The sequence below is a fragment of the Rhinatrema bivittatum genome, chromosome 3, assembly GCF_901001135.1.
Source record: "Rhinatrema bivittatum chromosome 3, aRhiBiv1.1, whole genome shotgun sequence".
Lineage (NCBI taxonomy): Eukaryota > Metazoa > Chordata > Amphibia > Gymnophiona > Rhinatrematidae > Rhinatrema > Rhinatrema bivittatum.
The window spans coordinates 439,334,570-439,622,927 of NC_042617.1; positions in this window are offsets into that span (position 1 = coordinate 439,334,570).

The following is a 288,358-nucleotide window of genomic DNA, read 5'->3' on the forward strand; positions in this document are numbered from 1 at the left end:
AAGGAGGAGTAATTTGGAAGGGATTTGGTCTAATGGGTGTGTCGATGGTTTCATATTTTTCAGTATTCTATGGATTTCCGAAGTTGTAGTGGGTTCCAATGTGTTGAGTGAGATGTTTTTGTTATGGTGTATAAAGGTACTATGAGGGGAAGAAGTATTGAGCAAATTCTTAGAAAGAAGGTTGGCTATTTTGTTGTTGAAGAAGAGGGCAAGTTCCTCTGCTTTTTCTTGGGCTTTGTTAAATGGAATGTCAGGTATTTGGATTTGAGTTAAGTTGGAGACGTAGGCGAATAGGGCTTTAGCATCAAAGATCATATGATGAATCTTATGAGCATAGAAGTCTCTTTTGATTTTTAGCAAGGAATTTTTGTAGTGATGGAAAGCAAATTTGTAGGTAGAGAGGGTGGACGCTGAAGGAGATTTGCGCCATTTGCTTTCTTTCCGTCTGAGGGAAAGTTTTAGATTTTGTAGTTCTTCATTAAACCATGGTTGTTTTTTTGGAAGGTTGTGTTTTAGTTTTTTAGTTGTTAGAGGACAGAGTTTATTAGCTGCAGTTTCTGTGATATTATTCCAAGAATGAAGTGCTGAATTTGGAGAGGAAAGGTCCATATGGGGAAGTTCTAAAATTAGGTGGTTGTGGAGGTCCTCGGATGTACATATTTTCCTATAGGAGAATTGTTGTTGAGGGGCGAGGGAGCTGTTTTTTTGTGCAAGTGTGATGGTGGTCGAGATTAGAGAGTGGTCCGACCAGGGTACTGGTTCGCAGATTGGTTGAGTTGAATTAGAGATACCAGAATTAGTGAAGATGAGGTCCAATGTGTGACCTGCTTTATGGGTGGGTTCCTTGATAATTTGGTTGAAACCTAAAGCAGATAAGGCGGTAATGAGAGTTTTCCCATTTGTAGATAGAGAGGGATTGTTAACATGTAAATTGAAGTTGCCGAGTATAATTGCTGGAGAATCTAGATTGATGTGGGAGACTATTAATTCCAGAAGAGGAGAGGCATCTGAGTCGAGAAGGCCTGGGGGAGCATATACAAGAAGGATTTGAAGATAGTTTGATTTGAAAAGGCCTGTTTCCAGTTTGTTAGGAGAGTTGACTGTGTATTGGGTGAAATTCAAATCTTTTTTGGTAGCAAGAAGAATTCCTCCACCTTTTCTTTTCTGTCGGGGAATTGAGAAGAAGTCATATGAATGTGTAGGTAATTGGTTAATTAGTGCAGTGTCTGTCGGTTTGAGCCAAGTTTCTGTTATAGCGCATACGTCAGGATTTGCGTCTAGGAGAAGATCGTTGAGAATGGGCGTTTTCTTAGTGATGGATTGGGCGTTGAATAGAAATAGTGAGAAAAATGTTAGCCCTAGTAATTGTGTAAAGGGAGACGCAATAATGGGAATGAGGGCTTTATAGGTGTGAGGATGAGAAATCAGAGACTTACTAGTTGCGTTATGCCTTCTGTGATGGAGAATCGGAATCGAGAGACCACAGAGCATGATGGTTAGAAATAGTCGAATGTCTTGTTGTTATTTTTGAAGAGAAGAATTAATGGTTTGTTGTATGAATGGGGGTGGATAGGTAGGAGAGATTCACAGTAGTTTTGTGATTGAGGTTTGAATGAGATGTGCAGTTAGAATGCAGATTGCTTGTAGGCTTGGAGAATGGTCGAGTGATTTGAAGGACTGGTAATTGAAGAAGAGTGGTAGATGTTGATTGTTAAGGGAGCGTGTTGTGCCTCCGGGGTGCACGAAGGGGCGCACAAAGGGGCAAGCCCCTTTGTTGCGCGCCTTTGGCGCGCGACGCCGGCGCGCAACGCCGGAGGGTGAAGAATTTTAAAAGTCCCTCTCGATTTGGATTGGCTGTTCGCGGTGGTGGGCGTGCCTAGGAGTCGAGGGGCTGCCGCTCAGCCGCGAGATCAACGGTCAGGCTCGCCGGGGGGAAGGGAAATTAAAAGGCCTTACCCCGACGGGTCTGGGCGCCGATCGCGCAGGCCTCCCTTCGCAGACGATGGTGCAGTTGCGGCTTGAGGTGAGTAGGAGCAGCTGGTTAAGTTTTGTTTAATCGCGGCGCCGGAGGGTGAAGAAGTTTAAAAGTCCCTCTCGATTTGGATTGACTGTTCGCGGTGGTGGGCGTGCCTAGGAGTCGAGGGGCTGCCGCTCAGCCGCGAGATCGACGGTCAGGCTCGCCGGGGGGAAGGGAAATTAAAAGGCCTTACCCCGACGGGTCTGGGCGCCGATCGCGCAGGCCTCCCTTCGCAGACGATGGTGCAGTTGCGGCTTGAGGTGAGTAGGAGCAGCTGGTTAAGTTTTGTTTAATCGCGGCGCCGGAGGGTGAAGAAGTTTAAAAGTCCCTCTCGATTTGGATTGGCTGTTCGCGGTGGTGGGCGTGCCTAGGAGTCGAGGGGCTGCCGCTCAGCCGCGAGATCGACGGTCAGGCTCGCCGGGGGGAAGGGAAATTAAAAGGCCTTACCCCGACGGGTCTGGGCGCCGATCGCGCAGGCCTCCCTTCGCAGACGATGGTGCAGTTGCGGCTTGAGGTGAGTAGGAGCAGCTGGTTAAGTTTTGTTTAATCGCGGCGCCGGAGGGTGAAGAAGTTTAAAAGTCCCTCTCGATTTGGATTGGCTGTTCGCGGTGGTGGGCGTGCCTAGGAGTCGAGGGGCTGCTGCTCAGCCGCGAGATCGACGGTCAGGCTCGCCGGGGGGAAGGGAAATTAAAAGGCCTTACCCCGACGGGTCTGGGCGCCGATCGCGCAGGCCATATTATGCAAGACACACCTTGTCTTGAGGGACTTTAAAGTGAGGGAATACCCACAATTACCTCAGTGTATTCACTGCAGTAAGGACATCAATCAAGGGAAGCCACTTAGGCATTTGACAAACACAGGTTTATAGCATCAACTGCAGAACATAAGAACATAAGAAATTGCCCTGCTGGGTCACAACAAGGGTCCAGCATCTTGTTTCCAACAGAGGCAAAACCAGGCCACAAGTACCCAAACACCAAAAAGATCCCATGCTACTGATGCAATTAATAGCAGTGGATATTCCCTAAGTCAACTTGATTAATAGCAGTTAATGGACTTCTCCTCCAAGAATGTATCCAAACCTTTTTAAACTCAGCTACACTAACTGCACTAACCACATCTCCTGGCAACAAGTTTGAGTTTAATTGTGTGTTGAGTGAAAAAGAACTTTCTCTGACTAGTTTTAAATGTGCTACATTCTAACTTCATTGAGTGCCCCCTTGTTCTTCTATTATCTGAAAGAGTAAATAACAGATTCACATTTACCCATTCTAGCCTCTCATGAATTTAAACATGTCTATCATATCCCCACTCAACCGTGTCTTCTGCAAGCTGAGCAGTCCTAAACTCTTTAGTCTTTCCTCATAGGAGAGCTGCTCCATCCCCTTTATCATTGTAGTCTCCCTTCTCTGTACCTTCTCTATCACAACTATATCTTTTTTGAGATGTGGTGACCAGAATTGTACACAGTATTCAAGGTGCAATCTCACCATTGAGCGATACAGAGGCATTATGACATTTTCCATTTTATTTACCATTCCCTTCCTAATAATTCCTAACATTCTGTTTGCTTTTTTGACTGCCACAACACACTGGGCTGACAATTTCAATGTATTATTATCTTCTATGATGCCTTGATCTCTTTCCTGGGTGGTAGCTCCTAATATGAAACCTAACATCATGTAACTATAGATCGGGTTATTTTTCTCTATGTGCATCACCTTACACTTATCCACATTAAATTTAATTTGTCATTTGGATGCCCAATTTTTCAGTCTCACAAAGGTCCTCCTACAATTTATCACAATCCGCTTGTGATTTAACTACTCTGAATAATTTTGTATCATACACAAATTTTATTACCTCACTCATCTTATTCCTTTCCAGATTATATATAAATATATTGAAAAGCATGGGTCCCAGTACAGATCCCTGAGGCACTCCACTGCCCACTCTCCTCCACTAAGAAAATTGTCCATTTAATCCTACTCTCTGTTTTCTGTCTTTTAACCAGTTTGTAACCCACGAAAGGATATCTTAACCTATCCCATGACTTTTTACTTTTCCTAGACCTTTGTCAAATGCCTTCTGAAAATCAATATACATCTACTAGTTCACCTTTATCTACATGACTATTAACTCCTTCAAAAAAGTGAAGCAGATTTGTGAGGCAAGACTTGCCATGGGTAATGCCATGCTGACTTTGTTCCATTAAATTATGTCTTTCTATATGTTCTGTAATTTTGATATTTAGAACATTTTCCACTATTTTTCCTGGCACTGAAGTCAGGCTAACTGGTCTTTAGTTTCCTGGAGCCCTTTTCAAATATTGGGGTTACATTAGCCACCTTCCAGTCTTCAGGTACAATGGATGATTTTAATAATAGGTTACAAATTTGTACTAATAGATCTGAAAATTCATTTTTTAGTTCCTTCAGAACCTTGGTTTAGTCCATCTGAATCATTACCCATGAAATCCTTGTCTGGAATGGGTATCTCCCCAACATTCTCTTCAGTAAAGACTGAAGCAAGGAAATTATTTAATCTTTCTGCGATGGCCTTATCTTCACTACGTGCCCCTTTAACTCCTCAATCATCTATCGGTCCAACTGACTCCCTCAGAGGCTTTCTGCTTCAGATATATATTTTTTAAAGTTTTTACTGTGACTTTTTGCCTCTGCAGCCAATTTCTTTTCAAATTCTCTCTTAGCCTGTCTTATCAATGTCTTACATTTAACTTGCCAACACTTATGCATTATCCTATTTTCTTCTGTTGGATCCTTCTTCCAATTTTTGAATGAAGATCTTTTGGCTAAAATAGCCTCTTTTACCTTACCTTTTAACCACGCCAGTAATCATTTTGTCTTCTTTCCACCTTTCTTAATGTCAGCACTCATCAACATGTATTAGCTTTACAATTGCCACATGTATCCAAGTAACAGATGGAACCATAACTGATTTAATAAGCCATTCCCAGTTTCACTGCACAAGCCTTGGGTATTTAACATGTGTATGGCTTGACCTTTTATTATTTACAGAAGCATTTGCTGATAGAAGGAACCAGATAAGCATGTGTCCCACTGGGCAGCCAGCCCACACTACTGCAGGTTGCCATGCACTGGATAGGGAGCCAGCCACTGTTTTCCAGTAGACATAAGGGCCCAAGAACAGCTGAAAATGAAAAAGAGATCTGCCCCTGCCTTTCACAGGTTGGGAAGTGGGATGATCCCATGTTCTTATGAAAGAATAGTTTAAAAAAAGCTAGAGTAGCATATACATTCTGAGCATTGACCCACTCCTTGCCATGGCTGCCTGAAGAATGGTCCAGTACTGTATCTTTGCTCAGGCTCCTGGGATAACTGCTAAATGAATTGTCCTTGCTGTTCCAAAGACAACCCATGTGGTGGCTCCCTATACTATGCTATAAAGACCTCTTCAGGGGAACTGAAGGGGTGCTTCTTCTTCTGATATTTCTAAACCCTGTCCACTATGATACATACTTAATTTAGTCTTGCCCTGGTCATTTGTTGCTTTGCATGTTTGCTGTACCACTCCTTAGGCCCTTCATGCCATTCCTGGTACCACTTTGCCCCTCTTGGTGCCTTTAGCTTTTGATGCCATTCTTTTCCAACCTTAGTCCTCATGGTACATTATGGGGGGAGGGGGAGATTCAGCCACTCTTCTTGCTGTATATTTTCTCTTTTTATTTGCCAGTTCCACTGCTGCTGCTACTCCTTCTCCAATCCAGTCTTGGTAACTTAGAATACCTTCTCCTCTTCTTTGGCTGTCTCCATGCTTCTTTTCAAATCCCCTTCTATGGTACTTGCTTTTGCCATGGCCTTCCAATGTTTACACAGGTCTTACTCACCTAATTATTTTGAATTATTTCATGCCCTCTTACACATTTTCTTCAAACTCTGTTTATGGTTCTTATTATTATTGATCTCATCCACTATTTAGCCTTTGATGGATTATATCACATCAAAAGGCAAGGGTTACAAAGTGCAGTATCCAGAACCAGACTGTACTCCTTGATGATTACTGCTTCTGAGGTAATGGAGGCATTATTTGCAAAAACTGATTCAGAAGAAGAATCATGTATTGGATTCCATGAATCACAGGATATTAAACAGCTAGAGGCTAATGAGCATTTGGTGTCTCTAGTCAGTAGCATCTTAGCTTACAATGAAGACCAACTTAAACACTGAACAGCTAGCTCCTTCACCTAATGATGTCATACAGAAATGATATCAGGTCCCCTGCATGGATTTCCTATGGTTTCTCCCTGCTTTCCACCAATTTTGTTGGTGCCCTTTGCCCCTCATTTGGAGCCTTGGAGTATTCCTACCACTCCTAGGTGGCTGCTTTGCACCTTATGATATTTTTGAGTATTCATGCCACTTTTTCAGTTACATTTACCCTCTATTTCTACCTTGCAGGGGGAGGGGATTCTGCCTCTTTTTATGCTTTGTTCCTCCTTCTTGATATCTTGAGCTGTTCATGCCACACTTGGTGACACCTTGTCCATTTTGTATTGGCTTGGGGGGCTTCATGACACTGTTAATGGTGCTCTTCACCCTTCCTTTGGAGGTTTGGGTATTCTCACTACTCTTGCTGCTTCTTTGCTTCCCTGATGGTGCCTTAGGGAATTCCTGCCATTGCTGGTACTGTTTCCCCCCAATACAAGTCTTTGTGCTCTTCATGCCACTTTTAGTACCACAATAACATAGTCTTATTTATTTATTTATTTATTTAGAAACTTTTATATACCGGTATTAGTGGGGACATCATACCGGTTCACATAATAACTGAATGATTGGAAAATACATTTCAACAAGGAGAATGTAACTGGGCGAGGGTAGAACAGAGAGGCAGTAGGAAGGAAAGGGAAAACAAGAAAGTCATAACCAAAACAATTTACAATTTACAATGAATGTCTCCTTAATATAAGGAGAGGGTGGTCTTGATGTGTTAGCATGCCTTTCCCATTTTGATAATATCTAATGACCAGTAGAGATGTGAATCATGTGATCAATCGTCTTAACGATCAATTTCGGCTGGGGGGGGAGGGAATGGGATCGTCGCAGTTTTGTTTTTTTAAATATCGTGTAAATTGTAAATCGGGAGAGGGCGGGAAAACTGGCACACTAAAACAACCCTAAAACCCACCCCAACCCTTTAAAATAAATCCCCCACCCTCCCGAACCCCCCCCAAAATGTCTTAAATTACCTGGGGTCTAGTGGGGGGGTCCCGATGTGATCTTTCACTCTCGGGCACAGTAAAACAACTCTAAAACCAACCCCGACCCTTTAAAATAAATCCCCCACCCTCCCGAACCCCCCCAAAATGTCTTAAATTACCTGGGGTCCAGTGGGAGGTCTCGGTGTGATGTTCCACTCTCGGGCCATGGGTTGATAGAAATGGCGCCAGCGCTACCTTTGCCCTGTCATATGACAGGGCAAAGGTAGCGCCAGTGCCATTTTGGTTCCTGTCCCCCGATGTCACGAGCGTAGGAGATCGCTCCCGGACCCCCGCTGGACCCCCAGGGACTTTTGGCCAGCTTGGGGGGGCCTCCTGACCCCCACAAGACTTGCCAAAAGTCCAGAAGGGGTCCGGGAATGACCTCCTGCACTCGAATCGTTTTGCCGTAATGCAAAATGGCACCGGCCATACAGCCATACGGCCGGTGCCATTTTGCAGTACGGCAATATGGCCATACAGACGGCACTATTTTGCAATACTCGTTGCAAAATGGTGTCGTTGGGGGACAGGAACCAAAATGGCGCTGGCGCTACCTTTGCCCTGTCATATGACAGGGCAAAGGTAGCGCCGGCGCCATTTCTATCAACCCGTGGCCCGAGAGTGGAACATCACACCGGGACCCCCCCACTGGAACCCAGGTAATTTAAGACATTTTGGGGGGGTTCGGGAGGGTGGGGGATTTATTTTAAATGGTCGGGGTGGGTTTTAGGGTTGTTTTAGTATGCCGGTTTTCCCGCCCTCCCCCTTCCCCCGATTTACGATTTTTGACAATAAATCGGGGGAATTCCTATTATATATCGCCTTTAATGATTTTTGACGATTTAAAATATATCGGATAATATTTTAAATCGTCAAAAAACGATTCACATCCCTAATGACCAGTTTCATTGGAATGGTTAGAAAATCTTAAATTTGGAGCCCAAATAGGCTGCATTATTTCCTCCATTGACTATAATGGTAAACAAAATAAAAAATAAAATTAATTAAATTTTCTTTTCATTTAAAACAAACCAAGCAAATGATTGCTACCTACAAAATAAATGAATGAACCAAAATTATTTTTGACTATACATGACTATACTCCATGGGGTAGATTTTCAAACACGGCGCGTTCGTGTACTTTTGCTGGCGCATCAGGCGCAAGCATAAGTACGCGGGATTTTAGTAGATACGCGCGTAGTCGCGCGTATCCACTAAAATCCTGGATCGGCGCGCGCAAGGCTATCGATTACGTATAGCCGGCGCGCGCCGAGCCGCGCAGCCTACCCCCGTTCCCTCCAAGGCCGCTCCGAAATCGGAGCGGCCTTGGAGGGAATCCTCTAACGCCCTCCCCTCACCTTCCCCTCCCTTCCTCTACCTAACCCACCCCCCCGGCCCTGTCTAAACCCCCCCTTACCTTTGTCGGGGGATTTACGCCTCCCGGAGGGAGACGTAAATCCCTGCGCGCCAGCGGGCCCCTAGCGCGCCGGGACGCGACCTGGGGGGGCGGGTACGGAGGGCGCGGCCATGCCCCCAGACCGCCCCGGGCCGTAACCACGCCCCCGGGCCCGCCCCCAAAATGCTGCCGACATGCCCCGAAAACGGCGCGGCGCTCGGCCCCGCCCCCGACATGCCCCCGACACGCCCCCTCCGAAAACCCCGGGACTTACGCGAGTCCTGGGGCTCTGCGCGCGCCGGTAGGCCTATGTAAAATAGGCTCACCGGCGCGCAGGGCCCTGCTCGCCTAAATCCGCCCGGATTTGGGCGGATTTAGGCGAGCATGGCTCTTAAAATCCGCCCCCATATGTACATTAGCATCTGGCTACTATCTTATTATACTTTATCACTACCTTGAAATTATGAGACACTATTTCCTTGAGGTCTTTCTCCTGTTCATTATGCATCATCCACCCATTGTTTATTGCTGCTTTAGATTTCTGAGCTTCCAAATACATGATTCTGCACTTTTTGTACTAAATATTAACTGCAAAGCATTTAACCACTCTTCAGTATTTCCTAGAGCACTTCTAATTCTGTTCAATTCACTTTGTTGCAGATCTATGTGTCTTCTCCATGATATTGCTCACAAAGATATTGAACAGAACTAACCCCAGGCCCTGAGGTACTCCACTTGTCTCCTTTCTTACCTCAGAGTGAATTCCATTTACAACTACCCTCTGTTATCTATTACTCAACTAATTTCCAATCCAGTCCACCACCTTGGGACCCACCTCTAGACTGCTCACTTTATTTATGAGCCTCCTATTTGGGACAATACCTTCTTTGCCCTGAAAAAACAATTTCAACATGCCTATTACACTGCTAAACTTCCTACTGCATGCCTATTCCAATGTTAAATGTATTGTTTCTTTCTCTATAACATCACCAATTCCTGCCTCTTGCTTTTTTGAACTCACTACCAGAACCCTTATCCACTCTCTCATAATTACTCGCTTAGGCTATTGCAACCTGCTCCTCAAAGGTTTCCCACTGAAGCAGCTCTTTCCACTACAATGTATTCAAAATTTAGCTTTGCAACTTATCAACTTTTCTCAAGTCATTACATTGGCACCCTATCATTCCCGCATACAGTTCAAGCTCCTCTTACTCATAAGAACATAAGAACTGCAATACTGGGTCAGTCTGAGCGTCCATCAAGTCCTGTATCTTGTTTCCAACTGATCTACTCACATACAAGAGCCTTCACTCTGCAGCTCCTCATTACCTCTCCTCTCTTTTCTCTCTCTGTATCCCTCCTTGTATACTCCACTCATCAGGCAAGTCAATCCTATCTATGCTCTTCTCCTCTACCACTAATTCCAAACTCTGTGCTTTCTACCTGACTGCATCATATGCTTGGAATAGACTTCCTGAGTGTGTCATACTCCCTCTCTTGACTTAATTAAATGCTATCTAAAATCCCAGCTTTTTGAGACAGCTTTTAACTTTGAATACCTGATTGTCCCACCTACAGCCTCATTAATTTGCAACCATTGTCTTAATAAATGAAATTCCCTAGTCCTTTTTGCCCTGTATCTTTGTCTTGTTTAGACTGTAAGCTCTTTATATGCATTTTGTACAGTGCTGCATATGTCAAATAGCATTATAAACATGATAAGTAGTAGTAGCATGGTAATTGTAGTTTTCCATCCATTATATCCAAAGAGAAATAGCATGAACTTTAGTCTGAAATTTTTTTTGTCTTCTATAGTCAATTGTAGAAATAATGTGTGTTGCAAAGAAAGGGCTTTATATTTAGTGAACAAAGAGACCTTCTTTACCTTAAAAACGTTATCACTGATGGACAGAATTAATCTGAGGAAAAATGCTTAGAAACAAGGCAAATTCTGATCCTATCTGAATAGTTTTTAAAATATGCTGCATAACATTCCATTCATATCTTTAGCAAAAACATCTGCTAGTCAGCTGCTTTTAATTATGAAAGACTGAAACACTAAATAATGACAAACTAAATGTTATAAAAAGCACATTTTGCAACTAAGATTCAAACCATATTAGAAAAGACTGGTACCAGCATAACATGATGACTATAGAAAGGAGCTAAAACCTGAAGATCCAGATTTGATTCTCTTATCTACCACTCAATGTGAGACCTTGAATAAGCCACACAGTGACATTGGAATGAAATGTTAATTGGGCTTCTGCCCAAGGACCTTACCACAATATGAAATGTCACTGTGGTAGTTGTTGATACTATCAAGTTAATTTTCAGTGCAGTTATGTCCATAAAATTGTCACATATATGTGAAAGTAGATTGTACTCGCACATATGATATTTTAGATACAACGAAGATACACATTTAGGGGTAGATTTTAAAAGGTACGCATGGGGGTCCATGTGTGCGCGCTACCCGGTGTGCATACACTTACGACCGATTTTATAACATGCCCGTGCCGGTGCGCACATGTTATAAAATCGGGGATCGGCGCAAGCAAGGAGGTGCACATTAGTGCAACTTGCACGCGCAGACACCTGCGGGCTTCCCCCGTTCCCTCCCAGGCCTCTCCAAAATTGAAGTGGCCTGGGAGGGAATTTCCCAACCCTCTAAACTAACCTCCCTTCCCCTTACCTCCCCCACAGCTGTAACCTAACCCCCCCCCCCCCAAATTTTTATTATACCTGTTGCGCCTGCCTCCGGGCAGGTGTAGTTTGCGCGCGCCGGCAGACTGCTGACATGCGATCCCCTGGCACAGCAGCAAATGGCTGATGAGCCAGGAGTTTCTGACCCCGCCTCACCCCGGACCACCCCACCCCGCCCCCGCCCCTGGACATACACTCATCCCGGGGCCTTACGCACGGATGGCCCATGCCATTTTTAAAGATGGCGCTGGCCGTCCATTGCTCCTACCATGTGACAGGGGCTGGCCAATGGCATGGATACCCCTGTCACATGGTAAGGGCAAAGGGCCATCGGCGCCATTTTGTTTCCTGGCAGCCGACGGCCTGAGAGCGGGAGATCGCTCCCGGGACCCCCGCTGGACCACCAGGTACTTTAAAAAAGTTGGGGGGGGGGGGGGTCAGGAGGGGGGATTCGAAATAATTAAATTTAAAGTGTTGGGATGGTTTGGGGGTTTTTTTCGGCACAAGACAGCCAATTAAAACCGGTAAGAACTGCGGGAACAAAGATTTCCCACGGTTTTTACCCGAACTCAATACCGGAAATGAGTCCGGTTCCGATTCACATCCCTACAAACTGGTGATTTCTATTATGCATGCATGTTTTAAAATATATTGACTTCCACATATAAATCTGGATTTTATGGGGTAGATTTTCTAAATTTGCGCGATCGCGTACTTTTGTTCGCGCAGCAGGCGTGAACAAAAGTACGCTGGATTTTATAAGATACACGCAGCTACACGTCTTATAAAATCCGGGGTCGGCGCGCACAAGGGGGTGCACATTTGTGCAACCTGCGCGCCGAGCCCAGCGCGCGCTGCCTGTTCCCTCCGAGGCCGCTCTGATTTCGGAGCGGCCTTGGAGGGAATTCCTTCGCCCTCCCCCCACCTTCCCCTCCCTAACCCCCCCCCCCCCCCGGCCCTATCTAACCCCCCCCCTTACCTTTGTTTCATGATTTACGCCTGCTAAAAGCAGACGTAAATCTACGCGCGCCAGCGGGCTGCTGGCGAGCGATCACCCGACCCGGGGGCTGGTCCAGAGGCCTCGACCACGCCCCTGGGCCGGCGCCACGCCCCCGGGCCGGCCCCCGCAATGCCGCGTCACGCCCCCGAAATGCCACGTCATTTTAGACATGCCCCCGACACACCCCGACACTCCCCTTTTAGAAAGTCCCGGGACTTACGCGCATCCCAGGGCTCTGCGCACGCCAGCGGCCTATGCAAAATAGGCGCGCCGGCACGCGAGGGCCCTGCGCGCGTAAATCCGGCCAGATTTACGCGCGCAGGGCATTTAAAATCCGCCCCTATGTGAGCAAGTTATATCTTTTTCATATGTAAAATATACATACATATGTTTATAAAATAGGTAGGAAATGTACATGCTTTGAATGCATTGCAGATATTCGCTTGTAACCAAACATATGCACATATGGGCATGCTGCTGAATATATCTGGCTATCTTAAAGTTAGCCAGATAAGTTTATATGATTAACTTAAGGACAGGTATGTGGGCTGACCAAAGTTAGCTAGCTAACTCTACATCTCAGAGTTAGCCAGAAAACGTATCCAGCTAACTTAACGCATCCCATTTATGCCCCTGGAGTGTCCCTGACTTATCTGTACAAATTTTAGCTGGCAAAAAAATGTTCCAGCTAGAATTTAGCTGGATAAGTACCTAAATATTCATTTAGCCATATGCTAAATGTTTCTGCATATGGACATCAGTATGTTATAATCTGCATGTACCTGATGCGAACAGGTTATTAAATAATGTAGTAGGTCTCTGCATTGTCCTATATGACCAGATATTAGACCACATGGAGATCTTTGAAAATTACCCTCTAAATTAATTATTATTGTTATTATTACTACAGAATGCTGACAACCAAACTGTAACAACAATGATTTCCATTTTTATAAGGGTTCCTCCCACACAGTGTTTGTAAAACAAATTTTCATCTGGAACTAATAGTCCTCATTTATAAACTCAGATATTAATAGCACCAGTTGTAGGTATTAAGATTAGCACTTAGAATATATACCAAGTAGCATCAAATTAATCATATGCAGTGAATGTTAAATGCTATTTATAAGGAACTGGATCTGACTCTGATGATATAAAATAGCACAGACATTGACATCAGCCCTGAAGGGTAGAGATCAGAAGAAAAAGCCATTTTTGCCCATCAGTCTCTACAAAATATGAAACATAAAACTGTCCCTCTGTGGATAAAATTTAAAAAAAAAATTCTAAATGAAGGAAGTTTAAAAAAAAGAGTGTCACCAAACTTAACTCTTTGTTCCAGCAAAAGTAAAATAGATTATTTTTTTAAAACATTAAAGAATACCATTGCAAAGGGAGATTTGCCTTTCACAACATTAAAATTCTGTGTACATTCATTTCCATTTCTATGTACAGTTTATATAGCTACATATAATGACCAACATCCATTGTTACTATAAGATCTGTGTAAAATACAGGGCTCCACTGGAGTACTCACATCTGAGTTAAATAAAGAGTCCTCAAATCCAATCAAAGGACTGAGACAAACTTAGGGAAAAAGCATACTCTAAAAAAGACTTAAAAACCTGGCTATTCACGAAAGCCTACTCAGACTCCCTCAATCAACCAATATCTGACATCCAACAACACATAAAGGTCACATCCACAGCAAAGGAATAATAATGTCCTGGACTTATTCTAGCAGCAGATAAATCTAAGATTCAAGAATGTAAACTGATGTATATAACCCTAGGTAAGCTGATGTATATAACCCTAGGTAAGAAAAATAGGAAATTAGAAGAATATATACATGATGGGGCGGATTTTTAGAGCCCTGCTCGCGTAAATCCGGATTTACGCGAGCAGGGCCCTGCGCGCCGGTGCGCCTATGTTCAGTAGGCCTACCGGCGCGCGCAGATCCCGGGACTCGCGTAAGTCCCGGGGTTTTCCGAGGGGGGCGTGTCGGGGGCGTGTCGAGGGGGTGGGCGTTTTCGGGGCGGGAAGTAGCGTTTCGGGGGTGGGCCCGGGGGCATGGTTACGGCCCGGGGCGGTCCGGGGGCGTGGCCGCGCCCTCCGGACCCGCCCCCAGGTCACGTCCCAGCGCGCTAGCGGCCCGCTGGCGCGCGGGGATTTACGTCTCCCTCCGGGAGGCGTAAATCCCCCGACAAAGGTAAGGGGGGGGGTTTAGACAGGGCCGGGCGGGTGGGTTAGGTAGGGGAAGGGAGGGGAAGGTGAGGGGAGAGCAAAAGAAAGTTCCCTCCGAGGCCGCTCCGAAATCGGAGCGGCCTCCGAGGGAATGGAGGTAGGCTATACGGAATCGATAGCCTTGCACGCGCCGATCCCGGATTTTAGCGGATACGCGCGGCTACGTGCGTATCTACTAAACCAGCGTACTTTTGTTTGCGCCTGATGCGCCATCAAAAGTACGCCAAATCGCGCTATTTGAAAATCTACCCCGATGTACATAACACTAGGTAAGAAAAAGGAAATAAGAAGGAGTACGCAGCAGTATGAATGAAGTAACTTGCAGTATGTAACAATGTTGCAGGAATTAGTGATGTAGAAATAACTTGCATATGTAACAGCACATAGGAAATTTCTTCACAGCAAGTAGTAACTTGCAGTATGTAACAGCGTGTAGGAACTTATTTGCACTAGATTATAACCTACAGTATAAAACACTGTCAGTAAAGAGCAATGTATAGTGTGTAACAATTTGATGTGCAAGAATCTAGCAGATACAGCTAGCCTGCAATACAAGATATGACTAATTGATGATAATGCTACAATTTTTGTTACATGTTTATGTAAATCATTTTGATGGCGAAACTAAATGACGGTATACAAAACACCTTAAATAAATAAATAAATAAATAAATAAATAAATAAATAAATATGTAAATAAATAAATACTCTAGCATAGGATCATAAAAACAAACTATGTTGTCAGACAAACTTTTGAGCCATCCAGTCTTCCTATTTGTACCTGTCTACTATGCTGGCTTAGTTCTTACTTGATCAACCATCTTCTACTTATCTCCCTCATCCCAGAATTGCATTCCTTTTGTGAACTAAGTTTCTTTTGTGCAGGTCTTGTGCATGTCTGTATTCTGCCACTATTTTACGTCTTATCACTTCTGCTGGAAGTCTGTTCCAGGTATCTACCACCCTGTCATTGAAAAGATATTTTCTAACAGTCAATCTGAGCTTCCTTTACTTCAGATTCATATTATGACTTCTTGAATTTAAGCTTTTCTTTTTTATGGAAAAAGCTACTTTCAATTATCTTATTGAAAGCTGTTAGATATTAGGGATGTACTTTTGTTTCTAATAAACATACGCAATGTGAATGTTGCCTATGTTGCTTATCCAGCTAAATCAGATAGCCGAATAAGTATTTTATTTAGACATATCTGGCTATCTGACTTAGCCAAATAAATAGTGTTTTATGACTTATCCTGCTAACTAGCACATTTTTAAAGACTTAACTGGTTTTTCTGCAACATTATGCTACTTGGACTGCCAACCTCAACACTCAAACCCCTCCAAATGCTACAAAATGTCACTGCCAGAGTCCTCACAAACACCCAAAGAAACAAACACATCACTCCCATCCTAAAAGACCTCCACTGGCTCCCAATCCACTTCAGAATCCTCTTCAAGAGCCTAACATCAATACACAAGACCATACATAATCCAAACGTACACTAGACAAACACCTCCTTCAACTTTCAAACACCAAAAAGAGCCACAAGATCCACAAACAACGGGACCCTGCCAGCCCCCTACCCAAACTAACTCACCTGAACTCCACCAGGGAACAAGCACTATCAATTGCAAGACCCTCCTGCTGGAATTCCATGCCCCAAGAGCTACGACTAGAACCCAGCACACAAAACTTTAAAAAAAAAAAACAACTTAAGACCTGGCTGTTCAAACAGGCCTTTTTATAACCCCACCCTTTCACTACAACAAGCCCTGAAATTCAAGCCCCCCTACAATATACACCCTTGTATATAGTTCTCTGCCCCCTCACCAATCCATTTTACTATACATTTTTATAATACAGTTAGGTATCTGCCTTCTCTCTTCTCACCTTCAAGCCTCACCCGACTTTCTGTAATTCAACTAACCTGAATTATTGTAATTTAGAGTTTTAATGTTGAGATGTAATTTCTTTTTCTCATGCTAAATTCCCATGTGTTTATACCCGTTCAATGTAAACCGATATGATGTGCAAATGAACGTCGGTATAATTAAAATAAATAAATCTTACATAACTGGGTAAGTCCAAAAGGTATTACTTAGATGGACAATAACGGGCGGATTTTAAAAGCCCTGCTCGCGTAAATCCGCCCGGATTTACGCGAGCAGGGCGGATTTACGCGGGGTTTTTGGAAGGGGGCGTGTTGGGGGCGGGGCCGAACGATGCGGCGTTTTGGGGGTGGGATGTGGCATTTCGGGGGTGGGCCCGGGGGCGTGGTTTTGGGCCGGGGCGTTCCGGGGGCGTGGCCACGCCCTCCGGAACCGCTCCTGAGTCGGTTCTCGGCGCGCCAGCAGCCCGCTGGTGCGCGTGGATTTACGTCTCCCGGAGGGAGACGTAAATCCATGGATAAAGGTAGGGGGGGGAGTTAGATAGGGCTGGGGGGGTGGGTTAGGTAGAGGAAGGGAGGGGAAGGTGAGGGGAGGGCGAAAGAGAGTTCCCTCCGAGGCCACTCCGATTTCGGAGCGGCCTCGAGGGAACGGAGGCAGGCTGCACGGCTCGGCGTGCGCCGGCTGCCCAAAATTGGCAGCCTTGCGCGCGCCGATCCAGGATTTTAGAGGATATGCACGGCTACGCGCGTATCTTATAAAATCCAGCGTACTTTTGTTTGCGCTTGCTGCGCAAACAAAAGTACGTGATTGCGCAGTTTTTAAAAATCTACCCCTAACGGTTTTCAGAGTTATCTGGCTAAATAGCGCCTGCTGTTACTTAACCAGATAAATCAGATTTTATCCTAATAGGTGGTACTACTTAGCCTGATAAATTAGAATTTGTCCATGTGAACAACAGCAAAGACACTATGCAACTAGATGTCAGAATTTAGCTGGATAAGAAGTTGAAAATGATATAACCACATATTTTTACTTCAAATTTTAAAGGCAAACAGAAGTAGATTTAAAGGTAAACAGAAGTAGATTTAGATGCATTAACCCACTGTTAGGGATGTGAATCGTTTTTGAACGATTAAAATTATCGTCAGATAATTTTAAAATCGTCCAAAATCGTTAGAGTGCATGATACAATACAAATGCCCCCGAATTATCGTCAGGGGCATTTGTATTGTATCGTTAAATAGGGTGCGGGAAAACCGGCACACCAAAACAACCCTAAAACCCACCCGAACCTTTAAAACAAATCCCCCACCCTCCCGAACCCCCCCCCCAAAATGTTTTAAATTACCTGGGGTCCAGTGGGGGGGTCCCAGCGCGATCTCCCGCGATCTCCCGCTCTCGGGCCACGGCTGCGTTGAGAAATGGCGCCGGTGGCCCTTTGCCCTTATCATGTGTAAGTTCCTGTTCACTGTACACCGACGTGATATCTTTGATGAGCGGCGGTATATAAAAAAAATTATAAATAAATAAATAAATAAATAAATAAATAAATAAATGTGAAAGGGCAAAGGTAGCGCCGGCGCCATTTTGAAGATTGGCAATACGGCCCGCGTGCAGGAGGTCGCTCCCGGACCCCCGCTGGACTTTTGGCAAGTCTTGTGGGGGTCAGGAGGCCCCCCCAAGCTGGCCAAAAGTCCCTGGGGGTCCAACGGGGGTCCGGGAGCGATCTCCTGCACGCGTGACGTGCCTTTGAAAATCCGCCCCTAAGTAAACTTGATTAATAGCCGTTAATGGACTTCTCCTCCAAGAACTTATCCAAATCTTTTTTGAACCGAGCTACACTAACTGCACTAACCACATCCTCTGGCAACAAATTCCAGAGCTTAATTGTGCATTGAGTGAAAAAGAATTTTCTCCGATTAGTCTTAAATATGCTACTTGCTAACTTCATGGAATGCCCCCTAGTCCTTCTATTATTCAAAAGTGTAAATAACTGAATCACATCTACTCATTCAAGACCTCATATGATCTTAAAGACCTGTATCATATCCCCCTCAGTCATCTCTTCTCCAAGCTGAACAGCCCTAACCTCTTCAGCCTTTCCTCATAGGGGAGCTGTTCCATCCCCTACTGAACAGCCCTAACTTCCTTAGCCTTTCCTCATAGGGCGGCCATTCCATGCCTTTTATCCTTTTGGTAACCCTCTCTGTACTTCTCCCATGCAACTATATCTTTTTGAGATGCAGCAACCAGAATTGCACACAATATTCACGATGCATTCTCACTATGGAGCGAGGCATTATGTCATCCATCGTTTTATTTCTCATTCCCATGATAATAATTCCTAACATTTTGTTTGCTTTTTTGATCACCACAACACACTAAGCTGACAATTTCAATGTATTATCCACTATGACGCCTAGATCTCTTTCCTGGGTGGTAACTCCTAAAATAGAACCTAACATTCAGGCTGATACAGTACAGTGAGGTGATCAAATTTGCAGATGACACAAAATTATGCACAATAGTTAAATCTCAAGCAGATTATGATAACACTGGGGAACAATTTTTCCTTTTGAGTTTGATTTGTCAGCTGTTTTAGACTTAAATAGGCATGCTGGTTTCAAAACTGCAGTTAGTTTTTTTCTGTGACGTCAAGTTTTTTCTCTACAGCCTATCTTAGGCCTGGATTTATCAAAATGCACTGAAGGAGACTGTTTCATCTCATTTTGAATCTCATTTTGGCATTTCCTAGCCTGTTGTTTGAAAAGATAAAGGCCAATGTGTTTGACGGTCCACAGATTTGGCAGCTCATTAAAGATGAACATTTCATCGGGACAATGTCAGAACTCTAAAAGAATGCTTGGTTGTCATTCAAAAACCTTGTCAAGGACTTTCTTGGAAATACAAGAGCACAGAATTACACCAAAATTGTTCAGAAACTCTTGGAGAGCTTCAAAATGCTTCATTGCAACATGAGCATCAAGGTGCATTTTCTGCATAGCCATCTTGCTGACTTCCCGAAAAACCTTGGTGCAGTCAATGATGTGTAAGGTGAGCAATTCCACTAAGATTTTGAAGGTCATGGAGGCACGGTATCAGGGTAGATGGGATGTACATATGATGGCTGACTATTGTTGGAGCATCAGCAAGATTGTCGACAGATTGAACACTGCCAGAAAAGCTATATGCATACATTTTTACCTTAATATGTATGTTTGGTAGCAGAACTTTACTACTTGTACACAATTTGACTTACAGTAACAATATATAGCCTTTGTATGAATAAAATAACTCTAAATAAACAGTATATTTAGGTAATTTTTTATTTTATTTCCTTTGTATGTATATTTTGTATGATTTTTGGACAAAGGGAGAGTATCCTGTACCTTAAAAAGTTGACATGTTAGAGAAAAACTGGGGTCATTTTTGGATTCAGATGTCAAAAGTTAGTCAAAAACAAGTGTCAGATCTAACTCAATGAAATTTGTGTTCCCCAGTGTAAATTGCAGGAGAACCTTATGAGACTAGAAGATTGGGCTTCCAAATGGCAGATGAAATTTAATGTGGACAAATACAAAGTGATGCATATAGGGAAAAATAACCCTTGCTGTAGTTACATAATGTTAGGTTCTATCTTAGGAGTTACCACCCAGGAAAGAGATATAGGCGTCATAGTAGATAATACATTGAAATTGTCAGCTTTTTCTCTGCCGGGTGGTAGTGAAGTTCGAAGTTAAATCAGGAAAAAAACAGAGCCCATCGGGCTTGATGGGCATTGAGACGTTGGGCTTGGCTCAAGTGTTCCAGATTTTTATGATCTGTGAACACTGTAAATTTGTATTGGGCGTCCTTTAGCCATGGGCGCCATTCCTCTAAAGCCAGCTTGATGGCAAGTAACTCGCGGTCTCCAATGCTGTAATTTTGTTCTGCAGCAGAAAATTTGTGTGAGTAGAAGGAACACGGAACCATAGATCCAGATGCAGAATGTTGGTTCAGGACCGCCGTTGCTCCAATTGCAGAGGCATCTACCTCAACCAGGAATGAATGATTAGGGTCCAGATGATGGAGACAGGATCCAGTTAAGAAAGCCTCTTTGAGGTGATGAAAGGCAGAGATAGCCTCCGGGGTCCAGTTTCGGGTGTCCTGACCCTTATGGGTTAAAGCTGTAAGAGGAGCTGCCAATGTAGAGTAGTGTGGTATAAAAGTAGCGGTAGTAATTCTTGAATCCTAGAAAACATTGAAGAACCTTCAGGCCCACAGGTTGTGACCAGGATTTAATTCTTTTTACTTTCATAGGATCCATCGAGAACCCTTTTTGGGAGATTATGTACCCCAGAAAGGGCAAGCTGGATTTTTCAAACAGACACTTGTCCAATTCCATGAACAGATGGTTCTCCCAAAGCCATTGAAGTACCATATGAATGTCGGTACGGTGCGTGGGCAGGTCCTTGGAGAAGATAAGAATGTCATCCAGGTTAGGGGTGTGCATTCGTTTTGAACTTAAATGTAAAACGCAACTTTTTTTTTTTTTTTAACTTAAAAAAGTGATGAGGCGAAAACGATCGGATTTCCAACTTATTCAACATAGCTATGTTGAATACGTTGGAAATCGCGATCGTTGATCCTAAATAAAAATTTAAACCCCTCACCCTCCTTAATCCCCCCCAAGACTTACCAAAACTCCCTGGTGGTCCAGCGGAGAGTCAGGAAGCCATTCCTCTAGTCCTTTGCGAGGAGCACGTGACGGCCGCGTCACGTCAATGACGCGGCCGTCACGCGGCCGTCACGTGGTCCACCGGGGTTCCGCTCCCGGACCCCTCGTTTTGAACAAACGGAACTTTTGGCCAGCTTGGGGGGGTCAGGAGGCCCCTCCGGTGGACCACGTGACGGCCGCGTCGACGTGACGCGGCCGTCACGTGGTCCACCGGGGTTCCGCTCCCGGACCCCTCGTTGGACACAAACTGAACTTTTGGCCAGCTTGGGGGGGTCAGGAGGCCCCCCCCAAGCTGGCCAAAAGTTCCGTTTGTTCAAAACGAGGGGCCCGAGAGCGGAACCCCGGTGGACCACGTGACGGCCCCGTCATCGACGTGACGCGGCCGTCACGTGGTCCACCGGGGTTCCGCTCTCGGACCCCTCGTTGGACACAAACTGAACTTTTGGCCAGCTTGGGGGGGTCAGGAGGCCCCCCCAAGCTGGCCAAAAGTTCCGTTTGTTCAAAACGAGGGGTCCAGGAGCGGAACCCCGGTGGACCACGTGACGGCCGCATCATCGACGTGACGCAGACGTCACGTGCTCCTCGCAAAACCACTGGGAGGAATGGCTTCCTGACTCCCCGCTGGACCACCAGGGAATTTGGTAAGTCTTGGGGGGGGGATTAAGGAGGGTGAGGGGTTTAAATTTTTATTTGCACATATGGACATAGACTCAACTTATGGAATTCTCCATATGTCCATATTGACCGCAAATGACCCCCCCTTTCGACTTATGGACTTATGAACATAAACTTTTGCTCTGCACATCCCTAATCCAGGTACGCCACAGCTTTGATGTACAAGAGATACCTGAAGATTTCATTAATCATTTACTGGAAATCTGCAGGTGCATAACAAAGGCTGAAGGACTTCACTAAATATTCGTAATGTCCATCTCTGGTGTTGAAAACAATGTTCCAGATGTCATCAGGGTGAATACGCACCAAGTTGTAGGCTCCGCGTAAGTCTAACTTGATGAAGATAGAAACTCCATGTAGCTGATCGAACAAACAATTCAGATATCAAGGGCAGAGGGTACTTGTCCTTGAGAGTGATCGCATTCAGACTGTGGTAATCAATACACGGTCTTAAGGATCTGTCCTTTTTTGTGACAAAAAAGAACCCTGCGCCAGCAGGGGAGATAGAGGGGCAAATGAACCTCTTCGCAAGATTCTCCCGTATATATTCTGTCATGGCCTTGGTCTCAGGAAGAGACAGTGGATAGGTACGCCCTTGAGGGGCATAGTTCCAGTTAGAAGATCAATGGGACAATCAAATTTCTGAAGAGGAGGTAGGAGGTCTAGCTTCTGCTTCGAGAACATGTCTTCGAAGTCCGCATAGGGAGCAGGTATGCCTGAGGAAATGGTCGCCAGAGGAACCACTGGTGGAGGTGCCACTTTAAGAAGACAAGTCTGGTGACAGGCGGAGCCTATTTTGCATAGGCCTCCGGTGCGCGTAAAGCCCCGGGACGCGAGTAAGTCCCGGGGCTTCCTGTCGGGGGCGTGTCGGGGGGTGTGTCTGGAATGACGCGGCGTTTAGGGGGCGGGGCACTGTGTTTCGGGGGCGGCTACGTGGGCATGGTTTCAGCCCGGGGGCATGGCTGCGGCTTCCGGAACAGCCCCCGGGACCGGACCACGGAGCGGGGCAGCCGGCCGACGCGCGCAAAGGTAAGGGGAGGGTTTAGATAGGGCCGGGGGGGTGGGTTAGGTAGGGGAAGGGAGGGGAAGGTGGGGGGAGGGCGAAAGAAAGTTCCCTCCGAGGTCGCTCCGAAATCGGAGCGGCCTCGGAGGGAACAGGCAACGCGCGCTGGGCTCGGCGCGCGCAGGTTGCACAAATGTGCACCCCCTTGCACGCGCGACCCTGGATTTTATAAGATATGCGCGTATCTTATAAAATCCAGCGTACTTTTGTTCGCGCCTGCTGCGCGAACAAAAGTACGCGCTCGCGCAAGTTTTTAAAATCTGCCCCTCAGGGAATAGCCACTGCTATTAATTGCATCAGTAGCATGGGATCTTCTTAGTGTTTTTGGGTAATTGCCAGGTTCTTGTGGCCTGGTTTGGCCTCTGTTCGAAACAGGATGCTGGGCTTGATGGACCCTTAGTCTGACCCAGCATGGAAATTTCTTATGTTCTTATGAGAAGAGATGAGTGAGGGGGGATATGATATGATAGAGGTCTACAAAATCATGAAAGGACTTGAACAAGTTAATATAAATTAGTTATTTACTCTCTTAGATAATAGAAGGACTAGGGAGCACTCCATGAAGATAGCATGTAGCTCATTTAAAACAAATTGAAGAAAATTCTTTTTCACTCAGATCTTGAATTCATTGCCAGAGGATGTGGTTACCGTAGTTAGTGTAACTGGATTTAAAAAAGGTTTAGATAAATTCCAAGAGGAAAAATCCATAACCGGCTATTAATTAATAAGCAATACTTGCTTGAGATTTTATTAATGTTTGGGTACCTCCCACATACTTGTGACTTTTGAAACAGGATACTGGGCTTGATGGACCCTTTGTTTGACTCAGCATGGCACATCTTATGTTCTTGTCTCTTATTACCCCCCAGACCACCAGGATCTATTTTCTAAGTAAGGGAATGGAAGGAGGTAGAGGGGCCATTAGACACCAAGGATTCTATGCTATAGAATGGGGGTCTGGGGTAGGATTGGATGCCTAGGGTGGTGAAACAGGAGGGTTACCTTTATTCAAAGGGGAAATACTTTGAACCACACTCCCTTAAAATGATTTTTTTTTTTTTTTTTTTTACTATGAGGCCACCTCAATAGATGAGGAGGTTGGTGGGGATCTGCTAACACCCCCAGGGCATTTTCCACTTTGGGAGGTGGTCATTTTTGGGCTACCTGGCCCTTTTACATGACGGTTTCACAGGCATTTTACACTTTGGGAAGGGGTCATTTTTAGGTCGTGTGGCACTTTAACACAATGATGGCCCCAGGCAGGCTGGGCCACCATCACATGTTTTTTAACATTCCACAGTGTTCATTTTTAGCATGGGTTTTAATCTGTGATTAAAAATATCACTATGAAAGTGCTGTGATATTTTCCCAGGAAAGGGCAAAATATCAAAGGAACATTCCCCCCCCCCCCCCCCCAAGGTTAAATATTGCAGCTTGATAAAGGACGCTGTAAGTTTGTACCTGGGGCAATGGAGAAGAAATTTGCTGAAGGCCACAAGGAGTAGCAACAGGTTTTGCTGCTTTGTCGCTCACTGCTAGGCTACTCCTCCATTCCTTATTTTATTTGATACTAAAAAAATGTTCTACATTTGCTAAAACAGAAATGTGAAAAAACTCAGAAATAAAACAAAATGTCAATGCAATGGATCCAAGGAAAAAATAGTTTATATTCTTAAGAATCTAGCTTATACAACTGATTTAAGTGTAACAGATAGCTTTTTTTATGCTTCATGATTGCAGTAGACACTAGACAGTGAATGTCACCTCCACAGTATCCTAGAGAGAAAATCATTTTACATTTTATCATTCTTTCTTGACAGCATTTTGGACTGCTATATTCTAAACTTTTCTTTTGCATTTGTGTTCATTTTCCAACTGCAATGTCTTAACTATTGATATTATTTCAGTCAATAGTGTTAGATTTTATATTTTGCTAAAAATACATCCTTTATGAAAAGTATATTATTTCTAGAAGGCATGTTATTAGCAGATATTTGCTAATCAATCAGCATATAGTGCACAAATCCTTGTTTTGAAATGCAAATTATTCTGCAAGTCTGCATAGTTTGAGATAAGCAGCTAACAATCAGTTAATCCTCATTTTATGCAGGTCTTTAGCAAGAGAGTTTGGCCAGGCTAACAATCCATTCAGTACATAATAGGGGGCAAACTACCTTTAATTGAGTTTATTGCCTAACAGGTAGAATGGTAATCTCTACTGAATAATTACCAATTACAGTAGTGCTTTTCAAATTACATTCAGTATTTATGGATCTCGAAGTTCAATTATATCGTATTTGTTATCCTTGTTTAATAACTGTATTGAAATTGTTTGACATTTCTATGAGTTTCAACAAAGGAGAAAAAAAAAAACTACAGCAGTTTTCTCTGAATTTAGCCTTCTGCCACTTCTCTAATGTCAGACTCAATAGGAAGGCATTTTATCTATGCAGATAGAAGTATGATTCAGAATTGTCATAAACAGAGTTTTTAGGGATGTGTTCTGTTTTTTTTAATACATATGTTTATTTGCTGTTTCATGAGATATTTTTATATATATTTTTTTTTGTTTTATTGTATAAATGTTTACTATACACTGCTTTGGGCTGCTAGAGGAAAGCCACACATAATTTATTGGACCAGCATAAGAACTATCCAAATATATTGTACATGAACTTTTGAGATAAAATAGGTTCCGTCTTCAGTTGTAGTTTATTGGTTCAGGTTTGATTGCCTGTTTTTTCTACAAAGCCCAAGGTACATTGCAGTAGAAATGATGATATAAACGTATATAAAGTAATTAAAAATTCAGTAGTAAAAATTATACAAAGTATAGCTATTAATTAAATCTGAATGACAATAACAAATGATACAAATAAAGGAGCAAGAAACAACATAACTCCATAATAGCCAAAACAAATCATAAAGATCAGCTGCTAGGAATCATAAATATACAGGATACAGCATAATAAAGACAAGACAAGTACCAATGAAACCACAGGTCACAGGACATAAATAAACAGAAATCCCTAACCTCAACCATTAAAACTCTGAGTATTGGTAAACAACTTGCTACTTAGTTACAAATTACTTAAAACCTGAGTGAATAATCATGATTTAATAATATTACTGAATGTCAGGTAGTAACATGGGTAATGAGGACATTTGCCTCTTTCTGCATCCACCCTTTCACAATGATTACTAGGGATGTGCATTAATTTGCAATGAAATAGGAAATAAAGACGATATTTCCTATTTCGATGCATTTGGGAGCCCTGAAGAACTGATAGGAAAACCCACAAAATTTCGTGTGGTTTTCTTATTGTTTCTTGGGGGGGGGGGGGGGGGGGGAGAAAGGGCACATTAAAAAAAAAAATACCCCAAACCTTCAAATTAAATTACCTACAATCCCCCCACCTTCCCGACCCCCAAAAAACTTGCCCAAAATACCTGGTGGTCCAGCAGGGGTCCCGGGAGCGATCTCCCCCTCTTGGGCCATCGGCTGCCACTAATCAAAATGGTACCGGTGGCCCTTTGCCCTTACCATGTGACAGGGGCTATTGGTGCCATTGGCCATCCTCTGTCACATAGTAGGAGCAATGGACAGCCGGCGCCATCTTAAAAAATGGTGCAGGCCAGCCATTGCTCCTACCATGTGACAGGGTCCAACCAATGGCACCGGTAGCCCCTGTCTCATAGTAAGAGCAAAGAGCCATCGGCGCCATTTGATTAGTGGCAGCCAATGGCCCAAAAGGGGGAGATCGCTCCTGGGACCCCCGCTGGACCACCAGGTATTTTCGGCAAGTTTTTTGGGGGTCGGGAGGGTGGGGGGATTGTAGGTAATTACATTTGAAGGGTTGGGGTGGGTTGTGTTTTTTTTTTTTGGGGGGGGGGGCAGCCAAAAAAATTCTCCCCGAACCGCGGAAAACAAAATTTCCCATTACGGGCCAATAACAATGGCCAAACCAAAAGGTTCAGCCGAAGCACATCTCTAATGATAACCACACACACACAAAAATACACTAACACCTGAGTGGATTCAAAATAGACTGCAGCTTTATTAACAATGCATAACCAAAAGCCCGACCCAACTATACACTAAAATGACCAACTACTGGTGATTATCTGCCACCAGCCAGCAAGATGAACAACCCAGGCCACCCGGCCTACAGGCAGTTTATCACCACCAACTCACACAACCCACGCTTTAGCCCAGCAAGGAGCCATTCATGGAACAACTGTTCAATTGTTCAGTTCCCACAATTTCCAGACATGACCATCCAGTCAAGTCAGCAAGCCAATCAGCATACTGCTGAAACTCAAACTAGCTTGGGCAACACACATTCCCCCAGTACAACAATCAAAATTCCACAAAACAAACCAGCAACCCCATCCAGGAAACATAACAAGGGCAGGTGGACAATATGCCACTCAGCCAGGAACAACAGGCAAGTGAATATATTTCCTGCCTGTTGCACAAATATCCCCTTAACAAACTACCTCATCTTTCCCTGGAACCCCAGCGCCCTACAACCAATCGCCCTGCCCGCAGCCCTCTCTACATACTTTTAAGCTTTCCTGACAACTCCTTGCCCTAACCATCAGCATAAGCTGACAACCACCTACCCCAACCCCCTTCCCCCTCCCATGAGCCACCCGAGGTGAGCCTGGCACCCATATAACCTCAAGCAGCCAGGAACTTGACCTGTCCACCCTTCTATTACAGTAGGCTTTAATTGAGCTCCCAGAGGTATAAAATTATATAAAATAGGGGCAAAAAACTAAAGGTTTGATGACTGGTCATAGTTAGCTTAACATTTAAGAGCCTTGTGAAAGAACAGAAAGAGGAGCCTATTGGGAGGACCACACATTCTAGCACTAAACTTTCAAAAGGGAAAAAGTAGTTAAAAAAAATGAAAAGTGCAGCTAAAAAGGTTAAAAATGTGCAACAGGCGTAGACATTGTTACAAAACACCATCTTAGAAGCACAGTTCAGATATATTCCATGCATTAAGAAAGGTGGAAGTAAGGTCAAACAATGCCAGCATGGCTAAAAAGTGAGGTGAAAGAGGCCATTTTAGCCAAAAGATCTTCATTAAACAATTGGAAAAAGGATCCATCAGAAGAAAATAGGATAAAGCATAAGCATTGGCAAGTTAAATGTAAAACACTAAGGGCCTCATTTTCTAAGCGGCTCGCACGCAATAAGGTACCTTTCGCATGCGAAAAGTCCCTTATTGAGTGCAATACCAGGAGTCGGGGCGGAGTCAGCCCCGGAAGAGGAGGAGTCGGGGCGTCACTGGGGCCGACGCCGTGGACAGCGAAAAGGTAAGGCCCTTTTCGCGTCCTATTTCGCTCCCAATAGCTACACCTCCTATGGCGGCGCTATTGGGTGCGAAACCGGCAGCGATCGCACCGCGACGGTGCGATCGCTGCCGGCTAGCACAGGCCCGCCCTCCGTTTTGGCCCCCCGCCCCTCATTTCCTAAAGTATCGCAGGGCTGCGATACTTTAGAAAATGAGGCCCTAAGGGCGTCATTTTCCAAAGGTATTGCATGCCAAAAGGGAATTTTCACGTGAGATATCTAAATTGGGGCAGAGTCGGGATGGACTCCGCGATGACTTCACTGATGGCGAAAGGAAAGAATCCTTATCACCGCCAGTATCGCGCATAATAGCGCCATCTTTCACGGTGGTGCTATTGGGTGCAAAAGCCGGCAGCGATTATACCGTGGAGGTGCAATCGGTGCCGGCTTTGCCCCCCTGCCCCGTTACTGCCGGATTTTCTAAGTTCTGCGAACTTAGAAAATCCAGGCCTAAGACAGGCTAAAAGAGAATTTGAAAAGAAGTTGGCCATAGAGGCAAAAATGCATAATAAAAACTATTTTAAATATATCTGAAGCAGAAAGCCGTCATTTGGGACAGTTAGATGATCGAGGGGTTAAAGGGTACTTAGGAAGATAAGGCCATTGCAGAAAGTGTTGTGTCCATCGGTCGCAGATGGCTGCGTCTGCTCTGCCTCACCTCTCTTCTACCCTTTTCCTCCTCCCTTGGAAGGATGGCTGCCTCCGCTGCTGGTTGCCGAAACCCTCGGTGTCTCCGAGACGGCATGGGTGTCCCCGTCCGCCATGCTTCTTCCTGAGGACATGTGCGCGCACGCTGCCTACGTTTTTGTATATGTCATGGCGGGAACATCGGGGACGTCCCCTCCGCATGATGTCAGCTCCGTTCCAATACAAGTTAGCAAGGACTTCGGTTTTGCTATTCTGACCGCTTCTAAGCTGCTCGCTTGGATTCCTCACTATCCTCCGGGTTATCTCCTTCGGAAGCTCTGGGTATCCGCTCCTCGGGGACCTCTCGCTTCTATCTGCCCTTCGGGGTTCAACTGCCTAACCTTAAGGAATCCTGCTCCTCAGGGGTCCTGTCTGCTTTCTTTCAGGAACCCTCGGTGCTCCTAGGTACTCGCTCCTCGAGGGCCTATTCTACCCAGGGTATCCTGCACCTCTGACCACGGGTCCTTCTCTATATTCTACAACCAAAGGAAGTTTATCAGCACTACCACTCTGTGATTATCTCTACGCTCTAGTTCTTCCTATTCCACTCTTCAGGTTCACAGCCTATCCCATGCTGCAGAACACTACCAGACCTTTACTACTTCTGGGTGACACCATCTACTACAGAGACTGTCTGAGCTTACGGAGATATCTCTGGACTACAGTACTGTCTGTTCCTTGGGCAAGATTCAGCATTACCTACAGCAGTATAATAAATAGGGATGTGAATCGTTTTTTGATGATTTAAAATATCGTCCAATATATTTTAAATCATCAAAAATCGTTAGGGCCACGATACAATACCAATTCCCCCGATTTATCGTCAAAAAATCGTAAATCGGGGGAAGGGGGAGGGCAGGAAAACCGGCACACTAAAACACCCTAAAACCCATCCCCGACCCTTTAAATTAAATCCCCCCCCCAAATGCCTTAAATTACCTGGGGGTCCAGCGGCGGTCCGTAGCTAAATCGGGGGAAGGGGGAGGGCAGGAAAACTGGCACACTAAAACCCCCTAAAACCCACCCCCGACCCTTTAAATTAAATCCCCCACCCTCCCGAACCCCCCCAAATGCCTTAAATTACCTGGGGGTCCAGCGGCGGTCCGGAACGGTCTCCTGCAATTGAATCGTGTTGTCTTCAGCCGGCGCCATTCTGCGCCGCCATTTTGCAAAATGGTGGCGCAGAATGGCGCCGGCTGAAGACAACACGATTCAATTGCAGGAGACCGTTCCGCACCGCCGCTGGACCCCCAGGTAATTTAAGGCATTTGGGGGGGTTCGGGAGGGTGGGGGATTTAATTTAAAGGGTCGGGGGTGGGTTTTAGGGTGTTTTAGTGTGCCGGTTCTCCTGCCCTCCCCCTTCCCCCGATTTAGCTACGGACCGCCGCTGGACCCCCAGGTAATTTAAGGCATTTGGGGGGGGGGGGTTCGGGAGGGTGGGGGATTTAATTTAAAGGGTCGGGTGGGTTTTAGGGTGTTTTAGTGTGCCGGTTTTCCTGCCCTCCCCCTTTCCCCGATTTAGCTACGGACCGCCGCTGGACCCCCAGGTAATTTAAGGCATTTGGGGGGGTTCGGGAGGGTGGGGGATTTAATTTAAAGGGTCGGGGGTGGGTTTTAGGGGGTTTTAGTGTGCCGGTTCACGATTTTAACGATTTTCACTATACTCTAAGGGGCGGATTTTAAAACGAGCGCGAATAGCCTACTTTTGTTTGCGCTCCAGGCGCAAACAAAAGTACGCTGGATTTTAGTAGATACGCGCGGAGCCGCGCGTATCTGCTAAAAACTTGGATCGGCGCGTGCAAGGCTAAGGATTTTGTATAGCGGCGCGCCCCAAGCCGCGCAGCCTACCCCCGTTCCCTCCAAGGCCGCTCCGAAATTGGAGCGGCCTCGGATGGAATCCTCTAACGCCCTCCCCTCACCTTCCCCTCCCTTCCTCTACCTAACCCACCCGCCCGGCCCTGTCTACACCCCCCCCCTTACCTTTGTTGGGGGATTTACGCCTCCCGGAGGAAGGCGTAAATCCCCACGCGCCAGCGGGCCTCCTGCGTGCCGGGCCGCGACCTGGGGGCGGGTACGGAGGGCGCGGCCATGCCCCCGGACCGCCCCGGGCCGTAGCCACGCCCCCGTACCCACCCCCAAAACGCTGCCGACACGCCCCCGAAATGCCGCGACGACCGGGCCCGCCCCCCGACACGCCCCCGACACGCCCCCCTCGGAGAACCCCGGGACTTATGCGAGTCCCGGGGCTCTGCGCGTGCCGGTCGGCCTATGTAAAATAGGCTTCCCGGCGCGCAGGGCCCTGCTCGCCTAAATCCGCCCGGTTTTGGGCGGATTTAGGCGAGCAGGGCTCTGAAAATCCGCCCCTAAACACCCAAACGGCGACGATACGATTCCCTCCCCCTCCCAGCCGAAATCGATCGTTAAGACGATCGAGGACACGATTCACATCTCTAATAATAAAGCTTTCTTTCCTCAGTGTCTGCTTACTAAGAGTTTAGCCAATCATTGTGGTTCCCCATTGGGCCCCTCTCCATGGGAGGAGTCATCCACAAACCAAACAGAAAGACTAAACAAATTATTTGCTTCGGTGTTTAATGAAGAGGATGTTGGGGAGATATCTGTTCTGGAGAAGGCTTTCAAAGGTGACAATTCAGATAAACAGAAGCAAATCACGGTGAACCTAGAAGATGTGGTAGACCAGATTGACAAACTGAAGAATAGTAAATCCCCTGGACTAGATGGTATACACCCCCGGGTTCGGAAAGAACTTAAGAATGAAATTTCAGATCTATTTCAATTAATTTGCAACCTATCATTAAAAGCATTCATTGTACCTGAAGACTGGAAGGTGACAAATGTAACCCCAATATTTAAAAAGAGCTCCAGGGGTGATCTGGGCAACTACAGACCATTGAGCCTGACATCAGTGCCAGGAAAAATTGTGGAAATTGTTATAAAAAATAAAATCACAAAACATTTAGATAGACATGGTTTAATGTCTATCTAAATGTCTATCTAAACTCTCCCATCTAGTTCCCTTCCCCAGTCCCCTGGACCATTTCATATCATAGATTGTTCAGTTTAAGATCCTTGTACCAGCTCTTGTATTCACTTGTTTTATGTTCAACCTGTAACAATTCTTGTATTCACTTGTTTTATGTACTGCCTTTGAGTGAAGTTGTAGTTTCTTGTAAACCGGGGTGATCTGTATCCCATACAGGAACTTCGGTATATAAAAGTTAAAACCAGATATAATTAGCAAACACCTAGAACTCAGTTCATATTTTTATGCTGATTTGTACTGTCCACTTGATGAACAGTAAAGGTTTCAAATAGCAAATCAGATTGTTGTGAAGTAAGATGTCCATATTCAGAGGCATTTACCTGGATAACTCAGAAGTTATCTGCCTAATGCTTACTTTTGAATATTTTAGGCACTTATCCAGCTAAACTTTATCTGGCAATCTCTTCATCCATCTGGGAGCATTTCTAGGAGGAGTTAGGTTAGGCAGATATATTCTGATGTTCAGTTAAGCGGATAACATATCTGGTTAGCGCTGGTCATACCATAGAACTGCCCTAAAGTTAGCTGGATACATTTCTCTAGCTATCTTTAAAATAGCCATCTATATACAATAATGCAATTTTACCACTGAATATCCCTCCAAAGTTAGCAAGGTTTACTAAACTGCAGTAAGATGATATTGTGAGAAAACAGCATGTAACACATGCTATATGCCATTGAGTACAATATTGCTATATCGCAGCACTATAGCGCAATATTGCATTATAGAATCAAAGATTTCCTTCCACTGTAGAAAAAAGGTACTTTGCATGCATTTCCACCTGTCCTCCCCAAGACCATCAGGGTTATTTTTTTGTGGCTTAGGATGCAGGGGTGCCCTAGACACCAAGGATATTTATATATTTGGATGGAGGAGGGAAAGCATGCAGATTTCAGGGGGATATATCCAAAGGGGAAACTTTGATTTAATAAGAGGGTAGGGTGGAAGAAAGAACCATGCTGTTGCCATGTGGTTGCCATTAATTTTTTTATTTTTGGGGGGATTTTATAGGGCCACCTCAGAAGGTGGATGCAGGGAGGTGGGCTGGCGGAGATCACCATTAATCCCCAGAGTGATTTCTTCTTCATTGAAGTGGGCGATTATTTGGGCCTAGGGGTCCTTTATTTTATTTAGTTAGTTAGTTATGCAAATTTATTTATTTATTTGCAGCAATTTTTATTTTGCCTAATTACCAAAAATTTATTTTCTATCTTTCCCATGCAATGGTGGCTAAGTTGGACCACCACCACATGGTAAAAAGAAGTACCTTGATGCATTTTTTGTGATACATTTGTGCTGCAATAAAAAATATCGTGCTGTGGTACAGCCACGATAGCCTGTTGGGGAGGGACCAAATATCATAGGGATGACCCTCCTGTGATAAACTATTGCAGCTTAGTAAATATCCCTATAACTTCAATCCAACCAGTGACTGAATATGGATATCTACATGGACAATATATACAGATAAAAATATTTTTCCAATGATAAGCAGGCTGAATTAGCCATGACATGTGGATGATGTCATCTGGCAGCACTGAACGGACTCATCTCTCCTAGATAGTAGCTCTACTGAGCATGTGTGGGAATTTCAGTGCAGGTGTTACCTTGTGACCCTCCTCAGTTATTTTTTTTCTAAACATAATACAGATTTGTATTTGTATTAAACCAGTCTTTCCAGTATTTTTTTACAGAATTTTAATTTTTTTTTCATTTTTACCTCTTTTCGGTTGGACCCATAAAAGTACTTTTTAGTACTATACAAAAAAATAAATAAACTTGCCTCCTCAAGATATCCAGCAAGAAGAAGCCCATGGTAAGAGGTTTTAATAATGGTATTTATGGTAAGGTGATATCTCTCACAGATGGACATGAACTATCCTACCAGTGACTGGGTCTATATTATGATCAGGCAAACTGTCATGCTTGCAAGTGGATGTCCCCCTGTGCTCAACGCTCCAGGATTTATAAAATGGAAGAACTGTGTAAGTCTCTTAGAAGTCACAGTTGGTCCTCCTCCCACAGCATTGTCTGCCTTTCTGGGAAAAGAGTTGAGCAGGAGCTCTTCAAAAGCTTCCCCTTCTGTGAAGAAGGCTGAAGCATCTTGGTTAAGTAGTGGTGACTGTCCTGCATTGAAGAAGAAGCAGAATTACTTTACAGGGCCATCAGAGCAACCAGCATCAAAGAAGTATAAGTCTTCCGACCACAATGCACCGGCACTTGATGTATGGTGCATCAGCACCCTCAACATATGCTTTATTGGATCCATTGTCACACAATGCATTGGTCCTGATGATATATGGCCTATTGATGCATGGTGCATGATTACATGGCACCGGTGTTCCTTCGATGAAAATAGTTCCAGTGACATTCATATATGCATCATGGACATATTCCTGCTTGGCACTGACACCATTGATGCATTTGAAGAAAATTTTCTCACCATAATCAAAGCATGCTTCTTCTAAGACTTCAAAGCACCAAACACTGCTGAAGCATAAGTCCTCTGCACCACCAAAACTGAAAGCATTGACTCTAGTAGAGCATTATCTGACACATTGAGCCCATGACCATGGGCATCATACAGAATTAATGACACTTTTTTTTAAATATATAATTTAAACCTCATTAGAGAAAACCTCAGAGAAATGGTTGCTCAAATATAGAAACAGAATATGGCAGTCCAATCCTTCTCAACTAGGCCTGAACAACCCTCTTCTTTGAGAAGCTCCTTGAGACACCCTTTCTGCCCTTTTCAAAAGTACTGGCTCCCTCCTCTTATGGCTCAACAACAAGAGCAACTTCCAATTCATGCTTATCAGCGTGAATGCTGCTAATCCTAGGCAACACAACAGGCCCAACCAAAACATGAGCCTAATTTTAGATCCTGATGAATGCTCAACATTCACCCTCTCCAGGCAGAATCCAGGTCTTCTTGGAGAAGTGGAGCCAGAAAAGGAGGAACCACTGAGTTAAGGTCATGGAATCTGGTTATCATTTGAATTTCTATCTGTTCCCATCTCTTCCTCATTGTTCATCCATCAGTCCAGATCCATTTCACTTAATACAACCCTGTCTGGAAATGGAGTCAGTTCAACAACGAGCAATACAGCTAATCCCTGCACTCAAATAGGGATTCTACTCCTGGAATTTTCTCATCACCAAAAAATCTAGGGGTTTAAGACCCATTCTGAATTTGAGAGATCGGAACACGTATCTATTCTGAGAGAAATTCAAAATTAATTAGCTCAGGACAATTCTTCCATACATCGAGGTGGAATAGATCTACATTCTTGACCTGAAGGATACATATCCTCAAATACCCATCCATCCCAACCACTGGCACTACCTTCGCTTCAAGGTGGGATCTTCCCATTATCAATACAGATTACTTCCTTTTTACCTCTTGGCAGCTCTGAGAGTCTCTTCACCAAATGCCTGGCTGTGGTAGCAGCACACCTATGGCATCAAGGAGTCCAAATCTTCCTGTGTTTGGATGATTGGTTAGTAACAGCCAGCTCCTGAGAGGATGTGTTACTCTCCCTGCAAAAGACAGCTTTTACAGAATTTGGGTTTTCTGGTGAATTTTAAGAAGAAAAATCTAGCTCCAAACCAGAAAATAAAATCTATTAGGGCTTAGATTCACTAGAGTAGAGAGTTTTTCTACCATCAGAATGAGTAAACAGAATGAGGTCGCACATTCATTGTTATTATTTACTGAATTACCCAAGCAGTTCACATTAAAAATAAACATAGAATCAGTCAAAATATAACAAATATGAACAAACATAAATACAAGTAATATATACAAATGGAAATAAACATCATAAAACAGTCATAATATAGCAAATACAAATAAAAATGATAGATCCCAGTGTTCACAAGAGACAGAGTTGCCACGTCAGTTGTTAATTGCCATATGCCTGGCTAAAAAAAAAACAGGTTTTGACCACTTTATGAAATTTTAAGAAATTGAGTTCGCTTGAATATCAAAATGAAGACTATTTCACAACAGTGAAGCCTGGTGGGAAAAAGAATATTCTCTAGTTCAAGTGAAATCTAATCTAATAACGGAAAAATAGGGAATATGTAAGAGACCCTATTGTGAAGAATGTAAAGAGCAAGATGGGGAATATGTGATCAGGCATCCAGTCAGATATAAAGGGATAACAGAATGAAGGGCATAGAAAGTAAAAAAGAGGAATTTGAATCTGATGCAATAAGAGACAGGTAACTAATGTAATGACTAGAGTATTGGTGACACATGATCTTATTTTTTAAGGCCAAAAATACCTTTGCAGCTGCATTTTATAACAGTTGTAACCACCTAAGCTGATATTGCAGGAGTCCTAAAAGGAGAAAATTACAATAGTCTTTCTTTGAAATAATAAAAGCGTGAACCAGCAATTTCATGTCAGGTGGATCAAAATAAGGGTGCAGACTGCAAATATAATAAAGGAAGAAGAAAGATTTCTAGGCAATGGCTGAAATATATGGAATTATTAATTTTGAGCTATTGACCTAGCATTGCTTGACAATTAGAGTTATTCTTATAGTTTTACATCAAATAGTGGCATCCGTGCATGTAGTTCCACTAAGCCATCGCCATATCCATCACCTACTGTGTGGTCTGCACTGTCAATGAGATCAACTGACTTAATCCTTTAAAACTACACTTCAGGTTTCTAGAGATATGAAATAGGAGTTACTCTGGTGGTTGAACTTCCAAGTACTTCAAGAAAGAGAGAGAGCTCAGTTTCACGCTTTCCCTCATCAGATAACCTAAGAGTCAGACACCACCACAAAAGAATGGGACACAAACATAGGATCTTTCCAAACCTAAGGGACTTGGTTTCTCAATGAAAATTACTTTCAAATCTATATGCTGGAAGTGAGAGCAATCAGATTTACTTTCATGCATCTTCTCTGTGGAAAGATCATTTTAATTCAAATAGACAACCAAGTCGCCATGTTGTATCTCAACAAACAAGGAGGCAGAGAGTCTTGGACTCTCTGCCAGGAAACGCTAAAGAACTGCCATTGGGCAAGCAAGAATCAAGATCTCAAAATCACTAGCAGATTGTCTCAGCAGAATTTTCTACCTGCTTCAGTGGTCTCTGTGACAATCAACAGTTGACACACTAATTGACTTATGAGGTTTACCAACAATCAACCTATTTGCAACATTAGATAGATAACAAGCTACTATTGCTTATTAATTACCAAAATAGCTGTTTATGGATTTAACCTCTAAGAACGTATCTAACCTTTTTTAAACCAGTAAGTCTAACTGCTGAAACTACATCCTCTGGCAATGAATTCCAGAGTTTATCTATGCCCTGAGTGAAAAAGAATGCTCTTTGATTTGTTTTAAATGAGCTACTTGCTAACACCACGGAGTGCCCCCTGGTCCTTCTATTGAGTAAATATCTGATTTACATTAACTTGTTCATGATTTTGAGGACTTCTGTCATATACCCCCTCAGTTGTCTCTTCTCCCAAACTGAACAGCCCTAACTTCTTTAGCCTTTCCTCATAGAGCAGCCATTCCATGCCCCATATCATTTTGGTCACCTTTCTCTGCACTTTGTCCAGTGCAACTATATCCTTTTTGAGATGTGATGACCAGAATTGCACACAGTATTCAAGGTGCAGTTTCACCATGGAGCGATACAGAGGCATTATGACATCCTTCGTTTTATTTGCCATTCCCTTCCTAATAATTCCTAACATTCTGTTTGCTTTTTTGATTGTCTCAGCACACTGGAGCAATGATTTTAATGTATTATCTACTCTGACACCTAGATCTCTTTCCTGGGTGGTAACTTCTAAGACAGAACCTAGCAGTCCTCTTATCAACCTAGGAACAGACCCTATCTTCTTACTTCAAGACAAAGAAACTCTATTCCATCCCAACCTTCCATCCCTCCACCTCATGACTTGGAAGTTGAATGCTCAGTAATTGCTGATTTCTCTTTGCCCAGAGAGATTGACGACATACTAGCTTCAGTCAGGAAGCCATCGTGTAGGAAAGCCTATGTTTTTAAATGGAAAAGAATTTCCATATGGTGTCAACAGAATGCCTTGGACCTGTTTTCATGCAAGCCCAAACAATTGCTAAGTTAATTGTTCTTCATTTCCAAATCAAGCCTCACTACATCATCTGTAAGGGTACATCTCAGCATTATAGAAGCATACCACGTTGTAGCTGACATTAAACCAATCTCAACTCATTTGTTGGTATCAAGATTTATGACAGGCTTGTGGCATGTTAAACCACTGGTACAGAAACCTCTAGTACCATAGGTCTTAAATGGTATCCTCTCTGAATTGATGAAGCCACCCTTTCAACCATTAGAATTGGCTTTTCAAAAATTATTGTCATAAACTTTAATTTGTCTTTTATCAGTAACATCAACCAGAAGAGTCAACAAACTCCAAGCACTGGTTCACCTTCCATGATACATGCAATTCTTCCATAATAGAGAAATGCTCTGCACTCACCCAAAGTTTCTCCTAAAGTTCACATTGGTTTTCCATATCAATCAATCCAACATCTTGCTCTATCAATCCATCATATTGCCTACCTTCTCCCTAGGCCACATGCACATGAAGGGGAGAAAACTCTTCATTCTTTAGATTGCAAAAGAGCCTACTACAAGAAAAGAACTCAGTTACATCATCAGGCTTTACAGTTCTTCATATTGTATGATCCTAATAGGCTCAGCATAGTAGTCACCAAATGTACATTGTGCAACTGGATAGTAGAGTGCATTCAGCACTACTACAGAATAGGGATGTGAATCGTTTTTTGACAATTTAAAACAATCGTCAGATATATTTTAAATCGTTAAAAATCGTTAAAGCCGTGATACAATAGCAATTCCCCCGATTTATCGTCAAAAAATCGTAAATCGGGGGAGGGTAAAGGGCGGGAAAACCGGCACACCAAAACAACCCTAAAACCCACCCCGACCCTTTAAAACAAATCCCCCACCCTCCTGAACGCCCCAAAATGTTTTAAATTACCTGGGGTCCAGTGGGGGGGTCCCGGCGTGATCTCCCGCTCTCGGGCCACGGCTGCGTTAATAGAAATGGCGCCGGTGGCCCTTTGCCCTTACCATATGACAGGGCAAAGGAGGCGCCGGCGCCATTTTGGTTCCATTCACCCGACGTCATGGGTGCAGGAGATCGCTCCAGGACCCCTGCTGGACCCCCAGGGACTTTTGACCAGCTTGGGGGGGCCTCCTGACCCCCACAAGACTTGCCAAAAGTCCAGCGGGGGTCCAGGAGTGACCTCCTGCACTCGGGCCGTATTGCCAATATTCAAAATGGCGCCGGTGCTACCTTTGCCCTCACTATGTCATACGACGGGGGAATTGCTATTTTAACAAAAAAAAAACATGACGATCAGATTTCCCTCCCCCCCCAGCCAAAATCGATCGTTAAGACGATCGATCACACGATTCACATCCCTACAACAGAATCACAAGCCTATAAATTACAGACTCTGTCAAAGTTCATCAAGTTAGAACTATGGCCTCTTCCAATGCTCATCTGTGAGAGGTACTTCTCAAAGACATCTGCAAAGCTGCAACTTGGTCGTCAATTCACACCTTAATGTCCCATAACTGTCTGGACAGTCTCTCAGGACTGAGTAAATTCAGGCAAGTAGTTTTGTGTAATCTGTTCTCCCAGTAGTCTTCTCTCTATGGTGGGGTCTGGGTTGCTTTTACAGTAAACATTACATTGCAACCCTCAATTTGGAACTCCTCACATGTCATGGCTAATTCAGCCTGCTTATTGATTAAAAAAAAAAAAAAAAGCAGTACCCACCTGCCTCCTTGGAAAGTCAACTTTCTAAGTGAGATTAGCTCTGATATTGACTAAGGAGGTTCACTAGGCAAATCCAACACATAAATTCTTGCACATGCTCAGCAGAGCTAAAAGCTGTACTACAAGACTAGGAGATGCCTAGTCCATTCGGTTTCATCGGATGATGTCATCCACATGTCATGGCTAATTCATCCGATTATCTACAAAAAACACCATTTACAGTAAGCAAAGTTCTTATTCTAGAGAAAACCAGTAATTAAAACTGCTTAAACAAATATATGTTGCTGATACACACTATTTTTAAAAGAAGAGATAATACCCTGATATCCATCTAGTACTGCATTCTGGAAAATAATATTTTTATTTATTTTTAATACTCCCTCATCAAGGTGGTGGTATACAGGAGGAACCAGTACAATAACAAAGTATAAAGTGAGCACATATAAGAGGTACAGTGGGGTGAAGTGTTATTATGACATGGGTATAATAACAGTAGTATTTATGGCAGGTACATATACGAAATACAGAAAGTTAAGGCAAATCCATATATAAAATGGGTACATGACTGGAATCATATTCCATTTTCTTAACAAAAAATAATTATTTTCTTTAATACAGAATGTAAAAAGCTTGACACCTGAAAAGTAAACTGGTTCAGGAGTTGATTTGCCATCCACTAAGATCCAGGTAATTTTTCCTTTATCAGGGTACTCATGATTATTCTCAGTGAACCTTCAGAATAAGTGGTGCGAGCGTGCAAAAAATACTTTGACATTGCCCTCCGCCTCATTGATCCTTGGTTTTTAGCTGAAAACAGGAGGTGGCATTGATAAGCAACTGCTCATACTTTTATTTTAAGGATCAACATCATGCTGTTTGGAAATATAAGGAGTTTGGCATATATTCTGTAAATAATTACACAGCTGGGTATCTGAACTGCTAATTCCAATCCACGAGAGACACCATAAAATCTGATTTTTAATCCCCTTTCTTTAAATATCCTTGGATTGTACCGAGGATTTGTGATGTATTTCTCAAATACTTGACTCATCTCAATATTGAAACTTGTTCTGTCAATCCAATCTCCTTCAGTCTGAAAAAAACAGATTGCACTCATTTACCCCACCATGCAATCTTATTTTTTTTCACTAGAAACAAAACAATGATGAGAAAAACACATCCGACCTCCACCATACTTTAATGCTTAGACATACTATGTGTATGCAGCTTTACCAAACCTATGCTGAAATCTTGAAATCTGATCCTTCCAAGGTCATAGCTCCTGATCTCAAAAGAATCAACATTCAAGCAAGCTACTTTTAGGGCTGTGTATCCACATAAAGATAAGTACAAATACTTAGAAACAGTGGTCTATTCAGCAGAGAAACCAAACTGATTATAGCTATTTAGTTTGGGGCAGGAAGGTTCAATCTCTGTTACCATCTTGCATTTCTGAGAGAGACAGGACTTAGGTATTGTGTTTCACTAGAACAAAATAAGAAAATAAATGTAACTAAAGCTAAATGATCTTGATTTAAGCCTCAGTTCTTCCAAAATCATTTTGAACCTTGGAGGTTAAATATTGAAAACATTCTGAAAAGTTGCTATAAAAAGAAATATTTAAGAGACATAATGTTTATCTATCCAACAAATGTGTATCTAGTATTAGCAAAAGGATATTCAGAGCATGTAGGAGGAGAAACCATCAGCATGCCCCATGAACACCCTCCACTCCGCCCACAGAGATGCCCAACACAAATACTTATTCACCCAAATACATATGCATCTTTTATTTACCCTCAGCACCCCCCCAAATATAGTAATTCTTGTTTGGGACTGGCATTAGTACAGGCTGAAACAATGCCACAGCAATATGATTCCTATGGAACTGATTACTGCAACTGTACTCAAAAATATTTTGTAAAAATTAGTGCACCATTTTAGCGTGGGTGTTAATTATAGGAAACTGCTATGCATTGTGCGTGTGCACTATGAAAAGTGTGCTATGAAAAGCAGCACTGCCCTATTCATAGTCCTGAAACTTAGTACAAAGGCCCCCATTGTTTAAAATGTTCAATTAAAATGACCTTAACACTCACCTCATGGCAAAAAAGCAGTGCTCCGTCCTGATGAACCCTCCCATCAACCTGAAAACAACAAGCAGTGCCCCCCACACTCCCGATCTCCACTTTCACCTACCCAATAATGAACAGTGTTCCAAGTCGTCCCCCCCCCCCACACACACACCTAATGACAACAAAATCTTCCTTCCTCTTCCTATTGGGGGTCTCAAACATGAGATCCCTGATAAGCAGAACCATTTTATCGCTTGATGCTGTGACAACACGAGGTAAGGTTGTATCCTCCTTCCAGCATAGCAATTGGTATTTGTTGTGGGAGAATCCTGGGTGGGTGCGGTGAAATCTATTTTTAAGTGGTTGATTGGGAAGGGGGGGACCAGGAAGGTGTGGCTTAGTTTGTACAGCTATTTGAAGCGAAGACCTCTTTGAGAGCAACTGACACATTTTGAAATATTTTTGTATGCTTGGGGATAATTATGAAAGCTAGCTCCAACAAACCTCGTCTTCTTCTCTCAGATTACACCCTCAGAACATTTTGGAGTTAATTTTTAAAGCCTTTTCAAATTGTTTAATTTGATCCTATGCTGTATTTTCATGTGATAGAGTTAATGCTTGTAAATCTACATTTTAGTGCATCTGATATAAAAGGCTGTATGTCTTGTGAATATATTTAGAATACTGACTGCCTTATTTGGGATTACACTGATAGCTGGGTGTTGCAGTGCTCCTTTGTATATTTTCAATTTCTTATTAACATGCCTTCATATTATAGTGGTAGTTTTGTAACTGCCTGCATTGCTAGAAATAATTTTAAGCTGCAGACTTTATGCTAATTTTCAAAGTGAAATTACACTTGTAATTTCACTTTGAAAATAATCCCTGAAACTCTGCCTGCTCATATATACATCTACTAACTGAGGATAATTTCTCCGAGAGAAATTACAAGCATAACTTTTGAAAATGAAAAGTATATGCACAGTTCCAAATCCCTTCTAATCCCCAGCCCTGGGAATGCCCCTTTCACAATGCAGGTAAAGTTATCCACACACATTTACGGCAGTTTTATAAAGGACCATTTACTTGGATAAAGGCACTGTTTTACCTGCTGCAATGATTTTTAAAATTGCTTGTCCTGTGTGTGTATATATATATATATCTATATATATATCTATATATATATATATATATATATATATATATATATATATATATATATATATCTATATATATATATAATGCCTGTCCTGTGTGTGTGTGTGTGTGTGTGTGTGTAGTGCAGTTAGTATAGCTGTGTTTAAAAAAGGATTGGATAAGTTCTTGGAGGAGAAGTCCATTACCTGCTATTAAGTTCACTTAGGGGTAGATTTTCAGACGAGCGCGAACAGCCTACTTTTGTTTGCGCTCCAGGCAAACGGGTACGGGGGCGTAGTCGCGCGTATCAGCTAAAATCCTGGATCGGCGCGCGCAAGGCTATCGATTTCGAGCCGCGCAAGGCTATCGATTGCCGAGCCGCGCAGCCTACCCCCGTTCCCTCCTAGGCCGCTCCGAAATCGGAGCGGCCTAGAAGGGAACTTTCCTTTGCCCTCCCCTCACCTTCCCCTCCCTTCCCCTACCTAACCCACCCGCCCGGCCCTGTCTAAACCCCCATCCTACCTTTGTCGGGGGATTTACGCGCAAGGCTATCGATTTCGAGCCGCGCAAGGCTATCGATTGCCGAGCCGCGCAGCCTACCCCCGTTCCCTCCTAGGCCGCTCCGAAATCGGAGCGGCCTAGAAGGGAACTTTCCTTTGCCCTCCCCTCACCTTCCCCTCCCTTCCCCTACCTAACCCACCCGCCCGGCCCTGTCTAAACCCCCATCCTACCTTTGTCGGGGGATTTACGCCTCCCAGAGGGAGGCGTAAATCCCCGCGCGCCAGCGGGCCTCCTGCGCGCCGGGCCGCGACCTGGGGGCGGGTACGGAGGGCGCGGCCACGCCCCCGGGCCGTAGCCACGCCCCCGTACCCGCCCCAAAACGCTGCCGACACGCCCCCGCAACGCCGCGCGCTCCGGCCCCGCCCCCCGACACGCCTCCCGACACGCCCACTCCGAAAACCCCGGGACTTACGCGAGTCCCGGGGCTCTGCGCGCGCCGGGAGGCCTATGTAAAATAGGCTTCCCGGCGCGCAGGGCCCTGCTCGCGTAAATCCGCCCGGTTTTGGGCGGATTTACGCGAGCAGGGCTCTGAAAATCCGCCCCTTAGAGAATAGCCACTGCCATTAGCAATGGTTACATGGAATGGACTTAGTTTTTGGGTACTTGCCAGGTTCTTATGGCCTGGATTGGCCACTGTTGGAAACAGGATGCTGGGCTTGATGGACCCTTGGTCTGACCCAGTATGGCATTTTCTTATGTTCTTATGTTCTTATGTATATTTATTTATATATATATATATATATATATATATATATATATATATATATATATAATTTATTATTTATTTTTAGATTTTTATATACCGGTGTTACTGTATTAAAATACAGATCACATCGGTTTACATTGAAACATAAAAATTATGCCAAGAGGCGGTACATATAACAAGGTTATAGAACTTGGAAAACATGGAAAACAGATTCGAATAATAACACTGATAAAGTTGTAAAGTCTCTGAGAAATCAAATCATAAAATAAGGCGTAATTGTCTAAGATAACTGTGATCTGCAAAAGGGATTGAGATGGTGAGAAAATCTTGATAGCTGGAGGTAAAAAATAATCAAAGTTCTGGAAAAGCTTGGCTAAAGAGCCAGGTTTTAATTTTCTTTTTGAAGGAAGCAAAGCAGATCTCAAGGCGGATGTCTGGTGGGAGCATGTTCCATTGGACAGGTCCTGCTAAAGAAATGGAACGTTTCCGATGTAAGGATGTATATATATATATATATATATATATATATATATATATATATATATATATATAATGCCTAGCATGTTATGACATCATTTTTAGATTCATACTTACTCATGAGAATTTCAGAGATGTCTGCTCCAGTTCATGACTCTTTTGAATATTTTGACATTTACAGTACATTTGACTAATGGAATTTTGTAGATTCTTGAGTTCAAGCTTATAAATGCTTTTGGAATGTCAGTGTTCCTGCCCTGGTGAAAAATACTTTGAAATGTTAGTGTTTACACTGCTATGTAGGCTTTTATTTAAAACTGATCATAATTAGCAATCATGCCATTGTGGGCATAATTTTTAATGGATTTCCAGGAGTAAAACAATGTTTTATATCCAGAAATGGGGTTTGATAAAATTACCTGCCCAATGTGTGAGTAAACCATCAAGCGTAACTCATGTTTGTGCAAAGGTTTACCTAAGGTTTACCTATTCTGCATGGAATCCCAGGGCCAATGTTGGGGTTTCACTTATGTGCATACTTTTCCATTTTAAAAAGTATGGGGTGAATTTTCAAATATTTATGCACATGCTATTTTAAAAACATCCAAAGTATGTGCATATTTTTGGTCTTGTGCATGCATTTACATGTGAATAAAGGGGTGGTCTTGGGGCATTCTGGGGCAGGGCTACAACTTATGGGGCGGATTTTCAGCGCCCTGCTCGCCTAAATCCGCCCAAAACCGGGCGGATTTAGGCGAGCAGGGCCCTGCGCGCCGGTAAGCCTATTTTACATAGGCCTACCGGCGCGCACAGACCCCGGGACTCGCGTATGTCCCGGGGTTTTCGGAGGGGGGCGTGTCGGGGGGCGGGCCCGGTCGACGCGGCGTTTCGGGGGCGTGTCGGCCGCGTTTTTGGGGCGGGTACGGGGCGTGGCTACGGCCCGGGGGCGTGGCCGCGCCCTCCGTACCCGCCCCCAGGTCGCGGCCCGGCGCGCAGCAGGCCCGCTGGCGCGCGGGGATTTACGTCTCCCTCCGGGAGGCGTAAATCCCCCGACAACGGTAAGGGGGGGGTGTAGACAGGGCCGGGTGGGTGGGTTAGGTAGGGGAAGGGAGGGTAAGGTGAGGGGAGGGCAAAGGAAAGTTCCCTCCGAGGCCGCTCCGATTTCGGAGCGGCCTTGGAGGGAACGGGGGGAGGCAGCGCGGCTCGGCGCGCGCAGGCTATACAAAATCGATAGCCTTGCGCGCGCCGATCCAGGATTTTAGTGGATACGCGCGGCTCCGCGCGTATCTACTAAAATCCAGCGTACTTTTGCTTGAGTCTGATGCGCAAGCAAAAGTAGGCTGTTCGCGCGCCTCTTAAAATCTACCCCTATGTGTGTGAGTTGTTTTGTAAGAGATGCACGAACATTTGTCAATGTATTTGTGTAATTCTATACCTGCTAATTATATTGCACAATTGATGTCTACTGTTTTCTGTTTGTTTGGTGGGAGGTCTTGGTGAACTGGGGAATACAAAGTGAAGGAGAGTCTTGATGACCTAGAGAAGGACTGAGTGAATGGGTGGAGATTTCTGAAAACTGTTGATTTCAATTGCATGTGCATGTTTTATAGTCCACTGACTTGCACATGTGAATGGAGTTTTACGTGAGCAAGTCATGATATTTTTCTCACATAAAATATATGCATGTATGCTTTTAATCGGTAGGAAAAGTATGCACTTTCATCGCATTGAAATATGCGCTTTCAATACATTGCAGGTAGTCGTGCAGAACTTGCATATGTCTGGGGGTAGACATACACATATTTTATAATCTTTGTGTATCTCATACATGCAGGTTATAAAATACATATACACTCAGATATGGGGCCACATAGAGTTATTTGAAAGTTACCTTCTATGTGCATAAGTTTGCACAACAAATTTACTCACTTCAGACAGCAAGTGTACCTTATGAGGGTACTTACAGTTAGATCATAAAGTGAATGTACACATTCACATTCCTCTTGACAATTGGTGTAATTTATGTGTGCATTTGCCACAAATTTTACCTGCAATGTTGCAAAAGTACCCTGTTTATGCTTAGTTTGAGTGTACCTAGTAGTACTTGGAGGATCTTGTTGGAACAGGGGCACTTCAGCAGTCTTCTTTAATGGAACAAATACCTACTTGCTTGAGTCATCAATACCCCACAAGATGCCAACAAATATTAAGAATAAACAAGTATAAGTACTTTCCAAAATGATTTTGCAATTTAATAACTCTGAAACATACATGATGTAGCTATCCTTGAAGTGGGTAACCTGGAAGTACATTTCTCAAATGTAAGTTATTACAAATGGAATGAATTATCTTAAAAACATATTTCCCCACTAAAGTTTGTCTGGGTAGTCAATGATTTATTAGCACATCAAACTCCCATTTTGTATCATTAATGGAATCAAATTATATTTATATAAAATAATAGACAGAATATTTTGGCACCTATTGATTGCTTACCAGAGAGGGACCTTTTCAGTGGTCATGGGGTCTATGCTGAGACTGTTAGCTCTATAAATCTGGTGAGGCTGCCTCTTCTGCTTTCAAGTTGGACTTTGCCATTTATCTATGTTGTCTTGAAAGCATTTATGTTAAATAACTAAACATGTATCATTTTCTCTTCCTTTTATTTTTTTTTCTAGTACTCTTTGAGTTATAATCTTCATGGCTCTAGATCAAAGGAGTACAGTTCATTTATTACATTCACTCACAAAAGCTATGTTAAAGTAATATAAGGGTTACAAATGCACAAAAGCCAATAAATTCTGGCCAATGTAGCAACTATAACTCACCATTCCTTTGTGCTACAATTGTATCACACATTATATTGCAACGAACAGACATTGTGAATGATATCACAAATGAGAATAATATGGAATAGACTTTAAGATTATACATTTCCAATGTTGCCTCTCGCAGCAACTTTAGAGACCTTATTCCAGGCTGCTTCTTTCATAGCAGCACCAGGCGGCAACCTTGCTTCAAGGTGGCTTTTCCGCAGTAGAACCAGAGACCTTGCTCCAGGGTGCTTCTCTAATAGCGGCAACTTCAAAGATATTGTTCCAGGCTGCTTTTTCTGCAGCAGAACCAGAGACTTTGCAGCCAGCCGCGTCTCTTACAGCAGCACCAGAGATATTATCCTAGGCTCCTTCTCTCGAGCAGCTCCAGAGACCTTGCTCCAGGCTACTTCTCTGTCTCTCTCTTGCAGCAGCTGTTTCACAGCCTGCTTTGGATCCAGTTCCAGCAATAGTAGCAGTCGTTTTACAGGCTGTTAAGAATTCTGTCCAACTAGCTGCCTCAAGTCCGATCCTGTGACATTCAGTTCAGCCATAGAAACACAGAAACATGAGGGCAGAAAAAGACTGTATATAGCCCATCCAGACTGCCCATCCGTCCTATTAATTTAGCAATGCATTATAATTCTCATCAAGTTCTTAGAGATCCCCTGTAATTATCCCACAGTTTCTTGAATTCAGATATTGGTTTTGTTTCTATCACTTCCACTGGGAGGCTGGTCCACACATCTCCTTTCCATCGAAAAGGCTCACCACCTGTGTATGGAAATCTTTGTAATATTTGAATGTCTCTGTCATATCTCCCCATCTCACCAGCAGCTTCAGTGAATCCAGATTCCGTACCATCGCCTGCAGCTCAGCGGACTGGGACCAGACTTTGTGTCAGATCCTCTTGAACTGCAGACTCTGCTTCCAGATGCCACTTCAGGCCTTAGAGGTTCCACTCCAGATGAACTCTGATCCAGGCACTCTGCTCCAGGCAGATTCTGACTCGGCTTCAGGCACTTTGCCCCAACTGTACTCTGACTCCACTCCAGGCATTCCACTCCGATAAGACAGAAGGCCCTGCTCTGTTCTGCTTTTGAGTCCTGTGCTGCTCCTGTCCTGGGGATTAACTATAACTGACCTGTGCAGCCATAACAGAGCATACCCAGAATGGCATGGAAGAAGATGAAAGGATCAGAGATCCTGCTTGATGGGAGAAGAAGTATATGGGAGAAGAAGAAAATATTATGGATCATGGTGGGGGAAAGGGAGAAGAAGAGATTAAAAAAATATGCTTGCCTGCTCAAAATGCTAAAATGTCTAGTTATGTCCCTGAGCTCCCTTCTGTGTCTATGTTTTCTAAACTATAAATATTTTTCTTGGCTCCAGCCTTTGACTTTGTGTTGTCTCTCCCCTCCCTCAGTTCCATTTCTTAATTATTGCCCCTTTCCCTTAAACAGATTGCCGGAACCAGGTGTAGAGAGAAACCAAACCTAGCAAACATTGCCACAGCCTTACATTCAGACCAGAATACAGGACCAAGGTGACAAGCTGCCAATACCTGAGGACAGGAGTCAAGTTGTAGGCTTGTGGCCTAACAACACCCCTGAGCAGAGTAAAGGGAGGAGTTATCGGCTCACCATGGTTCTGTCTGTCTTGGGGCCCAAAATTCCTTATTCCAGCCTTTGTGAAATACATAAACTGCTTCTAAAGTTCACTCATCTTCTGATGTGCATAGACATAGGGGTAGATTTAAAAAATTTGCGCGAACAAATGTACGCTGGATTTTGTAAGATGCACACGTAGCCGCGCGTATCTTATAAAATCCAGGGTCGGCGCGCGCAAGGGGGTGCACATTTGTGCAACCTGCGCGCGCCGAGCCCAGCGCGCGCTGCCTGTACCCTCCGAGGCCGCTCCGATTTCGGAGCGGCCTCGGAGGGAACTTTCCTTCGCCCTCCCCCCACCTTCCCCTCCCTTCCCCTACCTAACCCCCCCTAACACCCCCCCGCGGCCCTATCTAAACCCCCCCTTACCTCTGTTGCACGATTTACGCCTGCTAAAAGCAGACATAAATCTGCACGCGCCAGCGGGCTGCTGGTGCGCCATCACCCAACCCGGGGCCCGCCCCCGAAATGCCGCAACATGCCCTTGAAACGCCGCGTCATTTCGGGAATGCCCCCAACACGCCCCCTCCCCGCCCCTTTTACGAATCCCCGGGACTTAAGCGCATCCCGGGGCTCTGTGCACGCCGGCGGCCTATGCAAAATAGGCACACCGGCGTGCGAGGGCCCTGCGCGTGTAAATCTGGCCGGATTTACGCGCGCAGGGCATTTAAATTCCGCCCCATAATTTCTATACTGCTATTACTATAGACATAAATTTCATATCTGATGCATTTATAGACTGCATACACCACCAAATCTTTCTTTGCATTTTGCCAATCTTTAGCAAAGAATTGTGTTTGCCATTTAGACCACTTATATTAATGAAATTAAGAGTCAAACAAATTTTAAATAATACCTTAGTGGACTAACTTAATACATCAGTGATAAGATTTTGGGGCCAATGTAATAAAATCTGTGCCAAAAATGGAGCCCAATGTTAGTGCCAGTTTTAAATAACATGAGCATTAAAAACCCATAGTCCTGCTCAATACTATAAACAAATGATAAGCAAATTAAATAGGCGCTAAAAATCTGATCTCAAAAAATCTGTAAAAACCAGCATGATAACTTACATGCAAAAAAAATAAATGGTAAAAATGGCATTAAAAGCTGGTGCTAGTTAGAAGAATGGTGCAGTATTCCCATATGTCTGGTTCAAGCGACTTAAGCAGACCTGTGATGTGACTGGTGGTGCATACCTGTCCATCTGTTTTCTTGGTCTCTCCTCCTTCCATGGACATAAAAGGCAAACTCTTCCTTTTGACATTGCTGGGCCATTTTGTCAGTGCTGGGTGGTGATAGGAGAACTTTGACCTAGGCTTTAGAGGTTTTCCATGTAGGAGTAGAGGTTGCTCTTGGTTCTTTGTTGAGTGGTGTTTTTTGTGCTGCTTGCTTTTCCCTTGGTGTTTCCTATTCTCTTGTCTTTTGTCTGTGTTCTTTAATGAATCTTTAGAGTGTTTGTCTGTCTGTCCACTTTTACATAGAAACATAGAAAGTGATGGCAGAAAAGGACCAAACAGCCCATCCAGTCTGCCCAGCAAACTTATGGTAGCATATGCTATGCCAAAGAGGACACATACATAGTTTCCCAAACCGTCAGTCAGGGCCCTTGTTGGTTGCTATCTGAGTCCAATTTCTCATTAGCTCTTGCCAATGAAGCAGATTTGTTAGGCAAGACTTCCCTTGGGTAAAACCATGTTGACTGTGTTCCATTAAACCATGTCTTTCTATATGCTCTATGATTTTGATCTTGAGAATAATTTCCACTATTTTTCCTGGCACTGAAGTCAGGCTCACTGGTTTGTAGTTAACCGGATCGCCCCTGGAGCCTTTTACAATCCTGTGAGGCCAACCTAAGACCAGGCGGCCCAGTAGATGTTGTGTATTTGGATTTTCAGAAGGCGTTTGACAAAGTCCCTCATGAGAGGCTTCTAAGAAAACAGTCATGGGATAGGAGGTGATGTCCTTTCATGGATTACAAACTGTTTAAAAGACAGGAAACAGAGAGTAGGATTAAATGGTCAATTTTCTCAGTGGAAAAGGGTAAACAGTGGCATGCCTCAGGGATCTGTATTTGGACCAGTGCTTTTCAATATATACATAAATGATCTGGAAAGGAATACGACGAGTGAGGTTATCAAATTTGCGGATGATACAAAATTATTCAGAGTAGTTAAAACACAAGCAGATTGTGATACATTACAGACCTTCCATAGGGCTATGTGAAGAGGAACTTCTAGGAGTTGTACTGGAATTTTTAGAAGGTTCACTATGTTATCCATTATAAAGCTGCTACTGGCTCCTGTATCGATGAAAGCAGTAGTGGCAAAGGATTGAAACTCCATGGATAGAGTAACAGGTAGTAGAATTTGGGGGCCGGTGACAGTAGCGCCCAAGCTCGGGACCCCCGCCAGGCTTAGGCCTTGAAGTTTTCTGGACGGACTGGACAGGAATGACTCAGATGTCTGGAGGCACCGCAGTAAAGGCATAGGCCTTGCTTCTTATGCTGAAGATGCTCCTCAGGAGACAACCGCCCACGGTTGACTTGCATTGGTTCTTCATTGGAGGAAGGTGGTGCCAGTAGAGCCTTCAGCTGAGGGCTAAGGGCACATGCTGGGCATTGAGCAGGAGGCCAGGGTGCCTTCACGTCATGGTGGTGTTGTCTGAGGCAATGGTCAATTTTCCCAGCGAGGGATATCAGTTCCTCTAGAGATATGGGAATCTCTCGGACAACAAGTTCGTCTTTCAGAGCAGGTGATAGACCCTCGAGGTAGAGTGCCCAAAGGCAATCCTCTTGCCATCCCAGTTCCGTTGTCAAAGTCCAGAATGCCACCGTGAATTCCGAAATGGATCTGGAGCCTTGACGAAGGTGGAGTAGTTGATGGCCAGCAATCGCCTGACGACCAGGATCTTCAAAGGTCCGTTTGAAGGCAGTGATGAACTGGGGCAGTTGCATGAGGATAGAGTCAGAATGCTCCCAAAGTGGAGAAGCCCAAGTCAGGGCCTTCCCCTCAAGGTGAGAGAGAATGAAGGTTATCTTTGTTGACTCCTTCAGGAACGAGGAGGGTTGGAGAGCAAATTGCATGAAGCTCTGATTGAGGAAGCCTCGGCAGAGGTGTGGCTTTCCATTGAAGTGAGGAGGTGCTGGTAGTGCCAGTGATACTCTCGGTAGCAGGGTAGAGGTTAGGGCCACTGGATTGGCCATTGCTGCGTCCTGAATTTGAGAGCGGAGTTCCTCTACGGAGGAGGCTAGAATCTCTATGGTTCTTCATTGTTCTTGAATAGTTGCGGCCAGACCCGGGATGGTCTGTATGGTGGAAGACCCCGCTGAGTCCATGGTCATGGCAATCTGTTGCACCAGGAGGTGGACCCTTGGGCTAGTGCAGGATTGGTAGGCTCCCTGGTCGGACCCAGAGAGTGCCTGCCACCAGGAGGTGGAGCACAATAGGAGACAGAGGCTAGCTAGAGCTTCGCCACTAGCAACCCTAGGTACCCCCTGGTCTTAGGTGGGCCTCGCAGGATCTCCTTGACAGGAAATTCAGGGGTGTGCCCACCATGATCAAGGGTGCGCGGTCAGAACTCAGGCCGGAAGTCTTGGGTGCCTGAGAAGGCCAGAAGAGAGTCTCTGAATGTATAGCAAGGATCAAGGCCAGATTCAAGGAAGTGTGGTCAGCCAATGCAAGGGTCAGAGCCAGTAATCAATCCATGGATAGTCAGGCAAAGCAGAGGTCAGTTACCAGTAGTCAGTCTGTGGATAGTCAGCCAAAGCAGAGGTCAAGTTCCAGGAGGCAGTCAGACGTGGTTGATTTCAGGCAGAGGTCAGTTCCAGGCAGCATGCAGACGTGGTCATAGAAACAGGCAGAAGGTCAGAGGCAGGCAGCAATTAAACATAGTCAAAGGGAAGCCGAGGTCAGTACTGAGAAGACAGTCTGAAAGGTACTACTTGGGGAGACAAGAAGACAGGAGGATGCCGGAACAGGAGGATGCCGGAACAGGACTGGAATGAGACTGGAGCAAAGTCTGGAATGCAGAGGCAAACTAGAAATCACAAGGATCGACCTGATTGCCAAGGCAAGGAAGTCAGGGCAGAAGCTTCCTGATATAGGTCCCTCAATCAGGGCGTGCCGCAGAGCTGAGACCTGCCCCTAGCCCTATAAAGCTCCGGGTGGTCTGTGCGCACGTCTAGGGGCGGGGCCGACGCCACGGAGGACGCCGAGCCCTGCCATGAGGCCTGGCTGGAGGATGAAGGCTCGGTGACCGCCACCGCGGGACACCGAGGCCTAGCCGTGCTTGCCACCGCTGCAAGGGAGGATGACCCTGGACCTCCGGAGGAGCTGGGGAGGTGAACAGGCCATGCGTGGGCCGAGCGCAGACGGGACACGCAAAATCTATGTTTCTGCTCTTGTTGGACCCTACTTTCCGCTTCAGTGAGTACTCGTCTTCTTTCTCTGACTTTCCTCTCTCTTCTTTGCTGTACAATTTCTGTGGTCTTATTCTTCAGCTCACCCAAAAATGTACTAAAGCATTAAAAAAAAAAGGACATAATTCATGTTTGCCACAGAAAAGTTCAGAGAAGCACCTACACACAACACCAGAAAGGACTAAAATGGAACCAGAAATGTGCTCTAACATTTACTCTTGCCTTGACTCAGGCATTAATTTTCCAGTGTTAAAAAAACAAGTGCCAAGATGTCTCCCTGCTAATGTGGCTCTTTACATTGTCCTGTAATAGCTAATACCCTCTTTTACATGTGATTTGCATGCACCTGCGCTAAACATACCACCCATTTTATAGCGTGGTTCTTTTGGCTCTAAAACCCATATTATATGCCCGAGTATGGTTTATCTCCCAAATGATCTAAGCAAAAACCAGAGTAAAAACCCCACGGTAGGCTCAGCACAGCTTATTACATCAACCCCTCCAAGAATTATGCTCCTTTCGTCAGTAAAGAAATATTGCAACTGCACTGTTTCTTCATTGACCTGATGAAGGCAGAATAACTCTCAAAAACCTGTCACAGATGATTTAAATTAGTCCAATTAAAAGGTGTCATCTACAGTTTGTTTGTTGACCCTTAGTTGCATATATCTGCTTGTTACAAATTTGTGTAGCCCCTGGTTAAAGTGGTTTTTTCTCTACTACTACTCCCTGACTACAGATCCCCACTGATAGAACTTGGGGTTTGGCAGGGCAATGACTGGAAGCTTCCTGCTGTCATGGAGAGAGAAGAATGAGAATGTGCAGAAGTAAGCATCAAGCATGGAATCGGTGACAAACCATCTAACTTACTAACTGATCAACCTAAGGCTTCTGTGGGTGTTTCCAATGTACGAAAGGGCAGGAGCAATCCCTAGTCATTCTTGCCCCACTGGCTCCAGTAAGAAAAATTATGATGGCTAGCCCTGTAGCCAACACAATTTTGTTTTCTGGCCACTACAGCATATGACCATAAAAAAAATGGTGCCAGTTTCAGGGCCATGATGCTTGCACCATTTGGTTGTACAGCCATACAACCAAATGGAGCCGGCCTGAGTGCTAGTTGATACCATTTTCCAGCCGGATGCAGGAGGGTAGGAGTGACTGAGAATTGCTTCTGCCTTTTCTATGTCAGAGATCATTGAAGAAGAGGTAAGTGTGGTCTGAAAAGGCATAGGGGAGACTTGGGGGAAGGAATTATCCTTTTTTTCCATTGAACAACAAAAATACCCATTTTTTTTTTTTGGGGGGGGAGGGAGGGTCCTTTTGTTTCATATTAAACTAAATGAAACAAAATGAGAATATTTTAGCAGATTTTTCATTTCATTTAAAAATGAATGCACACCAGTAAGGCAAAGTGAAACCTCTTGTGACAAAGGAGAAAGGATCCTCTGCTCATGAAGACAGGAAATCAACCACATGCTGAAATACAGCGCAGCCTTCACTTACTCCAACAAAAGAGTTCTTTATTGAATGCTTACATCATGGTTCACTGCTTTCACAGAAACAGAGAACTGCAACAATACATTTTTTTTTCCTGTGGAATGCCTTAGAAATAAAAGCAGGTTAGTTTGCAACCTCTCCTGGTGAGTAGTCTACTTATTATTTGGAGTTACATAACAGGGTTGCAGAAGTAACCCTAGAGAAGAATATTTCCTTCACTAGGTAACCCTACCCAAGGTCCTCTACAATCAATTGATGACCTAAGAGATTCAGAATCTTATAGCAATTCAGACATTCACTCTGAAGTAATTGGCTACATTTGGATGAAATATCAATAGAACACAAAGTTTCTCCTGGCCACATATTGCAAACTTCTTTTCCCTATTGAAATTTCAGTTTTCTAGTGTAACCGATGAAAACCCAGAGCTACTATGCCCAAACCATTTTTACAAACCCAAGCATGAAAAAAATATTTTTTAAATAATATTGGTATTGAAATTTCACATTAATGAAAACAATACTAACCATCAAATAAGATTAATAACCTTTAACTCTTCTGGGGCATATACCTTCCCCCAATGTCCATATAATATAACATATTAAGTACTATATTATTGCATAATCCAAAATACATTAGTCTAATGGTTTCCAGATTTCATGGAATTGTTTTAGTCTACTGTATTTCCCTGATACAACTGTTTCATATTAAATATAAATATTAATGCTAAGGAGAACAAAATATCCAGCAATTTTCTTTTTGACAGAGAACTATCAACTTGTTATAGATTTTCATATACCTATTCTGAATAACATATCACATTGTATGCCTAATACATCCCTAATTCTTACCCATACAGCTTGCCATTTTTTTTTAATTTGGGAGCAGTAATGCATTATATGGGAAAAGTTCCCATCTCCAACTGACAGAACCAGCATTTATTATCTTCCTGAATATCAATTTTTGACAACTTACATGGGGTCCGAATTTCACTATGTGCTAAAAACTAAATTGTCTAAATGAGAGAACTAGATAGTGTGATGGTCTTAAAGGGCAATTTCCAAATACATATATTCAAGAAAATAATGACATCCAGGGAAATTGACTAGGATTTGCCCTCACTCAATCAAGCTAAAATTATGTGTAGGTTTCCATAGTACGCATACTGTTAGCTAAGTGGAGGGGAGTTTATTCCAGGGTGTGTATTTTGTTTGGGATCAGAAAATAGCCAAGTAAAATATATTTTCAAATCGTTTCATGTCAATTAGAAATGTTGACGATTGAACAAGTGGGTACAAAATTCTGTGGAACATTGGACCTGTCAGAAAGGCAGATGTCAACCCGGCAGAGTTCAGAGTTTAGATCTTCAAGGTTAGCCACAAAGCAGGCTGATCTTAAAACACCGTAGTAGTAGCTATTTAGCCTACCTGATGGGGCAATCCATGCTCCTGGAAGTTCCTGATTGGACCTTTCTTGACATATCCTTGCTGGTCCAAATGTTGCATGTTTAGCACTTGCTGTGGAAATATTGCATGATTAGCCCTGACTCCAGCTTCATGCCTGATTCCTGATCCCCTTTAATGCCCTATTGCCCTTAACCCACCTCAGCTTAAAGAAACCCTATGGAAACACCAAAACCTGGCCACGGCCTGCACCCTTGGGTTCAACCCATGGGGAATGGCTATGACATCATGTGAAGACCTCATCGTGGTACTTGGCATGGTGGGGTGACTTCCTCACCATACCCTCCATCCTTAGACTTCTGCTTATAAAGGCACTTGATATCCTCCAGACTCCTTTCTCACCCTTTCTAGAGGGGAGTTCCCCTAACAAATTGGACCAGCTCAACTCAGGAGGCCCCAGTAGGAACATCAGAGATTTTGATGGGCTTCAGGGATGCAGGTCAGGTCATACAAGCTGACTCTAGGCCTTGCAAAAATAGGTGGATATTTTTCCAGTGGCTAACCCTGGGATATAGAAATTGTATTCCACAGTCACTGGATCAACTGCAGAGCCTTAGATGCCCCTCCCTAAAAAATTTGATAGGATTCAGGGTAAACTCAAATTGATCAGGTTTCCTTCTGCCAGAAAGAAGAAGTAGTCAAGACAATTGATGGATCTACCCTGGCATCAGGCCTGATGTTTGTCGAGATGGGAACCCTAGCCTTAACCATTGTTCATGGCCTTCAAGAGTAATCTATCTGGTTTGATCTTATTCAAGGTCTGCATTTCTGTGTTATTTTTAGCTAATTTGGTTGGAACGGCACAAGTCCCAAGTCTTCTAGAAGCCCAGACAGCTTATCCTTAACTTGGGGTACTGCCTGCAAACTTGTATGCTTAGCATCAGGTTCTACTCTGAATAAAGCCCCCTGGGGAACCTAGGGTTTGCTATGGTTAATGAAGAGCAGGATATCTTGCCTCAGAAATACCGGGAATATTGATATTTCTTTGACAATGTGACAGCGGATGACTTGCCTCCGCATGACTGCCCAATTGACCTCCAGCCCAAGGGTACCTACAGGACAATCTGAAAAAGGAGTTTATTATGCCCTCAACTTTGCCTGTAGCTACCCCCATCACTTTTATGCCAAAAATGGATAGGTGTCTTCCCTTTGTATGGATTATTGGGTGTTGAATTTGATAACAATACAGAATGACTCTGTGATAACAATCCATTCCTTCTAATCAATGAGCTCCTGGAATACCTGCAAGCTGCATGGATCTTTGCCAAACTAGATCTTTTTGGGGGAGGGCTTATAATCTCATCCAAATTCACAAAGGTGACAAGTGGGAAAATAGCATTTTACACCCACTATGGACATTATGATTTTTTAGTAATGCTTTGTGAACTGCGCAATCACCAGCAACTGCCAAAATTTGGTGAGTCAGGTGATTCAGGTCATGATCAATCAGAATATAGTCATCTATTTGGACAATATCCTAATTTTCTCAGAGGACCTGATCCAGCATGACCAGCATGTTCATTGAGTCTTGGATTGCCTAAGGGAACTCAGAATACATGCCAAACTTGAAAAATGTGAGTTTGATAAGTGGATTATAGAAACATAGAAACATAGAAATGAAAAGGACCAAATGGTTCATCCAGTCTGCTCAGCAAGCTTAAAATAGTAACTGCCAGCACTCTGTGTAGGTTACTCTCATATTTCTTTTATGAATAGTAACTGTTACTCTGTGCAGTTATCCACAAACATTATGATACCCAACATTTTTTACTGGGTGATGAGCTTTCTTGAAAATTCAGACAGTGTGGCTTGACGTGCTTTGCTTATGGACTTGGCCATAGAAGCAGTCCTGTGCTTTTTCCCTTATGGCTGCACATCAGTACCCCAGACCATAGAAGTCAGGGCGCTCTTGGTTGTTGTTTGAATCCAATTCCCATTTTCCCCCTGCTTTTGAAATGGGGAGCAATATTTCAGTTGCATTTAAAGCAGCAGGGCTTACTGTTTAAGGGTAGTAATCTCTATGCTTTCTGCTAAGGGTAGTGACTTCAGCGACATCATTACTCCCGTACACACTTTCTTCATTTCCTTTAGGGCTTTGCTGTTGAAGCAGTCCTGTGCTTTTTTCTTAGGTCTGTGTGTCCATACCCCAGACCATAGAAGTTGGGGCTCTCTTGGTTATTGTCTGAATCCAACTCCCCTTTTCCTCCTGCCGTTGGAGCTGGGAGCAATGTTGCAGTTGCATTTAAAGCATCAAGGCTTATTGGTTAAGGGCACTAATCTCAAATCTTTCTGCTAAGGGTAGCAACTGCCGCACCAGCAAGTTACCCCCATGCACGCTTTCTTCATTTCCTTTAGGACTTGGCTGTAGAAGCAGTCCTGCGCTGTTTCCTTTATGTCTATGTATCAATATCCCAGATTGTAGAAGTCGGGGCCCTCTTTTGTTGTCTGAATCTAATTCCTCTTTCCCCCCTGCCTTCTAAGTGGGGAGCATCTGTTAAGGGTAGTAACTGCTGCACCACAAGTTAACCCTTACACACTTTGCATTATTTCTGTTCCTCTAGCCGTCTAAGCAAGAACAATGTTGCATTTGTATTAAAACAAAAAATCATATAATCTTGATCACACCATAGTTATCTACACTAAAATAGACACTGTGAATCTTTGTTTCAATATCTAAATATAGATTATGTGAATGTTTGTATATATTATCTGAAAGAGACCATCATATACGTCAGGTGGTTTATCAATTCTGAATATAACACACCCGATATTAGGCTTGAAGGTTTATAATCATCAGTCATTCATTCGTGATGTGCTTTTTGTTATTTTTTGTTGGTATTTACATGTTAATCAACAGTCACGTAACTTCAAGGTGCTGTATTGTCCGCAACTTTCTCATAACACTGACTTCTTTGCGTATCCATGCACATTGTTAGGTTCTAGTGTCTTGAACCAGTTCTAGTGTCTTGAACCTTTCTTTCAACAGGGTTTGACACCTTGAATGTGCTGGCTCTCTACAAAGCTGTCTTAGCTTGAGACTGTATAATGATTTTTACATGAGATGCCTGTGATGCTTAAAGCCTTCTCTTACTTCGCTTCACTGTGCATTTTTTTAAAAATAGCTTATTATTAACTTGTTTTATATTTTGCTTTAATTGAGTACTGAATACTCTTTATAAATTATTATCCGCCATGCACATGTTATAGGTAATATGGTGGGCTAGATGTTCTTGCAAATAAATAAATACATGAGTGGTGTGGCAAACATGCAATGCAACAAATGGCTAAGGTATGACCAAGAGTTAGTAAATGCCATAGGTGAAGGAGATTTGGAAAGAAGTTCCCAGAAAATAGGACTTGGGTGATGCCTTTCCCAGTCAGAGGTATGGCTAACTAACTGATCCCACCAGAAGCATATGCTTCTATCAAACTAAAAAGATTGAGCAGTACAGAGCATGCAGGAAGTGAGCAAAGTAATGGATGGCTAGTAAGACCAAGAGTCAGCAAATATTATAAGGGAAGGGAATCCCAAAGATGGCTGGAGTGAGGGATGCCTGTCTCAGTAGGATGAATGTGGTTAATCCTATCAGTGTAGTAGGATATGCTTCTTTCAAACTGCAAATATTGAGACATGCACATGTTATGTATACACAGCTGATACAGTGACAGTATGAATAACTCATTATATTATGCCTCCATCAATTACTTATATAATTATGGGATTATAGCACTGACACCCGAGGTATACAGATTGATGTATCTCAAACAGCACAAAGTCATCAAAACCTCCAAGGCCTGGCGTACAGGAAATAGCATACCGCAAAAGTCATCAAAACCCTCAAGGCATACAGTGTGGGGAATTGCAAATAGCACAAAGTCTTCAAAATCTCTAAGGTTCTACTTAGAGAATTTCATCTTCAGATCACTAGAATGAGGGTGTTTTCAATCATTGGCCTGGGTTTATGGATGAATTACCTAATGAGCTGCGGTGCTTTAAGGAGTACAAGTTATTTTGTTAACAGTTAAAGGTGCATTTGTTTATGTTATGGTGCATTTTTATGTTTTTTAATGTAATTTCTGTATGTTTATGTAATTATGTATTTTATGTATATTTTTTATTGTTCTCCACTAGAGATGTGAATCGGAACCGGTTCCAATTCACATCGTGAAATTTTTTTCATGTGGTCCGATCATTTTTTTGTGTGCGGTCCGATCGTTTTTTTTTATCAGCTGCGCCCGAGCTGATAAACAAAAAACCCACACCATGTGACAGGGTATCCATGCCATTGGCCGGCCCCTGACACATAGTAGGAGCACTGGATGGCCCACGCCATTTTTAAAGATGGCGCCGGCCATCCATTACTACTACCATGTGACACGGGCCGGCCAATGGCCACATGGTAAGGGCAAAGGGCCATCGGCGCCATTTTGATTAGTGGCGGCTGATGGCCTGAGAGCTGGAGATCGCTCCCGGGACCCCCACTGGACCACCAGGTACTTGTAAAATGTTTTGGGGGGTGGGGTCGGGAGGGTAGGGGAAGCTAAGGGATCTGTTTCAAAGGGTCGGGCTGGGTTTAGGGGTTGTTTCTGTGTGCCGTTTTTCCCACCCGCCCCCAAAACAATAAGAGAACCCCACAAACAATTTAGTGGCGTTTTCCTATCGGTTTTGGGGAGCCCCCGATTTCTGATGACTTTGAAAATATCATACGATATTTTCAATCATCAGAAAAACAATCCACATCCCTATTCTCCACTTAGTATGAGGTTTTCTTTATAAGGAGATGAAAACTGATTGTAACTAAATAAATAAGTTGTACAGTGCAGGGAATTACAGACATTGCAAACTCATTAATTCCATCAAGTTTTAGAGTATGGTCTATTGCAAACAGCACACAGGTGTGGTCCATTACAAACAGCACAAAGGTGTCTAAAACACCAAAGCATCAAGTGTAGTCTATTACAAACAGCATAAATGAATCTAAACTCCCAAGGCTTAGCATGTGGTCCACAGGAAACAGCACAAAGGCCTAGATAGATCTTGGCAGGAAAAGGGTGGGGTTATGAGAACTAGGCTGGGATTGTAGATAGGTAGAACAAAGTGAAGAACCAGAAAAGAGGTAGGGTGGAAGCAGAAATTTGCAATTTTTTTTTCTTTTGAATATTTTTTCTGAAGACAAAACATCCTAGTATAACCAACAAAAAGCAGGTTGAGAGAACTAAACTTAGATCCAAATAGAAAACAACATGGAGGCACCAAAAGTCCCATGCTAGTAAATCATAAAAGTGGCAGATAGGCATATTTGCAGCATGATCTCCAAGGTGATATATCAGAGGAATGGCAGGTCAGCAGATTGGTAGCAGCAAGACCCCTAAAGTGATATATCTATGATATGGCAGGTAGCAGAACTGTAGCAGTAAGACTCCTAAGAGAGTACATCTAGGGACTGGCAGGGAGACAATGCAGTAGCAGCAAGACCTATAAGGTGGTACATCTGGAGCAGGGCAGGTAGACAAAGCAGTAGAGGAAAGGCCCCTAAGGTGATATTTCTGGGACATGGTAGGTAAGCAGAACAGAGGCAATAATTAAGAACACTAAGGTGGTATATCTGTGGAATGGCAGGGAGGTAGAGCAGCAGAAAGACCTTCAAGGTACTTTCAGTCAAATTACCACTCACATAGAAATTCTGGAAATCCAGTAAATGCAGGTTGATTTTCACAAAGATTAGCTTTTCCATCAACTCTGATGCTAGTCTTGAGCAATGAGGGCTCACTATGTCCCCTGCCATTGAAAAGACATGTTCAGTAGGCATGCTGGTTGGTGGGCAAGAAAGATAGCACTGAACCATCTTGGCTAGCTCTGGCCAGATTGTGGACTTTTATGGCCAATATGCCAGCGCATCCATGTTCATCTCCTTGATGGGCTCTGTGAGATAGCATGTCATAGAAATTTGTGTTGGGGCCTACTTTGCTGAGGTGAGGAGAGGGTTTCTCTTGCCAGCTGCTTTCGCTGTGGCCTGTGTCAGGCGAGATGGTTCTTTATGGGCAAAGTTGCTTTGGCATATTGAGGTGGGGGAGGAATGGTGCTGCTCCTGCTTGCACTAATCTCTGAGATGGCCACTTTTTCCTGTGTAATATCCCACTGTACCTCTGCCTCTGGTGTTTATGTTCCTTCATGACTGTGAAATGCTGAGACTAGAAGTTGAGACTTCTTTTCACCCATGTGTCACAAAGTATGGCAAGCATGAATGTAATGCCAACCCTCTAGCATTTTTCTTACGGCTGAAAAAATATTACATGAGGTATGGAAGCTATCTATCTCCTGGGTGTGTGGCAAAGCCCACCTGCATTCTGATGCTCCATCCCCACTAAAGCTGCTGTGTGCCACTGCCTTAACCATGTTCTATCAGTGTGCTATCAGGGAGAGATATTCATGTGTAGCATTTGTGCTGGTCCAGATATTGCTGGTGAAAAGCACTCTACTCCCCTCTGCCATAGCTAGCTATAGCACTGGTTGTACAGGGTGGGGCTGACCATACTAATGAGTGTAGTAATTGAAGGGTCTTTGTATTTGGGGCTACCACATGCAACAGATGCTTAAATCCTATGTTCTCCTTATCTGCAGGGGCTGACTATCAATGGCAATCATTTCCCTGATGCTTCTCATTTCTATTTTAGATGTTGCCTGCCTGTTGCCCCTGGATGATGCTATGGAACAGTACCCCATTTCCTCTATGGTGAGTTGCCACTTTGGACACATGGCTGAGGACTGCTGGCCATGGGATACGCTTGGAGAAAAGTGTTCCCTTTTTAAACTCTTTCTTCTGAATTTTTCTTGGATTATCAAAAGGGGGGGGGAGGGGTTGGCACTAAGTAATCATATTACTCCTGTTCTGGTTGAATTGCACTGGCTCCCTAGTAAATGGAGAGTGAATACCAAGTTGTTAATTCTAACCGATAAGTGTTGAATGGAGAGCACACTTGCTCAACAGCCAGCAAGGTGTATTGGTACACTCCGGCACAATCATTACGGTTGACTGCCTCACATTTATTATCCATCCCTCCTTTACATGAGTGCAAATTTCAGCATACCTGAGTAAGGGCCTTATTGTTTGTTGCTTCTTCTCTTTGGAGCAATCTCCCAGTTAATGTGAAAGAGCAAAGTATTAAAGGATTATTTTTTATAGAGGATTTTAACTGAAATAGATGAGTATTTATTATTATTATGAGTTTGTATGTTCTGTTTAAAATTGCTTTATGAATTTATATATGCATATCATTGTTATCTGCACTAGACAATCCAATTGGAAGAGGTGGAAAGCAAGATGTCAAATAAAAATAAATAAATAAATAACGTATTGCCAGCCTATTACTGCCACCCTCCCCTGATGCCAGTGCTTCTGCAGTTAAAGCTGCATACCAGCATTTGTGAGGTGCCCTACTTGCTTTCTTTTCTGATATCCTTCCTGACATTAAAGGGCAAAGCCCAGCTGGCTCCATTTTGAAAGATGGCAGCAGTTGACCCGGAGTCTAGGGGGTGCTACAGGTCTCATTAGACTACCAGGAACCTGCCAGGCTATCAGGGAATCACTTAGACCATCAGGTATGTCTGAAGAGGATGGGAAGGGGGGTAGGGGTTGGAGGGGACTCCTTTTATGGGGGTGGAGGGATTTGGGATGAGAGGGTTATGGAAGGGGTGACATCTTGGTGAAGAGGAGCAGGTTTGTATAAGGGTGGAGCATCACGCACAGCTTTTAGATTCTATATTTTTAACTGTTTGCCTCTAGAAAAGGCAGATGGGTTGGCAAGGTCTCACCAGACTCCTGTGGGAGGTCTTTGAGACATCAGCGAAGGGTGCTTTAGAGCTGCTGCTGGCTCTTTAAGAAGATGATATCCCCAGGAGAAGTAGGCCACCATCGTTAAATGTTATCCCCTTCCCTGCGATATTTTTTCTCATGGATTTTTTCATGAGGAAAAATATCGTGGGAACCCTACCCCCCCCCCCCCCCCCCCCACCCTTCTTGCCATTGTAATTCTCCCCCTCCATGGTAAAATACCTTGGCATAGTAAATGTCCTCTTTTTATTTCTTATCTGAATTTGGTTTTATGTCTTTGCTTCATCTGCCTAGCTTCTTTGTTTGAAATGAGATGTTTCAGTTTTATTATTAAAATGTCATGTCATTCTTAAAATAAACCTTTATTTCTCATAAAAATAATGTAATGGTGTATAAGTATTTTTCCATATGATTTCTGCAAATCATTGTTAGAACTCTAGCAGATTTCTTGCCTCCAATAATGATAATAACACACATCTTTACTGCAGGGAGTTTGTGTTAAATACTTTTGCTAATGTGCTTAGCTGTGCTGATATGATATACAATATGTGCTCATAAGTAAAACTTTCCTTTGAAATAGCACATCTTTTTCATTTTCATGATAACAATAGTAAGAAGGATAATAATGGATTATCTTAGTTATATATAGTATGCAATACATGATGTGAATCAATACCATTTGCAAGGAAATCATGTTCTATAGCTCATAAAAGACAAGTGTGCTTGACTGGGTAGCATAGTGGAGAGTGGCTAGGACTGTAGACACCGCATGAGTGAGAAGACTTAAGAAAATAAGAACATAAGAAAATGCCATACTGGGTCAGACCAAGGGTCCATCAAGCCCAGCATCCTGTTTCCAACAGTGGCTAATCCAGGCCATAAGAACCTGGCAAGTTCCCACAAACTAAGTCAATTCCATGTAACCATTGCTAATGGCAGTGGCTATTCTCTAAGTGAACTTCATAGCAGGTAATGGACTTCTCCTCCAAGAACTTATCCTATCCTTTTTTAAACACAGCTATACTAACTACACTAACCACATTCTCTGGCAACAAATTCCAGAGTTTAATTGTGCGTTGAGTAAAAAATAACTTTCTCCGATTAGTTTTAAATGTGCCCCATGCTAACTTCATGGAGTGCCCCCCTAGTCTTTCTACTATCCGAAAGAGTAAATAACCGATTCACATCTACCCGTTCTAGACCTCTCATGATTTTAAACACCTCTATCATATCCCCCCTCAGTCGTCTCTTCTCCAAGCTGAAAAGTCCTAACCTCTTTAGTCTTTCCTCATAGGGGAGTTGTTCCATTCCCCTTAACATTTTGGTAGCCCTTCTCTGTACCTTCTCCATCGCAATTATATCTTTTTTGAGATGCAGTGACCAGAATTGTACACAGTATTCAAGGTGCGGTCTCACCATGGAGCGATACAGAGGCATTATGACATTTTCCGTTTTATTCATCATTCCTTTTCTAATAATTCCCAACATTCTGTTTGCTTTTTTGACTGCCGCAGCATACTGCACCGACAATTTCAATGTGTTATCCACTATGACACCTAGATCTCTTTCTTGCATTGTAGCACCTAATATGGAACCCAACATTGTGTAATTATAGCATGGGTTATTTTTCCCTATATGCATCACCTTGCACTTATCCACCTTAAATTTCATCTGCCATTTGGATGCCCAATTTTCCAGTCTCACAAGGTCTTCCTGCAATTTATCACAATCTGCTTGTGATTTAACTACTCTGAACAATTTTGTGTCATCTGCAAATTTGATTATCTCACTCGTTGTATTTCTTTCCAGATCATTTATAAATATATTGAACAGTAAGGGTCCCAATACAGATCCCTGAGGCACTCCACTGTCCACTCCCTTCCACTGAGAAAATTGCCCATTTAATCCTACTCTCTGTTTCCTGTCTTTTAGCCAGTTTGCAATCCACGAAAGGACATTGCCACCTATCCCATGACTTTTTACTTTTCCTAGAAGCCTCTCATGAGGATACAAGAAGATGAAATCAATAAAGAAATGGAAACACCTTGCAGGAAGATTAATATGAACAAGATTGGTTATCTAGACAAGAGGAAAAGAACTAATTATGGGGAACAATTTTGAAGCTGTAAACTGGGCTTCTGGCCCCAAAAGAACTTTTTCCCTGTAGCCAGCAAGCCCATTTTCAAAGGGAAATCCTGCACTGGGCCTTCCTTTAAAAATATGGCCTTTCCCCAAATGGGCTCCTGTTTCCTCACAAAAATGTGCTTCTTCTTTGAAGCAAATGCAAAAGTATGCAGGGAACATGTTCATGGGGCTTTCAAAATGGAAGTCCCAAACTTACTCGTTCTCCCCCGATCTCCCACTATTCCATTTCTGCTCCTTTTAGCAATGGGTAAATACATTCCTGCTTTGAACATTGTAGATACTTTTACCCACTGAGTGGCAGAGGACAGTTTTCAGTAGAGATTTGTAAGTGAGTAAACAGTTGCATTCCTGCATGAAAGTATTCATCAATTACCTCCCTAAGACTTGGTAATCGATGGATACCTTTTCAGTAGTGCGCTTAAGTGCAAAGGTAGATGCACACTTTCAAGCAAGGACAAATCAATCCAATTTTCAAGCACAGGGTAAATTATTTTTCAGTAGCAGGTGATTATGAAGCTAAATGTACATATGCATCTTTACTCATTTCAAAATAATAACATAGTTACATGTTGAATTGACATGCTAGTTACATGAATACTTCTGAAAATTAAAGTTTTGATTGTAGATGTTTTTTTTTTAATTTTTCTTCCAAAATAGGGAGAGTAATTTTCAAAGCCATTTTTTCAGGTAAACAGTTCTTTGCCAATGTAAATTGGCTTTTAGAAAATTGCATGTGTAGGGCCTCTATAGAGATGTGCAAAGCCCGAAGCTCCCGTTAGCGCGCACTAACCCGAAAACCAAATTTTCCTGAAATTTCATTGAAATTGCCTAATTCGTCCTAAACAATTGCACATCCCTAGCCTCTATGTGCCTTCTTTTATCAGTTGTGTAAAGACTAAAGAGGCATTCTTGTGGGTAGTTTTCCTAAAACATAATGCCCACACAAATTAGTAGGTGTAAATGTGTGTAGGTAGCTTTTCTGGGATAATGTTTAATTGGAAAGTATGCATATACCTTCCTGTGAAAAATTAAAATCTAAGTCTAAAAAGTACCCTCAGACTTTGCACCAATGTTGGCAGGTATAAAATTAGCCACACAGAATTTACAATGTCTTTCTTTACATATACTGTATAGTATGTAGGAGGGTAATTTTTAAACAGTAAAAATATGCCTGTTAAACCAATTTTCAAAGTGGATTTGCACAAGACAAGAATCCATGATGCATAATGGCAGATGTACAGTAAAAAAACGTAAGAGGTAGAATTCCATCATCATCCACAACTGTTCCTCTGCACCTTTACTCTCTTGAAAATCCTCCAACAAGCAATAGAGGACTCTTGCTTACCTCTATATCAGAAGCAGGTCTAGGCTAACCCTGAAACATATAAAGAACACATTCATAAATAAACACAGGGCCTCATTTACCAAGCATTTTTCCCGAGGTCACAGAATGGGAGAAAAGCCTTAGTAAATCAGGCCCAGAGTTTGGTAAACAATTAGGTTGCATGTGAAAGCACATATGTACATATTTTCAAAGTACAAAAATCTCAATTGGACAGACTTGATGGGCCATTTTGGTCTTTATCTGCTGTCACTTACTATGTTACTATTTCAGATTATTATATAGAAATAAATTGCATTTACGGAAGTTATTTCTGCCTTCAAGAAAAATAAAGGTCAACAAACAAGTTATTTGTAGATGGTACATTTTTATTGAACTAACTCAATACATCTGTGACTAGCTTTCAAGGGCTATTAATAACTAAATAGAGAGCTTTAGACACAGGGTAAAAACACAGCTTGCCAATAAACCGAAAAAAAGCATAATGCTTGAAAGCTAGTCACAGATGTATTGAGTTAGTCCAATAAAAAGGTACTTCTTACAAAGTGTTTGACCTTTATTTCTCCACATTCACGTGGACTAACAAGGCAATCACAGTACTTTGTAGTTAAACCTAATTCCAAAAACTAGAGACAATAAACCAGCAACAAAGTGAATCAAAAACCAACATAAGGTGGGAGTATTTCAAATCATGGTATTGTAGAAAGTGCTAGGCTCTTGTCATATTTAGACATGCAAAACTTTATATGATTTTAAAGAGTAAAGTACATTATTTTAATCATGTACCATTATTTATAGCTCATAGTTATCCCTATATGTCTACAAAAATAGTTTTCATATTTCTGTTTTTAATTTTATGTGCACATATAAATTATTCCAACCATACATTGCCAAACAATTCTCGCCAGGAAGCCCCAAGATGAGTATATCCAAAAAAGTTACAAATTACTTACTTAGCTGTGAAATGAAGGGTAATGCAGGACAACTTTTTAAGCTCATCAGAAAAGCTGTGGAGAGCACCTTGTTGTAAATTATGTCAGCAAAGTAAAACTTGTCAGATCTTTGGAGAGCCAAATGAAAGGCCAACACTGAAACCATTAAGTGTCTGCTTTAGGTGCAATAACAGTGGTACTTATATAAACAAATAAATAAAAATGATATATGTCCATTAAAGTTCTTTTTAAATAGGACATGGCAACTATCAATCTACTTTTTAAACTTCCGAAAGGAGACTGTCTCATATATTTATTTATTAAAGAACGTCTGATATTTCACTTTTTGCCAAGTTTGATCTTGAAGCGAATTACAGAAATAAGACTTAGACAGATAACATGATGCCATTTTATGACATAAGGACCAAGTATGGGAAAAACTTTAATATTCCTAATAGGCTGACTTTGGAAAGGCCTGGTTAAATACATGTGATCATGAATGTAGAAGGCTCAAAGTATTCATAATGACCATTGTAATATAATGATGGAACATCCAATCAACATTCTGCAACAAATATCAACCAATGGGTTCCTTTCAGATTAAGTTTTGCAATTGGCTAACACTGAAAAATAAAATATTATGGGATCTATGGGTAATGTGCCATCGGACTAAATCAAATACAAGAAACATAGAAACATGATGGCAGTAAAGTCAATATGGCCCATCTTGTCTGCCCATCCATTCAATTTATCTAGCTTTACCATTCCCATCACTCCCTCAGAGATGCCCGGTATTTATCCCATGCAATCATGGATTTGGATACAATTTTTGTCTCTACATCAATTAGGAAGCTATTCCATGCATCTACTACCCTTTGTATAAAGACAAATTTCTTAAGATTATTCCTGAGTCTAACCATTTCACCTTCGTCCCATGACCCCTTGTTCTAGAGCCTCCTTTCCGTTGAAAGAGGCTAGCCTCCTGCGCATGGAAACCTTTGAGATATTTAAATGTCAATGTTTAGGTCCCATATGCTTGAGAATGAAGACCACTGATCATTTTATTAACCACTCTCTGGACTGACTCCAACTGGTTTATATCATTTTGAAGGTGTCTCCAGAATTGTTCATAGTATTTCAAATGAAGTCTAACCAGGGATCTGATGGGGCAATATCACCTCCCTTTTTCTGCTGACCATACCTTTCCCTATACAGCCAAGCATCTTGCTGGCTTTTGCCATTGCTTTATCTACCTGTTTGGCCACTGTAAGATCATCAGATGCAATCAACCCCAAATCCTTTGCTTCTTTTCCATTTTGAAGAATTTCACATCCAATACTGTCCTCTCCCTTAAGTTTTTGCAGCCTAAATGCATTATTCTGCATTTTTTAGTGATGTGCATGTGTGTGTCAGCCCACACCCAGGGGCGCGGGCATTTTATAACATATGGGAGCACATGCAAACATGTTATTAAATAGGCTGGCCGCTCACATGTGCACCCAATTATAAGTGGATGCATGCCTGTGAATGCAAATACTGCTTCTGCCACCTAAGTGGGGGGATTTTAAAAGGGCATGCAATGACACCATTGCCACTGAAACCAGTTTGTTACCAATTCATACAGTTAAGAAATAGATCTTCCAAACCTCCCTAGATTAATAGCCTTCCTTCCCTCCAGTTAGCCCTGACCCTTAAATCCCTACCGTTCTGCCTAGCTTTCTTTATTTTATTACTTACAAATCAGCCGTAGCAGAAGTAAAATTACAAGGCAGTGCACCAGGACATGTAAGTATTTAGGAACACATGTTAGGTACATGTTAGGTACATGCCCCAAAACACCCATGGTCTGTCGAGACTATGCTCACGCCCCACTTTCAAAACTTCTGTGGTGTGCATGCTCCAGGAGATATGCATGTATCTTGGCGGCATTTAAAATCCGCTTGGTGCACACGAGCCAGACATATTCACACATCCCCTGCACCGAGCTTTTAAGATTCACTTTTAATTGTAATTAGCTCTTCACGAACATACTGTTCTAAAAATGCATTTATATCACCTCTAATCTTATTTGTATTCCATTTATGTGGTCCTGATCCAGGACCTTACACAGTGAACACCAAACAGAAATATTTGTTAAGCAATTTTGATTTTTCTTCATCAGTCTATACATATTCATCTCCTTCACCTCTGAGTCTCACAATGACACTTATGCACTTCTTTCTATCACTAATATATCTAAAAAACATCTCTGGTCCCCCCTCCCCCTCCCCATTTTACCGTATTGGCTATTTTTTTCATCCATTTGAATTTTTCCATTCCTGACTACTTTCCCAGCTTCTCTTAGCTTTTCCATACATTATTGCCTATCTTCCTCTTTCCATGACCGCTTGTAGTTTATGAATGCTAACCTTTTCTCTCTTACCTTTTCAGGTACTTGTTTAAAAAACTATAGCAGCCTCTTTTACTTTTTCCTTTATTTACTTTTCCAACAAAAAGGCAAGTTGCCAGGTACTTGTAGCCTGGAATAGCCACTGTTGGAAACAGGATGCTGGGCTTGATGGAGCCTTGTTCTGACCCAGTATGGCAATTTCTTATGTTCTTATGTTCTTATATCATCTTCTTTTTGTTTTTGCCAACTGTTCTTCTCATTCCCCTAGATTTTCCCAACCAGCTAACGACTTCTTGAGATACTTCCCCTTTTTAACAAAGTTAGTTTTCTTGAAGTCCAGGGCCTTTGCTTTTGAATGAACCTTTATATCTTGTGCTCTAGTACTGAACAACACTTTGTATTAATCACTAGATCCCAGAGGATCACCAACTACAATATCAGAGATATTGCCCCATTGGTTAACACCAGGTCCATTATCATCTCCTCTCATGTAGGTTCCATTACCAGTTGACAAAATTATTTCTTGCAGAAAATCCAGGATTGCCCTGCTAATAGAGAGACACCATTGCTGGGATGCCTCAATCAATATCTAACTGACTGAAATCCCCTAACAATAGCACCCTGCTTTTCATAGCAATTTTGTGAATATCATCCATTAAATCTTTATCTATCTCCTCTGTTTGTGATGGAGATCTATATATTATATTATCTCAAGTTACATAGGTGTTCCATTCCCTCTTTTCAAATTAACCCACAGTGTCTCCTCCTTACCTCATCGTCCTGAAATTCTGGTGCTTTAATATTATTTTTTATGTGATGCCACATTTCCTCCCTTCCTTCCAATCTGGTCCTTTCTGAATAGATTGTAGCCCAGTATAACTGTATCCCAGTCATGGTTTTCTGTGTACCAAGTCTTCATGACAGTCACTACATCTATAGTAGTTTCTTCGATGACTGTGTCTAGATCTGGGACTTTATTTCCCATATTATGAGCATTAGTGTACAGAGCTTTCCAGATATTGTCTTTTGTTCCCATTTATGTACAAATATTTCATGTTTACCTACCTTAGGACTTTGGTTACCCATCATTGATGATTCTAGTTTAAAGTCCTCCTCAATATGGGCTGGATTTTCTAACAATGCAGGGATTTATGAATCCCGTAATAATGGGGGGTGGGGGGTGAAGCGGGGAGTGGGCCTGCAAAAGCCAGCAGCGATCGCACCACCATGGTGTTATCACTTCTGGCTTTCACACCCAATAGCGCCACCATGAAAGCCCTACTGCATGGCTTTACACAAATGAAAAAGGTGTAGTTAAAATTTGCATTAAAGCCATGCAATACAGCTTCGCAAAACTGTGAGCCCAGCCCACTTGGCCAAAATTCTCACACCAATATCCTCCCCTTTTTCTCATTTGCATCACACCATGCATTATGGTGCTTTCGCACGCATTAATGGTGTTTTTGCATGTGTTAAAGGCATTTTTTGCATGCAAAAATGTCATATAGCACTTTGATAAATGACCCCCTTAGATAGGCAACCAATATAAATTTTTGAGAAGGACTAATATGCTCAGCCCTATTTAAGATTAAACAAGCTATAAAATTTTGCAGCACTTAAGAACATAAGAAAATGCCATACTGGGTCAGACCAAGGGTCCATCAAGCCCAGTATCCTGTTTCCAACAGTGGCCAATCCAGTCCATAAGAACCTGGCAAGTACCCAAAAACTAAGTCTATTCCATGTTACCATTGCTAATGGCAGTGGCTATTCTCTAAGTGAACTTAATAGCAGGTAATGGACTTCTCCTCCAAGAACTTATCCAATCCTTTTTTTTTTAAATGTAATATTTATTAAGTACACTGTTAAACTTACATCCGAGGTTATTGTAACATATCATACAGAACATTAACAGAAGTAACATATATCAACCTTCAATAGTGCAATAAATCAATAAGAGAGCATAGTACGGAGAGCCTCTCTAGTAAGTTCTGAATACCGCCGTACATTGGCTTATTTTTCTTTATTACTACACTCTACCCCGTCCCAATCCCCCTAACCCACCCCGGTACTCAACCCTTATGTCTAGATGCAAGATGTACGTCACATCATAACATACCCTCATTGTGTAACATCTAATATCTTACTGTATCTTAAAGCCAGCAATGCAATGGGAAGCAAACATAGTAGTACATCATGCTGAAACCTAACAGGGAAAATCACATTGAGGCAGTATGAATAGAAGCCATGTGAATGAAGGCAGAGTGAATGGAAGCAGAGTGAGTGGAAGCGGAGTTACTTGCTGGAATACCCCTGACTGACCACAACTCACATTCAGCAGTTCACAGTAGACCATAAATCCTAGACAGTATTCAATAAGCAAGAATCATGAAAAGAACCAAACTAAACGCCCATACTAAGTGGACAAGGAACGTGTTTAAGCTTGCAATAGCATAGAACCCTCAGCATTATTTGCGTAACAGAAGCAACATAACTAGAGATGCCTTAAAAATGATATGTATCTAAGGATGTCCCCTTCAAGCCCAGCAGCAATTGTTTTTGAAGTTCCAGTGGTAATGACGAAATGTAGTCTTCCCATACTTGGATTAGATGGGATTTCTTTTTGGAGGTCGTAGAGACAGCCGTTAAATATTCCATATGTAGGAGATTGTGAAGCTTCCTGGTCCAAAGAGGAAAATGATCTGGTGCTGTCTCAGTCCATAAGGTAAGGATAGATGCTTTTGCTATCAATGCCACTTTATCCATAAATAGTCTTTGGTGTGGAGAGCACTAGTCCATCCGCCTCTCATAAATTCCCAATAGCCAAACTTCAGGAGCCAAAGGTATCTGTTGGTGCCAAATATTCAATATGATGTTCTGCACTTCCTTCCAGAAGACCTGTATAATTGGACAAAACCAGATAATGTGTAGGAAGTCTGGTTTAGGACAGGAACACCTCGAACAGGTACAGGTGGGGACCAAGCGCATATAAAAAGCTTGCTGTTGTGCATAATAGGCAAAATGTAAAAGTATGTACTGTTTATCCCAGAGTGGGACGTCGTCCACCATCTGTGGAATCTTCTCAAAACAGGATTGAAAATCTTCACTGGAAATAGATGAGTTCAGTATAGCGTTCCATTTGGTAAGCAATCCGGTAAGGTACTGGGTAGGTCTTAATTCCAATAGCGCCTGATAGTGTTCCGCACATCGATTTCTTTTGCCCGTTAAACCTAAAAACATTTTATGTAATGGGAGAAATTGTGGCAGAGCTGGGTTTATTTGTAATAACTCCTGGATAAAATGTCACACTTGTAAAAATCCATAATGATCCTTATTGGATAGGGAGTATTGATTCCTTAGGTCTTGGAAGCTCAACAAATGAGCCAGTCCATCTCCGGAGCTGAAAAATTGTGAGAGGTTTGTCAGGCCTTTCGTCTGCCAAGTGTGAAAAAGAGAATGTCTGAGCCCAGAGCTGAAGAGAGGACATCCTGTAATCTGCAAATAAGCCGAGCGACTAGCTGAAATACCCAACTTCTTACAAAGAAACTTCCATGCGCTCCGCATAGGAGAAATCACCTTGCTATGCAACAGGTGCTTAGGGAGCAGTTCTGCTTACATGTGTAATATAGAACTCAGTGACCATGGAGCCACCCATTCAACCAGAACTCCAGAGGTGTGAAATAATGAGACCCAAAAAGCCAATCCCTTATATGTCTAAGTAAACACGCACGATTATATAAAGCCAAAACGGGGCCGCCAAGACCTCCCCTTGATTTAGCTTGCATTAATCTGTCCAGAAGTATACGCGAATGTTTACCTCCCCATATAAATTTGCGAATTGCCTTATTTATGTCAGAGAGATCCTGGTGGGTCAGCCATATGGGTAACATTTGGAACAGGTAGATCCATCGAGAAATCTCCATCATTTTTAATATTTGGACTTTCCCGGAAAGGGAGAGAGGAAGATTGTGCCACATTTCAAGGTGTTTAAGTAATTTTTGCTTCTATGGACCCACATTAAGAGCATATAATCTCTGGGGGTCAGCCGGAATTCTCACCCCTAAATATTTAAGTTCAGTGGAGACCCATTTCAGGGGGAAGGTTCTCGGCCATTGACGACTCATTTTCCCGGTTATATCCAATGCCTCCGACTTCTCTGTATTCACCTTTAAACCAGCAAAGTGACCAAAGTTTTAGTACCTCAGGTAAGGAAGAGATTGAGGTAGTTAAAAAAACAAGCATGTCATCCGCAAAGGCGGCAACTGTGAATGGTGTGTGGGTCCCCACAAACCCTTCTATGATCTCCGAGCTTCCCAATTTACATAAAAGAGGGTCCAAGGACAGGATATACAATATCGGGGAAAGAGGGCAGCCCTGCCTCACTCCTCTCTGAATATGTATTGCCTCCGACAGTGAGTCATTAACTATGAGGAATGATTCCGGGGACTTGTATAAGAGTTTAGTCCCCTGCAAAATGGCTCCCTGGATTCCAAATCTTTGGAGTACTGAGAACATATATTCCCACGCCACTCTATCAAAGGCTTTTTCTGAATCAAAACCTATTGCTATGGAGGGTGAATCTGTGTCCCTAGTAGCTTCAATAGCTGAAATAAGTTTAATAACATTAGCTCCAGGGTTTCGGTTCTTAACAAACCCAGTTTGATAGGGGGAGATGAGATCCGAAAGAACAGTGCTTAAACGCTGCGCCAAAATACAGGCATACATTTTTAAATCACAGTTTAAAAGGGAGATTGGTCTGTACGAAACTGCTTGTAAAGGGTCTTTCCCTGGTTTGGGAAGTATCGTTATGAAAGCCCTATTGAAGTCAGAAGGGAAACTTCCTCGCTCTCCAGCTGTCCTGTAAAAGTGACAAAGAGGGCCTGCTACCTGACCACCCAAAATTTTATAAAAATCTGATGTAAATCCGTCGGGTCCAGGGGCCTTATGAGTTTTGCTACTTTTTATGACCTGAAGCACTTCCATTTCCAATATGGGTTTATTTAAACAAGTTAATTGAGATGGGGTTAATTGGGGAAGCGATAACTGACTGAAAAAATTATTTTCATCCAAAGAGGAGCCTGGTCTGTCCTCTGTATAGAGGTCAGCATAAAACTCCTGAAGTATTCTACAGATGTCAGATGTTTTAGTCATAATCTGTCCATTTTTGGCCCTGAGACTACTGATAAAATTCTTCCTCCTCTTGGTAGCAACTAGGCGTGCTAACAGCTTCCCTGCTTTATTGCCATAGTGATGAAAACAGTGTTCCTAGGATTTTAACGCTTTCTGGGCTCTAGCATGTAGGAGGGAATTAAGATGACTTAAACAAGCCCAATATGCTTCCCTACTAATTTTTGATGGGTTTTGTGCCAAATCCTTTTTTTTTCTGCTTAACTCTTGTTCCCAATGTAAGATGGAGCTTAACAACTGTTTGCATTTTCTAATTGTATATGCTATTATATGTCCTCTTATAACGGCTTTACCCGTAGCCCAGAACAGTAGGGGTTGCGATAAATGTTGTTTGTTATTCTGTTCAAAGTCATCCCAGCATTTGACAAGATAATGATGAAAGGCCTTATCTTCACTTAAGTGCCCAGGGAATCTCCAAAGTTTAGACATGGTATCTGCCCTGGAGAGTCGAAGCTCAACCCATACTGGGGCGTGATCTGCCACCACAATGGAACCTATCTCTGCCTTTTCAATTTTTGAAAACAGGGTGGTATCTACTAAGACATAGTCGATCCTGGACAATGTGTCATGTGCACGAGACACATGAGTGTATTCTCGTGCATCTGAGTTTAGCACCCGCCATACATCTAATAGGTCCAATTTTTTACAGATAAGTTGGACTGCAGACTCTTTCGGCACCTTAAAACTAGCGGGAATAGCTGACTTGTCTAGCATGGTATCGGAGACACAGTTAAAGTCTCCTGCTAAGAGCCGGTATCCTTGTTTATGTTCAAGGAGAGTGTTCATTACAGAAGAAAAAAATCTATTCCTGGAAGACCAGCCGGACCCCGTGTCCGGCCGGGCGGCGTAATGTGGGCGCAGGCCCACTTCGGAGGCGAGGCGCATGTGGTTGGGGAGGGGGGGGGGGGGAAGGTGGAATAGACGGAGGTGAGGTGACGTGGGGACGCGAGTAGGGCTGCAACGTGGAGTACGCGACGGGGGGGGGGAGGGGGGATAGAAGGCGCGTGTCATAGGGTCGTGGAATGCAGTGATTGGCTTTAGGTGCGGGGGGGGCAGAAGGGGTAAGCTTGGAGGGCTGGGATAGGCGGGAGGAAAATTCAAACTGCTGGTTAAGCAGTTTTAGTAACGCGGGCTTCAGTCGGTAGTTGGCGAGCGAGAAGGGGTCAGAAGGTTCGCGCGATCTTAACATACCTTTTGTTGCTGGTTTCTGTGTGATTGTTCGTTGGGGACTGTTCGGAGATCGCAAGCAGTTTGCAGCTGTAAACTACAAGTGACTCGTGTGCTGACTTCAGCATGGATAGCAGGCGGCCAGAATGGGAGGAGGAGGAGCTCGATGGTGGTGTAGCGGCGTTCCTGGAGTCAGAGGAAGCCGCATGGGTGCCAGGGGAAGATGCAGTAGGCGATGGTGTGCTGATCCCAGAATGGGTGAGCGACTTTGGCGTTGCAGAGCGGGGAGGAGCACGATCGATAGCTCGGGGGGCAGATAGAGGAGGTGTGGAGATTGAAAGGGAGGGGCCGTTGCTGTTAATTGAGAGGTCTGCAGAGCTTGGTGTGGTGAGGGGGAGGGGTGGTAGAGCTGTGAGGCCCCGGGCTAAGGGGAAGTCTGGAAAGGCAGCTTTTAAGAGCTGTGAGCCCATTCTAGCTGCAGAAATGATTTCTGATGCTGCAGAGCGCTTTCCTGGCCCTGATGAAGGTTCATTTGGTGAGAGTGCTGGGACTATGGGAGCTTTATACAAAACTAGGTTTCGTGGTCGGGGGGGGTAAGGGAGCGATGGTAGGGCAGTCAAGTGGAGCGGAGGAGCGCAGGGCAAGGGGTGCCCGTAGCGTGTTGGGGAGGGGCATGGCTGTGAGAGAGGAGAGGGTGAGTAACACGTTATTGGTTCCAGAACAGGCAAGGGGAATGTTGGGGGGGGTAAGCAGGCACTGCATGGGGCAAAGAGGGAATCATAGATTGACTGGGGGTTCTCGCCGGTGTTTGAATGGAGGGGGGAGAATCGGGAGGGGAAGAGATGACCTTGGTAGAGAGAGGTCAGTGAGCAGGGGATGTGCGAGCAGTTTGGGGGAGTTTGGGGGGTTGGGGTTGGAGAGAAATTGGGATATTGCGCCGGCTCCTGTTCCGTCTCCTGCTCCTGCTGTTTTTCCACAGGGGAATTTGGCAGAGGATGATGGTGAAATACCTGGCCCATCTCAATGGGAGGCTTGGCGCAATGACGTGCCAGTGACGGCAGACAGGGGTCGGCGAGAGCAGTTATACATGGATGATGTGCTGCCTGTGGAGCCTGAGCAGACTGGTGAGTTTATTATTTTCCCTAGACAGGACAGAGGTGGAGTTGCATGGGTGAGGGGGGCAGAAGAGAGGGAGGAGAGGAAGCAGGATGGCAAGGATGCAGGTGGCAGCGAAGTGTTGCCAAGTATTAAGGAAGGGGGGGTGGATAGGAAACGGGGGTCTTCAAAGTCTGGGAAGACTAAGAAAAAGAGAAGGAGGGGACGCTCTAGTTCATCGGATTCGTCCTCGTCGTCGTCGTCCTCTTCGTCATCTTCTGATACCTCTTCGGATTCAGGAGCAGCGGTTCAGGGGGGAGCAGTCGGGGGGGCCACAGTACGTGGTGCCCCGGCTTTGGTGGCTTTTATGGAGTTGTGGGAGGAGGTTCCGCGTTCCATTCACAGACGAATTAGGCGTAGGCAGTTCATTGATATTTTCCAGCTGCTGGAGGGCAGGCGTGGTAAGCGTAAGGATAAAAAGAAGAGGAATAAGAGAGATCGATTTGTAGGGGCCCCGATTAAGGTGGCACAAAATATTCATAATTGGACAAGGGCTTTTCTGCGGCTAGCAAGTGTAGTGGGGAAGAAAGATCCGTCACAGTATGGGGCGCTGTTATCTTATGCAGATGCAATACTAGCGGCCAGTAAGACTTACGAAGGTTGGTCCTGGCTTAATTATGATGAGCGATTCCGGGATCGCATGGAAGAAAATAAGTTTATATCCTGGGGTACTCAGGATGTTGGACTCTGGCTAACGCAGATGGCCGCAAAACCGTCCTCAGGTAGTATGGGGCAGGGGTTAGTGGCAGGTACTGGGCCTGGGAGGTCCTTTCGGAGGGACGTACCCGGCAGTAGTGCAGGAAAGGGGAGCGCGGGACGCAGTGATGTGTGTTGGAGATTTAATCGCTCCACGTGTATTTTCCCGGACTGTAAGTTCCGGCACGCTTGTTCCGTGTGTGGAGCGGGTCGCCCAGTGTCCAAGTGTTCGAAGCGTCAAGGGGACGGACCGGCCACAGCACAGCCTGCAAAAGGCGCCAGTAGACCGGGTCTTTGAGCGAGCACATACACCTATCTGTTTAACCGCGATGTTGCCATGGTTACGGCTGTACCCGCGTACAAAGGTGGCGGGGTTGTTAGATCAGGGTTTTCGTTATGGTTTTAAAATACCGTTTCAAGGACAGGGGGAAGTTGGGGGTGGGGTCAATTGCCCGTCGGTTCGGCGTATGATAGCGGTGGTAAAGGAAAAATTGCTGGGGGAAATAGGACTGGGCCGTATTGCAGGTCCCTTTAATGTGATTCCGTTCCGTGATTTGGTCCTATCGCCTTTAGCTGTGATTCCAAAAAAGGATCCGGGCAAGTTTAGATTAATTCATAATTTGTCTTTCCCCGAAGGGAGGTCTGTGAATGATGGTATCCCGAGGGAATTATGCACGGTGCGATACGCATCTTTTGACTCCGCAGTGCGAATAGTTCGGCAGTGTGGCCCAGGGGATTTGATGGCGAAAGCGGACATAGAAGCGGCATTTCGTTTGTTGCCGGTTCATCCGGATAGTTTTCACCTGTTAGGGTTCTGCTTTCAGCAGCAGTTTTACTTTGATAAGTGTATGCCTATGGGTTGTTCTATAGCATGCTCTTATTTTGAAGCCTTCAGTACATTTGTGCACTGGGTGGTACAGAAGAGGTCGGGATCGAGACTCGTGGTACATTATTTGGATGATTTTCTATTTGTGGGAAGGGCTGGTTCGGGTGATTGTCTCAGTTTGATGAATTGTTTTCAAGAGGTGGCCAATGACTTTGGGATTCCTCTTTCAGTCAGTAAAACGGAAGGACCTAGTACTTCATTGGTATTTTTGGGAATTGAGCTGGATTCGGTGGCTATGGTATCGCGGTTACCGGAGAATAAGGTTCAGCAGTTAAGGGACATGGTGCGTGAGGCTGTTGGTCGGCCTAAGTTGTCTTTGCGAGAGTTGCAGTCACTCGTTGGTAGTCTAAATTTCGCCTGTCGGGTGATTCCTATGGGCAGAGTGTTTTTGCGCAGGTTATCACATGCTATGTCCGGTTTAAGAAAACCGCATCATCGTGTGCGAAATTCTCGTTTTTTGCGGGAAGATCTGAGACTTTGGGATAGGTTTTTGGAGGATTTTAATGGGGAGGCGTTGTGGCAATCTAATCCGCGGTCAAATCATGATTTGGAGCTGTTCACCGATGCAGCGGGTTCGTTAGGTTTCGGGGCTTATTTTCGAGGGGCTTGGTGCGCAGCAGGTTGGCCGGAGGACTGGATTACGTCTGGAGTTACAAAAAATATAGCTTTCTAGGAATTATTTCCAATTGTAGTGGCAGTGAATATCTGGGGCGCTCAGTTGGCAGGAAAGAGAGTGGTGTTTTGGAGCGATAATCAGGGGGTGGTTGAGGTCATAAATAAGAGATCGGCGCGTTGCATTAGAGTGTCAGAGTTATTGCGTGAGCTGATTTTGCGTTGTATGTCCTTAAATGTAACAGTCTGGGCTCGACACGTGCCTGGAGTTTCTAACAGTGTGGCTGACTCTCTTTCTCGTTTCAAGTGGGACTTGTTTCGAGAACTCGCCCCAGAAGCGGAGTCGTGCGGAACCCCGGTGCCGTCTTTCCTTTGGAAATTTGGTTCCCAGAGTCCTGGAAAATGCTGCGAGATTCATTAGCGCCCTCCACGTGGACAGGTTATGTAGGGGGGGCCCGACGAGTCTCAGCGTTTTTGTGTTCCTTGGGCTGGGTGGGGGGTCCGATCTCGGATATGGCATTGATACGTTTCATTGAGCATGCTCGTGCGAGTGGCTGTTCGCAGGCTGCGGTAGGCCGCCAGCTGGCGGGGTTTTCCTTTTTTATGAAGGCGCATGGTTGGGGCTTTCCTTCGGGTCGTTTTATAGTTCGGCGTCTGTTGAGGGGTTGGTCGCGGACAACGCAGAGCAGAATTGATCAGCGTTTGCCCATTACACATGATATCTTGATGCTGTTATGGGAGGCGTTGTCTGCAGTGTGCTTTTCCCCTTATGAGACACTATTGTTTCGAGTTGCTTTCGTATTCGCGTTTTTCGGGGCCTTTAGGATTAGCGAGTTGGTGGCTCGAGCAGCCTCCAGTAGTGATTACCCAGGGATTTTGGCGCGGAATGTGGTAGTCACGAACAGAGCAGTATTGATAGTAATTCCGCGATCTAAGACGGATCAGAGGGGTTGTGGAGCCTCCTTGTTGTTGTCCAGGGTTCCAGGTTTGACGTCCTGCCCGGTTAGAAATGCAGCTGGGTATTGTAGGGTGCGGCTGGAGGGAGCAATGCAATTTCTAGTGCACGAGAACCGGCGGCCATTAACCAAGTATCAATTCAAGACGGTACTGCGCACAGCATTGTATGCTGTCGGTTTGGAGGGGCGCAGGTTTGGAACGCATTCGTTCCGCATTGGGGCCGCTACCTCGGCGGCAACGGCGGGTGTGCCTGGAGGGGTCATACAGAGGATAGGCCGGTGGCGTTCCGGGGCCTATAAGAGTTATGTTCGCCCAGATTCTGGGCATGATTGATCTTTGCTAACTCTAGTTTCTTTGCAGGTGCTGCGTCTGAGCCCATGACAGTTTGGATCATTGGTCATTCGTTTACTTACTGGGGTCACAGACATGCCTGCGGCCGTCCTTACGGCCCTCACTTGGACTTACAACGAAGGGGGGTTCGGGTTATCTGGCTTGGCCGGAGGGGTATGCTGTGGGACGAACTTGTTCCTTATGTTAGGAAGGAACGGGAGCGTCGGGCAGCTCCTCGGGTCTTGGTAGTCCATTTGGGGGGTAACGACTGGGGTAAGATGTCGGGCAAGCACTTCATTAGCAATGTCCGTAAGGACTTAATGACTATATCTATTTTACTGCCGACGACGATCTTATGCTGGTCTGATATTGTGGTGAGGCCTGCTGAATTGGATAACATCAGATGGAAACGGTGTAGGTCCAAGGCAAACCAGCAAATCGGGGCTTGGTTGGAGCGATTGGGTGGTCGGCATATTAAGTATGCCTGGTCATGGGGTAAGGTAACAGGTTTGTTCCGAGATGATGGGGTTCACCTGTCTTTTCTAGGATTAGACTTGTTCCTGAACTCCATTCAGGAGGTCTTAGAGGAGTTATTTCCTCTATAAAGCGAGGCTGCATCTTTGGGGGTCACAGGGCATTGTATGCCTGTGCCTGTGGCGGTTGGTCCGAGCCATAACTGTTCAATTTTGTTGTTTAAGTTATTTGGATTTTGGTAAAGCCGACGGTGGTTGACAACTGAGGGCTGTTGTCAGGGTTTGGCTCCTTGCCGGATGAGGCGGGGGCCGCTTGGCCAGACTCCTTGCAAGTTGGAGGCGGGAGTCCACCTGGGTTGGCTCCTTGCAGGAGAGTATGGCGGGAGTCGGAACCTGGCGTGTTGGGGCCAAAGAGTGTAACAGAGAGGCTGGTTAGGCTATCCTGCCGGAAGGTGGCGGATAGTCTGGTGGGGGGTGGGCAATACCAAAGTCCTAGTTGTTTGTGTTAATGTGTGGATATAAGCTCGGACCACTGAATGATTAAAGCTGCGGCCTTGTTTTACCCACAATGAAATGTATCTGTGATTATTGGATTGTAAGGGGGTGGTTGCGAGCGAGTGAGGTCCTGCATGCCCACATTACTGAATTACTGGGCACATAGATATTACAAATAGTCAGAGGTTGTCCTTCTAAATTCCCAGTTACAATAATATATCTACCATCAGGATCGACTATTTCTTTGGAACCAGGAATGGCACATTTTTATTTATTAATATTGCCACCCCTTTTTTCCGCCCTACTGCTGGGGCATAATGACACGTTGTGACCCATTCTCTACACAATTTTTTACTCTCTAGAAGATTTAAATGGGTTTCCTGCAGACATGCTATGTTAGTTTTTAAACTGGCTAAATGCTGAAACACTTTCTTCCTTTTTATGGGACTTCCCAGCCCATCTACATTCCAAGATACTATTTTATAAATTGTCCCCATCACATCACATCAAAAACATTTTGAACAAACCTTTGTACATTAACATAGAAAGGAGAAGGAGACTCCCAGCCTCGCCTCCCCCTCGTGTGGTTCTCAGAAATTTCTACATTCACTCTCTTTAACCAGGCTGCTTCACACATGACTTCATGGACCATCTATTATCCAAGGTTCTAAATAGAACAGTTGAGTACCTTAATCCCCTGAATCCCTTATTCCCTCCCCCCCCCCCCCCCCCCCCCCCCCCCCCCTTCATCGCTTTCTATGATACCCTCTCAGGCCTATGACCTGCCTGGAGATCAAGTTATCAATGTGAATGGGGAATAGGGCCCCCCCCCCTAACACCATCAATGTTTCGGCATAAGAAAAGGGGACAGCAAAGAATTTATACATCACTTAGTTAACTCAGCTTGCAATAACTTAGTGCTATCTATTTTATATTTGTAGAGGCTCGCTCTGTGTTTTGCATGCGTGACTGAGAAAGAATTCTGTTAGCATGCAGTTTCTTGTAGGGATCTACAGCAGCTTGGCTTGATTTATTTTCATAATAGGAGGTATATTGGTGTTTTTAGGATCTGGTGTAATATTTACAGTATTGCCTTTTCGTAGGTAGGATTGTTAATATTTAAGTGTTGGAAGTTAGTTCTGTTTTGGTATAGGAGAATTATATTATGACTGTAATTCACTTTTTTCAGAGGAGCCATTGCCAATTTGTTTTTAGCATCAAATTAGACAGCATAATTTGTAAATGTATACAATCCTGTAAAATCCAAAGCCTGTATGTAAGTGGCTGTGTGCTGTCCTGTGCTGTGTCTGGTTCACCTAAGCAGCTGTGAGAGCACTAAGAAGAGATCAGTGAAGGGGGTGGATGGCTGATGCACTCATAATATTTCCATAACATTAGGGAAAAATATCAGTGCACCAATAATGCACATGGACACACACAATTAATGGAATGCTTGCATCTAAGTAGATTATGCTCTGTTATTCTTATGTTGCTTCAGGTTAATTTAGGAGTGCCTCACTCATCATTGATGGCCCTGTGATCCATTGGTAAATTGTTCATTGCCACAGTCTTGGGAATGCTAGAATAGAGGGGGGGCAGGTTTAGGGGCAGTGATGGCAGATTTATGCAAACATAGGAAGAGTCAGATTCCCTACCCTACTACTCAAGTATACAGTCCTGGTCTGTGGAAAAGAAGAGAGGGGAAGAGAGCAAAACCAGGTGATAGATGAGGAAAGGATCTTTGAAGTATCTAGCAACACCCCTGCTTATGCTACACCTTGGGGGGGGGGGGATTTCTGGCACTCAGTCTTGCTGCCATTCCTCAGGCTCTATACCTTGGTGTGTTCTTGCCACTATGTGGTCTCTGCTTCACATCTCTCATGGTACTTTGAGGTCTTCATATCACTCTTTGTGCTGTTTTGTTCCACTTTCAGTGCCTGGGATTTTCTCTGTATCTTTGCTACTTTGTTCCCTCTTCATGATGCCTTAGGATGTTCATGCCACTCTTGGCTCTACTTTGTCCCTCTTGTAGGTTCATGCCACTGATATTAGTGAACTCTTTTGAAACTTTGGGGTACTGCTGCTTTGTCTATCTGGCAATGCCTTGGACAATCCCTGCCCTTTTGGTACCTTTTGCCTATTTATGGTGCCTTAGGCTATTCATGACACTTGTGGTGTCACTTTGCCATAGTCTTGGTGCCTTTGAGTTCTTGTCCCCCATTTGATGATGTCTATTTCATTAGAATGAAATAGAAAACCCCAATTTTGAAGCTCAGTATAGGCCGCATTGCTTTCCCTATTGAGTTTAATGGGAAGTTAAAAAATCAATTGAACAAATGAACAAAAACATATTTTTCATTTGAAAGGAACTAAACAAATAGAGGTAACTTACAAAATACATAGTAACATAGTAACCATGACAGAAAAAGACCAATTGGTCCATCCAGTCTGCCCAGCAAGTAACTGTTGCTCCATGCAGGTTACCCCCATATTTCTGTTAAGGATAGTAATATTATCAATCAAAACCAAACACTGTCAAACCCACAACAAAATTACTGCTAACAACATTTTTTACAGGGTGAGCAGCCCTCTAGATAATTCAAACAATGCTGCTTGAATGTGTTTTGCTTTTGGACTTGGCCACAGAAGCAGTCCTGCACTTTTTCCCTAAAGTCTACGTATCAGTATCCCAGATCATAAACGTCAGGGCCCAGCGTTAGCTGTCTATCATCTGAATTATATTCCCCCTTCCCCTCTGCCAAAGCGGAGAATGATGTTGCAGTTACATCAAAATCATGAAAGCTAATAGGTTAAGGGTAGTAATCCCCATGCCTTCTGTTAGGGGGAAGGAGCTGCCAGTTCATACAGGTTACCCCCATGCATTCTTTTCTTCATTTCCACCTCTAGGCTTTAGGGATCCATTATGTTTAGCCCATGCATTTTTTAATTTGTTTACTGCTTTCATCTTCACCACCTCTTCCAAAAGGGCATTCCAGGTATCCACCACTCTCTCTGTTAAGAAATATTTCCAGCTATTGGTTCTGAGTTATCCCACCTGGAATTTCATTTCATGACCCTAGTTCTACTGTTTGCTTTCTAATGGAAAAGGTTTGAGGTTCGTGCATCATTAAAACTTTTCAGGTATCTGAAAGTCTGTATCATATCTCCTCTGCACCTCCTTTCTTCCAAGGTACACATATTTAGATCCTTCAGCCTCTCTTCATAAATCTTCCGATACAGACCTCACACCATTTTGGTTGCTCTTCTCTGCACCGCCTCCATCCTGTTTCTATCTATTTTGAGATATAGGCTCCAGAACTGAATGTAATATTCCAGATGAGGCTTAAACAAGGATACGTACAAGGACATTATCACCTCCTTTTCTTACTGGTTATTCCTCTCTTAAAGCATTCTTTTGGCTTTAGTTATCGTTTGCCACATTGCTTTGCTGCCTTAAAATCACCAGACACTAGACGTGATTTGGCTGAACCTTTCGGTTCAGCCTTCATTATCAGCCCGCTGCGGGAAATTTCGTTTTCCCACGGTTCGGGCGGATTCTTTTCGGCCTCCCCGAATTTCAGGGTTAGTGCGCACTAATGGGGTTAGTGCACTCTAACGCCCATTAATGCATGCTAACATTTCAATGTCCTGGTTCGGCCACCCCAAAAAATGAAGCAGACTTTCCCGAAATTTTGGAAAAATTAGTTTTTCGGGGTTAGTGCATGCTAACTCCCATTAGTGCACACTAACATTTCAATGTTAGTGCGCACTAATGGGGAGTTAGCACATACTAACCCCGTTAGTGTGCACTAACCCCAAAAAATGAATTTTCCTGAAATTCCGGGAACATCCGCTTCATTTTACAGGGTGGCTGAACCAGGACGAATATCACCTCAAGATCACTCTCTTGCTATGTGCACATCAGTCTTTAAACCCCCCCCCCCCCCATTACATTCAGCTCTTTTGTATTCTGTATCTCAGATGCATGACTCTACACTTCTTAGCATTGAATCCCACCTGTCAATCTTTGACTACTCTTCAAGCTTTCTTAAATCACTTTTTATTCTCTCTACTCCTTCAGGCATGTCCAATCTGTTGTAGATCTTGATATCATCCCCACATAGATAACCTTTACCTTCTATCCCTTCCCAATGTTGCACACAAAGGTATTAAACAGAAGCAGTCCCAAAACCAATCCTTGTGGTACTCCAATTAGCACCATTTTCTCTTCAGAGTAAGTTCCATTTACCATTATACAGGCTCCTGTAATTCAACCAGTTTGTAATCCACTCCACCACCTTGGCACTGAGTGCCAAGCTTCTCATTTTATTCAAGAGCTTCCTGTGCAGGACCATATCAAAAGCTTTTCTAAAATCCATGAAAATCACATCAAATACTTCTCCTCAATCCAATTCTCTAGTTACTCAATCAAACAAATCAATCATATTTGTCTGACAGGATCTGCCCCTGGTGAATTCATGTTACTTTTGGTCTAGCAACCCACCAGTTTGTAGATAGTTCATTATCCTTTCCTTCAGCAGTCTCCATTAATTTTCCATACACCAAGGTGATGCTAACTGGCCTGTAGATTCCAGCCTCCTCTATGCTACCACTCTTGTGAAATGGGACCACCACTGCTCTTCTCCATTCACATGGCAGCACTCCAGTCTCCAGGGATCTATTGAACATTTCTTTCAGCCGAACCTGCCAGCACTTCTCTGAGCTACCTCAGCAACCTGGGATGTTCTTCATCTGGCCCCATATCCTTGTCTACTAGGGGTGTGCATTCGGATTGACCGCATTAGTAAAACGCAACTCATATTTTTTTTTTACTTAAAAAATTGATTCGACATAAACGATCGGATTTCCCACATATCGAACATAGATATGTTCGATATGTGGGAAATCGCGATTGTTGAGCCAAAATAAAAATATAAACCCCCTCACCCTCCTTAATCCCCCCCCCCCGACTTACCACAACTCCCTGGTGATGGAGCGAGGAGTGAGGACGCCATTTCTGCAATCCTTGGCGAGAAGCATGTGACGTCGGTGGCACGTCGAGTGACGCCGGCGTCACGTGATTCCCGGCTCGTTCGCGCCGGACGGCTCGTTCGGCCCAAAAAGAACTTTTGGCCAGCTTGGGGGGGTCAGGAGGCCCCCCCAAGCTGGCCAAAAGTTCTTTTTGGGCCGAACGAGCCGTCCGGCGCAAACGAGCCGGGAATCACGTGGCGCCGCGTCACTCAGATGCGACGTCACGTGATTCCCGGCAAGTTTGCGCCGGACGGCTCGTTCGGCCCAAAAAGAACTTTTGGCCAGCTTGAGGGGGTCAGGAGGCCCCCCCAAGCTGGCCAAAAGTTCTTTTTGGGCCGAACGAGCCGTCCGGCGCGAACTTGCCGGGAATCACGTGACGTCGGCGTCACGTGATTCCCGGCTCGTTCGCGCCGGACGGCTCGTTCGGCCCAAAAAGAACTTTTGGCCAGCTTGGGGGGGTCAGGAGGCCCCCCCAAGCTGGCCAAAAGTTCTTTTTGGGCCGAACGAGCCGTCCGGCGCGAACTTGCCGGGAATCACGTGACGCCGCGTCACTCGACGTGCCACCGACGTCACATGCTTCTCGCCAAGGATTGCAGAAATGACGTCCTCACTCCTCGCTCGATCACCAGGGAGTTGTGGTAAGTCTGGGGGGGGATTAAGGAGGGTGAGGGGGTTTAAATTTTTTTTTTGCACATATGTACATATACCCAACTCATTGGATTTTTTTTATGTCCATATTGGCCGCAAGTGGGACCCCCTTTCGGACATAAAAAATATGAACATAAAATTTTGCTCTGCACATCCCTATTGTCTACTTTCATTTTTTCTAGCTCTTCCTATACATTCTCTTTTGTAAACAGAGTTTCATCTACCCCACCACTATTTACGGTCTTCTCAACCAGCAATGGTCCTTTGCCAGGGTCTTAACATAGAAATGAAACATAGAAATGATGGCAGAAAAAGACTAGTTGGCCCATCCAGTCTGCCCAGCAAGCTCCAACACTTATTTTCCCATACTTATCTGTTTCACCAACCACCAAGTTCAGTGCACTTGTTGGTAAATGTTTGATTCAAATTTCCTGCCATCTCCTGCCATTGATGCAGAGAGTAATGTTGGAGTTGCATCAAAGGTGAGCATAAGGCTTAATGGTTAAGGGTAGTAACTGCTGCATCAAGCAAGTTACCCTGATGCTTGTTTAACCAGCCTGCACAGATCAATGCTTTGTTGGATGTTGTCTGAATGTAAATCCTCTTTTCCACATTTATCCCTGCTGTGAAGCAGAGAGCAATGCTGTATATGCATTCAAAGTGATATATCAGGCTTAATTGATTTAGGGTAGTAACCACCGTAATAAGCAAGCTACCCCCATGCTTTCTTTAATGAAAGCCAAAAGGAAGTATTTGTTTAAATGTTCTGCCAATTCTTCATCTCTCTCCACTCATTCCTCCTTGCTCCCTTTTAATTTTGCTATACAACTTCATTATACATTTTCTTTCTCTGATATATCTGAAAAATGTTTTGCCACCTTGCTTTACCTCTTTGGCAGTCCTTTCTTCCACTTGACCTTTTGCTTTCATGATTTCTTTGTTTCCCTCAGTTTCACTAGGTATTTTTCCCTGTATTCCTCTTTTTGGGATCCTTTATACTTCTTGAACGTTGTTCTTTTTGCCTTTATTTTTTCAGCCACCTTCTTTAAGAGACAGATTGGTTTCTTTTTCCTCTTACTTTTGTTTACTTTTCTAACATATAGATTTGTTGCATTTGTAATAAGTCCTTCTCCACCTCACCCATTTTCTCTGAGACCTCTGGTTCTTTCTCCAGGAACAACCTTATTTGACAAAGGGGCAGATTTTCAAAGGGTTACGTGCCGCGCGCTGAGCCTATTTTGCATAGGTCGGTGATGCGCACAAGCCCCGGGACGAGCGTATGTCCCAGGGCTATGAAAAAGGGGTGGGAAGGAGGCAGGGCCATGGGCAGGGCGCCAGTCCAGGGGCGGTCTGGGGATGGGACCGAGGCCTCCGGCATAGAGGCTGTGCCGGGGGATGGCGCGCCAGCAACCGGCCGGCCCGCGCAAGTGGCAGGCGTAACTAGGGATGTGAATCATTTTTTGACGATTTAAAATATCGTCTGATATATTTTAAATCGTCAAAAATCATTAGAGCCGCGATACAATAACAATTCCCCCGATTTATCGTTAAAAAATCGTAAATCGGGGGAAGGGGGAGGGCGGGAAAACCGGCACACTAAAACAACCCTAAAACCCACCCCGACCCTTTAAAATAAATCCCCCACCCTCCCGAACCCCCCCAAAATGCCTTAAATTACCTGTGGTCCAGAGGAAGGGTCCCGATGTGATCTTTTACTCTCGGACCTCCGTGCGTTGTAGAAATGGCGCCGGCGCTACCTTTGACCTGTCCAGGTCAAAGGTAGCGCCGGCTCCATTTTGTTTTTTTGTCCCCCGACGTCAGGAGCATAGGAGATCGCTCCCGGACCCCCACTGGAACCCCAGGGACTTTTGGCCAGCTTGGGGGGCCCTCCTGACCCCCACAAGACTTGCCAAAAGTCCAGCGGGGGTCCGGGAGCGAGCTCCTACCGCGAATCGTTTTTCCGTACGGAAAAAGGATTCGACTGCAGGAGGTTGTTCCGGACCCCCGCTGCACCCCAGGGACTTTTGGCCAGCTTGGGGGGGCCACCTGACCCCCATAAGACTTGCCAAAAGTCCAGCGGGGGTCCGGAACGACCTCCTGCAGTCGAATCGTTTTTCCGTACGGAAAAATGATTCGCGGTAGGAGATCGCTCCTGCACCCCCGCTGGACTTTTGGCAAGTCTTATGGGGGTCAGAAGGCCCCCCCAAGCTGGCCAAAAGTCCCTGGGGTTCCAGCGGGGGTCCAGGAGCGATCTCCTACGCTCCTGACGTCGGGGGACAAAAAAACAAAATGGCGCCGGCTCTATTTCTACAACGCACGGAGGTCTGAGAGTAAAAGATCACACCGGGACCCTTCCTCTGGACCCCAGGTAATTTAAGGCATTTTGGGGGGGTTCGGGAGGGTGGGGGATTTATTTTAAAGGGTCGGGGTGGGTTTTAGTGTTGTTTTAGTGTGCCGGTTTTCCCGCCCTCCCCCTTCCCCTCCCCCCCACTGGACCCCAGGTAATTTAAGGCATTTTGGGGGGGTTCGGGAGGGTGGGGGATTTATTTTAAAGGGTCGGGGTGGGTTTTAGGGATGTTTTAGTGTGCCGGTTTTCGATTTACATGATTTACACGATTTACACGATATTTAAAAAACCCAAACTGCGATGATCCGATTCCCTCCCCCTCCCAGCCGAAATCGATCGTTAAGACGATCGATCACACGATTCATATCTCTAGGCATAACTAATGAAATAAAGGTGTGGGGGGAGGGGATTTAGGTAGGGCTGGGGGGTGGGTGGTAGTGGAAGGAAAATTCCCTCCGAGTGGCCTCGGAGGTAATGGGTACAGCCATCGGGGCTCCCGTAGGGCTCGACGCGCACAAGGTGCACAAATGTGCATTCCATTGCTCGTGCCGACCCTGGATTTTATAACATGTGCGCATGTTATAAAATCGGGTGTACATTTGTTTGCGCTGGATAGCGTGCAAAAATATACCCCGCGCGCGCAGGTTATAAAACCTGTCCCAAAGTCTATATTTTTGAAATTCAAAACTTGGGACTTTGTGTGATGTTTTCCTTTCTTACTTATGATATCAAACTATACTGTCTGCTTATCACTGGTGCTCAGTTGGGCACCTTTGTAGACATTGGAGACATTATCCCATGTGTGAGCATTAGGCTGAGTATCATCATGGGTTCTAGAGATGTGCAGGCAAAAAGTTTTCGTTGCGTACGCGATACGTATTCGTGAGGGTTCAATTCCGTTCAATGCAAACGTATGGCAAATTCAATAAGTTGTCGATTTGTAAATACGTTACTACTAAATTAACTACAACCCCCCACCCTCCTGACCCCCCCCCCAAGACTTACCAAAACTCCCTGGTGGTCCAGCGGGAAGTCAGGAAGCCATCCCTGCACTCGTTTGTGGTTTCTTCACAGCGCCGATAGCCTGTGTCACAGGGGCTGCCGGTGCCATTGTTCAGCCCCTGTCACATGGTCACCGGCGCCATCTTGTGCTCCTACCACGTGACAGGTCACGTGGCAGGAGGTCGCTCCGGGACCCTCGTTGGACCCAACCAGAACTTTTGGCCAGCTTGGGGGGGCCTCCTGACCCCCACAAGACTTGCCAAAAGTCCAGCGGGGGTCTGGGAGCGATCTCCTTTCACGCCGTCCATCCGATCCCAATACTCAAAATGGCGCCGATCGCCGCCATTTTGAGTATTGGCGGGACGGCGATTTTGAGTATTGGGATCAGACGGACGGCGTGAAAGGAGGTTGCTCCCGGACCCCCACTGGTCTTTTGGCAAGTCTTGTGGGGGTCAGGAGGCCCCCCCAAGCTGGCCAAAAGTTCCGGTTGGGTCCAACGAGGGTCCCGGAGCGACCTCCTGCCACATGACCTACCTGTCACGTGGTAGGAGCACAAGATGGCGCCGGTGACCATGTGACAGGGGCTGACCAATGGCACCGGCAGCCCCTGTGACACAGGCTATCGGCGCCATGAGGAAACCGCAAACGAGTGCAGGGATGGCTTCCTGACTCCCCGCTGGACCACCAGGGAGTTTTGGTAAGTCTTGGGGGGGTCAGGAGGGTGGGGGGTTTAAATGTGTTTTTAGGAGGTCGAATACAACGGATATCTGTTGAATACGTGGAGAGTTGCGATGCGTTTCGCCTCCCCACGTATTTTTCAGATTGCAAAAAATAAGTTGCGGATTACAAATACGTGGAAAACAGATGCACACCCCTAATGGGTTCCATTACCATTTGTTTGAACAGAGTTCCTTGAAGGGCATCCACTATTTCTCTACTTCTTATAGATACTCAAATCTACATCTGGCAGATTAAAATCTCCAAGCAACACTTCTCCCTTCTTTCCCACCTTTTGGATGCCTTTGACCTGATCTCTGCCCAACTCTTCTGTGTGAACTGGAAATCTGTAGACCACACCTAAGTAAATGGAAGTACCGTCTTCTTTTTTTAAGACAACCCATAATGTGTCTTCTCTATCTCATGTGCCTTGCATTTCAGTTGCTTGAATATGAATAAGCAAAATGAAAATGTCTCTGCCCATCAGTACTTTCTTTTATACCATTTAGAGAATTTGGCACTATTTGTTATATTCCACCTTACATTGATTTTTGAATTACAACAATGTATCTATAATAAGATATTGATAGATATTTTACTAACCTTATCCTTAAAACCCATCCTTAAGATATAGAAGGGTATTCCTTCCAAGAAGTACAGCTTATTGCAGCTGAAAAATATATAATATTTATTACATTTTGGAAAACTTGGAAACCTGTAGGTCATTATGGAACCCAGCTGCTACAAATGATACCTTTTTTGTTGTACCATTAAATAAAATATGCTGTACAGTATTGGAACATGCTTATGGTTGAGTTAATGTTATGTTCACTAAAATGGAATTTTTGTACAAAATTTATTATAAATTCAATAAAAATATAAGAACAAAAGCACATTTAGGATATTCATCTCCTTGGTAGACGTGCTGAATTACCCTGATATTTTCTCATGTGGTAAATACTCTTTTCCCTCAGTTCATTGATTTTTTTTTCTAGATGCTCATCACTGTATATTTTCTCTCTGTTCATTCTCTTGTTAGATAGGTAGGCAGATATTCTGTAACACTATGCTTTGTCAGCTGACAAAACGGATATCCATTTAAAGTACTGCTTCTCTGTCTTATCAATAACCACATCCAGTTACAGGCTGCACTTGAGTGTAAAAATAGTCAAACGTTATTACAGCATGCATCTAAAAAAAACAATTAAATTAGCAGAAGATCCCAAATCAAAAAGATTGAAAAGAGAGAAATCCTTACATCAGTTTTGCTTTTCATTTCTGCAGTTTGTATGATAATCCTTCAAGTACAACTGCAATTCCTCCTGCTTTTAAAACATTGGCTGTAGCAATATTTAAAGAAAGGTGAGTGGGACTTGCCAATAGAAAGAGAGCTTGTGGAAAATCTCTGGAAGAGTGGCAAGATTAAAATTTGCACTGGGGTAGGGGATTTAAACATACACAGTTAAGCAGATGACAATATGTTTGATGTCTTTTCTAATCTCATAAGACAACTGAAGTTGTAATTAAAATTGCTTCAGGATTTATGATCTGTTCATTATGACCAGTAGAAATCAACAGATTCTAAAGATCCTCAATTCTATATCTCTCAATAGCTCACTAGTCAATCTCTCATGTATACAATTCTTTGCCAAATACCTCCCAAAGTAATAATATCTCAACCATATCAACTAGGAAGGTTACAACCCTGCCTAAGTCCCTCAACATCCCCAAAATTTGAGATTCCTAGCTGAAACGATTACTGAGTTATAAGTGAGGGGATGGGAAGAAATGCATCTGCTACAGCCACAGCCACACACACTATTACACACAGACACTACTACGATCTCATGCAGAGGTGGACACTTGGCCTGAGGTGGGGTTAGCGCTACCTGTGAGGCAAAACCCCCATAGGTCCCCACTGTCGGGAGTCAAGGCTGGAGGGGAAGCAGAGGCAAACAGGAACTTTGCAAATACCAGCGCTTGTTCCCTGCAGGCTGAGCCCTTGGGTGCGGGGCCGGCTGGTCTTAGGTGGGCCTATGCATGAATGATTCCGGGGAATGCCAGGCATGGAGTGAGATGAGGCATGGAGTGAAGATCCAATCCAGGGGCCACAGCAGGCAACAAGAGATGTAAGGTCCGGTCCAGGGGTCAGAGGCAGGCAGCAAACTCGTAGTCGGGTCCGGTCCAGGGGTCAAGCCAAAGTCAGTCCAAAGAGCAGGGTGGAGGAACTAAGGTAGAACAGGGACAGAGACTGGAACTCAGGAACAGGAACAAGCAGGAACAAAGACTGGAACTCAGGATCAGGAACACAGCAACTCAGGAACTATGCTCAGGACAAGCAAGGCGACCTGTTGCCAAGGCAAGCTCTGACTGGCACAGCTTGCTTTAAATACTCAGAACCGCTGACATCATCAGTGTAGGCCGTGGGAGCTTTTCCCATCACGGCCCCTTTAAATCTTGCTGCGTGGCATGTGCAGGTGCCTAGGAGCTGGACACAGAGGAAGGCGGCAGCGGCGGTGTGGGCCACATGGTGGCAGATGCCGCTGGAGGAGAGAAGATGTGGGCCGGCAGAGGGGAACCCCTCGCCATGCCGATTGAACCGGGACACATGGCAGAGGCACGGCTGCGAAGAGAGCTGACCACCGCTGCAAGAGCAGGAGGGACTGAGTTCGGGGCCCCATGTCAGAAGGTAGGGAGTCTTGGCCTAAGGCCTCCTTGTCCCGAAATCATAACAGTTCCCCCCCTTACAGCCCCCTCCTAGAGGTCTGAGTTTCCTGGGTTAGGAAACACGGAATCGCTTAAGAAGCTCCTTATCGAGGATGTTGATGGCGGGTTCCCAGGAATTTTCTTCTGGGCTGTATAACTCCCAGGAAAAGAGGTACTTCCATCTACAGCCTCTCTTATGGATGTCCAGGATTTACTGCATCTGGTAGGTGGCGTCTGTCTTGGAGACAAGAGGAGGGGGCTTTGGAATCTTGTGAGTAGGCCAAGAGAGATTAGAGGCTTCAGGAGAGAGACATGGGAGGTACTGTGTATTAGGGGTGTGCATTCGTTTTGAACTTAAATGGAAAACGCAACTTTATTTTTTTTTTAACTTAAAAAAATGATGAGGCATAAACGATCGGATTTCCAACTTATTCAACATAGCTATGTTGAATACGTTGGAAATCACGATTGTTGATCTAAATAAAAATTTAAACCCCTCACCCTCCTTAATCCCCCCCCCAAGACTTACCAAAACTCCCCAAGCTGGCCAAAAGTTCCGTGAGGGTCCGGGAGCGGACGCGTGGGGAATCACGTGACGTCCGCGTCACTCCGACGTCACGTGGTCCATCGCGGTTCCGCTCCCGGACCCCTCGTTGGACCCAAACGGCACTTTTGGCCAGCTTGGAGGGGCCTCCTGACCCCCCCAAGCTGGCCAAAAGTGCCTTTTGGGCCCAACGAGGGGTCCCGGAGCGAACCCGAGGGGAATCACGTGACGTCGGCGTGACGTGGCGTCACGTGATTCCCCTCGGGTTCGCTCCGGGACCCCTCGTTGGGCTCAAAAGGCACTTTTGGCCAGCTTGGAGGGGCCTCCTGACCCCCCCAAGCTGGCCAAAAGTGCCTTTTGGGCCCAACGAGGGGTCCCGGAGCGAACCCGAGGGGAATCACGTGATGCCGCGTCACGCCGACGTCACGCCGACGTCACGTGATTCCCCTCGGGTTCGCTCCCGGAACCCTCGTTGGGCCCAAAAGGCACTTTTGGCCAGCTTGGGGGGGTCAGGAGGCCCCCCCAAGCTGGCCAAAAGAGGTAAAAGAGGTAAAAGAGGTAAAAACTCACAGTACAAACTTTTTAAATATATCTGAAGCAGAAAGCCTGTGAGGGAGTCAGTTGGACCGTTAGATGATCGAGGGGTTAAAGGGGCACTTAGAGAAGATAAGGCCATCGTGGAAAGATTAAATGATTTCTTTGCTTCGGTGTTTACTGAAGAGGATGTTGGGGCGGTACCCGTAATGGAGAAGGTTTTCATGGGTAATGATTCAGATGGACTGAATCAAATCACGGTGAACCTAGAAGATGTGGTAGGCCTGATTCACAAACTGAAGAGTAGTAAATCACCTGGACCAAATGGTATACACCCCAGAGTTCTGAAGGAACTAAAAAATGAAATTTCAGACCTATTAGTAAAAATTTGTAACCTATCATTAAAATCATCCATTGTACCTGAAGACTGGAGGATAGCAAATATAACCCCAATATTTAAAAAGGGCTCCAGGGGCGATCCAGGAAACTACAGACCAGTTAGCCTGACTTCAGTGCCAGGAAAAATAGTGGAAAGTATTCTAAACATCGAAATCACAGAACATATAGAAAGACATGGTTTAATGGAACAAAGTCAGCATGGCTTTACCCAAGGCAAGTCTTGCCTCACAAATCTGCTTCACTTTTTTGAAGGAGTTAATAAATGTGTGGATAAAGGTAGATGTAGTATACTTGGATTTTCAGAAGGCGTTTGACAAAGTTCCTCATGAGAGGCTTCTAGGAAAAGTAAAAAGTCATGGGATAGGTGGCGATGTCCTTTCGTGGATTACAAACTGGCTAAAAGACAGGAAACAGAGAGTAGGATTAAATGGACAATTTTCTCAGTGGAAGGGAGTAGACAGTGGAGTGCTTCAGGGATCTATATTGGGACCCGTACTTTTCAATATATTTATAAATGATCTGGAAAGAAATACGACGAATGAGATAATCAAATTTGCAGATGACACAAAATTGTTCAGAGTAGTTAAATCACAAGCAGATTGTGATAAATTGCAGGAAGACCTAGTGAGACTGGAAAATTGGGCATCCAAATGACAGATGAAATTTAATGTGGATAAGTGCAAGGTGATGCATATAGGGAAAAATAACCCATGCTATAATTACACAATGTTGGGATCCATATTAGATGCTACAACCCAAGAAAGAGATCTAGGCGTCATAATGGATAACACATTGAAATCGTCAGTTCAGTGTGCTGCGGCAGTCAAAAAAGCAAACAGAATGTTGGGAATTATTAGAAAGGGAATGGTGAATAAAACGGAAAATGTCATAATGCCTCTGTATCGCTCCATGGTGAGACCGCACCTTGAATACTGTGTACAATTCTGGTCGCCGCATCTCAAAAAAGATATAATTGCGATGGAGAAGGTACAGAGAAGGGCTACCAAAATGATAAGGGGAATGGAACAGATCCCCTATGAGGAAAGACTATAAAGAGGATAGGACTTTTCAGCTTGGAGAAGAGACAGCTGAGGGGGGATATGATAGAGATGTTTAAAATTATGAGAGGTCTAGAACGGGTAGATGTGAATCGGTTATTTACTCTTTCGGATAGTAGAAAGACTAGGGGGCAAGCCATGAAGTTAGCATGGGGCACATTTAAAACTAATCGGAGAAAGTTCTTTTTTACTCAATGCACAATTAAACTCTGGAATTTGTTGCCAGAGGATGTGGTTAGTGCAGTTAGTATAGCGGTGTTTAAAAAAGGATTGGATAAGTTCTTGGAGGAGAAGTCCATTACCTGCTATTAAGTTCACTTAGAGAATAGCCACTGCCATTAGCAATGGTAACATGGAATAGACTAAGTTTTTGGGTACTTGCCAGATTTTTATGGCCTGGATTGGCCACTATTGGAAACAGGATGCTGGGCTTGATGGACCCTTGGTCTGACCCAGTATGGCATTTTCTTATGTTCTTATGTTCTTAAATAGACGAGGACTTTGGAGTATAGAACATCCTGGAAGATATCATTCATCATGTGCTGGAAGACCGTTGGAGCATTACAAAGGCCGAAGGGCATGATAAGATATTCATAATGCTGATCCCGGGTGTTGAAGGCAGTCTTCCAAACGTCATCAGGGTGTATGCATACAAAATTATAGGTGCCTCTTAGGTCAAGCTTGGAAAAGATGGTAGCGCCTTGAAGGTGATCAAATGATTCATTAATAAGAGGCAAGGTTTACTTGCCATTGCGAGTTATAGCATTCAAGCCCCGGTAGTCAATACTGGGGTGCAGAGTCCCATCCTTCTTCATGATGAAGACCGCCTTCAACACCCGGGATGAGCATGATGAAGAAGCACCCCGCTCCTGCGGGTGAGGAGGACGCGTGGATAAATCTGTTGGCCAAGTTCTCTTTGATATAGTCAGTCATGGCTTTAATTTCTGGCATCGAAAGTGGATAACCTTGGCATCGGGGAGGAGTTGTCCCTGGTAGGAGATTGATGGCACAGTCAAACTTGTGCAGGGGTGGCAGAATGTCAGCCTTTTGCTTGGAGAAACCATCTGAATAGTCGGCATTGGGCGCCGGACTACCTGGAGATGTGGTGGCCAACTGAACTAGCTGGGAAGGTTTTAATAGAGTCAGACAGGACTGATGGCAGTGGGGGCTCCACTCAGAGAGCTGCAGCATGGACCAATTAAATTCTGGAGAATGGTGTTGCAGCCAGGGTAAACCTAGGACTATGGGATGGATGGATCTGTCCAGGAGATAAAATTCAATTTCTTCCATGTGGAGAGCTCCGATCTTTATGGCGGCTGGTGCAGGAGCTTGTGTGATATGACCTGGAAGAGGATCACCTTTAATCGAGGTGACTCACAAGGAAGTTTCAATGATCCTGGTGGGGATTTTTAGGTGGAGAGCGAGTTCTTTCATCAGAAAATTCCCTCTTGCCCCTGAGTCGACCAGAGCCAGGGTAGGAAGTGAATAGGAGTCCCAGGTCAGGGTCGCAGGCAGAGATAACTGAAGGGCCAAATTAGCAATGCCTAGGGTCATGGCCCCTGCCAGCCCTAGGCTGTGGAGTTTCCTGGCCGGAAAGGGCACTGGGATAGACAGTGTCCCACAGCCCCACAATAGGTGCAGAGCCAGGCCTGCCTTCTGCTCTGACACTCCCCAGGAGAGAGCCTACCACGCCCCAGCTGCATGGGTTCCTTAGACTTTGGAGAAGAAGAAACCCCTGGCATGGGGGAGATCCCCGAGAGCAGAAACCGAGAACATTCGATCACTGGACGGCGAGAGACCCGGAGCTCCTGGCTATGCTCTTGAATCCGGGGGTCAATGTGGCTGGTGAGGTTGTTTAACTCCTCCAGGGTCTTGGGAAGATCACGGGCCATGAGTTTGTCTTTCAGCTGTGGCGAGAGTCTGTCTAGGAAATAGAACACAGGCAGTCCTCCTGCCAGGCCAACTCTGTCGCCAGGGTTCAGAAGTCAATGATATAGTTGTTGAGGGGCCAACAGCCCTGACGAAGATGAAGGAGGTCAAAACTGGCAGTTGCCAGCCTCCCAGGATCATCAAAGGTTCTCCGTAAGACTTCACAAAATGAGACAGGTCTTGGAGGAGAGCGTCTGCACTCTCCCATAGCGCAGAAGCCCAGGACAGGGCTTTCCCCTCCAGGTGAGAGAGGATAAAAGTTATCTTGGTTGTGTCATCTGGAAAAGCTGAAGATTGCAGCAAAAACTGCATGTAGCACTGGTTTATGAACTCTCTGCACAACTTTGGATCCCCGTTAAAACGAGGAGGTGCTGGCAAGGGAATTGATGGCCTGAATGGTGCAGATGGAGCCAGAGGACCGGAGGAGGAAGCCGGTGAGACAACGGAAGTGGGACCTAAGTCCAAACAGGTAATGAGATGCTCAATGGAGGCCTCCAGTGCCTCAAGGAATTGTTGCTGTTACTGTTGCTGGATCTTAAGGGCCAGGCTCAGGATGGCCTGCAGGGCAAAGGCCTCGTCAAGTCCATGGCCTTGGCAACCTGTGCAGAGCTAGACCCTTAGCCCGAGGTGGAGTTAGCGCTACTTGTGAGGGAAGACCCCAAAGGTCCCCACAGTCATGAGGTGAGGCCGGACAGGAAGCAGAGGCAAACAGGAACTTCACCAATATCAGCCCTCATTCCCTGAAGGTTCAGATCTTGGGTGCCGTGGCTGGCTTGTCTTAGGTGGGCCTCTGCATGGATGATCCCGGGGATGGTCAGGCATGGAGCAAGATGAGGAACAGTGAGGATCCAGTCCAGGGGCCACAAAAGAGAAGTCAGGTCTGGTCCAGGGGTCAGTGGCAGGCGGCAAACTCGTAGTCAGGACCAGTCCAAGGGCCAGAGGCAGGCAGCAAACTTATAGTCTGGTCCAGTCCAGGGGTCAAGCCAAAGTCAGTCCAAAGAGCAGGGAGAAGGAACTAAGGCAGAGCAGGGACAGAGAGTGGAACTCAGGAACAGGAACAAGCAGGAACGAAAACTGGAACTCAGGATCAGAAACTCGGCAACTCAGGAACTATGCTCAGGACAAGCAAGGTGACCTGTTGCCAAGGCAAACTCTGACTGGCAGAGCTTGCCTTAAATACTCTGAGCCGCTGATGTCATCAGTGGGGGCCTCAGGAGCTTTTCCTGCCATGGCCCCTTTAAATCTCGGTGCATGGTGCGTACGGGCGCCTAGGAGCTAGATGCCGAGGAAGACGATGGCAGCAGCCCCATGGAATGCATGATGGCAGATACTGCTGGATGAGAGGAGATGCGGGCCGGCAGAGGGGAATCCCTCGCCACGCTGGAGGAACTGGGAAATGCTGCAGCGGCATGGCTGTGAAGAGGGCTGCCTACTGGCGTCAGAAGATAGGAGGTCCTGGCCTAAGGCGTCTATGGCCTGAAATCATAACATTATGTCTCTTTTCAAATAGATCTGAGACTAAAAATGATTTTCACTTTTTATTTTATTGTAAACATTTATAGATTAGTTAGGAATTATTTCCCGTCTCTTAGAGTTTTCATATCCTTTCATTTAGAATAAAGTATCATTAATATCTATAGCATATCCTTGGGATGAGCATTTGTCTTCACCAATGAGGCCATTTTTGGTTAGAATATAAGAACATAAAATATGCCATACTGGGTCAGACCAAGGGTCCATCAAGCCCAGTATCTTGTTTCCAACAGTGGCCAATCCAAGTCACAAGAACCTGGCAAGTACCCAAACATTAAATAAATCTCAAGCTACTATTGCTTATTAATTAATAGCAGTTTATGGATTTTTCCTCTAGAAACTTATCCAAACCATGTCTAAACCCAGTTACACTAAGGGCCGTAACCATATCCTCAGCTATGCACTGAGTGAAAAAGAATTATCTTCCATTTGTTTTAAATGAGTTACTTGCTAACTTTATGGAGTGCCCTCTAGTCCTTCTATTATCTGAGAGAGTAAATTACCTATTTACCTATTCAAGACCTTTCATGATTTTATAGACCTCTATCATATCCCCCTCAGTAGTCTCTTCTCCAAATTGGAGAGCCTTAACTTCCTTAGCCTTTCCTCATAGGCCAGCCGTTCCATGCCCCTTATCATTTTGGTCGCCATTCTCTGTACATTCTCCAGTGCAACTATAGCTTTTTTGAGATGTGGCGACCAGAATTGGACATAGTATTCAAGGTGCGGTCTCACCATGGAGCAATACAGAGGCCTTATGACATCCTCCCTTTTATTTGCCATTCTCTTCCTAATAACAGGTCCAAAAACTGTGTTCTGGTCCTATAAATATTTATCCTCTCCATAGGGGTACCTCCTCTTCCTTTATTGTTTCTCCCTTTGGACACAGATTCTATAAAATCCACATATCTATAACACTTATTGCAGCACTTCATACCTTCATTAGCAACCTCATCCACCACCAGTGACGGACTCATCCACCACCCTAGTATAGCTTCAAGGAATACCACTGCATCAGTAGCCACTACTTTAACATCCTCAGCTACTACACTGTCCATTTTCAGACATATATACCCTAAGGCACACAAACACTGAAAGCAAGAAGGCAAACACAAATTGAGTGACAAACAGAAAATTCAGACAAACTGATAAAGACATAAGGAATGTCAGAAAAGGGACCAAAACAGCAAATAGATAATTTCCTAACAGAGACAATTAATCCAACCAAAGCTACTGAAAACACTCACAAGCAACAAGCAACTCCCAGCAATCAACAACTACAACAATAACCTCCACTCTAAGAATTAGGTCCCAAAAGACAAGTGAGGTTTAAAGACCACAGCTTAAATAGCAGGTATAAAAGCATTTACAAATGCTTGATGACATATACACCACCATTTATAAAACATGCAGATATGTGCATACTTCCAAACCCTCCAATGCTCTTGAAATGCCCTCTTTGTATGTGCACACTGCTGGCAGTAGCAACAGGCACATACTCCCGCTGTTCTGAAAATTGGCTTTCGGTGCACAGAGGCTACTTACATGTATATATGCTGATTTTATGCACACAACCCCTACATAAGTCTTTGAAAATTACTCCCTTAAAGTAGTAATGCATTTAGGTTCATATACAATATCATTCATTTTAAATGCTATATTAAACCCAAATAAAAAATGCTGCACTTTTATTGCATTGTGATTGTTTACTGCACTCAGTCATTACATGGTTTTTATTTAACCATCTTGCAAACAGATATTACATTTTCTATTTTCCTGCCTTCAAATGATATTGACAAAAATATTGACTCGATAAAATTTGGTTGTTTAAGTCTATGTTTTTCATTGCTTTGCTGAGACAGAAATGCTCCGTCATATGCATAACACCACCCTTACATTTGTAAACAACCTTTATGTATCAGATCACTTTCTTGTCATATGATTTATTTGTATTTTTTATTTTGTGATATCTTTAAAGGACCAGCCAAGCATAAAGTTATAGTGCATATGCTTTTGAGATCACAAGAGTCCTATCTTCAGATCTGAAATAGTCACATCATATGAAGCAAGTCAGGTCATTGTTTACTTCACTTTTACTTTTAACTTATTCAGTTTCTTCTTTGTTCTTTACGTTTCATGCAACCATGAAATATCTGAATGTCAGAAATATTTAGCTCAGTAGTAATTTTTCTCTCTTACTGAATTTAAGAATCCCTATTTCAGATCAACAGGAATGGCAATTTGGCTTAGGTAGGGTCCTTGCCTAACAAGTAGTAGAAAAGGCATCAGCTTGAGTGATTAATTGTGGTTCTGGGAAGGTTATTTGGACACGATAATTCTTAATAGAAAATGGGATTAAAATCTGACACTTGTTCAGTTCCTCTTTCCATTGAATCCTTCATCTTTCATCTGCTGGCCAAAACAATTCTGTGGGAAGTCATCCCGAAATTAATCTTGAATAAATTTTTAAAATCTACTGTCCTCTAATATATAATTTGCAATAGGAAAACCCAGAGCAGTCAATCTTTCGTTAGATGCGGGGTGAGGAAGGGTCAGCAGACACTCCTGCAGTACTAAAAATAAAGGCAGCACATCTGGTATGGAATGATGTCTGGAATTGTAATGCATATGCATCCACTTACTTGTTCTGCTAAAAACACAAACTACAGAGCGGCTGCATGTTGAAACATGAACCAGTGTAATAGGAATTTAAACCCCGGGCCAGACTGTTTGTATATTCAGTCAGTTTATTAGCAAATGAGCAGGCCTTTAGAGTTCAAGAAATAGAGTTTCAAATAGATCTGTCACACATTTAACAAGCTGTTTGTAATGTAGTCCATTGCATGCTTAAAAGGGAAAAAAATCACTCCCACAGGCATAAGAAATGCTTAATCCTTTAAACATAAAGTCTGACTTTAAAGCTACTCTAGAGCAGAAGTTGCTTGAACATTATTACTGAAAAGAGATTTTCTTTGTCTACCTGCAATTTCTGAAAAGTAAATGATTTCATAAATATTAAATTATTTAAGACTTTTAGAGTAGATGTGCTAAGGTGTAATAATAGTGTTTATTGTGTGGCAAAGCCATGTACTGCATACTAAACAAATTACCCTCTGTTCTAAACATATATCTAATAAGAAATAGTAACTAGGGTTTTTATGAATGCAATAACATTTACCATGGATATATATGTATATTTGGTAATAAGCTTGCTAATGATGAATAATGTGCTGATAAGGCATTCTGCAGGCATGCATTAAAACAGAGCTTCCCAAACCTGTCCTGGTGATCCCACAGTCAGGATTTCAGGATATCCAAAATAAATATGCACGGGACAAATTTACAGACCTGGAGACCTTGGTATATGTAAATTTATCTTGTGCATGTTTATAGTGGATATCCTAAAACTCTGACTGGCTGTAAGTTTACCAGGACAGGGTTGAGAAGCCCTGAATTAATGATGCCATGTTTATTGTATGACATGTCAATAGGAAAACAGTTGGCAAACTGGAGAAAAGTATTAAGCGCACACCTGGTAAAAATGTTTGCTGATACTACAAGTAGGTTTCTCATTATGATATAGAAGAAGGGACTTGGGCATTGGGAAACTGGAAGCAATAAAAAGCAGAAGGAGTCCAGAAGCAACAAGGGATACGGGAGAAGGCTACAGCAAATATCAGTATAGAGAAGGCCACACAGATAATGCAGATTCAGAACTTTGAGAAACAGTACTGTTGCTTTTGATGGACTGCATGCCCTTCCTGCAGCCCATTGCTCTTACCTCCAGCCTGGGCAAATCCTTGCTGCCTCCTGACGCCACACTTCCCTAGCAGGACGTGGCTGTCTGCCATGCCTGCCTCTGATGCTGGGCCCTCCTCTGAATGCTGCGGGAGGCCGTGATGCTCCAACTGGCTGCACTTTTCCTATGTTTCAGGAAACTGCTGAGACCTTGGGGCCCTGCCTCCCCCAAAGAATGCGCCACCTGCACCAACTGTAAAGGGCCAGCAGTGGGAAACTCTTGGGAGGCACCTCCTGATGATGTCATCTTTCCAGCCCTAGAAGGGATGAGGCCAAGACCCTTCCGGCACCTCGGCAATAGGATTGACTCCTCGGAGAAGTGCTTTACCTCTATGTGTTCCTAGTTCCTGCTTCCTGCTTCCTGGTTCCTGATTCTTGCTGTGTGTCATTCCTGAGTTCCTGTTTTATGTTCCTGGTTCTATTGGCAGTCTGGTCTGTGTTTGAGTTCTTGTCTTCATGGTCAGTCCTGCCCTTGTTTGTCTCCAGCACCTCATCCTGCTCCTGTGGTCCCTGATCCCTCTTCTTCCTCTTCGTTTCTTTGATTGGATTTCTGGCTTTGACCTCAGATCAGACATCAACGCTGCTTGTCCTCTGCCTGCCACTGACCACTGCCTGATTTCATCTCTGATTGAACTCTGTCTGTCTCAACCACTTCCTGAATCACGTTCCTGAGAGAACTCTGCCTGCCTCTGACCACAGCCTGAATCAGACTCCACCTGATGCCTGCCCTGACCACTGCATGACACTGACTCTGCTCTCTTCTAGTGCTGGCCTGTAATGTCTCCTAAGTAATGGATCATCACTACTATAAAGGCCCATGCCTAAGTCCAGCCGGCATTTGCACCCAAGGGCTCAACCTAAGGGGAACATGGGCTAGTATTTGTGAAACTCCAGTTGGGCCTCTGCTTCAGCCAGCTCCATCTTCTGACAGTGGGGACCTGCAGGACTGCTTCTTGCAGGTTATGCCAACTCCACTTCAGCCTAATTGTCCATGTCCACAACAAGAACCACTGATGGATCTTCTCAGGTAGAAGTCTTCCACAGATACACATTGAACTCCGGTGCCATTATGGCCTTCCATGAGCAAATTAAAGATGATATGGCTCTTCCAACAACCAAGTTTCATGCCATATCTAACCTTCTCAAGATCTTAAATTTATTACATTTTCAGACATCTGTGTCTTTTTAGTCCACTATGCCTGTAGTTGTCAGAATGGAGCAGTCTGCTTTCCCCAAGTGTGATTACCAATTATTACAATCCTACTAAGACAAATTAGGAATTATATACATTTTTCTAAGCAGTGATCGCAATGGCAGGACCTCAAATGAGACCTCTATGCCATTACAGGAATATCAAAAAATGATATGTAACATCAATTACACATATTGTATTTGTGCCATCTTGTGAAAGAAAAGTAGCCTAATGCAATTGGAAGTACTTGCATTCCCTAAATACACAAGTAGTTTGTGATGCATGCATTAAAATTCAGAATGGGCTGATTTCCTTGATTCCTGTAATGATTTTGTTTCATGTATTGCCTACAGTGAGCAATTTGAGGATACAGCTAGTAGGTGACTATGCTTCATTTCATGAAGGATGGGCAGCTTCTGTATGAGAAACTGGAAGAATTAAGGATACTTCATAAGCAGCTCATTTAAGATGTTGACACCCATTGGAATTCTAACTCTCGGATGCTGCAGAGTTTAGTGAAGCAACAGACACCCCTTCATGACCTGTTTCTGGAAATGGTCATTCCCTGGGGCATTATGATTGAGTAGTGATGAACAGATACAAGTTGTGAAGCCCTTCAGGGATGCCATGCAGGATCTGAATTCCAGAAGTGCCACCCTGGGTGGGATGATCTCCATAATACATATACTGGAGGAAAGGTTATAGAGTTTCCATGAGCAAAGGGAATGGAAGCAGAGGTTTTTCAGTTTGTGAACTCCTTGTTGTAGCAGTTACAAGAGAGACTGAAACCTTTGATAGAAAACAATACATGCATGCCATGATTTGAAATCTAACGGTAAATGGGAGTGTCACCTTTCAGTCCCAGTGCCTCACTTCCATGAAGGAGATACTCTGTCTAGAGTACATGAATAACAGTACCAGAGGTAGAGGTACAGTGGGTGTATGGTACAACAAAGAGTGGCCACCTCAAAGAACAATGTGAGCATGAGAAACACCATGTCAGCTATCACTTCCTCCCCACTTCAACACAAAACAGTCATGTAACCCCACAGAACCTTCCATCATGATGGAGGCTATAGCTAAACATCTGGCAACAGTAACCCTCGAACCACCCCAGCAAAGGAGACACCAGCAGATATTTCTGTTACGTGCTTTATGACAAAGCCCATTGAGGATAAGGTCACAGATCTGACATATTACAATCAAAAGTCCACAGTATGGACATTCCTGGTCAAGGTGGCTCAACATTATCTTTTCTACCCACTAACCACCATGCCCAGTAAATTGTCTTATTAATGATGGGACTATCATGAGCTCTCATTGTTCAACACTGGTGCAATATTTGATGGAAAGATTGTTCTTCTTGAAAATTGATCTTCCCTTGCTTTGTTTTTCAGAATTTCCATGCTAGACACAGGAAGTCTGAAAACAGCTTAGAGGATCTGCTGCCACACTGCCTTGCTGATCTTCCTTTGCTGCTACACCTTGAGAGTCTTGCTGTCACATTGCCTTGCTGCCATGCCCCTTACACTACACCTTGGATGTTTTACGCCAATTTGCTAGGATTCCATGCCATGATGCTCCATCTAATTTGTTTTGATGCCTCCATGTTGATTGCTGCTTAGACCCCAGCCTACTTTTTCTATCCTACTTCTTTCTTGGTTATTCTTAGGTGTTTTGTCCCCAAAATAAAATACAAATAAACCCAAGCCTCTGTGGTGAATCTCCTTATAATCAATACAAAATCAACAAAATAGGGAATCAATTAAATTTTGCCTAACTCTGATGTGTGATACCACTTCTGTGGGTGATAACCACTCCTCAATTATAACTCAAATAGTGAACAAATACCGTTTTACTCTATATACTACTATTGAATTTTTAATTATTTTGTTTATATCAATAAAATATTGTGGTGTAATTATTCAAAAAGATTTTGAAGTAATATTCAGTTTGTACAACTCTCCTAATGTGAATACATTCAACTTGTGAATTACTAAGTCTCATAAAACTTATCTTGATTGACATTCACTGACTGCAGTAAATTATAACTGTTGTAATCAGAGATATTTGTTTCAAAGTTGAAACTCATGCCCGCCCAACACTGATAGTGTTTCAACGCTAAGCGTCTGCTTCAGGGCTGGAGAGTTGTTGCAGCATTTCTTCATATTTTAATGGTCGCCTTCTCTGTCACGTCCCAAAATGAAATACACAAAAAGAAACAAAATTACAAGTTTCTCCTCCCAGGCCACCTCATTACTGGCTCTGTGCCTTGCTGTCTACATCTGCCACTGTTATTGCCTTGACTGCTTCTGGCTTTCTCATTGTTACTTGGAGAACATCAAACATGACGGGTACTATTTTGCCACTTCAGGATTGCATGCCACTATTGGTGCTGTCTTTGTTGTCTTTTTAGTGCCTTAACTACTTTGAGCTGTTAATATAACCATTGTTATTTCCCTTTGCCCTCTCATGATGTCATGGGGGTTATGATGCCTCTGAGCTGTTTGTGATACCTTGCACTTACTCTGCTCCTTGAGGGGATGGATGCCTTTGTGATGTTTATGATGCTTTGCCCACATTCCATACCTTGGGGGTTTTGATGCCACTTTGATGTTTGCAATATCCCATCTTCACTCTACTCTTGAGTGTTTTGATACCTCTGCTGTTTGCAATACCTTGCCTGCACTCTAAGCCTTGTGGGTTTTGATGCCTCTGTGCTAATTACAGTACCCCACCTGCACTCTATGCCTTGAGAGTTTTGATGCTTCACTGCTGTTTTCAATACCCCACCTGCACTTTATGCCTTGAGGTTTTTGATGTCTATTTGCAGTTTGTGATTTCTTGCAATGTATGACTTTGGGGTGGAGGTGTACTTGATGTTACTTTGTCTCTGTCTCATTCTGTATGTTGCTCTCTTGTTTTCTAATCTGCACCTACTATTAAGTTCAGAGGCAGATTTCATGAAACTTGTCTGTATCTTCTCTGCCTCAGAGGTATGTGTGTGGGCAAAGAATCAGCACAGATACACAGTTTGTGAGAGACATTTTTGAATACAATGTGAAAGTTGTGGGGTGCAGCATTGTATCATATAGCTACAGTATACTACAGAAGCAAAGCCAGCCAGAAGCCAATATGTGCCACTGTCAAGCATATTAACTCTGTTTGCTAAGCAGAGCTTCTCTCCTTTCTGCATTGCTCTACACTTACCATTTGGGATTTTAATTGTCAGTGCCAGTGTTGCTGCTGTTTCTGCTCTAAGCTACTCTTGATACCTTTGGATGGTTCTACCTCTACTTTAGCTGTCTTTGAGGTTCTTATCAAATTCCCTTCCCTTATAGTACTTGCATGTTTCTTGGTCTTGTCCTGGCAATCTGATGCTTTGCATGATGGCTGTACCATTCAGACACCCTTGCACCCTTCATATCAACCTTAACACTGCTTTGCCCCTCTTGGTGACTTGGGCTTTTGATGCTATTCTTCTTCCTGCTTAGCCCTTGCTGTATATCTTGGAGCCTTGCTGCTATGTTTCTTGCTTCATTGCTCTGCACTTACTTTTTTGTGATTTTATTCACCATTGCAGTTGCTGCTGCTGCTCCAAACTATTCTTTTTTGGTAGTTCCTCCTCCTCTGTGCCAGCTATCTTCAAAGTTATTTTAAAATTTACTTCCTTTAAAGTATTTTCCAACTCTTGTCTTACCCTGACAATCTGATGCTTTACACAGACCCAATCCAGTTTTTATTAAAACTCTTGCACTTTTTCTTCAAACTCTTGCACTTTTTCTTCAAACTCTCTTCCCTTATGGTTCATATGATTATTGGTATCACCCAGTATTTAACATTCAACAGATTATACCACAGCAAAATGCAGAGGCAGCAGAAATATAGTGCCCAAGACTAGGAGTACATGCCTCCATTATTACTTCTCAGATAATGGAGAAAGTATTTGCAAAAATGGATTCAGAAGAAAAAATGTATCCTGTAGTCGAGTCAGAAACAGTATTGGAATTCAAAAAGGCATGATCCCTTCAGCTAAAGGATGGTAATGAAGAAATATGGTAACCTATATAAAATGTAGGTGTAACATTTCTACATGTGGGTAACCTGTACAGAGTGGCAGTTTCTACCCTTAACAGAAGGCTTAAGGGTCACTTGCACAAAGCAGCAATTAAAACCATTAGCTATGTTTGGCAGACTGGATGGACCATTTGGACTTTATCTACCATCATTTACTAAGTTACTATATTACTAGGTTAATCACAGGATATTGAACAGCTAGTAGATGAAGAAAATTTGTGGCCTCTAGTCAGTAGCATCTTAGCCTCCAGTGAGGAAGTGGAAAAGTCAGATGATTCTGCTAAGGCTGAGATCATAGAAAGCAAAGGGGAAATCAAAGTCCAAGCCTGAATGACCAGACTCTTTCCCTAATTATGCTGTACAGAAACAACATGAGGCATCTTCCAGGGATTTCCTCTGGCTTCTCCCTTCCTAGAGCTTTGTATCAATTTAGTTGGTACCCTTTGTCCCTCATTTGGTGCATTGGGGTGTTCTTGTCACAGTGGGTGGCTGCTTTGCACCTCTTATTTCTGCTGCTTTGACCCTCTATCACTAACTTGGTGAGTTTTCATGCCTCTTTTGATGCTGTGTTCCCTCTCCATGGTGTCTTGAGCTGTTCATGCCACATTTGCTGTTCGTTTTAGGGATGTGAATTGTTTTTGAATGATTAAAATTATTGTCAGATAATTTTAAAATCGTCCAAAATCGTTAGAGTGCACGATACAATACAAATGCCCCCAATTTATCGTCAGGGGCATTTGTATTGTATCGTTAAATAGGGCACGGGAATTATTTGGGGGAGGGCGGGAAAACCGGCACACCAAAACAACCCCTAAACCCACCCCGACCCTTTAAAACCAAATCCTTAACCTCCCCCACCCTCCCGAACCCCCCCAAAATGTTAAATTACCTGGTGGTCCAGTGGGGGGGGTCCCGGCGCGATCTCCCGCTCTCGGGCCATCGGCGCCATTTTGGCTGCCACTAATTAAAATGGCGCCGATGGCTCGATAAAAAAAAAACCCACCCGACCCTTTAAATCGACCCCCCTTAGCCTCCCCCACCCTCCCGACCCTTTTTTTTTTAGGGAGGCCCGCGCCGCTAAAAAAAAAAAAACCCACCCGACCCTTTAAATCGACCCCACCCTCCCGACCCCCCCAAAACCTTTTAAAATTACCTGGTGGTCCAGGGGGGCCTCGGGGAGAGATTTCCCGTTCCCAGGCTTCAGCTGTTCTAAAAATAAATGGCGCCGATGCCCCTTTGCCCTTAAAGATGGCCGGCGCCATCTTTAAAGATGGTGCCGGCCATCCAGTGCTCCTACCATGTGACAGGGGCCGGCCAATGGCACGGATACCCTGTCACATGGTAAGGGCAAAGGGGCATCGGCGCCATTTATTTTTAGAACAGCTGATGCCTGGGAACGGGAAATCTCTCCCCGAGGCCCCCCTGGATCTCTCCTCTCCCCGAGGCCCCCCTGGATCTCTCCCTGAGGCCCCCCGAGGCCCCCCTGGACCACCAGATAATTTTAAAAGGTTTTGGGGGGGGTAGGGAGGGTGGGGTCGATTTAAAGGGTCGGGTGGGGGTTTTTTTTTTTAGCGGCGCGGGCCTCCCTAAAAAAAAAATTAGCAATGTGAATTGGAATCGGAAACGATTCCAATTCACATATCTTAACGATCAGATTCCCCCCCCCCCCCCCCCCACCAGCCGAATCTGATCGTTAAGACGATCTGGCACACGATTCACATCTCTAGTTCGTTTGCTCCTCTTGAACAGCTTTGGGTGGTTCATGTCACTGTTGTTAGTACCCTTTTCCCTACTTTTGGAGGCTTGGGATGTTCTGGACAAACTTAGTGCTGCTGTGGTCCTCTGATGGTACCTTGGAGGACTCTTGCCACTGCTGGTATTGTTTTGTTCCACTGTGGATCCTTGGTGTCTTGTCTTCATTCCAATTTTGGTTCCACATTGACATAATCTTAATGCATTGTAGTACCTTTATTCTTCTGAAGATGTATACCCAAAAGTATATTAGAAATAATTAGAAAACCCCTATTCGAGATCCCAAAAATAGTTTGTATTGTTTTCCCCATTGACTTTAATAGGAAATGAATGAACAAATAAACAAAATTAATGAAAAATAAATTCATTTGAAATGAACCAAATGATTGTTTGCAACTTATGAACTGAATAAATGTATCAAACCAACATTTTTGTCTCTGCACATCCTTAATGTCTAATTCTAAAATGTGGGTTTCTTTGAGTTTAATGTGCAAAGTTCTTTGCACATTATTGTAATCTATGCATAGCTAATTCAATATTCAGGTGTACAAGTCATATCTACCTTGGGGTTGTCTTGTTGGCTGTTGCTGCATGCAGGCTGTATGAAATGTTTTTGTGTTCTTTAAAGAGTCTGAAATTGTGTTATCTAATGACCATGAGTAAATTAAAGAAATAAGCAACAATAAAAATGATCTTTCAGTAGTAATCACTGGACATTGTTGTGTAGGCTCAAAACTTAAAACACTATTTCAAAATCCAAAGAAAGCCAACATTTTTGCCATTCAAAATTAAAGTAATTATAGGTTTAAATCCTTTGTATATATGTAGACATATTTGAGGTAGTTATTTTATCAATTTAGTTTATGTATTGACACTAGATGATTCATCACTAACAGTTTTATTACATTTTCTTCTTCCAGGAAGCAATTCTGTCAACTTTACTATAGAAGCGATATGAAAATTGGAATGGCTCTTCTTTAGTTTAAGATCTTACCAGTCATAGGCAAAGGACAGTGACTAGTTAAGGAGTGTAATCTGGAAAGGTTGCTCTCTCATTAGATTGTTCATTCTCAGCAGATGATTTATGGAAAGTGTTCCAATAAATCTTGCAGCATTTGAAGTTTCAGCTTCAAAACATTTTGAAGTCAGGTACTGAAAACTATCAAAATCCAAAAGGTCACTCAGTGGTCAGAGAAGTAAGACAGTGAGCTCCAACAATAGCAGTTCCCACTACCAGCACTTTTCTTCTCTGTAAAAGAAAAAAAAATAATGAATATAAAAGGGAGGGGGAAAGACAGGGTTGAGGACAGGAAGGCCTCTGCCATAACACTGACAATCTCTAGCATGTTCTTTTCTAGGTGGCTCCAGTATCAGACTTCACAGCTTCTATAAAACAAAGATAGTACCAGCTTAAAATGAAATAGTAAGTTGTACGAGCATTCTGATCCGGCAAAATATTAATTTTTGCTTCTTTGAATTAACTATAAGCTTCTTTGGCAATAAGGGCAATACAAAAAGGGGGAAATGGACAGAAACATTTCATTTGTTAAATGACTTATTGGAAAGATATGTGGTCATTTTATAAATGCTATAGAACATCTGTAAAACATTTATTGTTAATATTACAACTGATTTCTAGCACAACATATTATTTTTTGCTTATCCCATAGTTCTGTTTTTCCCATTTTCTGTTTCTGTCTTGCTTCTGTTACTCTCATTATTTCCTATGGCACAGATACCATGTTTTAGAACATATTTAATTGAGGCAGTGCAGTAACAGATGTGTAGGAAAGTTTTTTTTAGCTTCATGTACTTTCATCATGCTGATGTCATGTCTTCAGCACGCATTGTGTTTCTTTTCCATCTTATTTCAGACATTAGCAACATCAAGAGAACAACTTTACATATCCAAAATGAGATATTGAGGATCATGCATATTATAAAGACACTGATAATGTATTATACATTACAGATCTTGAACCTGTAGGGCAATGCAAAATAGGGGGTCAACAAGCCAGGACAAAATGCAATATCTCTCTACTTAAGAGGTTACCCAGTCCTCTCATTCACCCATCAGTAACAGTACATTTTTTTTGAGATGCAAATTAAAAAAACAATTTCTTTAAAAAAAATTTGCTACTGATGGGTGAATGATCGAAAGGACAGGGTAACCTCTTAAATAGAAAGGCATTGCACTATTCTCCTGGCTTGCTGACACCCATTTTCTATTGCCTTAGGATGCAATACACTGTTTAATTTTACCTTTTAAGTGTTTGGTTTATGCTTTGTCCTTTGCCTATGGAACATTGGCTACTTAGAAAATACACATGTTCTATATGTTGATTTGTTAGTAATGCACACATAAGCATTACTAACAATGCAATAAAACATGATTAACTCAAACACAATACTAATGAGCTATATTATTTGCAAATGCATTCATATCTGTTTGTTAATATTCAAAGACTTGAATAAAATGAGGGGCGGGGGGCCGAAACGGTGGGAGGGCCAGCACTAGCCGGCAGCGATCGCACCATCGTGGTGTGATCGCTGCTGGTTTCACACCCAATAGAGCCACCATAGGAGGTGTAGCTATTGGGAGCGAAAGCTGCTGCGAAAAGGCACTTACCTTTTCGCATCTTTAAAGATGGCGCCAGCCAGCAGTGCTCCTACCATGTGACAGGGGCTGGCCAATGGCATGGATACCCTGTCACATGGTAAGGGCAAAGGGCCATTGGCGCCATCTTTATGATTGGCAGCCGACGGTCCGAGAATGGGAGATCACTCCCGGGACCACCACTAGAGCACCAGGTAATTTAAAAATGTTTTGGGGGGATCGGGAGGGTGGGAGAAGCTAAGGGGTCATCTTTAAAGGATCGGGTGGGTTTTTTTTTAATCGGGCCATCGGCGCCATTTTTGAGTGGCAGCCAAAATGGCGCCGATGGCCCTAGAGTGGGAGATCGGTCTCCGCGCCCCACACTGGACCACCAGGTACTCGTAAAATGTTTTGGGGGGGGTCGGGGGGGGGAAGGTAAGGGATTAGTTTTATAGGGTCGGGGTGGGTTTAGAGGTTGTTTTGGCGTGCCAGTTTTCCCACCCTCCCCCCAAATAACTCCCGTTAGTGGACACTAACGGGAGTAACGATTTTTCACGATAAATCGTGAAAAATTCTATTGTATCGCGCACTGTACCGATTTTTGACGATTTAAAAAATATCGGATGATTTTTTTAAATCATCAAAAAACGATTCACATCCCTAATATAAGGTAATAATAGACCTCCAGCCCATGGCATGTGCAGACATCAATCGCGGAGACATTCTTACAGGTCTAAGATCCATAGTTCCTCAAGTAGTCCTTCTATTATCTGAAAGAGTAAATAAATGATTCACATTTACCCATTCTAGATTTCTCATGATTTTAAAGACTTCTATCATATCCCCCCTCAGCCACCTTTTCTACAAGATGAACAGCCCTAACCTCTTTAATCTTCCCTCACAGGGGAGCTGTTCCATTCCTTTTATCATTTTGGTTGCCCTTCTCTATATCTTCTCCAGTGCAACCATATACTTTTTGAGATGCGGTGACCAGAATTGTACACAGTACTCAAGGTGCGGTCCTACCATGGAGAGATGCAGAGGCATTATGACATTTTCTGTTTTATTTACCATTCCCTTCCTAATAATTCCTAACATTCCATTTGCTTTTTTGATTGCTGCAGCCTCCAGTTCATGATCATCCATAGGGTCCTCTATTCAGGGGGAACCATTGAGGGAGCAGCATACCCCTTCTGATTATTCCAAGTTATGGAATTCCATTCCCAGGTCCATGCACCAGAGGATTAAGAGCTGTCTGACGGGGTCATGTTCACTGTGTGAGGAGGAAGGAAGAGGCAGCAATTTGGCCTCCCCAGAGGGAATTGATTAACTGGGTTAGATCCTTTGCATGTTTGGCCAAGGTAATCTACACGGTGGATGTGTCTCAGACACTATATTAGGCACCTATAAGTAGTATGAGGGATATGAGGGATATGCTTGGCTCAATTATGATGAAGCCCTCAGGGAAAAATTGGCAGGCAACCCAGAGTTGACCTGGGGAACCCAGGACCCAATCTGCGGCTCAACCACATGTCTGAATAGGCCCATGATGCTAAGGTCCTCAAGGAGAGGCAAGTGCTTTGTCCCCTTTGGATCCTCACCAGCTACAGTTTGCAAGCTAGAGGGAACTCATCCCTTGTGAATGTCTGCAAGCAGTTCCATAGATGTGTTCACTCTTCGATGCCACTTCTAGCATGTGTGCACCTGGTGTGGTTCTTCCCATGTATTTTTTGAGTGTTTTATATACTGTCATTGCATGCGAGAATCACTAGATCACAACGATGAACAGGTTTAACACTCATAGTCAAAGGATAAATTACAAAGGCAGGCATACACGCAGGTAAATGTTGAAGGTAGACATTCCAAATCTAAGGGTGACCTTCAAAGATAGACATATAAGATGCATGTGTAATCATTAGAGGTGGTGGATGAGAGTATGGGGTGATGTGCAGGACATAGCTGGTTATCAGAGAGAGAGGGAATTGGTTATACCAGTCAGAGAGTAGGCATTATCAAATAGCCAAGTTTCCAGTTCTTTCTTACATTTCTTAATGTCGGTTTTTATTCAAAGATTCTCTGGCAATGAGTTCCATAGCATTGGGTCTGCAATTGATAACCATTCTCCAAATGCCCAAGGAAGGGTGGGACTAATTCCAGAAATTAAGGACATGCTGGTCTCAAGGGCCTTCCCTGGTTAGGTGGAGGGCCATGGAAGCATAGTTCTTGAGTTAGCTGGACTCGCAGATGGATAAGACACTGTTGGATGGTTTTAAAGATTGTTTTCAAATCCCTTATGAAGGACCACTTTCTATGTCCAACCTTCCAAACTCCAGGTCTGCATGTCACCTTGTGACTGTCATCAGAATCAAATTTGAGAAAGAAATCTAGTTGGGACCTATCTCCACCCTGTTTATCTCCAGGCCCTTCTCCGATAAGATTATGTACTCCCATAGCAGTGGTCCTGAACAGTGAAGTAGAAATATTTAGACTGATACACAATCTATCTTACCCTGAAGGATTCTTATTAGAGGAATGTATGGTTCATTGGAGGAATGTATTGTTCATTATGCCTCTTTTGACTGGGCTCTGAGGCTGCTGAGGTATTGCAGCCATGGTGCCCTTAAGGCCAATGTGGACATTGAGGTTGGCCTTCTACCTGCTTCCTGTGCACTCCCAACTGATTTTCTCTTTTACGGTTCCACTTTGAAGGAGCCTAATATTTTGACAGGTGCATGCCAGTGGAGTTTTCCATCTCATACATCTATTTTGAAATGTTTATTTCATTTTTACTTTGGGTAGTCATTCACGGATGTGGGCCAAATATAGTGTCCACTACCTGGATGACTTCCTCTTTGTATTTCCACAGCCAGTATGCCAGGTGGTACTTTGTATGCCCACAGCTGTTTCAGCTGTTCCTCAATGTCATGCAAGACTTTAGCTTTCTACTGGCTATGGATAAGTCACAGCCCCCAGCTAACAATATTACCTTCTTGGGCACTGAGCTTGACTTTGGACACATGATGTCCAGGTTACTGGGTGACAAGCTAGAGTCTTTAGTTTGCCTGGTGTGTGAGATGGCCCCATCTGTACAATGTCACCCTCAAACATATTCATTTCTTGATTGGTAGCCTGGCTTTCACTACCAGAGTCATACTCATGGGTTGTGTTTTTCTCCAGCCTCTTATCCTGTTGACTAAGGATGTTTTGCATGATTATCACTGCATCTTGTTAGCATAGCCCTTAAGGTAGGCCCAGAAAGCTGGTCTCGCTTCTTAGAGGGTTTCAATTTTGTGACAGTTTGACTTCTCCCTCCAGTCTCTAGTGAGGACCTAAAGCTCTTCTTTGATACATCAGGGCAATTGATTTGGGGCATTACTTCCAAGAGGTCCAGTGTGCATCCCAGTGGTCACCAGATTGTTTTCAGCATGTGTTACACAGTCACACAAAGCATTACTTTCTTGAAATTATTAACAAGTGCAGTGGCTCTGCACATTTGGGGCAGTAGCTTGAGCAACAGGAGGGTGAGGTTTTGGTGTGAAAACACAGCTGTGTTTGAAGTGATAAATACTCTGTTAGCCAAATGCCCCTTGATGGCACAGTTTCTCTGGGAATTTGTGCTGATGTGCCTGAGCTTGAACATGGTAGCTAGGACTTACCATGCCCATGGCCCCAAAATGAGATTGCTGATTCTTTTTCTCATTGCAAGTGGTCCTGAATCTGAGAATTGGTACCAGAGGCAGACCTTATGGGGCAACCCATGCAGAGAAGCCTGTGATCCTTTGGAGAAAAGATGCATGGGACATACTGCAACACTCTATTGCCCCCACTACCTGGAGAGCATACACCAGAGGATTTGATGCTGTGATATCCTTTTAATCTGGCAGGGGTTGGGGTGTAGGAGCCGTTCTCAAGTCATTATTGGTGGACTAGATACTGGGGGCCAGGAAGACCTGCATCCCTAGTTGTAAGATCACGTCTAGTGGGTGTCCTTTTTCACCAAAGCAAGGAACTAGCCAAATCCTACATCTGCCTTTATGGTGAAGCGAGTAATGGAGGAATGGGACCATGATGAGGATTTCACATCTGGATGGGCATTGACCCATCACTCATGATCAGTTTGCCCTTCTATGGCAGGCTCTCCATAGTATAATGGTCCTCGCCATATGAAACAGTGCTCTTTCACACAACCTTCACAATAGCTTTCTTTGTGGAACTCCGGTTGAACAAACTTGTAGAAAGTACTATTTAGGTCTCTGGCCCTAGCGGTTTGGCTGTTTCTTTGGTCACAGATTCTGAAAGCCAGTTGAACCTACTGATGTGGTGTTCCAAGAGTGACCAGAATGGCAGAGGTCGACATTTCTCACTGAGAGCTGTACTCATTCTTGTTACTTGCTCAGTCTCAAATGTGGCCATCTACCTAGCAGTTTGTCCAGCTGTGTGGGGGGGGAGGGTATCATTTTCTCATTTTCTCATTCATGAGAGTCTCCAGCCACTGACCCACTTTCATTTCGCTGCTGTCTTCAAATAGTTGCTCATGGGTTCAGGCTTCCCAGCTTCCCAATATAGCACACATTCCTTCAGGATTGGGGTAGCCAGTAGCAGTATTGCTTAAGGAGTCCCAGTGCAGGCTATTCAGTGCCTTGAGAGATGGCACTCCTTGGCTTATATTTTATATATAAGGCAGGAAGATGGTACTTCTGGTGGTGTCAACCAGCATTATAACTAATCTTTGTTGGTTTTTGTTCTTACTAGATGTCTTCAAGAAATTCTGGACGGTCTTGTGTTTGGGTCATTTCTTTATATCCATGGCTCAAAGAGTTCAGCCCAACTTATTGACAGGCCTTGAAGTGAGTGGCAAGCAACAGTATCTGAGGGTGCATTGGTTTGGCAAGCTTTGCATACACTGTATGGAGCTGGTGTCTTTTGTTTGTCAACAGTTATCTGATTTACCTCACCTGGAAGATTATCCTATATCATGGTTATAAACCTTGGAGGTAATGACATGGACAAATATTCTACGTGTCAACAGCTACTGAAAAGTAAGATCTGTGACTTGGCACTCATTTTATCCTGGATACTGAAATCCAGCATCATCTGGTGCAAATCATTCCTCAATTTAAATTTGTGCATTCGAGTTTGGAGAAAGGAGATAGCCAGGATCAATCATCAGGTGGGCAAAGAAGATGTCCTGTTGCGTGCTTTTCATGTCTGGCATGACTGGATGGTCATCTCTTGTGCCAAGCTCTACAAAAAGGATGGGTGCACTTGTCTGAGATGGGCATAATGCTATTCTTGATTTTGTTTAGGAAGGTTCTGTTGCCCCTTATCTTATTTTTGTGTTAGACCGCATGGGATTTCACAGGCATTGGGTGTGCAGCTCCCCTTCAAAAGTGTGGGCCCGCACTTTTGGGTGGGAAGGATCACCTATGGTGGGTATCTGAGCCTTTGGGGGAGGGCAAGGAGGGGTCATGGTGGCTCATTTTAAGGTCTGTTATTGGTGTAGTGAGCCAGTGTGATATACGCCTCAGTGTAAGGCCTTATATTACATAGCTTGCCTTGGAAAAGGAAGGGGCTGCAGGAGCAGCTAAGTCAGGGTGCATTGCCTTGACAACCCTGGGAACAGCTCCTGGATTGTGGGGTGGTAGAAGACACACTCCCTGCCCCCACCTTCAGTTGGAATTTTAGGGGAGGCAATGGGAAGGTAAGACTCAGCACCTGTACCTGTAATTTTTAATCATCAATAAAGCTGCAGCCAGTAATTCCAAAGTGATTCACTGGCTCATGTCGATTTGTGCATGATTCTGAAAGTCAGTTGCTGACCATGTAGGGGGGAGGGGATGGTCCTGTTAAAACAGCCCCAGAAATGAATAAACAAACAATGTGAGTTTTGGTATCATGAACCTTAGATATGTGAGTAAAATAAGTCACCTCAGGATATAAGATTCTTCAGGCATTTACCAATTGCAGAGTTTTACACAAGAATTGGATACATTTATAATAGGGGGCTGGGTTTCTGTCTCAGTATTTGGAAAAAATATTCCATTCCAGATCATATGCACAATGAATTTGGTAAAAGAGGCATGGTCAGATTGACTAGGTGCATAGACAGAAATAAGAATGATTACTCTGCCAAATAAAGATTCCAGTAGAATAATAACTCAGCCATTAATAAAACTAAACTGCCCGTTTAGAGGCAAATTTTAAAAGAGCATGTGCCCATAAATATCCATATTGGGCACGCGAACAAAAATAAACTTAATTTTATATTGTGTGTGCAAGTACACATGTATCTTTTAAAATTAGGGGTGTGCATACATTTTTTTTTTTTGTTGGGGTTTCGTTTTCGGGTGCGGGGCAGACCATTTCAGTCCACTCCCTGGATCAGAAAACTTTTTTCGTCCAGTTTTGGGAAAACAAAAAAACCCCACCCCAACCCTTCAAATTTAATTAACTACAACCCCCAACCCTCCCAACCCCACCAAGACTTGCCGAAAATCCCTGGTGTGGTCCAGCGGGGGTCCCGGAAGCAATCTCCCGCTCTCAGGCCATCGGCTGCCAGTAATCAAAATGGCACCAGTGGCCCTTTGCCCTTACCATGTGACAGAGGCTACCGGTGCCATTGGTCAGTCCCTGTCACATGGTAGGAGCAATGGATGACCTGCACCGTTTTTTAAGATAGCGCCATCTGTCCATTGCTCCTACCATGTGACAGAGGCTGGCCATTGGCACCAATAGCCCCTGTCACATGGTAAGGGCAAAGGGCCACTGGCGCCATTTTGATTATTGGCAGCCGACGGCCCAAGAGTGGGAGATCACTCCCGGGACCCCCGCTGGACCACCAGGGACATTTGGCAAGTCTTAGGGGGGGTCAGGAGGGTAAGGGGGTTGTAGTTAATTAAACTTTAAGGATTGGAGTGTTTTGTTTTTTTTAATAAATGTGCTCTTTCTCCCCCCCCAAAAAAACAATAGGAAAAGCACACAAAATTTTGTGGGTTTTTCTTTCATTTTGTTCACTCCCCAAAATTCAACTAAATAGGAAATATCGTCTTTATTTCCTATTTCATTGCGAACGAATGCACACCCTTATTTAAAGTATCCCTTCCACACATATGCGTGGAGCCTTTACACACAAGTGATGGGGGGGGGGGGGGGGGGCGGGAGAGAAGGAGAGAGAGAGAGATACTCTGTTAGAGAGACAATCTGACACCCTATATATCTCCCAGACTCTATATATCTCTCTATAGACCTTTGCACCCTAGGCAGAGCAATGTAACCCCCCAAAATCCACCCTGAGTTGAAATTGCCCCTCTTACAGTGGAAGATATATAAAGTGTCAGATTTCTCCCGTCTCTCTCTTTCTCTCCCCAGATCCCTCTGGCTCAAAATCTCCAGACTTGCATCTCATCAGGACCAGTAACAGTTACACAGGTAACATGGTACAATTTGCCATGTTAACCTTGCAAAATATGATGTGTGCACAGGTATGTACGTGCATACTTCCCGGCTTCGTAGAATTTGTGTTGCACGCAGCCCAGATACGCATGTATGGGGCCGTTTTTACACTGGAAATGCTTTCAAAATCTACCTGTTATGTTTTAACTTCAGATGTTCCTTGTCTGGCAAATGCTTTTTTTTAATAGGAAGAAACCTACAAAACAAAAGTTGCAGGGGATATGTATCCACAGACAAAAATATTAAACCAAATTTAAATTCTAATTATTTTGATGTTTGTTTTTAAGAAAATAGTATCAGATGCTAGGAGTGTAATGCCACTGTCCTCCTGCCTGTGATGGGCTTCAAACAGTATCAGTATAAGGTAGGGATGTGCATTTGTTTTCAACAAATGTGGCATCCGCAATGAATATATCCATATTTGTTTGATTCGTGGGACTGCAAACTGAATGGCAATCCCCCATGAATGAAACATATCATATTAGTTTCATTCATTTGGTTCACAGTGCTTTCTTTGTAGCCTTTTGAAATAGGAGAAGGTCATGTGGGAGTATCCATAGCAACACCAGCCCTTTCCTGTGACTCATAAGTGACCTCACAGCCCTGTCATAGAATGGGTCAGACAGGTTGGCAAGGAGGCCAGAAAGCCAATGTATCAGAGCAAAGCTTTTTTCTAATTCAGGCAATCACTGCTCTGTGATGCTGTTCCTGCTGTATTTTCTACCTTGAGCAAATATACCACAGTGCACTATCTTCTTGGGTATCTTATAAAATCCAAGGTCGGCGCACGCAAGGGGGTGCACATTTGTGCAACTTGCGTGTGCCGAGCACTGCGCGCGCTGACCGTTTTCCTCCGAGGCCGCTCCGAAATCGGAGCGGCCTCGGAGGGAACTTTCCTTCCACCTCCCCCCACCTTCCCCTCCCTTCCCCTATCTAACCCACTCCCCAGCCCTACCTAAATCCCCCTACTAACCTTTATCCGCAAAGTTACGCCTGCCTCCGGGCAGTTGTAACTTACGCGCGCCGGCTGTCTGCTGGAGCAGCAGGCCCCGACACAGGCTGCTGTGTCGGGGCACTTGGCCATGCCCCGGACCACCGCCACGCCCCGAGCACGCCCCCAAGCTGACACCATGCCCCCTGGCCATGCCCTGACCGCCCCTTTTTGCAAGCCCCGGGACTTATGCGCGTCCCGGGGCTTGCATGCGCCGCCGAGCCTATGCAAAATAGACTCGGCGCGCACAGGGGGGGGGGGGGTTTAAGGGTTACACTCATAGCTTATGCGTGTAACCCTTTTAAAATCCGGCCCTAAAAACATTAATGTCTTTTAAAAATAACTTTAGCATATAGACATTAATGTTTTTAAGGCCGGATTTTTAAAAATTGTATTTATGCTGATTCCATATTATTACACCAGAACAACCATTAATGCAAGAAACATCCCATGATGAAAACCAGATGTAAAACATTGCACGATGAACAACTTGACATCACCTTTCTTAAAAAACTATCACAGGCATCATAGGTCCCACAATAAAACAAGGCACAATCATTCACTCTCCATTAATACCCAGGGCAGATGTGAAAGTGAAACATTGTCCATACAATAGATTAATTAAACTCCCTAAATTTATCTTGTATACAAGTAGGTAAGTGACAAAAAAAAAAGTTCCCAGCTATGGCAGTAATCTTTGGTCTCATTCCTGAAAGTTAAAATAATATCTAATTGCTCTGATTGCATCCAGTCACTCATTTGTTGGTACCATTTTTGTAGTGAAGGTGCTGTTTCCTTTACCCAATGTACTAAAACACAATATTTAGCAAAAAGAACAGCAATCTGTACAAAAGTTTTACACCCTGCAGGAAGAAACAGTGCCTATGAAAGAGACCACAACAGTAACCATTTACCACAGAAAGGAGATTTATGACAGACTACTTGCTCTATGGTGAAGAGAACCCCTTCCCAAAAGTTATATAACTTAGTACACAAAACCATATTATGAACTAGAGAGCCTTTCTCAATATGGCGGTTTATACAAGAATCTAAATCTTTCAGTTCTCATATTAAAAGTCATAACTCTATCTCTATGTACATGATATAAAAGTTTAAACTGCATCAGCTGTAATCTCACATCAATAGAAATTCTACCAACATTGAGAAAAAAGCAAGAAATGTCTGAACAGGTGACTTCCTGGCCTAATATTTTGTTCCAGTATTTAGTTGAGTCAGTCAGATGTTGAGTGCCACACTTAACCAGTCTTAGTTTATATCAATGGGACAAATTATTTCCCACCAGTCATACACAGAAGGAGAACTCATTCACAGAAGGAGAAGTCCAATAACTGCTATTAATCAAGTTGACTTAGGGAATGGCCTCTGCTATTACTGGCATCAGTAGCATGGGATCTTCTTGGTGTTTGGGTATTTGCCAGGTTCTTGTGACCTGGTTTAGCCTCTGTGGAAACAGGATGCTGGGCTTGATGGACCCTTGGTCTGACCCAGTATGGCAATTTCTTATGTTCTTATCTCATCCTCCAGCACTGAAGGCTGTAACAAACTCAGATGCAAATGTTTAAAATGTGAAGGTAGTGCCTAGCCTGTAAATATGCAGAAAAATGATTATGAGGTAAGCCAAATTTTCCTTCACCTGATCAAAGGAAAAAAAAAATAATACCACGTGCTTTATTAAAAAGATCAGAAATGGTCTTTATTCCCTGAGAATGCCAATCCACAAAGACTCTTCCCATTAGGCTTGGCAGAAACTCCCCATTCCCAGTAAGGGGTAAACATTCATAAGCTATCTCTGATGTTCAGAACCACTTACAAAAATATTTCCAGGGCATAGCACAGGAAAAAAAGAAAGGATAACACCTCTAATCAGCTATTAAAGCCGAATCTTTCATATGTATAGCAAATAACAGTGAAAGCAGGGATGAATAACATTCCATCATACCAGAATTATAGTAGCAGAAAATATCTACTCCCCCAAAAAATGCAATTGGCATGCAACATTATAAAAAGGAATATTCACCCAAAGATTTAGGATACATGAGCTTACAATAACTAATCCTAGCCAATTTAGAATGTCATTAAAGTTACTCTAAACAGAACTTAATAAAACAACATTGGCATTTGAAAGTTAACGTGGCCATTTGCAAACAATGAAATAATCTAGGATGAAGTATAATTTTGAAAAGGGTAGGCCTCCCCAGCAATACTATGAATCACTGGTGCAAGTCTGCTGGAATACAGATACCTGAATTGTAATAGCCCAAACCAAGATGGGCAGCTGTGCGCTGAGCAGATTTTAAAAGCCACCCATGTATATGCTTACCATCTACTGTGCACAAAATGAAAAGTTCCAAAAAGGGGTGGAGTATGGGCATGGTCTGGGTGGGGCATGGGCTTTCCTGAATTTCAACTTGAAATTAACATGCACAAGAGTGGAGCCCTGCCGCGTAACTTTATTTCTGCAAGTTGTAAAACAAAATAATATAGACAGATCAGCAGGATTGTAAGGGTTGGTTCTAACAGGGGAGAAAGGAGGCTATTAAATTAGGGTGGGGTTTGGAAGTCCTGTCCCTTAACTGGGTGAAATGGGAATGAACTAGGAAATGGGCTAATGGGGTTGGTGAGCGTGGATTATATAATCCCCCCAATTACGTGCTACAAGCGGCATTTGCATGCATAGGCACGTATCCACTTAAAATTGTGCACACATGTGCGTGCAGTCAGACTATTTTATAACATACATGCATATATGTGCATATGTTATAAAATGGCTGCTTCCCCTGGTGAGGGCCGATGAATGTGTGCAAATATGCACCCGCATGCCTGTTTAAAAGTTACCGTCTTAATATACTTGTTCACCCATCTCAATAGAAATGCATCTCACCAATTCTGCTAAACCCTACCATCTTTAGGTAAAGCCTCAGTCTTGTCGTAATTAATTTTCAATCCAGCAAAGGAACAAAAAGAATCAAAAAGAGACAGCACCAAAGATAATGAATTGTGAGGATTGGAAATAAACAAAAACATATCATCTGTGAAAAGGCTAATTCTATGCTCATGGTTACCTATCCAAATCCATGAATGTGGGTGCTGACCTCAGTTTAATTACTAATGGCTCTACAGCTGAAATATAGAGCAGTGGGAAGAATGTATAGCACTGCCAGGTACCACTCTGAAAACCAAAAAAGGAAGATACAGTACCATTTTTAATAATCCCACACATTAAAAAAGGTGGAAGGAAGGCAAAACGATTATTGGCATGGTTAAAAGGTGAGGTGAAAGAGTCTATTTTAGCCAAAAAAATATCCTTCAAAAATTGTAAGAAGGATCCATCTGAAGAAAATAGGAAAAAGCATAAGCATTGTCAAGTTAAGTATAAAACATTGATAAGACAGGTGAAGAGATAATTTGAAATGAAGTTGGCCATAGACGCAAAAACTCATAATAAAAACTTTTAAAAATATACCCAAAGCAAGAAACCTATGAGAGAGTTGGTTGGACTGTTAGATGACCGAGGGATTTAAGGGGCTCTTAGGGAAGATAAGGCCATTGAAGAAAGACTAAACTAATTCTTTCCTTCCGTGTTTTTTAATGAGGATGTTAGGGAGATATCAGTTCCGGAGATGGTTTCAAGGCTGATGAGTCATTTGAACAGAACCAAATCACTATGAACCTGGAAGATGTAGTAGGCCAGATTGACAAACTAAAGAGTATCAAATCACCTGGACTGGATGGTATGAATCCTAGGGTACTGAAGGAACTCAGAAATGAAAACTCTGATCTATTAGTTAAAATTTGTAACCTATCATTAAAATCATCCATTGTACCTGAAGACTGGAGGGTGGCCAATGTAAACCCAATATTTAAAAATGGCTCCAGGGGCAATCCAGGAAACTATAGACCAGTAGGGATGTGAATCGTTTTAGGACGATTAAAATTATCGTCCGATAATTTTAATATCGTCTTAAACCGTTATGGAACACAATACAATAGAGATTCTAACGATTTATCATTATAAATCGTTAGAATCGTGAGCCGGCACATTAAAACCCCCTAAAACCCACCCCCGACCCTTTAAATTAAATCCCCCACCCTCCCGAATCCCCCCCAAATGACTTAAATAACCTGCGGGTCCAGCGGCGGTCCGGAACGGCAGCGGTCCGGAATGGGCTCCTGCTCCTGAATCTTGTTGTCTTCAGCCGGCGCCATTTTCCAAAATGGCGCCGAAAAATGGCGGCGGCCATAGACGAACACGATTGGACGGCAGGAGGTCCTTCCGGACCCCCGCTGGACTTTTGGCAAGTCTCATGGGGGTCAGGAGGCCCCCCACAAGCTGGCCAAAAGTTCCTGGAGGTCCAGCGGGGGTCAGGGAGCGATTTCCCGCCGCGAATCATTTTCGTACGGAAAATGGCGCCGGCAGGAGATCGACTGCAGGAGGTCGTTCAGCGAGGGTTCCGGCGCCTCGCTGAACAACCTCCTGCAGTCGATCTCCTGCCGGCGCCATTTTCCGTACGGAAAATGGCGCCGGCCATACACGTATGGCCGGCGCCATTTTCCGTACGAAAACGATTCGCGGCGGGAAATCGCTCCCTGACCCCCGCTGGACCTCCAGGAACTTTTGGCCAGCTTGTGGGGGGCCTCCTGACCCCCACGAGACTTGCCAAAAGTCCAGCGGGGTCCGGAAGGACCTCCTGCCGTCCAATCGTGTTCGTCTATGGCCGCCGCCATTTTTTGGCGCCATTTTGGAAAATGGCGCCGGCTGAAGACAACAAGATTCAGGAGCAGGAGCCCGTTCCGGACCGCTGCCGTTCCGGACCGCCGCTGGACCCGCAGGTTATTTAAGTCATTGGGGGGGGGTTCGGGAGGGTGGGGGATTTAATTTAAAGGGTCGGGGGTGGGTTTTAAGGGGTTTTAGTGTGCCGGTTTTGCGATTTTTCGATTTTTCGATTTTTCACGATTTTTCACGATATTTTACCCCCCCAAACGGCAACAATACGATTCCCTCCCCCTCCCAGCCGAAATCGATCGTTAAGACGATCGAGGACACGATTCACATCCCTATAGACCAGTGAGCCTGACTTCAGTGCCAGGAAAAATAGTGGAAACTATTCTAAAGATCAAAATCATAGAGCATATAGAAAGACATGGTTTAATGGAACACAGTCAACATGGACTTACCCAAGGGAAGTCTTGCCTAACAAATCATTTTTTTGAAAGGGGTTAATAAACATGTGGATAAAATTGAACCGGTAGATGTAGTGCATTTGGATTTTCAGAAGGCGTTTGATAAAGTCATGATGAGAGGCTTCTAAGAAAATGAAAAAGTCATGGGATAGGAGGCAATGTCCTTTCGTAGATTATAAATTAGTTAAAAGACAGGAAACAGAGAGTAGGATTAAATGGTCAATTTTCTCAGTGGAAAAGGGTAAACAGTGGAGTGCCTCAGGGATCTGTACTTGGACTGATGCTTTTCAATATATTTATAAATTATCTGGAAAGGAATACAATGAGTGAGGTTATCAAATTTGTGAATGATACAAAATTATTCACAGTAGTTAAATCACAAGCAGATTGTGATACATTATAGGAGGACCTTGCGAGACTAGAAGATTGGGCATCCAAATGGCAGATGAAATTTAATGTGGACCAGTGCAAGGCGTTGCATATAGGGAAAAATAACCCTTGCTGTACTTACACGATGTTAGGTTCCATATTAGGAGCTTCCACCCAGGAAAAGGATCTAAGCAATGCATCATAGTGGATAATACTTTGAAATCAGCGGCTCGGTGTGCTGCAGCAGTCAAAAATCAAACAGAATGTTAGGAATTATTAGGAAGGGAATGGTTAAGTGTTATAATTAGTGAGGTTGGGTGGACCCTTGGACACTGTGGCAGCTGACCACGCCCACGGGGGGAAGTCCCGTGAGGGGCCACAGGTCAGGCTCAGCTTAAGACACACAAACACAGAGATTGATCTTTTATTAGACAGTGTGGTGAAGTCACCAGAGGTGGCAGTGGTGAGCAGCAGAAGTAGCCCGGCTGGCCTAGTATTCCTTAGGTGCTGAACAGCGACTCCTCCGATAGCAGTGCTGTAGTGGAAAGAACTGAGAATAATGAGTACAGTGGAATATGCACAAAGCCCCAGTATGGAGAACCCCAGGAAAGGGAGAGCAGGCCCTCGAGGAGCGAGTACCTGATCCCTGAGAGCTGAGAGGCTTGAAGGTAATGTACTCACACAGCAGTTCCACGTAGGAGATGGCACCAGGGCTGGAACGGAGGCAGGCCCTGGAGGAGCTAGTACCTGGTTCCAGGGAACAGCTCTAAGGTGAAGTTGGTAGCACTCACTGGTGTTGAAGATAGCGAATCCTTCCAGGCAGAAGAGAAGGTAGGAGCAGGAACAAGTACCAGTTTCCTGATAGCGACCTGAAAAGCAAGTGAGGCCCCCAAGGAGCAGGTACCCCGTTAGCATTAAGAGTCCAATGGAAGATTGGAGAGGCAGAGTAGCTGGGTACGGAGAGCGAATCCCATCCATAAGATTCCCCTTGCTAACTCAAAGGCTAGCAAACATCGCAGGCTTTAAATATCCGGGCAGCGTGACATTATCACAGGGGGATGCCCCTGAGGTTCGTGCCAAGTAGGAAATAAGAGTGAGGGCCGCGCGGCACGTGCACCCTAAGGTACCAGCGGAGCATGGCGGGAGGCAGCACCCAAGCCGGTCCGGGGACACCAGAGAGGATGGCAGGCAGATGCCGTGGCAGCCAGGCATCCATCCACAGCGAGAGGAGGTGCAAAGAAAGAAAGGTAGGCGGAGTGAAGCCGTCAGGAAGGGACGGTTGCAACATTAAGAAAATGGAAAATGTCATAATGCCTCTGTGTCACTCCATGATGAGACCGCACCTTGAATACTGTGTACAATTCTGGTCACCGTATCTCAAAAAATATATAGTTGCAATGGAGAAGGTACAGAGAATGGCAACCAAAAGGGGATAGAACAGCTCCCCTATGAGGAAAGGCTGAAGAGGTTAGGGCTGTTCAGCTTGGCGAAGAGACGACTGCGAGGGGATATGATGGAGGTCTTTAAAATCATGAGAGGTCTTGAACGAATAGATGTGAATCGGTTATTTACCCTTTTGGATAATAGAAGGGCTAGGGGGCACCCCATGAAGTTGGCAAATAGCACATTTAAGACTAATCAGAGAAAATTCTTTTTCACTCAAAGCACAGTTAAGCTCTGGAATCTGTTGCCAGACGATGTGGTTAGTGTAGTTAGTGTAGTTGGGTTTAAAAAAGGTTTGGATAAGTTCTTGGAGGAGAAGTCCATTAACTGCTATTAATCAAGTTGATTTAGGAAATTTCTTCTGCTTGTACTGGCATCAGCAGCATGGGATCTTCTTGGTGTTTGGGTATTTGCCAGGTTCTTGTGGCCTGGTTTGGCCTCTGTTAGAAACAGGATGCTGGGCTTGATCGACCCTTGGTCTGACCCAGCATGGCAATTTCTTATGTTCTTATGTTCATAACCCTAGTCTGAGGAGAGCTATATAAAACTCTAATCCATTTTAGGAGGAGGTTTCTTTACGAATGAGTGACAGTTTGGGTAATTTAGATTCTTTCAACTGGCATCATTCAGATCATCAGTTTCGGCAAAATTTGCCATCAGATTTAAAAAGAATGCCTGCTTTCATCAGTGAGTATTTGAAGTGAATGCGTTCATGTGGTAACTTGTTGAGAAAGTTTACAAGGTATTTTTATATTGATTTGCAGATGCTTAAATTATAAGAATTGAACAACTGTCCCTTGAAGAAGAGCTGGAGAGGATCTTGAAACACAGTCCCATGTTGGGGTTTGCAGTCGACATTCAACTACATAATGGATTACGAGATAAGCGATTTGATCTTCTGACTTTGATTCTCTTTGGCTTATGTTGCTTGCAAAGTTGAACTTTTAATTGCATTATGAAAAATCAAACAAAATAACTAAAGTATAATGATCACTGAAAACAAAGTTGCACTTTCACAGTGTTATTGACCAATGATTATATAAAAGGCTGAGCCATAAGGGGTTTACTCAAGTTGATGAAGTCTAGTATGATGGTAAATCAATCAACTTTGCATCTGCTGTATTAAGTTGTGGTTTATTATTAGAGGAGTGGAGGTAATTTTTGATAGTGTAGTTGTTATCAGAACCCCACCTCAACATTAAAATTGTAGTTGCAGTGGTACAATTTTTGGTTCGTTTTTAAATGGATGTACAAACAGGCAATAGGACATACATGCCATAAATGTGCCTGCATACCAAGTGAATAATTTTATAACACCAATTTCCTGGGTATAGCACCGTTTTACCCATGGAAATGCCTTTGAAAATTACCTTTTTAAATAGTATGTTAAGTAGCTCTTCCCCAACCACTGAAAAAACAGGAGTAATATTTAAAAGTCAATCAATGAGGGTTACCTTGATCATATATCAATAAGTAATAGGGATGTGAATCGTTTTTTGACGATTTAAAATATCGTCCGATATATTTTAAATCGTCAAAAATCGTTAGAGGCGATATATAATAGGAATTCCCCTGATTTATCGTCAAAAATCATAAATCGGGGGAAGGGGGAGGGGAAGGGGGAGGGCGGGAAAACCGGCACACTAAAACAACCCTAAAACCCACCCCGACCCTTTAAAATAAATCCCCCACCCTCCCGAACCCCCCCCAAAATGTCTTAAATTACCTGGGGTCCAGTGGGGGGGTCCCGGTGTGATGTTCCACTCTCAGGCCACGGGTGCATTGATAGAAATGGCGCCGGCGCCGGCGCTACCTTTGCCCTGTCTGACCCCAGGTAATTTAAGACATTTGGGGGGGGGGGGTTCGGGAGGGTGGGGGATTTATTTTAAAGGGTCGGGTTGGGTTTTAGGGTTGTTTTAGTGTGCCGGTTTTCCCGCCCTCCCCCGATTTACGATTTACAAGATATTTAAAAAAACAAAACCGCGACGATCCGATTCCCTCCCCCCCCAGCCAAAATCGAAGACGATCGATCACACGATTCACATCTCTAATAAGTAAGTAGTTTTGAGATGATGTGCTGATGAGCTCCTATGGGATGGCTGCCTGAAGGATAGTTTATGCAGACAGTCCCTTATAAACGATGGCATTGTACTTCCTTTCTTTTCAGTATCTGAGACCTTTATTGCCATGTCATCAAACAAGACTTGAAAAATCAAAGTCTTTCTAGCTGAATCAGAAAACAGGAGTAAAGCACAATCCTCCAGTGCTGGAGAAACAGCCCCCCCTGGCATAAACAAGGAAGCATCTATCTTCTCTTTCATGGAGAAGTTTCAAAATCTCAAGTCAGTACTGGCAAAAAAAAAACTCATGCATCTACTCAATGTGTTAAAACTGAGGTACCTTTAACAAATTCTAAAATTACAGTGTTTCAATTCAACTTGGAATTGCTGGTAAAATATACAAGCGAGTTGGGAAATCTTAATTTGTGACATGAATAAACCACTTAAAATGGTGACTGGGGCTTTCGTAGGCTGGAGAAGTTGAGTAATGGAAATTGCCACAATATTTTGAGTTAGGAGTATACCAGAGGATTTTAAAGCTCAAGACCCACTTATGGAATGACTTTTGCCTTTTGAGACTGAGCATGCACATCAAGTTCTATCATACTCTTGTCCAAATATGCAATTTTCCAGGCTGTTCGTGTTAATAATCTTACAGTATACTTTAATAAAAATGAGAAGCTATATGGTCCAATAAAAAGGTTTTTAACCAAAATATTAATGAAATAAAATTCCATATGTTGATATAGCAAAAAAGAAAAATAAAGTATATGTGTACATAATATCCTATTTACATACATCTATAAATCCTAACTTTAACCTCTATATATATCTGCATTGAAAAATATGAATTATAGCCCTCAAAAATGAGAAAGCTATTAACAACGTATGCTGTGTTTCACTCAAAATGAGCTGCCTCAGGGGTTATGAATAATTAAGCATATGATCCACAACATATTTAATAGGGATGTGAAGAGTGAAACATTTTGTTTCGGTTCATTTATTTGTTTCTTAGGTCACAATCATTCGTTTGGTTTGTTTCACACAAAAAATAATGTATTGTTTATTTGTTTTATTCATTCATTTGTTTCCCATTAAACTCAATGGAGGATGCAATGCAGCTATTTTGAGATCCCAAATTGTTTTTTGGGTTTTTTTATTATTTCTAATGAAACTTGTGGGTATACATCATCGGAAGGGAGAAGGCACGCCAATGCATCAGATGATGTCATTGTACACCAAAGGTAGTATGCATAGCCCAAGGACCTGCAATGGAACAAAACGCTACCAGCAGTGGCAGAAGTTCTTCAAGGCATGGTCAGAGGGGCAAGGCTGCAACAAGAATGTCCAGAAAACCCCAGGGATCCAGAAGAAGGACTAAGGGCACCATGAAGAACACATCGCATTTGTGCCACTTCTCCAGCTGCTGGTTCCTGCCTGCTTGTTGCTCCCTAATGGTGACTGGGATGGGTCCCTACCTCCCTGAGCACAACTCTCACTATCTGCTTTCCTCCTCTTCCCCTCACCTTCCCCCTGCACTGACACTCTCCCCATGCTTTATTTTCCCTTCCCCTACCTCTCTCTGCCCCCACTAGCTTATGCATGCTCCTCTCTTCCTGCCCCATCTCCCTAGCTACACTCAACTGACTCATGCACCTCACTCCTCTTATCCTGTCTGTCACCACTCGCCTGCCTGTCATATTCATCCACTTCCCCACTCACATCCCTTCTGTGACACTTCATTCTCTCCATAGCTATGAACACCCACTCTACTCTTTTAGGAAGCTAAGCAGAAAAGCAGACAGATAGACAGACATTCACAGACCAACAATCAGATGCACTTTAAAGATTCACTCCGGAAAACAAGCAAAAAATACTAAAGGTTGGGAAAGAGCAGCACAAAAGAAACAACTCAGCAATCAAAAAGCACCAAGAACAACAATCACCACTCCTACATCAAGAAGCAACTTCATCTAGTCCAGAGCTTTCATAACTCCACTCAGCACTGACAAGATGGCCATGGAAGAAGATGCCTTTTATTTCCATGTGAGGAGCCATGTCCAAGAAAACAGATGGACATCTATGCACTACCAATCACACCAAAGGTCAGCATAGGTCACTTCTCTCAACAAACAGAGAACACTGCAGTATTTCTGCTAGTAATGGTAATTTTTTACCACTGTTTTTACTATGTTTTTCTACATGTCAGTTTTAATGCCAGTTTTGTATGGTTTTTGGGCCTACCATGGATTTTATGCGCTTGTTTGATTTGCATACAATTAGGGGTAGATTTTTAAAGTTATACACAGGCGTAGATTTGTTTGTACAACCTGGCGCGAACAAATCTACGCCCGATTTTATAACATGCGCGTGCTGCCGCGCGCATGTTATAAAATCCAGGGTCGGTGCGCGCAGGGGGGTGCACAATTGTGCAATCTGCGTGTGCCGAGCCAAGCAGCCTGCCTCCATTCCCTCTGAGGCCACTCCGAAATCGGAGAGGCGTCGGCGGGAACATTTTTTCCAGCCCCCCCCACCTTCCCCTACCTAACCCACCCCCCAGCCCTAACTAAATCTCGCCCCTACCTTTGTTGAGCCCAGGGACTGGTTCGGAGGCCTCGACCACGCCCCCAGAATGCCCCCGGGCCGGCACCACGCCCATGCCCCCGCCCCCAGAATGCCCCCGAATGCCGCGCCGCCCCCGACACCCCCCCGACATGCCCCCGACATGCCCCCCAAGCAAAGCCCTGGGACTTACGCGCATCCCGAGGCTTTGCGCATACCATGGCCTATGCAACACAGGCACGCCGGCACGCAAGTCCCCTGCGCGCGTAAATCCAGCTGGATTTATGCGCGCAGGGCTTTTAAAATCTGCCCCTTAGCTTATAGCATAGAATGTGGCTGCTGGATATTAAGTCACATGTGGTGTTGTTTTTAGCACAGGTTTTAGTACATCAGCCCCTAGAGTAGAAGAAAAGCTAAGCTTTTGAAAAGAAGGCAATAGTTTTAGCAAATGGCTTTTCAGATAGTCTCTGCTGCATTTAGTACTCACTAACTGTGGCAGAGAGATAGGCACAGCTTTCTGTCTGTTCACAGAGGCAGGGTAGGACTGGAGAATAAAGCAGAGAAGACTGAATTTTTTAAAATCTGTCTGTCTGATAAAGCACAAATGAGCAAAGTGCACTGCAACATATTAAAGTGAAGAGAAACCCAGCCTTGCCAGCCATATTGGTTCTCTTTTTAACAGTTTTTTTGTGTGTTCAAAAGGAGTCAGTCAGCAATGCACATATGTGCACTGTATATGTGTGAGATAGATACATTTTTGGACACACTGAGAGAGATAGCCCTTAAAAGAAAGAGACTAAGTTTGAGTGCTACCAAGCTTGTAACTCAGGGCCTGATTTACTAGTCTTTTCTCCCATTCTGTATCAATGGGAAAAATGCTTAGTAAATGAGACCCTCTGTTTGGCAGTTTGACAGTATTTGTTAAGCCCTGGCTGGAATTCAGTCTGTGAATTTGATTTCTTTTGAGAGATAAATGTATTCAGTAATACTAGAGTGATACTGGTGAGTGATATAAAAATTCTCACGAGCTGGTTCAAATTCAAATTCCATCATGCTACTGTAAGGAAAGAGAAGGGATGGGAATGACATGGGCAGAGGATTGTTTGTTGCTGCAGAGCCAGCCCTGCTTGTCAAAAGTACAAGTAGTACTAATAGCAGTGAGAAAAAAGTCACTGCTTGTTGCAGCGGGTCTGTGTGAGACATAATACACTCTTCGGACAGAAGATATCCTAAAAGATCAAGAGGATCATCTGGGACAGCATCGCCAAGAATGTCTGCAGCCTGTCAGTGACTACCCAGATGGTGGAACAGTTGAAGGATTGATGCTGGGATAACAGGGCAGCTGTTAAGACCAAGCTGGCACAGACAGAAAGGTACAAACACCGGACAGGAGAAGGTTCACCATATGACGTGCAGCTAACACCAATGGAGAAGCTGGTCTGTGGACACTTATTCTTCAGCTGCAGGGTGTTTAATTATTTTGTATTACTGTGCATACATTGGCTGGCAGAGGACATACTACTATCAACTGACTGTAAGCATAGATTTGCCAATGCACTACTTAGAAAGACCTCTGTTACATGTGGTATATTCCAAAATGTCTGCAGAATAATATTGCAAATATTCCTTCATGGGTATTGAAAATGTGGCTTAAAGGCTTGTCATGGGCAAAGACCCATGTTACATGTGGTATACTCCTAAATGTTTGTAGATCATAAGAAATTTCCATACTGTGTCAGACCAAAGGCCCATCAAGCCCAGCATCCTGTTTCCAACAGTGGCCAAACCAGGCTACAAGAACCTGGCAAGTACCCAAATACTAAGAAGATCCCATGCTACTGCTCCCAGTAGTAGCAGTGGCCATTACTTAAGTCAACTTGGTTAATAGCAGTTAATGGACTTCTCCTCCAAGAACTTATTCAAACCTTTTTTAAACCCAGCTATACTAATTTCACTAACCACATCCTCTGGCAACAAATTCCAGAGCTTAATTGTGCATTGAATGAAAAAGAATTTTCTCCAATTAGTTTTAATTGTGCTACTTGCTAACTTCATGGAGTGCCCCCTAGTCCTTCTATTATCCAAAAGTGTAAATAACAGATTCACATCTACCCATTCCAGACTTCTCGTGATTTTCTCTCCCATATCCCCCCTAAGCCATCTCTTCTCCAAGCTGAACAGCCCTAACCTCTTTAGCCTTTTCTCATAGGGAAGCTATTCCATCCCCTTTATCATTTTGGTCGCCCTTCTCTGTACCTTCTCCAGTGCAACTACATCTTTTTTGAGATGCGGTAACCAGAACTGTAAACAGTACTCAAGGTGTGGTCTTACCATGGAGCGAAACAGAGGCATTATGATATTTTACATTTTATTCACCATTCCCTTCCTAATAATTCCTAACATTCTGTTTGCTTTTTTGACTGTTGCAGTACACTGAGCTGATGATTTCAATGTATTATCCACTATTAGAGATGTGAATCGTTTTTTGACGATTTAAAATATCGTCCGATATTTTTTAAATCGTCAAAAATCGTTAAAGAGTGCGATACAATAGAAATTCCCCCGATTTATCGTGAAAAATTGTTAATCGGGTTTGTGTCCACTAACAGGAGTTATTTGGGGGGAGGGCGGGAAAACCGGCACACCAAAACAACCCCTAAACCCACCCCGAGCCTTTAAAACTAATCCCTTACCTTCCCCCAAAAAACATTTTAAAATCACCTGGTGGTCCAGTGGAAGCCCCGGGACCGATCGCCCGCTCTCGGGCCGTCAGCTGCCACTAATAAAAATGGCGCCGATGGCCCAATAAAAAAAACCCCACCCCGACCCTTTAAAACTGACCCCTTAGCCTCTCCCACCCTCCCAACCCCCCAAAAAATGTTTTTAAATTACCTGGTGGTCCAGTGGGGGCTCCGAGAGCGATCTCCCGCTCTCGGGCCGTCGGCTGCCACTAATAAAAATGGCGCCGATGGCCCTTTGCCCTTACCATGTGACAGAATATCCGTGCCATTGGCCGGACCCTGTCACATGGTAGGAGCACTGGATGGCCGGCGCCACTGGACCACCAGGTAATTTTAAAACATTTTTGGGGGGGTCGGGAGGGTGGGGGAGGCTAAGGGGTCAGTTTTAAAGGGCCAGGGTGGGTTTTTTGTTTATCAGATCGGGCGCAGCCGATAAACAAAAAAACAATTGGGCCAGACGATAAAAATTATAAGATTTGAATCGGAACCGAACCGATTCCGGTTCCATCTCTATCCACTATGATGCCTAAATCTTTTTCCTGGCTGGTAGCAACTAATATGGAACTTAACACTGTGTAACTTCTGCATGAGTTATTTTTCCCTATATGCATCACCTTGCACTTGTCCACATTAAATTTAATCTGACATTTGGATGCCCAATCTTCTAGTCTTGCATAGTCCTCCTGCAATTTATCACAATCCCCTTGTGATTTAACTACTGTGAATAATTTTGTATCATCCGCAAGTATGATAACCACACTCATCGTATTACTTTCCAGATCATTTATAAATATATTGAAAAACACCGGTCCAAATATATATCCCTGAGGCACTCCACTGTTTACCCTTTTCCACTGAGAAAATTGACCATTTAATCCTACTCTCTGTTTCCTGTCTTTTATCCAGATTGTAGTCTACAGAAGGACATCGCCACCTATCCCATGACTTTTTATTTTTCCTAGAAGCCTCTCATGAGGAACTTTGTCAAATGCCTTCTGAAAATCCAAGTACACTACATCTACAGGTTTACCTTTATCCACATGTTTGTTAACCCCTTCAAAAAAGTGAAGAAGATTTGTGAGGCAAGACTTGCCTTAGGTAAAGCCATGCTGACTTTGTGCCATTAAACCATGTCTTTCTATATGTTCTGTGATTTTGATCTTTAGAACACTGTCCACTATTTTCCCTGGCATTGATGTCAGGCTAACTGGTCTGTAGTTTCCCAGATTGCCCCTGGAGCCCTTTTAAAATATTGGGTTTACATTAGCACCCTCCAGTCTTCAGGTACAATGGATGATTTTATTGATAGGTTACAAATTTTAACTAATAGATCTGAAATTTCATTTTTTAATTACTTCAGAACCCCGGGGTATATACCATCCAGTCCAGGTGATGATTTACTACTCCTCAGTTTGTCAATCAGGCCTACCACATCTTCTAGGTTTACCGTGATTTGGTTCAGTTCAAATGAATCATTACCCATGAAACATTTTCCAGAATGGGTATATCCCCAACATCCTCTTCAATAAACACCAAAGCAAATAAATTGTTTAATCTTACTGCGATGGCCTTATATTCTCTAAGGGGTAGATTTTCAAAGGGTTACATGCATAATTTACGTGTGTAATCCCGAAAACCTGCCCCTGCGTGCGACGAGACTATTTTGCATAGGCTCAGTGGTGCGCGCAAGCCCCAGGATGCGCGTATGTCCCGGGGCTTTGAAAACTGGGTGGGAAGGGGCGGGGCCGTAGGTGGGGTGCCAGTACAGGGGCGGAACCAAGGCCTCCGGCACAGAGGCCGTGCCGGGGGAAGGCACGCTGGCAGCCGGCCAGCTCGCGCAAGTAACTCCTGAAACAAATTTAGGGGGGGATTTAGGTAGGGCTGGGGGATGGGTTAGATAGTGGAAGGGAGGGGAAGGTGGGGGGGGGGAGCGGAAGGAAAGTTTCCTCTGAGGCCGCTCCGATTTCAGAGCGGCCTTGGAGGGAACGGGGAAAGCCATCGGGCCTCCCCTAAGGCTTGGCGTGCGCAAAGTGCACAAGTGTGCACCCCCTTGCGCGCGCCAACCCCGGATTTTATAACATGCATGCGCTTCTCTTAAAATCTACCCCTAAGTGCCCTTTAACCCCTTGATCATCTAACAGTCTAACTGACTATATTGCAGGCTTTCTGCTTTGGATATATTTTAAAAAGCTTTTACTGTGAGTTTTTGCCTCTTCAGCCAACTTCTTTAGCATGATATAAAATATGTTTCCCATGCGTACATGTTGCACACCAGATTTTAATGTCTGCATGCACATGTATGGGTGTGTGGCCACCTTCACCTGTGTGTGTGTGTGGGGGGGATTTTAAAAGGCAACACTTGGTGACACAAGTAGGGCATCCCCATTTCCCTATAACCTTAACTCACCTTCCTACCCTTTCCCCTCTCCTCCTCAACCCCTAACCCCTTCATAGCTACCTATGTTTTTTTTTGTTTTGTTACTTACTGCTCCTCTGGAGCAGAAGTAACCTTCGCACGCCGGCTGGCTGCCGGCACGCACTTCCCCGGGACAGGGGCTATTGGCACTTTCTCAGCCCACCCCTTGCCCTGCCCAGACCATGCGCCTGGCATGGCCCACCCCTTTTGCAGGGCACAGCACTTCTGAACATAATGGAGGCTACGCATGTGTCTGGGCCCATTCTAAAATGCGCGCGACACACGCAAGGCCTGGCCACGTGTGTAACCCCCATTTTTTAGGTGCACGGACCTTTTAAAATCAAGCCTTAAATATTGAAATTCAACAGTTCATTCAAGTCAAACTAAGTCCCCCAACACCATGGCCGGCGCGTCCATTAGGCAAACTTAGGTGGTCACCCTTGGTGCCGATCCTATTTGGGAGTCGAAGCGCAGCTAGGTGGTGCCGCGAGTGGAGCCGCTTGTGGCAAAGAGGAGATCAGGTTTGTCAGGCCGTGAGCAGCGCTTGCTGCTCGTGACCCTGAGAAGCATACAATGGGTGGCGCAAAGAAGGTAGGAGGAGTCGGGCCCGAGACTGGCGGGGGCGGTGCGAGCGGAGAGGGGGGGGGTGCAGTCCACATGAGCGGGGGGAAATAGGCACAAGCCAGAAATCATCTAGGGCACCCATTATCCTTGTACTGGCCCTGCCTGATACAGCATTGTTTCACCAAGTGGCTTCTTCAGGAGGGACATATTTGTGGAGACCTCTTGAAAAAGGAAGAATATAGGATAATCACCATGGGGTAGATTTTATAAATCTGCGCCCGCACGTACTTTTGTTCACACACCAGGTGCAAACAAGAGTATGCGGGATTTTAATGGATACGTGCATAGCTGCGTGTATCCATTAAAATCCGGGGTCAGCGCACGCAAGGCTGCCCAAAATTGGCAGCCTGCGTGCGCCGAGCTGCGCAGCCTGCCTCCGTTCCCTCCGAGGCCTCTCCAAAATCGGAGCATCCTCGGAGGGAACTTTCCTTCCTCCTCCCCCCACCTTCCCCTCCCTTCCCCTCCCTTCCCCTACTTAACCCACCCCCGCAGCCCTATCTAAACCCCCCTACCTCTTGTTGTACAAGTTACGCCTGCCCAAAGCAGGCGTAACTTGCGCGCGCCAGGCTGGCTGCCGGCGCACGATTCCCAGGCCAGGGAGCCATTTCGGAGGCCTCGGCCATGCTCCCGAAACTCCCCCGGGCCGGAACCATGCCCGCGGCCCCTCCCCCAAATGACGCGCCGCCGTGTCATGCCCCCCCGACACACCCCCTCCAGGAAAGCCCCAGGGCTTGTGCGCGCCGCCGAGCCTACTCAACATAGGCTCGGCGCGCGCTGGGGGTACTTTGGCCAGGTTTTCGGGGGGGGTACGCATGTATCTTACGTGCGTACCCCTTTGAAAATCTGGCCCTATGTTTCTAACATCATTTAAATATAGGATAATTTTAGATGCTGTTAGAAACAGTCATTATCCTATATTCATACATTTTACAGAGATATCCACAGCTATGTCATTCCCAAAGAAGCCACTCATTAAAACATGGCTATGTCAAGGAACAGTGGAACCTGCCCAACCAATAGTGCAAAGACCAAAGCTGTAACCCTTTCCTCAGCAGGCACTGAATACTGAGTTCTCGGTCCTCCTGACTACTGATATAAATACATTTCCTTCTGTTTGCAGAATTGTGCTTAAAATAATTAAAGAGAACATATGGATAGGATAGCAGATGTGTTCTATCTATGCTTAGGCATGTTATTTTCAGAATATTTATTGAAGTGCAATAAGATGCATCTACGTAATACATGTAGATATGCATTGGCTGAAGTTTTCTTTCTTCTGCTTCCTGTATATTTTACAAGCCAACACAGGATTATGTTCCTGGTATATAGAAACATGTAGGGCACCCTGTCTTCATGCTACTGGGTCAAAGTCACTTCACCCTCCATTGCTTGAGATACAAACTTAAAGGTGAATTTTCAAAACCCTACGCATGCCAAAGCCAGAGATACATGCAGAAGTCGGGCCAGCACACGCAACATGGATTTTAAACAGCATGCGAGTATGTGTATATCTCTTGGTATGTGTACAACATTTTTTTTTCAAAAAAGAGGCAGGGAATTGGTGTCGTCTGGGCAGGGAATTGGGCATTTCTAGATTTCTAAATGAAATCTGCGTGCAAGTATTTACCCACACAAGTGTGTGCCAGGCATGGCTGGTATTAGGCCTTTTGCTGTCCTGTGGGAACAATGATTGTGCTGCCCCTCCCCCCATCTCCCCACGCCTTGCAAATGATTGTGCTGCTCATCTTCCTGCCCGATTCTGTGTTCTTACACTTAAGTTTAAGCATTTTTCCAATAACCAAACATGCAATAGAAAGGGAAGAGGGCAGTGCAGGATATTTCCCTGTTTAACTCACCATACAAAAAAAAAAAAAATTCAAATTCTGGTGTTGTCTAAGTAACAGTAACACAAAAGCTCTCCACTACCAGGCACATTGACACTGTGAAATAATACAAAATCCTGCAAAGAGAAGACAAACACTCAGGACATGTGCAGCCAATCTCAAACCCGCCATAGCAATGCTAAGTCACAGGATTCACAAGGCAACAACTCTACCTATGAAAGAGCAGCACCGCAAAAATTACACTGGGAACTACAAAATACTCCTCCTGTTGGGAATACACAATGCATAAGACTGCTACAGATCCCTATACACTAACAGAATAATACATCATCTCACCTCGATCACACTTGCAGAGCAGGACACAGAGAGACCCTCACCAAATACAGAATTGTTGACCACAAATTACAAATTACAAATGTCACCGCCTCACAGCCAAACAGCCAGCTTGTTTGGCTGTGAGGAGGTAACACAGTGCACAATCAATATTTTAAAATCAAAGCACAATACAGTAATGTCCTTTGAGCAATAATTCTTTTTTGTATTGTATTTGATTTGCTACTCAAAGATGCAGAATTCCCCCCGGAAGTGCAGTAAAATTACATCAGGCATAGGTAACACAGGCACGTTCCTTGGGCGCCAAATTCTGAAGGTACCCACAAACTGGCACTTCCCCTGCTGCTATCCGATTTCTGGGGACAAAATCTTCCACTCCTGGTTCTTTGTACCGTATGTGCACCATAATTTTAAATCTGATCCTGCTTAAAACACCCCACAGCCATCAACATTTCTTCTCCCCAAGGTGAAACTCATCTCATTCCACCTCTCCCGCCTCAACTCCCAGCTTCCTCCCCCCATTCCCAGGCCCTATCCCTCTCTCAGCTAAATACCCTGTTTGCTCCCACCCTCCACTCAATGTGCTGCCCAGTTTGTTTCCTGCCCTGTGCCCTCTCCCTCTGCTCAATAATCTGCTCAGTTTGATCCCTGCCTAGTTCCCCCTTCCTCCACTCAATGCCCTGCCCAGTTTGCTCCATGACCCCCCTCCCCAGATTAATGCCTTGTCCAGTTGGCTCCCTGCCCCATGCCCCCACCTCCAGCTCAATACTCTGCCCAGTTTTCTCCCTGCCCCCTTCCTCTGCTCAATGCCCTGGCCAGTTTGTAGCATGTCCCGTGCCCCCTCCTTCTGCTCAATACCCTGCTCAGTTTGTTTCCTGCCCCATGGCCCTTCCCTCCACTCAATACCTTGCCCAGTTTGCTCCATGCCCAGTTCCTGCCCCTCCCCTCTCATAGTTTAATAAGAAAGTTTACAAAGGAAAAGATTAGCAGCAGTCAGCAGCTTGAGAAGCGACTGAGCCTGCCAAAAGTGCATTGTTAAACTTTAAGAACGCTGCAGCATCCAGTTTAAATCTCATACAGTTATTTTGTATTTTGGCTTAAGGTATGTTCCCCTCTTTTTACAATCTATCCAATTGTATATCTCAAGCTTGTCCATTTTACTTTTTTATTTTGATTTGTTTTTGTAATCAACTTCCTGTTTTTCTCCCACAGAACAGTATACCGATAAATCGCAAAGAATTGCACATTTTCAAATTATTAACCTTAAAGTATGTTCTTGTATTGTGTACCTTCAATATAGATTCTTTGATGAATCTGTATAGTGCAATTAGACCTTCTCTTAAATATATCTTTATTTTCTACCAGGCAGTAGAAAGGCGCACTCACTTTAAAATGAATGGTAATCCACTCTAAAGCAGGCGTTTTTGTTTAGGGGTTTTTTTTAACCTCCCATAAAATGGACAATCCCTTCTGAAAATCCCCAAAATTTTAGATTGTTTTGGAAAATAGTGCTCAATATTTGTAAATATTGTGTGCTATTTTCTGAAATGAATAAAAACAAAACTTGAAAAAAGCCAACAAAGCAAAAAAACAAAATTTAAAATAAAATTTAAAAAATGAACTGAAATTGAAAAAACCCTAAAATAAAAAAATGTTCATGCATTTCTCTGCAGGTAGTTTTCCTTCTGATCCTTTGAGCGTCTCCAATGATGGTAGGCTGTGCTGGGTAGAAGAGAGAGTCCCGGATATAGACTCGCAGCGCTGAAGCTGGAGGTGAGACAAACTGAGAAGGTTAGTTTACTCACTGAATAGATAGCTGTATTTGTTGAAGGCAGGCAGAAGTAGTTGGTTTGCAGGCACCAAGGCAGGGAGAGCAGGCCCTCGAGGAACGAGTACCCGATATCCCAGATAGGCACCTGAAAGAAAGCATAGGGTCCCCAAGGAGCGGGTACCCAGGTTAGAGGTGAATGGCCCCAAAGGGCAGAGAAAACTTCCAGTGGCAGCAAGGAAGCGGCAGAGTAGCTTAAACCGGAGGCATTCCAATCCTTGCTAACTCAGTTTGTTAGCAAACGAAGGGCAGGCTAAATACCTGGCTGGTGTGACATCACTCAGAGGGACCACCCCCGAGGTTCCCGTCATGACATGGATAAAGACATGGGTGGTGTGCGCAAGCACACCCTATGAAGACCTCAGGAGAAACATGGTGAACCCCGTCACCGTAGCTGTTCCGGGGACGCCGGAGAGAGTGGCATGATGACGCGGCAGCAGCCATCTTCCCAAGGCTTGTGGAGAGAGAAGGAAGAAAGGTGAGGCACAGAGGTCAAAGCCGTCTGAGACCGACGGACGGAACAGTACCCCCTTCAAAGGGCTCCCTCCAGAACCCCTACCTGGTCTTGGTTTGAGGATGCGATCGATGAAATTGATGAAGCATCTCTTTGTCCATGATATTAGCCAATGGTTTCCAAGAGTTTTCTTCTGGTCCATATCCTTCCCATGACAGGTGGTATTCCCAAACTCTGCCTCTCTTACTTACATCAAGGATGGCATCAACCTTGTACTCGATGTTTTCTTCTGCATCAACAGGAGTAGGTTCAGGTGTCTTGGTGGAAAACTCGCTAAGAAAAAGCGGTTTCAGCAGCGAATCATGGAACGCATTATGAATCTTCATAGTTGGAGAAAGTTTCAGACTGTAGGTAAGTGAGCCCAATCGTCAGAGGATGGGAAAGGGTCTAACAAAGCTTGGAACAAATCGAGCAGATGGAAGCTTGAGTCTTAGATGTTTAGTAGCAGCCAGACTTTATCACCAGGCTGAAATTCAGGAGCTTTGCAATGGTGAGCATCATAGCCTTTCTTTGCTCTTTGTCCTGCTTTTTGGAGCACCTCTTTAGTCTCTCTCCAGAGCTGCTGTATATCTTTGGCAGTAGATTGAGCTGCCGGGGACGACACTGAAAGTGGAAGTGGTAAAGGTGGTAAGGGTTGTCGTCCGTAGACCACTAAAATGGTGTAGATCCAGTAGATGATGCTGGATGCGAATTGATGGCGAATTCAGCCCAGGGCAACAGTTCAGCCCAGTCATTCTGTCGTGTACCAACATAAGCAAAGAGGAACTGTTTGAGAGTTCTATTCATTCTCTCAGTTTGGCCATTCGACTGAGGATGGTACACAGAGGTGAAGTCAAGTGTGATGTCGAATTTCTTACACATGGCTTTCTAAACTTGGCTGTAAATTGAGCTCCTCTGTCAGAAACAATGTGTTTTGGCATGCCGTGTAGGCAAACGATGTGACTGATGAATAGTTTAGGAAGTTCCATGGCTGAAGGCAAGCTGGGGAGAGCCATGAAGTGAGCCATCTTTGAGAATCGATCCATTGTCACCCAGATGGCATTGCTACCTCCAGAAAGTGGCAGGTCCACCACAAAGTCTGTTGCAATGTGGGTTCAGGGCTCGTCTGTTACTGGCAAGGGTTGCAGCAGGCCCCAAGGATGTCCGGGCGGAGGTTTCTGTCTGGCACAATTGGAACAGGAAGCTACATACGCAAGCATGTCTTCCTTCATGGTGGGCCACCAATAGATCTTCTGTAGCTTAGCCAGTGTTCGCCGTTGACCAGGGTGTCTGGCCAGTTTCAAGTCGTGAGCCCATGCTAGCAATTTCTTTCTTAAATTGCGAGGTATGATGGTCTTGCCTGCAGGTACCAGATGTGTAGCTGCCAGAATAACTCTTTTTGGGTCAATGATATGCTGGGATTCATCAGGTACGTCTTCAGAGAGAAAAGAGCGAGATAGAGCATCAGCTCTGACATTCTTATCACCAGGGCGATATTTCAGCACAAAGTCAAATCTGTTGAAGAACAGGGACCATCTCGCCTGTCTATGGTTTAGGTGTTGAGCGTGACGGAGGTACTCCAGATTTTTATGATCAGTAAAGACAGTGATCTGATGTTGTGCACCTTCAAGCCAGGGGCGCCATTCTTCAAATGCCATCTTTATTGTCAGTAGTTCTTTATCCCCAATGCTGTAGTTCTTCTCTGCAGGTGAGAAGCGTCGGGAAAAGAATGAACAGGGGTGCAAGATCTTAGAGTCACTGGTCTGGCTTAGCACAGCTCCTACACCCATGTCAGAGGCATCAACCTCCACAATGAAGGGTCATGTAGGGTCCAGATAGTGAAGACATGGTTTGCTTGAGAAGGCATCTTAACTTCTGAAATGCTCTCATGGCTTCCGTATACCAAGTGGCAATGTTGGCTCCCTTCTTAGTCATCACTGTTAATGGAACAGTCAATGAAGAGTAATCTTTGATGAAGGTCCTGTAGTAGTTTGTAGTAGTTTGTAAATCGCAAAAATCGTCTTAGAGCTTTTAAGCCAGTGGGTTGTGTCCATTTTTGAATACTCTCAAACTTCTGAGGGTCCATCTGGAAACTTTTGTTTGAGACAATGTGCCCTAAGAAGGGCACGGATTCCTTGTGGAATTCACATTTAGCCAACTTGGCGTATAAGCGGTTCTCACAAAGTCTCTGCAGAACTCTTTTGATATCCTCCTGGTGGGATTGCAGGTCCTGTGAGAATATCAAGATGTTATCTAGGTAGACAATAACACATTGGTAGAGTAGATCATGCAGAAAACACATCTTGAAAAGATGCATATTGAGGCGGAAACTCAGGCAACAATGGGGTAGTTGGCATGCATGATATAGGAGAGACTCCCATCAGGCATTTGCCATGGCAATCTAGACCCCAACGTGAAAGCTCCAAAGTGGCCCAGTTGAATTGTGGCATATGTTTCTGCAGCCACGGTAACCCAAGTAACAAAGGGTGCATGGCCTTCTCTAGCACAAAGAAGGAAATAGTCTCTGTATGAAGAGCACCTGTATGTAAGCTTACTGGTTCTGTAAGCAGGGTTACTTCACCCGGTAAGGGCTCTCCATGAATGGAGGACAGGAGTAGAGGAGACATCATGGTAGTGGTGGGGATCCGCAAATGTTCCACTAGACGTTTCAAACTGAAGTTTCCCCCTGCCCCAGAGTCCACTAATGCAAGGGTCTGGTATTCTAGAGGTCCGCAGATCAAGGATACTGGAAGAGAGCGTGGAGGAGAGGGTGCAGTTAGACCTAAGAAGAGTCCTTCCACAGGACTTAGGTCTGCCAGTTTCCTAGACATATAGGGCATGTTTGAACAGCATGACCAGCTTGTCCACAATACATGCATAGTCCCAATCTCTTTCGAGTTTGACTCTCTTTAGAAGTCAAATGACTACGGCCCAATTGCATTGGTTCTTCTTTGCCAGCAACAGGACCTGGAGGTATAGGCCTGGGTACAAACTTGACTCGCATCTCTCCCTGAGCTGGTCTTCTGGGGCTCTTGACCTCTTGAACCTTGTTGCAAAGTTGGCAATCAATCCTTGTTGCCAACTTCATCAGTTCTGCTAAGATCTCAGGCATCTCCCGAGCCACCAGCTCATCCTTCAAGTGGGAGTTCAGGCCTTCAAAGAAGAGAGTCTTCAGGCATCTAGGGTCCCAATGTAATTCAGAAGCCAACATCTTGAATTCTATGGTAAAGTCTGGTAAAGGTTTATTACCTTGTTTCAGATGAACCAAAGTGGATCCTGCTGTAGTATACTGGGCAGGGTCATCGAATACTGATTTAAACCGTTCAAAAAACCTGGCAAGATCATTCAGGATAGGGTCATTGCGCTCCCATAGTGGTGAGTCCCAAGCCAGCGCTCTTCCGTCCAGATACAAAAGGATATAGGTGGTCTTGGCATACGCAGTAGGGAAATGTTTAGGTTGCAGAGAAAAGTGCATGCAGCATTGATTGATAAATCCTCTACATTTCCACACTTCATCCAAGAAGCGTGTTGGAGCAGATAGAGGCACTGTAGTCTTGACCATCACTTCAGGCGGTGTAACTTCTTTACCTGCGGTAGTTGGTGTATTCATCTGTGCGTATAGCTGGTTAAAGGCAACAGTCAGGTTATTCAACGAATTCTGTTGTTCGGAGATTCGCTGGGCCAGGCCCGGAATGGCCTGCAAAGCGGTGAGCTGAGCCAAATCCATGGAGTTAGCAAGCTGTTATGTTTTCAAGGTGTTTGAGTGGATTATTGGGCACTGCGGAGATGGCCGCTCCCATGGAGAGGAGCCCCGTGAGGAATCGCAGTACTCTCTCTCTCTCTCTCTCTTTCTCTCTCTCGCGCGTCCAAACCTGGGCTAACAGTGTGCTCCACCAGAGCACACTGTACTGTTTGTCAGTTTTCGGAAATATGAGTTTCATATTTCTTTGTATTTTGCCTAGTGCAGTATGAATTGCCTGTTTCTAACTCTTCAGTGTTGGACTGCATGTAGAGTGTGACTTCTTGGGATTTCCATTTCAATGTTTTTCTACAACATCCTTATTGTACACTTCAGCATTACTGTCAGAACAACTCTGGAAGTAGCTGAGTAGGTAAGAAACTACAATGCTCCAAGCTGGGGTTTCAGGTGTATGGGGGAGGGGGAAGGTGAAATAAAAGGCGCAGGTGGTTGGGAAGGATGGGATGGGAGCAGGAAAGCCTCCTGATTTTCAACAAAGCATCAAAGAAGGAGGGATAGGGCAGGCCTTGGTGCTAGTAGCACCTACTGCTTTTTGTTTTATTTGGTAGGTTGGGGGCAGGGAGTGATCGAGCTGCACCCACATTTATTTTAAAATGTTTTCTGGGGTGAGGGGCTGGAGGCTCAATATTTTTTTGTTAAGTTTTATTTTGAATCCACTTAGTAGCTGTTTATTTTAACTATGACAGGCAGCTTGAGTTATATGCTCTTTTAATTTTATTTTGTCAAATTTTTATCTTCTTTTTGAGATGTCACGAAATGTTACTGGAATGATTGTTTTTTTTTATTATGCATGTACTATTATTACCCATTGGATTGTTGTGGGATAAATATCCTTTTAAATAAATATATAAGTAAAGTAGCCAGTTATCTGGCTACTCATGGCCAAATAACTTTCAAACATAATTAGTTTTATTTGAATGGTGATCTGGCTAAATGTAGCCGGCTAACTTTAGGTGAATATATTCAGTGGAACATTTATCCCACTGAATACCAGAAACAAGTTATCTGGCTTACTTCAGCCAGACACTTGTCTTCTCCCTGGTTTTCTGAAAAGTTTAAATACCGGAATATAATGCACTTTGAAGTATTACAAAAAGGTGGAATATAAATAAGAAAATATTGCTATGCATAAATTTAAACAAGAAAAAGAAAATATATAATTTAAACCTGTTGATTCTCAGAGAGGGAACACCGAGGATCTTAAATCTATAGCTCTTTGTCAAAGCAAAAGGAAACATAGATAGGAGAAAGCATGGTAAGCTGCTGCCTTTTGTCACTGTGTCATAGATGACACTGTAATCTCTACCATATCAGATTCACTGGGGTAAGAGCTCCCTGTATGGGAGTGTTAGTCTGTAATCTCTGCAGCACAGGTACAGAGAGATCTGTGTTTCACTCTCAAAAGTGGCATACCCTGCTAGGCATGGAAACATCTGCTCCCTCAGTCTTTCTGTTTGCAAAAAGGAGTCAGTTCATGCACATTTTCATTCTGTGTGCATGACTCTTGCATAAAGTGTCGCTTAGTGTAAATCTACAGTCAGCAAGCAGACAGCATTGTGTGTTTTGTTTCTAACAAAAGTGAATGTCTTGCTACTTATGTGTGTCCACACTACTGGGTGTAAATAATTGTAAATACAAAAACCTCTAGCAACTAGTGATCTCTTTAAAATTCCATCATGCCACCGGCAAGGGGAGAGGAAGAAGAAATATTCTTCCTCCACAGGAACCTGGGACAAGCACAAACAGCACTGATGAAAATAGTGATAGGATCAGAAGTCCTCAACCAAGACAAAGAGAGATGTTTTCAGCCAAAGAAAAACAGCTACAGAGGTAGGGTTGGGTAAGAAGCTGAACAGCAGCTGCCTATTCCCATTGTTCCTGTGGTGCAGAAGGAAAAGAAGGAAGAATCAATGGAGGGTGTCAGCAACAGTGTGTGGGGGAATTGGGGGAGGGGGGTGGTAGAGGGAAAACACTAGGAGTGGAGCAGACAAAACTAGTATAGTGCTCCCCTCCCAGTTTTCTCCTGAGCAGTGTCTGCAGACGATCTTTAGAAAAACTACTGATTCGGTTCATTCATTTCAGGGATTTTCAGACTTAAAAGGATATTGAACATCTAAATGGCAAATGTAGCATATTCAATTACTTATCCATCTAAATTATAGCTGGATAAGTAGTTACCAGGCTATATTTTAGACAGATAAAAAAGGGGCATTTTGGGGGCATTCCAGGGAGGGGCTGAGATATCCAGTTAACCTAGCCATGTATTGAGTGTATCCGGCTAGGTTAGCCGGACCTTGAGGCCATGTAACTAGCTGCTTAACCTCACTCCCAGCATGGACTGTGATGATTTGGGGGAGATTGAAGAGGGGTCCAGAGAGGGGGATCTGGGGTGGGGGTGTTGACTGGCCACATTTTAAGCCATGGATGGGTCAGAGGCTCTGGGGAGGAGAAGAAGATTTACGATTATTTTAAATCACTTACAAGGTTGCTGGGCCCAGGACATTTAAATACAGTTTATTGGGTTTTGAGGGGGGGGGGGGGGAGGGGAGGCAGATGCAAGGCCGACAGGGCCTCATTTATAATTTCATCAAGGATTCAAAAGAAATGGAGCACAGGCCCCTTTACATAAATATATTTTTTTCTTTTACAGATTTCTATTTAACCAGATATTTTCAAAATCTAACCGGCCATATTCAAACATAGCCAGTTCGGTTTATCCCGCTGAATATACAGGACAAGATATCTGGCTAACTCTAGCCGGATAACTTGTCAATTAAACGCCCTCTGCATGACGTGGGGGCTCTGATTTTACTCTTCTTGCTGTCTTTCTTTGCACCAATGTTTTGGAGATCTAATGCCAGTGCTCCTGCTGCTTTATGTCTCTCAGGTGCAAACATTGTCTTCATAGTTTTACTGCAAAAAAAATGTTCAATAATAAAAAAAACGAATTCACTAAAAAAATAAAATTTAGGAAAGTATCTGACCATAGCTTGTTCTGCCAAATGAGCTATATTAGACTATGGAGGTAAACCTTTGCACTGGCCAGCTCTGATTGACATTAGGATATGGCTATGATAGGCTCATATGAAAAAAAAATGATATTTGCAGCACATGATCAACAGAAGGATTATGATTACATATTGGGTGCACTTATTCAATCTGTAGCGATCCATCTGTAATTAGACTGGACTATTCCTGCTGCTTGAAATTATTTTTTGTGCTGTATTGTCATGATTGGTGTTAGGATCAAAAATGGTATAAGAACACTGACTATTTTTGCATTTTACATTATATTCGATGTCTGCTGTTCATTCTATGTATTTTCAAAAATCTTCAATACAAATAAATACTCAAAACACAACAACAACAAAAAAAAAAGGTTTTGCTTGTTTCGCTTTCCAATTGTCACCTCACTGTAGGATATGTATTGGAGTTCCAGCACCTATTGAAATATTTGCATTACTGTCTTTTTATAAGTAGAATTGTGCGTTGTTGGTGTTTGAGTCCTGGGGATTTGTGCTGTTGTGGTGTGCTAAGTCAGCAACGTAGATGTCGAGTGTGTTTTTTGAAGGTTTTCTGTTACTTCATATAGGGGTAGATTTTCAAAGGGTTACGCGCGGTAACCCCGAAAACCTGCCCCTGCGCGTGCCGAGCCTATTTTGCATAGGCTCGTCGGCACGGACAAGCCCCGGACGCGCGTATGTCCCGGGGCTTTGAAAAAGGGGCGGGAAGGGGGCGTGGTCGTGGCGCTGGTCCGGGGGGGCGGTCCGGGGGGTGGGACCGAGGCTTCCGGCACAGAGGCCATGCCGGAGGCTCGCACGCCGGCAGCCAGCCTCGGGCAAGCGTAAATAATGCAACAAAGGTAGGGGGGGGGATTTAGATAGGGCTGGGGGGCAGGTTAGATAGGGGAAGGGAGGGGAAAGTGGGGGGGGGGGGCGGAAGAAACGGGGAAAGCCATCAGGGCTCCCCTAGGGCTCGGCGCGCGCAAGATGCACAAGTGTGCACCCCCTTGTGTGCGCCGACCCCGGATTTTATAACATGCGCACGGCTGTGCGCGCAAGTTATAAAATCAGACATAGATTTGTGCGCACCAGGTTGCGCGCACAAATCTACGCCCACGCGCATGTTATAAAATCTGGTCTATAGTGTCTAGTAGTGGATGTTTATATTGCTGTCACTGAGGCAGCACCAAAAATTGAGTCTTCTTTTTAGTATGATATAGCTAGTATAGCATGGTATAGCTTTTTATCTGAACCTCCACAAGGATGCAATTTTTTTGTTTAGAGAATAGGATTTGCAGGGTTTCTATTGAAGTTCTTTCCTCTTCTGTATGGGTTAATGATGGATCTAGACTTCACTCCCAGACAGAAGAATTAGCTGAATGATGCTACCACATGATTTCTATAGTATTTTTTACTGGGAGTAGAGTGGGGAGGTGGAAATTGGTCATGGGTATTTTCATTGCATGGCTATTTCTTGTAGTGTTTTTATAGCTGTTTAAAGCTACCAGATATGCTTATTGTCAGAAGCAAGTATGAATGGTGTAACGTGAGCTCTAACTTTTGGTTATTTTGGTAAAATTTGAATTTGGGATAGAGAAGATTTTGGCTTTTCCTGAAAATACAAATCAGAATTTGTGTCTTGTCCAATTCACCTGTAGTTATAAAAGCAAAGAAAGTGAGAAAGGGAGGTATGAAAGGAGGGGAGAAAAAACCATGCCAGCAATGGCTAAACTAACCAGCTTACTAGAAATAAATATCTGTTCACTGAAGTAGAAAAAAGGCTGCAACAATTCTGGAGGAAAACCTGCTGGAATGTGCAAAATCCTTTGAGTCCAACAAAACTCTGCTTTTCAGAAAGTGTTAGAACCTGTTGCATAATAAAACCCTGCATTGTGCTACATTCAAGTCTATTGTGAGACACATACCTCTGAAACCCCCTACAAGCATTTCAAAACCAAAGTCCCTTAAAACCAAGGTCAAATGAAAGACCTACAAAGAATTCAATCTGCACATTTAAGTAAGAAAATTAGAATTATTCATTTCTTATCTACTGCTAGCAGACCTGGCTAGAAATATCTTGAGGACTAAATGCCAAAATATAGTCTCCAAAGGAAGGATTTGATTTGATTATGGAATCACTTGTTATACAATATGAATAACTGCAGATACTGCATAGTTAGAAAGTATTGGCACTGACAATAAAAACAGGTTTTAGTCAGGAATTAATACGTTAGGGTAAAACAATGTTAGTTCATACAATTCTCCAGTTTTGGATTGTAAATTAGAACACTGAAAAGATGCAAGGAATTCAAACACACTTCATAACCAGTAGTCCGGGAACCAACAAATCAGCTACAGAAAATGTATTACAGAAAATGTTATAGCTGTATCAAAAACTGTAGAATTACTTAGGGGACAGGACTGAATCTGTGGGACAGTTTCTAATAACATGAGATGTGCAAGCAGATGCAAATATAACACAATCCATACAAAGCCAAGATTAGATAGCATGATATGCATATTTTCTCTCAGTTGACTTTCTGAAGTAGTGTGAATAAAATTCAAGCCAGTTTGATTTAGTTTGCTATATTTTTATTTAACCCTGACTAAATTCTGATTTCTATTTTGACTTGGCTTATCAAATCTGGATGGCATGGTTTATAAGCCAAGTGAAAACAAAATATAACCCACAAATAACTATCGGGCCGATTCAGTAAAGTCCGTGGGAGAGCAGACGAATGCCTGCTCTCCCGGCGCACGCACAGGCCACTCGCCTGTGCGCGCAATTCTGTATTTAAATTAGGTGGTGCGGTAGAAATGGGCAAAAGGGGGCGCTAGGGACACCAGCGCATCCCTAGCGCCTCCTTTAGCCCGGAGCGGCGGCTGTCAGCGGGTTTGACAGCCGACACTCAATTTTGCCTGCATTGGTTCTCGAGCCCGCTGACAGCCACGGGCTCGGAAACTGGACGCCGGCAAAATTGAGCATCCGGTTTTCGGCCCGACAGCCGCTGGCCCATTTAAAAAAATGTTTTTATTTTTTTTTTTACTTTTTTTACTCTTCGGGACCTCTGACTTAATATCGCCATGATATTAAGTCGGAGGGTGCACAGAAAAGCAGTTTTTACTGCTTTTCTGTGCACTTTCCCGGTGCCGGCAGAAACTAGCGCCTACCTTTGGGTAGGAGCTAATTTCTTAAAGTAAAATGTGCGGCTTGGCTGCACATTTTACTTTCTGTATCGCGCATACATACCTAATAGGGCCATCAACATGCATTTGCATGTTGAGGGCGCTATTAGGTGCTGCGGGTTGGATACTGAATAAGGGGTAAGGGAAAATGCACGTCCAAGGGCAGGTTAACAGTGCGCTCCATTGGAGCGCACTGTACTGTATCGGCCTGTATGTAAGAGCAGGTGTGAGTTACAGCGCTAAAAGAAATAGCCAGTGATTCCAGAGATGATATGTGTGATTGTGTCATATTTTAAATTGATATGATATACCAACGTGCTTATGCATTATAGAGCAATTTTCAAAGGGATTTCTTCAGGTAAGCTGGTATTTACTTGCAATGGGAGGGGGAAAACCCTTTGAAAATTGGAATTGCCTCATCTCTCTGTAGGAAGAAAGGGCTGGCACTGGGGCAGACTTAAGGCAGGACTATGTATGTATGTGTGAAATCCCAACAAGTTGTTCAACCTGCATATTTTACACCTGCAAAGTATGTGGGGTAAAAAAAATCTCCATGACACCGGCAGCTGCCAGATTTTCAAAGGGAAACTATGTGTGAGGGGAAAATGCTGACAGTGTGGGGTCAGCATGTCAGTTTCATGATTTTTTTTTTATCTCTTCATTATGAGGAAGGAAATGTTTTGTAAACAAAACTGGTTGTGTATATAGATGGGACTATTGTATGTGATTCGTAATGATTATATTTCTGTGAGACAATCACACCTATAAATTGCATCATCACTGATTGTTTAACTTAGAGGTGTCTCTCCCATCTGCAGATTTTTTGTGATGGCTTGTATGTCTGATATTAACTTGAGGTTCTATTTGCCCCAAAAACATTCTGGCATCTAGGAAACAAGTAGAGGCAAAATAAAAAAATTAGCAGCTATCACAAGAGCACATATTTGGGTGATACTGAACACAAAACTAATGTATTCATCAGAACCCAATAAAAGATAAAGGTAGCAGAGTTAAAACAAATCAAAGAAAGTATTTTTCACCCAACACACAAGCAAGCTGTGAAATTTGTTGCTGGGATCAAAACAGGTTTGGACAAGTTGAAAGTCCATAAGCCATTATTAGCCAGATAAACTTGGAAAACCACTGCTTATCCTTAAGAAAAGCAACAAAGAATGGATCTATTGTTTGTGATCCTGCCGAGTACTTATAACCTAGATTGGCCACCATTAGAGACAAAATACTGGGCTCATTGGACCTCTGGTTTGAGCAGGACACATCTTATGTTCTTATAATATTCAAAGCACAAAGGAAGGCGCTGCAATATACATTTCACTTAAGCCCACCATTCAACCAACATTCATACGCTAAAACAAACAGATTCATCCAAGTACATAACCACTTTGTATTCACTTCCTGAATAAATACTCCTTGTCAAGGCTGGCATAAGCCCAGATCAGATCTCTTCTGCTGCTGCTTCAATGTCTATTAATTTACAATACAAAGTTGGGCATTTTAAAACTTTTCAACACTACATGAAAAATAAAAACTAGCTGGAATACGCTTCCCTTCTTTTACTCCATATGGTAAGACCAAAAACCTTCCCATACCTTTAAACATTATCCAAAATTGTTCTTGAAATACCCTTATAAAAAGCAAGTACTGCATTTTCCACTAAGGATTGCTGTGCTGGCCTTTAAAAAAGTGCTTTCATTCACCCTAACATTTATACCATCTTTTCTTATTAGAATGTAAGAATTTTTTTCTTTACATTCTTTCATAACTTATAGCTTATCTCAGTTCCACACTCATGTGATCATACTTTGTACATTTGCAGGTGTATTATATACACGTTCAACATAAATTAAAACCCTTTGTACTTTTCTTGGTGTTGGTGTAGTGCTTCAGTTGGGAATTTTAAATGCACATCAACCAAAAGAGGATTAATATCAACCAGGCAGACTGGATGGGCCATTTTGGCTTTTATCTGCCATCATTTACTATGTTACTATCCGGTCATTCATCAAATCGCGACTGGGCCTTATCGTGTGCATTTCATAATTACCACATTGCAAACCTGAATATTTAAATTCCAAATTTTTTTTTATGTCAAAATGGTTTATTATTGAGATATTCAACAAGAAAACAGGAGTCACTATGATAACAAGAAAATCAACATTGGCAGACAGTGTGGTACGTGACCAAATACATCCATTAGTGTCACTCATTTTGGTGTAAGGACATAACCCCCCCTGCTATTGCTTCCCAACCTATAGCCCCCCCCCCAATCTCATCCCCCCCCCCCTTTTTCCCTCTCCCATGGCTTACCAAGACTCAAGGACCAGATAATGCTATCCAAACTAAGAAAATATTGATCTCCACATATGGTCAGCACCTCAAGGATGGAAGGTATATAAAATTAAGCTCCGGGGGCGATGTGGCAATGCTTGAATGTAGAGTTCCCAAATAGACAAAAGTTTTTGTCGATGATGAGGTGAGGTGAGGTGTGGGCCAGCTCCGCCTCCAGCTGCATCAAGTCATGTAATTGATTGCGCTAGGGGTATGCATTCGTATTGAACATAAATGTAAAACGCTACTTTTTTTTTTTTTAACTTAAAAAAGTGATAAGACATAAACGATCGGATTTCCAACTTATTCAACATAGCTATGTTGAATAAGTTGGAAATCGCGATTGTTGATCCAAAATAAAAATTTAAACCCCTCACCTTCCTTAATCCCCCCCCAAAGACTTACCACAACTCCCTGGTGATCCAGCGAGGAGTGAGGACGCTATTTCTGAAAGCCTTTCAGAGGAGCACGTGACGTCGGCGCCACGTCGGAGTGACGCGGCGTCACGTGATTCCCCGCGGGTTCGCGCCCGAACGAGGGTGCCGGAGGGAACTCGCGGGGAATCACGTGACGCTGCATCACGCCGACGTCACATGATTCCCCGCGGGGTCGCTTCCGGGATCCTCGTTCGGCCCAAAAGGAACTTTTGGACAGCTTGGGGGTGTCAGGAGGCCCCCCCAAGCTGGCCAAAAGTTCCTTTTGGGCCGAACGAGGATTCCGGAAGCGACCCCGCGGGGAATCACGTGACGTCAGCGCCACGTCGCAGTGACGCGGCGTCACGTGATTCCCCGCGAGTTCCCTCCGGCACCCTCGTTCGGCCCAAAAGGAACTTTTGGCCAGCTTGGGGGTGTCAGGAGGCCCCCCCAAGCTGGCCAAAAGTTCCTTTTGGGCCGAACGAGCGTTCCGGCGCGAACCCGCGGGGAATCACGTGACGCCGCGTCACTCCGACGTGACGCCGACGTCACGTGCTCCTTGCAAAGTTGGTCAGAAATGGCGTCCTGACCCCGCTGGACCACCAGGGAGTTGTGGTAAGTCTTGGGGGGGGGGATTAAGGAGGGTGAGGGGTTTAAATTTTTATTTGCACATATGGACATATACTCAACTCATTGAATTCTGTTTATGTCCATATTGACCGCAAATGGGACCCCCTTTGGACATATGGACATATGAACTTAAACTTTTGCTCTGCACATCCCTAGATTGTGCCATGTCCAATAAGAGGGAGGATCTGGTAACCGCCACTGCAAAAGAATAATTTTTTTCCCCACACAAAGGGCCTTACTCATAAACATCTGAGGCCCTCATTTACAGATTTGCAAGGTGGGGATGGAGCCAAAAAGGGTTAATTGTGGCCCCAAAGTCAAAGTAACTGACAGCAAGCCAGACAAATATTGCAATAGACGTCCCCAGAATCTCTGTATTAAGTAACATCCCCAAAACATATGTAGGAAGGTGCCCGTTTCCCGTTTACATTTCTCACAACAGACAGCGGCTCCAATTGCATAGTGAGCCACCCTAATAGGTGGAATATAGGTGCACCACAAAAATTTAAATTGCAATTCCTGAAGATACACATTTATGGCCACTTGGGAGATAGTTCGGAAGCCCCGCTTAAGTTGCTCGCAGGTCACTAAATTTGCAGCATCCCCATTCCACCGCGTGGCCAGCAGCGCGAACATTCCCTCATCAGAAGCAGCAGTGAGCTGTTTGTACCAGTATGCTAACTAAGGGCTTTGGGTCTTATTAACAGCAAAAAGCGTAGCCTGGGTTTCAAAATCCTGAGGGGATTTAGAGTCGGCAGGCAGGGTACCAAATAATGCCGCAATTGCAGGTAGGAAAAAACATGTGACTGTGCCAATTCATATTGCGCAGAGATGGAAGTGAAAGGTAGCAAATGGCCCTCCGCATCCATCACTTGCCCCGGGTACACAAATCCTGCTAGAGGACCACTCCCGTAAGCCCGCTGTGTGACAGCCCAGCTGAAACTCCACATTGCCTCGAATAGGAAGGAAATAGGCCCATTGTGGAGAGATAACAGCCGTGTGACCTGTCGCCACGCCCAATGAATTGGGAATAGCAAACGGGCCAGGGCTGGTGAAACACTGCGTGCCAGGTCAGTGGCTTGGAGAGCATAGCGAGTGTCCAAACATCCAAGTAAAGTTTGTTCTGTTGCTATATTAACATAACTCAACTCACCCAGCAATCAATCTCTGGCCACACGGAGATTCCCGCCCACATTATATAATGTAAGATTGGGAATATTCAAGCCACCCCCTCCCCCAATGCACTTGAAGATATCAGAACTGAATACAGGCTTTCCTCCCCCCCCCCCCCCCAGAGGAAGGAGTGTGGCTCCTTTTCCAGGGATCAGAGGTCCCGACGTTAATCATCAAGGGCAAGTTTTGAATTAAATACAGCCACTTGGGCAGTAGGATCATCTTGTATAAATTTACTCGCCCCATCAAAGATAATGGGAGTGATTTCCACGTGGTCAATCGCATCACAGAGGATCGAAGAAGGGGAAGCACATTCAAATCGTAGAGCTGATGGAGCTTAGTTGAAAAATAAATCCCTAAATTAAATAGGCCCACTTCAAAGGGAAGAGTTTTCCCAATTGGTATGCAAAGAGGTTAGATAAGCCAGTGCCTCCGACTTCCCAACATTGGGTTTGAGACCTGAAAATCACCCAAAATCCTCAAAAAGCTACTGGAGGGTTGGCAAGGAATGTGTTAAAAAAAATCTAAAACGTCATCCGCAAAAGTGGCATACTTAAAAGTTTCTGAACCGAACCACACTCCCCGATTCGCCTGGATGGCCAGCAAGAGCAGCTCCAACTGTAAGAAAAATAACAATGGTGACAGAGGACAGCCCTGGTGGTTGCCTCAGGTTATGCTAAAGGGCTACACCTAAGAGGCATTAGCCACAAGGACTACCATGGGAGAGTTGTAGAGTTGTAAAGCATTGTAGAAAAATCCCGTAATACCAATGGAGCACAGCACAAAAAACAAGTAATCCCACCCTACACAGTCAAAGGCCTTTTTGGCATTAAAACTAACCATAAGGTATGGCTCACCTACCTGCTGGCATAGTGCTATCGCTGCCAAAATTCTCCTAATATTGCAAAGCCCATATTGCTTCCGCACAAACCCGACGATCCGCCCTAATGAGAAGGGGCATTAAACCGGCTAAATGGTCTGCCAGAATCTTAGCCATAAATTTATGATCTACGTTAAGGAGTGATATTGGCTGGTATGACTCTGGACACATAGGGTCCTTACCGGATTTCGCAATTAACGTGATATGTGCCAGGTTTTCCCACTCCGGGTAAGCCATAACTTCTATTAAGGCATTAAAAGTACGGATTAATGGAGTCATAATCGAGGCAATTAGGCTCTTGCAAAATTCTGCCATAAAACCATCAGGTCCCAGTGCTTTGCAACGCTTAGCTTGTTTAATAGCCAAGTGAACCTCGTCTTCCGAGATCGGAGCATTTAAATAAAAACACTTGCGCCTTAGTTAATGTCGGCAATGGGTGGTGGCAACAGAAGAGGTCTCGTTCTGGCGTAGCCCTGTTAGTGGCAGAGTACAAACGCGCATAATAATCCCTGAAGATGGAAAGAATAGTAGGGGTGTCCCGAACCATCCCCCCCCTCCCCCAGGGGACTGCAGAGCCACAATTTGACGAGGTGCCTGATGAGAGCGAAGAAGATTCACCATCATTCTACACGGTTTGTTAGCATATTGAAAGAGGCAAAATTTATAATAAAAATACTTTTTTTTGCATGCTGGTGCAATGCTGTGTTGAGGGCGCTCTGGGTGGCAAAGTAATGTGCCCGATTCGCAAGAGTGTTGGCCTGGAAAAGAGCTTCTCGAGCGCGCGTCAACTGAGTATCCAAAGTAAGAATTTGCTTGTTAATCAAGGCCCGGCAGCGTGCAACATAGGAGATAATTTCCCCTCGGAGGACGGCCTTAGCAGTGTCCCAAAACAGAATGGGATCTGCAATATGCTCCTGGTTAGTTTGTGTGTAAACCTCCCATTTCCCATGCAAATATTCCTGCAAGTGGGGATCATCAACAAGAAAATAAGGGTAGCGCAAGGTCCTACACGGCAACAATGGTGGGATCCAGTCAATGTCAAGCCAAATTGGAACATGGTCAGATATCACCACCTCACCTATCTCCGCCATATTAACCTTAGGAAATATGCTAGTGCTAATTAGGAAATAGTCAATCCGAGATTGTGTGGCATGCGCACGGGAGATATGAGTGAAATCTCGGGCAGTAGAGTTCAACATGCACCAGGGGTCCATCAAATGTAAGGAGTGCTCTAGAAACCCAATGCCCTTCCCAGGCAATCCAGGCTGCATGGTACCAGGGGCTCCCGCCCTATCCAACTGAGGATCTCGAAGGCTATTAAAATCACCCCCCAGGAGTAGTGCAAAGTCCATATAGGGAACCAAGTGACTATATATAGATTGGAAAAACTCAAGTTTGGGATTATTGGTAGCATAAAGATTACACAGCACAACCGGGATCTGAAACAATTAGGCAATCAGAATAATATATCTCCCTAATGGGTCCTTGAGTTCCTGTTTGATCTGGAGTGGGAGACTTTTATGGACCAATATAGTGACCCCTGCAGAGTGCATATTAGCTGAGGCATAATAAACCTCACCCAACCAGTTCGAGCGCAACTTTTGATGTTCAAGATCACTGAGGTGGTTTCCTGCAAATAAGCCACAGTGGCTGATTGTTTTTTTTAAGGCAGACAGAATTTTCTTCTGCTTGATAGGCGAGTTAACACCACACACATTCCAGGAAAACAAGCGGAATCCACACTTAGCCATCCCCAATAACTTCCAAATTAATCAAGACCAGTAGAAATATAAACCATGTGGTAAGCAGGGACCCTCCCAGCCAAGGCCCCCACTCCAGAGTTGTGATAGCATAAAATAAGGCATAGTGATGAAAGACCCCATACACATAACAAGAATCCAGTGAGAAGCCATAGGAGAAGCGCCCACCCCCTTTCCCCATCCCATCCCATCCCCAAACCCCCTTAAACGCCCCCAAACCCATTTCAAAACACCCGGCCTAACAGAGTCCACTAGGACTCTCGGAGATCACCATGGAGCAAGCCAGTCCCCCCCATCCTCCACCCACCCCTAACCCACATTACAGTGAGTAAAAATGGTGATCAGAGGAACGTCTACCATGACTACGAGCATGTAGAAACAAAAAATACACATGTTCATAAGCTATAGTTATTATTAAAAGATTCACAGCTTTATGGAAAAATGCAGTTAAGGTCCATGCAACCGTCGACTGCAGCAGGCCCGATCTCAGCATCAATGAAAGTTGATCTCAAGGTGCACAATATCTCAAGTACCCCGAAACAACGAGTCCCCACAGCCCAAATCAGCTGGTAGATTCTCGGCAGGGCTAGAAATCAGTGCGGCAAACACAGATTCGCATTGAAGAGATGCCCTTGAAGATCAAACGATTGGGATATGAAACCATCGGTGGAAAAGGAAGGAAGAAATTGAACTCCCACACGCAGACACTGGCGCAAGATACAGGAATGCGCACAGCAGGAGGCGATCTGTGTGAGCAGAGCTGATGAGTGCAAGATGCCACATCGGTAGGCCCGGAAATAGCGCCAAATGAGTCATAGAATGCGCAGAGCTGATGAAATCTGCAACAGAGAGTACTAACAATCAGGCCGCATATAGAGAAGCAAAAAAGAGAGGTGGTAAAAAAAAAAACTCGCCAGCAGGGAGGCTAAACAAACACAACCCACCAACCTGCAACTCAGGGTCTTCTCTGGGCAATAACAATGTTAAATGGCAGTAGTATCAGACTCGCTTATACTCTCAGCATAACTCCGATGACCGAGGCTGATCTTTTTCCCGTTCAGCAATGTATTTTTGCGCCGACTTGTCATCAGTGGACCAGCATGAGCCAGAGGCAGTAGCCATGCGAATTCGAGCCGGGTATAACAAAACCGCCTTTTCACCCAGCGCATACAGCTTGGAGCATAGTGGCGCCATTTTCCCCCTCTGTTGTGCCACAGCTGCCAAGAAATCTTGGAAAATCAAAACTCTGCAGTTTTCATACTGAAGTGATTTGCCCACTCGAACAGCAGCCATAATTGCAGCTTTGTGGGAGAAACTTAGCACCTTGGCTATGACCACGCAGGGACGATGAGCGGACGGATGGGGCTGGCCCAGCCTATGGGCACGTTCAATGCATAGGGGGCCCGAGGTAAGTGAGAGGCCTAATGCATAAGGCAGCCATTCCTCCAGGATCCCTGCCAGTTTGTTCTCCTCTAAGGTCTTGGGCAACCCCACGAATCTCGAGCGACGAGACCTGTTCTCCAGGTCTTCAAGTCGCTCCAAGTGTTTGGCCAGGGAGGCTTTAATTGCAGAGAGATCTAAAAGCATGGACTGGTGGCCATCCTGTAAATCCGAGATGTGTTACTCTGCAGTAGCAACCCTCGAATCGTAGGCTGCCAGTGATGTCAAGAGCTCTGAAAGTTTAACTGATATAACTAAACGCTCAGGGTGGAGGATTTCCTGCATCGCAGATTTTATAACAGCGAGCATGGTCATCGGCGCCATGTCTGGGGCCTTGTCAGCATCCTCGGTGGGGATGTCAGTTGGACAGCTCTGCTCCCAGTCTTTTTCTTTACCTTTCTGTAGTTAGGAGGTCATTTCAACAGACCACTGCAACCCTGGTGTAATCCCGAATATAAAAGAGACAGAGTGAAGCGTTATAAGTCCTCAAATAACAAGGATGGGGTCAGATGGGCAGTGAGGGGGAAGCCGAGAAGGGAGGACATATCTGATGCCTTCACTGCATCATGTGATCTCTCTAAATTTCAAATTTTAATAAAACAGGGAAGAGTTTGGGTGGGGTTTGGAATAATGAGTTGTCAGTAGCACGGTGGGCGATAATGTTTCACACATAATCGCTGGCAGTAGCGCTGTAAATACCTACAGATTTTCTACTGGTCTTATGGGGGCGATTGTGTGCAGCGTGGCCGCAAATGTGGCAGGCAGAAAATACACCGCCGTGATGTGGCCACCTGCCCATTATCGCCCCCGCCCCTTTTTTTCCCCGCAGAATGATGAATCTAGGCCTATGTTCCTTATCCTCACTCCAGTTATACTCCTGAGCCATCTCCTCGCTCTATCCCTGATCCACTTACCCTCTCCTCCCCATTATAATCTCTCCTTCTGCTCTCCTTATCCCAATCATTTTTCCCTCTCTTTCTACTCATACACAATTCCCCATCCTTGAGATCCCTCTTTCAACTTGGCCCCGTGGATCAATCCTACCTCTCCCTTCTGCTCCCCACCCCCATTCTGATCCTTATGATCTCATCCCCCCATGAAAACCTCCTTTCCCAAGAAGAACCAAATCTATTATCCAGGCACAAAAAGGGTTAGTAATGAATTTATCTTTTATAATCTAAAAAATAAAATAATGTAATATATAAACTATGCAAATCTGCCACAGAATTGCTGTATAATTTCAAAAGGTTTGCTGCAGAATTTCCAATCTTCAGAATCTACTCTTAGCTGCAACAGAAAATAGTAAAGATGTGAATCGTGTCCTTGATCGTCTTAACGATCGATTTCGGCTGGGAGGGGGAGGGAATCGTATCGTCGCCGTTTGGGTGTTTAGAGTATCGTGAAAATTGTTAAAATCGTGAACCGGCACACTAAAACCCCCTAAAACCCACCCCCGACCCTTTAAATTAAATCCCCCACCCTCCCGAACCCCCCCCCCCAAATGCCTTAAATTACCTGGGGGTCCAGCGGCGGTCCGTAGCTAAATCGGGGGAAGGGGGAGGGCAGGAAAACCGGCACACTAAAACACCCTAAAACCCACCTCGACCCTTTAAATTAAATCCCCCACCCTCCCGAACCACCCCCAAATGACTTAAATTACCTGGGGGTCCAGCGGCGGTCTGGAACGGTCTCCTGCAATTGAATTGTGTTGTCTTCAGCCGGCGCCATTCTGTGCCGCCATTTTGCAAAATGGCGGTGCAAAATGGCGGCGGCCATAGACCAACACGATTTGACTGCAGGAGGTCGTTCCAGACCCCCGCTGGACTTTTGGCAAGTCTTGTGGGGGTCAGGAGGCCCCCCAAGCTGGCCAAAAGTCCCTGGGGGTCCAGCGGGGGTCCAGGAGCGATCTCCTGCCGCGAATCGTTTTCCGTACGAAAATGGCGCCGGCAGGAGATCAACTGCAGGAGGTCGTTCAGCGGGGGTTCCGGACTCCGGCTGAATGACCTCCTGCAGTCAATCTCCTGCCGGCGCCATTTTCCGTACGGAAAACGATTTGCGGCAGGAAATCGCTCCCGGACCCCCGCTGGACCCCCAGGGACTTTTGGCCAGCTTGGGGGGGCCTCCTGACCCCCACAAGACTTGTCAAAAGTCCAGCGGGGCCCGGAACGACCTCCTGCAGTCAAATCGTATTGGTCTATGGCCGCCGCCATTTTGCACCGCCATTTTGCAAAATGGCGGCGCAGAATGGCGCCGGCTGAAGACAACACGATTCAATTGCAGGAGACCGTTCCGGACCGCCGCTGGACCCCCAGGTAATTTAAGGCATTTGTGGGTGGTTCGGGAGGGTGGGGGATTTAATTTAAAGGGTCGGGGGTGGGTTTTAGGGGGTTTTAGTGTGCCGGTTTTCCTGACCTCCCCCTTCCCCCGATTTACGATTTTTTGACGATAAATCGGGGGAATTGGTATTGTATCGTAGCCCTAACGATTTTTGACGATTTAAAATATATCGGACGATATTTTAAATCGTCAAAAAACGATTCACATCCCTAGAAAATAGGGCTATAGACTTTGATGGCTGTCGTTAGCTAAAAATACTGCAAACAAAATGGAAGTGATAAGAATTATAATGTTAAATTAATTGGACGAATGGGCAGATTGGATGGGCCATACAATATTTTTCTGCCATCATGTTTCTATGTTTCTAAATTACATTAATTTTCCTCCCATTCCCTAGATCACAAATTATCCCAAATGGATACTTGCTGTGTTACAATCCTGCTCATGGACCCCATCCCGCGAGCAAGTCACCAGTTACCCCCAGGCTGGCCCGATGTTACTGCGCCCTTTCATGCAGGCCAGGCCCGCTTCCGGACCTGGCTGCTGCTGCTACCTCCAACACCGCGGATGCCATCTTCATGGCCTAGCCGCTGCCGGGACCTATCTCGATGTGGCAGGGGTGCTGCCACCGACTTGCTGCTCCTTGCTGCTGGGAAGCCGCCGCCACTGACTCCTTCATCTGGGGTAGGAGCACCGCTGCCGGGACATCTATGCAGCAGGAAGCTGCCAATGAATCCTTCTTCGCAGCCTAGTGCCGCTGCCCGGCCCTGCTTTCTTCTGTGCAGCCCCGAGCTGCCACCGAAGTTCTCCTCGAGTGGCAGGGAAAGCCGCTGCCGTCCCGACATCATCCTGCGGCCTGGATGCCACTCCCGAGGCCTGCCTGCTTTCTCTTTCATCTGTGCAGCATGGACGCCGCTGTCCAAGGTCCTGCTCCTTCAGGGCCCTCCTCTAGGCACCGGCACGCACTCTTCAAAGATATTTAAAGGGCCAGCAGTGGGAAAAGCCTGCTGCCCCACCGGAAGCCAGTCTTTCTTCATTTCCTGGTCCAGCCCTATAAAAGGGCTTCTCTTCAGTCACTCTGGGCCTTCGGATCGGGTGTCCACAGTTGTCTGTGCTTCGTGACCGGTCCATGTCCTCCATGGTCTTCATCTGTTTAGATGGCTTGGTGTTCAGTGTTTTCCATGTTCCTGGTCCCGATGTTCCTGGTCTTGTTCTGCGTCGGAGTTACTTTGTTGCCTGTTCCAAGTCCTGATGTTTCGGGGTTCCGCTCCTTTGTTGCTTGTTCCAAGTCCTGTTGTTCCAGATGTCCTGATGTTCCATAGTTTCGTTCCTGAAAGTTCTGTTCCAGATGTCCTGATGTTCCGTGGTTCCATTCCTGGTGTTCCAGAGGTTCCGTGTTCCTGATGTCTTGGTCCTGATACCTTCGTCTTCGCCTCTGCAATCTGTTCCCAGTTTCCTGTGTCCACCTTTCCTGGCATGACACCGGCGTGGTCTGTGACCAGCCCATGGGGGCTATGTAGGGCGCTTCTTGGTACAAGGCCTTCTTCTTGTTTGCAGCACAAGCCTCCAGAGGGTCATCCTTGCCTGAAGCCAAGTCCCATCTTGGTCCTGTGTCTTGAATCTCCCTGTTTGAAGCCAAGTCCCGTCTTGGTCCTGTGTCCTGAATCTCTTTTGAGCCCTCGGATTCCCTTGTGTCTGCTGCGTCCATGACCAGGACTTTGCCTGAATCTGCTCCACTCTAGCGTGGTCTGCAACCAGCCACAGGAGGCTGTGTATGGCGCACACCAGTGCAAGTCTCTACTGAATCTTCGACATGTTCCAGTCTCAAGTTCCACTACTTCTCCTGGAGTCTGCTTCATGCTTAGCATGGTCCGCGACCAGCCATGGGTGGCTGTGTAGGGTGCGCTGCGATGCAGTTCTCACCCAGTAGTTTCATCTGAATCCTGAATCCTTGTTCCGAGTCTGCTGAGTAACCTGAGTCCTTCAAAGTTCCAAGTCCTCGTCTGAGTCCTTCCAAGTTCCTGAGTTCCTGTCTTGTCTTGTTCCTTTCCTCAGCCTCCGTCTGGCCTCACATACTCGTTGTTGCCAAGTGACGAGTCTGAAAGAGCTATCGAGTGGCCGGATGGCTACTCTCATGACCAGCATAGCGTTGCTGGGTCACACTGATGCGTGAAGGTCCAGCGGAGGGCAGATTCTGCTTGTCCTGATCCAGACATTCCTTGTCTTGTTCCTGTATCACCCATGCTGGCATCCGCTCACCTTTCGTGAGATTCTTGGGTGGCTCCTCCCTGGGCCGCATTGTGATCCAAAGGCTCACAATCCCTTGCTCGAAACGAATGCGCCTCGGCACTTGCAACAGGATCCGAAGGCTCCTAAGCCCTCAGTCGCAACATGCTGAATCTGACTTAGCTCAAGAACTAGGTAGTAGGTAGTAATTTCACTTAATACTTCATTGTATTTCTCATGTCTTAGTTTAATGGCACCTACAATGTTTATGCATTTTGACATAAGTGTAATAATAGTGGATTAGAAGTAATGTTGTCCTTATCAGAGTCACTATGTTATCATTTTTAATCATCTAAATCAATTGTTAAAAATCTATCATGTACTTTACTAATGAACTTGAGTGGGGAGTGAGATTTTAGAGGAAATTCTGAAAATATGAGCACTTCTTTATAAAAGAAAAACATAAAATCTTTGAGGAAAGGTGAATTTCTTTAAAGACAGGAAGAATAATAGATTAAATATTTAAGTCTCTACATACATAGAAATTATGTCAATAATGTTTCAAAAAGTAGAGTCGAAATCACAATAAATCTTTATAGTTTGAAATAAATTGATTTGACACTAGAAGAATACTTAAAATACTTACAAGGCACCATACCCAGAGTGCTTTACAATAGCACAAATAAAATGGTACACAATATAATGTTTGATAGAAATGAATAAAGGAATTGAATGTGGGGATTAGGCACTTGGAAAGATTGGCATAAATCTGTGTGCCTTTAATTTCTTTCTGAAAGAAACCAGGAAAGGGGGCCATTGAAAATCAGGTGGGAGGTTGTTCCATAAAACAGGTGCAAGAAAAGAAAAAGCATGACTAAGAGACGACCATTTAGCACAGAGAGCACATAGGAGAGTGCAAGACAAAATGAAACAGCATGAAGTAGAATAGCAGCAACCTAAGGAATAGAGATAATGAGGGGCTGAATCATGAATACATTTGTAATTAATAACAAGATTGAAAATTAACTAATCCTTAGCTGGGAGCCATTGCAAAAATAGAGTAGCTATGTGACATGAGAGTGACGTAGAAGATGGAAGAGGATGCAAACTGCAGCATTTTAAAGGAGTTGGGGGGGGGCAAATAGAAGAATCAGGAAACCTGCCAGAATGCTGATAGAGAAGTCAAGATAGGAGTACAACATGTCATGCATCAAAAATATGAGAAGCACACATTTTAGAAATATTGTGAACATAAGAAATAAGAACATAAGATATGCCATAGTGGGTCAGACCAAGGGTCCATCAAGCCCAGTATCCTGTTTCCAACAGTAGCCAATCCAAGTCATAAGTACCTGGCAAAACCCAAATATTAGATAAATCACAATCTACTATTGCTTATTAATTACAGTAATAGCAGTTTATGGAATTTTCCTCTAGGAACTTATCTAAACCTTTTTTAAACCCAGTTACACTAACTGCTGTAACCACATCCTCTGGCAATGAATTCCAGAATTTAACTATGCGCAGAGTGAAAAAGAATTTTCTTTGATTTGTTTTAAATGAGCTACTTGCTAACTTCATGGAGTGCCCCCTTGTCCTTCTATTATCTGACAGAGTAAATAATTGATTTACATTAACTCGTTCAAGTCCTTTCATGGTTTTGTAGACTTCTATCATATCCCCCCTCAGTCATCTCTTCTCCAAACTGAATAGCCCTAACTTCTGTAGCATTTGTTCATAGGGCAGCCATTTCATGTCCCTTATCATTTTGGTCGCCCTTCTCTGCACTTTCTCCAGTGCAGCTATATCCTTTTTGAGATGCAGAGACCAGAATTGCACACAGTATCAAAGAGCGGTCTCACCATGTAGCGAAACAGAGGCATTATGACATCCTCTTTTTTATTTGCCATTTCCTTCTTAATAATTCCTAACATTTTGTTTGCATTTTTGCACCAGCACATTGGGCCAACAATTTCAATGTACTAGACATTATGATGCCTAGATGTCTTTCTTGGGTGGTAACTCCTAAGATAGAACCTAACATTGCGTAACTACAGCAAAGGTTATTCTTCCCTATATGCATCACTTTGCATTCGTCCACATTAAATTTCATCTGCCATTTGGAAGCCCAATCTTCCAGTCTCACAAAGTTCTCTTTCAATTCATCTTGATTCACTTGAGATTTAACTACTCTGCATAATTTTGTGTCATCCACAAATTTGATCACCTCACTTGTTGTAACCCCTTTCCAGATCACTTATAAATATATTAAAAAGCACCGGTCCAAGTACAGATCCTGAGGCATTCCACTGTTTACCTTTTTCCACTGTGAAAACTGACCATTTATTTAATCCTACTCCCTGTTTCCTGGCTTTTAACCAGCTTACAATCCACAAAAGGACATTGCTTCCTATCCCATGACTTTTTACTTTTCGTAGAAGCCTCTCATGAGGGGCTTTGTCAAACGCCTTCTGGAAATCCAAATACACTACATCTACAGGCTCACCTTTAACCAAATGTTTATTCACCCTTTCAAAAAAGGGTAGGAGATTTGTAAGGCAAGACTTCCCTTGGGTAAATCCATGTTGGCTGTGTCCCATCAAACCATGTTTATCTAAATGTTTTGTGATTTTATTCTTTATAGCAGTTTCCATGATTTTTCACGGCACTGAAGTCAGGTTCACTGGTCTATAGTTTCTCGGATCACCCCTGCATCCCTTTTTAAAAATAGGGGTTACATTGGCCATCTACCAATCTTCAGGTACATCAGATGACTTTAATGATAGGTTACAAATTAATTGAAATAGATCTAAAATTTCATTTTTTAGTTCTTTCAGAATTCTGGGGTATATACCATCCAGTATAGGTGATTTACTACTTTTCAGTTGGTCAATCAGTCATACCATATCTTCTAGGTTCACCGTGAATTGGTTCAGTTGATCTGAATCATCACCTATGAAAACCTTCTCCAGAATGGAGGAGTAGCCTAGTGGTTAGAGCAGTGGACTATGAACCAGAAGACCAACGTTTGAGTCCTGCTGTTGCTCCTTGTGACCTTGGGGAAGTCACTTTACCTTCCATTGCCTCAGGTATAAACTTAGATTGTAAGCACTCTGGGGATTTTATTTATTTATTTAAAGTTTTTATATACCGACATTCATCATAGGTATCACATCGGTTCACAGTGTAACACGAACAGACGCCTGGAGTACCGTTTTTACATCGAACAGAATTCAGTTATAACACGGCAACGAGATAGTAATTGAGGGAGGGGAAATATAAGGGGAGATTTGAGTATAGAATTGAACGTTATGAACAATATATACAAATATATACATTATGAGCCGGGAATTATGAGGGGAGATTTGAATATAGAACATTCAGTATCTGAATGTAATCTACTTTGAAGCACTGAAAAAAGTGCGAAAAGCGGAATATAAAATACATAAATAAATATTCGTCAGTAAACACTAAAACAAAGAAATCATTTAATCTTTCCATGATGGCCTTATTGTTGAGCTGGAGGTGGACCCTTGGCCTGGTGCAGGATTGGTACTGCCCTCTGGTCTGACCCAGAGAGCACCTGCCACCAGGAGGTAGAGCACACGAGGAGACAGATGCTAGCTGGAGCTTCGCCAATAACAGTCCGGGGTTTTCGCAGGTTGATCCCTTGGGTACCCGGACCACCTAGACTTAAGTGGGCCTCAGAGGGTCTCCTGGAGAGGTGTGCCCACTACGAGTAAGGGTGCGTGGCTGATGCAGAGAGAAGGGACCAGAACTGAACCGGAGACCTCATGGAGGTAGCAGTTCAGGAAGGCTTTCTGGGTGGAACAGGCAGCTCCTCTGGGTCTGGTCAGATGAAGGCCACAGTCAGAGTCCAAGCAGGTCAGCCTGGTGGTCACAGAAGGCAAGAAAAAGGTGTCAGAGTGAAGTGCAAGGATCAAAGCTAGGGTATCCATTCAGAAGTGGTCAGCCAAAGCAGGGGTCAAATCCAAGATCAGTCTGAGCATAGTCAAGGCAAACGAGGGTCAGGTCCAGGCAGCAGTCAGTCATAGTCAGGCAAGCAGAGGTCAGTACTAAGAATCAGTTTGAAGGACACTACCAGGGAATGTGGAGCAGGAACAGGACAGATGCTGGAAGACACAGAGGACCACGGGAACACTGGTACATGGAGACACTGGAACAAGAAGACGCCGGAGCACAGGATCAGGCACAGGAGCAAGGAAGAGGCAAACTTGAAACACTGAGGTATCAACCCGATTGCTAAAGCGAGGTTCTGGGGACAGAGCCTCACCTTATATACTGGGGCCGTGATGTCATCAGAAAGCATCCGAGCTGGGTTTCCCATGCTTGGCCCTTTAAAGGTAGAGATGTCGGCCGCACACGCGCCTAGGGGTGGGGCCGAGGAGATGGAGGACGCGGAGCCCCTACTGGAGCTCCGCTGAGAGGCCTGTGGTGTGGAAGCGGCTGATGATGCCTGGGGAGCGCGTCGTGGAAGTCGAGAGCTGGCAGCTGAGGCAAGGCTGGAACTGGTGGAGGGCCGTGCGAGGTGAGCAGATCTGACCGCGGCACCAACGTGGCCGGGACGTGCAACACTTACTCTAAGTGCCCCTTTAACCCCTTGATCATCCAATGGTCCAACTGACTCCCTCATAGGCTTTCTGCTTTTAGATATATTTTAAAAAGTTTTTATTGTGGTTTTTTGCCTCTATGGAAAACTTCTTTTCAAATTTTCTCTTAGCCTTTCTTATCAATGTCTTACATTTAGGTTGCCAATGCTTATGTTTTATCCTATTTTCTTCTTATGGATCCTTCTTCCAATTTTTGAATGAAGATCTTTTGGCTATAATAGCTTCTTTCACCTTACCTTTTAACCATGCTGGTAATCGTTTTGCCTTCCTTCCATCTTTCTTAATACATGGAATACTTCTGGTCTGTGCCTCTAGGATGGTATTTTTTAACAATGTCCATGCCTATTGCACTAGAAATGAGCTTCGTTTTTCCATGTCGGGTCGGGTTTCGGTTTGGGTGCTTTGTGGGAAAATTTCGTTTTCCTGCGGGTCGTTTTTTGGCAGTACGGATCGGGAAAAACGAGTTGGAAAAAACCCCCGAATCGGCCTGAAAGGAAGACATTGCTCGCAGTACCCCGCTGGACCACCAGGGCTTTTAGTAAGTCTTGGGGAGGGATCGGGATGGTGGGGGGGGGGTTGTAATAAAGTAAAATTGAAGGGTTGGGGTGTTTGTTTTTTTTTAATAAATGTGCCCCCCCCCCTGCACTAACCCAAAAAACGAATTTTCCCTCCCCGGGGGGCTGCGGGGTTCCAGTGGCGAAGATCCAGTTGGCTCTGCTCCGACGTTACGTCTCTTCATCCTCTCAACGGCTGCCTCAGTCTTCAACGCCGAAGGGCCAGCCAGTCCCACCTTCTGTTCTGCCTCGCCACCCGATGGGGGAACCTAAGGAGCCATCTCCTAAGGTGAATCAATCTCCCGTCAGTCCAAGGGTTCACAAATCTCCTGATCATAAAAGATTGCCAAGTCCATGAACCCGGCGGAGGCATCTGCTCACCAGGCCATCCCTGGAATGGCCCAACGTATGATGGACCATCAAAAAATTCTTGATGCCCTTTTCTCCGCGGTGGAGGGCCTGAATCAGCGCTTCGAGGCGTTAGAGCCCATGAACCCCACCTTGTCATCCCTGTCCATGGCTTCCAGGGGCCACTCAGTAATCTGCCTGCCTACACCGCCACGCTTTTCTGGGGAACCCCGGGCCTGCAGGAGTTTCATTAACCAGTGCAATATGCACTTTCACCTGCAGCCAACCCTCTTTCCCGACGACGCTACCAAGACCACCTTCACTCTCTCTCTCCTCGAAGGGAAGGCCCTGGAATGGGCTTCCTCCCTGTGGGAACGGGATGACCCCATCCTGAGTAACTTGAGAGAGTTCTGGGAGCTCTTCCGGATGAGTTTCGGTGACTCCACTCAAGAGGTTTCCGCCGGGCCCAAACTTCTCCAACTGCGTCAGGGTTCAAGACACTTGCCGAGTTTGCCATTGAATTCCGGACCCTCTCTTCAGAGCTCGGCTGGGGCCCAGACTGCCTACGAACCATCTTCCTACAGGGACTCAGGCCCAGAATCAAGGATGAGCTCACGGACCAGGAGCTACCTAGGTTGTTGAACGCCCTCATTGACCTGGCAGGGTGTATTGATAGACGCCATCAAGAACACCGTCAAGAGGCTCAGATGACCACGAAAGCCTCGACTCCTTTGAGACGTCCTCGTCGCTCGCCTTCCCCCAAAGGTGAATTGGGAGCCTCCCGGACATCGGCCGAAGAACCCATGCAATTGGGCCAAGGGAAACTCTCCATGTAAGAGCGTCGATGGCGAATTAGAGAAGGACTCTGCCTTTGCTGCGGCGTGGCGGGCCATCAAGTGGCCGCATGCCTGGTGCGGCCAGGAAACTCCTGGGCCTAGGACCTGAAGGAGGTCTCTTCCTGGGCCTAACATCACCTGCACCTCCCCTAACCCTACCAGTTGCACTGACATCCGCGGACGGTGAGTTCCATATGTTAACCCTGGTAGATTCAGGAGCCGGGGGCAACTTTATCATGAAGAGACTAGTGGAGCACTTAAAATCCCACAGGTTCGTGCCCAGGCCCCATTGGTTATCTCGTCTATCCAAGGCAAGTCCCTCCCAGGGCGAGTGACACACCTCACAGAACCCGTCCAACTGCGGGTTGGTCTTCTTCACCTCAAACGGATGTCCTTCCACATCCTAGAACACTCCATACACTTCCCTGGCTCCAAAAACACTATCCCCAGTTCGACTGGAGAACCCTACATTTAACCCAATGGGGGCCAACTTGTCATGACAATTGCCTCCAAGCGGTCCTCCAGTGCAATGCGCGACCGCTCTTGCCAGTCTCCCAGGCTTGCCGGCCTCCTATGCTGCTTACTCGGATGTTTTTTCCAAGCGGAAGGCCGAGACACTCCCGTCTCACCGACCATTCGACTGTGCCATTAACCTTCTTCCCGGCACAGAACCTCCTCCGGGCTGCACCTATGCCTTTTCATCCTTGGAGACTCAATCCATGTCCCATTACATCAAGGAAAATCTAGAGAGGGGCTTTATCCGCAAGTCGACGTCCCCGGCGGGGGCCGGTTTCTTCTTCATTGGGAAGAACGATGGAACCCTTCGCCCTTGCATTGACTACCGGGGCCTGAATGCCATAACGATCAAGGACCGGTACCCCTTGCCCCTAATCTCCAAGCTTTTCGATCGCCTTCAAGGCACAAAAGTCTTTACCAAATTGGACCTCCTGGGAGCCTATAATCTGATCCGTATCAAGGAGGGAGACGAATGGAAGATGGCCTTCAACACCAGAGATGGCCATTATGAATACCTCATAATGCCGTTCGGGCTCTGCAACGCCCCAGCGGTGTTTCAAAAAACCATGAATGAGATCTTCCGAGACCTACTATATCATTGTGTGGTCGTATACCTCGACGACATCTTGGTTTTCTCCAATTCGCTCACCTCTCACCGCCAGCATGTTATCCAAGTATTACAATGACTAAGAGAAAATCAACTCTACGCCAAGCTCAAGAAATGTCTCTTTGAGCAGGAGTATCTCCCATTCTTGGGTTACATTGTCTCCAGTGAGGGATTCTGGATGGAACCCCAGAAATTAAAGGCCATTCGAGAATGGCCTCAACCATCTGGGTTGAAATCGTTCCAATGGTTTCTCGGGTTCGCAAATTACTACCGCTCATTTATCTCCCATTACGCTTCCATCATCACACCCTTGATGGCCTTAATCCAGAAAGGTGCTGACCCCAAGAACTGGCCCCCCAAAGCTTTCCTCTGCCTTCCTCCGTCTGAAGGAGGCGTTCCTTTGCCAGCCCTGCCTTCACCATCCAGACCCTCAATGCCCATTTATTATCGAGGTGGATGCATCCTCTGAAGGTGTAGGAGCTATACTGAGTCAGAACTTGACCCAACACAAGCCGTATCCATGCGCCTTCCTATCTTGCCAATTCTCCCCCATAGAACGAAACTACGCCATTGGCGATAAGGAGCTGTTGGCTATTAAAATGGCCTTAGAGGAATGGCATCCTTGGTTGGAAGGAGCTCAACATCCGTTCACGGTCTACACGGACCACAAAAAGCTTGAGTATCTGCATCGGACACAGCACCTCAACCCCAGACAGGCACGATGGGCGTTATTCTTCACCCGATTCAATTTCATCCTACGTTATAGGCCAGCCGTCAAGAACCTTAAGGCCGACACCCTGACCCAGGTCTTCGAGGCTACAAATACCCCAGGCCCTCCTCAATTTATCATTGAGCCGTCACGAGTCCTGCTATCCGCCACCATGGCTATTCCTCCCGGGAAGACTTTTGTCCCACCGCACTTTTAGAAACAAGTTCTGGCATGGGCCCATGACTCCCGTTGCTCTGGCCATCCAGGACAACATTGAACCTTGCAGGCCCTTCGCCGCTACTATTGGTGGCCCAAGGTCAATAAGGATGTCCGATCCTATGTGGAATCCTGCCATTCGTGTGCCCATCATAAAAGGATTCCAGGTTTGTCTCCAGGCTTGCTCCAGCCCTTGCCAGTACCCACCGAACCTTGGACCCATCTCTCGATGGACTTCGTGGTCGACCTACCTTCGTTCAGTGGCAACACTGTCATTTGGGTAGTCGCTCATCGATTCAGCAATATGGCACACTTTATACTACTCCCTGGGTTGCCTTCTGCGCCACAGTTGGCCCAGCTGTTTGTCCAGCACATATTCAGGCTACATGGACTACCTGAAAGTATCCTCTCAGATCAAGGCCCCCAATTTACCGCAAGATTCTGGAGAGCCCTCTGCCATAAATTCAATGTCATCTTGGATTATACCTCTGCATACCACCCACAAACCAATGGTCTAGCAGAGAGGACGAATCAAACCCTCAAACAGTTCCTTCGCACCTATGTGAACAATAAACAAGATGACTGGGCAAGTCTACTTCCATGGGCCGAGTTCGCCCTCAATTCGCATTCCTCCACTGCCACCGGATCTTCTCCCTTCCAGTTGGTCTATGGAAAGCAACCACGTCTGCCGTTGCCTGTTCCCATCACCGTCACGTCTCCGGTGGCCCAACTCTAGGCAGACGAACTCCATCGTCTTTGGATCTCTACATGGCACGCACTGCTCAAGGCCAGCCAGATGGCGAAAAAGTATGCAGACCGCCGACGGAGACCATGTCCGCCGCTGAGACCCGGTCAGAAGGTATGGCTGAGTACCCAATTTATCCGCCTGAAATTACCTTCCGCAAGACTGGCCCCATGGTTGATTGAACCATTTCCCATCCTCCGTCGGATTGGTGCAGTGTCCTATCAGCTTCGGTTATCACCGTCACTTAAGATCCATAACAACTTCCATGCCTCTCTTCTGAAGCCCTTGGTGCTGTCTTGGCCTTCCAGCACACCTCCAGCACCCCAACCCATCCTCTCCGACGACGACCTCACCTATCAGGTCCGAGAAGTGCTGGACGTTCGGAAACAAAGGAAGAGATGGGAATACCTAATAGCCTGGGAGGGGTTTGGTCCCGAAAAAAATACATGGGAACCACTAGCCAACATCCTAGATTGGAACCTTCTTGCTCAGTTCCATCGGGACCATCCGTCCAAACCCAGACTTCCTGGGAGGCACACTAAATGGGGGGGTACTGTTGTTTGGCACGGCCACTTGTGGCCGCAACCCTCTACCTGAACTGTGGTGTCTGGCCACCATGGCAGCACCTGGGAATCCAGCCCACTCATCCCTGCATCTTGCCGGACCTTCCCGCGGCAAGTACAGACAGGGGAGACGACCCAGGCCTCCCCTCGCAGCGTCAGGCCGCTCTACTGGGCTTCCGGGATCCAAGATGGCTGCCTCCTCCTTAGGCGCGAAGCCGCGCCTCCTGTGCTGATTTAAAGGGACCTCATCCTCCTTATTGCTTGCACCTGCTCCTAATGGACTAGACCAGGGGAAGTATAAAAGGAGACTTCCTCTGCTCATTCTTCGACTTGGCAACTCATTGCTACAATTATGCTTGCTTTGGTGAGTTTTCTGGTGCCTCGGGTTCCTGATTCCTGGTTCCTGCTTCTTCTCGGTGATTCCTCGGTGTGTGAATTCGGACTGGCAAGTGGTAATTCCTCGGTGTGTGACTTTGGACAGGCAAGTGGTGATTCCTCGGTGTGTGACCTCGAACTGGGAAGCGGTGATCCTCTGGTACTCGACCTCGGACTTCTTCCGGACCTCCCGTCTTCAAGGGCCCAACTAAGTCCCAGCGGCCCGGGTCCCTATGGACCCTATGAATAGTAGTAGACTTGAAGATTTTCTGCAAGCAGACACACTTCCTGGGATAACATGTTTAGCCAGATAACATGTTTAGCCAGATAACTTATTATTCAACTAAAATTTAGACAGATTACTTAGGTGTGTTCCAGGGTGGAGTTAAACTAGCCAGCTAAGTTATCTAGCTAACTCACATATTCAAAGTTAGCCAGATAAATTATTCAGCTAAGTCTGGTCATGCCATAAAGTAATCTAGCTATCTTTAAGATAGCCAGTTATATTCAATAGTACGGTTGCACCACTAAATATCCCTGCAAAGTTATCCAGATAAGTTTATCCAGTTAATTTTACAATCCAGCCTAGTGACTGAATATTACCTCCAAAGATTCTGATGTTCCTCAAACTTTTATATGTCTAACCCAAGGGCAGTGGTGATTCCCAAGGCCCACCTCTTCAGAGGAAGGTGAAGTGACTTGCCCAAGATTATAGTGGGAGAAGCATAATTTGAACCCTGGCTTTTCTGTTTCATAGCCTGCTTCACAAAAATATTTTTCACATATGGATCCAATGACCTATTCTTACGCAACTTGACTATTGCTTTTTTTGCAGTACGTCTGGAAAATACTTTCAGTCAGGGATGCATTAACAATTAACCACAATCCTTCTAAGAAACCACCTGTTGCTGCTTTTATTAAAACAGCTGGACAAGGGTCAAATTCACAAACTGTTTCCTTTATTTTTCACAAAACAAATTTAATATGCTCTACTGAAACTGAAGAAATATGTTCCCAGTAATGGACTTTGTAGAGAAACAACAAGACCAGTGGCTATTAGAAAATAGAGAAACTAAGCTCATCAAAGAACCACATAATGAAGATAGGATCAGGTCCTTCCATATATTCCAACATACTGTGGATGTTACTTCCAAGGAAATGGAAAATAGGATACAGTATACACAAACACAAAAAAATGAATGTGCTGCATAATGCTCAGTAGAGATGCTACCATTATGCTAAGATAGTGCCAGATGTAACTACCATATACAAGCTTCATCCGGCTCATTACCTTGCATCTTGAAAAACTTGATACCTATCCAGAAGGACTGGATTTGAATTTTGGGTTGCAGTTTTGAAGGGTTTTCAGTATCTTGTTCCTGATTCTGAAAGAGGAGAGGACTGTAGAAAAAAAAAGACAGTCCTTTGTTTTCTCTCTGTATATTTGAATATGTTTTTTCATAGGTTCCAGTTCCTAGGGATATGCAGCAGGGACGGATACGTTCGATTCGGTATTCGTATTCGTCGGGACCCAAATCTGTAACATCCGTTTTCGGGGGACCCCGATTCATCCATTAGTTACATATGGTATTCATTTCCCATTAAAGTTTAAAAAAACCCCAACCCAACCCTTTAGATTTAATTAACTACAACCCCCCACCCTCCTGACCCCCCCAAGACTTGCCAAAAGTCCCTGGTGGTCCAGCGGGGGTCCTAGAGCATTCTCTTGCACACCGGGCCGTCGGCTGCCGGTGTGCAAGAGAATGCTTGCCGGTATCGGCGCCATTTTGAATACCGGCAGCCGACGGCCCGAGTGCAAGAGATCAGTCCAGGACCCCCACTGGACCACCAGGGACTTGGGGGGGGGGGGGGTACAGGGCAAATTGTGCATCCCTAGTTCCTCCTCGGCACAGCCATGGGTTAGGAAAATGGACGCTTATAAATTAAGCATCTGTTTTCCTAACCTGATCACCATCAAGACATTATTTTTTAAATATTTTTTTTCACATTGCTGCTTTCTCTGGTTCCTCTGACGTAATATCACCACAAAACTAAGTCATGGAACCACAGAAAAGCAGTATTTTCTGCTTTTGTAATCTACTTTTGGGGCTCCTCAAAACAACCCCAGCTCCAGGGCTGTCATTCATTTTTGAGGGTTAAAATGTGTGCATCAGGCACACGGTTATTTTTTACATTGGCGGATAATAGCTAATAGCCTTATCAACACTGCATTTACATGTGATGAACAGAACACTGTTAGGTATGCCCTGGTTTGGACTCACATTTTGGATGTGCTGATCCCCTGATTGCATCAGGGGTTATGGATGCTCATTCAAAACACACGTCCAACCGCGGGTTGTCCTTTGTACTAGTCTGAGCGCATAGTATTGCATCGGCTTGACACTATTTTAACTTGTGTATATGTATCTGTTGTGGAACAATAAAACAGAGTTTCCCCAAACTGTCATGGGGAACCCACAGTTAGTCAGGTTTTCAGGATATCCACAATGAATATGCATGAGATAAATTTGAATGCACTGGAGACTTACACGGGCGGATTTTAAAAGCCCTGCTCGCGTAAATCCGCCCGTATTTACGCGAGCAGGGCAATGCGCGCCTATTTTCCATAGGCCTGCCGGCGCGCGCAGAGCCCCGGGACTCGCGTAAGTCCCGGGGTTTTTTGTCGGGGCGTGTCGGGAGCGTGTCGGGGCGGGGCCGATTGATGCAGCGTTGTGTGGGCGGGACGCGGCGTTTCGGGGGCGGGCCCGGGGGCGTGGTCGCGCCCTCTGGAACTGCCCCCGGATCGCGTCTCGGCGCGCCAGCAGCCCGCTGGCACGCGTGGATTTACTTCTCCCTCCGGGAGGTGTAAATCCGTGGACAAAGGTAGGGGGGGGGGTTTAGATAGGGCCGGGGGGGTGGGTTAAGTAGAGGAAGGGAGGGGAAGGTGAGGGGAGGGTGAAAGAGAGTTCCCTCCGAGGCCGCTCCGATTTTGGAGCGGCCTCGGAGGGAACGGAGGCAGGCTGCGCAGCTCGGCGTGCGCCGGCTGCCCAAAATCGGCAGCCTTGCGCGCCGATCCTGGATTTTAGAAGATATGCGCGGCTACGTGCGTATCTACTAAAATCCAGCGTACTTTTGTTTGCGACTGGTGCGCCAACAAAAGTAAGCGAACGCGCAATTTTTAAAAATCTACCCCACAATGTACAAATGTATCTTATACATATATGGCTCCCCCTTGATTCAGCCACTATATGGCCCTAGGTCCTTGTTTAGAACCTTTATATCTATGAGCCTTCCTTCCCTCTCTGCTCCTCCTAACCTGGAAGGTTTGGATTGGATGCCTCATCCTATTTAGTGCAGCCCTTTTAGTATTCGGTGTGGTCAGTTTTTGAAAGCATCTTAACAGTGAGTATGTCTTTTTTCAATCTGTTGAGGCCTCCCAGCTTCATCATGCACCTTAAGTTTGAAGATATCCTTCATTGTGCACACTCTGCCAGAGGGTTCCTCTTCTATTAGTTACAAAGAGATATATTTTGGGCCATAATCTCCCTTTTGAGCTTTCAGTCCAGAGGACTGAAAACCCATGAGCTCCATTCTACCCTCTAGGTAGACAAGTTCAGTGACAGCTCCTTCTGAGAGAGATTTTGATGGTTGATGATGTATCCAGTTTTTCTTAGAGAAAGTATTTTGGGCAATTACTTTGTGGGGAGGATCCAAAGCTGGAATAGCCTGGTCACCTCTTTCTAGATACAAGAGAAGTCCCTACAACAAAACTAAGGAGAATGATCAAGACCAGGAGACCTCAATCGGATCTCCACTTATGTCCAAGAATGAGATGGATTCAGGTAGGACTGTTTTTCTGTGTTTGAGGAAACCCCTCCAATAGGATTCCTATTTAGCCACTGGGAGAGTTTTGTGCACTTAACATCACCATGGGAAGCTTCACCCAGATGCCTATAATAAAGGACAGCTACCTAATGAGAAATACACATTTGTACCATCAGCAAGTTGTAACTTCAATGTTATGGATAAATTGGACTTTAATGTGATTGTTGCTAAATCAGTAAACTTTATTTTAACACTCAGAGCTTTCATGAAAAACGTGTATGGATGATTTAACATGTGTAGTGGGATAAATTTCAAAGTAGACTAAACGCGTATGAGTCCACTTTGAAAACTGGTGTAATAATTTCTTAGCACTTGATGATATATGTCAAGTCTGGCATCATTCTGCTTCTGTGAAATATGACTTTGGGTTTTTGTCATACAAATATATCTAGTATAATGATTGCATTTTTTTTTTTCGTGTTTAATAAGGGCAATTTGCAAAACAACATGGGTATTTGCAAAGTCTGCAAGCACTTTATCATGTAGACTTTGTACCATTTCTCAAAGGTAAAGCACAAACTTATTTTTATCTTTTACAATTGCCTAGGAAAAAAAATATCCATAGAGATCTGCTCACATTTTTATTGCAGATAATTTTTCCCTGCCAAAAAATGTGCATATTTTGAAAATGTGCAGCTACGCACGTTGCAGCATCCATCCTCACCCCACCTCTGCTGAGTGTAGGTGATAGGATGTGTGATGTGTAACAATGCATGCACTTTTATCTGCAAGGATGGTGGGCAATTTTCAGACTCTTACACTCTTTACACAGGTAAAGAGTCATTTGCCCACATAAATGACTTTTGCAAACTGCTCTCAAAATGACAACATTTTGAAATTGATTTTAATGTCATTATTCTAATTAGTTTTCTTTAAAAACAAACACACACACATCTTTTCCTACATGATCCCATTCGCTATAGATAAAGACAGGAACTAAGGCTGACTAAGTTGATGGTGATCCTCAAAATTTGCTGATGCCATATGACTCAAAAACAAATTAACCATAGGCAAATGTATTTAAATGAGATGTCTAACAAGCTTCCCTGCCATTCATTCATTCATTCATTTATTCATTTAATAAATCTTTATCATATGCCTTCTTCATCTCAGAAGCCAAATATACAGTATATTCATCAACCCTCGTGGGCCAGAAATTGCAAAAATCATAAAAAAAAGCATTTGCTAAATATATAGCATAAACATAAGTACTATCATCTATATGGTGTTAGTTATCACTCCTAGAATATTTAAAACTATTTAAAAAATATAAATAAAATAGCATAAAACTTTCCAAAGGCAAATATATGTTTTGTTTTTTTTAACTTTTGTCTGTTATCTGCCTGTTTTGTATCATCTCCCAGCTGGAGAAATCTAGTCTCTTCTCTCCCAATCCTGTACTGTAGTAGTTTTACATTTTTTCTGCAACAATCTCTGTTCCCGAGTGCTCCTCACCCCGAAAAAGAGGGAGGAAAAAAATTTGCACTGCTCTAACTCAAAACCTGTCAGAAGGAGGAAAGGGAATGCAGTGAGGGATTTACAGCAAAGAAAAGGTTCCAGGGATGTTAAAGCAGAAAGAAGAAATTTAACGAAGAAGTGATGCAGTCTCTGGCATGCTGTGTTTCTCCAATGACTAAAGCTTGCAGAAGAAGGAAAAGGAAACCATTCAGTTTAATTAGATTGTGGGAGAGCCGAGCAACTTTCCCAGGCTGCAGACACAGAGACTCAGCACTCCAGCCTTCCTTCATGCATGTTCACTTTATTCAACACTTGCAAACATAAACATACTGTAAGTAGACTGCCTATCTTCTTCCAGCAGTGTACTGATAAAAAAAAAAAATCTTTATCAGATCTGTCTACAGGAGCTGCTCTCCTGGAAATGCGGGAGGTCTCTTAATCCCGGCTGGGCTCCAGTGTGGGACTAAAGGGAGGAGGGCAAACGGGGCAGCTGCCCTGGGTGCAGCACCACAGGGGGCGTCGGCGGGGGTCCTACCAACCTTGTATTGTGTGGCTCTGCAGGGCAGGCATCAGTGTAGCTATGGGTGTTGGATCAGGGAGGACTGCAGGGGCCAGCCCTGACAAGGACAATGACTCTGCCTCTGCCCCTTCCCTCTCCCCTCTCTCCTCCTGTGCTTGTGATCAGAAGGGTGGGAACAGCAGCAACAACAACTCCCACTACTCCTAAACCCTTCTGCTTGAGCTACAGCTTGCTGGCAGGGGACTTTACATCTTAAAGACCTAACTTCCTGCAAGCAAGTTTTAAAAGGGGCCTGGAGCATGTGCAGGCCCCTTTTTGCTTTGGGTGTGCACTCTGCTGACCTGCCGAGTAGACACTGCTGGGACTCAGGAGGGGCTGCTGCTGCTGCCCTGGGACCGGAAATGGAGCTCCCCTTTGAACCCACAGAGCATTGCATCTCGGATCACAGCCATAAAGTGAGTTCTGAGGGACATAAAGCGGCGGCAAACCCAGATGCCCTGCTAGCTGCCTTGGGCCACTGTCACTACCTCTCTCTCTCTCTCATCGCTCCTGCCTGCAGCTCCACTCTTCCCTTCTGGGTTTGCCGTGGGCTGCCATGTAGCTCTTCAGGGACTTCCCCAACTACATGGGGAGCCCATTGGGAGCGTTCTCACTGCTTATCTGTCCCTTGGAGGTGGGATGCTGACTCTTGTATCTGCCAGCCTCTCTCTCTCTCTTGCCTGGGAAAAAAAATACAAAACATCCGGGTGCTCCAAGCCTCTGCCAGCTCAGGGCTGAATGGGACACCCACCATAAAAGGGGGCGCTACCTTGCTCTGACAAGTGAGTAAATAGGATAAAACAATCATTTCTTAAATGTACGTCTCAGGCGGAAGCCCATGGGAGTTTGAAAGAGGAGGCCAGAGGAAAGTAAGAAACAGGGAGGGGGCAGGGAAGTTTGCGAAACTGCTGAAGGAAGGAGAGACTGAGAGAGGTTAGGCAGACTGTGAAGAGACAGCGTGGGAGTCAGAGCGGGGGGGGGGGGGGAGGTGGGTAGTGAGAAAGAGAGAGAGGCTGGGCAAAGGGGGGGAAGAAAGAAAGCCTGAGTAGCCTTTGGAGGTGCTGGGCAGAATGTGGAGACTCAGAGTTAAAGTGTGGGGATAGGGAAAAGAGATAGAGGCTTTGCAGAGTGGGGAGAGAGAGAGAGGGTGGGGTGAGGGGAGTGGGAGAGAAACTGAGGGGCTGGCCAGAATGTGGAGAGGGAGAGAGGAAGAAACTGGGCCTAGGCGGTGGTGGGGAAGAACATAAGAGAGGCTGGGCAGAGTATGAGGCTGAGGGAGACAGGCTGGGCAGAATGTGAAGAGACAGAGTGAGAGAGAGAGAGAGAGAGAGAGAGAGAGAGAGAGAAGCATGAGAGGCTGGGCAGAGTGAGGGAGTAGAGGAGAAACAGAGAAACATGATAGCAGAAAAAAGACCGTATAGCCCATCCAGTCTGCCATACGCTCTGAGGGGTAGGCTGGACAGCGAGTAGGTACTGGTAGGGATAGACAGAGACTAGAGAGAGAGTGTAGAAAGACAGAGTGAAAGAGGCTGAGCAGAATGTGGGCTTGGGGAGTTAGAGGGACAGAGAAACTGAGCAGAGTATTCAGAGAGAGACACTTGGTAGAGTGGGGTGGATGGGGGAGAGACAATCTGAGCAGAGTGTGAGGGGTCAGGGAAGAGACAGGCTGGACAGAGTGTGGAGAGACAAAGAGCAAGAGGGAGGTTGGGCAGAGTGGTGGATGTGGAAGACAGAATGACAGAGAGGCTGGGGAGATTGTAGGGAGAGACAGGCAAACCGGTGGACATATGGTGGGAGACACACACAGTGGTATGGTGGGGGGAGGGACAAGGACAATTTCTGATCTCTTCAAAGGGTCTTTACTGCTGTGTGTCCTGGTTTTGTGGTTATTCATGCATAAGACATGCCACCCCTGGCCCAGCCTGTTATTGCATGGTGCTGTATTGCACCTGATTATTTTCTTGAATAAGAGTGTATTCTGGGCTGGCAGTTCTACTGGTGTGACAATAGACTTAAAGATGTTTCCCTTTTGCAATAACTTATTACTGTTACATTATACTAGTTATAGCAGTATTAAAGGCTCACTGCCATGTGTAATGCAAGATAAACCTCAAAAAGTGCGTGTGTGTGTGTGAGTGTGTGTGCTTGCGAGGGGGGAGGCCATAATTCTGAATATCTGCCCCAGGGGCAGAAAAAGCTGGTCCAGGCTCTTCTGGGTTCACATTCTTATCTTGCCAGCAGGATACCACCCACAGAGCTCTCTCCCTATAGGATTCAAAGTGGATTAGGCTAAATGCCTGCTCCAGCACAAGTTAAGAAGGGGAAGCAGAGCCACTTCTTCTCATAGCACCTATAACTTTTCATCCCCAGGGGGAATTTAACCTTGCTTTCTAAGTCCTGAGAATTTATAAAATACAAAGGATCTGAGAAAATGCCCTAGCTTGGATCTCGGCCTGCTGGTCTGACCTTGATGTCTCACCACCATCTTAAACTCAAAATGGCCAAGAGAAAGCTACTTATGTTTCACCCCAAGCCCACCTCCCCTCTTCCTCCTTTCTCTGTTTCTGTGGATAACATGGTAGTCATCCCAGTTCCATCAACCCATAACCTTGGAAACCTCTTCAAATCCTCTCTCTCCTTCACTATGCTTTTCCAAAACACTGCTAAAATATGTCATCTCTTTCTTTATGACACTGCCAAAATCCTTTCTTTCCTTGCTGAACACACTACCAGAACCCTTATCCACTCTCTCATCTCCTCCCGCTTAGACTATTGCAATCTACTCCTCACAGGTCTCCCGACAAATCATCTCTCTCCACTGCAATCTGTCCTAAATTCAGCTGCATGACTTATCTTTTTCCAAAGTCGCTATGCTCACATAACCCTTCTTCTGAAGTCACTGAATTGGCTCCTTATCCACTCCTGATTATAGTTCAAGTTCTTCTTTCTAACCTACAAATGCCTTCACTCTGCAGCACCTCACTACCTCTCCTCTCTTATCTCTTTACACCCCTGCTCATGCTCTCCGCTCGTCGGATAAGTCACTCCTATCTGTGCCCTTCTCTTTTACTGCCAATTTCAGACTCCGTGCTTTCCACCTGGCTGCACCATGTGCTTGGAATAGTCTTCCTGAACTGGTGCGTCATGCTCCCTCTCTTGCCATGTTTAAATCCCATCTAGACCCATCTTTTTTAAACCACTTTTAATTCTTATGCCTGATTGTCTGCTTTCAGTCTTGTTAACTAACTTTCTTTTCTTTCCTTTTTAACCATTGTCTTGCTTTATGAAATACCCCAGGTCTCTTGTCCTGTATGTTTGTCTTGTTAGATTGAAAGCTCTATTAAGCAGGAACTGACTTTTTGTATGTTTGTATGGCACTGCATATGTTGTGTAGCACTATAGAAATGTCAGTAGTAGTAATAGTAGTAGTAGCTTGTAGTCCATGCAGAGGTATAAAATCAAAGCCAGTCAAATGACTTAAGAAAACATTATAAAGCCTAAAACATGATTTTAAAAAATCATGGTGAAATGTAGTACCTGGTGCAACTGTTTATTTTTATAAATTATAGATGTGAAGCAATTATGAAACAATGGTGGTTCTTTGAGTTTGTGTAGCTGCCAGGATCTGACAGCCTCAGGTTAATGGAGCATGGCACATCATTTTTTTTTCAAGCTGGTGTTGCACATACACTACTGTGCACTTATGACCCTATGCCTCTGGTTGAGGATATTTCAGGTTTCAATTGTGCTTTTATATCTAGTGTGACAAAAATTAAAATAGGGAGAGTGCAAAATGAAGAGGTTTTAGGTGAGCTACTTTGTTTTATGACAACCATACTGTTTATATCCAATATTCAACTCTGGAATACTGAAACCTGACTACTCTCATATTAGACCAGCTACTATGAGGCCAAAACGAAGTAGCTCACCCATGGTAAAAGTGGCCATGTTAATGCTGTGTATTTTCTGTGCTTTAATTTGGTGATGAAACTTTGGTCTTTTTTTTTTTTTTGTGCCAAGCAGTTTTCAAACTTTTATGAGTCTAACTTGTACCTCTGATTTTGTAATGTACAGTTTTGGAACACTTCCCTTGAACTGGCTTTTTGCACAGCGATTTAAAATATAGTTGTGGAAGCTGAGAGGAGAAGGAAAGGAGAGAGAAGGCCTGGCAGCCTTTCCGGGGTTTGTGGCTGTATTCCACGGCCCTGACAGAGGTTACAGCCGGGTACCTTGCACCGTGAAGTCATTCGAGGGCAAACCCCAAGAGGGGCTGATTTTATGGGTCCCTTGGGCGTCGCCCTCGAATGACTTCACAGTGCAAGGTACCCGGCAGTAACCTCCGTCGGGGCCGTGGAATACAGCCACAAACCCCGGAAAGGCCGCCGGGCCTTCTCTCTCCTTTCCTTCTCCTCTCAGCTTCCACAACTATATTTTAAAACACTGTGCAAAAAGCCAGTTCAAGGTAAGTGTTCCAAAACTATACATTACAAAATCAGATCAGAGGCGTGCGACTTTGTTACAACTTTGCTACAATTTTGGAATAACTTTTGTTATTAATTGGAACATTACCTTGATTTGTTACCTCTCCTGTTCCTTGGAAGCTCCCACAGATATTTTGGTGGATCCGAGAGATTGTACCAGTGAGGTGTTTGTGAGCGCCCCTTTCATTTGGAGTAGTTTCCTGAAAATTTAAATGCCTCATTCGGCTCGGAAGAGGAGAGCCAAGGAGCATCAGGCCTCGAACGCAACAGTGGCTATCCCATCAGTGGGCCCAATGGATGCTCATATTCGCCGAGGGATGGAATTGGGGTATGAGAGTTCGCTGAGCGCTGAGAGGGGGGAAGAAGAGCCCTCTGATGCTCATAAACTAATGACATCACTCTCCCCTGGGCAGAGATTGCCGCTGGTTAACCCAGCCATTAGGGTTCCTGTAGAGCAAGGAGACCTGGGACTGACCAAAGGTGTTAGTGCGGACTCTCCCATGAGGCGAAGAGACCATCAGGAATACCTTAAGGCTTTGAATAACAACCAAGGAACTGATGAACTTCCCATTGGAGCTGCAATTGCGGATCCTGGAGAGAGCAGGGCCGAATTCCCACTACTACAATTTAAGTCTCTGGTAAGGCCAAAATCATTTTCCTTAGAACTTATTAGAGATGAGCTTCATTTTTCTGGCTCAGGTCGGGTTTCGGTTTGGGCGCTTCGTGGGAAAACTCATTTTCCCATGGATCATTTTTTGCCAAAAACGAAACTGGAACCCAAACCTGAAACTGGAAAAACGAATAAAAAAAAAGAAAAACACGAATCGGGAAAAAAAATGCGAATCGGAAAAAAAAACCCACACCAACCCTCCACATTTACTTTCTTGTAACCCCCCCACCACCACCACCACCATCCTGATCCCTCCCCAAGACCATCTTGTGCTCCTACCATGTGACAGGGGCTGACCAATGGCACTGGTAGCCCCTGTGACATCCTAAGGGCAAGGCTATCGGCGCCATTTTGAATACTGGCAACCGAGGGCCTGAGTGCAGGAGATCGCTCCGGACCCCTGCTGGACCACCAGGGACTTTTGGCAAGTCTTGGGGAGGTAGGAGCATGTGACAGGGGTTGACCAATGGCACCAGTAGCCCCTGTGATATCATAAGGGCAAGGCTATCGGCGCCATTTTGAGTCATAGCAGGCCTAACAGCATGGAGGGAGAGATCACTGTCAGGACCTCGCTGGACCACCAGGGACTTTTAGTAAGTCTTGGGGAGGGATCGGGTTGGTGGGGGGGGGGGGGGGTGTGGTGTAAGAAAGTAAAATTGAAGGGTTTGGGTGGTTTATTTTTTTTTGTTTTTTTTAAATAAATGTGCCCCTCCCCCCGCACTAACCCGAAAAACAAATTTTCCCCGAAGCTTGGGGAAAATCTGTTTCATGGTTCAGGTCCCCTCGAACCACAACAAAATAGGCAATTTTTTTGAAATTGCCTAATTCTTTATAAACGAATGCACATGTCTAGAACTTATATGGGAAGCTATCAATGACTTGAATAAAAATATGGGATTACAAATTTCTGCAATGATGGATACACTGAATAATGTAAGATCTGAAGTTGTAAAAATGGAAAAGGAGAACTTGCAATTTAAAAATAGTTGGTAAAGGTAAAGCCTAACTTAGGAAAATCAGAGGAATTGCAAGTTGCACTGATAAAAGAACATCAAACCCTACATTTAAAAATGGAAAATACTTTAAGACGCAAGAACATTCAATGTATACATTTCCCTAAACTCCCTACTCAAACACATATGCAGATATGGAGGAGATATTTGATGGAGGTTTTAAATTTACCTGAGGCAACATTACCAATAATTTCTAAGTTATATTATTGCCTCCATTAAAGAAATCCTCCAGCCTGAAAAAAGAAGGGGACAATTTAATGCAGGAATTGCAGCAAAGACAGCCAGCCCAAGAAGCAAGCCTTAATATTTCGGAGATTCTGGAACAAACAGAGATTAATTTAGTGAAGTCTTCAACATTAATACTGTCATTTATGCTTGAATATGATAAAGACTGGGTTTTCGGGAAATACTTTATGAATAGGTCTAAGGAGTTCTTGGGCTGTAAGGTCCAGTTATTCCCTGATCTATCACCATTATCTCAAAAATGTAGAAAACAGTTTTTACTGTTAAAACCGCAAGTACTACAATTAGGAATGTATTTTATTCTCAAATTTCCATGCAAATGTGTAGCAAAGTTTAGTAGTAATTCTTATATATTTACTCAACCGACACAATTAACGCAATTATTGTTAGTAGGGAGAAACCGGCTTTGTGCTCTATACCAGGACCCACATAATGTGCTCCCTATATGAGAAGAGCTCTCTCAATAAAAAGTGTATCATCTATAGCTAGGATTGTTTAGTTAATTCACATACGTGTATATTTTACCTTTAAATTGTGTAGTCTTGGATCCCCATTGTGGGTGTGATTTATTTGGTATGTATGTAAAAATTATATTTATCATCCCTGAAACCTGTAATTCAATTCAAGTAGTGACTGCATTGCTTGATATTTAAATTGTAAAATGCAATAGACAGATAATAAAAATAAATAAATAAAATATAGTTGTAACTTCTTTCTTGGGATCTTCTCATTAGAAAGGAGCACGCATTTGGATACTACTGCGGCCAACAAAATAACATATTTCCAGTGGTTCCTCAGGAATGTGAGGAAGCAATTGATTCTAGGCCCTTGAGCTTCAGGTTAATAATACATCAAATAATGAAATATGCAAAATAATGAAAAATGCAAAAACTGGTCAAAATGACAGAGGACAGACATACTTCTTCAGAAATAAAGTCCAGTAAAAACACAAAAACAGTCATAAATACAAGTTTCTGAAATTCCATTGGCCTCCAAGATTTCACTAAGAACAAATATGGGATTTGCTTTTACTCTTACGGGTGCTCTTTTTGAATCTGAAATCTTCGCAGCTTCTCAAGGGGACTCCCATCTCCTTAGAAAGGGAAGGAAGAGCTTCTCAGTTTGCAAATCTCTTCACTTCTTGACAGATATTGGGGTGAATTTTCAGTTCCACATGCGAAAACAGCATTTACGTGCATATGTGAAGCATTCACATGTAACCCGTATTTTCTAAACAGGTCACATGTACGCATACATCTACATATTTGTACACATGAAAAATAGTTTGCCCGTGTGCGCATAAGTTGTTAAATTATAAACTACTACTCGTGAATGTCATCAACATTGAGAAAATAGATTACTCTAGTTATTTTACATGGCGAGTTTAAAATTGCATAGCATTTCTCAACTAGGTGTCTGGCAGGCTAGCTTCTCCCAGTGAGTGGACATGGCAGCAGGCTAGGAGGTGAGGCAAAGAGGATGGGGATTTACTAACAGGCAAGCCCGAATGGTATATGTTATAAAGAAAAATTTGGTCAGGAGTCTCATTCAGAGCTTTGAGGGAACAGGTCACTGAATTGCATAGAATTTCAGTTAGGGGTGTGTGAACATGACTGGAATAGACATGGCCATACTGGGATGGGGAGTGAGTGGTGGAGAATCAAACTTCAAAATGATTGTAATAGGCTTATGGATATTTACGGCACAACCATTGAGGAGGGAATGAAGAGGAGGACATACCCTTTACAGAGAGTATACAGAAGTAAGGCACAGTTTTTGGATCTGTCAGAGCAAGTCTTGTGCAGGTTCAAGTTCAACAAGGAAACCATACAGTACCTATTCCTGCAGGTAGAGCAGGACTTGTGCCTTTCCATCTGCAGGCGTCAGGCCTTGCCAGTACACCTCAAGGTCACTACTGGAATTTTTGGTCACTGGCACCTTCCAGACACCTGTACAGGTCATGGCTAGAATAAGTCTGTCTGCCACATTCATATGTATCGATCAGTTCCTGGCTGCATTTCTCAGGAAAACATGTCACTATCTATCTATCTATCTATCTATCTATCTATATATATTAGAGATGTGAATCGTGTCCTCGATCGTCTTAACGATCGATTTCGGCTGGGAGGGGGAGGGAATCGTATTGTTGCCGTTTGGGGGGGTAAAATATCGTGAAAAATCGTGAAAAATCGTAAAAAATCGAAAAAAATCGAAAAAACGTAAAATCGCAAAACCGGCACATTAAAACCCCCTAAAACCCACCCCCGACCCTTTAAATTAAATCCCCCACCCTCCCGAACCCCCCCCCAAATGACTTAAATAACCTGCGGGTCCAGCGGCGGTCCGGAACGGCAGCGGTCCGGAACGGGCTCCTGCTACTGAATCTTGTTGTCTTCGGCCGGCGCCATTTTCCAAAATGGCGCCGAAAAATGGCGGCGGCCATAGACGAACACGATTGGACGGCAGGATGTCCTTCCGGACCCCCGCTGGACTTTTGGCAAGTCTTGTGGGGGTCAGGAGGCCCCCCCCAAGCTGGCCAAAAGTTCCTGGAGGTCCAGCGGGGGTCAGGGAGCGATTTCCCGCCGCGAATTGTTTTCGTACGGAAAATGGCGCCGGCAGGAGATCGACTGCAGGAGGTCGTTCAGCGAGGCGCTGGAACCCTCGCTGAACGACCTCCTGCAGTCGATCTCCTGCCGGCGCCATTTTCCGTACGAAAACGATTCGCGGCGGGAAATCGCTCCCTGACCCCCGCTGGACCTCCAGGAACTTTTGGCCAGCTTGGGGGGGGCCTCCTGACCCCCACAAGAATTGCCAAAAGTCCAGCGGGGGTCCGGAAGGACCTCCTGCCGTCCAATCGTGTTCGTCTATGGCCGCCGCCATTTTTCGGCGCCATTTTGGAAAATGGCGCCGGCCGAAGACAACAAGATTCAGTAGCAGGAGCCCGTTCCGGACCGCTGCCGTTCCAGACCGCCGCTGGACCCGCAGGTTATTTAAGTCATTTGGGGGGGGTTCGGGAGGGTGGGGGATTTAATTTAAAGGGTCGGGGGTGGGTTTTAGGGGGTTTTAGTGTGCCAGCTCACGATTCTAACGATTTATAACGATAAATCGTTAGAATCTCTATTGTATTGTGTTCCATAACGGTTTAAGACGATATTAAAATTATCGGACGATAATTTTAATCGTCCTAAAACGATTCACATCCCTAATATATATATATATATATATATATATATATATATATATATTCCTTTGGAGCACATAGAAACAACAACAAATAATGATTGATTTTACCAAATTGCATGCTTCTCTTCTATCTTGGGAGCTATCAGTTTTACTCACATCCTCTCATACAGGAATTCATGATTGCTGGAATTTCATGACTGCTGGAATTTCATTTCATGACCCCTAGTTCTATTGCTTTTTTTTCCAACAGGAAAGGTTTGAAATTCATACATCATTGAAAACTTTTAGGTATCTGAAGGTCTGTATTATATCTCCCCTGTACCTCCTCTCTTCCAGGGTATACATATTTAGATCCTTCAGCCTCTCCTCATAGGTCTTCTGATACAGACCCCACACCATTTTTGTCACCCTTCTCTGGAACGCCTCCATCCTGTCTCAATCCTTTTTGAGATATGGGCTCCAGAACTGAACATAATACTCCAGGTGAGACCCCACCAAGGATATGTACAAGAGCATCATCACCTCCTTTTTCTTACTGGTTATTCCTCTTTGCAGCCAAGCATTCTTCTGGCTTTAGCTAGCGCAGGCTGGTTGACTCCTCCTCCTCCATGAAAACCTGGTGAAGCCTTGCAGATGTGTGCCCATCTGCATGCCTCTCCTCCTCTTCCTCATGTTCCTCTTCATGGCTTTTGGGTAGCACCCATGAACACTGCCTTGCTAATCCAAGACCACTGGGTCCAGGAGCATTGGAGTCATGACCTCCCCTGCAAAAAATAAAAGTTTACAACTTTCAATATATTCCCTGTTGCACTTGGTAGATCTTGGGCTCTTCCCACAAGCTGCCACACTTACCTCTGTCATTGAAACTCCATGGAGCTGCCCTGATGCCGGTGTCCTTCACCAAATGTGGCAATAGGCTGTGCCGCAGCGTGACCACATGCCAGTCTGCACACATGTCAGGATACAACGGACTCTGGACTGCGTTGTCCTTAGGGCGGGCACACGCCGATTACGCTGAATTTAAAGGGCCAATGTCAGGAATCAGAGAGAGGTACCTCTTGTTGACATCACCCCTCTGCATTCTAAAAGGCTGCATTGGCGCCCCCTCCAATGCCTCGGCAATGTGTCGACTTCCTTGAAATAGTGCATTGCCTCAGTGTGTTCCTGTTCTTGGCTTTGTATTCTTGGTCTGTGTTTCTGAGTTCCTGATTTCTGTTCCTGGTTCCTGTGTTGATAGTCCGGTCTGTGTTCCTGAGTTCTCATCTTCTTCATGGTCAGTCTTCAGTTCCTGGTCTTCTTCATGGTCAGCCCTCAGTATCTCCACTCCTGCTTGTGCTGTTCCTCGTTTCCCTATCCTCTCTCAGCTCCACGTTGCCCTTTGGATGGATTTCTGGTGTTGACCTTGGCCTGTACTCTGACTCTGATTGCACTCCACCTACCACTGACCATTGCCTGGACTCCGAGTCTGATTGTAACACCTGGTTCAAATCTGCCTGCTTCAGATGATGTGGAACCTGCAGCTAACCCACATTCATATACAATATCTTACGTGTAAGAACAACAAGGCATTTTTGTATTTTGAGCTTTGTTTTTATCCATTACACCTGTAATTTTATCTATTAGGAAGAGAAACTTCATTCAGAAACAAGCATTATATTTGGAAAGTGTATATGTCCTATGTGTTAGAATAAATCAGGCAAAGAGTTTCTACTGTGTCTCAGTAGCTACATCTACCTTACAAACTCTATGTAGTTTAATTGTTGTCTGGATGGGAAGTAGCTGAGGGAAAATATAGTTCTGATCCAGCTTCAGATGATAGCCAAGCTCTGAAGGTGTATTGTGTCAGGGTGTTTCCTGATTACAGGTGAGTAGGTGAGGGGGCAAAGTCATGGAAACATCAAAGTTTCCCTGTTAGCTCTCAGCTGGGAACATTTGGCTGAGAGCCCTTAAATATGACTTTATCCTAGATGTCTTGTAAGATACAGGGCAAAACAGTCTTCTGGCAGGCAGATCTCCATTGAATGGAAGGACTTTCTGAGATACAAGTGAAGAGATTTACAGGTGGAAGCTGGGAGACTTGTGGAGTTAATCTGGGCCTTATTAGGAGGATAGCCAGTTTGAACAAGGAGAAAAGTTTGGTGCAACAGTAATGTCAGACACCTGCCTTACTCCAGTAGGCCTTCATCACTGTGGGGTAAGAATGATTGTTTTTCATTTTATTGATATCAGCAGCTTTTAGGATAAGAGTAAAGAATTATAACTTGCTGCAAACAGCTTCAGGTGAATGGAGTTCCTACTAGAAAATTTATAAGATACCTCTTCTCTGCTGGAAGTTGTGCTGTTGTTGAAAAGGCCACTTCATGTATGCTCCTTATCTTCTTAGTAGTGGGAAAGCATACAAGATATTTCTCTCTATAAACTATACTTTTGCTTGTGGTTTAGCTGCATTTATAACTCAGGCACTTTGAGGAGTTAAGAGGTAAATGTTGATTTAAAGCTCTGCAGTGTTGTGGCCATTAAAGGAAGATCATTCAGGGCAGCTAAGTATAGAATGAATACTGAAATAACACGAAGGTACACACAGGCAGCTGTAAGAATTCATGAGTGGAGGATAGAGATTATAGGACAAAGCTGCATGGCGAGGTACATGCATGACAGTGTATGGGTATGAGAGCAATTGCATTAGGCAGTCTTGAAGGGGTGGAAATGGATCTTAGCATGCAGCCAGGAGGCTGATGTCATCTGGAGGTGCTGCTCAGGGATTCCCAGCAATGGACCCATATTATGTGCACATGTGCGTGTGTGCACGCCTACGGGAAGGCGGCGGTGGCCTGGCCGGGATGGTGGCATCAGCAGTTGTCGGTGGCATTTGCACCGCCGCTGACGGCACCATCCTGGAACGCCACCGCAACGGGATGGCAGCATGTGCAGTGGAAGAGGTGAGTGCATTGGCTCAGAGGTCTGTCCCTTGAGCCGCCAAACATAATAAAAATGTACAACATCCTAATTTAGATGAAAAATACTACATATATATTATTCCCTAATACTTTATACCTAGCTAAAATAATCATATGTAAAAGCAACAAATTAATAAACATATTGTAAATTAAAATAAAAGTAAATCATGAAAAATAGTGGTCATGGTATTCTAATTGCAGACCAACACGTCACAAAAAAAAAAAAATCTAATTAAAAGAATGCTCTGCAATCCGATGGCAGTTCCTTAGATAAAACCTTCAGAATAATTGCCCATTCTTTAAAGATCATATGAATCCACCATGAAAACAGAAGTAAACTACTATTTATAATTTTTCTCACAATTAGAAAGATTGGAGAGGCAGGAATAACATTAATAATGAAGCTATTGTTCACAGCGGGTGAACAACAAGGTTTTGCATTTATGGTGAAACAGAGAGTAATGGTCTGTTTTCTTCAAATTAAGTGGAAGCAAATTCCAAAAGCTAGGTACTACTCCTAGTCTCTCTAGTCTTAATAAGGTGCAGTGCTTTTAATGAAGGTACAACACGTCTCCTTGCTTGACTTGAAAGAAGAAGCTGTGCCAGTTGATACCAGGTGAATTCATCTGTGAGATATTTTGGACCCATCTATTTTGTAACATGGAATGCTACATATAAAATTTTTGAATGTTATTCAGAAAGAAATTGGAAGCCCAAAGAAGGAATTCAATCCTGGGGGGTGTCTCCCTCCTATAGGCCATGCCCCAACCCTACTCTAGCATCTAGGTTCAGTATAAACTGCACTCTAGTCACTGCTTTTTTAGTCCGTCCCATATAAGATGAATTACAATAGTTTAAATGACCAAGCACTATGAACTGCATCACTATTCAGAGAAATTCAGTCTAAAATAAAAAAAAAACCAAAAAACTAATAAAATGACTGACAAGTTTCAAACATCAAAACACTTTCCTTTTGACCGTGGGCACTTGTATTTCTATTGAAAAGTCAGAATCAATGACAACTCCTAGACTTTTGACTGAAGATTGAAAACAAACATCATTAAAAGCTTAAATCTGAAACATTCTTGGGGATTGCACGCAGTCAGAGCCAGAGGAATTCCGTTGACTTTTTCTTAAAGATATATGTGGCAAATAGAAGACTTTTCAATTGCAATTCTAAAATGGGATTTTGCCATCCTTTGTTTCTTTTTTTCTAAACTTTCTATTAGTCGATTATCAGGCACATCAAAAAACTGGACTATTTTAAAGATAATTATCACAGTATATTCTAGCACAGCGGTTCTCAACAGGTGGGTTGGGACACACTGGTGTGTCACGAGGTCCTGGGAGGTGTGTGACAGGGCCAATAAATGGCTGACTCCTTATCAGCCCAGGTGGGAGTTGGCTGACTTCTCTTATATTGGGCCTCATGGGAGGCTACTCTCTCACTTCCTTCTCTTTTTTTGTCCCAGTGAGAGGCTGTTTCCACCTCCACCCAGCTCAGAGCAAGACATTCCCAGCTCCTGCTGTTCTAGGCCTCATGTGACTCAAACTTTATTTTTCCCTGCTGAGTGTGGGAGTGACGCTGCTGATGATCTCTTCACCCTGTGGAGGGTGGGGGAAAGGAGGCTGGGGATGCTGGGAAGATGAAGGTGGAATGGAGAGAGAGTGTGAGGCCTGCTGAGCAGGAAGGGCTGGGAAATAGGGGGGTCGGGGCAGCTGGGCAAGCAGGGAGATGAGATGAAGGGGGTTGGGAGAGTCAAGCAGGGGATAGAGGGAAGACAGGGAAGAGGATGCAGGGGGTCAGGAATGCTGGGCAGGGATGAGAGTGTGAGCGGATGATTGAAAGGGAGTAATTGGGAAAAGTGAAGGATCATGGAGGCATGGAAGGGGAATGACAGGGTGCAAGAGCCATAATATGTCAGTTTGGGGAATGTGCATTTCTTCTATCTTTGTACTTTGCTTACTGTAGAAGGATATGTATTTCTGTTTCTAGCTCTCCAATTTTGCACTGCATGCAGAGTGGCTTTTTGAGATTTTCATTCCAGTTTTTGTCTTCACATTTGTAATTAATTTACATTTTTTTTTATTCTGTATTTGGTAAAGGTCGGATCTGTATGTGTGACTGAGGTGAGGTATTATACTAGGTCGGGATTTGAATCAATGTTCTTTGTTGCGCTTTCTCATTCTCAATAGGACATGCATTGGTGCTGCACTGCTCCTTTCCATAGGAAGGGCTATTGCTATTTCTGTTCTTTGAATTAGTGTTGCAATGGTTATGGAAGGTTTGCTATACATGTGCTGAGTGGGGGGTTTTTTTTTTCCAGGTTTTGAATTTTACAATGCACCTGGTAGTAAGGGAGTTTGGGTTTCTGTTACTGAGATAGCACCAGAATCAGAATATATTTTTTATAAATCGAGTTGTATTTGAAATATCCTAATTCTGCTCTGCATCCATTGTTTAGGGATGGGGAGGGGGAGTGGGTGGGCTGGGGCGGGTTCCTGTGGATGCAGAGTATATGTTTACATTTAGCCCCGTGATGGTCAGGTGTTCAGTGTGTCACGCCTGTAAGCATTATCTGCCAGGTGTGTCTTAATAGAGAAAAGGTTGAGAACCTCTCTTCTAGCATATTAAAAAGAAAATAAGAGGACATTTCTCAATCCATCTATTTATAGGTGTTGGAACAGGGTGGCCATCCAGGCCTTGGCCTAACCAACTTTTTCATTCTCACAGTCAAGGTAGTGTTGGTACTGGCCAGCACCACACGATTCTATGCATTCTCAGTCAGAAACAGAGCTACGTGGGTGCCTGTAGTCTTGTGCTGATCTGCTTGTCTCACGAGATCAGCATGAGAATAGAATACATAGAATACATATAATACACAGAATGTCTGTTGGCACCAGTACTTCCAGGATAATATAAGAGACTGCAGGGTAAGGGAGGTAAGCGGGCTAGAAGGGATCCAAGGCTAGAGGCTGGCTAGGAGGGGGTGGAGTTTGAGGCTGCAAGCTGGCTGGGGTGGAGGGGTGTCTGAGGCTGAAGCTAGAGGCTGGCTTAGGAGTCTGAAGTTGGATACTGGCTTAGGGAAGACAGACTCTGGAGGCTGCTGTGGTGGAGGACTGAGGCTGAAAGCTGGCTGGTGGAGGGGGTCCAAGGCTGAAGAGAAGACATTTTTACTTGAGGAAAATTAATAAAGTTTAAGTTCTTATATCAGGACCCATGTTCTAAAGAATGAATTCTGATGCACAAATAAACATTTGTCTTTAATTAAGGCACAATATGATCTTTGCTAAGAGGAAATATGATTTTGGTAAACCCTTAGTTTTGAAACTGTAATCCTCAAGCAGCACATTCTGAAACTCAACCAGGACTGCAGCTCCAAAAGAAATCTTAAATAAATCAGAAAATCATCCAGAAAAGACATTCTCTCCATCACATGTCATATCTCCTCAGGGAGACACTCTTAAGGACTGGCAGTGTCTTCCCTGAGGTTTATCGAGCTGTGTCCAAGTGTGCAGGACTGGGATTATCTTTGGGGTTTTAACAAGCATAACCCTGTGGTTACTTTTGGCTCTGCCTAGGAAGCCTCCTCATTTTCTTGACAAGTGAAGAAAAAGCAAACATCCAGAACTCACACCAACTGAAAGTCCCATCAAACCCATATTCACATGCACTTTGCCTCCTCAGAATGCATTCCAAGCTTCATTTTTATTAGAAGCTTCCAGCTTTCATTTTCAACTACACCAGTCCAATAACACAACCATTTGAATCTAGGGAAGGTAAAGAGAAGATGCTGAGTTGAGAAAAACTCTCCAGACATTGTAGCAGAGTTCTTAAGCCTGGTTTTAAGGTGAAAGGACACTAAGGGGCGGATTTTAAAACCCCTGCACGCTGGCGCGCGCAGAGCCCCGGGACGCGCGTAAGTCGGGGGCGTGGCGGGGGCATGGTGGGGGGCGTGGCGGGATGACGTGGCGTTTAGGGGGCAGGGCACGGCGTTTTGGGGGCGGCGACGTGGGCGTGGTTTCGGCCCGGGGGCGTTCCGGTGGTGTGGCCGCAGCCTCCGGAACAGCCCCCGGGATCGGACCACGGAGCGGGGCAGCCGGCCGACGCGCGCAAAGGTAAGGGGGGGGTTTAGATAGGGCCGGGGGGGTGGGTTAGGTAGGGGAAGGGAGGGGAAGGTGGGGGAGGGCGAAGGAAAGTTCCCTTTGAGGCCGCTCCGATATCGGAGCGGCCTCGGAGGGAACAGGCAGCGCGCACTGGGCTCGGCGCGCGCAGGTTGCACAAATGTGCACCCCCTTGCGCGCGCCAACCCCGGATTTTATAAGATACGCGCGTATCTTATAAAATCCAGCGTACTTTTGTTCGCGCCTGCTGCGCGAACAAAAGTACGCGCTCGCGCAAGTATTTAAAATCTGCCCCTAAATGTTTTAGCACACACTAAAACAGTTACTGCTTACTAAATAAAGTTAGCATGCATTAAAACATGTTAACATGTACTTAATGGGTTTTAATATGCACAAAAAAACATTTAGTGTGCAATAAAAATAAATAAAAAAAAAAATACAAATGAGAAATTTTTAACTGTATACCCTTAAGCAGCACTCTGATACTCCCAGTGAAAATCATGAGACACCATAGTGCTCACAAAGGCATCCTACTATGCCCTCTTAGAATCTTCTAGATTCTGATAACAAAAACAAACAAAAAAAAAAGAAAGTAAACCAATATCATTCAAAGGTATATTAAAGTCGGTTATCTACTAAACAAGCCATCCTGGAGTACCATCTAGTCATTCATGTGTTTATGATATCCACAATGAATATGCATGAGATATGGCAGTGCATGCAAATCTACCTCATGCATATTCATTGTGGATATCCTGAAAACCCATCTTCAGAGAGATTTCTTAAGGACCAGCTTGAGAAACACTGAACTAAACTGGTGTACAAAATTATACTTATTTTTTAGAGCTAAAATTGTACTATCAGTTACATTTTGAATAAATCTAAAAGCAAATAATCACTCTTTTTAGTATTTGAACTGTTCTTTGTGGGGCTGGATGAGTTCTAGCTGTAACCAGTTCCAAACAATTTTAAAAGAAAGTTATTCACTAAAGAAGACAAAAGAAGTAAAGAATTTCTAATAAAATGGCTAAGCAACATATTTGAAAAAAGGCTCAAATATTTTGACATCTTAGTTTCTGTGCTCTCGCTGAAAGTTTATAGTGACAGTAAAACCTGGCTAGAAGACAATTTTTGCTAGGCACATGCCTTCATCCTTGAGCTTATTTTGCTTAGTTAGCATTTTTGCCTGCTGTGAGGTGTTTTCATTGGATGGCTACCTACAAACACATCTCTGACCTCAATGTGCTTGAAGCAGACCAGCAGAGACAAACAGAGCCAATTGGACATGCTCTATAAATCACCACCCACGTCCTTCCAGCAGCAAAATCTAAAAGTAGAGGGAGTTGGGGGAAGCCAACTGGCAAGTGTTATACATGAGGAACTGAAAGCTGTTCAGTATCACCAGCTGGAAATACTCAGGAGCTAACTTAAAGGTGATTTGCAAACAGGTTTTGTCTGTTTGAATTGAGAGAGGGATTCAATTGTGTGTTTATAACAGAGGACCCTTTTTCTGCATGGTAGCTGTGTAATGTTGCAGACTTTTCATATGTAACAACCCTTGGCCAGAAAGGAAGTAGAGTTTGGAGGAATACATAAACCCTGATCCTTTTAATTCAGCAAACTCCAGGTAATTAAATTCTATAATAAAAGCATTCTGTGCTAAAAAAAAAAAAAAAAGTTATACATTTTCAAATCACCTTTAACATAAACTCATAAAAATCTAACCACTAATTGGGGAAATATGTGGGATATATATATATATATATATATATATATATGTGTGTGAGTATATGTTTTTATTTATTAAACCTCACATTTGTAACAACACTGATTGGAGTGGAGGATTAACCGAGTGGTTACAGCAGCAGGCTGAGAACCAGGGTAGTTAGAGCTCAAATCCTGTTTCTCCCACAGATAATCCTTGTGACCTTGGGCAAGTCACTTCACTCTCCATTGCCTCAGGAATGACTTAGAGTGCAGGTCCTCATGGACAGGGGAATGACTAAGATACCTGAATTATAACTCACTTTGAGCTTCGAGAAAAGTTGAATAGTTAAATCTAAAATCCAAACTCTGCATTACACAACTGCAAATGGGATTAGTTGAACAAGAATCAATTGCTCAATGATGACATAAACATCTTTTCCTTGTAAAGCACTTGCAAAAATTATACCGCAAATATAGATAACCACATGTGATCCATAGTGTTACATTTGTCAGCTCACGGGTTGCCCTGTGAGCCGGCTCACTTGCGTGCCACTGCCAGCCTGCCGACATCACAACCTGCCTCGTGGCCAGGACGCCGCTGTCATCGCCCACCGGTGCTTCCCCTCTAGGTATGCACACATGGTGTACGCCGGCCTATGCATGCCCTGTGGTGATAACTGCATCCTGATGACATCACACGGTCAGGTATTTAACCCTGGCCATGCAACTGTGTTAGTGTTAGGTGCTGCATTCCTGCTTGATCCTGCTTTCATCTGTCTAAGCCTGCCTGATCCAGCCTTCTCTGCTCACCTCATCTCTCCAACCTTGCCTTCCTGCACTATATCTCCAGCCTTCTCTGCCTGTCTTATCTTTCCTAGCCCCTCCTTTCCTCGGAATGACTCTGGGATTGACCACATCCTGGACCTAGACCACTCTCACCTGCTGCCTGCCTCTGACCTCAGTTGAACCATGACCATCCATGTCTGCTGCCTACCTCGACCCTAGCGATGATACAGGACTTCCCCCATTCTATTCTTCATGAGACTATTGCCTAAGTCCTTCTGGCCTCCGGAACCCTAAGGGGAATGGGGCTGGTAAAGGTGAAGCCCTAGACCAGTCTCACCACCAGCCCAGCATCGCCAGCTGTCAGGGAGGACCTACAGGGCTTTCCCTGTAGGTTGAGTCAATCTCCCCACAGCTCAAGGATCCAAAATCCTTACAGGTTGCTGATGCCACAGACCCAGCAGTCTTGTCATCACTCCAGGCCACCCTGGACCTGGCCCAACATATTCAGGAACGACGGTCCATCTTGAACCAGGTTATCGCAGCCTTAGAAAGACTCGCCATCCATATGGATGCCTTAACCCCAGCACCAGCTCCACCGGTGCCTGTCACCTCTTCTCATAATGCTGCCACAGTACGCAGCCTAGTACCTCAGCTTCCTGTGCCGCCTTGCTACATGGGCGATACTAAGTAGTGGTGAGGATTTCTTAAAAAATGCAGAATGGATTTTGAACTCCAGTCCAGCCTGCTCCCAACTGATCACAACAAGGTCCTCTACATTCTCTCGCTCCTTGGTGGTACAGTGCTAAATTGGGCTTCTCCCATATGGGAAATAGAGGAACCTTTTCTCCACAGTCTATAAGACTTTCTTTAACAATTCAGGCTGGTCTTTGAGGAGCCCAGGCAAATATCCTCATTAGCCACTGAGATCCTGCAGATTCGGCAAGGGGGGGGGGGGGGGGTGTGCACCTCAGTGAATATGCCATAGGATTTCACACATTGGCCTCTGAATTACACTAGGGAGAGGATAGCCTTACGGCTATATTTCTACAAAGCTTATTGGGCAAGATTAAGGATGAGCTAGTGTGTTGAGATGTCCCTTCCTCCCTGGATGCCTTAATCAATCTTGCAGGCTGAATAGACAGTTTTCAAAATAATTTTAAAGAGAATAAACTCACCTATTGGCTGATAACCCTGGCAACTCATTTTCAGTGGTCTGTGTTTCCAGCACCGACTTCAGACATACAAGCACCAAATGAGCCCATGCAACTGGATAAGAGTAAACGTCCTCCAGAGAAGAAACTCCACAGGAGACAGATGGGTCTATGTTAGGGATGTGAATCGTTTTTTGACGATTTAAAATATCGTCCGATATATTTTAAATCGTCAAAAAATCGTTAGGACCACGATACAATACCAATTCTCCCGATTTATCGTTAAAAAATCGTAAATCGGGGGAAGGGGGAGGGCAGGAAAACCGGCACACTAAAACCCCCTAAAACCCACCCCCGACCCTTTAAATTAAATCCCCCACCCTCCCGAACCCCCCCCCCCAATGCTTTAAATTACCTGGGGATCCGGCGGTGGTCCAGAACGGTGGCGGTCCGGAACGGCCCCCTCAATAGAATCGTGTTGTCTTCAGCCGGCGCCATTTTTCAAAATGGCCGCCGCAAAATGGCGGCGGCCATAGACAAAAATGATTCGACGGAGGAGGTCGTTCCGGACCCCTGCTGGACTTTTGGCAAGTCTTGTGGGGGTCAGGAGGCCCCCCCAAGCTGGCCAAAAGTTTCCTGGGAACCCCCGCTGAACGACCTCCTGCACTCGATCTCCTGCCGGCGCCATTTTCCGTACGAAAACGATTCGCGGCAAGAAATCGCTCCCGGAACCCCGCTGGACTCCCAGGAAACTTTTGGCCAGCTTGGGGGGGTCTCCTGACCCCCACAAGACTTGCCAAAAGTCCAGCGGGGGTCCGGAACGTCCTCCTCCGTCGAATCGTTTTTGTCTATGGCCGCCACCATTTTGCGGCGGCCATTTTGAAAAATGGCGCCGGCTGAAGACAACACGATTCTATTGAGGGGGCCGTTCCGGACCGCCGCCGTTCTGGACCACCGCCGGATCCCCAGGTAATTTAAAGCATTTGGGGGGGGGGTTCGGGAGGGTGGGGGATTTAATTTAAAGGGTCGGGGTGGGTTTTAGGGGGTTTAGTGTGCCGGCTCACGATTTTAACGATTTTTCACGATAGTTTACACACCCAAACGGCAACAATACAATTCCCTCCCCCTCCCAGCCGAAATCGATCGTTAAGACGATCGAGGACACGATTCACATCTCTAGTCTATGTCTCTTCTGTGCAGGCCAGGGGCACATGGTTTCTACTTGCTCTGAGAATCAGGGAAACTGTCACACCTAGGGTTGACTGGGGAGGCAAACCTAGGCTGTACACGCTCCTCCCCTCAACTCCTCGTACCCATCAGGATCACCACAGGTGAGACCCAGCTTCATTCTGAAGCTTTCCTTGACTCTAGGATGGAGGAAATTTTATTGGTCCACCAACATAAGATTCCTACCATTCCACTGACACCACCTGTCACCATCTCATCTGTCTATGGGGATCCCCTGCCAGACCAACTTTCTAAGATAACAGCTCCTGTCTTCCTCCATACCAGACTCCTTCATTTGGAGACTATCTCACTCCAAGTCATCCCACGGACAGTGAATCCCCTCATATTGAGGCTACCTTGGCTCAAATAGCATCAGCTTGTGATCAACTGGGCTTCTCTAGAACTGGTCCAGTAAGGCCCTTTTTCTCCACCATTTGTCTGATGCCTGTCCAGCCTTCAGTTTATCTAACCAGGACAGCTATCATGCCCAGACTTACTCTGCAATACGCCAATTACTGTGATGTGTTCTCCAAACAGCAAGCGGAGATTCTACCACTGCATTGTCTGTATGATTGTGACATAGAACTCCTCCCTGATAAGATTCCCTTGAGGAGAAGAGTTTACCCATTATCTTCACCAGAGACTGAGGCTATGAGCAAACACATTAAAGAAAAACTAGCCCAGGGCTTCAATCAACCTTCCTCCTTTCCTGCAGGAATGGGATTTTTCTTTGAGGCCAAAAAGGATGGAACACTTTAATCTTGCACTGACTATAGAGGCCTTAATGCCATTATAAAGAAAAATTGTTATCTGCTGCCCCTCATCTCTGAATTATTTGATCACCTGCAGATATTCACCTTTCTGGACCTGAGAGGCACCAAATATCTTAATTGCATCAAACAAGAAGATGAGTGGAAAAAAACTTTAACACCCATGATGGACACTACAAATATCTCTTTATGTCCTTTGGGCTTTGCAATGCTCCAGCTGTGTTCCAAAACATTGTCAATTAAATTTTCAGGGATCTTCTTTGTTCCTCCATTGTGATCTACTTAGATAGTATTTTCATCTGTTTTCTATCTCTGGCCTCATATTTACATCATGTATGCCAAGTGCTTTAGCACCTGCGAAAACATCATCTCTACGCTAAAATAGAGAAAAGCTGAACAGGAACAGCTTCCCTTTTTGGGCTATATTATTTCTTGAACTGGCCTTTTGATGGACCCTGTGTAACAGAAAGCTCTCCTGGATTGGCCCTGGCAGTTGGCCTTTGGGCATTACAATGCTTCCTGGGGTTCACTAACTACTACCACCAGTTCATCCCTGGATATTCCACCCTAGCTTCCCTGCTTACTGCCTTGACCAGAAAATGGGTGGATACCCAGAATTGGTCCCCAGAAGCCATTGAAGCCTTTCAGGAGTTAAAGCACACCTGTGCTCAAGGTCCCTGCCTGAAACACCCGGACCTTGAACATCTCTTCATTGTAGAGGTAGATGCCTCTTCCTTTGGTGTAGGGGCTGTCCTCAGTCAACACAATTCCAAAGGAACTTTGCTACCTTGCTTCTTTTTTTCCAGGAAATTCTCTCCCACAGAGAAAACTTACACACTTGGAGATCGAACTTCTAGCAGTCAAGTGCTTTAGCCAAGAGAAGAGACTTTTAGGAATGGTAACACCAGATTACACAGAAGAGACTTTTAGGAATGGTAACACCAGATTACTATCTATTCAGATCACAAGAACCTGGAGTACCTCCAACAAGCCCAATAACTCAACTCCAGACAGGATCACTGGTCCCTTTTTTTTTTTGTCGATTTGACTTCAAGGTCCGCTACTGACCAGCTGCAAAGCATCTAAGGGCAGATGCGCTCTTCTGCTCCTTCCAAATGGAAGATGTAATGGAAGCATCCTACCACATCATCGATCGTAAAATAATTATCCTCACTTCTGCCACCTCTGTCCCCACGGGGATGATGGTTGTCCCTAAGAAGCTTTGGGAAAAAGTGTTGAAATGGGTGTGTGACTATCATATGGTTGGAAATCCAGGGATATCCTGAACCCTCAATCTCCTTCAGTGTCACTATTGGTGGTCCCAAGTAAGAAATATATGAAGGACTATGTTGATTTCTGTTCTGCTTGTGCACAGAACAACCCTGTTTGTGCCAGACCCTGGGGGTTGTTGCAGCCGTTGCCAGCCACCCTGGAACCTTGGACCCACATTTTCACAAACGTCATTGTGGATCTCCTTCTCTCACATGGCTCCACTGTGATGGGGGTCATAGTGGACAGATTCTCTAAAATGGTTCATTTCATTCCCCTCTCTGGACTGCCTTTGGCTCCTGAACTAGCATGCCTCTTTGTTCAACATGTGTTCAGATTACATGGCTTACCTTTGCACATCCTGTCTGAGAGGGGCATCCAATTCACTACCCACTACTGGAAGGCTCTCTGCCAGAAGTTTGGCATCAATTTATACTTCACCACAGCCTACCACCCTCGGGGCAATGGGCAGACCAAAAGGATCAATCAGGACCTCAAGATATTTTTCTTAGTATATGTTAACAAAAGGCAAGATGATTAGGCCATCCTACTTCCTTGGGCAGAGTTCTCATATAACAATCATGTGAGAAGTGCCACTGATTTCTCTCCATTCCAAGTTGTCTATGGAAAACACCCTCGAGTACCACTTCCTCTGCCTCTCATGGAAGATTCACTGCAGCCTGTCTCACTGCCAAAGAGATACACCAACCTCCTAATCTCACAGGCAGCGGCTCAGGCCAAGAAATATGTGGACACACGACATCGACCAATGACACAATTCAAGGTGGGTGATCTCGTCTGGCTAAGTATCCAACAATTATGCCTTCATATCTCCTCTCCCCATTTGGTACTCTGATTAATTGGACCCTACCTACCTAACAACAGGTAGGACATGATATGTTTCACATCATGCTACTGAAACCGATGATCCTTTCCTGGCCCTCTAGGAAGCCTCCCACACCTATGGATATAACCTCAGTAAAGGATACACAATATGAGGTACAAGAGATCTTGAACACACATATACTGCGAAATAAGCTAGAATACATCATCATTTGGAAACACTGGTCCAGAGAAGAATTTCTGGGAACCTGCCAATAACCTCTAAGCTCTGCTCCTTGTAAAAGTTTTCCACAGACAATTCCCTTCCAAACCAAAGCCTCAAACCCTCAGGAGGGGGTTAAGAGGATGGTACTGTTATGTTTGCTGACTCACAGGCTGCCCCTGTAAGCCAACTTACTCACTAGGCACCACCAGCCCTGCTGACACCATGCCCTGTTATGTTTGGGACCGCTAGGAGAGCGATCCCAACTTGAGGGGAATGTGTGCCCTTGGGCCTCGGCATGACCCCATACGAATCCAAGACAGCATCGAGGGTTGGCAGGGCATGTCCCAGCATGGATGAAGACTAAGCCTGACCCTCTGCCGGACCTGCATGCTTCTGGAAGCCAACAATACTATGTTGGTATTTGAACAGTCCTCCGACTGTTCCCAGCCCTTTCGGACCTGCCACTAGGTGTCGGCAAGAAGCAGCAGGCCAGACTGAGAATGAGGGCAGATGGAGGTCTTGTGACACAGAAGACTCAAGATGAGACAAGAAGACTCTGGAAGTGGATGAGGATCTTGGAAGACTCTCAACGAAACGAGGAACTTGGAAGACTCTTGAATGAGACAAGAAGCTGGGAGGTGTGGACATTGGCATTGTCTCTCAGAGTGCCCTACACAGTCCACCCGCGGGACTGGTCGCAGACCACCCTGTCCCACTGCGTGCCCTACACAACCTGGAAAGGCTGGTCATAGACCACGTGGAGAGCGGGACAAGCGGAGGAAGGGAATCCAGCTGAGACGAAAACTCCAATGATGAGAACAGGAACTGGCAAGACGGATTTACCCTAACAAGGAGTAATCTGGAGAACCAAAGGAGCTTGAGGGTCAAGAGGACTCGGAACGAGCGAAGAAGGAGCAGAACCTCAGAACATCAGGAAGCCTGGAACATCAGGAAGCCTGGACTAGGAACCTCAAGACATGAAGACATGGAACATCAGGAAGTCACAAACACAGGAAGCAGACGAGACATGGAGCTCCAACGAACAACGAAGACCTGATGGAGTGCTGGAAGATGAGACTTCCAGGAGCAAGAAACTCCAATGCAAGGCAAGGCAGAAGTGTTGGAGAAGCCCTTTTATAGGGCTGAGACAGGAAACAGTCATCAGGTGGGGCCCAGGGCATATCCGGCCATGGGCCCTTTAAATCTTGTGAAGAGACACGGCCCGTGCCTTAGGAACAGGAAGCAGGAAGTTGTGCAGGATCATGGCCAGTGGCCATGCTGCTGCTAATGCCGAAGAGCAGGGCAGGGCCGAGGAACAGGCCCAGCATTGTCGGCAGCTCTCAAGCCGCAGAGGGCAGACTAGGGATGTGCAGAGGGACCGCATAAGTTGCATTTGGTATTCGTATTCATGGGGGGGGGGGGCAGATCGGGGCCCCCCCTTGCATTCAGCAAGAAGGGGCCCCGATCTGTTCATGCGTTCCATTCTTATTCGTTTCCCAGCTAAAATTTAATTTACAACCCCCTACCCTCCTGACCCTCCCAAGACTTGCCAAAACTCTCTGGTGGTCCAGCGGGGGTCCAAGAGCCATCTACTGCACTCACGCTGTCGGCTGCCTGTATTCAAAATGGCGCCAATAGCCTTTGACCTTACTATGTCGCAGGGGCTACTGGTACCATTGGTTGGCCCCTGTCACATGGGAGGCGCAATGGACGGCCGGCGCCATCTTGTGCTCCTACCATATGACAGGGGCCGATCAATGGCACCGGTAGCCCCTGTGACATAGTAAGGGCAAAGGCTATCGGTGCCATTTTGAATACTGGTAGCCGATGGCCCGAATGCAGGAGATGGCTCCAGGACCCCCGCTGGATCACCAGGGACTTTTGGCAAGTCTTGGGGGGGACTCCTGACCCTCACAAGACTCCTGACCCCCACAAGACTTATCAAAAGTCCCTGGTGGTCCAGCGGGGGTCCTGGAGCCATCTCCTGCACTCCGGCCGTCGGCTGCCAATATTCAAAATGGCGCTCATAGCCTTTGTCCTTCATATGTCATAGGGGCTACCGGTGCCATTGGTCAACCCCTGTGACATAGTAAGGGCAAAAGCTATCGGCGCCATTTTGATTACTGGCAGCCGATGGCCCGAGTGCAGGAGATCGCTCCCGGACCCCCGCTGGACCACCAGGGACTTTTGGCAAGTCTTCGGGGAGTCAGGAGGGTGGGGATTTTGTTTACATTCACTCCTTTAGATGGCCGAATAATTTGGTGAAGATTCATTGTATTCTTGGGAATCGCAATACGTTTTGCTTCCCCACGAATACAACGAATATGGCCCTATACATTGCAGATTGCTAATACGTTGCAAATGAATGCACACCCCTAGGGCAGACTGAGGAGCAGCTCCAGCCGTAAAAAACACCAGGGACTGCGGCCTCCAGGCCACGGGGCAGGCAGAGAGAAGGTAAGAGGCTGCCTCTTTGACAAGATGCCACTGCCATAGCCCACCAGCCTATGTAGGCCCTGTGGCAGGAACCACTCTCCCCAGTGCACTCTGACGACATTACTTGGCCAGATATTTAAACCCCAGCTGTGCAACAGAGCAATATCTCAGCAATGGGGCAACTACCGTAGATAGAGTTAGTTCCAGCATTCTTGCCTGATCCTGCTGCATCTCTCTAAGCCTGCCTGATTTAGCCTTCTCTGTCCACCTCATCTCTTTAGCCTTGCTGCTCGCCTTGTCCCTCCTAGCCCCAACTGTCCTCAGACTGACTCTCATATTGACCACAGCCTGGACCTGGACCTGGACCATTCTTACCTGCCGCCTGCCTCTGATCACAGCCTGAACCACGGTCATCCCTGTCTGCACCTGCCTCCAACCCTAGCCATGACTGGGACTCTCCCCCCCCCCCCCCCCCCACCATTCTATTCTCCATGAGACTATTGCCTAAGTACTGCTGGCCCCCAGAATCCAAGCGCTCAACCTAAGGGGAAAGGGGCTGGTAAAGGTGAAGTCCTAAACCTGTCTCCTACCAGCCCAGTCCCTCCAGCTGTCGGGGGAGGACTTACAGGGCCTTCTCTGTAAATTGAGTTAACTTCCCCACAGCAACAAGGGTCCACAATCCTTACACGTAGCAGAAAAATATACTGCCTTACAAAGGGTAAAGCAATCACTTTTATGTTGCTACAATCTCCTTGGCAGCTTTCAATATGAGCCTTGTTGTTATAAAAATATATATCTATATTTATATATATATAGACAGATATTTTTATAATAACAAGGCTTGAGATATATATATCAAAATAGTGATGTAGAGATATAGATCACATGTTTCTGTAGTATTTGAAGTGTGCTTACTGTGATCTCTAAGCATAACACAAACATTTACAGCATATATGTCCCTTTGTGGCATAGTTCTGAAGTAAAATGCATTTTCTGATTGTAGATAGGACTCCTATACCATATCAGGTTCACTGGAAAAGGGCATTTTTGCTTTAATCAGTTTTTCAAAATCTTGGGCCATATAATCAGGGAACTATTCAGACAGATGATGTCATATGAACATATTAATGTTATCTTATACAATTATCTAACCTGACTCACTTGCAAAGGGAAAAGGGCTCCTCTTCAAATCCCTGGCTACATACATTTCAATGAAATCTCACCCTTTCTGTGGCCTCTATTCAGAACATAAAATAAAACAACTCCACCTCCTTTCTAATCCTTCCCTAAGAGCACTAATCACTAACAAAACAACCTATTGATAAATCTTCAGAAATCCTCTCCTTCCTCCCCTCCTCCATTCTTGGTTCAGATTTCCATTGACACTCAAGGACTGCAGAAGCAGGCACTATATGTGCTGATCAATGATGGCAGTGATATTTGTCTCACCGCAGTCCATGCTAATGGAATAATGAAATAAAAGGCATTATATCACTAAATGTATATAATAAGGCTGTAGTCTTACTGAGGGTAAAAGGTCTATTAGTTTGGAAAAGTCTCCAAAACCTTGAGAGGCTTTTATAGTCTTATTGTGTATGCAACATGATGTAAAAATCTACCCCCTGGAGGCACTTGTCCCTCACCATCATGCAGAATGTGGCTTCAGCTGGTCTGAGTGCCCTCAGAATGCCTGGGATCTCATCAGTCCCTGCCCATAGGTGTGGTAAAGAGGAGCCAAATTCATTGGGAGAGGGTAAAATAGTGACATAAAAACTCCAGCTCCCAACAGAGTACAGGGATTAGGCAGTAAGGAGAGGAGTAGGATTCTAAGCCAAGTCCTGAGTGATGGTCTAGAGCCCTCTCCCTCAGAGAGGCTACATATAGGGCCTCTCTCCCATTGAGCAGATTCCAGAGATTTTTAAGAAGAGGAGTAAAATTCCAGGGTGGAAGTTCGTAGGAGTTCAGAAGAGAGCGAGAGAGAGAAAGAGAAGTTCTAGTAGAATTAGACCAGTATATCGGGAGACGCCAGGAGAAAGGGTAACCTGCCAGGGAAAGATCACCAAAGTCAATACCTGATTCAGCCCAAGACTCACAGAAGACTGAAAGGAATAGAAAAGGACACTGGAGAAACAGATTGCATCTGCCAGACATGAACTGGGAGGGCTCAGGGTGAAGGAGAGTGCCTTCCCCAAAGAGCTGATCTATTTGAAGGAGAGGTGGAAAGAGCCTGGGATTTTGTTTGTTTGCTGTGGAATTTAGTTGCAGTGCTGGTGCACTATCCAGTGAGTGCTGTTTTTTGGATTTGTATTTTTTTTCATCAGTTTGAGTAAAGACTTTCTTTTGAACAACAATGCTGAAGTGAAGAGCGATTATTGTAGGACCTGGGCTTCCATTAGGCAAACTAGGCGGCAGCCTAGAGCGCCAAAATTTTGGTGATAGCAAAATCCTACCAGTACAAGACTCAGCCAATACTTCCAAAGAAGGGAGAACTGTGTTGGAGCTGTCACCAATCGGTAAAGGTTCGCCTAGGGCACCAAATACTCTTGCACTGGCCCTGAATTTTTGGAGTGACTGACTGGTGTGCAGAAGAACCCCCAAGAGACAAAGCCCTATCGGCATTGAAAACTGTGGTTTTGCACCCTGTGTGTGAACCCTGGGAAGTTCATGGGACCTCGCATGGTCCCTGGCATTCCCCATAACGCTGACCAGGATGGGGACTCCATTTACTTTTAATTTGTGGTGTTATGCTATTGGTTATTACATTTGGAGAAAACTGATCTTCTTTCTTCCCATGCCTTACTTTATATCTCCCACACTGCAACATATCTTTCTGACTTCCCTTTTCCTGCTATAACAAGTTATATTCATTTAGAGAAAGAATCGTAATTATTACAGTTTCAACATTTAGGGGATAGTTTTGTAACATCCTGCATAAGTTAGCTGGAAAGTACACAAATAAGAAATATCTATTTTTAAGGGAAAAAGTTTCACTGAGACCACCTGCACGTAATTACACCTGCTAAAACATCTAAGAAAATGTACTTGCATACTTTCAAATATCCAAAAGTATGCCTGTAACTGGAAACCCCTCTCCAACCGCACCTCTAGTAATAGCCCCGCTCAGTCCAGGCAAACTTATGAATGAATGCACATTCCTGCATAGATTTGCCCATGCATTGGGTGGACAATTTTGTAGAAGGATATTTCTGCAGGTAAAACACTGTTTTGCCCATGGACATGCCTTTGAAGATTACCTTGCCTGGGCCCAATTTACCAAGCATATTTAGTTTGAAAGGTGTTTTCCCATAGAAAGAGATTGAGAGAGAAGTATCAGTGAATCAGGCCCTTAATACAAATTTGAAAATGATCCTTTTTTTTTTTGGCCCAATTCACAAACCAAATGATATGTAGAGTATTGCATGTCCTGCATAACACTAGTTTTAGCATTTACCCTGCATTAAGGTGCCTAAAATAAGAGGGCTAGTTAGAATGTGGAAGCACCCAGGCCACACATTTTGTAAGTAGATTGGTTCTTTATAACAAAATTCAAGTAATAAGCACAGGTAAAGTGGACCTTTACCTGCCTCCAAATACATACATGTAATACAATTTTCTAAAATATTTCATTTTCTAGGGGTTTTGTAAATGTGTCTTCTAGGAGTAGAGGGGAAAATAGAGGATGCAAGTCACAGTACCAATTCCATATTGCATAGCAGTTTACAGTTCACCAGAAGAATGGCACATGAACAGAATAATAAAGAAAACACCAGTAGGAAAAGAGGAATTCATACAAAACTTTTGAGGATTTCCTTTATGCAAATGTCCCAGGCTGGGTACTGCATAGTGCATATGGTTACCTTTTCATTTTTTGCTTTCTTAGATGAGAGAGACACTAGAACTATGACTCAGACATGATTACAAATAACGGTGAAGACATGATCCAATGAAATATCTCCATGCCGGTGTGTGATGGAGCAGTGCATGAACAGAAATACTATGTATAGCTGAAGGAATTAGCTCACCAGAGAAAGTCCATAAGAAAGAAAGAAAGAAAATGAGGTCAATGAAGGAAAGAACATGCTGGAAACTGTAGTCCCAAAAGATTTTTGTGTCAAGACTGCCAAGAAAAGGCAATGGCTGGCAGTGGGAAGGAGCATTGCTGGAACCAGGCAAATCTGAGAGCTTTTGTGGCTTTCAGGGAGGTCTCTGCATCAAAGCTGTCAGGCAGGCAGATACTTTACATTTGCCAGAAAGTCAGAGACCAGAGGCTATAGAGGAACAGAAGTCTCGGAAGCTGCTAAAAAGGCAGACAACCCACTGCTGCCCAGAGTGCAGTTTCTTGAGGCGATGGATCCAGGAGTGGAAGGAAAGGCAGAAGCCTTAAAAGCTGTCATGGGAGCAAAGGCCCAGAGCCTGCCATGAAGGTAGAGACCCAAGAAGTTGTCAGGAAGCAGACCCAATTAATGAAGCAAGGGGTGTAAGAGATGATAATCTGGTAAGGAATATCTCTGAAAGGGCCTGAGCTTTGGAAGCGAAGGAAGAGTAAACCACTGAAGGTGTTTTAGGGTTGTTACATGATAAAGCAGATGCCATCTTTTATTAGGAAAGCCCATTTTGCTTAGAGGCAAGATCATGGTGCCACAGAGGCCTAAAACTGAAGTTTCGCCTATGAAGAAAACTGTTTTCAAGTCATTGCTCATGTGGGTGGTTTCCTGCTAATAGAGGATTAGTTGACTTGTCCCACAGGCAGTGATTCTTCACACAAAGGAGAGAAAACTAAATATAATGGAAATAATTAAGGAACTATTACATATTATACATGGTGATTTGGGATGTACAAATCTCTTCAAAAGAGGTTTGCCAACCAATCTGAAAAACCTGCAAAAAAGCTATTCGTTTTGCTAAATCAGTTGATGAAACTATTTTTTAAATCAAAATCCACATTTTCACTACCAAAGTATCCATCATTCCATAAGGACAGCAATGACGTTAACATTTTAGCGCATACTAAAGATTTGGGCTTTGCACATCACTAAAGCATAGACAAGTTCAAGTTGCGATGACTATATGAACATGGTGAAAGGTTGAGTTTAAAAGCCCTATATGCTCGAAAGCCAGGGGATACGCACGTGTCTTGGGCCATCACAAGCAGCGCAAATTTTAGAAATTGCATGAGTACATGTGTATCTCCCAATATGCGCACAAATCAAAAAGTTTAAAGAAGGAGCACAGCATGGGCATAGTCTGGGCAGAGCATGGGAGGAACATGGGTGTTCCAGGAAGTTACCTTGAAATGTGCACGTATTTACACACACAATTCTGTGCCAGGGTCGCTTACTGCGATAAGAACATAAGAACATAAGAAAATGCCATACTGGGTCAGACCAAGGGTCCATCAAGCCCAGCATCCTGTTTCCAACAGTGGCCAATACAAACAGTCTAACTTCAGTTAGTCAGCCTGAGTGACTCACTGCTCTCTTGATTAACAAATGTTGGCCCCTATTCAAACCCAATCACACTACCTCAACACCTTTCCAAGGTGAGTAACTGAGCTGAACTATTCAACTTTTTTACTTAGGTATACACTGCTCCTAGCTTATTTCTAGCTTCTGGCTACTTTTTGGGTTGGTTTTTTTTTTTTTGTGGTTTTTTTTATTTCAATACAAACACTCAGTTAGTATTAAATACAAACACTCAGTTCTTTAAATGTCTGGAGAACACTCAGTTCTGCAGACTTTTAAAAATAAACACACTACCTACTGCAACCTTATTGACTGACTAAAAATACAAACAGTCTAGCTTGTTTATTCACTGCCTACCTACTGCTACCTTATTGACTGACTATTTAAAAATACAAACAGTCTAACTTGTTTATTCACTGCCTTTCTGACTATTAAAGGCACAAACACACAAACACACTAAATAATATTCCCAAATAGTTAACTTTGCCCCAATACTTTTAAAAAAGACAATGTCCCAAGCAAAACCTTACTGATTCCTTTCAGCCACCAGCAAGGTGATCCTCTCCTCTCAGTGTTCCCACTCTCTCACCAGAGGGCTTGATGATCCTGTATGCATTTTCTTATGTTCTTATGTTCTTATCTTATGCATAACTTTACTTCAGCTATGGACGGCGTGTAAGTATTAAAATAAAAAAAGTAGGTGAGTCAATGGGGTTTTAAGGATCGAGGTTAAAAGGGTAAAAGGAAGGCTATATAACAGGGAGGATTTAGGAAATCTGATTAGTTAACAGGGAAAACTGGGAGCAAAGTGAGAAAAAAGGCTATTGTGTTGGCTTGCGTATCTAATAAAATTCCCCCACTTACATGGTAGGGCCGGCATTTGCACACACATGCGCACATCCATATTAAATTGCATGCACATGTATGCTCATACTGCTGATTTTTCTATCATACGAGCGTATATGTGTGTATACTATAAAATGGACGTGTCTCTGGGCGTGAGATGGCATACGCAACTACATGTGTCCCCACGCGGCTGTTTAAATGTTACTAAGTGTTTCTCATCTGCCCAGTTCCAATATTGATGATATCATAAGTGGGACTTCACATATCAAGAAATGGATAATGAGGGTCATACATCATGGATGCAGTTCACTCAGCTGAAGTCATAATGGAGCCAATGGTAAAAGCTTTATCAGGAAGACCAGCCAATAAAAAGACCTGCAATTCAAAGCTTCAGCAGAGGCTGGGCAACAATCTGAATAGCAGTGAATTATGTGATAATAATCATATAATGAAACATATGGGGTCCATTCAACTGTGGGTCATGGAATGCATTATTAGCCTCATGACAAAATGCATAACTTCAATCACTCCTTTTCAAATATGCAAAGTACATTGGGTAATATCAGTCCCCTTAGGAAAATGGTGGGGAAAACATATTTCAGTTTCGTTTGGTTTGTTTCCTTGATTTACCACAAAATTATTAATAAATATCAATATAATGTTCTGTATAATAAATTAAAGTAACATTACTAAAAAAAATAGCATGGGTTAAATATTCAAAATTTACAATCACTTAAAAGTGTATGAGCCTGACATCAATATGAACTAAAGTTAAGAAACTAATATAGAAACAGAGAAAACTGATGGCAGAAAAGCTCCATTACACCCTATCTAATCTGCCCATCCTCACATGTTATTCAGCTTTACAATACCTACCACTTTCTCAGTCATCTGGGTTTATCCCATGCTTTATTGAATTCAGGTACTGTTGTTGTCTCCACCACCTTCACCAGGAGTCTGTTCCATGCATCCATTACCCTCTCTGTACAGAGATATTTCCTTTGATTACTCCAGAGTATACACCCTTTCACCCTCATCTCATAACCCTTTTTTCTACAGCTTCCTTTCCATTGAAAGAGGACTACTTCTTCGGCATGGAAACCTTAGAGATATTTAAATGTTTATCATTTCTCCCCTATAGTGCATACATCTTTACATCTTTAAATCTGTTGACAGATCCTTAAAAACAGTCAACAGATCCTGGATCAACTCCAACTGGTTTATATTCTTTTGAGGATGCACATTCCAGAACTGTATATAAAATTCCAATTGAGATTTCATCAGGGACCTACACAGGTGCAATATAACATCCTTTTTTTGGTTGATCATTCCTCTCCCTGTATATCCAGACATCTTTCTGGTTTTAGCCATCACCTTATCCACTTGTTTGGCCACCTTAAGAATATAGATGCAATCACTACCAGATTCCACTCTTCTTTCATACTTAGAATTTTATCCCCTATATTTTACCTCTCCCTTTGTTTTTTCAATCCTAAATGCATAACCCAATTTTGCATTTTTTAGCATTAAATCTCAACTGCCAGACTCTAGACCATTCCTTGAACTTCGCTAGAATCTTCCTCATATTTTCCATACCTTCCTGGCTGACAATCCTGTTGCAGATATTGATATCATCAGCAAATAGACAAACCTTTACCTATAATCCTTCTGCAATGTAACTAAAAAAAAATGTGGAAAAGTACCAATCCAAGGACTGATTCCTCTGGCACACCACTAGTAACATCCCTTTCTTTGGAGTGAGCTCCGACCTTCGGCAAGTCACTTTACCCTCCATTGCCTCAGGTACAAAAACTTAGATTGTAAGCCCTCTGGGGATAGAGAAATACCTACAGTACCTGAATGTAAACCGATGTGATATCTCAATCAAATGTCGGTATATAAAAATAATAAATAAATAAATAACATAATTACCCTTTGTTATCTCCTCTCAACCAGTTTCTAACCCAGTTAGTCACTTTGGGGCCTATACTAATTTATTTATAAGTTGCTTTTGCAGAAACATGTCAAAGGCATTACTGAAATCCAAGTATATTATATCTAGCATTTTCCCCTGAATCAACTCTATGGTTACCCAGTCAAAGAACTTAATCAGATTTAATTGACATGACCTTTATCTGCTGCCTCAGATCTTGTAATCCATTGGATTCCAGGAAATGCATTATCCTCTGTTTTAGAAGTGGTTCTATTAATTTGATTATGAAAGAGGCCCAACTAACTGGGCTATAGTTCCCAGCCTCCTCCTTATTTTAAATTTTCTGAATAGGAACCACATCCACTTGTCACCAGTCCTCTGCAACTGTTCCCAACTCTAAAGAAGCATTGAAAATATCAGCCACAAAAACTGCCATAATTTCTATAAATTCCCTTAAAACCCTCAGATGTATCCCTTCCAGCTCCTTTGCTGGAACACACTTTTCCAAAAAATCAATTAAGGTTTACCTTACTTCCACTACTAATTGTGGTCAATTTATGTCAGTCTGTTCCGGGCCCTTCCTATTTGATAAGCAATTTTACATTTTCCTTATCCACCTCTACATATTTCTCGCCTTAATCTCTGAGTTTCATAATGCCACTTTTGTACTACTTCTAAGGATATGCAGGCTCAAAAAATTTGTTTTGGTTCATTGGTTCATTTTGTGGGTACCTCAAATTGCTTCATTATTTTTGTAATGAAAATAATTCATTCATTTATTACATTTGTTTGTTTTTCATTTCACATTAAAGTCAATGAGAAATTCACTGTAAAAGAAAAATGGGTCAGGCCCAATGCCGGGAACTGATCCGAGGCTGAGTCTCTTCACTGAGGCCAGATCCCGGTCATTAAGATCCAGGCCTATGCCTATATCCAGGCCTGATGCAAGGGTTTGTCTGAGGCCAAGTCTTAGTTGCCTGGGCATGGACCTAGGCCAGATGCCAGAGCCTAGCTCAAGGCAATATCCAGTCACTGAGGTCCAGGCCTAGGCCCAGGGCCAATGTCAGGGCCTGGCTAAGGTGGGGTCCTGGTTACTGAGACCTGAGCTTAAGTCTAAAAATGGATCCAACATCAGAGCCCAGCCAAGGCCAAAGATGTTTAAACATGTTTGTGGGTATTAAATGTATTTGTGTGTTTTGAAAGACATTTTCATATTGTATATATATATATTTCTGTGACAATATTTATTGATGTAATGTCTATCTGGTTCATTTCTTGTATGTACAAAGTTGTTCCCAATATGACATGCCAAATGTATTTGGACCATCATAATAAGCAGTGCCAGGAGGGTTCTGGAGCAGGGCTAACATTTACGTAAGTTGCTATTTTATAAGCAATTTAAACATGTAGATTCTGACAGCTTACTCACATATATTTACACCTGCTCTATATCTGGAGTAAGTGATAATAAACATCTTATAACTGAAATACTGACTGGTTAGGGGGTCTTTGTGAAACTGGGGGAGCTGAGGCTAAAGATCAAGGAAGATTTTGATGACCTGCAAATGGACAGGGAGAATTGGTAGATTATTGTAAAACTGGTAATTTCATTGCTGCACACCTGTTAGAAAATCTCTCGACTTACTCATTTAAAACTCGACTTACAACGGCTTAATATGTGTAAATTACACAGGTAAACTCCCCAAGCTTATATTTTTAAAATTCAGTATAATAATATACAGGTATTGCAGTTGTGCACCACCTTTCTGGATAAATTAATATTTATCTGGCTATGTAGTGGCACTTATCTGGACAAGTTCTGATTTATCTGACTAGGTAGCTGCTAGGGATGCACAGGAGTAAAAATTAGTTTGTTTTTTTTTAATACTGGCAGCCGACGGCCGGTCATAGGAGGGACCCCCAAGACTTGCCAAAAGTCCCTGGTGCTCCAGCGGGGGTCCAGGAGCAATCTGCACTCGGGCCGTCGGCTGCCAGTAATCAAAATGGCGCCGATAGCCTTTGCCCTTACTATGTCACAGGGGCTACCGGTGCCATTGGTCAGCCCCTGTAACATGGTAGGAGCACAAGATGGCGCCAATGGCCATGTGACAGGGGCTGACCAATGGCACCAGTAGCCCCTGTGACATAGTAGGTCAAAGGCTATCGGTGCCATTTTGAAACCGGCAGCCGAGGGTGTGAGTGCAGGGGATGGCTCCCAGACCCCCCGCTGGACCACCAGGGAGTTTTGGTAAGTCTTGGGGAGGTCAGGAGGGTGGGGGGTTTGTTTAAATTGGCTCCTTTAGGCGGCCGAATAATTCAGCGAAAATTTGTTGTATTCATGGGGAATCGTGATACGTTTTGCTTCCCCACGAATACAACAAATAGGGCCCTATACATTGCGGATTCCCAATTCATAGGGAACGAATGCACACCTCTAGTAGTTCCTGCATTGCCCCTGGAGCCATTTTTAGATATTGGAGTTACATTAGCCACCCTCCAGTCTTCAGGAACAATAGATGATTTTAATGATAGTTACAAATTTTTACTGATAAGAACATAAGAACATAAGAAAATGCCATACTGGGTCAGACCAAGGGTCCATCAAGCCCAGCATCCTGTTTCCAACAGTGGCCAATCCAGGCCATAAGAACCTGGCAAGTACCCCAAAACTAAGTCTATTCCATGTAACCATTGCTAATGGCAGTGGCTATTCTCTAAGTGAACTTAATAGCAGGTAATGGACTTCTCCTCCAAGAACTTATCCAATCCTTTTTTAAACACAGCTATACTAACTGCACGAACCACATTCTCTGGCAACAAATTCCAGAGTTTAATTGTGCGTTGAGTAAAAAAGAACTTTCTCCGATTAGTTTTAAATGTGCCCCATGCTAACTTCATGGAGTGTCCCCTAGTCTTTCTACTATCCGAAAGAGTAAATAACCGATTCACATCTACCCGTTCTAGACCTCTCATGATTTTAAACACCTCTATCATATCCCCCCTCAGTCGTCTCTTCTCCAAGCTGAAAAGTCCTAACCTCTTTAGTCTTTCCTCATAGGGGAGTTGTTCCATTCCCCTTATCATTTTGGTAGCCCTTCTCTGTACCTTCTCCATCGCAATTATATCTTTTTTGAGATGCGGCGACCAGAATTGTACACAGTATTCAAGGTGCGGTCTCACCATGGAGCGATACAGAGGCATTATGACATTTTCCGTTTTATTCATCATTCCTTTTCTAATAATTCCCAACATTCTGTTTGCTTTTTTGACTGCCGCAGCACACTGAACCGACGAATTTCAATGTGTTATCCACTATGACACCTAGATCTCTTTCTTGGGTTGTAGCACCTAATATGGAACCCAACATCGTGTAATTATAGCATGGGTTATTTTCCCTATATGCATCACCTTGCACTTATCCACATTAAATTTCATCTGCCATTTGGATGCCCAATTTTCCAGTCTCACAAGGTCTTCCTGCAATTTATCACAATCTGCTTGTGATTTAACTACTCTGAACAATTTTGTGTCAATGGCAAATTTGATTATCTCACTCGTCGTATTTCTTTCCAGATCATTTATAAATATATTGAACAGTAAGGGTCCCAATACAGATCCCTGAGGCACTCCACTGTCCACTCCGTTCCACTGAGAAAATTGCCCTTTTAATCCTACTCTCTGTTTCCTGTCTTTCAGCCAGTTTGCAATCCACGAAAGGACCTCGCCACCTATCAAATGACTTTTTACTTTTCCTAGAAGCCTCTCATGAGGAACTTTGTCAAACGCCTTCTGAAAATCCAAGTATACTATATCTACCGGTTCACCTTTATCCACATGTTTATTAACTCCTTCAAAAAAGTGAAGCAGATTTGTGAGGCAAGACTTGCCCTGGGTAAAGCCATGCTGACTTTGTTCCATTAAACCATGTCTTTCTATATGTTCTGTGATTTTGATGTTTAGAACACTTTCCACTATTTTTTCCTGGCACTGAAGTCAGGCTAACCGGTCTGTAGTTTCCCGGATCGCCCCTGGAGCCCTTTTTAAATATTGGGGTTACATTTGCTATCCTCCAGTCTTCAGGTACAATGGATGATTTAATGATAAGTTACAAATTTTTACTAATAGGTCTGAAATTTCATTTTTTAGTTCCTTCGGAACTCTGGGGTGTATACCATCCGGTCCAGGTGATTTACTACTCTTCAGTTTGTTAATCAGGCCTACCACATCTTCTAGGTTCACCGTGATTTGATTCAGTCCATCTGAATCATACCCATGAAAACCTTCTCCATTACGGGTACCTCCCCAACATCCTCTTCAGTAAACACCGAAGCAAAGAAATCATTTAATCTTTCCGCGATGGCCTTATCTTCTCTAAGTGCCCCTTTAACCCCTCAATCATCTAACGGTCCAACTGACTCCCTCACAGGCTTTCTGCTTCGGATATATTTAAAAAAGTTTTTACTGTGAGTTTTTGCCTCTACAGCCAACTTCTTTTCAAATTCTCTCTTAGCCTGTCTTATCAATGTCTTACATATAACTTGCCAATGTTTATGCTTTATCCTATTTTCTTCTGTTGGATCCTTCTTCCAATTTTTGAATGAAGATCTTTTGGCTAAAATAGCTTCCTTCACCTCCCCTTTTAACCATGCCGGTAATCGTTTTGCCTTCTTTCCACCTTTCTTAATGTGTGGAATACATCTGGACTGTGCTTCTAGAATGGTATTTTTTAACAATGACCACGCCTCTTGGACATTTTTTACTTTTGTAGCTGCTCCTTTCAGTTTTTTTTCTAACAATTTTTCTCATTTTATCAAAGTTTCCCTTTTGAAAGTTTAGCACGAGAGCCTTGGATTTGCACACTGTTCCTTTTCCAGTCATTAAATCAAATTTGATCATATTATGATCACTATTGCCAAGCGGCCCCACCACCGTTACCTCTCTCACCAAGTCCTGTGCTCCACTGAGAATTAGATCTAAAATTGCTCCCTCTCTCGTCGGTTCCTGAACCAATTGCTCCATAAAGCTATCATTTATTCCATCCAGGAACGTTATCTCTCTAGCGTGATCCGATGATACATTTACCCAGTCTATATTGGGGTAATTGAAGTCTCCCATTATTACTGCACTACCAATTTGGTTAGCTTCCCTAATTTCTCTTAGCATTTCACTGTCCATCTCACCATCTTGACCAGGTGAGATAGATCTGAGATTTCAATTTTGAGTTCCTTCAGAACCGTGGAGTGTATATCATCCAGTCCAGGTGATTTACTACTCTTCAGTTTATCAATCAGGCCTACCACATCTTCTAGGTTCACCAAAATGATAAGACAGACCATGAAATGCTAAGAGAAATTAAGGAAGCTAATAAAATTGGTAGTGCAGAAATAATGGGAGATTTCAATTACTCTTAGTAGAGCGCAGAATTTCGTGAGAGAGGTAACGGTGGTGTTGCTGCTTGGCAATAATAATCATAATATGAATTAATGACTGGAAGTGGAACAGCAAGTAAATCAATGGCTCTAGCACTAAACTTTCAAAAGGGAAACTTTGATAAAATGAGAAAAATAGTTTTAAAAAACCTGAAAGGTGCAGCTACAAAGGTTAAGAGTGTCCAACAGGTGTGGACATTGTTAAAAAAAATACCATCTTAATGTTGCATGCCCCATCTGCACCTGGCCTGTGCATGGGCCTGCTCACCTCGCTAGCTCCTCTGCAGATCACGGGTCAGCCTCCCCAGTGGCAGCCGCAAGCTCCTCCAGGCCTCGGTGTCCCGCGGCGGTGGTCACCGGGCCTTCCACTGCAAACCAGGCCTCATGCCGGAGTTCGGCATCCTCAGTGGCATTGGCCACGCCCCTACACGCACACGTGGACCACCTGGCCTCTTGTAGGGCCGGGGCGAGTCCTAGCTCCGCAGCATGCCCTGATTGAACGTACGATATAAGGAAGTAAGTGTACTAGTTTGCTTCCGCGTTCACAGTCTTGTTCCAGTCTTGTCCAGCATCCTTCTGTTCCAGCGTCCTTCTGTTCCAGCGTCTCCCCAGGAATTACACTTGGATTGTCTCTCTGGTACTGACCTCGGCCTGCTCCTTGACCATTCTGTTCGCTGCCTGGATCCTGACCTCTTCCTGCCTTGTAACCTCATCTGACCTCTGGAACCTGACTCCTGCTTCGTTGACTACTCCTCGGACTGATCCTTGGATTCTAACCCCGGCTGCATTGATCACGTCTCCTGATTCTGGCTTTGTCCCTTGCTGTTCAGGATTTGCTAGAGAGTTAGCAATCTGTAATATATCTGTTGGAAATCTGCTAAGGAGTAGCAATCTGATGTAAATATGTTAAGAAAGCTGGGCGTTAGATGGGAGGAGCAATCTGAATGAATGGCTCCTAAGAAGGAGGAGTCAGCTATCTTGTAGCGTCTCAGATTCTGTATATTCCGCTATGCTGGGAGTAGCAATTTGTTAGGGTTCTCCGTGAGGAGTTAGCAGTCTATTATGAATCTGAGATAGTAGTGGTGAATCCCTGGGCCGGTGGCAGCTGACCACGCCCCCTGGAGGATACACCGAGATGGACCACCGGCTAGGCTTGAGTATGGAGACAGACACATTAGTTCTTTTATTAAACAGGTTTTTGGAAACCACCAGAGGTGGCAGTAGTGAGCTGATATGCCCAGCAGGGCTGTTGTCCCTCAGGCACTGGAACCGTGATCCAGGATGGCTGAGCTGTTGAGAAACTGTAGAAAGTGAGTAGGTAGAGTAGACAAGGTTCATGAACAGAACTAGATGATAAAACTCACATAAGGTCTCAATGAAGCTCAGGAGCTGGAAAGGTTTAGGCCCTCGAGGAGTGAGTACCTGGTTCCAGGGAAAGCTCTGAGAGAGCGATGATAACTCACAGTTGTTTGTAGCAGTTATAGCTTCCATGCAATAGAGAATCTTCAGAATGTCCAGGAACATGGGCCCTCGAGGAGCGAGTACCGGTTCCTATCTGTAATCTGAAAGTAAAGAAAGAGCGAGGCCCCTGAGGAGTGGGTACTTCTGGTAAGTCCGAGGAGGCAGAGTAGCTTGGAGGAAATGTAGCCGAATCCGTATCCGAATCCTCTCCTTGCTAACTCAGTTAGTGAATTAGAGACCTTTAAATATTGGAAGTGGATGATGTCATCTCAGGGGGATGCCCCTGAGGTTTGCACCTTGATGGTACTTCAATCAGAGCGTGCATGCGCGCACCCTAGGTCATCAGGCAACATGGCGGATCTGCAATGTCGAGCCAATCCGGGGATGCCAGAGGGAGATGGCATGGAGACTCCGCAGCAGCCAGCTGTCCATCAGACCCGAAGGGAGTCGCCACAGAGTTAAAGAGGGCGGAGTGAGGGGGTCGAGCAGCGATGGACGCAACACTTGCCTTGTTATCGCCTATGCTGTACTGGCCTTCCTCGCTTCTCCAGACCTACAGCCTAGTGACTGACTGCGCTCCCTTACTGCTCATGGGCATGCCTCTCTACTACCTCTCCAGGAGATCCAGCGAGGCCCACCTAAGTCCAAGCGGCCCGGGTCCCTATGTTTTCTACTCCCCCTCTACATTGTGGACTAAGCTTCATACTACTGATTGATTATTTTGTTTTGATTTCTTTGTGATTATTGCTATTATACTGAAGTTTTCTTGACTTATTTTGGTGAATCTATTTCAGAAATTCTATAAATAAAAAAGAAGATAAAGCAGCTTTTAAACTAGAACATGGGGAAAGCCAACAGTTGCCCAGGAGCTCATGGTTCAGAGTGTGATATCTTCAAAAGATACTAACAAAACAGGGAAGTTAGAGCATCCTAACAAAGAGGAAATCAGTTGGAAAGTAAGATGGTCAAAGGGTAAAATGGACACTTAAGGAAGACAAGACCATAGCAGAAAGTCTAAATTAATTCTTTCCTTCAGTGTTTACTGAAAAGGATGATAGGAAGATATTCATACCAGAAAGAATATTTAATATCATAATTTGGAGGAACTGAAAAAAATTACTGGTAAACCTGGAAGATATAATAAACCAACTGACAAAACTAAAGTGTAGCAAATCTCCAAGACAAGGTGTGATACACCAGAGAATTCTGAAATTTGCAGACCTATTGATAGGAAATTTGTAATCTGTCATTAAACTCATCTATTGTACCTGAAGATTGGAGAAAAGCCATTGTAACACCAGTATTTAAAAAGAGCTCCATGGGTAAACTGGGAACTATAGACTGGTAGGCCTGACAATGCAAAAAAAAAAAAATCATAGAAACTGTTCTAAAGAACAAAATTACAGAATATATAAATAGATCAAATTTAATGATCTATTTATAGAGTAAAGCCAAAATGGATTTACTCAAAGGAAGTAATATCTCACCAATCTACTACATTTTTGAAGGGGTTAATGAACATGTGGATAATGGTGAGCTAGTAGATATAGTATATTTAGATTTTCAGAAGGCTTTTCACAAAGTCCTTTGTGAGACTCTGAAGAAAATACAAAAGTAATGGGACAGAGTCAATGCCCAATTGTGAGCTGGTTAAAAGAGAGGAAACAGAGAGTAGGAGCAAGGCAAATAGTAGAGTGTCCCAGGGATCTGTACTAGGATTGGTGACTTTTAACATATTTATAAATGATCTGGAAAAGGAAACAATGAGCGAGTGATTAAATTTGCAGACAACACAAAATTATTCTGCGTGGATTGCGAGAAATTACAGAACTTTATGAGACTGGGTATCCAAATGACAGATGCAATTTAATGTGGATAAGTGCAAAGTAATGCAGATAGGGAAAAGTAATCCAAATTATGGTGATATGGAGGTACATTCCATTCTAGGAGTCACCACCCCCAAAAAAAGATCTAGGTTTCAATATGGACAATGCATGGATATCTTTGGCTTAGTGTGTGGTAACGGTCATGAAAGCAAACATAATTTAGAAACTATGTATTTCCACTGCCTAGCCTTTATACATAGAAACCATCCTGGTTGGGTCAATGCAAACTAAGCTATTTTAGAATCTTGGGCATCACTAATCTCTATGGGGTGATAAACACCCCCCCCCCCCCCCCCCCCCCCCCCCCCACCCACAAATGAACTCTTGAAAACTAGATGGAATAGAGTCACATTTGTCAAAATTTGATCATAGGATCTTCTCAAATGCTGCACATCCCTGTTAATTTTTAAACACATTTTATCTTTGTTTAGTCCCTGTCTAGCTACATTCTCATTTTAAGTAAAATCTATCCCTTTAAAATTCTTTTTAATGTTCAATGGCACATTTGCAGATCCCCCCAACATGTTGCCCTATACAAGTTGTGGATTTTCTTGGTGTATTTAGGCAGTTTTAATGCACTAAAAATATTAGAATTGCCTAGGTTAATTTAAGGGCTCTAAAAAATTTTAATTTTTACTTTTTCTTATTTTCAACTTTTATTTTCACTTAATCTGAGCTCCGTGACATCATCACTTCACTTCCTGTCCTGCTGCCCAGTTTCTCCTCCTGCCAGGGGCTTTCCCAGGTGCTATCATTAGCTCTGACATTGGTTCTCAGGTATCTTACTTTAGCTGTGATCACAGCTATAACTCCCCACCCCCTTCCTTCCATGCAGCTTCCTTCCAAGCACAGAGAAGTTACACAGCAGCATAGAATCAGCTGTTCTTCTCCCTCCTTCCTCTCATCAACACCATGGGAAGGAATGAGCACAAACCCACAATTCCTACTAACTTTCTTAGCATTCAGCAGTAGCTGCTTTGTGCTGAGGTTAACAGAGCTTCTCCAGCCATTTAACACTGCCTTTCTGTCTTTACAGTCAATTGGAAGGGATGGGCATTTGGGAGAAATAAAATAGGAAATTAGACACAACATTTCCTATTTTTTTTTTTTCATTTCATTTTCAAAGCAAAACTTTGAAAATCCAACAAAATTTCATTGGCTTTTACATTTTGTTTTGAAAACCAAATTGATCCTTCAGGCCTAGGCCCAGTCCCAAAGCCAGTCCCTCGCCTAGGGAATAGGACATGGCTGAAACAAGAGCCGCAGCTGAGGCCTGAGCATGATGCCAGGGTCTCAGCTTAGGCCCAAACCCAAATCAGGGGCCTTGACCAAAATCATCAAAATGGAAAAATATTATCTACCCCAACGGGGATCCAGCATCCTAGTCTAAGCCTAGGCCAAGGCCTGACCTGGAGACTGGGTCCTGATACCGGGGCCTCAGCCCTGACCCAGGACTAATGCTGGGGCTACACCTAGAAGCCAGGTACTGATGCATGAGCCTCGGCCTAGGCTGGGGTCCAACGCCGTGGTCGGATAAAAGGTACAAGTCCTGATGCTGGGGCCTCAACCCAAACCCAGACTATAGGCCAGGTCCTGACACCTAGACATTGACCTATGCTAGGCTCAGGCCCAGGCCCAGTGCCACAGCCCAGTCCTGAGACCAGGTCCTGGGCTTTAAGGCCTGGGTACAACACTGATGCCTTGACCTAGGCTAGGGACCAGGCCCAGGCCCGATGCCCTGGCCCTGTCCAGAGGCGAGGTTATGATGCCAGGGCCTCAGCCTTGGCCTAGGAATGATGCCACAGCCTAGCCCAGAGGCTGGATCCTGATGCTGTGGTCCAGACCAGAGGCCAGGTCTTGATACTGCTGCACCAGGCCTGACCTAGGCCCGAAGCCATGGCCTAGTCCAGAGGCCAGGTTCCTATTCCAGAGCATTAGCCCAGTGTCAGGCCCAGGCCTTGGAGATCTCCTGGCTAATTTTGCTGCTGAATATCAAAATGGTGCCCTCCACTGTGGAAGAAGCACTGGGATTAATTAACTCCAGTACCTTTCAAGTGGATGGCATCATTTCACCGCTGAAGAAAGAAGAAAAAAGATGGGCCAGAATACCTCTGAAACCTGGGAATAAGGCTTGCCATTGAATCAGGTGCAATTGGCACAGGAAGACTGAAGCTGGTGCCATTTTGTTCAGCAGAAATGAGCAATGGCGTCAGACTCATTCTTCTGGCACCATTTGTTTTTGACTCATTATTGGAGCAGGAGTGGCGTGGAATGACATGTGTCTGCCAAGAAAATTTCAAGCAACTAAGAGGGGTGGGCAAGGGGTTTGGAAGAGAGTCAATAGTGAACAAAATTTTGCTCAATTTTTTGGCCTGAGTTACACTTGTGGCGGCACCAATCCTGAATGACTGTGTCATGTAGTCATCCTTGCTCACACCCAGGATCCAAATAACCTTCTTAAGGACCCAGTAAACTGATAATAAGCCAATGGAAATTCGTCCTTATGCACTACTTTCCACCTGTCAGATGTGCAGCCACAAATGCCTGAACGCTGACCACTGGGCATACCACCCTATCCGTCATTCTATATAACTTAATCACTTCTCCTTACCTCTTTGATCCACTTTGCAGTGATCAATATGCAAGATTACACACCCATCCTGCACCTAAACATTCTCCCATAACAAATCTGATAACTCAGGCTTGGAGGCCAATGTTACAACCAACTCACCAACTTGCAAAACTCCAAAAAAGTGCAAGAACAAATGCTGCTTTAAATAAGGTAACTATTAAATCTAGACCAGAACATTTTATATAAACGCATAACAATCACTATAAAATCCTTGAACAATATGGGGTGCCATGCATCCAATGTTGCATTCCCCAGCAAGCTCCTAGCAGGAAAACAAATACAATAATTATCAAAGCCCTGCACTTTCTGTAAAAAAGAAAATCCAGCTACATGCGTCCTCACCAACACCAACAAAAAAACAACCCTTTTGGCATGCAAAATGTATCCCATCATGGCCCAATCTGACACCAGACCATCAGCCCAATGAAGTCCAAGTTCTGAAATTGCATCTCATCCTTTCATGTAAGCCGTCCAGGTCAACGGAGACAAGGATGCCCAGACAAATCCCATGCTTCATCATTCCTACTTGCCACAGATATTCCAGAGCCACTATCCACAGCTTAGCTGCCTGCAAAGCCAGCCTTAAAAAGACTTCCCACTTTGATTAAGAAAGAGAGCATCCGTGACTGAATTCTGAACACCTAGAACATGTGTAGCCCTTGCCATAATATTCCATTTTAAGCACGGAAACATGAATTCCCACAAAGCACCGACACTATCTCAAACCTAGCTGATAGGTGATTGTTAACCTCTACTACACCATGGTTATCACATCAGAACAAAACATTCTTGTCACGCAACCCATCCCTCAATATGTCCATTGCCTCCACTAGGGGTGTGCATTCATTTTCAACGTATTGTGAATCCGTAACGTATATGCCATATTCGTTGTATTCGTGGGGGTTCCGAAACGTATGACGAATCCCCACGAATACAACGGATCACCAATGAATAGGCCCCCCACCCTCCTGACCCCCCCAAAACTTGCCAAAAGTACCTGGTGGTCCAGCGGGGTTCCTGGAGCAATCTCCTGCACTCGGGCCGTCGGCTGCCGGTATTCAAAATGGCGCCGATAGCCCCGTGACATAGTAAGGGCAAAGGCTATTGGCACCATTTTAAATACTGGCAGCCGACGACCCAAGTCCAGGAGATCGCTCCAGGACCCCTGCTGGACCACCAGGGACTTTTGGCAAGTCAGGAGTCCCCCCCCCCCCCCCTAAGACTTGCCAAACATCCCTGGTGGTCCAGCGGGGGTCCTGGAGCGATCTCCTGCACTCGAATCATTGGCTGCCAGTATTCAAAATGGTGTCGATAGCCTTGCCCTTACTATGTCACAGGGGCTACCGGTGCCATTGGTCGGCCCCTGTCACATGGTAGGAGCAACCGACCAATGGCGCCGATAGCCCCTGTGACATAGTAAGGGCAAAGGCTATCGGTGCCATTTTGAATACTGGCAGCTGACGACCCACATGCAGAAGATCGCTCCAGGACCCTTGCTGGACTACCAGGGACTTTTGGCAAGTCTTGGGGGGGGGGGTCAAAAGGCTGGGGGGGTTGTAGATAAATAACTTTAAAGGGCTGGGATGGTATTTTTGGGGGGAACGAATGCATTTTTGACATATGAATGGAACGGGGGCCCCTGAGAACATATGCAATGGATTTGGGCCCCTACGAATCTGAATCCCGAATGGGACAAATCCGTCCCTGCTGCACATCCCTAGCCTCCACCAATGGAAAGAGCTCCAGGAAATCACTATTCCCTGTCAGACCTGACTACTTCCAACTGTTCAGCCAAGTTGCCGTGCACCATGCCCTCTGTTAATAAACCTGAATCCTTTGGACACCGCTGCTTCTGAGTACAACAAGGCAAGGATTTACAATTTTGGATCCCGTTGGCACTACATTTGGAAGCTCTCTCGTGGGGGGGGGGGGTGTGGAGGCTGGTGGTGAGTGGGCAGGAGATGGGGGCAATTAATGATTAAAAAGAGATGCAAATATTGCCTTCATTACACCATACCCAGTACTTCTTTCTCCATCCCTTCCTCTCCCCCCATTAACACACCATGCTCAGCACCCTTTTCTCCTTTTCTCTATCCTCCCCTTAACACATCATGACCAGCATCCCTTTCTCCCTCCCTCCTTCCCTCTCCCCTACTACACACTAGGGATGTGAATCGTTTTAGGACGATTAAAATTATCGTCCGATAATTTTAATATCGTCTTAAACCGTTATGGAACACAATACAATACAGATTCTAACGATTTATCGTTATAAATCGTTAGAATCGTGAGCCGGCACACTAAAACCCCCCTAAAACCCACCCCCGACCCTTTAAATTAAATCCCCCCACCCTCCCGAACCCCCCCCAAATAACTTAAATAACCTGCGGGTCCAGCGGCGGTCCGGAACGGCAGCGGTCCGGAACGGGCTCCTGCTCCTGCATCTTGTCGTCTTCGGCCGGCGCCATTTTCCAAAATGGCGCCGAAAAATGGCGGCGGCCATAGACGAAAAAGATTGGACGGCAGGAGGTCCTTCCGGACCCCCGCTGGACTTTTGGCAAGTCTCGTGGGGGTCAGGAGGCCCCCCACAAGCTGGCCAAAAGTTCCTGGAGGTCCAGCGGGGGTCAGGGAGCGATTTCCCCGCCGCGAATCGTTTTCGTACGGAAAATGGCGCCGGCCATACGCGTATGGCCGGCGCCATTTTCCGTACGGAAAATGGCGCCGGCAGGAGATCGACTGCAGGAGGTCGTTCAGCGAGGCGCCGGAACCCTCGCTGAACGACCTCCTGCAGTCGATCTCCTGCCGGCGCCATTTTCCGTACGGAAAATGGCGCCGGCAGGAGATCGACTGCAGGAGGTCGTTCAGCGAGGCGCCGGAACCCTCGCTGAACGACCTCCTGCAGTCGATCTCCTGCCGGCGCCATTTTCCGTACGGAAAATGGCGCCGGCCATACGCGTATGGCCGGCGCCATTTTCCGTACGAAAACGATTCGCGGCGGGAAATCGCTCCCTGACCCCCGCTGGACCTCCAGGAACTTTTGGCCAGCTTGTGGGGGGCCTCCTGACCCCCACGAGACTTGCCAAAAGTCCAGCGGGGGTCCGGAAGGACCTCCTGCCGTCCAATCTTTTTCGTCTATGGGCGCCGCCATTTTTCGGCGCCATTTTGGAAAATGGCGCCGGCCGAAGACGACAAGATGCAGGAGCAGGAGCCCGTTCCGGACCGCTGCCGTTCCGGACAGCCGCTGGACCCGCAGGTTATTTAAGTTATTTGGGGGTGGGGGATTTAATTTAAAGGGTCGGGGGTGGGTTTTAGGGGGTTTTAATGTGCCGGTTTTTCGATTTTTCGATTTTTCGATTTTTTAACGATTTTCACGATTTTTCACGATATTTTACCCCCCCAAACGGCAACAATACGATTCCCTCCCCCTCCCAGCCGAAATCGATCGTTAAGACGATCGAGGACACGATTCACATCCCTACTACACACCATGCCCAGCATCCCCTCTCCCCCTCTCCCCCCCATTAACAATCTATTCCCAGCAGCCTCTTCTCTCTCTCCCCCCCCCCCCATTAAGAGACCATGTTATGTTCAGCATCTTTTTCCTCTCTTTTACTCCCTCCATGGTTTTCCCAGCATCATCTCCTTCCCTTTCCAACCTATTCCACTCTCTCTCACGCTCTCTCTCTCTTCCACCCTCCTGCTCAGTCCAGCCCTACCCCCTTCCTTAGTGGGTCTGTGAAACTCATTAGCTGGCAACTGTGCCTGATACAGGCAAAGTCCATGGTCTCCTCATTTTGACAGTCCTCCATCATGCAGCGCTGATAGGATCCTTGATACTTGTTTCTGGCCAGGCACTAGAGTAGACATGGCTAAATTTTAAAAGCCCGGCGTGTACATTGTTTGGGGGAGGGGCGCATAAGCTGGGCTGGCACATGCCAACCAAATTTTAAAAGCCACCCAGATACACAAGTATCTCCCGCTGTGCGCACATCTCAAAAGTTTTCAAAAAGGAGTAGGGTGTGGGCGTGGCATGGGTGGAGCATGGGACTTTCAGGGCATGGCCAAGGGATGTGCATATAAATATTTACGCACCTGAGCTCGCACCCAGGTTCAGTGGCACATAAGTTTATTTCTGCTAGGGACTAGGTGTAAGTTAAATAATAAACAGAGCCATTTCTCAGGGGTTTAAAGGGTCTGGGGTAACTGGAGGGAGTGCAGACTATCAATTCAAGGTGATTTGGAGGATCTAGCTGTTAACTGAGTGAGCTGGTGGACAAACTGGTGAAACTGGCAATGGTGTGGACACAAACTCCTTTTAAATTTCCCTGATGTATGCGGTAGAAGGGTGGTTTACGCGTATAGGAGTGCCCACTTAAAATTGGGTGCACATATGCGCATGGTCGGGCTATTTTGTTACATGCTCACAAGTTATAAAATGGACATCTATCTGGACAAGAGCTGATGCACATGCACCAAAGAGTTTCCTGGTTAGAAAGTTACCATACCTGTTTGTGTCTGAGGCAAGAGGGTTAAGTGGCTTGCCTAAAGACACAAAGAGTGGCTTTAGGATTTAAACGCTGGTTTCCCTGGTTTGTAGCCCACTGCTGTAACCACAAGGCTGTAACTATACTTGAATATATTCGACCTAAAAGAGTTGGAAAACAAAGGTGGAAAATATCTCAAAAAGGCGTATGACATGAAGCACCCCATAGACAGACGATGGATGAAAAAACTTGCCTCGAATAGTGAAACCCAATGACAGGAAGCTGGTTGGATGTAAAGGCAAAAAACAAAAGGCAGACTGAATATTTGCCTTTGCCATTTTGTCCCTTTTCCAGCTCTCCTAACCAAGGCCAATGCTGATTGAAACAATGCATAATGCACTGAGCAGGTGACTTGGGGGGGGGGGGTGAGTAAATTCAAGATCAGCCTGTATTTGCCTATCTTCTCTTTGGCATTACAGCCAGAGGGACAAATACATCAATTCAAAAGGTGAATTTTTAAAAGTCCCTGCAATTCAACTCTTTTACAATATGGACATTAACTTGGCCAATACCACCTCCTCAAATTACTGGACTGATTTGAAGTTGACACCCCTTCCACATATCCCAGACCAAGTATAGTATGTTAAAACCCAAAGCAAACACTCAAACTCCCAGCTGCTGCATTAGTTGGGTACTTCCAAAACCATCCCTACATGGCATTCAGTCTAATTGGAGTTGGGGTCTTCATCTTCAGAACCTCATGGTTTGGTTCCCCCCATCCCAGCCATAGGATGCTTGCTACATTTAGAGGAGGAGTGACCTCTCCTTGCCCTCCTGGACATATCTGCAGCCTTCGATACCATATGCCACAATCATCTCCTTTCACGCTTAGAAGGCATTGGTATCTCCGGCCTGGCCATAGCATGGCTCAAGTCCTATCTATCTAATAGAAAATTCTCAGTCAAAATCGGCAATGCAACCTCCACCTCTCACCCCTTGCAACAAGGTGTCCCACAAGGCTCCTCCCTCTCTTCCACCCTCTTTAATATATACCTCACTCCTTTATGCCACCTCCTAACCGAGCTCAAACTTAAATTCTATCTGTATGCAGACGACATTCAGATCATTATCCCCATCCATAATTCCGTTTCTGATGCCCTGAAGCACTGGGAAACCTGCCTCACCCCTATAAACGCTCTCCTAACGAACCTCCACCTCGCCCTGAACACTAACAAGACTGAACTCCTGCTTGTCTCTCCTCATCCTTTTCCCAAACACCTGTCTTCGTCCAACCCTTCTTCCAATCCTTCAAACCCTTCTTCCAATCCAACTTCCTTCTTTTCCCATTCAGACTTTCTTGTATTCAGAGCACGAGTTTGTATATACCTTCCTCGTTTTTCGTTTCTATTTTCATTTTCGTTATTTGAATTAAATTATTTTTTAGTTATTTCCTGTTACATCCTTCTCCATATGCTAGTTGCATATACTTTTGTTTCTCAAATTGTTCTATGTATCATTGTTTCGTTCCAATGTAAACCGGGGTGAAGGCATGTGCTAAACCTCGGTATATAAAAGCTTCAAATAAATAAATAAATAAATAAACTACTAATCAACCCTGTGTAAGAGACCTTGGAATCTACCTAGACAATCATCTAAACATGAAAAAATATGTGAGCTCCATACTGAAAGACGGTTTTTACAAACTCAACGTGCTAAAAAAACTTAAACCCCTGTTACACCCCCAAGATTTCCGCACTGTTGTGCAATCTTCCCTCTTATCTAAACTCGATTACTGCAATTCCCTATTCCTAGGACTCCCTTACGCGACAATCAAACCCCTCCAAATGTTGCAAAATGCAACAGCCAGAATCATTACCAACACCCGGAAAACTGACCACATCACTCCTATCCTGAAAGACCTACATTGGCTCCCCATCCCCTCTCGAATCCTCTATAAAACACTAACCACCATACATAAATCTTTGTTCTCTCACAATTCCCACTGGTTGGACATACCATTCAGCGCTGTCTCACTGAATCGTCCTACAAGAACAGTTCACAAAGGAACCCTGCATGTCCCGTCCTTAAAAACAGCACACCTCACATCAACCAGGGAACGAGCTATCTCTATTGCAGGCCCCACACGCTGGAACTCCATGCCCACGATGCTTCATCTAGAATCCTGCCCAATTAAATTTAAAAAGAAACTAAAAACATGGCTGTTCCAGCAAGCCTATCCAGACTAAGCCCCCCTCCCCTCCCTACCTCTGCCCCAAATGCTCCCCCCCAGATCGTCCTGGATCCTTTGTAAATACTCTACTGGTGCTGTTTCCCGTTTCAGTACATCTCTAATTTATAACCTGTTGAATTGTATTACCTAGCTTCTGTTAACCAGTTGTTCAGACCTATATTTTCTTGCCTTCTCTGTTGTTGTTATTTTCCCCACCCACCGCCCTGTTATAATGTATTTTCCATTCTTTTGTTGTTATGTGAACCGGCATGATGTCTCCTACTAATGCCGGTATAGAAAAGTTATTTAAATAAATAAATAAATAAATACTGCAAATAGAGCAGACATGTCTGAATTTGCAATAAGGGAGCAAACAGGATGACTGTCCAGCAGACATCCTGCCCACTCCCCACTTTTCCAACTTCCCCAACTTCCTGTGAGGAATGAAAGGAACTACCCAATGGACCCTGACCCACTACCTTATACCCAGATATGTGACCATTGTTACTCCTCTGCATCAACAATAAATTGATGTCCAGTATCCCCCAAGACATAGAACATTCTCCTCCATCATATCCCTAAATCTTTCATCATAATTCAACCATACCCATCCTTCATAATCCTTATAAGCCTCCCAAAAAACTATTGGCGTGTAACCTCATCCATGGGTTCTGGTTGCTGTCTGATGAGGCCATAAAAGAATGAATTGCACTATTTGGTGCCTGAACCTCCCCAGGCTAGCTTAGCACAGTCTCTTATTGCAGGGCCTGGATCTTTTGTCAATTGGGGGGGGGGGGGGGGGGGAGAGAGAGAGAGATGCTGCCAAGGTCCTCTCTGTGTCTTTGCTCTTGGTCCCTAGGTAATCAGTATGGGTCTGTTCCAATGTGTACTCATGGTGCCAAATAAATGGCTGGAGTCACTGTGCTAGTGTCCAAAAATAATTCTTTACTGTTGACAATGTATGAAAATGGCATTACGTTTGATCCACAGTAACACAAAAGAATTGGTTTATTACAATTTTCTCCTCAATCTGTGCAGGAAGGGCTAATGCCAGCCAGAGGAATTCCTACCCACCAGGGTTTGGAAAAATAAGGTCCCCAGGTGGGCATTGTCTCCTTTTTGCTGGGCAGAACCACCCTTTCCAACTGGCAGGGATCCAAAGTTACTGTCTCTGTACAAAGAGATAAAGCTCTCTCTCCCCAGGGTTTGTAGAAACACTGGTAGGGTGTCCTACAGATTGTTAGGCTTGGCTTTTACTCATTCAAACCTTATTTGTTCTAATGCAGTCTTTTGTTCTTCTTTTTGAATCCCTGATGGAAGGAATCCCCTGAAGCAGCTCTTTCTGTACTTCAGCTAGAAAGAAAGGGCAGTCAGAACCTCCTCATGGGTCTTTACTTAATTTCTTCAAAAACTGAGAATAACACCCGAGTGTATCCTTTCAGCAGATCACCATCACATCTGGGGCAGGTCTTCCCTAACCTGCCCAGACCCGGACTCAGGGTTCCCCATTCCCTGGGTCCAAAAGCTGAACAGGATCCAGTAAGATTCCTACTTAAGTAAAAGTACAAATTCCCCAAAAACGTAACCAGAAAGAAATATCCAGACCAGCCAGGTTGTGAACTGGAATAGAAAGATCGCTCCCAACCCTGGTCAAGACCACCAAAAAGGGCTTGTTTGGCTCCTCTGACTGGTCCTACAAAATAACAGAGGATAAGTGCCTATCTGGCTCTGAACTCTTGGTCAACCTAAAAGGACTGCCTCCTGAGCTGTAGCAAGGGAGCTGTTATATAATCTTACATGTGGGATGGCCATTCCAGACCCCGCAGAAGGAGGGGCCGTATTCCAATGGAAGCTCCCCATACTTCATCTTGCACTAGCTGATCTCTAAGAATCCAGGGCTTACTGGTAACAGAACTGAGTGTCTGTTATAGGCGTATGCTGGCAATGGGTTCATAATGACCCACCACATGCGCCATCTGGAAAAAAACATCTAACCCAGTTTAATATATTTCATGGAAAGTTCTTCTGAAATCCCACTGTCTTGTCCTTGTCCTTCTTTTTTTTTTCACCTTGTCACCTCTATTACCCTCTAACAACTTGAATGTATAGATCAGGATGCAAGGGAACATGGTCAGCTGCTGCATTCTGGCATTCAGAAGCTCTCTATCCCGACACTGTGGATTGTTCCTGTGCCTCTTTTTTTCTTGGATCTCCCCATCCAACTAGTCCACTCATTAGTGAACAACAAAGCCTGATGAAAAGAGGAATGAACATAAAGGAAAGGAAATCTCTCATTTAGAAAAGGGGCAATTAAATCTTCTCAGTGAAGTGTCCTCATGGGAATCCAACCAACTAGGGTTAACTTTGGTCTCGTGTGATTCAAGTTCCCACAAGGACACTGGGGGGAAACCAAGGAAGGAAGGGAAGTATGATGGATGAGGGAGGTCATCTAACTGCCTAATCCTCTTGGACACCAGAACCCCATCAAAGTCCCAGGCCAGTTCATGGGCATGGTAGGAGGATTGGGGGAAGTCCTGTTCCTCGCCATGTTAATGGCAGCAGACAGGGACTCTGCTCTCTCTCCCTTAATATGTATGATGGTGATCCCCCATTCTGAACAATTTTCTGACCCTACTTGAGTATAGTCGAAATGCAAAACAGAGCACAATACAAATATAACTGACATTGCATGGTGACAGGATAAGACAGCCACTGAAGGAAAAGGCATAGCAATATAGTGCTTGTCTATTCTAAATATTTGTTTGCTTTCATTTTTAACAGGGTACTTTAGCAATACTGCATATTCACACTAAATATTTAACATTAGTCATAAAAATAAGTTGACCGTGATGAACTGTTGCCTTAAAAAATGAAAAAAAAAAGTATTTTATTCATGACTAAATTTAAGAAACTGTTTTAATTGGCATCAGGGAATTCTGAATTTAAATTCTGAAGTAAAGTTCATCATCTGAAATGTGGGATATTTATGTTTCAGCCCAATTTTCCACGTCATCTACACACTTCTGGTATTACTCACTTTTCCTGCTCTGAGTTCTTCCTCTAGTGGGACTTTCTGAATACACACTGAATCAGTTAGTTAATGACAGGAAGAGAGAGAAGTCAAAATTTTGCTATTTGTTGTAGATGTCAGTTCTATAAAAGATCACAGAGAGTTCACTGCTTGGTTACAATGTGGTCCTGTGTTTTCAGTTCATTCTGTCTATTTTAGTTCCTGTTCCAAATCCCTGGTTGCAGGCTAGGTTCAAAATAATTAGAACTTTCCATCACTTATGAAGCATAAAAATATATAAAGCTTTCATGCATGATATATATCTATATATGTATAGATAGATACTTTATATGGCTCAATAATTTATAGTACTATAGAAAGTTTTCGAACTCCGGATATTAAGTCAAAGCTCAGAACTGTCTAATTTCTTTGCAATCAAGAATAAATCAAAAACATTTACTTCAGTTTGATTTTTTTAAAAGAATGCTATCTTGCCTCTTTCCCATCTAAAATCCATTCTTCCAGATCTACAGTAATTCCTTGCCTTAAATGGCGTCATACCACATTTCTCTTCTTTTAAACAATATTTTTAAAATTCTTTATTTAAACTGAGAGACACAGGTACAATGACTTGTCTAGGACAAGTGATTAGCAACACAAAATCATCATGAATGTGCATTCTACAGGCTCTTCAGTATATAAGTATAAGTAATATTATAACACATAAATCTTTTGCTCTGTAGACCCCTTTAATTACACACATAGAGTCAGCACCCCATTGAGCCTACTGCTTTGGCATTCAAATACAGCCAATAGGGATCCCAAATTTTAACATAAAAGAATATATTTTTCTGAAGAGAGAAGGTCAGCTTTTCAATTAAAGTGATATTGTGTACCTTTTTATACCAGTGAGAAATTAACAACTTAGGTTTCCAATGCGATGCATCATAGTGAATAATACCGTTACAAGTGTGGATCCTTGGACCGAAAGGAAGTTGGTCCCACCAGTGGGGAGGAGCCCCTGGGTGCCCACCGTCGGCAGGCGAGGCCGATGATGCCTGAGACCCTGCTGGAGCTTCACCAATACCAGCCCTCGTTCCCCTCAGGTTGATCCCTCAGGTACTGGGGCCAGCTGGACTTACATGGGGTCTCAGGGAACTGGTCGAGGTCAGGTAGGCAAGAGTCTTGGCAGGCAGTGTATCTCGTGGTCAGGCAGGCAAGAGTCTTGGCAGGTGGTGTATCTTGTGGTCAGGCAAAACAGGAACTCAGGAACAAGTAGAGAAGCTTCCAGGAACAAACAGGAGTCAGGAGTAGCCAAAGCAAGCCCTTAGGAGCAGGCCTTGCCTTAAATAGCCTGAGGCCTAGGAGGAGGAGTCAATGCCCCTCCCACGGGTGACCCTGAAAAGGGGTCACGTGGCGCACATGCGTGCCTGGGAGTCCAGATGTTAGCTGGGAGGCCAGCATGGGGCCTGATCGTGGCCTGGTCGGCACGTGGCATCCCAGCAGTGGCCTGGTCGGGTCGTGGTGGCACAGTGGGAGAGCTGGAGAGGAGGGCATGCAGCAGAGTGCGCCTGCGGTGGTTCCCGGCCACCGCGAGGCGTCCGAGACAGGTCAGCTGGAGGCTGCGCCGGTAAGTGAAGGAAGCCGGCTGCGGGCCTCTGCCGCTCATTCCCGTAACAAATACTTTTAAATCGTCGGTTCAGTGTGCTGCAGCAGTAAAAAAAAGAGCAAACAGTATGTTAGGAATTATTAAGAAGGGAAGGGTTAACAAAACAGAAAATGTGATAATGCCTCTTTAACGGTCCATTTTGAAACCACACCTTGAATATTGTGTAGAATTCTAGTCGCCGCATCTCAAAAAGGATATAGTTGTGATAGAGAAGGTACAGAGAAAGGTGACCAAAATAATAAAGGGGATGGAACAGCTCCCTTATGAGGAAAGGCTGAAGAGGTTAGGGCTGTTCAGCTTGAAGAAGAGATGGCTGAGGGGGGATATGATAGAGGTCTTTTAAATAATGAGAGGTCTTGAATGAGTAGATGTGAATTGGTTATTTACACTTTCAGATAATAGAAGGACTAGGGGCACTCCATGAAGTTAGCAAGTAGCACATTTAAGATGAATCGGAGAAAATTCTTTTTAACTCAATGCACAATTAAGCTCTGGAATTTGATGCCAGAGGATGTGATTAATGCAGTTAGTGTTGCTGGGTTTTAAAAAGGTTTGGATACGTTCTTAGAGGAGTCCTTTAACTGCTATTAATCAATTTGACTTAGGGAATGGCCTCTTCGATTACTGGCATCAGTAGCATGGGATCTTCTTAGTGTTTGGGTACTTGCCAGGTTCTTATGGCCTGGTTTGGCCTCTGTTGGAAACAGGATGCTGGGCTTGATGGACCCTTGGTGTGACCCAGGTTGGCAATTACTTATGTTCTTAAATCTTGCCGCATGAATAAGATAGATAATACAGTTTACATTGGAAACCAGTTAAAGGTAGGTCAGCACAAATCCAAAGAAGAAATGTTGATGGCGTAAGATGCATGTTATCACCCAGAATGTCAGCAATTTTTAATTCCACCCTATTCCAATAGATCACATGATCACCAGACATGAATGTACGACCTACTTTCCCACACCTTTGCCAACAAAGTTGAGATGATTTTAAACACATTTTTTACTTCTCTGAAAATTTACTAGCTGCTGAAACAAATTATGGCTTCTGACAAATCCACTGTAATATGGCCTCAAGCGTTCTCTGGTGCTGCCTGCTCAAACACATTAAGATTCCTGTAGGTCAGTGAAAAACAGTAAAGAATGCACACACTAGTCCATCTAGGTTTTGCTTTTGGACTAAAGATGTAGGGTTATGTTAGGGAGGTGGAGAGGGATTGTTTTCTTTTTAGATTAAATATTTCCAAATTCAAAATTCTGAAATTATCCTGGTCTTGACAATTTATTGACCAACTTGACTGACCTTGTGTGAACTTATACTGACATGCTTTCTCTTGTAGAATGCCTCTCCCACACTATTTAATATCTATATAGCCCTCCTAGGTAAATGTATCAGAGATTATCAAATCACTTCCTAATCATATGCCAACAACATTCAACTATTATTCCTTCTCAGTCTGGACATATTATTTGCTAAATGAATGAATGGCTAAGCAAGATCTCCACTGGCTGCAGCAAAATAAATAAAAAATGCAGAAGCAAAAATGATCCTGACTACTTAAACTCCAAGGTAACCCTAGAAGGGATAAATCTATTCTTCAGCAACCAAGTTTGCAGCCTAGGATTTGTTTTGCACACCAAACTCTCTCTGGAAGTTCAGTTCCTTGCAGAATCTATATAAGAAGATAAGAACCTAATATGCTATACTGGGTCAGACCAAGGGTCCATCAAGCCCAGTATCCTGTTTCCAACAGTGGCCAATTCAAATCACAAGTACCTGGTAAGTACCCAAACATTAAATAAATCTCAAGCTACTATTGCTTATTAATTAATAGCAGTTTATGGATATTTCCTCTAGGAACTTATGTAAACCATATTTAAACCCAGTTACACTAACTGCTGTAACCACATCCTCTGGCAATGAATTCCAGAGCTTAACTATGTCCTTAGTGAAAAAGAATTGTCTTTGATTTGTTTTAAATGAGCTACTTTTTTACTTCATTGAGTGCCCTTTAGTCCTTCTGTTGTCTGAGAGAGTAAATGATACATTTACATTAAATTGTTGAAGTCCTTTCATGATTTTGTAGAATTCTACCATATCCCCCCTCAGCAATCTATTCTGCAAAATAAACAGCCCTAACTTCCTTAGCCTTTTCTCAAAGGGCAGCAATTCCATGCCCCTTATCATTTTGATCGCCCTTCTCTGCACTTTCTCAAGTATAACTATATCTTTTTTTAGATGCGGCGACCAAAATTGAACACAGTATTCAAGATGTGGTCTCACCGTGGAGTGATACAGAGACATTAAGACATCCATCGTTTTATTTGCCATTCTCTTCCTAATAATTCCTAACATTCTGTTTGCTTTTTTGATTGCCACTGCAAATTGAGCTGACAATTTCAATATATTATCCACTATGAACTTTAGATCTCTTTCCTGGGTGGTAACTCCTAGGGATGTGAATCGTTTTTTGATGATTTAAAATATCGTCCGATATATTTTAAATCGTCAAAAATTGTTAGAGCCGCGATACAATAACAATTCCCCCGATTTATCGTCAAAAAATCGTAAATCGGGGGAAGGGGGAAGTGGTAGGGGAAGGGGGAGGGCAGGAAAACCGGCACACTAAAACAGCAAAAGCCAGCCCATAAAAAAGGGACAGATGTGACATAGTCTGCATACCTGGAAAAAAGTTGAAAGGTGCAGCTACAAAGGTAAAAAGTATGTAACAGGCATGAACATTGTTAAATCATACTATCCTTAGATGCACAGTCCAGATGTATTCTACACATTAAGAAAGGTGGAAGGCAAATGATTGCCAGCATGGTTAAAATGTGATATGAAAGAGGCTATTTTAGCCAAAACATCGTCATTCAAAAATTGGAAAAAGGATCCATCAGAAGAAAATATGATAAAGCTTAAGCATTGGCAACTTAAATGTAAGACATTCATAAGACAGGCTAAGTGAGAATTTGAAAATAAGTTGGCCATAGAGGCAAAAACTCAAAATAAAAACGTTTTAAAATATATCAGAAGAAGAAAGCCTATGAGGGATTTGGTTGGACCGTTAGATGATGGAGGGGTTAAAGGAGCACATAGGGAAGATAAGACCATTGCAGAAAGATTAAACAATTTCTTTACTTCAGTATTTACTGAAAAGCATGTTGGGAGAATAACCATTCCGAAGACAGTTTTCAAAGGAGATGATTTAGATGAACTGAACCAAATCACGGTGAACCTGGAAGATGTGGTAGGCAAGTATGTAAAACTGAAGAGCAGTAAATCATCTGGACCTGATGGTATATACCACAGGGTGCTGAAAGAACTAAAAAATGAAATTTCAGACCTATTTCAATTAATTTACAACCTATCATTAAAATCATCCATTATACCTGAAGATTGGAAGATGGCCAATTTAACCCCGGTATTTAAAAAGGGCTCCAGGGGTGATCCGGGAAACTATTCACCAGTGAGTCTGACATCAGTGCGATGAAAAATCATGGAAACTGTTATAAAGAATAAAATCATAAAACATTTGGATTGGCATGGTTTAATGGGAAACAGCTAGCATGGATTTGCCCAAGGGAAGTCTTGCCTCACAAATTTTTGAATGGGTGAATAAACATGTGGACAAAGGTGAACCAGTAGATGTGGTATATTCGTATTTTCAGAAGGCATTGACAAAGTCCCGAATGAGAGGTTTCTAAGAAAACTAAAAAGTTATGGGATAGGAGTCGATGTCCTTTTGTGGATTGCAAGCAAGGTTGGTGCGTCCTATTAGGCAAACTAGGCCTGTGCCCAGGGTGCTGACGATTAGGGGGCACTGAAAATGACATCAGCCATGAGGGGCTGCGAGCAATGGCAAAACGGAGTTGAGATTCGGCGGGCTACGAGTAGTGCCCAACCTGCTTGCAGCCCAGAGAAGCACACATTCGGCGGGTGCAATCATGAATAAGATAGGAGTTGGGTCAAGACCCGGGGTTGGCAGCACAACTGTGGGGGTCAGGCGCAAGGCAGAAAGTTTGCCTAGGTTGCCTAATCCACTTGCACTGGCCCTGATTGCAAGCTGGTTGATAGGAAACAGAGAGTAGGATTAAATGGTCTGTTTTCAAAGTAGAAAAAGGTAAAAAGTGGAGTGCCTTAGAGATCTGTATTTGGACTGGTGCTTTTTAATATATTTATAAATGATCTGGAAAGAGCTAAAATGAGTGAGGTATCAAATTTGCGGATGACACAAAATTATGCAGAGTAGTTAAATCTCAACCGGATTGTGATAAATTGCAGGAGGACCTTGTGAGACTGGAGAATCGGCTTCATAAGAAGAAATGCCATATTGGGTCAGACCAAGGGTCCATCAAGCCCAGCATCCTAATTCCAACAGCAGCCAATCCAAGACATAGTAACTGGCAAGTATCCAAACATTAGATAATTCACAAGCTACTATTGCTTATTAATTACTAGGGATGTGCATTCGTTTTCAATGAATCTGCAATCCGCAACACATAAGTCCCTGTTTGTTTGATTTGTGGGTATGCAAAATGCATGGTGATCCCCCACGAATAAAACATATCATATTAGTTTCATTCTTATAGTTTGCAGTGATTTCTTAGCGGCTGTTTGAAATAGGAGAAGGCCATGTGGGAGTATCCATAAGAAAAACCAGCCCTTTCCTGTGAGTCATAAGTGACCTCACAGACCTATCATAGAGTGGGTCAGACAGGTTGGCAAGGAGATGAGAATGCAACCTATCAGAGCTAAACATTTTCTAATGCAGGCAATCGCCGCTCTCACTCAGTGCTCTGTGACGCTGTTACTGATGACGCTGTACTATTTATACATTAAGCACATGGCGTGCCACGCTCTTTCTTTGCGGGGATTGTCCGGGGAGCTGGCTTTACTCAGAGCTAGTCTGAGTGTCTCAAATCTGTATTCAATTGCTAGCTACTTTTTTTTATTGAACTTAGACAGTCTCTCTGTCTCTCCCACTGAGATAAGCTGCCAGCAGTGGAATTTTGCTGCTGATCTTATTCCCCTGGGGTAGGTTGGTGCAGCCACAGGCAGGGTTTAGGTGGTGTGGGTGGAAGATAGTGTGAGTTGGTATTTTCAAACAAGAAGCAGCATCACTAGGAATTATGCTTGCTCAGGCTTCCAGTAAAGTCTTTTCTCTGCTGTTTCATTTTTTTGTGTGCACACAGAGCAGTCTCAGCTGCAGTGTACATCAAGGCACTGATGTATACTGCAGTTTTGCAGACTCACATATATTGGGACAGCAGTGCTCTTTTAAGCCAAATCCCCAGTAGGCCTCTTTTGTAGTTACAAGTTTGGTGTGTGCACATACAATGGTCTCAGTTGTAGTTTACATCAGAGCACAGCATCGTGTGTCTGTGGGCAGTTTTGCAGACTCACATATATTGGGACAGCAGTGCTCTTTGAAGCCAAATCCCCTGTAGGCTACTTTTGTAGTTACAAGTTTGGTGCCCATACAGCGGTCCCAGTTGTAGTGTACATCAAGGCACTGCATCGTGCATCTGTGGGCAGTTTTCCAGACTCAGATATATTGGGACAGAGGTGTTCATTCACCAATAAAGAAATAATTATTTTAATTGAAATCCCTAGTAGGCAGTGACATTAAATCCATGATGTCAAGGAAAGGTAGACATGGTTGAGTGATTGGGACTGGCAGAAGAGGCACTTCAAAAGGCAGTACCAGTCCCCCATTAAAGTTAAAAAAGGAGCTGTTCCAATCTAAAATCTCTGGAGGGGCAGGCAGTTCCTGAAATTTAAAGATGATGCACTGCCACCACCTGTTTCTGACCCTGTAGTTTTGGAGGTGAGGGAAGAGGAGGCTGAGCCATGCAAGACAAAAGAGCGAGACCTAAAAGCAGCAGTGTGACAGCAGACTAGACTTAGTGTTGAATATGTAGCGCAGGCACTGTTTGCTTCTGATTCCGATAAAGAATCATCTTGTGTGAGATTCTCATCATCAGAAATGTAAGAAGTAATAGCTGAAGAAGGTTTAGGAGGATTAGTTAGTTCTGTCTTAGCCTCCACTTCAGTGCTGCAGGGGAGAGATGAAACTGATGATGATGAGAAGGAAGAGCAGTCAGCATAGGCACAGAGTGTGACTGATGCCGCTGGCATTGCTTCTCAGGATGCACCCACTACCTCAACTCCAGTGCCAGCATCCACCCCGAAGGCTATAGAGAAGGGATCATGAAATAAATCTGCGATCTGGAGCCACTTTAAAGTGACAGAGGACCCGCGTTTTGCTAAGTGTAATTACTGTGCCAGGGCTATTAGCAGAGGCAAGCAAATGGGACATCTAACTAATTTTGGCATGATGCATCATATGCAGAAGCAACAACCAACAGTACTGCCATTTGGGGATGGTGGCAGTACCAGTGAGGGGACCCCTTTTTCCAGGCAGCGTAAAGTGGTTGAAAAGGAGCAGAGTCACCCCTTGCCCTCAGCCTCTTCTAGCAGTCAGGTGGCAGGCCAGCAGCCCCCTGCCATGTGTCAGAAGTGGCAACCCACCATGGAGAAAATGGGGTGGTGTTCGGTAATGTTATCCCGGGGAAGGAGGCAGGCAGCCTCAAAGTTGTAACCAGGAGCATTGGGGAAATGATTGCCCTTGATGACCAGCCCTTGCAGGTAGTGGAGAATGTGGGTTTCAAGCATTTGCTGAAGGTCTTAGTTCCAAATTACAAAGTCCCCTCCAGAACCACATTTAGCAGAAAGGTCATCCCCAACCTGTACAACCAGTGTTGCAGTCACACCCAAGCGCTGCTAGCTAATGCAGAGTGGTGTGTGCATATCTGGGCCACCATAAATGCTGCACACTCTTACCTCTCCCTGACAGCACACTGGTGGGACCAGGCTGAGGCAGGGGCAAGCATCAGCTTTATTAATGAACAAGTATCAGGGTAGTGGTGGGCTTTACTGCACACCCACCTGACGGATGATGCCCATAGCTTATCCAATATTCTAGCATGCATCAGACAGATGCTGGCAGGCTGGAAGCTACACCAGTGAGACAGGAATCATCAGGCAGGGTTCTTTGTCACAGACAATGGTGCAAACATGTTAAAGGCAATATCCGACGGGGGCTTTCAGAACATCCGATGTTTTGCACACACTCTGCACCTGGTAGTAAAGTCAGCTCTGGGGTTGGAGTCCAAAAACCAAGAGAATGAATACTGCATACGTTAATACACAAGTGCAGGAACATAGCAGCACACTTCCACAGAACTGAAAAGGTGGGGCAGGTTCTCCATGAAAAGCAGACTAATTTGAGGATGCCTCAAAAGTGTCTCATTCAAGACATTGTCACCTGGTGGAATTCCAACTATATGATGCTGCAGAGGTTAGTGGAGCTGCAGACACCCCTTCATGAACTTTCTGTGGAAATGGACATAGGTGTGCAGAGTCCCCTAGGGCATCATGATTGGTTAGTTATGAGTCAGCTGGTAAATATCCTGCAGCCCTTCAAGGATGCCACGGAGGAGCTGAGTTCCAGAAGTGCCACCTTGGCTGACATCATCCCTATAGTTAATTTTCTGGAGGAAAATTTGGAGGGCTTAAAACAGGAAGAGGGAATGACAGCAGAGGTGCTGTATTGTGTGGACTTGTTGCAGAAGCAGGTGCAAGAGAGATTATGACCTTTCACAAAAGACCGCAGATTCATGCTCGCCACAGTCTGTGACCCCCATGTGAAAGGGAAACTCGCTCTACAGTCCGATTGTCTCACATTTTTGAAGGACCTGCTGTTAGGAAACGTCCGTGTACAGGAGCGCCATAGGCATGAAGCAGAGGAGGAAACAGCGGGCACTTGAGAGAGTAGTGCAAGCCCAAGCAGGAGTAGCACTCTGTCAGTGACAGCTAGTTCTTCCTTCTCCACTTCAGAATGCCAAAGCCATGTTGTCCCTAAAAAAGCATCTTTTCTGGAATGGGCTGGAGTGAAAGCAGCTGGCAAGAAGGACTCTCAGCCCACCCAAGCAAAGGAGACACCAGCACAAATGTCAGTGACACGGTATCTCCAAGAGCCCATAGAGGTCATGCAGACAGATCCACTGGCCTATTGGGCACACAAGTCCACTGTCTGGCCACACCTAGCCAAAGTGGCTGAGGGATATCTGTCATGTTCACCAACCAATGTGCCCAGTGGACTTGTATTTTTAATGACAGGCGACATCATGAGCCCTCATTGCTCAAGGCTGGCACCAGAATTGATGGAAATGCTTGTGTTTTTGAAAATAAACATGCTTTGCTTGGGTTTCCAGATTTTCCCTGTGAAAAGTAAGATGAATAAAAGCAATTGAAAGTCTTGCAGCAGCTCCAACTGCCTCCTATGCTCCCGATAATATCAGCACATGTACCTGACCTCAAACGCTGTGCCAGTCTGTCCACTGTCCAGGCCGTACATCCCTACAAGAGCCTGACCTCAAATGCTGTGCCTGTCTGTTCAGGTCATACGTCCCTACAAGGGCCTGACCACAAACACTGTGCCTGTCCATCCAGGCCTTACATCCCTACAATGGCTTGACCTCAAACACTGTGCCTGTCCGTCCAGACCTTACATCCCTACAAGGGCCTGACCTGAAACGATGTGCCAATCTGTCCACTGTCCAGGCCGAATGTCCCTATAAGGGCTTGACCTCAAATGCTGTGCCTGTCTGTCCAGCTTGGAGCTTGGATATTTCATATGCTCATTAGTTTTCATGACCTTCATAATATGGGCCATTTTCCCTAAATCTTTCTTAGGTGCCAACATTAATGTTTCTAGTACTATAGAAAACTGGTGGTAGTTGTACTCTAGTTCATCCTCTGTGTTCCCATAGTTTACAGAGGCGCTGTAAGGTATAAAGCCAACATAGGTTGATATTGTAGATTTGGACTTGAGTAGCAGTTTTCTTATTTTTGAGAGCTCTTCAAGTTCCTTTGTCATCAGCCGAAGTGCATAAGTACAGTTAATAGCTTCTGGGTATTCACTAGTCACCAACGGAACCACCACACTTTCGGGGCCAACCCATTCCAGGGAGCCCGTTCCTTCGCAAACGAAAGGGAACTCTCCCTGGGTGTAGCCAGCCTATCTCTTAGCACCCTCTGACCCATGTTTGAACCGATGTTCACATGGAAACCTCCCTCATGTTGACTCGCCATGCTTTGAAGGCTCATGCTCTCTAGGGGCCAACCTATTCTAGGGAGCCCTTTCCTGCACAAAGAAAAGTGAACCCTCCCCGGATGTAGCCAGCCTATCTCTTAGTACCCGCCGACCCATGTTGAACCAGAACCACTGTTCACATGGAAACCTCCTCCACGTCAACTCACCATGCTTTCAAGGCTCGTGCTCCACTCTAGGGGCCAACCCATTCTAGGGAGCCCTTTCCTGCGCAAAGGAAAGGGAACTCTCCCCGGGTGTAGCCAGCCTATCTCTTAACGCCTGCTGACCCATGTTGAACCGCTGTTCACATGGAAACCTCCTCCACGTTGACTCGCCACACTTTGAAGGCTCGTGCTCTACTCTAGGGGCCAACAACCCATTCTAGGGAGCCCTTTCCTGCGCAAAGGAAAGGGAACTCTCCCCGGGTGTCGCCAGCCTATCTCTTAACACCCACTGACCCATGTTGAACCCCTGTTCACATTGAAACCTCCTCCACCTCGGCCTTCAAAATTCTCTTTTGTATATCTGCTACATCCACCAGATTTTAAAAGACCAGCGAGAGCTCACTAGACGCCAACGGAAACACCCCACTCTAGGGGGCGAACCCATTCTAGGGAGCCCTTTCCTTCATAAAAGAAAGGGAACTCTCCCCGGGGCCAGCCTGTCTTGCCCCTATCAAAACCATAGGGACCAGACTACCTCTGCTCTGCCAGCCTATCAACTTTCTGCCACTCTGCTTTGCTGCTATACACCAGATGACTCACTCTACTCCTTGTGATATTCTTGCCACTATCATGGTTCCTCAGTGTGGTGGTGCTAGTTTCTGCTGCTTTGTCCCTTTATTGGCGCCTTGTGGTTTTTTCTGACACTCTTTCTGCTTGCTATTTTCCCCCTTCATTGTGCTGTAGATGTTGTTGCCACTTATCTTGCCACTTTGCCTGTCTTGCTGCCTTTGAGGGTTCATGCAACTGTTATTGGTGCTCTCGTATGAAGTTGTGGTGTGTTTTTGGCATTCTCACTGCTGCTTTGCACCTCTGTTAAAGCACTCTTGCCACTCCTGGTACCCCTTTGCCCCTTTAGAGTGTCTTATGCTATTCATGCCACTTTGGTGCCACTTTGCCACAGTCTTAGTACCTTGGAACTCTTTTCTCATTCTGATGATTGCTCTCCAGAAGTTTCATCAGAATTAATAAGAAAACCCCAATTCTGCAGCCAAAAATAGGCTGCAAATATTTCCCCCATTGACTTTAATGGGAAAACGAAAAATGAATAAAACTAATCAATGGATTGGTTTTTCCCCCATGAAATTAATGCAACAAATTTGGGTCCCGGCGAAACAAAAAATGAATCGAAACAAATGTTTTCCTTCTGCACATTCCTATAATTACCACAATAGCAGTTTGTGGATTTATCCTCTAGAAACTTATCCAAACCATTTTGAAACCCAGTTACACTAACTGCTGTAACCAGTGGCAGATAAAATTTAACATGGACAAGTGCAAGGTGATGCATATAGGGAAAAATAACCATTGCTGTAGTTACACAATGTTAGGTTCTACCTTAGGAGTTACTAGAGATGTGAATCGTGTGATAGATCGTCTTAACGATCGATTTCGGCTGGGAGGGGGAGGGAATCGGATCGTCGCAGTTTGGGTTTTTAAAATATCGTGTAAATCGTGTAAATCGAAAACCGGCACACTAAAACAACCCTAAAACCCACCCCGACCCTTTAAAATAAATCCCCCACCCTCCCGAACTCCCCCAAAATGCCTTAAATTACCTGGGGTCCAGTGGGGGGGGGAGGGGAAGGGGGAGAGCGGGAAAACCGGCACACTAAAACAACCCTAAAACCCACCCCGACCCTTTAAAATAAATCCCCCACCCTCCCGAACCCCCCCAAAATGCCTTAAATTACCTGGGGTCCAGAGGAAGGGTCCGGGTGTGATCTTTTACTCTCGTATGACAGGTCAAAGGTAGCGCCGGCGCCATTTTGTTTTTTTGTCCCCCGACGTCAGGAGCGTAGGAGATTGCTCCCGGACTCCCGCTGGACCTCCAGGGACTTTTGGCCAGCTTGGGGGGGCCTCCTGACCCCCACAAGGCTTGCCAAAAGTCCAGCGGGGGTCCGGGAGCGATCTCCTACCATGAATCGTTTTTCCGTACGGAAAAACGATTCGACTGCAGGAGGTCGTTCCGGACCCCCAGGGACTTTTGGCCAGCTTGGGGGGCCTCCTGACCCCCACAAGACTTGCCAAAAGTCCAGCGGGGGTCCAGAACGACCTCCTGCAGTCGAATCGTGTTGCCGTACGGCCGGGGCCATTTTGCGCAAAATGTTGATAAATGGTAATATTGATAACAAAATTGTTATGAGATTATAGTAAATTGTGAATGTTAATGCTATAAAAATGAACTCATAGGGTTCCCTATGTTTGTTGTGATGTGATGAGTAGGGAGCTTGTTCTCTCTTACTTTGTGATTACCATTAATGGAACAAAGTCAGCATGGCCTTACCCAAGGCAAGTCTTGCCTCACAAATCTGCTTCACTTTTTTGAAGGAGTTAATAAACATGTGGATACAGGTGAACCTGTAGATGTAGTGTACTTGGATTTTCAGAAGGCATTTGACAAACTTCCTCATGAGAGGCTTCTAGGAAAAATAAAAAGTCATGGGATAGGTGGCAATGTCCTTTCGTGGATTACAAACTGGCTAAAAGACAGGAAACAGAGAGTAGGATTAAATGGACAATTTTCTCAGTGGAAGGGTGTGGGCAGTGGAGTGCATCAGGGACCTGTATTGGGACCCTTACTTTTCAATATATTTATAAATGATCTGGAAAGAAATACAACAAGTGAGGAAATCCAATTTGCAGATTATACAAAATTGTTCAGAGTAGTTAAATCACAAGCAAATTGTGATAAATTGCAGAAAGACCTTGTGAGGCTGGAAAATTGGGCATCAAAATGGCAGATGAAATTTAATGTGGACAAGTGCAAGGTGATGCATATAGGGAAAAATAACCCATGCTATAGTTACACAATGTAGGTTCCATATTAGGTGCTACTACCCAAGAAAGAGATCTAGGCGTCATAGTGGATAACACATTGAAATTGTCGGTTCAGTGTGCTGCAGCAGTCAAAAAAGGAAACAGAATGTTGGGAATTATTAGAAAGGGAATGGTGAATAAAACAAAAAATGTCATAATGCCTCTGTATCGCTCCATGGTAAGACCGCACCTTGAATACTGTGTACAATTCTGGTCGCCGCATCTCAAAAAAGATATAATTGCGAAGGAGAAGGTACAGAGAAGGGCGACCAAAATGATAAAGGGAATCGAACAGCTCCCCTATGAGGAAAGACTAAAGAGGTTAGGACTTTTTAGCTTGGAGAAGAGATGGATGAGGGGGGATATGATAGAGGTGTTTAAAATCATGAGAGGTCTAGAACGGGTAGATGTGAATCGTTTTTTTACTCTTTCGGATAATAGAAAGACTAGGGGGCACTCCATGAAGTTAGCATGTGGCACATTTAAAACTAATCAGAGAAAGTTCTTTTTCACTCAACGCACAATTAAACTCTGGAATGTGTTGCCAGAAGATGTGGTTAGTGCAGTTAGTATAGCTGTGTTTAAAAAAGGATTGGATATGTTCTTGAAGGAGAAGTCCATTACCTGCTATTAATTAAGTTGACTTAGATAATAACCACTGCTATTACTAGTAATGGCAATATGGAATAGATTTAGTTTTTGGGTACTTGCCAGGTTCTTATGGCCTGGATTGGCCACTGTTGGAAACAGGATGCTGGGCTTGATGGATCCTTGGTCTGACCCAGTATGGCATGTTCTAATGTTCTAATGGGTCTCTTTTGCCAAATTTTCTATGTATAGCCTACATCAGGTGAGATGATTCTGTGGGGGCAATGTATATGGGGGGCATAGTGGTAGTTGAAAGGGTGCTGCTAATGTTAGCAATTACTCTCTGGGGTAGCCATTTCTTCCTGCACTGCACCCTGTTTATGGACCTTAGTCTCCAGTATTTCCCTCATGTCTTAGAGATACTGGGACTGGGAATGAGATTCCATTTCACCCATGGATCACAAACTGTAGCAAGCATATAAGTATTGTTTTCTGTCAAATGTTTCAGGCTCTTTTGCATCTGCTGCTGCAACCCCTTTGCTTCAATTCTCCTTCATGGAAATCCTCTAACTTTATCTCCAGAATATTTACTACAAGGATAACCCCAAGCAGAGTGATGCTTCAGAAACTCAGATCTTCCATTTCATCCTTGAAGATCTTAAGGTTTTGTATCAGTTGCTTCATCATTACTCAGTTGTGATCCCTCAGAGAATGAGTCACACTTATCTCTGTTTCTGGACACAGACCAGATAGCTGGAATTCTACTGGGTGCCTATATCTTGAATCTAATGTTTATTAAGGATGTACATTCATTTAAAATGAAATAGACAATGTCATTTGACATTTTAAGAAGGCATTTGACAAAGTTCTTCATGAGAGGCTTTTAGGAAAAGGAAAAAGTCATGGGATAGGTGGTGATGTCCTTTCATGGATTACAAACTGGTTAAAAGACAGGAAACAGTAGGATTAAATGGACAATTTTCTCAGTGGACGGGGGTGGGCAGTGGAGTGCCTCAGGGATCTGATTGGGACCCTTACTTTTCAATATATTTATAAATGATCTGGAAAGAAATATGACGAGTGAGTTAATCAGATTTGCAGATGATAGAAAATTGTTCAGTGTAGTTAAATCTCAAGCAGATTGTGATAAATTGCAGAAGGAGCTTGTGAGACTGGAAAATTGGGCATCAAAATGGCAGATGAAACTTAATGTGGATAAATGCAAGGTGATGCATACAGGGAAAAATAACCATTGCTATAGTTACATGATATTAGGTTCCATATTAGGATCTACCACCCAGGAAAGCAATCTATGTGTCATAGTGGATAATACATTGAAATCTTCAGCTCAGTGTGCTGTGGCATGTTTTTCTCTATGTTCTGTGATTTTGATATTTAGAACACTTTCCACTATTTTTCCTGGCACTGAAGTCAGGCTAACTGGTCTGTAGTTTCCCGGATCACCCCTGGAGCCCTTTTTAAATATTGGGGTTACATTAGCAATCCTTCAGGCTTCAGGTACAATGGATGATTTTAATGATAGGTTACAAATTTTTATTAATGGGTCTGAAATTTCATTTTTAGTTCCTTCAGAACCCTGGGGTATATACCATCTGGTCCAGGTGATTTACTACTCTTCATTTTGTCAGTCAGGCCTACAACATCTTCTAGGTTCATTGTGATTTGGCTCAGTCCATCTGAATCATTGCCCATGAAAACCTTCTCCAGTATGGGTACCTCCCCAACATCCTCTTCAGTAAGCACCGAAGCAAAGAAATCATTTAATCTTTCCGCAATAGCCTTATCTTCATTAAGTGCCCCTTTAACCCCTCAATCATCTAAATGTCCAACTGACTCCCTCACATGCTTTCTAATTGGGATATATTTAAAAATGTTTTTACTATGAGTTTTTGCCTCTACGGCCAACATCTTTTCAATTTTTCTCTTAGCCTGTCTTATCAATGTCTTACATTTAACTTGCCAGTGCTTATGCATTATCCTATTTTCTTCTGTTGGATCCTTCTTCCAATTTTTGAATGAAGATCTTTTGGCAAAAATCGCTTCTTTCACCTCACCTTTTAACCATGCCGGTAACTGTTTTGCCTTCTTTACACCTTTCTTAATGTATGGAATACATCTGGTCTGCGAATCTAGGGTGGTATATTTTAATGATGACCACGCCTCTTGCACACTTTTTACCTTTGTAGCTGCTCCTTTCAGTTTTTTTTTAACTATTTTACCCATTTTATCAAAGTTTCCCTTTTGAATGTTTAGCACGAGAACCGTGGATTTTCTTACTGTCCCCCTTCCAGTCATTAATTCAAATTTAATCACATTATGATCACTATTGCCCAGAGGCCCCACCACCATTACCGCTCTCACCAAATCTTGTGCTCCACTGAGAATTAGATCTAAAATTGCTCCCTCTCTTGTCGGTTCCTGAACCAATTGCTCCATAAAGCTATCATTTATTCCATCCAGGAACTTTATCTCTCTAGCATGTCTCGATGATACATTTACCCAGTCAATATTGGGGTAATTGAAATCTCCCATTATTACTGCACTACCAATTTGGTTAGCTTCCCTAATTTCTCTTAGCATTTCATTGTTCGTCTCACCATCTTGACCAGGTGGATGGTAGTATACTCCTATCACTATAGTCTTCTCCAACACACAAGGGATTTCTACCCATAAAGATTTGATTGTGCATTTAGTCTCATGAAAGATGTTTATCCTGTTGGACTCTATGCCATCCTAGACTTAAAGCACTACACCGATTTCTGGGTGCTCCTCTCTGTCATTGCGGTATAATTTGTACCCCGGTATAGCACTATCCCATTGGTTGTACTCCTTCCACCATGTCTCTGAGATGCCAATTAAGTCTATGTCATCATTCACTGCTATACATTCTAATTCTCCCATCTTACTTCTTAGACTTCTGGTATTAGCATACAAACATTTCAAAGTTTGTTTTTTGCTTGTATTTTCATTCTGCTTTTTAATTGATAGGGATAAGTTAGAATTTTTTAGCTCAGGTGAGTTTTTAGTTACAGGCACTTGGACTACTTTTCTTATTATTGGAACCTCACTGTCAGGATGCCCTAATTCTAATGCATCATTAGTATCCTTTGAAGATACCTCCCTCCGAACCATGCGCTGCTGAGTGACTGTCGTCTTTCCCCTTTGTTCTAGTTTAAAAGCTGCTCTATCTCCTTTTTAAAGGTTAGTGCCAGCAATCTGGTTCTACCCTGGTTAAGATGGAGCCCATCCCTTCAGAAGAGACTCCCCCTTCCCCAAAAGGTTCCCCAGTTCCTTACAAAACTGAATCCCTCTTCCTTGTACTATCGTCTCATCCATGCAGTGAGACTCCGAAGCTCAGCCTGCCTCTGGGGACCTGCGCGTGGAACAGGGATCATTTCAGAGAATGCTACCCTGGAAGTTCTGGATTTAAGCTTTCTATCTAAGAGCCTCCCTCCCACATTTTTCTATGTCGTTGGTGTCCACATGTACCATGTCAGCCGGCTCCTCTCCAGCACTGTCTAAAATATTATCTAGGTAATGCGTGAGGTCTGCCACTTTTGCACCAGGTAGGCATGTTACCAGGTGATCCTCATGCCCACCAGCCACCCAGCTGTCTACATTCCTAATAATCAAATCACCAACTAAGAGGGCTGACCTAACCCTTCCCTCCTGGGCAGTAGGCCTTGGGCATATGTCCTTGGTGCGAAAGGACAATGCACCACCTACCTTACTGACTATTTAAAGCGCAAACACACAAACACACTAAATAATATGCCCCAATAGTTTACTTCTCCCCAATACTTTTTGAAAACTTCCCAAGCAGAACTTACTGATTCCTTTCAGCTACCAGCAAACGTGATCCTCTCCTCTCAGTGCTCCCACAGGATTATGGGTTTCTGAGCTCTTTCCTTGCAATATACCTTGTGCTTCTAAGGTAAATTAGTAGGAAACAAACCCTTTGGAGATTTACACTACAGTTACTTGTCCTGAGGGATTCACTGCTGTTCTGATTAACAAATAATGGTACCTAATCAAATCACTCATACAACCTTAACACTTCAGTTAGTCAGCCTGAGTGACTCACTGCTGTCCTGATTAACAAATGTTGGTACCTAATCAAACCAAATCATACTACCTTACCTTTCTAAGGTGAGTAACTGAACTTTTCAACCTTTTTACTTAGGTATACATGGCTCCTAGCTTATTTCTAGCTTCTGGCTACTTTTTTTTTTTTTAATACAAACACACTAACCTTTGCTTATTAGCTGCCTTACTGACTATTTAAAAATAAACACACTAACTTCTGTTTATTATCTAGGGATGTGAATCGTGTGCCCGATCGTCTTAACTATCGGGTTCGGCTGGAGGGAGAAAAAAATCTGATCAGTGGAGAATTGAATCAGAATCGGTTCCGATTCACATCGTTAATTTTTTTTTAGTGAGGCCTGACCCTTTAAAATTGACCCCTTACCTTCCCCCACCCTCCCGAACCCCCCCCCCAAAAACTTTTTACAAGTACCTGGTGGTCCAGTGGGGGCACGGGGACCGATCTCCCGCTCTCGGGCCATCGGCGCCATTTTGGCTGCCACTTAAAAATGGCGCCGATGGCTCGATAAAAAAAAAACCACCCGACCCTTTAAAAATGACCCCTTAGCTTCCCCCACCCTCCCAATCCCCCCAAAACATTTTAAAATTACCTGGTGGTCCAGTGGTGGTCCCGGGAGCGATCTCCCGTTCTCGGGGCGTCGGCTGCCACTCATAAAGATGGCGCCGATGGCCCGTTGCCCTTACCATGTGACAGGGTATCCATGCCATTGGCCGGCCCCTGTCACATGGTAGGAGCACTGGATGGCCGGCGGCGGCCATCTTTACGATGGCGGCGGCAAATTCCATGAGTACCATGGAATTTAAAGTGGTCTCATGGCTTATGCAAGGTCCCTCCTATGCCCATCCCAAAGGATAATTGAAGGTCCTGGTGACCTTAGTGTCTCCCCACCTGTACCCCCATGTTTCTCGCAGGGTGAAAATGACAACATTATACCTCTATGTGAAGTTCTGCCCTTTCCCACCCTACCCATTTGCCCTCTTTCATCATATTCAAAGGAGCTCCTTCAGTTTACCACTGTTATTTTGGATCTGGGTGCAGATGGGGGCAGGAGCAAGCAGAAATACCCTTGTTGCTATGAAGTAAGCTTTTAAGGCATGGGGGAGGGGAAAGCTTCAACTCCTATTTTTGGGTTTATGTGATTTTGGGGAGCAAGGAGGCAGGGCTTCATATGGAGGTATAACTTTTACCTTTTTGAACCGCGAGGCACTTTTAATGACACTTGGGGAGGGTGATAAGGTCATCACATGGGCCATGAAGCCCTGTGGTAGCCCACATGAACTGCTGCATCCCAGGTAAAGTTGTGCTGTGACATACATTAAAATGGTCTCATACAATTTTACTTCAGTTGTTTGTTTGATCAGCATTTTTTAATTTTTTTTAAAGTGTTGTCATTAATGATGGATTTAAACTGAGCTCTCTTACATGATATCCTCTCCCTTAAGTATGTTAAGCATAGTCTCATATTTTTCACTTCTGGGTCTCTAATTTCGATCAACAAGCTTTGCTGTCTTGACTTTCTTGTCTTCTACAGAAAAGACTTAAAGGAGTCATTGCACCCCTCAGTACTGCTTTCCCCACATCCCAAACTATTCCAAGAAGTAGTTCTATCTCTGAGTTTAGCTCAAAATATAATTCATTTCCTTTATCCTTTCTTTTTTCAATAAACTATCATTTATCCTCCAATCTTCTCTAAGAAATATAATTGGGTCAACATGTAATTTTTGTTACAGGTAGATGATCTGACTAGGAGATTGCTCCCATTGATGCTTCCTCAGTCTCTCATTGCTCATCCATATACAGTATTCTACCAATTTTCATATAGGAATTGTGGTGTGGAGAATAATAAGAATATTCCTTTCCCCATTGTACTTATGTACTGATGTCATCAGACTCAACTCGGGTCCATTAAACGGCACAATGCCATCGGGCGTCGCGTGCTGTGCATCGTGCGCCAAAGGGGCGAGAGAAAGGGGTACTCCCCTTTGTGCAACCCCTTCGTGCAACCCGCAGTGCTAGAGCTAGTTAAAAAACTCTACAAACGTAAGTCTCTCACTGTTAACTATTATATGCTTGTAATATCTTGAATCGTACTTTCACTAGTGCATCTTCTAGTTATTTTCTTCCTAATCGGATGTTTCTTGTTGTTTGGTTTAATATGCTTCTTGTTATACCTTTTGCTCAATTGTTAAGAATTTTTGATTATGATAGTTTCATTATTTTGTAATCACTCAGCCTCAGGTACAAAAACTTAGATTGTAAGCCCTTTAGGGGATAGGGAAATACCTTCTGTACCTTATTGTAAACCGATGTGATATCTCATTGAACGTCGGTATTTAAAAATCATAAATAAATAAATAAATAAATAAATAAATAAATGTCTAAATATCTACGAGTTGAATCTTTTCCATAATTTGTTTAAAAGATGCTGATACCCTTACAAGAGAAGCATTCTAAAATATTTTTTTTTATTAAAAGTATGATTCAGAACTATAGTAATATCTCCCTCTACCAATACTTCCCCCTGCACAAAATGGCAGAGATTTAACCAATAAAATAGATATAAAGTTTAGTTGTCATTCATTTGAACAGTACACGGAAGCTAATGTGATTGGAAAACCCAAGAGAAATCCTTTCATGATGATATATTGTTCTTCACTTTAGTTCTTAATTATTGCTTCATGTAAAGGGAATATTTTGGCAATTAAAACACCCACTCTTTTTTTTTTTTTTCTTTATCTTGGCAAAGAAGGAACAAATGTCCCTAATAAATCTGTTTTTAGTGGACACTTTTGGTTCTTATTAAAAATGAGTCTCTTGCAGACACAAGACATCTGGCTTGATTCTAAAAATCTCAAGGTACAATTTACATAGAAACATAGAAATATGATTGAGAAAAAGACCATGTAGCCTCTCTAATCTGCCCAGTCACACCAACTGCTCTGATTTACAATCCTTAACACCCCTTCAGAGATCATCTGTGATTGTTCAATGCTTTCTTGAATTCAGATACTATACTTGTTTCTACCACCTACAAAGGAAGGTGTTATGCCTGTCAGCCACAGACAGCTGCGACCGCATGTACTTACTTCTTGCACCATTCTCCTGCCCTCCTCAAGTCCGCTCGTGGCATGGGCCAGTCTACACTGCCGTGTTTCCCAGGACTCCTCATGGCGGCATAGACGCCATTACTACCCTCTATGACTTCGGGCCTTCCTAGGCGCGTGCACGGGTAATGGCCCCGTCTTTGAAGCCTCTTCGTCGGGAACCTTGGGGTGTCCCTGTTTGATGACATCATTGGACTGCTGCATTTAAGTTCCACCTTCGCCCCCAGCTAGCCGACTTCACAACAAGTTCCATACGTGTCTACAACTCCTGCCTTTGTGTTCCTGAGACTACGCTGCCTAGCCTTTGCTGCTGGACCCTGTCTGGCACTCGCTTCTCGGGGGTCAGTGTGCGCTCCTACAGGGACTCACTCCCCTGGAATCCCACTCCTCAGGCTGGCTCTGCGCCTCCTGGGTTCTATCCTGCAAGGCTTTCTACTTCTCGGAATTCTCCTAGGAACACCAGGGTTTCCCTGTTCCTCGGGATTGTGCCTGTGCTCTACATAAGACTGTCTGCACCTCCCCGCTCCTTGGGGCCATGCCTGCAAGTATCAAGAGACTCTCAGAGCTTCCCCCACTCCTCGAGGTTCTGCTCTCAGGTATAACTGTGACTGTCAGCCCCCCGCTCCTCGGGGTTGTGTCTACTCTAGACTGCCAGCATTCCCCCGCTCTCTGGGACATTGCCTACATCTGCAGCAGAGATCTGGCTCAGGCTTTCCTGCCCTGTGGGTTGGCCTATGTGTTTGCATCAATGCTCTCTTCACTGCACAAGCTCCGCCCCTCAGGGCTGCCTTCCCAGGGAACCTCCTGCACGGCTAGTCTTGTACCTTCCACTCAGTGGTCTGTCTGGCACCTCCTCCGTCAGGCTCTCAGCCCAGGTACTGCTTTCAGTTTGCCATCCTACTGGGGTAACCTCCTGATCCCTGGGGACCTCTCCATCACTGTGCCCAGAGCTCCCTGCTGTGCCTATATGTCGCCTCCCGATGGCTTCTCCCCACAGGTAGCAACAACTTGCATCTCAGGCCAAGGGACCACACACCCATGAATCATAACAGATTGCCAAGTCCATAGACCGGGCAGAGGTCTCGGCTCTCCAGGCCATCCCTGACCTGGCACAAAGGATCAGCGAATAATAAAAATTCTTGGAGTCTCTGGCCGCTGCCATAGACAGCCTGAGCTCTCGTCTAGAAGCCACTGTGACAACCACTACCACGTCTATCAAGCTCAATGCCTCTATCTCTTCACCAGCTCCTCGGCTGACTGTGCCCTTGCCGGCACCAGCACACTTCTCAGGGAACCCTCTCATGTGTCGTGGTTTCCTGAATCAATGCAATATGCATTTCTGCTTGCAATCCACTTAATTCCCAGACATAATCACTAAGACCACATACATCCTGGCCCTTCTGGAAGGCAATGCCTTGGCCTGGGCTTCACCTCTCTGGGAATGAGCAGATCCGGTCCTCAGGGACCTTCCAGAGTTCCTAGCCCTGTTTCAGTCCATCTTTGAAGACCCCGGCCAACGCGCCATTTCTGGGTTGTCCCTTCCTCACCTTCAGCAGGGCTCTTGCCCTTTAATGGACTATATCATTGAATTCTGAACCCTCGCTTCGGAGTTGCATTGGGACTCTGACTGTCTGTGTTCCATCTTTCTTGAAGGGTTGAGTCCTCACATAAAGAATGAGTTGGTGGCTTGCGAATTGCCCTCCTCCTTGGATTATCTGATTGACCTTACGGGGGCGTATTGACTGTCGACTACAAGAATGTGCTCTTGAGTCCAGAGCATCCCAGAAACCAGCACCAGGGCCGTCCTGACCTCGACGTTCATCCTCTCCTAGACTGACCATGTCGCTGAACCTTATGGAGGAAGAACCCATGCAAATGGGTAGGAGTAGACTCTCTCCTAAGGAATGTCATCGATGCCAGCAGTCTGGACTTTGCTTGTACTGTGGTCAGCCCAGGCATGCCATTGCCTCGTGCCCAGTCTGTCCGGGAAACTCCCAGGCCTAGGATCTGCTGGAGGACTTCTAGGCCTGACTTCACTGTCTCCTCCACTGACCGTTCCCGTATCCATCAGGATTAACAACCAGGAATTCCATACCTTGGTCCTGGTGGACTCCGTGGCCGGGGGAAACTTCATCTTGAAGCAACTCACGGAACATCTGCGGATTCCCACCATTCGCACTCTGGTCCCCTTGCTACTCTCGTCGATTCACGGAGAACCTCTTCCTGGTGAGGTCACACACACTACAGCTCCCATCCAGCTTCGCACTGGAACCTTGCACGTGGAGACCATCTCATTCCACATCTTAGACAAAGCCATCCACCCGGTAGTATTGGGACTACCCTGGCTTCAACAGCACACTTCACAGTTTGACTGGGCCATCGTACAGTTCTCCCACTGGGGCCCTGCTTGTTACAAGAACTGTCTGGAACCCATCTTGCCATTACCTTGCATGACAACTGTATCTTCTCGTCCCGGCCTTCCACCACAATATGCATCCTTCTCCAATGTGTTCTCCAAAAATGCTGCGGACACCTTACCGTCTCATCGCTTTTACGACTGTGCGATAAATTTACTGCCTAATACAGAGCCTCCACAGGGTAGGACTTACCCTCTCTCGCAGACAGAGACCCAAGCTATGTCTGAATACATTTGTGAAAACCTGGCCAAAGGGTTCATCCAGCCCTCCAAGTTTCCAGCAGGGGCAGGGTTTTTCTTCATAGGGAAAAAAGATGGCTACCTGCGCCCCTGCATCGACTATTGAGGCCTAAACGAGATTACCATCAAGGATCACTACCCTCTGCCACTCATCTCAGAGCTTTTTGACAGGCTTCAAGGGGCCATGATTTTTTCAAAATTAGATCTCCGTGGAGCTTATAATCTGGTCCGGATCTGTGAGGGCGACGAGTGGAAAACCGCCTTTAACACACACGACGGTCACTTTGAATAGCTTGTGATGCCATTCGGCTTGTGCAATGCCCCCGCAGTATTTCAAAACCAGATGATTGAAGTTTTTAGAGATATGCTATACTACTGCGTGGTTGTATATCTAGATGATATTCTAGTCTTCTCGCAAGAACTTCAGAGTCATTGCCAACATGTCTCTCAAGTTCTTCAATGCTTGTGAGACAATCAATTTTTTGGCAAGCTTGAGAAGTGCTCGTTCGAACAAGAGACTGTGCCCTTCCTGGGTTATGTGGTATCTAGTCAGGGGTTTAGAATGGACCCTCAGAAGCTGAAAAGTATCCATGATTGGCCTTAACCTACAGGCCTCAAGGCCCTTCAGAGATTCCTTAGCTTCGCCAATTACTACCACTCTTTTATTCACCATTATTCCACCTTGACTGCCTCACTCATAGCCATGACTCACAAAGGCGCCAATTCCTCTCAGTGTTCACCGGAAGCTATGACCTTTTCAGGATCTCAAGTCTGCCTTAAGAACATAAGAACATAAGAACATGCCATACTGGGTCAGACCAAGGGTCCATCAAGCCCAGCATCCTGTTTCCAACAGTGGCTAATCCAGGCCATAAGAACCTGGCAAGTACCCAAAAACTAAGTCTATTCCATGTTACCGTTGCTAGTAATAGCGGTGGTTTATTATCTAAGTCAACTTAATTAATAGCAGGTAATGGACTTCTCCTCCAAGAACTTATCCAATCCTGTTTTAAACACAGCTATACTAACTGCACTAACCACATCTTCTGGCAACAAATTCCAGAGTTTAATTGTGCATTGAGTGAAAAAGAACTTTCTCTGATTAGTTTTAAATGTGCCACATGCTAACTTCATGGAGTGCCCCTTAGTCTTTCTATTATCCGAAAGAGTAAAAAAACAATTCACATCTACCCATTCAAGACCTCTCATGATTTTAAACACCTCTATCATATAATATTTCCTTGAATTTCACTTCCTTAAAGAACTCTGTCTCCACCATCTGGATCCCACGTGTCCATTTGTGGCAGAGGTTGACACCTCTGATGTTGGAGTAGGGGCTGTACTGAGTCAGTTCTCCCCTACGCATACACTCCATCCCTGCTTTTTCTTTTCCTGGCGCTTTACACCTGCAGAACGCAACTACGGCATTGGGGATAAAGAACTGTTGACCATCAAATTGGCCTTTGAGGAATGTCGACCTTGGCTGGAAGGGGTACAACACCAGATTACCGTATATACGGATCATATATGTTACCCTATGACTTAGGTCACCCTATGATAACTGGATCACTTGTATATTATACAATGTTATTATATTATTATTATGTGTTTCCGGACTTCACCACCCAAAAGACTACAATACACAATCTGCCTCCACTTTTTAATCTTCTATACATGTTTATTGTATTGTGACATCATTTAAGTAGTCAACCCAGTAGTTATCCCAGAGAAGCTACCTTTTATTGATTCTTCGAATAGTCACTGTTTCATTATGTTACATGCAAAGCCTTTTGTTGATTCTTCGAATAGGTACTGTTTCATTATGTTACATGTAAAGCCTTGTTTAATATGTTTCTTGTAAAGCCTTGTTTAATATGTAAAGCCTTGTTTAATATGTTTCTTGTAAAGCCAAGGGCACTGTTTCCCGTCCCGAGGCATTTTTGCTGTTACCTGTAAAACGGATTGATTTGTTTCCTAACAGGAAATTCGGTATATAAAAATTCTAAATAAATAAATAAATAAATAAATAAATAAATAAATAAGAATCTCAAATATCTACACCTTGCCCAGCGTTTAAACCACCGCCAGGCCCGCTGGTCTCTCTTTTTCACGAGATTCAACTTCATACTACTTTACCGCCCAGCCAATAAGAATGGTCATGCTGACGCCCTCTCTTGTTCATTTGTTGCTGAGGATTTGCCTGCCACCCCACGATTCATCATAGACCCTGCAAAGGTCATTCTGTCAGCCACCTTCCCAGTGCCTATGGGTAAGACAGTGGTCCCTCACCCGCTGCAGCAGAAGGTTCTGCAATGGGCTCATGACTCTTTAACCTCCGGACACCCAGGGCAGTCCAGGACTCTCTCCACCTTGCAACAGTACTACTGGTGGCCTACGATTCAAAAGGATACCCAAGTGTATGTTGAGTCCTGCCCCACATGTGCCCTTCATAAGCCCCTGGCAAGAAGACCATGGAGACTTCTACAGCCACTTCCCATTCCAAGCGAACCCTGGACCCATGTTGCCACAGATTTTATTGTGGATTTTCCCATCTCCAATGGAAATAACACCATATTGGTTACCGTCGACCGCTTCTCTAAGATGGTGCACTTTGTGGCCCTACCTGGTCTCCCAGAGGCACCTCAGCTAGCCAAGCTGTTCTTCAGGCATGTGTTGCAGCTCCACGATCTTCCCAAACATATTCTCTCCGACCGTAGGGTCCAATTCACTGCACGCTTCTGGAAATCTCTTTGCAAAAAGTTTAATATTTCCTTGGATTTCACTTCGTCTTACTATCCTCAAGCCAATGGCCGAACTGAGAGAACCAATGGAACCTTAAAGCAATTTTTGCGAGCCTACATGAGTCTGCAGCAAGACAACTGGGCCAACCTCCTTCCTTGGGTGGAGTTTGCTTCTAAATTCCCATGTGTCCACCTCCACCAGTTCTTTGCCATTTCAGTTGGTCTGCGGACGCCAACCTTTGCCACCGCTTCCACTCCCACTGTCCATTCCATCTCCGGTAGTGCAGGCAACTGCCCAGGAACTATATCAACTGTGGCAAAATACCCAACAGCTGCTCAAACAGGCTGCCCAGAGATCAAAAAAGGCTTTTGATGCCCATCATCGCGCAGCACCTCAGTTCCAACCTGGAGATAAGGTATTGCTCAGCACCAAATTTATTCACCTCAAGCTGCCTTCAGCCCGTTTTGCTCCTAGATATATTGGACTCTTCCTGGTGCTATGTCGACTGGGTCCCGTTACCTATCAACTACAATTGCCACCATCACTCAAGATTCACAATACCTTTCACGTTTCTCTACTCAAGCCTCTGATTCTCTCTGGATTCTCCAAGAAGCTGCCTGACCCCGGGCCGCTGTCTTCTGAGGCTGATGTCACGTACCAAATCCGAGAGGTCTTGGATATCCAGAAACATGGAAAGAAATAGGAATACTTCCAGTCATGGAAGGGCTTTGGGCCTGAGGAGAACAGCTGGGAAAGCATGGTCAATATCCTGGACAAGGATCTTCTTCAGTAGTTTCATGCCAATTATCCTCATAAACCCAACCCCCTGGGGAGGGGCCTTAAGAGTAGGAGAACTGTTATGCCTTACTTCTTGCACCACTCTCCTGCCCTCCTCGGGTCTGCTCGCAGCGCGGGCCAGTCTTCACCGCCGTGTTCCCCAGGACTCCTCATGGCAGCATGGATGCTGTTATCACCCTCTACCAATTCGGGCCTTCCTAGGAGCATGCACGCGTCACCGGCCCCACCTTTGAAGCCTCTTCGGCGGAAACCTCGGGGCGTCCCTGTTTGATGGCATCATTGGATTGCTGCATTTAAGTTCCACCTTCGCCCCCAGCTAGCCAACTTGGCAACAAGTTCCGTACATGTCTACAACTCCTGCTTTCATATTCCTGAGACTATGCTGCCTTGCCTTTGCTTCTGGACCCTGTCTGACACCCGCTTCTCAGGGGTCAGTGTGCGCTCCTACAGGGACTCGCTCCCCTGGCCTACCCCACTCCTCGGGCTGGCTCTGCGCCTCCTGGGTTCTATCCTGCAAGGCTTTATACTCCTCGGAATTATCTCTGGAACACCGTGGCAACCTGTGAGTTTCATGACAGGGCCTCCCCATTCCTTGGGGTTGTGCCTGTGTTCTGCATAAGACTGTCTGCACCTCCCTGCTCCTTGGGGTCACGCCTACAAGTATCAAGAGACTCTCAGAGCTTCCCCCGTTATTCGGGGTTGTACTCTCAGGTATCACTGTGACTGTCAGCCCTCCGCTCCTTGGGGTTGCATCTATTCTAGACTGCCAGCATTCCCCCGCTCTCCTGGACTCTGCCTACATCTGCAGCAGCGATCTGGCTCAGGCTTTCCTTCCCCGCAGGTTGACCTGAGTGTTTGCATCAACGCTCTCTATGCTGCACAAGCTCTGCCCCTCAGGGCTGCCTTCCCGGGGAACCTCCTGCATAGCTAGTCTTGCGCCTTCCACTCAGTGGTCTGTCTGCACCTCATCCCTGCAGGGTCTCAGCCTAGGTACTGCCTCCAGCCTGCCATGCTACTGGGGTAACCTCCTAATCCCTGGGGACCTCTCCATCACTGTGCCCAGAATTCCCTGCTGTGCCTATACCTCACCTCCTGATGGTGCAGACCTATAGGGCTCCTCCCCACAGGTAGCAACAACTTGAATCTCGGGCCAAGGGTCCACATACCCACAAATCATAACAAGGGTATACATATTTAGATCGTTAAGTCTGGCCACATACACTTTACAGAGAAGACCACTGACAGTTTTAATAGTTTATTTCCTTGTGAGGGTGTATTCTCCAGAACTGTACATACTATTCCAAATGAAGGTTGACTAGGGACTTATAAAGGGGTAATATCACTTTTTTTGTCTGCTTCTCGTTCCTCTCATTATGCACTCAAGTATCTTTTTGGCTTTTGTCATTACCTTATCCTCCTGTTTGGCTACTTTGAGATAATCAGATACGATTACTACCAGATTTCAATCCCTATACCTTCCTTCATTGAAGAATTTCACCCTCTTGGGTTTTACAGTCTTAATGCTTGACCCTGCATTTTTTAATCATTAAATCTTAACTGCCAGACTCTAGACCATTCCTGAAGTTTTACTAGATTCCTCCTCATGTTTTCCACACTTCCTGGGTGTCTACTTTATTACAGATTTTGATATCATCTGCAAAAACACAAATCTTCCCCGGGGGTCCTTCCACAATATCGCATAACAAAGTGTTGAAAAGAATCAGTCCAAGAACTGATCCATGAGGTGCACCACTAGATGTAGCAGATCACAGCTACATGACTTAAGTTAGCATATTTAACATGCATTATTGTATGCTCACTGCAACTTAGCTCTATGCCTCAGTGATAATGAAATGATACTAAAAAAGGAACTCAGAATTTTCAGAAACCTTCCTGATTCAGTAGGGCTCCTTCTTTTGTTATTATCCCTTCCATAAGCTACATTTGATACATTTAAATTCTCTGGTGAATTCTGTCAGGGTGTGATTGAACAACCTACAAAAACATTATATATCATCTATTTTATAAGTAGGCCTTTATATATAAATAATTATATGACTTTCTATGACAGGATTGAAAATACAGTCACACAGACTTAGATCACTCTTGGTGAGCTTATTCAAATTAAAAATATTTTGGTTCCAGAATGCAGACATTTCTTTCCACATTCTATGGCCATACATGGTGAAAGAAGGTACCTTTCTTCTTATCTGAGCAAGTCATGCCAAGCTGGGTAGATATACAATCTGAGGACAATATTTCAAAGGGATTCAGCTGAGAAACTTAGTGATTACTCGGCTAGATTGTTCTGGTTAAAATCCGTCCCCTTCACAGTGGTTAAGGGGATAATCTTCAAAGTTTTTTACACGCAAAAGACCAAATTTTATGTGCGTAAATGGCTTATGAAATTGGCAGGAGTTTGTTCGCATTAAAGTACATAGCTAACTTGATTTCACCTGCACTTTTATGCAAATTGAACAGATGTATTCCAGGGGATGGAGTTGGAGCTTACATGCATATATTTTGATTTGAAAAATTATACACATAAGTTTCAACCTCCAAAGAAAAGGTCTAACTGTACATAAGTGAATCTCTGCACATACCCGGCCACTTACCCAAGTATTTCCAAACCAAACATATGCATATAAGTTTTCTTTGAAAATTCTCAGTAAAGTCTGTGTGTACAACACTGCAGGGAATTTTTAAATTACCACCCTAAATACATGCGGGCTTTTACAACACACATATTTTTAGAAAGATTACTAAGAGGTATAAATGGGGGCTTATAGGTTGGGGAGTAATAATTGAGAACACATTTAAGCTAGATAGGTGTATAGAAGAGGGGGGGGGGGTGTGTGCAAATTCTGAGCTGTATCTAAGCCCTATCCTGGACTTTAATCTCTACTTGTTTTTACTCTATCCCATATTATGCTTCTTTATGGGCTAGAAAAATAGGGACCTATCTCCAAAAGAAAAGAGGGGGCTGACATCAGATTGCACTTTAGTCCATATGCCAAAAGATACAGAGAATTACAACTAACAGGTACTGCGCTATCAGCCTGAATTAGGCATCTGCCAAAGGACAGTGAAAATCAGGCAGACTTAGGGTTAATTGAAAGAGTCTGGTGATGCTTCATAGGCTGATCCTATTTCTGTCTGGGACCAGCTGACTTTCAGGCCGATTCAATAAAGTCCGTGGGAGAGTGGGCGAACGCCCGTACTCCCGGCGCGCGCACCGGCCACTCTCCTGTACGCACGATTCAGTATGCTAATTAGGCCCGGCGGTAAAACCAGGTAAAAGGAGGCTCTAGGGACATTAGCACATCTCTAGCTCCTCCTTTTGGACCGGAGCGTTGGCTGTCAGCGGGTTTGACAGCCGACGTTCAATTTTGCGGTGTCGGTTCTCGAGCCCGCTGACATCCACGGGTTCGGAAACCCAACGCCAGCAAAATTGAGCATCCAGTTTTCGACCCGACAGCCACGGGCCGACGTCAATTTTTTTAATTTTTTTTAACTTTTGGAAAGTTTTGGGACCTCCGACTTAATATCGCCATGATATTAAGTCGGAGGGTGCACAGAAAAGCAGTTTTGACTGCTTTTCTGTGACTTTCCCGGTGCCCAAAGAAATTAGCGCCTACCTTTGGGTAGGCGCTAATTTCTGAAAGCAAAATGTGTGGCTTGCCTGCACATTTTGTTTTCTGAATCGTGCGGGAATACCTAATAGGGCCATCAACATGCATTTGCATGTTGCGGGCACTATTAGGTTCGGGGGATTGGACGCGCATTTTCGGCCCCTTACTGAATAAGGGGTAAGGGAAAATGCGCGTCCAATGGCGGTACTGTATCGGGCCATTTGTTAGCCAATGGAACCTGCCCTCCCTGCTCTCCTTCCTATGTCTCCAATTGACTTGGAGAATCAGTTACAAGGAGCCTATTGAAAGTTATCAAAACTGTTCAGGTTTTTCTGGAGAGAGCCAGAGCCAGCTGGTTTGAAGGGCAAGGGAGATCTAGGAGCTACCTCTTGAGGAATAATCACTGGTAAGAAGTCAAATAGAGCCAAGGAGGAGACAGAGGGGTGAAAAGTTTCTTGCTGGAGCTGTGCCAGGAATCAGAATTTGTTTTCTTGGATGCTTCAAGGAAGCCATTTGCAGGGAGTTTCAGTACATGTGGCTAGAAAGATCATCGGTTATAGAAATATCAGAGTACAAATGATTTTCTACTGGTAGGTGTTGATTGCAAACTGAATAAAGAGGAGCGCCATTAGTATATGAAACCTGGTCAGTAAGTATTTTCAACAATCTTTGAATCTTCGAGGTGGAGGATTTGGAATTAAGTCTCTGTTAAATTTGGGGTAAATAATAAACATCATAATTACTAGAGATTTCCAGCTGTTCTCACCACAGTGTGCACATTGCATCTGGAAAATTATTTGATAAATCAAGGACTTTTATACAGTGGGACCTTCCCTATCTTTTAAGAGAGCACTTGAAGGGGATTTCAGGTTTATCTCCCCCTCTCCTTCCCTCTTTTCCCACTGAACTTAGTTATTTTCTATAAGCAACATTAACTCCTTTGGTAACTTCAAAAAACTTGGTCCTAGGCCTATATATCCTCTCCATGGAGTGCATCCTTCTCCTTTGTTACCTCTCTCTCCACCAATTCAGGTTCTACAGAACCCACACATTAACAGCACTCATAGCAGCAGCAGTATTACCCACTAGCAGCTCAGCCAGAACCACCACCCAAACAGCAGATACACACAGACTCCAAAATTACAGACACATACAGAAAGGCAGAGACAGACTCCCAAGCAAGAAGCGCACGGAGAAAGGAGGCACTCACAGAGTTCCCAACCAGGCACTCACAGAAAGGTACACACAAACTCACAAACAGAAAAGACAAACTGATGCACAGAGAAAGTGCACAGCTGGCAAACATACAAGAAATGAAAGAGCAGAATAACAGCACACAGATGACAGAGAAATATAAACACTGACAATGAATCACCAACTACTCGCAACAATCTGCAGTACTATCTACTAGGGATGTGAATCGTTTTAGGACGATTAAAATTATCGTCCGATAATTTTAATATCGTCTTAAACCGTTATGGAACACAATACAATACAGATTCTAACGATTTATCGTTATAAATCGTTAGAATCGTGAGCCGGCACACTAAAACCCCCTAAAACCCACCCCCGACCCTTTAAATTAAATCCCCCACCCTCCCGAACCCCCCCAAATAACTTAAATAACCTGCGGGTCCAGCGGCGGTCCGGAACGGCAGCGGTCCGGAACGGGCTCCTGCTCTGAATCTTGTCGTCTTCAGCCGGCGCCATTTTCCAAAATGGCGCCGAAAATGGCGGCGGCCATAGACGAAAAAGATTGGACGGCAGGAGGTCCTTCCGGACCCCCGCTGGACTTTTGGCAAGTCTCGTGGGGGTCAGGAGGCCCCCCACAAGCTGGCCAAAAGTTCCTGGAGGTCCAGCGGGGGTCAGGGAGCGATTTCCCGCCGCGAATCGTTTTCGTACGGAAAATGGCGCCGGCAGGAGATCGACTGCAGGAGGTCGTTCAGCGAGGGTTCCGGGTTTTAGGGGGTTTTAATGTGCCGGTTTTTCGATTTTTTCGATTTTTCAATTTTTAACGATTTTTCACGATATTTTACCCCCCCAAACGGCAACAATACGATTCCCTCCCCCTCCCAGCCGAAATCGATCGTTAAGACGATCGAGGACACGATTCACATCCCTACTATCTACCAATTCAACCACAGGTCTCAAAAAACATAAGAACATAAGAACATGCCATACTGGGTCAGACCAAGGGTCCATCAAACTCAGCATCCTGTTTCCAACAGTGGTCAATCCAGGCCATAAGAACCTGGCAAGTACCCAAAAACTAAGTTAAGGGTTTAAATTTAAGAACATAAGAGCATAAGAATTGCCATGTTAGGTGAGATCAATGGTCCATCAAGCCCAGTATCCTGTCTCCAACAGTGGCCAATCCAAGCCATACATACCTGGAAAGATCCCACGCAGTAAGTAGATCCCATATCGCTAATGCCTGGCAATAGTGGCTTTCCACACGTTTGATGAGATATGTGTGCATAGTGTTAATAAGTTATTTGCATATGCATGTACCTTCAAACTCTGCCCCAAAGCGCTCTCAAAATGTTTTGCGTGCATAGATTTAGATGTTGACAATTTAAGTTCACATATATTACTGTCCCATTTAAAGACCCTTATGTGGCTATACTCCAATTTATATTTGCACAGTCCCTGAAAATTTATTTATTTATTTATTTATTTATTTATTTAACATCTCTTTTATACCGATATCCGTTCGCACATCGCATCGGTTCACAATAAACAAAAACTTTTGGGCGGGGCCCTTACATGTAACAGATAACTTAGTGAACTAGGAAAAATACAATTAACTTTTGGGAGGAGCCCTTACATATAACAAACATCAATGGGTAGATGCAATGCAATAGAACTGTAACTATAACTATATACATGAGAGTGCACAGTACAAAATCAGCGGACATAAGGCGTTCATAACAAAATAACATTGTAAAATTCACAGAGGGGTTTTATGTAATAGGGGGTGACATGGGGTAGGCTTGTTGAAAGAGCCAGGTTTTAAGTTTCTTTTTGAAAGTGGGGGTATATGTCTCCATGCGAATATCATGGGGCAGGGAGTTCCATATGGTGGGGCCGGCAAGAGAAAAGGCTTTGTTTATAGTAGAAGAGAGTTTAAAAGATTTGATAGATTGGGCACGAAGTGTTCCTTGGAGGGCTGGGCGGGTAGGTCTCTTGGAGGTGCGAGGTAGGAGGGGGGGATTAAGCCAGTTGAGGTTGGAATTTAATAGACTCTTGTGTATGATAGTGTTTTATATAGAATTTGTGATTGTATAGGGAGCCAGTGTAGTTCGATAAGTGTGGGAGTGATGTGATCTCTTTTCTTTGTGTTTGACAGGATCTGAGCGGCGGCATTTTGTAGGAGTTGTAATGGCTTAGTGTGTGTTGTGGGAATGCCAAGGAAGAGTGCATTGCAATAGTCAATTTTCGATAAAATAATAGACTGGAGTACTGAACGGAAATCAGTGAAGTGTAGTAGGGGTCTGAGTTTCTTTATCGTTTGTAGCTTAAAATAGCAATCCTTTATGATGGATTTAATGAATGGTTTAAAAGAAAGGTGATTATCAATAATGACTCCTAAATTACGAGTGTGTGATGGGAAATTGGTGGATGAGTAAGCAAGTGGGATGTCTGGGAGCGGTTGCCTATTAGATATGATTAATAGCTCAGTCTTGTTGGAATTTAGAGCTAGGTGCATGTCCTTTAGGAGTTGGTTGATGGAGGAAAGACAGGATTCCCAGTTTTGTAAAGCAGTTTGGATAGAGTCAGAGAAAGGGAAGATGAGTTGCACATCGTCAGCATAAATAAAATGCTTGATGTGCAGGTTAGTGAGAAGCGTGGTAAGGGGAATCATGTATATATTAAATAGCGTCGAGGAGAGTGAAGAACCTTGGGGCACACCTTGGGGAAGACTGATGGGATCAGATTCATAGTTGTCCACTAGGACAGTAAAAAAGCGATTTTGGAGATACGATTGAATCCTTTATTTTAGATTACGTTCACAACTAGGCCCATTATTTGTGAGGATCTGCAAATCAGCCTCAATGTGTAATGGCTTTGGACAGTTGCTTACTGTGTAACTAACATGGAGATGGTGGAGGTTTTATATTTTCCTCCTCCTCCTTTGCCGATTATTTTTGTTCCAGCTCTTCTCCATCTAACTGTAGCAACTGGACCATATCAGATTCCTCAACGACTGCAAGGAATGATTGTTTACAAGGTTCAGCATGTTTAGTTTAAGTTGTGCAATGTTTTCCTTTTCTAATGGATCCTCACATTGTGAACACAGTCTGGCTATGTCTTTGTCTTCATTCAAAGTTGATGTTGAATTCTTCCCAGGACTCAGTAGTGTTCTCGATGGCAATCCATAGTCTTGTAGTTTTACCAGAACTCCTGAATTGTTGACTTATTCTTCCACTTGTTCCTTATATGAGATAGGAAAAGGTTCATTGCAGGTTTTTTTTTAAATAAATTACTTGTGCTTTTATATTAACTTGAGAATCTGCAGCAGTTCACAAAAAAAAAAAAAAAAAAAGGAAAATTGTTTTGTTTCCTGCCATGTATTGAGCCAGATGAGTTTTGGGTAGGGGGTACCAATTGGGTAGAGAGATCTTGGTTTGTTTGTTTTATATGTTTACATGAATGTATTGATGGAACCCATTCTGGGTGTTTTACCAGTGCCAGGACCAGCTTTTTTGTGCTTGGGGCAGATATTCAGAATTGTGCCTTCTCTCTCTCCCTCCCTTTGACTTACCATTCCTTCCTCTGGCACAGCACTGTGTCCTTTGCTGGCAAAGGAACAGCTATCCCTCTGGTGCAGGCAGTTCCAGTAAAGCAAATCCCTATCTCTCCCCTCATACCCAGCACCCCACACTCTCTCTTCCCAGTTCTCTTGTCCAACATCACCTTTCTCTTCCCTCCCATTCCTTTCCTTCACCACAACCCACTCTGTGCCCTGCATCTCCTACTCCTTCCCCTACATTCCCCTTTCACCCACACCCACTCCTTAACCTCCTTTAGTAAGTATTAATGTGTTGTTGCAAACCACCCAGAACATGGAATGAAGTGGCATAAAAATCCTTTAACTAACTAACTAACTAATTAAATAAATAAATCTATATTCCCCTCTTTCTTCCTCACTCACTCCCTGCCTGTATCCTCCCATTTCTCCTCTGCTCACTTCTTGTGCAGTATTCCTTCTCTCTCTCTCACCCATCCCTTACCCAACAGTGCCCCACTCTCCTTCTCTCTCCCTGCAACAGATCCCCACCTCTTGCTTAGTAGCCCCTCTCTCCCAACCATCTGCTTAGGAAGACCCATCTTCCCTAGAAACCCTTACCCAACAGTAGGAGACACCTCCCCTCCACCCTGCTCCCCAGCCGTGGCAGCCTCCCCCCCCCCCCCGCCCCCAACCTTCTGCCCAGTGTTGCGCAGGATGTGGACCCTTGGACCTAGGTGGGGTTGATGCTAACTATAGGAGGGATCCTAACGTCCCCACTGTTGGCAGGCAGAGTGGGCTGACTGACGGAGGTCGGCTGGAGTTTTGCCAATACCAGCCCTCGTTCCCCGTGGGTTGAGCCTTTGGGTACCAGGGCCGACTGGAGTTAGGTGGGCCTCCATGTGTCATTGAAGAGGAGATGAAGAGGTCAGCCCAGAGGCAGCAACTATGGAACTGAAGAGTCTGTAGTAGACGAGGCGGAGTCCTGGAGACCCGGACGCCAATAGGAACCCAAGTCTGACAGGGGGCGCCCGAGCAAGAACAGGCCGAAGCCTGAGAGGCCCAGTCCAAAATTAAGACAAGGGGTGCATCGTAGAACAAGCTGAAGTCAGGGCAGGTGGCAATCAAGGAGCGGTGGCAAGGCAAGGCTGAAGTCAAGTCCAGGAGAAAGACAATAGCGTGGTCGGACAATGCAAAGGTCTGGACTAGGAGATGATCAGTAGCGTGGTCAGGTGAAGCAGAGGTCTGGACAAGGAGATGATCAGTAATGTAGTCAGGTGAAGCAGATGTCTGGACTAGGAGATGATCAGTAGCGTAGTCAGGCAAGGCAGTGGTCATTGGGTCCAGGAGCAGATCAATAGCATAGTCAGGCAATGCAGTAGCCGGGTCCAGGAGATCAGTCTGTAAGAAAATCCAAGTAGCAGGAACACAGGAATGAAGATGACAAACCAGGAACAGGAACTCGCAGGGATCAGAACCAGGAACACGAAGGAAACACCAGGAGGCAATGAAATACATGACCAGCGTGGAGACTTGTTGCAAAGGCAACTAACAGCTGAGCCCGGAGTATATACCGGAGCTTCAGTGATGTCATCATCTAGGGCCTCGGCCAAGTTTCTGCCGCGGGTCCTTTAAAGGAAGCAGAGATGTGTGCGCACGTGCCTAGGGAGGGGTGCGGTGCGGGATGGCGGTGTCTCTCTGTGTACCACGCGGAGAGGCCTGCCACGGAGCACAGGAGTCAGTAGCAGAACCAGGAGCACTGGGATGGCCCTGAGATGGGGCCGGCGGCCTGCAGCCACAAGGGAAGTGGAGCCAGACACTGGATTAGGCAGCAGAGGGTAAGAAAGCCTGGCCACAGGCCTGCTGCGGCCGGCACACGCAACACCCAGCAGCAGTCTCTTCTTTGGTTTCCCCTTCATCCCCTGCCCAGAAGTAACCCCTTCCCCTCTCTTTCTCTCTCCTCTGTCCTGTTGTTCTTGGGATGCAATGTTGTAGATCTTTATGCAGTGGCAGAAGCAGTAGCTGCATAAACTTAAAATAAAATGTGCACAGGGACATATGAGCATCAGGCACCCACAGACCCTGAGGCAGCCCTGATCCACCACTCACACAAGCTTATTCATGTATAGCATCCTGAAACCGTGAGTGGCTAAGAGACCACAGGCCAGGTTTGGGAAACCCTTCTCTACTCTTCAGCCTTTAAACCCTCCCCAGTTAATTTTCAGGTCCATAGGCTCCCCTGAAAGTTTAATAACTAAACTCAATCGTTATTTCCCACCTCAACCTTCCTAGAACAATCATCTAATATCAAATAATTGGACATCATACATTTAAATATTAACTTTTGTTTTGTATGTGTTGGTGTTTGAGGTAGTTGTGGGTGGATCCTTGGGCTGGTTGCAGATGACCATGCCCCCGGGGGAAGATCCCGAGAGGGACCACCGGTCAGGCTCAGAGTATGGAGACAGACCCACACTAGTTCTTTTATTAAACAATATGTTGACCCACCAGAGGTGGCAGTAGTGAGCTGGAAGTGCCTGGCAGGGCTGTAGTCCCTCAGGTACTGGAACAGCAATCCTGGATAACTGAGCTGTAGAGAAACTGAATATAGTGAGTAGTCAGGGTATGCAGAGTTCAGGAACAGAGCCTTGATGGTATACTCACCAATAGTCTCCAGAAGTAGTTCCAGGTGTTGGAATAGATTAGGCCCTTGAGGAGCGAGTACCTGGTTCCAGGGAAAGCTCTGAGAGAGAGAAGATAACTCACTGGTGTAGTAGGGCACAATGACTTCCAGGTAGAAAGAGTATTCAGCAACCAGTCCAGGAACATGGGCCCTCGAGGAGCGAGTGCCGGTTTCCATGACTAACCTGAAAACAAAGAGAGAGCGAGGCCCCCGTGGAGCGGGTACCCCTGGTAAGTCCGAGGAGGCAGAGCAGCTTAGGTAGAGTAACTCTTGCTACCTGATTAGTTAGCCATTTCTAAGACCTTATATATCTGGTTTCTGATGACATCATCTCAGGGGGACGTCCCTGAGGTTCGCGCCACTGCTGGTACATCAGTCGGGGCCGCTCCCCGCGCATACGCTTAGGACATTGTGAATCATGGCGGATCGCAGCATCAAGCTGCTCCGTGGACGCCGGAGGAAGATGATAGAGATGCCATGGTGGCCAACTTTCCACTTGAGCAAGAGGGAGTCGCCAAAGAGGTGAGGAGGGTGCAGTGGAGATGTCGAGCAGCGACGGTCGCAACAGTATGTATGTATATATATATATATATATATATATATATATATGTGTGTGTGTGTGTGTGTACAGTTGTGCTCATAATTTTACAAACCCTGGCAGTATTTGAAAAAATGTGTAGTATTTTAGGAAAATATGTTTGATCAGAGAAAACATGTCTATTATTTTTAATGTGTTTCAAACTAAACTATTTTATGCATCACAGAATAGCAGGAGAAAATAAAGGGCCACATTCAGGACTCTCACAAAAGACTGCAAGCTGTCATTGATGCAATAGGGGGCAATACACAATATTGCTGTGGGTGTGTATGTGTGAGTGGGTGTGTTCAAGTGTGGAGTGTGAGTAAATGTAGGGATGGAAGATGTTTTTCTGGATTTCTATATACAATGTAGAGAAGGTTTTAGGCAGCTTGCTCTATTAGTGTTTGACTGTGAACATACATAACTTTTTATAATACTGCTCACAGTATATTTGATTGGGTTTTTCTCCTAATTACACGGTTATTATGTCTATACTGACATGTGGTTTTATCAACTGTACAAGGCTATTGTAACACTTTCTTTTAGGATTATGTTTGTACTGTTCTTAACTTTTGCTGTTGAATAAATGTAGTCTAACAAAAAAAAAAAGAACTAAGGATATGTAAACTTCTGAACAGGACCATTTTATTATTTGATACTTGCTATGGTTTGTTTAATGATTGTGCTATTCTGTGATGCATAAAGCACATTAAAAATAACAGATGTGGTTTGTTTGATCATTCGTATTTTCTTAAATGCTATACATCTTACAAAATCTGCTAGGGGCATGTTTCAGAAATCATATCACAATATCTACTGAATATGTATTCTGTGATTTTTGGAGATAACGTGCAAAAAATAAATCCCAAGGATATGTTTAATTTATCAATTAAATGACATTCATACCTCATTGGTTGACGTTAAGTCTGAAATGCATGGCTGAGCCAAACCTGGAATCTTCTCCCCGTTTACTCACCATAGGAAAATATTCAATTATATTGTCACTTCAGTAACAGTGATATAGCCAACCTTGCCATACCAAAACATCATGATCTCCCAGAGCTCAAACAGCAAAACAGGAACAATCTTGTATGAAGAGGCAACACTGCAAAATATTCCACCTGGCCCTAAAACACCATTATACCTTCTAATAGAAAACAGAATAAACAGGACTGCTACAGGAGCCAGATTAGGGAGCGATTGCCTCTTCTGTGCTTGCACTGAACTCTGTCTACACCAGGCTTATCTCCCCCCACCATCCTGTTCCTTGCATGATTCCTGGGAGGGGAGAGTCATCAGGGCAGAGCCTTGTGCTTCTGCCCTTAGATAAAACCGGCCCTGCTGATGATGCCCCCTTGGGCTTGACACCTGGGCAGCTGCCCCGTCACCTTTTTCTCCTAGTTCTGGCTCTGTGTTTTATATGATGAGATGGGTAAAGATCAAATTAAATAAATAAATAAATACCTTGAATGTGGCAATTGCACCTTGATTCCCAGATTGGAACAATGCTGTTGTGTTCTTGGGAAGTTCTTGACACTTACATTGCCAGTGAGGTCCTCATCTATGAGAAACAATGCCTTGTTAGTGAAATTTTTCTGTTACAGTACAATTTCACTGTAGGACAAAAAGAAATCACTGAACCATGCCCAGAAAAAAATGTTCATCATCACCTAATCAGTTTTGTTTGATCTCCGAATCACAAGGTAAATTTGGTTCGCACAGCCTTTCACGGCCCTAGGAATTTCAGAATGGTAAACCAGCTAAGGTTTCAATTTAAATGCAGCAGCAGCAGCTTTACAGGAAGACTGTCAAGTAATCCTTGATAGCTTTAAAAACCTGGCACAGACATTTCGTCCTTAGCAACAAAGGTTCTGTCAGGACTTCACATCTGCAAGGCCTGCCTTGTCAACATTGAAACCTTGTCTGGTTTGTACCCCCTTCTTCTCTGATGATTTTCTTCAGCAACTCAAGATATTCACAAGCAGACTTGATATCAGTACTGGCTCTTTTGCTACTTATCTTGATGTTATGCAAGTCATGACTTCCCTTTACTGGCTGCAAAGATGTAACCTGTCAGAGCTCTCTCCTTACTTACCCTTTAAGCCTTCAATACAGATGGTATGCCTTCACCTGGATTATCAACATGCTTATGGGGAGTCGGGACATACATTGGGTACTGAGCCTCAAGCCATACTTTCAGCAGTCTTTAAAATTTTTCATGGCATTGTTCCTATGACGAGACAGCTTAGCAAAACTTAAAAGTGTTACTTCTTATGAACTTGGGAGATATTTTGTCTTTGTTTTCATTGATTATTCCTGCTGTGGATATGCCTTAGATATCTGAGTAAGTTATATAACCTATACTCAAAGTATCTCAAAACTTCTAATTTTCACATCTAAGGTCAAGCATGTTTTGCTCTCTTTTGCGCCTCAGATCTGACCTCCAAATAATGGATGCTTGCAGACATCTAAACTTACTTTTGCTTTGTTTCTGTTCCACAGGATGAGGGAAAGTGTGAGGAAATGTGTTTGCAGATTGTTGCAATAGCTCTAGACTATGTCAGGCTTTCCACACTCCAAAAAATCTCCAAAGCATGCTGTGGCAGATTTTGTAACTCCATGCCAACAAGAAGTTTGGCAATATGAGAAGAACAAAAAGCTAAATTTCTGATAAAGTGAGTCTTGTGTTCTTTACATTGAATCCGTAGTACCAATAAAGAAAATGTGGTCTGCTACAGAGAAATTCCACTAAGTAAATTTCCATAAAACACAGATTTTGCTATATATGGCCCTCAGATGGAGCTTGAATCAACATTTATTTATTTATTTATTTATTATTTTGTATTATACCGAGTTTCATGATAGGAATCACATCAACCCGGTTTACAATGAACAATGTGAGTAAAGGCAGAGAGTAACATAGAAAACATTTCCCAATTCAACGTCACATATAGAATGAAACTTAAACAGATATAATAACAATATTTAGGATGTGAGAAAGTTTACAAAAACAAGGAAAAATAACTAGGATCTGAAAGGGGGAGAAACTGAAGGAAGAATATTAACATTTAGCCAACTGTATTCAACATGTTGAAACAGCTCTAATGCGTAAACAATGTAGGTGGGAGCAAGATCACCAGCACTATGAGCACCAACAAAATAATCTGGCAATGATTCAACGTCCACAATTTTTATAAGCTGTTCAAAAATATACTTTTAATAGCTTCATCAGAGTATCAATTCAAATATAGCAACTAATATTCATGGTCCCCAACATTGAACTTACAAAACATGGTCCATGTCGATGGACTGTGAATACAGTTCTAATTACATTCGCTGAGTCTATACTAACAGAAACAAAATATTTACTAAAATAATACTACCACTAACAGAAAATGTATGAATGATTTACTGTTATAAAAATGTTGGTCTGTTACTTAAGTAGTACTTGATCTGTCACTTAAGTAGATCTCTGTCAGGTTCCTGAGCCAAGCCAGTGCTCATGGGCAGGTATCATAGATAGAAAAGACCCAAGTTGCCACAGAGCTGATTTGAGAACCCGGAGTAACCGAAAAACAGAACAGAAAAGAAGTATTTTCTGCTTTTCTGTTATTTTATTGGGGCTCCTCAAGAATTAAGGTTAAAATGTGCATGTTTTTTTAATTGAGGTAGAATAGCTAATAGCCTTATCGACATAGCATAAGGAATTGTGGACGCATGTCCAAAATGTGCATCCAAAATATGCGTCCAAACACAGGTTAAACAGTGCGCTCAGCTGAGCACACTATTGCATCAACTTGATTCAGTGTAGGATTTTCTTATCCAATCTCACTCTTTCAAGTTATTATCTGGTGACTTGTTCAACTCCTAAATAGACAGAAATTAGGACTGTGACATTCCAGGAAATAGAGTTTGGTTGTGCACCCCAAGTTCAGAGTTGGATCCTTGCCCTTTCATATATATTAGGGAATGAAAGAAAACCTCCCTAAATATTAACACTATTGTTAATAGATCAATAAGTGAGGATGTTGTGTCTGAGAGTTTTTAATTAGATACAGCTGTGCCTGTACAAATAAATGATATCTATGCTATGGATGAACTTTCAAATTTTTGTCTGATATCTAATCTACCAACAATTTCCAAAATATTAGAAAAATGTTTTGTCTCAGCTTAATCAATATGTAGAAACCAAAGATATACTGGATGAATGTCAGCTTGGATTTTGGAAGGGTCATAATACAGAAATATTACAGCTTTCCCTTTTGCACTAATTGTATTGCTGATTTGAATAAGGGGGGGGGGGGCGGCAGAATTGTTAGTGCAGTTAGATGTGTCAGCTGTGTTTGACACTATCTGTTGCGGCCCCGGTCGCAGCACTCGTGACCGGGACCTTACCTCATACCTCCGGGTTTCGGGGCCGGGAGCCCCGCGATACTCTGCCAGGTCTTGAGCTGGGCCGCTGGTGGCAGTCGCGGTGGTCGGGCAGGCCGGCAAGGCCTGTTCGGCAGCGGCGTCTCCATGAGGGAGACGCCGCCGGGTTGCTGAAGGTAGCTCCTCCCCTCCTAGGCACACGCACGCGTGAAGGGGCTGAATTTAAAGGGCCTTTCCCGCCTTTTGGCGGCCCGGCCCTTTCCCTGATGTCAGACGCTGGCAGATATTTAAAGCCGTGTGTCCTGGTGTCCGCTTGGCTCTCTTGGTCACTGTCTTCGGTTCCTGCTTCAGTTCCAGTCCTGGTTCCCGGATTCCTGTCTTCAGTTCCTGCTTCAGTTCCAGCCCAGGTTCCTGGGCCTCGTAGCCTGGTTCCGCCCTTATTCCAGTTCAGACCCTCCCTGCCTGTCCAGGTATTGCTTCTCCGGCCCTGACCTTTGCCTGCTCTTGACGTCTCTTACTTGCTGCCTGACTCGACCCCGGATCACTTCTACTGGCTTCGCCAATTCGCCTAAGTCCCAGTAGCCCGGGCTCCTCCCGGGGGAGTCGTGGGCTTCCAGGGTGAAGTTGTCTCTTCCGATCTCTAAGTCCCAGAGGCCCGACTCCTACAGGCTTCTCCTGGGGGAGTGTGGGCTTCCAGGGTGAAGATCCTGCACTTCGCTTCGCCCAGTATCCACCTCCCAGCCTGTATCTCACCCACGGAGACACCCTACCATTCTCTCCATCAGGCTGGCCCAAGGGTCCACCGTAACATTCAGAACAGTTCGCAAGGCCATGGACTCGGCGGATATGCCTTGCCTGCAGGCCGTCCCCAGAATGGCCCAACACCTGCAGCAACAACAGCATTGTCTAGATGTCCTCGCAGCTACAGTGGAGTGTCTTGCAAATCGCTGGACGCCATGTCACCGGAACCACCTCCCGCTCCGCCACCAGCTCCGGTGGTGAACATCAGTTTGGCTACTCAATTGCCTGTGCCCTCACACTACGCTGGGGAAGCTAAGACTTGCCGGGATTTTTTGAACCAATGCTTCATATGGTTCTCTCTGCTTCCTCAGCAGTTCCCTACGGATGCGGTAAAGGTAGCATATATATTACTAAATGGAGCCCCTTCTGCTTTTCTAATTGTCTGAAGATTCCGAGGTCACCAGGTCTCCTTCTCTTACATACCACCATCGCCCTACCTGCACCTTACGAAGAGTTCTCCGACGTATTCTCCAAGTCAAAGGTGGAGATTTTACCTCAGCATCAGCCTTTCGATTGTGCCATTGATCTCTTACCTGGAATGACACCTCCTCGGGGAAGGGTTTACCCCTTATCGCTACCAGAGACCCGAGCCATGTCCGAGAACATTGCAGAGAATTTGACCAAAGGATTCATTCGACCTTCAAAATCTCCGGCTGGGGTGGGTTTCTTTTTTGTAGGTAAAAAGGATGGATCGCTAAGACCATGCATCGACTATCGTTACCCACTCCCCCTGATTCCTGAACTCCTGGATAGGTTACAGGGGGCCAGGATTTTCACTAAACTAGATTTGCGGGGTGCATATAATCTAGTTCGAATTCGTCCAGGGGACGAGTGGAAGACTGCATTTAACACCAGGGATGGGCACTATGAGTATCTCGTCATGCCCCTTGGACTATGCCATGCCCCAGCAGTCTTCCAGCACCTTATGAACGAGATACTCCGAGTTACTGAATACCTCTGTCATTGTATATCTGGACGACGTGTTGATCTACTCCCGTGACCTGTCTTCGCATCGTCAACATGTTCAACAGGTTTTACAGATCCTCAGAGACAATGGTTTGTACGCCAAGTTGGAAAAGTGCTGTTTTGAGAAGGATTCCCTTCCCTTCCTGGGATGTTACGGTGTATACAGACCATAAAAACCTGGAATTCCTTTGCCATGCACAACGCCTGAACCCCAGGCAGGCTTGTTGGTCTCTGTTCTTCAACCACTTCAATTTCACACTCCGTCACCGGCCTGCTTCCAAGAATGTACGAGCAGACATCTTGTCCCGCATAGCGGAGCTGGAGGAAAACGAGGATAAACCACAATTTATTCTAGAACCCGCAAAGATTAACCTATCCAGTACCACAGTGAGTCCTCAAGGGAAGACGGTGGTCCCTCGGCGCTCTCGAAGAGGGATCTTGGCCTTGGCCCACAACTCCCTCAAGGGGGGTCAATCTGTTCACGAAAAGACCCTCAACTTAGTTAATCGCTTCTACTGGTGGCCAACCATGAGGCGAGATATCCGCACATTCGTTGATTCTTGTCCTACCTGTGCTATACAGAAGCCCCAGACAGGGAGCCCTAGGGGCTACTTCAGCTGTTGCCCATCCCGGTGGAACCCTGGACCCATATTGCCACAGACTTTGTGGTGGACCTTCCGGCCTCAGAGGGGAACTCAGTTATCTGGGTAACCGTGGACCGGTTCTCCAAAATAGCCCACTTTGTTCCGCTACCTAAGTTACCATTGGCACCTGAGCTGGCTCATCTGTTCACACAACATATCTTCAGAATCCACGGCCTGCCACAAGACATTGTTTCAGATCAAGGGCCACAGTTAACCGCCCATTACTGGAGGGCATTGTGCAAAGAGTTCGATGTACAACTGAACCTCTTCACTGCCTTCCACCCTCAAAGCAATGGACAGACGGAACGCACCAATCATTCCTTGAAGACATTTCTTCGTTCTTTCGCAAATGAAAGACAAGATAATTGGGCGAGGTTGTTACCATGGGTTGAGTTTTCGTATAACAACCATACCCATTCTGCCTCAGGAAGCTCGCCTTTCCTTATTGTTTTTGGGAAGCAGTTAAGACCGCCTTTACCTCTGCCTCTTCCCAGTGCGTTACCGGCAGTTCAGCTCTCCGCCAAGCAGTTACAATCCCTGTGGACATCCATCCAAGGAAAACTCGCCAAAGCAGCCAGAGCTATGAAGAAATGGGCGGATCAACATCGGCGGCCGACACCCATCTTCCTCCCCGGAGATTGAGTCTGGCTTAGCACAAAAAACATTCAGCTCCGGATTCCGTCCCAAAGGTTGGCCCCGAGGTTCTGCGGCCCCTTCCGTATAGCTGAACGTATGGGTTCAGTTTCATACCGGTTGCGCTTACCGTCCTCCATGCATATACATAATGTGTTCCATGTCTCTCTGTTAAAGCCTCTCATCCTCTCCAGGTACCACCATCAAGTTCCTGACCCCATGGATCTGCCTGTACATGACAAACCTACATATCAAGTTCGGGAGGTTCTGGATGTCCGGTTCCATCTCCGACGTTGGGA